The 263,219-nt window shown below is 43.7% G+C and overlaps 1 protein-coding gene and 1 long non-coding RNA gene across 4 annotated transcripts; one reads left to right on the top strand and one right to left on the bottom strand.

Annotated features, from left to right (window-relative positions):
- Positions 1-33,122: 33,122 nt before the first annotated feature.
- On the top strand, positions 33,123-193,096 carry CAMKK2 (calcium/calmodulin dependent protein kinase kinase 2). 3 transcript variants are annotated; one of them, XR_011318598.1, is made up of 17 exons: positions 33,131-33,246; positions 95,769-96,335; positions 99,126-99,173; positions 101,057-101,110; positions 101,653-101,704; positions 106,225-106,358; positions 149,293-149,329; positions 155,648-155,669; positions 178,295-178,383; positions 178,584-178,783; positions 183,098-183,151; positions 184,370-184,443; positions 184,860-184,947; positions 186,790-186,918; positions 187,187-187,287; positions 188,083-189,757; positions 192,044-193,096. XR_011318598.1 is itself a non-coding variant. In XM_069755405.1 (17 exons), exons 2-17 carry the CDS (start codon positions 95,814-95,816, stop codon positions 188,106-188,108), a joined length of 1,662 nt encoding a protein of 553 aa, XP_069611506.1. In that variant the 5' UTR covers positions 33,131-33,246; positions 95,769-95,813; the 3' UTR covers positions 188,109-189,490. The 3 variants fall into 3 exon arrangements, 2 of the variants coding, with proteins under 2 accessions (XP_069611493.1, XP_069611506.1); XM_069755405.1 differs by lacking the exon at positions 192,044-193,096 and adding an exon at positions 187,652-187,683 and having other exon boundaries at positions 188,083-189,490; XM_069755392.1 differs by having other exon boundaries at positions 33,123-33,246; positions 188,083-193,096.
- Positions 126,146-131,035, bottom strand: LOC138667086 (uncharacterized). The gene is made up of 2 exons (XR_011318597.1): positions 130,893-131,035; positions 126,146-127,330 (listed from the first exon to the last, which is right to left on the bottom strand). It is a non-coding gene; the product is annotated as an uncharacterized lncRNA (long non-coding RNA).
- Positions 193,097-263,219: the final 70,123 nt, after the last annotated feature.

Here is a 263,219-nt window from a genome sequence, read left to right as displayed (position 1 = left end):
GCACACATACCCATTATAGCCAGTGAACATGGCTGGTTTTCCACCAAAAAAGTGGTCTGCATGGGGGAAAAAAAGGTGCCGAAGCACGATTCTGGTCTGATTTAGATGATTGACAGGTTTCTCCCTCGTGTACGAAGGGAAAGACCTGCCCACCAACTGCAGCGATGTTGGGAAGAGCCAACTGGGAGCGGAGGTGGATTAGTCTCGTCTCCAGCTATGGTTCCTGGTCAGATTTATTTTAATTTTTAAACTAGCTTTATTGAAGATTATGCAACATAACATTGTTACATCATGGAATAAAAGAGCAATCAAAATTTCTCATTGCTCATAAATAGTGTCTGGCAAAGTTAACCTTGTCCTTAACATACTGTGGGTCTAATATCTTAACCAAAACCATAAGACACCCATGTAAGGCACCAAATATCACATATTTTATTTTGAAAGAATACTCCTCCCCTCCTGGGGCCAAATGTGAGTCAAAGGAAATCCTGTCAAGGCTTCCATACCTTATCAAATTTGTGAGGATAATGTCTACTATATAACAACCTCTCATAGGAAACTGCAGTTTTCCTATCGCTATGACAGCACCCACTACGAGAGAGAGGATCCGCCCACCATCTGGACAGGAACCTACAGGTTAAAAATTGGCGATCCCCCCCTTGCCTCACCAGTTTGGGTTCCTGTTTGGACGGCGGGAGCCTGCAGGTTAAGCTCACTCGCCCACGTCCACCATGCCTCTGTGCGGTCTTCTAAGGAAACGGCAGAATCGGGGGCACTGGAAGCAGTGTTAGGGCTGTACTGCGCGCAGACACCCCTCGTCTGGCCATGATGATTGCGATCCCAGGGGCCAGGGAATGCCGCCCTGGGTTGCGGGAGTGCGGCGCTTCTGAGCGCTTATATGGAGCATTTGATAACCCGGAAGTAGTGACCGTACTTCCGGGGGAGGCTGGGAGGAGGCGCGCGATGATTTCCTTAAAGCAGAACCGCAGCAGGTGAGAGATGTGCGGCGAGATGTCCTCAGTAGAGAACACAGAGCACCTTCAGGCGCAGATGCCTGAACAGCGAAAAAAGAGCAGTAGTAGCCGCTCACGAAGCAGCAGCGATGTGGTACGCAGGCGGCGGAATCCAGACGTCCCAGCATCACGTGGCGGTTTACCTCCTCTGGAACCGGTACTCCTTTCATCAGCCGTGGGTGAGTGTATGTATCTACACCTGGTAGCTGATTGTTCCGTTTTTTTCTGTGCTTTGTTTTAGGTTAAGAAAGCCACAAAAAAACAAGCAGTGTGCATTATGTACGGAGCCATTGCCAGACAGCTATATTAAAAAGTTATGTCAGGCGTGTATTTGCCATACTTTGGAGAAAGAAGCTCCTCTCTGTACTTCAGATTTAAGAGAGGTTATTAGGGAAGAAATCAGACGTTACCTTAAAACCAGACGTCATGAAAAACCCTGTATGGATATATACTCTGATTCCAACCCATCTCTACAGGAGGGGGAATGTTCACACTCCTCATCACCATCCTCCTCAGATGAGGAAGGGAGACTGTGATTTTCCATGGAAAATATGGAGACATTGGTTAAGGCGGTTCGCTCAACCATGGGTGTTGCTGAGAATAAGGAACAGAGATCCACCCAGGATATTATGTTTGCAGGATTGTGTCAGAGTAGGTGTAGATCCTTCCCGGTAGTGGATACAGTAAAAGATCTTGTCAGACAAGAATGGGATAAACAGGATAAGGGGTTCTTACCATCATCTGCAAAAAGGAGATACCCCTTTGATGATGAACTGTTGTCTCAGTGGGTGAAGGTTCCTAAAGTGGACGCAGCAGTGGCTTCTACTTCAAGGTCAGCCACTCTACGTCTAGAAGATGTAGGTCTTCTTAAAGACCCATCTGACAGAAAAGCAGATATGTTCCTAAAGAAGGTGTGGGAGTCATCATCTGGTGCATTTAAACCTGCGATTGCCAGAACCTGTACTGCCAGATCCATAATGGTCTGGGTAAGTCAGCTGGAGGACCAGCTTAAGTGAAAAGTTCCTAGAGATAAACTGCTAGATTCCCTGTCTCAGATCCGTGAGGGAGTAGCCTACCTAGCAGATGCATCGGTAGACTCATTGAAATTAGCTGCAAGATCGGCGGGTCTTTCAAATGCTGCCCGTCGGGCATTTTGGCTTAAAACCTGGAAGGGGGATGCTCAGGCTAGAGCCAAGTTGTGTACTATTCCATGCAGGGGTGAGTACCTATTTGGCCCTGTACTGGATGATATCCTTGCAAAGGCAGAGGATAGGAATAAAGGATTTCCTAAGGTGTTTAATCCTACTTTTAGAAATGCCTTCAGAAGACTAATGCCCTTTCGAAGATTCCAGTCAGACAGAGATTGGGAAGGAAGAAGGTCACCAACGGAGCAGAAGAAAAGAGGTGCATACTTCGGAAGCTCTTCATCATCATCAAGGCACAGGCGCAACTATAGATAAAACTGATTTCCCAGTAGGGGGTAGATTAAGATATTTCCTTAATCAATGGGCCAGGATAACCTCTAGTAGTTGGATTCTAGGGGTAGTCGAGTCAGGGTTAATGTTGGAGTTTCAGAGGACTCCTACGAATCATTATATATTGACTACTCTTAATTCTCCAGACCAACAACAGGCCCTAGAAATTGAGATTCGCCAATTGATAAAAAAGCGAGTTATTGTGAAAGTTCCTAAGGATCAAGAGAAAGAGGGGTTTTACTCTCCTCTATTTTTTATTTCAAAACCTGATGGATCCTTTAGGACAATCATAAATTTATGGAAATTAAATACATTTCTCCAATATCGCGCTTTGAAGATGGAATCCACTAAGTCGACAACTAAACTTCTATTTCCCAGGTGTTACATGTCGGTACCTGATCTAAAAGATGCGTACTACCATCTACCCGTTTACAGGGATCACCAGCAGTTCCTCAGGATTGCGGTACTACTACAGGACGAGGTTAGGCATTTTCAGTTTGTGGCAATGTCCTTTGGCCTGTCCATGGCTCCCAGAATATTTACTAAAATTATTGCAGAGGTAATGGCCCATGTCAGGGAGAGAGACACCCTGGTGGTTCCCTATTTAGATGATTTTTTTGATAGTGGGGAATTCAGTTGTTCAATGTAGAGCCCGCTTAAATGCTATAATATCGTCTCTGCAGGACCTTGGTTGGTTGATCAACATTAAAAAAAATCAAAACTAGAACCCTCAACATGTCAAGTTTTCCTGGGTATTCTTCTAATCTCGGAAGTTCAGTCATGTTTTCTGCAACAGGACAAAAAACAAAGAATTGTTCGCAAAGTCAGAGCAGTGATAAAAAATCCAGACCTGACGTTAAGAAGCAGAATGTCCCTGCTGGGATCATTAACAGCATGTAATACTGGCTGTGCAATGGGCTCAAACTCATACTCGAGTACTGCAATCCGAGATTCTCAAGGCAGAAAGAAAACTTCAAAGGTGTCTAAATGGAAGACTCAGACTATCATCGACTACTCTTTACGACCTAAAATGGTGGCAGGACATGTTTAATCTGTCAAGAGGAGTTCAATGGAGCATCATACCGGACAGGGTAGTCACGACCGATGCCAGCCCATCTGGATGGGGAGCCCATATGGGGGAGGTTCTGGCCCAGGGGCAGTGGTCAGTTCTAGAGACCCAAAGCTCTTCAAACCTAAAAGAACTCAAGGCAGTCAAATATGTGCTCTTTCACTTACTACCATCCCTGAGGGGGTCACATGTGTAGGTGCAAACCGACAATACAACAGTGGTAGCCTATCTCAACCATCAAGGAGGAACAAGGTCGCAGTCTCTTATGTCCACCGCGGCGCAGATCCTTACTCTAGCCGAAGCTCACTTCCTTTCCCTGTCAGCAGTTCACATAAGGGGGTACACAATGTAGAAGCCGACTATCTGTCGACATCGCCTTCGGCAGGGGGAATGGTCTCTGGGCCAACAAATATTCAGGCAGATAGTCGGGCTCTGGGGGTTAACGGTTATAGATCTGTTTGCTACGAGGAAAAACGGACAGGTCAAGGAGTTTGCATCACTTCAGGTAACAGACAGACCATGCATAGTAGATTCCCTTCAGGTCCGTTGGAATTTTCCCCTGGCATATGCCTTTCCCCCGATGTGCTTGATTCCACTAGTTCTCAGGAAGATCAGGGAGGAGAGGGCAAGGGTAATTCTAATTGCCCCCTTCTGGCCCAGAAGACCATGGTTCTCTCTACTCAGAGCAATGTCAGTGACCGATCCCTGGGTGTTGCCAGGGAGTCCGAGGCTCCTTTATCAAAATCCATTTCATCATCCCAATATAGATAGTCTTCACTTGACGGCGTGGAACTTGAGAGGGAGTTACTAAAACAAAGAGGTTTTTCAGAGGCTTTGATATCAACCTTGTTTAAAAGCCGGAAGGAAGTCACTGCAAAGACTTATTCTAAGGTTTAGAAAAAATTCTTTGCATTCCATCAGCAACCCCTGACGGACCATGTTCCAATTCCGGCCATTCTGGAGTTCCTGCAGAAGAGCCGAGAATTGGGTTTGGCAGTTAAAGGGAACCTGTCACCTGAATTTGGCGGAACTGGTTTTGGGTCATATGGGCGGAGTTTTCGGGTGTTTGATTCACTCTTTCCTTACCCACTGGCTGCATGCTGACCGCAAAATTGGATTGAAGTTCATTCTCTGTCCTCCGTAGTACATGCCTGCACAAGGCAATCTTGCCTTGCGCAGGCGTGTGCTACTGAGGACAGAGAATGAACTTCAATCCAATATTGCGGCCAGCATGCAGCCAGCGGGTAAGGAAAGGGTGAATCAAACACCCGAAAACTCCGCCCATATGACCCAAAACCAGTCCCGCCAAATTCAGGTGTCAGGTTCCCTTTAATACTCTTAGAGTTCAGGTTTCGGATTTAGGAGCTTTATATAACGGCAATGTGGCAGGGAATAGATGGATTTCTAGATTCATTAAAGCAACTGAGCGTAGTAACCCAGTTCATATTGCTAGATTGCCACCTTGGGATCTAAATTTGGTGTTGGATGCAATAACACAACCCCCTTTTGAGCCATTAGTCTACTTCAATTAAAGTTCTAACTCTTAAGACAGCCCTTCTGTTAGCATTAATGTCTGCTAGGAGGGTTAAGGTACCGTCACACTTAGCGACGCTGCAGCGATACCGACAACGATCCGGATCGCTGCAGCGTCGCTGTTTGGTCGCTGGAGAGCTGTCACACAGACAGCTCTCCAGCGACGAACGATCCCGAGGTCCCCGGTAACCAGGGTAAACATCGGGTAACTAAGCGCAGGGCCGCGCTTAGTAACCCGATGTTTACCCTGGTTACCATCCTAAAAGTAAAAAAACAAACGCTACATACTTACCTACCGCTGTCTGTCCTCGGCGCTCTGCTTCTCTGGTCTGGCTGTGAGCGCCGGGCAGCCGGAAAGCAGAGCGGTGACGTCACCGCTCTGCTTTCCGGCCACTGTGCTCACAGCCAGACCAGAGAAGCAGAGCGCCGAGGACCGACAGCGGTAGGTAAGTATGTAGCGGTTGTTTTTTTTACTTTAACGATGGTAACCAGGGTAAACATTGGGTTACTAAGCGCGGCCCTGCGCTTAGTTACCCGATGTTTACCTTGGTTACCAGCGAAGACATCGCTGAATCGGTGTCACACACGCCGATTCAGCGATGTCTACGGGGAGTCCAGCGACCAAATAAAGTTCTGGACTTTCTTCCCCGACCAGCGACAGCACAGCAGGGGCCTGATCGCTGCTGCCTGTCACACTGGACGATATCGCTAGCGAGGACGCTGCAACGTCACGGATCGCTAGCGATATCGTCTAGTGTGACGGTACCTTTAGCGATATCCAAGCTTCATCAGTTGATCCTCCCTATCTAATGATCCTTCAGGACAAAATTGTTTTAAAACCAGATCCTGCATACTTACCAAGAGTAGCGTCTAGGTTTCATAGAAGTCAGGAGATATATCTACCATCTTTTTATGATAATCCGGTTACAGAGGATGAGGAAAGATGTCATACTCTAGATGTTAAAAGAGCAGTTTTAGAGTATTTGGATAGGACACAAAACTGGAGACAGAGTAGTGCTCTGTTTGTTTCTTTCCAGAATCGGAAGAAGGGTTCGAGCGTCACAAAAAGTTCTATCGCTATATGGATCAGGGATGCAATATGTCTTGCTTATTCTGCCAAAGGGGAATAGGGGAGACACCACCAGAGGGCATCAAGGCACACTCCACTCGTGCTATGGCATCTTCCTGGTAGGGGCACATCACATTCTACACCATTCTAAAAACTGCACCATTCAAAGTGCTCAAAACCGCATTCCAGAAGTTTATTAACCCTTTAGGTGCGTCACAAGAATTAATGGAATGTGGAAGGAAAAATGAACATTTAACTTTTTCCAACAAAAATGTTATTTTAGCGCCATATTTTCCATTTTCACAAGGGTAATAGAAGAAAACACACCATAAAATTTGTTCGATTTCTCCTGAGTATGCCGATACCACATGTGGAGGAAATCTTGTTTGGGCACATGGCAGGGCTAGGAAGGGAAGGAGCGCCATTTCACTTTTGGAATACAAAATTGGCTTGTCGCCATGTTGCGTTTGAAGACCCCCTGAAGTACATACACACCCTACAAATGACCCCATTTTGGAAACTAGACCCCTCAAGGACTTTTATCTAGATGTGTGGTGAGCACCTTGAAATCTCAAAATTTTATAATGTTGACATGGAAACCCCGGAGTAAGCGCTTAGCGCAGAGCCTTACTGCGATTTTTGGGAGGCAGAATAAAAAAAAATAGCAGGTGAAAAATTGATTTTATTTGTTACACTCTTCTTGTGCGGTATAAGTGATTAGGCGACTTTATTCTTCGAGTCGGTGTCATTACAGCAAATCAGTTTTATATGGGTTTTTTATGTCTGGCAACTGTCACACACTAAAAGACGCTTCTTATTGCAAAAAACAAGTGTTTGCGTCACCATATTTTGAGCTAGAATTTTTCCACATTTCGTCCGACATCGTCATGTGAGGGCTTGTCTTTTTGCAGGTTGAGCTGACTTTTTTTATTGGTACCATTTTCGGGCACATGACCTCTTTTGATCGCTTTCTATTCTGATTTTTGGGAGACCGAATCAAACGTTCAAACAGCAGGAATTCAGGAATGGTTTTTAGTTGTTTTTTTTAATTATTATTATTATTATTGCTGTTCCGCGTGTGGTAAAATTGATAAGGCAGTTTTATTCGTCAGGCCAGTACGATTACAATAATACCACATTTGTAATTTTTTTTTTCCCTCTTTTTCACAATAAAAACTTTCATAGAAAAAATATTTTTGAATCCCTTTATTCTGAGATCTATAACTTTTTACTTTTTCTACTGTTGGAGCTGTATGGCAGCTTGTTTTTTTGCGGGACAAGATGACTTTTTCATCGCTGCCATTTTTATTTTAATTTGACTTTTTGAATGCGTTTTATTCTACTTTTTGTATGGCTGCATGATGAAAAAGCAAAGGTTTATGTTTTGTTTTGTTTTTTAAACGGCCTGCACTGAAGGAGTTAACAAGTGTGACAGTTTTATAGGTCTGCTCGTTCCGGACGTTGCGGTAACAAATGTGTACTTTTTTGTTTTTACATATAATATATCATTTTATATATAAAGTAAAAAAATATTATACCAATAAATAGATATATTTATTGGTATAATTTTTTTTTTATTTTATTTTGTGATTTCTTTTATTTTATTTTTTTTAAATAGCTTTAAAGACATTTTTTTACTTAGTCCCTGTATTGGGTATGGGATTTCAATTTTTCTTTGGCTGATCACTGGTCTCATACAATGCAATACACATGTATTGCATTGTATGAGACCTGACAGTTTTATACTGTCAGGTCGCTTTTTAGTCAGCCATAACGTGATCACGTGATGTCCAGCTGCCGAGACAACGCGGGATCGCCCATGATGTGATCAGATCTCATCGCAATGGCGTCGGAAAAGTGAGTACAATAGTGGTCTCCCTCTGCTATCTTCTAAATGCTGCCATCACGGCAGCTAGAAGATGGCAAAAGGTTAACATCATTGGGACCTAATCCAATCATGGTCCCTATGATGTTACCTGTCAGAGCTTGCCGCTCTGCCCAGGAATCGCAGTGCTTTCAGGACCCTGGGGGTCATGAGCGCTGCAAGACCACTGACGAGATATTTAATCCTCTGAAACACCAGAGCGTTTCAGAGAAAATATACTTTAACTGCTTTCCATCCACCCACGGTACATAAACGTCGGCGCTTCTGGGTTTTGTGTAGTGCCAACGTTTATGTACCGTGGGTGGATGGGAAGCAGTTAAAGTACCGTATATTTTCTCTGAAAAGCTCTGGTGTGTGAGGATTAAATACCTGGTTATGATTTATGCTGACTGCTTTTTGGGCACCATGAACCAGCTGACAGGTTCCCATTAATTTTTTTTGTAAATTGCAATATCAAATATAAGATTTTGATGCAATTGGAATACAATGTAGTTATATTTTAAATTGATTGCTTTTTATCAATCCGTTTTAGACCAGCATAAATTGTATTACAATTAATCAACGAAATCTAGCATCTGGCAATCCCAGGGATTAGCACAGAAAACTGTAATGTGATTTATCGTTTAATAACAAGGCAATGCCCTGTTCCTTGATCGGATTGCCCTCTGATCCCCTGATATGTTTTCTACACTCATTAGTGTGTTGTATCATTAAAATGTGTAAAACTTATTTTTATCGATACCTGTCAATTCAGTACCAAACAATATAGGAGCAAATGAATACTACAAAGGCAGATGGCTATTTAACTTCTACATGTTCAAATCAAGTAGACTATTCACCTATGGCATAATTAAAAAATCCATATATACTTATTGGGTTGTACTGTATATCCTGTACAATTCTGTCTCTTTGTGAGGATCCATGCACATCTCCATGTGCTACAGATTTTTAATAAGGTGTCCACAGAATCCTTTGTGCTTATGCTGTGATTTTGTGTACCTCTTTTCTTACACCATGACACCACAAAAATGCGGGGGGCGCAGTATATGTCACACTTCCTTACCCACCCAGTAAAAGAGGCTATGTGCAGATTTTGAAAACAAAAAAAACTTTCGAAACGTTAAAGCAGATTTTTCACCTGATTTCGCAATACAAATTGCATACCTTTTTATTAAATGGATCTTTTAGACGTGATGATGATTACTTTGAAAATCCATGTAAGAATGGCTACAAATTCCTCAAGTTAAAAAAATATGCAATTTATTAGTCCAATCAGAGCTCGTGTGTCTTTTCAAAGAAAGTACACAGGCCAACTACAACCAAGATCTATTAAACATTGCGCGCGGTTTGTATTGTGAAACCTGGTTGTGACAGGCACAGTTTAAAAATCCTTTCTAACAACTGCACCTTCAACCCAAACCCACCTCTACCTTCCCTTATCCTCCATTCTATTGAAGTGTACTCTGTCTGTATCTACTCTCCCTACAACCTCCAAGTGGCCATCATATACCAACCTCTGGGCCCGGACACTGGTTTATCGACCACTTCTCCATCTGGCTTCTACACTTTCTTTCTGCACACATTCCCACCATCATCATCGGTCATGTCAACATTCCCACTAAAACCTGCCTATCAGCAGCCTCTAAGCTCCTGATACTTGTTTCATCCTTTGGTCTTACGGAATGGACCTCCACAGCCATCGACATGATGGGCATACATAAGACCTAATCTTCACCTTTGCTTCCTATTTAACCTCACCTCTTCCCGTATCTGACCGCCATCTACTTACTTTATGATCCTTTTCTTCACCTGCCCCCCCAGTGTCCTGCAACTAGCATAACTCCGCAGAAACTTTGCACACCTAGACACTTGCACACTGATTTCTATTCTATCCCGGTCCTCTATATCCTCACAATACAGGCAGTGCCACCATTTTCCACAATGCCACACTTAAATCAGCTATTAACATGGTCGCCGTTCTTGTGCATGACAGAGTGAAAAGAATCAGTAGACAACCCTGGCACACCAACCTTACTGAAAAGCTTGAGCAAGTGTCCAGGGTTGCTGAGCAGCACTGAAAGAAAATGCTCTCACACAGGCTTAATAATAATTTTTATTTATATAGCGCCAACATATTCCGCAGCACTTTACAATTAAGCAGGGACATGTACAGACAATAAATTCAGTACAAGTTAAGACAATTCAAACTGTGACATTAGGGGTGAGGTCCCTGCTCGCAAGCTTACAATCTACAAGGAAATGGGGGGACACAATAGGTGAAAAGTGCTTGTTATTTCAGGTCTGGCAATTATAATAAATAGGGATTTTCATATAAAGCTGCATGATCCGGTCATCAGCCCGTGTGTGCAATAGTCAAGTATCAAGTGCAGTTATCATGTGCATGGAGGGTGTGGGGACAGATGAATAGTAGGGTGCAGATTCACATGCAGATAATATTTGGAAGGAGGGAACAGGACAAAGTTAGTTTACTGAGTAGTTGATGTGGTAGGCTTGTTTGAAGAGATGGGTTTTTAAAGCGCGCTTGAATAGGTTGGGGCTAGGTATCAGTCTGATCGTCTGGGGAAGTGCATTCCAGAGAGCTGGCGCAGCACGAGAGAAGTCTTGGGGATGGAGGTGCGAGGTTCGGATTATGGGGGATGTTAGTCTTAGGTCATTTGTAGGACGGAGGGCACGTGTAGGGTGATAGACGGAGATGAGAGAGGAGATATAAGGCGGTGCAGAACTGTGGAGAGCTTTGTGGGTGAGAGAGATGAGTTTATACTGGACCCTGTAGCGAATGGGCAGCCAGTGTAATGACTGGCACAAGATGGAACATTCAAGATGGATTGGAGAGGAGAAAATTTGGAAAGAGGGAGACCAATCAGAAGAGAGTTGCAGTAGTCCAGACGAGAATGAATAAGAGCAACAGTAAGAGTCTTAGCAGTTTCAAAGGTGAGAAAAGGTCGGATTCTGGAGATGTTTTTAAGATGCAGGTGACAGGAGCGAGTGAGTGATCGGATATAGGGAGTAAAGGAAAGTTCGGTGTCGAATATGACTCCAAGACAGCGGGCATACGGCTTGGGAGTTATGGTTGAACCCTACAGGGTAATTTCGATGTTGGGTAGAGTGAGGTTAGTAGAAGGGAGAAACATAAGTAGTTCAGTTTTGGAGAGATTTAGTTTCAGATAGAGGGAGGACATGATGTTAGAGACAGCAGACAGACAATCCTTGGTATTTTGAATTAGAGTGGGGGTGATATCAGAGGAAGAAGTGTATAATTGGGTGTCATCTGCATAGAGATGGTGCTGGAACCTAAATCTGATTGTTTGTCCAATAGGGGTAGTGTATATAGAGAAAAGGAGGGGGCCCAGGACTGAGCCCTGCGGAACCCTGATAGTAAGGGGACGAGGAGAGGAAGAGGAGCCGGCAAGATACAGTGAAGGAGCGGTCAGAGAGGTAGGAGGAGAGAACCAGGAGAGGGCTGTGTCCTTGAGGCCTATGGAGCGGTGCATAGTGAGAAGGAGCTGGTGATCCACAATATCAAATGCTGCAGATCCAGGAGAATCAGCAGAGAGCAATGACCTTTGGATTTAGCTTTTATTAGATCATTAGAGACTTTAGTGAGGGCAGTTTCAGTGGAGTGTACAGAGCGGAAACCAGATTGTAAGGGGTCGAGAAGAGTTATCCGAGAGATAGCGAATTAGACGGGAGTGGACCAAGCGTTCCAGGAGTTTAGAGATGAAGGAAAGGTTAGAGACAGGTCTGTCGTTAGCCGTGCAGTTCTGGTCCAGGGATGTCTTTTTAAGTAAAGGGGTAATGATGACATGTTTAAATGAGGAGGGAAAGATACCTGAAGAAAGAGAGGTTAAATATTTTAGTCAGGTGAGTGGTGACCACTGGTGAGAGAGACTGCAGGAGAGGTGAAGGAATGGGGTCGCTATTGCAGGCTGTAGGCCGAGCAGAAGTGAGGAGCTTGGAAACTTCTTCTGAAACAGGGTCAAAGATGTCTAATGAGCTTGAGGTGCGGCAGGGAAGGGGATCCAGGCACTGAGGAGATTGGGCTGAGATATCCTGATGGATGTGGTTGATTTTTTTCTAGGAAATAAGTGGCCAGATCCTCACCACTGAGATTGGAGATGGGGGCCTGTACTTTAGGTTTCAGGAGGGAGTTTAAGGTTTCAAAAAGTCGTTTTGGGTTGTTGGATAGTGAGGTGGTGAGGGTGGTGAAGTAGGATTGTTTGGCCAGAGAAAGGGCAGAGTTATAGGTTTTGAGCATGAACTTATAGTGGATGAAGTCTTCTGCTAAGAGAGATTTTCTCCACTGCCGCTCTGCACACCTTGAGCAACGCTGAAGAAAGCGTGTTTGCATAGTGTGCCAGGGCTGCCGTTGTCTGTCGGGTCTTTCTGCGTGCTTAACCACATTCAAGCAACCCTCACCTCTGCTAAACAGGACTACTTCACAACCCCAAACAGTTATTCAGCACTTGCAGCTCCCTCCATGGTCCCCACCAACCTTCCTCATCTTCTTTACAAAACACACCTCACCACTTGTAGGTTTGATCTGGTCCATCCCACCTCCTGCCTAATCTCACCACCTTATTTATCCTGGCCTTACCCTATCTCTTCAACCTATCATAAACTTCTGTGACTTTCTCTTCTGCTTTCAAACATGCCACAATCATACCTTTCCTGAAGAAGCCATCCCTTGACCGGTCCAGCTATCATCCCATATCGCTGTTCCTATACGCCTCCAAACATTGAACATCATGTCCACTTTGAACTTTCCTCTCACCTAACTCACTCTTTGACAACCTACAATCTGCTTTCCATCTACTCCACTGAAATTTCCCTAACAAAAATTACAAAACAACTTGCCGCCAAAGAAAAAAGACCATTTTCTTTACTCCTTCCAGACCTGTCCTCTGCCTTCAACACAGTTGACCACTTCGTCCTACTAGAGCCTCTCTTCTATTTGTGTTAAAGACCTTGCTCTCTTCTGGTTCTCCATATCTTTTAACTGCACATTTAGTGTTTTCCATTCCCATATTACCTCCTCATCCCAACCTCTTTATTGTCTCTCAAGGCTCTGTTTTGGAACCCCTACTCTTCTCCACGTATACCTTTGTCCTGAGGCCACTCATAAAATCCCATGGCTTCCATTATCATCTATACGCTGATAACACTTAGATGTACCTCTCTTGCTCAGACTTGCCTCTCTGCTGTCTAGAATTCCAGAGTTTCTTTCATCCATGTTGTCAGTCTCATCACGCTTCCTAAAGCTCAATGTGGACAAAACCAAATTCATCCCACCTCTCGTGTCTCCCTTTTTTCCTCATAGTTTGTAAGCTTGCGAGCAGGGCCCTCCCTCCTCTTGGTATCTGTTTTGAACTGTGATTTTTGTTATGCTGTAATGTCTGTTGTCTGTACAAATCCCCTCTATAATTTGTAAATCACTGTGGAATATGTTGGCGCTATATAAATAAAATTATTATTTATCATCTTTCTTTCATCTCGCCTAACTCCTCTACCCAATCTATCACAATAAATGACATGACGCTTTTCCCTGTACCAAAAAGGTCCTCTCCCTCAGTTACCCTCGACTCTGCCTAGTCCTTCAAACCGCACATCCAAGCCCTTACAACCTCCTGCCGACTCCAACTGAACAATATTTCTATAATGTGTCCCTTCATCAACCCTGAATTGTCTAAAAGGTTAGTGTGCCCTCATCATCTCCCGCCTCAACTACTGCAATATCCTTCTCTGTGGACTTTCTGCTGACAGTGTTGCACCTTTCCAGTCCATCTTTTCCTCTGCTGCCTGGCGAATCCACTTCTCGCCTCGCTACTCCCATGCTTCTCCCCACTGCAAATCACTTCATTGGCTCTGAATTTCTCAACGTATCTAGTTCAAACAACTAACATTGACCTACAAAGCCATCTATAGTTTATCTCCTCGGTACATAGCCAAACTAATCTGCACGGAGTCTCCGGTCCCCCCAAGACCACCACCTTTCCTTCACATTCATACGTTCCTAGCACAATCAGCTCCCCGAGTATCCCCCATCCTCTGATATTGTGTGTCCCAACACATACTAATATCCACCACATTAAGAACTTTCAGTCAGAACATGAAAACGCATCTCTTCAATAAAGCTTAGTCTGCAGTGACCCTGCTTCTGCCGCAACTTACTATCTCTTTCCCGTTATCCTATAGACTGTAAGCCTGCAAGGGCAGTGTCCTCCCCTTTCTGTTCCAGTTTGTCATTGTTAGTTTGTTCATTGTAATCTATATTTGTGTTTTGCATGTAACCCCCTTTACATGTACGGCACCATGGAATCAATAGTGCTCTAAAGTAATATGAAATTTGAGTTTTCTTTATTGCTTCATTGGGGGATACAGGTAACCATAACGTCACTGAACGACAGCGGCCATCTTTTCTTCATTAACGCCCCCCGCATTAAGTGCGCGTATTTATCGCACGCTTTTCTCCCTATCAAGGTGCCTCCTCTCACTGCCCGATGCACTCCTGGCGGCACAGCCAATAGGAAGGACTCTTGACTAGAACCTTCATTAATGCAGTTTCCGGCCCTGTCACTGCGGGTGCCGAGACTTCGCATAATTCCATGTCCTCCGTTAATTTAGCCCACGGCTTTGGGTCCCTACTACCTGATATGGCCAACTTTCATACCGTACCTGGACCTTGGTTAATGTCATTTTACAGTCCTGTCATTGCGGGCGCCAAGGCTTTGCATAATTACATGTCCTCTGTTAATTTAGCTCCCTGCTTTGGGGCCTTCTCCTGGACTCTGTAGCCACGCCCAATTAGAAGAAAAGTCGATTTTGTAGCCGAAAGTCGCTATCTCTCTCAAGATTGAAGCAACCTTTCCTATTAAAAGAACATTTAGACATGGACCTGGAAAGCAAGGTGCTTTTCCCGTCGGTGGCATCCAAAATTATTTGATCCAGCCTGGATCCAAAAGGACTAGAACTTTGGAAGGCAAAGACAGTGAGGCCAGAGAATGCGGCATATAGCAACGATGTTGCTGGCAGCCGAGGCGGCTATCTCTCAAGAATGAAGCAACTTTTTCCTATTAAAAGGACATTTAAACTTTGGACCTGGAAAGTGAGGTGCTTTTCCCGCCGAAGGCATCCGAAAATATTTGACCCAGTTCGGATCCAAAGGTCTACAGCCTTGGAAAGCAAAGCCAGTGAAGCCAGAGAGAGCGGCGTATAGCAATGATGTTGCTGGTAGCCATGGCGGATGAACCAGCTGCATCAAAAGGGAGCAATCACGAGAGATATGCCGGCATGGCGATCTGATCTGCCAGATCTGGCTGACTCAGCCATGGATTTAATCTGTCCGTCTGAAGAATCCGTAAGCGATGCACTGATCAGTAAAGATAAGGCTGTCTTGGAGGACAGGTGAGAAGCCGGCGGCTCCAGATTAGGGATTCTGCCCATTTATTGTGTAGCGTCTTCCTACCCAGGAAGCGCTTTTCAGGGTGTTCCCAGTGTTTAGATATAATCATGACAACTTCCCTGTGATTAGAGAAAACTCCGGGAAGGACATTTTACCCATTTGAAAGTAACTAAGTAGGTGCCTCGTCCTCCCTTAGGATCAGAATTTTGGTAATCTGCCAAGATGAGGCTATTGAGCATATCTTGCATATTCCAGGTCTGGTCCGTACCGAACTCAGATTGAGACTGGGAATCCATATCCGACCCAAAAGCCGCCTCCGAGAAGGGATGAGGAGTGCCTCCAGGAGAAGGTAGACGGGCCCGCAGGTTCCTTTTACTTTATACCCGATTTGTCCCTGTAAAGGTCGCGGTCAGGTGCATGCGAATCACCGTGAGAGGTGTTCGGAGCACTGGTGGCAGAAGACGAATGTAGATGTCGTTCCAGGACCTGGACCAGGGACTGTGGGACTTAAGTCAGATCTGAGACCGACTGTGACCTGGCAACAACCCACTCCGGAGGGAGGGGAGTTCTCTCGTCCCGGGCGTTGGAGGGTTACTCTGAATGCCACTTCTGTTTTACAGATGGCACAGGCGTCGTGGATTATAGGGACAGGAATGGGCCTCTCTGAGATTGGGCATAAGTGATAGACTAGGGCTAAAGCTAGAGAGAGCTAAGCCCTTATGAAGAGAGAAATTAACCAGCCTGGGCTGGTCCTACCTGATAACAGAGACGGCGCTGTCCTGCTCAGGTTGCAGTGTCCTCCAGATCCAGTGTGGATGCCTGTTGTGCCCTTTGGAAGACTATGGTGACTGCACGAATCTTCATATGGTTTCACATCTTCCCACACCTTGCAGACAGAGACACACTATGTCCCCCCTGCGGGGGGCCTCGGGAGAGAGGGATAGAGAAAAAGACACTCTCATAGGCCAGGAGACAGGGCCTCAGAGTAAGGGGTGCCCTAGATAGCCGAGAGTCTAGTAAGGGGGTGTGGCTAAGCGGAGAGTGACCGCTTATTGGCCAGGGACCCAGTAATTGGGCATGGCTACACAGAGTCCGGGAGAAGGCCCCAAAGTCGGGGGCTAAATTAACAGAGGACATGTAATTATGCGAAGCCTCGGCGCCCGCAATGACAGGACTGGAAAATGGCATTAACCAAGGTCCAGGTCCGGTATGAAAGTTCGCCACGTCTGACGGTATCAGGTAGTAGGAGCCCAAAGCCGCGGGCTAAATTAACGGAGGACATGGAATTATGTGAAGTCTTGGCACCCGCACTGACAGGGCCGAAAACTGCATTAACGAAGGTCCTAGTCAGGAGTACTTCCTATTGGCTGTGCCGCCAGAGGAGTGCATCGGGCAGTGAGAGGAGGCCCCTTGATAGGGAGAAAAGCGTGCGATAAATACGCACGCATAATGCGGGGGCGTTATCGAAGAAAAGATGGCCGCTGTCGTTCAGTGACATTATGGTTACCTGTGTCCCCCAATGAAGGCTCCAAGAAAGAGATTTTTTTACTGTATATGAGAGCATTATAAAGTAGTGAGAGACACTCTGATTCTACTCTGATTGTAACAATGTCTGCTTTTTCCAAATGGGAGCTAAATGCATAGCTTGTTAGGGGACTTGTTTGTAATAATCATGCCCTAGATGAAGTTCAGGTGAAACGTGCTTCGGGTGTGCTCTTGTGGTTGGATATGTCTCTTTTATGCATCCTTTGTCGTTAGCTGGTTTGTTCATTTCTTATCTGTGGGATGTCCATGATCCACATTGATTTAAGGTTCTTTTATTGATATATGTGAATTTATCTCCACACTTTTTCCTTTTCAGCTAGCTGAACTTTACCTATATATGTATATATACTGGCAATGTAGCCTGTACAGTACTTTGTGAATATATTCTCCAAATTCACACTTGTGAAGTTGCTTTTACACTTCTCACCAATTTCAGCTAGCTGAACTTCACTATTTATGCATATTCATTGGGTTTAGCTAACGGGGTTTGAGTTATTTATTTTTCTTGTCTTGCAATGGCACTTTAAATCCAATTTGTCTATGTTCATTTATTTTGTATGTGTTTTTATATTTGTAATATTGTAGCCATCAAATTGTTTTTGGTCCTAGTAATTTTGTTTCTTTGGATCTTCTTTTAATTCCACATTTGTTTTAACTTTTCAATAAATATTTATTACTTTTTATATATGTGATTTTTTTGTCTGGCATATTTTCTTTCCTTTATATTTCATATGTGTTAATGTCCTAGGACAGTATATTTAGCTGGTTGTTTGATCTATAGGATTAGCTTAATACTAAATCTAGCAACATTATTATAGAATTCTGTGCAATTTAATATGTCATGGCCCACGATACACAGACTTTTTTTGTTTTTTTACATTAAAATACGACAAGCAATCTCTATTGGAATACAGCTGAGCAAGACGCCCCCAATATTTTTTAACTATGGTGCACTGTATGTAATATATTTGGCATAACTTGCCAAAATATTCTTTATTTTGTGACCTCATGACTAGCAAACTTAAATAGTGCATATTATATAAATCTGGTGCATATTTTTATCATCAGAATTTCATTTAACCCTCCCCCCCCAAAAAAAAAAAACACAACAAAAACCCTATATTGCCTATAGCGCTTTCAAAGCCAAATCCAGCAATACTTTTACATGGCCAGGCTGTCGCTTCAATACTGAGAAATCCGGTGTTTGAATTTATATGCAAATGAGGCTAAAGAGCTATTGTAGATCTGAAGCCTCTGTCACTCCAGCTCTATTCCCAGAGTTAGCGCCATCTCTTCTTGCTTGATTGACAGATTCTATGTTGTGCGACCTCAGGCAAAGGAGGTGTCAGTTAAGTTGGAGAAGGTGGCACAGGGCAGGGAATAGACCTGGAGTGACTGAGGCTTCAGTTCAGCTCAAAAATGTTAATTCATTAGGTGCATGCCATATACACCACTTTTTGGAGAATTCGTGACAGAATTGTGTCACATTTTGCTTAGTAAATGTTTCCAAACTGCTTTGCTTTGTCTGTTCATTTAACAGCCTATTAGTCATTCACTCGCTATTTATTGCAGCAGATAAGTGATGCTTCTTTATTGTATATACAGATGCATCATTTCTTGTGATGGCCCTAACTTGAAACTGAATGTGGTCATGGAAAAATTCCAGAGATTTTCCATGAGGGCAACACAAATAACATGCCAAAGTTTAAACGTTCGCTTTATAGCCCATGCAAAGTTGCTTTTAACCCCTTTACCCCCAAGGGTGGTTTGCACGTCAATGACCAGGCCAATTTTTACAATTCTGACCACTGTCCCTTTATGAGGTTATAACTCCGAAACGCTTCAACGGATCCTGGTGATTCTGACATTGTTTTCTCGTGACATATTGTACTTCATGATAGTGGTAAAATTTCTTTGATAGTACCTGCGTTTATTTGTGAAAAAAAACGGAAATTTGGCGAAAATTTTGAAAATTTAGCAATTTTCAAACTTTGAATTTTTATGCAATTAAATCACAGAGATATGTCACACAAAATACTTAATAAGTAACATTTCCCACATGTCTCCTTTACATCAGCATAATTTTGGAACCAATTTTTTTTTTTGTTAGGGAGTTATAAGGGTTAAAAGTTGACCAGCAATTTCTCATTTTTACAACACCATTTTTTTTTTAGGGACCACGTCTCATTTGAAGTCATTTTGAGGGGTCTATATGATAGAAAATGCCCAAGTGTGACACCATTCTAAAAACTGCACCCCTCAAGGTGCTCAAAACCACATTCAAGAAGTTTATTAACCCTTCAGGTGTTTAATAGGAATTTTTGGAATGTTTAAATAAAAATGAACATTTAACTTTTTTACACAAAAAATTTACTTCAGCTCCAATTTGTTTTATTTTACCAAGGGTAACAGGAGAAATTGGACCCAAAAAGTTGTTGTCCAATTTGTCCTGAGTACGCTGATACCCCATATGTGGCAGTAAACCACTGTTTGGGCGCATGGGAGAGCTCGGAAGGGAAGGAGCGCAGTTTGACTTTTCAATGCAAAATTGACAGAAATTGAGATGGGACGCCATGTTGCGTTTGGAGAGCCACTGATGTGCCTAAACATTGAAACCCCCCACAAGTGACACCATTTTGGAAAGTAGACCCCCTAAGGAACTTATCTAGAGGTGTGGTGAGCACTTTGACCCACCAAGTGCTTCACAGAAGTTTATAATGCAGAACCGTAAATATCAAAAATCATATTTTTTCACAAAAATTATATTTTTGCCCCCAATTTTTTATTTTTCCAAGGGTAAGAGAAGAAATTGGACCTCAAAAGTTGTTGTCCAATTTGTCCCGAGTACGCTGATACCCCATATGTGGCAGTAAACCACTGTTTGGGCGCATGGGAGAGCTCGGAAGGGAAGGAGCGCCGTTTGACTTTTCAATGCAAAATTGACAGGAATTGAGATGGGACGCCATGTTGCGTTTGGAGAGCCACTGATGTGCCTAAACATTGAAACCCCCCACAAGTGACACCATTTTGGAAAGTAGACCCCCTAAGGAACTTATCTGGATGTGTGGTGAGCACTTTGACCCACCAAGGGCTTCACAGAAGTTTATAATGCAGAGCCATAAAAATAAAACAAAATTTTTTTCCCACAAAAATTATTTTTTAGCCCCCAGTTTTGTATTTTCCCTAGGGTAACAGGAGAAATTGGACCCCAAAAGTTGTTGTCCAATTTGTCCTGAGTACGCTGATACCCCATATGTGGGGGGAACCACCGTTTGGGCGCATGGGAGGGCTCGGAAGGGAAGGAGCGCCATTTGGAATGCAGACTTAGATGGAATGGTCTGCAGGCGTCACATTGCGTTTGCAGAGCCCCTAATGTACCTAAACAGTAGAAACCCCCCACAAGTGACACCATTTTGGAAAGTAGACCCCCTAAGGAACTCATCTTGATGTGTTGTGAGAGCTTTGAACCCCCAAGTATTTCACTACAGTTTATAACGCAGAGCCATGCAAATAAAAAATATTTTTTTTTCCACAAATATTATATTTTAGCCCCCAGTTTTGTATTTTTCCAAGGTTAGCAGGAGAAATTGGACCCTAACTGTTGTTGTCCAATTTGTCCTGAGTACGCTGATACCTGATATGTGGGGGGGAACCACCGTTTGGGCGCATGGGAGGGCTTGGAAGGGAAGGAGCATCATTTGGAATGCAGACTTAGATGGATTGGTCTGCAGGCGTCACATTGCGTTTGCAGAGCCCCTAATGTACCTAAACAGTAGAAACCCCCCACAAGTGACCCCATATTGGAAACTAGACCCCTCAATGAACTTATCTAGATGTGTTGTGAGAACTTTGAACCCCCAAGTGTTTCACTACAGTTTATAACGCAGAGCCGTGAAAATAAAAAATCTTTTTGTTTTCCCACAAAAATTATTTTTTAGCCCCCAGTTTTGTATTTTCCCAAGGGTAACAGGAGAAATTGGTCCACAAAAGTTGTTGTCCAATTTGTCCTGAGTACGCTGATACCCCATATTTTGGGGTAAACCCCTGTTTGGGCACCCAGGAGAGCTCGGAAGGGAAGGAGCACTGTTTTACTTTTTCAACGCAGAATTGGCTGGAATTGAGATCGGACGCCATGTCGTGTTTGGAGAGCCCCTGATGTGCCGAAACAGTGGAAACCCCCCAATTATAACTGAAACCCTAATCTAAACACACCCCTAACCCTAATTCCAACGGTAACCCTAACCACACCTCTAACCCAGACACACCCCTAACCCTAATCCCAACCCTATTCCCAACCGTAAATGTAATCTAAACCCTAACCCTAACTTTAGCCCCAACCCTAACTGTAGCCCCAACCCTAACCCTAACCCTAACCCTAGCCCTAACCCTAGCCCTAACCCTAGCCCTAACCCTAGCCCTAACCCTAGCCCTAACCCTAGCCCTAGCCCTAGCCCTAGCCCTAACCCTAGCCCTAACCCTAGCCCTAATGGGAAAATGGAAATAAATACATTTATTTTTATTTTTCCCTAACTAAGGGGGTGATGAAGGGGGGTTTGATTTACTTTTATAGCGAGTTTTTTAGCGGATTTTTATGATTGGCAGCCGTCACACACTGAAAGACCCTTTTTATTGCAAAAAATATTTTTTGCAATACCACATTTTGAGAGCTATAATTTTTCCATATTTTGGTCCACAGAGTCATGTGAGGTCTTGTTTTTTGCGGGACGAGTTGACGTTTTTATTGAAAACATTTTTGGGCACGTGACATTTTTTGATCGCTTTTTATTCCGATTTTTGTGAGGAAGAATGACCAAAAGCCAGCTATTCATGAATTTCTATTGGGGGAGGCGTTTATACCGTTCCGCGTTTGGTAAAATTGATAAATCAGTTTTATTCTTCGGGTCAGTACGATTACAGCGATACCTCATTTATATCATTTTTTTATGGTTTGGCGCTTTTATACGATAAAAACTATTTTACAGAAAAAATAATTATTTTTGCATCGCTTTATTCTCAGGACTATAACTTTTTTATTTTTTTGCTGATGATGCTGTATGGCGGCTCTTTTTTTGCGGGACAATATGACACTTTCAGCGGTACCATGGTTATTTATATCTGTCCTTTTGATCGCGTGTTATTCCACTTTTTGTTCGGCGGTATGATAATAAAGCGTTGTTTTTTGCCTCGTTTTTTTTTTTTTTTTCTTACGGTGTTTACTGAAGGGGTTAACTAGTGGGACAGTTTTATAGGTCGGGTCGTTACGGACGCGGCGATACTAAATATGTGTACTTTTATTGTTTTTTTTTTTTTTTATTTAGATGAAGAAATGTATTTATGGGAATAATATATTTTTTTTTTTTCATTATTTTGGAATATTTTTTTTTTATTTTTTTTACACATTTGGAAAATTTTTTTTTTACTTTTTTACTTTGTCCCAGGGGGGGACATCACAGATCAGTGATCTGACAGTTTGCACAGCACTCTGTCAGATCACTGATCTGACATGCAGCGCTGCAGCCTTCACAGTGCCTGCTCTGAGCAGGCTCTGTGAAGCCACCTCCCTCCCTGCAGGACCCGGATCCGCGGCCATCTTGGATCCGGGGCTGGAGGGAGCAGGGAGGGAGGTGAGACCCTCGCAGCAACGCGATCACATCGCGTTGCTCCGGGGGTCTCAGGGAAGCCCGCAGGGAGCCCCCTCCCTGCGCGGTGCTTCCCTGCACCGCCGGCACATCGCGATCATCTTTGATCGCGGTGTGCCAGGGGTTAATGTGCCGGGGGCGGTCCGTGACCGCTCCTGGCACATAGTGCCGGATGTCAGCTGCGATAAGCAGCTGATACCCGGCCGCGATCGGCCGCGCTCCCCCCGTGAGCGCGGCCGATCGGCTATGACGTACTATCCCTACACACCAGAAAAAAAGAAAGCAGCAAATTGTCCAGAATAATGAAAATATATACAAACTTTTATTTAGTAATACCAGATAAAAACATAACAGGGGGAGAAGATGATCCCTGCACTACACAAAGCATGTAAAACACGGACAGGCGATAGGTGTCCACATTGTAAACGTATGCATATAATTATACTTCAAGCACAGCTCATCTATAATACACGCCATACGAGAATGGCCAGCTGTAATATAGTAAACGGAAAACAAATAATTATGTAGTATGAATAGTCATGGCCGCACCCTTGCATATCAGAACATATACATACCAGATCTTATATATAAGTAGACACCACACTCTTGTCCCCCCCGACGCGCGTTTCTGTTTCTGCCTTTCTCAAGGGGTATCCCGTCCAGGGTCAGATAAGCCCAGGGCACCTCGACGGGATAGTACGTCTAAGGTCACAGAGGGGTTAAGATTATGCTAGGAGTTATTTAGTCTGGCAAGAAACAAATACATGTAAAATATCTGGTTTCAATCATTAACTATTATAGGGCTGTCAAGTTCATCAGATTTCAGATGAATTATTAAAATCTGCATTATGACTGCTCTGGATTTGCTATCTGAAGTTTGACAGGAAGATTTCTCCCTGAGGATATAAAATGATAAATGGGAAAGAACATTGCTTTTCTATGCTAACCAGAGATGGAAGCAAATGTTAACTTCAATATAAATAATTCATAAACTGTTCTGCTGCTTACAACATCCTTCAGCATGATCGGTTTGGCAGTGGGTCCGTAATGGTGTGGCATTTCTTTCTCCAGGTGCTAGAAAGAAGTACCCTTGACTGCCATTAGGTATCAGGATGAGATCCTCAGATCCCTTGTGAGACCTTTTGCTGCTGCTGCGGTTGGCCCTGGGTTCCTTCTAATGCACCACAATGAAAGGCCTCATGCTGTTGAAGTGGGTCAGCAGTTCCTGCATGATGAAGGCATTGACGCTATGGACTGGCCCGCCCATTCCTCAGACCTGAATCCGATTGAACACATCTGGGACATCATGTCTCGCACCATCCACCAATGCCACATTGCATCACAGACCGTTCAGGAGTCGACTGATGCTTTAATCCAGGTCTGGGAGTTAATCCCTCAGGAGAACATCCGCCGCCACATTAGGACCATGCCCAGGCATTGGAGGGAGGTTATACAGGCACGTGGAGGCCACACACACTACTGAGCATCATTTCCTTGTCTTGAGGCATTTCCAGTGAAGTTGGATCAGCCTGTAATTTGACTTTCCACTTTGATTTTGAGCATCATTCCAAATTCAGACCTCCTTGGGATATTAATTTTGATTTACATTGATCATTTTTGTTTTATTGAGCTCAATCTGTAATTAATAAAGATTTATAACTGGAATATTTCATTCATTTATATCTAGGATATGGGATTTTAGTGTTCTCTTTATTTTTTTTGGAGCACATACAGTACATGCACTATTGGCGCTGTTTTTCCTGGCGGTCCTGTAGCTTTGGCCACTTCAGTGGTTAAGATGGGGTTGTCCAGTAGTGGACAAGCCTGTTATTAGTTTGAATTACTACTTTTTGATTACCAATTATCTTTTAGCTTAAAATGTTCTATATAATACAATTCTGACAGACTTGCAGCCACCATTAGGGGGAGTTCAGTGCATGCGGATTTATTGTGTTCAGGGGCCCCTGAACCCCCATATTAGGCATCCTGTAGCTTAAAGTGTGAAAAGCTTTATAAAAAAAGGGTTGCAAATGATTTTTTTTTCAAGGTTCTATTTCTGATCTTTGCAAAAAAGGGGGAACTTATTTTACCAATACTAGTTACAACAGACCTCTTCTGTTCTAAGTTTACCATTTTCTTCCACAAGATGGTGCTTCATGTTAAAAGATTGAAAAACAACACCAATGAAAGGGTTTTTCCAATTCATTTATCTCCTATACTGTACATACATGTATGATTGCTGGAACCTCCAATGATATCTGAAGAGTGGGAGTCTTTTGTGTGAATATATTGGTAGTTTTCATGTATGTGCACAACTGTCACGCACAGTGTAGGAAAGACTAAGTGCAACACGATGGGATGAAGGGAAGGGGGCCAAACACTAGGGAAAGTGGGAAGTGGAGACCCCCTTGGTAGATCTAAAGTCACCATGTCTGCCCTAAATGTCCCTATATAGGTTCAGCACCTATCGCCGAGCAGGAACCTAATCCCTGGCAATAAGCCCTATTTAGGGAATGACTGGGTGAACACTAGTCAATCCCCACTACCACTATAGTCAGCTGGGATAGACAAACAAGGGGAACACTTATCTTGAGTAGACTCAGAGATGTAACACTGATGTCCTCCAGCAACACCAAATAGCAAGATATCCGACTTTATATCGCTCCAAGCCTCAACAGGGAGAAATGGAAATAAGAGGGAAGTCCCAGCAACAGGCTGCGAGTCTATAAACACCCAAATCCAGGTGTGTCAATTAGAGCCGGAGTGAGGTTGCCACGGGGTCAAAGAGTCAGAAGAGTTCAGAAGGTGTCTGCAAGGCCAAACGCAGATACCTTCTGCAGTTAGATGCAGTGCGACTGTCTGCAGCCTCTGACACTTCTGTGACAACTCTCTTCAAAGATGGCTTTAAGACCCCATTCTTGTAAAATAGTTAAAGTCCTAGTGATCAGACCCTCAGCAATTACACATCAGCTATCCTGTGGATCACTGATAAACATATGTACTGGGAAAACTGCCTAATCTGAGAGCAGCATAATGGAACAAAAGATACCCTGATTCCATAGATGTATCACTTAGTTTACTGGCTGCAGTAGTTGTGACACAATCAGAGTTATTAGATGTAACATGAAGCAGAGCTCAGAAACCTGCCCATGCCTTCTATGTACATTGTCTATTGACAGCGAATTGCCTATCAGAGGAGTGGGGATGGTCAGACTAGCGGTTGCACCAACCCTGGCAATAAATCTCCTGGTGATAAAACCTTGATTGTAGTAAGTAAGCAACAGCGTACAGTAGAATGAGTGACATATCACTGAATTCAGCGTTTTAACACTTATGTTGTAGTCAAATTACGTAGCAAAAACTTACTGACAGATTCCTTTTAAATAGGAGTAGACTTCCATATATGCAGACATTTTAATAGCAAAACTGCTGTATGTGCATATACAATTAAAGAGGAACAATCAGCTTTACTGATGTGTATTTTTAAGTAATTACTTGTACTAGGCATTAAATAATTCTGAGTATCTTTTCTCATGAATCAATATTGTGACATCCCTCTGTAATTGTTCCTGGACTTTATTAATAAACTTCTTGACATTACAATTCCCCTGCTTAATTGCATGTGTAATCTGGAGAATTCATTCAACAGGTCATTTGGTGTGAAACACGAACCGTAAAAAACATGAACAAAAAATTAATAAATCAGCAACTGCTTTTTTTTTCTTATATTTTTATTGTAAAAAAAAATACATGGTAATTTTGCATGCACCCCAAACATGTGCTAATAAATAATACATTTTCCCTTGCATAAAACAAACCTCATACTGCCAAGTTTATAAAGAACAAAAAAGTTAATGTATGATGAAAAGAGAAAAAGCAAAAAAAAAAAAAAAAAAGATTTGGCTGGTTATTAATTTGATTGTCCAAATAAAGTAAAACTTTGACCAGAGGATGGCATATGCCAAAAAAAAGGTGACTGTATGATTGTATGGACTGATTCGGTGTCCAGGTATTGCTGCTAGAGTCATTCATCTATGTTTTATTATTCTTCTAGGAATATGCTAAAACTACCAGCTGCCCCCAATTCTTTACAAATTATACATCTGCGCTCTGAAAAGCATATATTTTCCTCCTACACATATAATGGAATTTACACTGTAGACTATTGTGTCCTTTAGTGACTTGCAGGGTTTCTAGCTGTGTATAGCAATCTGGGATGGATAATAATTGGTTGGAGAAAGTCTGCCTTGATTTGTTGGTGTCTATGAGAGGAAAAAATCCTGCACCTATAATGTCTCTTCCAAGGGCAGTAATCCGTAAAGCATAATGCAGATCTGAGTGTTTAGATCAGGGGTGGGCAATTAATTTTCCTGAGGGGCAACATGAAAGATAGTGACTGTTGTGGAGGGCTGAACCAATAGGCTGAAATTAATTCTGCTCAATGTTAACATATTAATTATTGTTTTATATTAATTGTATCACTTAATTTGGAGAGGAATTAAGTATGCTGGCATACTATATACCACGAGCCCATACACAGCCCCCTATCTTACAGTATGAGGGCAAACACAGCCCCCTATATACTGTATATGCCCCCCACACCATCACCCTGTATACAGTATGAGCCAGCACACAGTCCCAATACACACAGCCCCTAAATACAGTATGAACCCTCACCTAGCCTCTCTATATACAGTATGAGACCCCACAAAGTACCCCTATCTATAGTATGAGCCTTCCACATAGGCTTTTATATATAACATGAGCCACCACATAGCCCCCTATGAGCATTGTGAACCCCCACATAGCCTCTATACATTGTGAGCCAACACAGTACCCCTATATACAGTATGAGCCCTCCACATAATCCCACTATATATAGTATGAGTTCCCACATAGCCCCTACATACAGTATGAGTTGCCACATAGCTCCGATATACAATCTGAGCCCCCACACAACCTCCTATGTGAGCCCATACACAGTCCTATATACAGTATTAGCTCTCACACAGCCTCTCTATATATAGTATGAGACCCCACACAGTACCTCTTGTAAGGGGGTGACACACAGATGTTTCCTCCGGTAGATACAGGAACCGTTCTGGTAGAGAATCACTGCTGGTTCATTGGGATTACATAAACCTTGGCAGGGTTCAGTAAAATAAACAGAACCATGCTGGCGTAACGGTAAAAAAAACAAAAACACAGTCCTTATGAGTCCATACCATGCAGGGTTTACCTGCAGTTATCCCACAGTCCTTTAGCTCCTCCAGGAGCTATGTGGGAGTTCCTTCTCTCCCAATACACAACCACACACTTACTCTCATGGCCAGGTATTTATCACCCATGTGATGGTCACATGACCTTGACCTCACACAGGTCCTGTCAGGACTCTGCATGTTGAGATACAGTGGACCTCCGCCCACCCACTCTATGAAGGTCCACTAAAACCAGTCCAAATGTAGGTTCCGATTAGCCCTCTCAGCACTTAGCATGCTGGAGGCAAAAAAACACTCTGGTTTTACATCACTGACCACAATATGTGCAGTGACACATATCTCCCTTCACATACTATGTCAGTGACTCTGTCACACCCCATACACAGTATGAGCCCCCACATAGGCTCTTATATACAGTATGAGCCCCCACATAGGCTCTTATATACAGTTTGAGCCACCACATAGCCCCTATGAACAGTGTGAAGCCCCACATAGCCTATCTATATACAGTATGAGACCTCACATAGCCTCTGTATATACAGTATGAGACACACACAGTACCCCTGGGATGAGCCCCACTTCAGCACCCCGTCTGACGTTACTATTACGTCAGAGAGTCACGTGATAGGTCTCTACATTTGCACCAACATGACGTTTTGCACTCCCTGGAGACATGTAAGGTCAGCTTGGCACAGATTTACACAGACATCCTCTGTCCACACGGGCATAGGGAGTGAGAGGATGTGGCCCACGCAGTCACTGACGAGGCACCACACTTGCTCACAACCCTGAAAGGCTCAGAGGCCCCTTTCACTTGCTACCAATTCCTCGTTAGATATAAGAACAGTCGGTTAACAGGATTATATTGAACCAGAAGCCAGCCTCGGTAGCATGGAAAGGTAAAACTGAGAACACGGAGCAGCCCTTAAGGGTACATTAGACAATACACTATATACACAATGGCTTGTCATATACAATGGTCAGATATGCAAATACAGGTGGTAGTACAAAAGTATAAGGAGAAGACACAAAACACAGTCACCAGCTTGATGTTCAGTTGTTGGATGCTACTAGATGTTCTACGTATCACCCTACCCCTGGGTGCCATTTTCTAGATCTTCCAGATACAGCTTAGCATACAGTGAACATTAGGCATTTTTTGGAAAGGTGCCAACAATTTTATCTGGCCCATTTTGGGGGTTTTGTGTGAAATGATGTCTAATTGGCCTTTTTTTTTAATCTTTTTTTGTAGTGTTGTTCCAATACATTCAAAGGAAATAAGCCTATAACAAAACGTATAATTGCAATAATTTTTTTTAGAGAAATACTTAATTTTCTGGAACAATTTTAAGTGCACATGGAAAGAAAAATCCAGCTCCAGGAATAAAAAGTATCAAAAATTTATTTAAACATATTAAAATATGGAAAACTGCTGACAAGCGAAAAATTACATAATTTGGATGGAAGCTACCATGTAGTCGCTGGACGCGTTTTGAGCACAAACGGCGCTCTTAGAAGGCTGAAGTCTAAGAGCGCTGTTTGTGCTCGAAACGCGACCAGCGACTACATGGTAGCTTCCATCCAAATTATGTAATTTTTCGCTTGTCAGCAGTTTTCCATATTTTAATATGTTTAAATAAATTTTTGATACTTTTTATTACTGGAGCTGGATTTTTCTTTGCATGTGCACAAGTTTCAACATCAGACAGAGATGTATTTTCCTTGCTCGGACATTATGTGGACTAGAGACGAATGTTTCTACTGGGTGAGCTGAAAAGTTTTTCTGTTTTTCAACAATTTTAAGTGTTCACTCTTTCGGACATAATTGTACACACAATTTCATGGCGAGTTTTGACTTGACAGGTTCCCTTTAACCCCTTTCCAACACTGAGCCCACATCTTTTCCGGCAAATGTCAGCTGTTTTGAGCAGCTGACATGTGCCTCCTACAGCCGCGGGTGGAATCGCAATCCACCCGCAGTTGTTAACTAGTTAAATACCGCTGTCAAACTCTGACATCAGAATGTAACATGCGCTTCTGGCAAGAGCGCCGGTAATGACGCCCATCGGCGCCGGTATCACCTGACCGCGGTTCGCTGATGGGTTGGCAAGACAACCAGAGGTCTCCAGCAGACCACTATGGTTGTCACTGCTGGATTTATTTGAGCGCCGCCCGGTGGTTGGCGCTCATAGCAAGTCAGCAATTCTGCTACATTCAGGCGATCTGATCATCACCTGTATGTAGCAGAGCCGATCGGATTATGCAGCTTCTAGTCTCCCATGGAGACTATTGAAGCATGCAAAAAGTAAACAAAAAAGTTTTAAAAAAATATAAAAGTTCAAATCACCCCCTTTTGACCCATTCAAAATAAAATAATAAAAAAATCAATCATAGACATATTTGGTATAGCCGAGTTCAGAATCGCCCAATCTCTCTGCGGTGCCCCAGGGTCCTGGTCATCGCAGTGGTATTGCTTTCCTCTCGGGGAGAGTGATGTTACGTTTGGAGGCAAAGAAGGATAACTGCATCCAGGTATCACAAACATGCAACACATTTCACACTCCAGGCCACCAGGGGGAGCTTCTGCTCCTATTTATTCGGTCACTCCCCATAGATATATAACTGGTAGTCTGTAGGGAAAGTTAGTTTTTAGTTCTTGGCAGAGCTCCATACAGGAGTTCTGTTAGAACGTTCCAGACTTGAGTCTGAGGTGGAGAGAGGGTCCAATGGAGCTGTGCATGCCCTCAGAGCTGCAGCTCCCAGAAAGAGATATTCAGAAGGCAGAATTGTATTGCAGCGAGCGTGAAAGGAGAGGATAACAGAAGGGGACCAGCCCTACACAGGCTCCCTCCTTCTGGGGCACAGGATTCCGGTCGCCGAACACCGAGGGAGTAACGACCTTTATTCCTTGCTCCAGAGACCGGCAGGACAGCTAATTTCACGTTACCTGTCTGCCCTACACCCAGGAGGCACGGTGGCACCCCTTAGAGGATGGGGCATGATAGAGTCCCTATAAACCGCCTCAAGCCACCAGTCATATGGGTTTGTCCTATCCTATCTGGGGGACAGAGAAAGACAGAACATCTACAACAGTTGTGAGGACCTTATGAGAAGCTTAGCAGTAAAGGACTATAACACCTAGGCGCTAGAGGAAGGCTACTGATTTCTACTTGGATAAGGGACTCTGGATTTGCCTCCAAACCGGCCGGACTCTGCCTGCCCTGTGATCTGCTGCCCTGGACTGTGGATGCTGAAGTGTTCAGTAAAGGTAAAGAGACTGCAACCTTGTGTCCTCGTTCTTCTCTGTGCCTCTCACCATACCATCATCTACACACTGGGAAGCCCTGGGGACATACTTCACCTGTGGGAAGGTATACCATCTAGCTGCCATAACATCACCCCAGTGGACCCCTAAAATAATCGTCGGTCACCCTGACCAGATACCACAGGTGGCGTCACGAACATTTCCCCTTTAAAGACCTTTCCCTTTTACACGGGCGTCCCAGAGCCATGGACTGTGTCAGCCACCGTGACATCCACCTGTGAACCGAAGGATCCGATACCGAGTACCCCACGGCCCCATGGGGGTGCTCCATATCAATATAAAAAAAAATTAATCCGGATGTGAAAGTGAAACCGCCAGAATTACATTTTTTTGGTTGCTGCAACATTGCATTAAAATGCAATAACAGGCGATCAAAAGATCGTATCTGCACCACAATGGTATCATTAAAAACATCAGCTTGGCACGCAAAAAATAACCCCCCACCCAACCCGAGATCATGAAAAATGGAGACGTTGCGGGTATAGGAAAATGGCGCAATTTTTTACAAATAAAGTTTGGATTTTTTTTTACCACTTAAATAAAAAAGAACCTAGACATGTTTGATGTATGTGAACTCGTAATGACCTGGAGAATCATAATGGCAGGTCAGTTTTAGCATTTGGTGAACATGGCAAAAAAAACCTGTGGGATTGCACTTTTTTTGCAATTTCACCGCACTTGGAATTTTTTTTCCCCATTTTCCAGTACACTATATGTTAAAACCAATGGTGTTGCTCAAAAGTACAACTCGTCCCGCAAACAACAAGCCCTCACATGGCCATATTGACCGAAAAATAAAAAAAGTTATTGCTCTGGGAAGAAGGGGAGCAAAAAACGAAAATGCAAAAACGAAAATACCTCTGGTGTTAAGGGGTTAATATGTTCCTCTGAATGAGCCCTTAGGCCGGGGTCAGAGGAGGGTATGGCATGGGATGCGATATACTAATGACCCTCGGCTCCTGCTCTGCAGTGATCTGAGTGCCATGTGCCTGTGCTGCCCCTCACACAGAGCGACAGAGAAATGACTCTCTCCATCTCCTCCATTGCCGGGGTCCGCGTATATCATATTGTCTCACTCGCACCTATAGGCTTATATGGGTGGGGGGCGCCGAGACTCGGCCGAGTGTCAGTGACAATCGCAGCGTGATGTGCTTTCACTCACACACTAAACGGCCGAGATAAACTGCGCTGATGTGAGCTGCCCCGTAGAGGAACACTGCTCCGAGTGCTATGCGGTGTACTCTACGGTCATGTGACCCCGGCCGTATATTGAGAAAGCGACTTGCGGTCCAGAGAGATTCCGCTGTATGTATATACCCTGTATAATGTTACAGGGTATATACACTAGATTCCGTGATAGGGCGTTGATCCAGGGAACTAGTCTGATTGCCGTATGTGGAGTCGGGAAGGAATTTTTTTCCCCAATGTGGAGCTTACTCTTTGCCTTCCTCTGGATCAACATGTTAGGGCATGTTAGCTTAGGCTATGGGTTGAACTAGATGGACTTATAGTCTTCCTTCAACCTTAATAACTGTGTTACTATGTAACTGCTCATGTGGCGCGGAAGAGAATCACAATGGCGTTAATAACAGAAGATGGGGATTCGGACAGGCGCAGACATAACATTGGTGCAAGTTCTGCAGTTAATAAAAAAAATAAAATAAAAATCTGGTGTTTAAGGGGTTAACTTTTCCCCACATTGAAGCATAAATACAAACTTCCCCCAAATCAGGCAAAGAAGCCGATTGGTCTAATTAAATAGAGCGCCCCCTGTTGACGGCCAATGCTCTTAGGAGCCTTAGGTTTCGCCAAACAGGCAGCTGAGGAGTTAATGTGATTGAGCGCAGTGAAAACACGGTGATTGGGCCAATCAGAGCGGTCCTTACATCCGCGCACATCTGGGCCACTCAGCAGCGCGCTTGGAGCCGGGGGACGATACAATGGGGGAAGTCCCGAGCAGCCAATCATCGGGCGACTTCCACGAGCGGCTGGAAGTGCTGCCCTGGCAGGGTGAGATGCTCGGTGTGCCCGGCTGCCAGTCACCAGGGAGGCAGGTAAGAGCGGAGCGCTGCCGGTATACGCTTTCTGTAGGCTGCGCCTCTCTGACTTCTCCTCGCATCCAGCTGCATCTTCTTAAAGTGACCGCACACCTTAGAGGGAATCCGGGCAGAGCTGGAGCAGCACCTTGTGCACAGTGGGCATGTCGGCTAGTCTGGGCTGGTGGTGCAGGACTGAGGGTGAGGAGTTGGGCAGAGTTCACCCCGCTGGTGGCTTATGGTGCCCAGGATTAGTGCATCCCCTCATGGGGTCATGCCAGTGTGCGGTCAGTGCATGCTGGGAGTTGTAGTTCAGCAGCAGAAGGCTGCTACTAGTCGATGGCGCCAGTGCGGTCTTCAGTTTCTAGTTTCATCATCTGTAATGTGTGTTGTGCCCATTATGCCCCAGGATGGTGACAGACGGGTATGGAGGAGGCTGGCACGCTGGGTATCGCTGGTTGCTAGGAGCTGCCGCGTGCTGGAGGTGGGTGCTGATGGTGATGGGGGTCATAGGGAATTGTCGCCAGATGCTGTGGGAATCACCGGGAAAGAGACCGGAGTGGGAAACGCAGAAATAGATCCAGGGCGGAAAAATCCTTCCTGAAGCTGTGGGAACTGTCTGCCAACGGGTCTGTATCTGCTGCTGGCAAAGGAGATAAGGCTGGTATGGAAAACTCGCTCTGTATGTCGTCGACCTAGGACGGGGTTAACCCTTTAAACTGCAGAAACTTGAAGCTGTAGTGTTTCCTAATAAAATAATGTTTTCTCCCGCTGTGTATATGATGGGGGGCTGATGTAATGGCTGGGGCTATGCATAGCATCGGGGCTATGCACAGCGTCGGGGCGTTCTCTCTCTTTGCTTTAGATTGGGGCTATACAGCGACATGTGTCACGCGACCAAGAATATTTGTGCCACTTGCCTGGGACTTGCTCTCGCACGACTGTTTCAAAAACGATTTTACTGTAAAAATCAGCCGTGTAACAGGCAAGCTGCAGTCATACGTGACTTGCATTGACGTCTATGGCACATGAGTCACAAAAGAAGTTCGGCAGAAAATCCACCGCATTTGGAAACATTCGCGACTCTGTATCATCACTGCGATCTCAGATATCACCTTGTAGCCTTAGTCATACAGGGGTTGTCTGGCCTTTAGGCTACAAGTCTGCAGCTACTCTACGTGACTGAAGACTTGTAAATCCTCACATTGCGCTCTCTGAGGATTCTCCTGTGCTGGCGCCAGGAGTGGGTTAACATCACACACTGCAAGGATTCTCCTGTGCTGGTGCCAATAGCGAGTTGTCATGTGACTATAAGTAAGCTATTTGCATACTCCCGGACACACTCCAACTAGACATGTCTGGCCTCTCTCAGTGCACTGTTATTGAGCAAAGCTGAGAACGTCTAGTCGGCATGTGACTGCATGTATACAAATCATGTATTTGCGATCATGCTCTCGGCTCTATAGAATCTTCACAGCATGCAGTGTGCTCGATGTGAGTGCAACCCCTGGCAAAAATTATGGAATCATGAAAAACAAACAAAAAAAACACTCCAACACATCACTAGTCTCTGAGGCATGGACTTAATGAGTGTCAAACAGTACTCTTCATCAATCTGGCCCCAACTTTCTCTGATTGCTGGTGCCAGATCAGCTTTGCAGGTTGGAGCCTTGTCAACAACTGGCTAAGACGATGGTGCAGACAACAAGGATTCGGATTCCTGGACCACGGTGTGAATTACTTGTACGATGGACTCCTCGCCAGAGACGGACTACACCTCAACAAACCTGGGAAACACACATTCGCCAGAAGACTCGCTACACTCATCAGGAGGGCGTTAAACTAGAAGAAGAGGGGACGGGAAGAAAAACATTAGACTTGAACAAAGAAGATCCAGGAAAACATACTCAGAAGGGAGGTAAGAACATTTCTAAAACAATCCACAGTGAGGAGATTGGAACAAAACAAAATCCTCTAAACTGCATGCTCGCAAACGCCAGAAGCCTGACAAACAAGATGGAAGAACTAGAAGCAGAAATATCTACAGGTAACTTTGACATAGTGGGAATAACCGAGACATGGTTAGATGAAAGCTATGACTGGGCAGTTAACTTACAGGGTTACAGTCTGTTTAGAAAGGATCGTAAAAATCGGAGAGGAGGAGGGGTTTGTCTCTATGTAAAGTCTTGTCTAAAGTCCACTTTAAGGGAGAATATTAGCGAAGGAAATGAGGATGTCGAGTCCATATGGGTCGAAATTCATGGAGGGAAAAATGGTAACAAAATTCTCATTGGGGTCTGTTACAAACCCCCAAATATAACAGAAACCATGGAAAGTCTACTTCTAAAGCAGATGGATGAAGCTGCAACCCATAATGAGGTCCTGGTTATGGGGGACTTTAACTACCCGGATATTAAAGGGACTCTGTCACCTGAATTTGGCGGGACTGGTTTTGGGTCATATGGGCGGAGTTTTCGGGTGTTTGATTCACCCTTTCCTTACCCGCTGGCTGCATGCTGGCTGCAATATTGGATTGAAGTTCACTCTCTGTACACGCCTGCACAAGGCAATCTTGCTTTGCGCAGGCATGTACTATGGAGGACAGAGAATGAACTTCAATCCAATATTGCAGCCAGCATGCAGCCAGCGGGTAAGGAAAGGGTGAATCAAACACCTGAAAACTCCGCCCATATGACCCAAAACCAGTCCCGCCAAATTCAGGTGACAGAGTCCCTTTAACTGGGAAACAGAAACCTGTGAAACCCATAAAGGCAACAGGTTTCTGCTAATAACCAAGAAAAATTATCTTTCACAATTGGTGCAGAATCCAACCAGAGGAGCAGCACTTTTAGACCTAATACTATCTAATAGACCTGACAGAATAACAAATCTGCAGGTCGTCGGGCATCTAGGAAATAGCGACCACAATATTGTGCAGCTTCACCTGTCTTTCACTAGGGGGACTTGTCAGGGAGTCACAAAAACACTGAACTTTAGGAAGGCAAAGTTTGACCAGCTTAGAGATGCCCTTAATCTGGTAGACTGGGACAATATCCTCAGAAATAAGAATACAGATAATAAATGGAAAATGTTTAAGAACATCCTAAATAGGCAGTGTAAGCAGTTTATACCTTGTGGGAATAAAAGGACTAGAAATAGGAAAAACCCAATGTGGCTAAAAAAAGAAGTAAGACAGGCAATTAACAGTAAAAAGAAAGCATTTGCACTACTAAAGCAGGATGGCACCATTGAAGCTCTAAAAAAACTATAGGGAGAAAAATACTTTATCTAAAAAACTAATTAAAGCTGCCAAAAAGGAAACAGAGAAGCACATTGCTAAGGAGAGTAAAACTAATCCCAAACTGTTCTTCAACTATATCAATAGTAAAAGAATAAAAACTGAAAATGTAGGCCCCTTAAAAAATAGTGAGGAAAGAATGGTTGTAGATGACGAGGAAAAAGCTAACATATTAAACACCTTCTTCTTTTCCACGGTATTCACGGTGGAAAATGAAATGCTAGGTGAAATCCCAAGAAACAATGAAAACCCTATATTAAGGGTCACCAATCTAACCCAAGAAGAGGTGCGAAACCTGCTAAATAAGATTAAAATAGATAAATCTCTGGGTCCGGATGGCATACACCCACGAGTACTAAGAGAACTAAGTAATGTAATAGATAAACCATTATTTCTTATTTTTAGGGACTCTATAGTGACAGGCTCTGTTCCGCAGGACTGGCGCATAGCAAATGTGGTGCCAATATTCAAAAAGGGCTCTAAAAGTGAACCTGGAAATTATAGGCCAGTAAGTCTAACCTCTATTGTTGGTAAAATATTTGAAGGGTTTCTGAGGGATGTTATTCTGGATTATCTCAATGAGAATAACTGTTTAACTCCATATCAGCATGGGTTTATGAGAAATCGCTCCTGTCAAACCAATCTAATCAGTTTTTATGAAGAGGTAAGCTATAGGCTGGACCACGGTGAGTCATTGGACGTGGTATATCTCGATTTTTCCAAAGCGTTTGATACCGTGCCGCACAAGAGGTTGGTACACAAAATGAGAATGCTTGGTCTGGGGGAAAATGTGTGTAAATGGGTTAGTAACTGGCTTAGTGATAGAAAGCAGAGGGTGGTTATAAATGGTATAGTCTCTAACTGGGTCGCTGTGACCAGTGGGGTACCGCAGGGGTCAGTATAGGGACCTGTTCTCTTCAACATATTCATTAATGATCTGGTAGAAGGTTTATACAGTAAAATATCGATATTTGCAGATGATACAAAACTATGTAAAGCAGTTAATACAAGAGAAGATAGTATTCTGCTACAGATGGATCTGGATAAGTTGGAAACTTGGGCTGAAAGGTGGCAGATGAGGTTTAACAATGATAAATGTAAGGTTATACACATGGGAAGAAGGAATCAATATCACCATTACACACTGAATGGGAAACCACTGGGTAAATCTGACAGGGAGAAGGACTTGGGGATCCTAGTTAATGATAAACTTACCTGGAGCAGCCAGTGCCAGGCAGCAGCTGCCAAGGCAAACAGGATCATGGGGTGCATTAAAAGAGGTCTGGATACACATGATGAGAGCATTATACTGCCTCTGTACAAATCCCTAGTTAGACCGCACATGGAGTACTGTGTCCAGTTTTGGGCACCGGTGCTCAGGAAGGATATAATGGAACTAGAGAGAGTACAAAGGAGGGCAACAAAATTAATAAAGGGGATGGGAGAACTACAATACCCAGATAGATTAGCGAAATTAGGATTATTTAGTCTAGAAAAAAGACTGAGGGGCGATCTAATAACCATGTATAAGTATATAAGGGGACAATACAAATATCTCGCTGAGGATCTGTTTATACCAAGGAAGGTGACGGGCACAATGGGGCATTCTTTGCGTCTGGAGGAGAGAAGGTTTTTCCACCAACATAGAAGAGGATTCTTTACTGTTGGGGCAGTGAGAATCTGGAATAGCTTGCCTGAGGAGGTGGTGATGGCGAACTCAGTCGAGGGGTTCAAGAGAGGCCTGGATGTCTTCCTGGAGCAGAACAATATTGTATCATACAATTAGGTTCTGTAGAAGGACGTAGATCTTGGGATTTATTATGATGGAATATAGGCTGGACTGGATGGACAAATGTCTTTTTTCGGCCTTACTAACTATGTTACTATGGACCATTTTCTTCAACTTCCACCAAAGATTTTCAAGATCCGGACTATTTGCAGGCCATGACAATTGACCTTGTGTCTTTTTTCAAGGAATGTTTTCACAGTTTTTGCTCTATGGCAGGATGCATTATCATCTTGAAAAATGATTTCATCATCCCCAAACATCCTTTTAATTGATGGGATAAGAAAAGTGTCCAAAATATCAGCATAAACTTGTGCATTTATTGAAGATGTAATCACAGCCATCTCCCCAGTGCCTTTACCTGACATGCATTCCCAGATCATCAATGACTGTGGAAATTTGCATGTTCTCTTCAGGCAGTCATCTTTATAAATCTCACTGGAACGGCACCAAACAAAAGTTCCAGCTTCATCACCTTGCCCAATGCAGATTCGCGATTCATCACTGAATATGACTTTCATCCAATCATCCACAGTCCACGATTGCTTTTCCTTAGCCCATTGTAACCTTGTTTTCTTTCTGTTTAGGTGTTAAAGGGACTCTGTCACCTGAATTTGGAGGGAACAGCCTTCAGCCATGGAGGCGGGGTTTTCGGGTATTTGATTCACCCTTTCCTTACCCGTTGGCTGCATGCTGGCTGCAATATTGGATTGAAGTTCATCCTCTGTCCTCCGTAGTACATGCCTGCACAAGGCAATCTTACCTTGCGCAGGCGTGTACTATGGAGGACAGAGAATGAACTTCAATCCAATATTGCAGCCAGCATGCAGCCAGCGGGTAAGGAAAGGGGGAATCAAACACCCAAAAACCCCGCCTTCATGGCTGAAGATTGTTCCCTCCAAATTCAGGTGACAGTGTCCCTTTAATGATGGCTTTTGTTTAGCTTTTCTGTATGTAAATCCCATTTCCTTTAGGCGGTTTCTTACAGTTCGGTCACAGACATTGACTCCAGTTTCCACCCATTCGTTCCTTATTTGTTTTGTTGTGCATGTCCTGTTTTGGAGACATATTGCTTTAAGTTTCCGGTCTTGACGCTTTGATGTCTTCCTTGGTCTACCAGTATGTTTGCCTTTAACAACCTTCCCATGTTGTTTGTATTTGGTCCAGATTTTAGACACAGCTGACTGTGAACAACCAACATCTTTTGCAACATTGTGTGATGATTTACCCTGTTTTAAGAGTTTGATAATCCTCTCCTTTGTTTAAATTGACATCTCTCGTGTTGGAGCCATGATTCATGTCAGTCCACTTGGTGCAACAGCTCTCCAAGGTGTGATCACTCCTTTTTAGATGCAGAATAACAAGCAGATCTAATTTGATGCAGGTGTTATTTTTGGGAATTGAAATTTAGAGGGTGATTCCATAGTTTTTTCCCCTCATAATTGGGTGAGTCCATAATTTTTTTTTTCCCTCTGCTTGTTCTAAAAAGTAACCATTACTGACTACCACATTTTTTGTTCTTGATTTCTTTTAGTGTTTCTTAAAGCCAGAAAGTTGCCATTTGAAATTACTTTAGTTTTGTGCCATGTCTGTGATCTGCTTTTTTTTTTTTTACAAAATTAAACAACTGAATGAACATCCTCCAAGGCCGGTGATTCCATAATTTGTGCCAGGGGTTGTAATCACATGGAGTGACTACAGACTTGTAGCCAAATGCCAGACAACCCCTTTAAGGATGAATTAGGAATGTAATTGACATCAGTATTCCAAACGGCATCATTTTTAATAACTCTCTACCAATGTTTGCAGGATTGCCACTGGTTACATCCTGCCGTAGTTCTTCATGGCAGGACGAGCATGCCCATATGCATTCCCTTTATTACATGGCTTACAATACCAAGGATGTGTGCTAGAGACTTTCTGTAAGTGCAGGGTGGTGCCCTACAGCAAAGAACTCAGTCCCGGGAAGCATGGAAGACTTTACTAGCAGTGCTGCTTCTCCGCCATCTGTTCTGCGCAGAACGCTGCACACACAACCTACATGAATAAAAATGGAGAAGCTGAAATGAGAGACTGAAAGTAATCAGAGGGCTGTGAAGCACAGATGGCTCAAGGGAAATGTAGTTTTTCACATTAGAAAGGGGGGGGGGCATGTAATTCACCTTCTCAGATTCTCTTCAGTGAAACCATGTAGGAGCTGCAGGGAGTCGGAAATGAGGAGAAGGTGGCACCCAGGGGCCACAAAATAAAAATGCTTCTAACACTTTAACGTGGCTGGAGTTTGGGACAAACATTGGAAAGTGTGGAAAACAATTAAAGCATTTAAGAAAGTGTTAATATTTTATGTTGCTTTATTTAAAAAAAAAAAATGTAAAGTAGAAAATAGGTTTTCAATTATCAAAATTATTTAAAAGTTAAATAAAGTTTTATAGGGAAAAGCCCCAAGAAGTGCTCAGGGCTATGCTTATGAGGCCCAGGAGACCTGTGGCTGGTCCATGCAGTGCAGTCCGTCCTCGGATAGCGACACACTGATGGGATTATTTGCGGTATATCTGAGCACCCATAGACTTGAATAGGTGAATCTCATCCACAATCACTGTATATTGCAATGTTTTTTTCAAGAGCCGATTTGATCCGTGATCAGAAAAAAATAATCCGTCTCTGAGCAGCCAAATTGAATGTCAGTGGTTCGAGTACTATCACTTTCTCAAGTCACCTTCCATGACTGCAGCATTGGAGGATGTCTCCCTGCCCTAATGGGGGACAGGAAACACAAAGAGGTTAAATACTCTCCCCTTCCTGCAACCACCAGTGTTTTTCCTGTCCCCTGTGGGGCATGTCTTGTTGGTGCTGCCGTGGCCGGCGATCGGGAGTACCTACAGCCGGGGTCGGGGGCTCCGCTCTCCTCCCTCCATAGCTGCTCCCGTCTCCATGTCCAGTCATGCACTGACAAGGTGTTGCATACTGAACAACCCAGTTCAGGGGGTCCATTCTTCAGTATCTGCCCTTTCCCAGACCTTATTACCACAGCCCCCTCCTCCAAAAAAAGGAAGACACCTGTGGAGTCTGATTCAGACTCTGGCGAAGTACTTACTTCGGACTCAGAGGATATATGGGAGAATGAGGGTTCCACTTCCACCCCCAAATCTGATAATAAAAAATACTATTCCTCCGAAGACATACAGGAATTAATTGGTATGGTGAGGAGCACTATGGGGGTTGAGGAAGAGGAGGTGAAACAATCTGTGCAGGACGAAGTGTTTGGGGCCTCAAACTTAGGAAGCTAAAGGGTTTTCCTGTACACGGAAATATTCGGAGCCTCATTCTTCACGAATTACCGGTAACAAGACTAAGGCCGGCGTCACACTCAGCAAATGAAAATACGGTCCGTTTTTTTATGGCCGTAATACGCAGAAATGTTCCCAAAATAGCGATCCGTATGTCATCCGTAGGCAGGGTGTGGCAGCGTATTTTGCACATGTAAACCTCCGTATGTAATCCGTATGGCATCCGTACTGCGAGATAGATATATACATACATACATACATACATACATACATACATACATACATACATACATACAGCGCTAGATAGCAAAAGCCGGCAATTGAATTACCGGCTTTTATGCTATCTCCTTCCCAAACCCGACATATGAGACATGGTTTACATACAGTAAACCATCTCATATCACTTCTTTTATTACACATTCCTCTTTAGTAATGTAAGAAGTGTCTTGGTGTAAGATTTTGGGGCTCTAGCTATTAAATTAACGGGTTAAATCGCAGAAAAAATTGGTGTGGGCTCCCGCGCAATTTTCTCCGCCAGAGTGGGAAAGCCAGTGACTGAGGGCAGATATTAATAGCCTGGAGAGGGTCCATGGTTATTGCCCCCCCCCTCTGACTAAAAACATCTGCCCCCAGCCACCCCAGAAAAGGCACATCTGGAAGATGCGCCTATTCTGGCACTTGGCCTCTCTCTTCCCCCTCCCGTGTAGTGGTGGGATATGGGGTAATGAAGGCTTAATGTCACCTTGCTATTGTAAGGTGACATTAAGCCAGATTAATAATGGAGAGGCGTCAATTATGACACCTATCCATTATTAATCCAATAGTACGAAATGGTTAAGAAAACACACACACATTATTTCAAAGTATTTTAATGAAATAAAGACACAGGGTGTTTTAATATTTTAATATACTCTTAATCCACCTGAAGACCCTTGTCACCTGAAACAAAGTTAAACAAAACAAACAACAATATTCCATACCTTCCGTCGTTCAGTCTTGTCCCACGCTGTAAATCCATCTGAAGGGGTTAAATCATTTTACACCCAGGAGCTCTGCTAATGCAGCTGTGCTAGTGGCTGTAAAAACCCAGGGAATGAATGGAATGCAGGGGAATGACCTGTAGTTGCCTCGAGTCGCGGTGATGCGCCCTCTGCTGGATGTCCTCATATGAACTCGAGCCTGGGAACTTTTCAGAAGCCTCTCCATTATTAACCGGGCTTAATGTAACCTTACATTAGCAAGGTGACATTAACCCCTTATTACCCCATTTCCCACCGCTTCTCGGGAGTGGGAAGAGAGGGGCTAAGTGCTGGAATTGGCGCATCTTACAGATACACCATCTCTGGGGCGGCTGCCGGCTGGTATTTGTAGCCGGGGGGGGGCAATATCCATGGCTCGTCTCTAGGCTATGAATATCAGCCCGCAGCTGTCTGCATAGCCTTTCTGGCTATAAAATATAGGGGACCCCACGTCATTTTTTTTTTTCGGGGTCCCCCTATTTTAATAGCCAGTAAAGGCTACGCAGACCGCTGCGGGCTGATATTCATAGCCTGGGAGGGGCCATGGGTATTAACCCCTTCCCAGGCTACAAGTATCGGCCGTCGGCTTAACCCCCCTAGTGGAGAAAATTGCATGGGAGCCCACGCCATTTTTTTCATTTTTTTTTTTTTTTTTTTTAAATTATATATCTATACATGGATATATGTATAGATATAACTATGGATATATCTATAGATGGATAACTATATCTATCTATAGATATATTTATAGATCGAAATACCTATCTATAGATATATCTATCTGGCTACTTTCACACATCAGGTTTTTGCCATCAGGCACAATCCGGCGAGTTTTGAAAAAAATGGATATTTTTTTTTGTTTGTTTTTTTTCCTCCGGATCCGTTTTTTCTTATAGAGTTGTATTAGCGCCTGATGGCCACACATTTCATCCTTTTTTTTTTTTTCCCGGATCCGTCAGAAAAGCTGTTTCCAGCGGACGGAGAAAACGTACAGAAGAACAGTTTTTCTGTCCGGCGAAAAATCGCGCAGCGACAGATCCGGCAAAAAATGTATGAAACTGAGATGTGAAATGATGAATCCGGCCTCGGAATCTGGTTTTTCATGCATTTTTCCATTGAAATCATGCACATCTTCCATTCTCTCTCTAAAAAAAAATAAAACTGATCAGTTGCATCAGTTTTTCACTATTTGCAACGGATCCCTTTTTTCAAAAATTCGCCGGATCCTGCCTGATGGATAGATATATGGATAGTTAGGCTGCTTTCACACATCAGGTTGTTTCCGTCAGGCAAGAGCCAGAGAATTGGATCCGTTGAAAATAGTGAACAACTGATCCGGGTTTTTTTAGAGCGAGAGAGAGAACAGAAGATGTGCATGATTTTAGTAGAAAAATGCATGAAAAAACGGATTCGGAGGCCGGATTCATCATTTCACATCTCCGTTTCATACGTTTTTTGCCAGATCCGTCGCTGTGCGTTTTTTTGCCTGACAGAGAAAACTTTCCTCTGTACGTTTTCTCCGTCCGCCGTAAACAGTTATTTTTGCCAGATCCAGCAAAAAAACGAATGAAACGTGTAGCCATCAGGCGCAATCCGGCGCTTATACAACTCTATGAAAAAAAGCAGATCCGGCGGAAAAAAACAGATCAAAACTCGCTGTATTATGCCTGACGGCAAGCACCTGATGTGTGAAAGTAGCCTAACTATCCATATATCTATCTATCTATCTCATTCCTTCTATCTGTCTGTGTGTGTGTGTGTGTGTGTGTAATGGAGTGTGGGTTGGACAAATGTAAAAGAGGAGGTTGGACGTTGGACAAGACATGACATCACAAATCTTTTTTTTTTTTTGTTTTTTTTTGTTCAATAATACATCTTTATTTAGCATTCAAAAACGCATCAAAAAACGCACCTGCGTTTTCTGCCAAGAGCTGCGGATTTAGGCTACGTTCACATTTGCATTCTGCGCTGCTGCGTCGGCGACTCAACGCACAACGCAAACAAGAACGCATGCCAAAACGCATAGTTTTGCGACGCATGCGTCCTTTTTTTGCCGGATTTTGGACGCAAAAAAAAAAAGCATCTTGCTGCGTCCTCTGCGCCCTAACGCTTGCGGCAAAAAAGACGCATGCAAACGCATGTCCATGCGCCCCCATGTTAAGTATAGGGGCGCATGGCGCAGCCTGGCAGAACGCTAATGTGAACGTAGCCTTAGAGCAGAAAAATCCGCAGGCAAATCTGCAACTTGTGCACATAGCCTTAAGCCTAAGAAGTGAGAGCAGCAGCCTAAGCACAGCAGCCTAATGGCAATAAAAAAGTCTAATAACAATGTCGTGTGAGCCCTAGGAGATCCGGCACGGACATGATTAGAACAGGGCTGGTGCGGGAGATGAGTATCTGCACTACTTCATTAAAAATCGTGTTTTCCAGGTAGTGGCCAACACCTTTAATTTTTCACATTGAGGCCTTAGGTGTTCAACCCTTGTTAGCACATATAAAGGTTAAAAATTGTTGAGCATGCAGTGTAACGATCAATATGACAGTTTTGGTGCCACACGGTATTTTACAGCCTTCTTGTGGACTTTTTTTTGTTTTTTTTTGTTATTGTGTGGGTTTTTTTCTGATTGGAGCCTAATGAAAAATTCATCATTATTCAGTTTTGTGCATCATCGATGTGAACATTATAGTCATCGACTATTACATATTGTCATGATGGGTAGGAAAACCTTGCTATCTATCTATCTGTCTAATTTTATTATCTTTTATTTAAGTGAATGGAACAGTCTTATGGTACACATGACAGGAAAAAAAGATCTGTTACAGATTTTGTGTTTGATCTGTAGAAAAATCCAGATATATTACATGATTTTCTGAAAATCATCAGCAAGAATTGACATGCTAAGAATTCTGCCCAAATCCAAATGGAAAATTTGCACAATTTCTATGACGTGCTGTTTTGGTACTTGGACCCCACTAATTATTGATGGGATGGCATATAAATCAGTAAATTGCTGCGTTTATCAGCACACAGTCTGAGTGGCAAATTATTGTCCTGCGATTGCTAATTCTTCCATAGATCAACAGACGATCTTGATTTTGCCCTATATTAGAATTCGATAAGTGTAAATGTGTTTTGGGAGGCGTACACTTGGGCCTTCCTTTCTCCCAGAATTGAGGTCAGAAACACTCTTGGTTGTAGGCACTCTGCTACATCAGAAGTCTCCCTCCGCTACTCTAGCTGATCAGGAGAACTGAACTCCAAACCTCAGAAGGGGATTAAGGCTATGTCCCCACGGTCAGTAAACGGCAGCACTTTGGATACAGCACTTGTCCGCTCCATCCAAAGCGCTACCGGCTTTTGAACGCAGGTGATTCCGCATGTGTTCATTGAACCGTGTGGAATCACTGCACCCTATACATTGGACCGGTGATATTTATCTTGCGGAGACTGAGCGTCTCCTTAAGATAAATAGACATGCTGCAGTCTGGAAAGATGTGCCGCATGTCCGTCTCCGCAGTGAAGTCAGAGGCGTCCGTGAACGCATTATGCTGTAACATCTGGCTGCCTCCGGTTGGATTCTGTTGATGTATGCAGCGTCCAACCCACAGCATTTGCGGACCATGGGAACATACCATAAGAGGAGCTGGACATCTGCTTTCTTTGTCTAAGGTCCCAATAAAAGATGGCAGTGTCAATTTACAGGACTGCGGTCCATTGTCCTGGTCAGTGATCTGTGATTGCTGGAAGGGAGACCTGTCAATCTGCTTAGCTCTCATTTTGGTTAGCCAGGCTGATGTGATATCATCATTGCAGTGCGAAGCGTGCACACACACAACTTCACACCTGCTCAGTTAATCAAAAGGAGAGCTGGGAAAAGAGGATGTATAAAGGACTTTCCGGTCACAGACTACTGTCCTAGCCAATGAGCAAATGAATTGGATCTCCCATCTCTAGTCCCAGTTTTTCAATTTTCACCAGAATTTTCAAACTTGAGCAAAAATGTTGCAACTGCTTCTACACAATTCCTGGCTAGTTCATTTCAGCTTATGAAAAGTGGGCAGAGTGCCGCCAGTAAGGCTACTTTCACACTTCCGTCGTTTTAGATCCGTCGCAATGCGTTGTTTTGGGGAAAAAAACGCATCCTGCAAATGTGCCCGCAGGATACTTTTTTTTTTTTCCCATAGACTTGTATGGCCATACATGTATGGCCATACATCGCGTCCGTCGTGCACTGGATGCGTCGTGTTTTGGCGGACCGTCGTCACGAAAAAACGTTCAATGCAACGTTTTTCGTATGTCGGATCCGCCATTTCCTACCGTGCATGTGCGGCCGGAACTCCGCCCCCTCCTCCCCAGGACTTAGAATGGGCAGCGGATGCGTTGAAAAACTGCATCCGCTGCCCATGTTGTGCCGAATTTGCACAATGTCCGTCGGTACGTCGCGCCAACGCTTTGCGACGGCCGCGTACCGACGCAAGTGTGAAAGAAGCCTTAGGGCCTGCTGAACATCGGACAAATTTATCATAACTTACACTAGACTATGGTTAGAATACATGTGTTGCAGTGTCGCACGGCAGCTGAAAGATGCGCCGAATTCATCGTTATACAAACTGCCAGTCTTAATAAATTGGATAATGATTGTTTTAGAAGTTTGCAGACTGACAGTTTTTCATTTATTTTTTTTTTTAAGTTTGTGTCCCTTTAAGTACCTTATGCTTTCAATAAGAGCCAGTGTGGGAGGCTGTTTGTATTGTGTGGGCTAATTCTCTATTTGTTCTCAATTGCTTCTCTGCCAGTTTTTGCAGCATATGTCAGATTACGCCTGCCTGCTAAGTGGGAGTGAAGGATAAATTCAGATTTATTCCTTTCTATGTGCAGTGTCTTCTGGGCTTACACTGGCAAGTAAGGCTATGTGCGCACATTGAGTATTTGCTTGCAGAAATTTACTCAAGGTTTCTGCATCTCTTGGCAGCAAAGATGAACGTTTTGTTGCAGTTTTCTATGCGTTTTCTGCATGCGTTTTTGTACAGCAATGAAGGTTGTTTTTTTTAACTAAATAAAGATATTTAAAAAAAAAAAGTTTTGTGATGTAATTTCTTGGTTCAACATCACCTTTTCCATTCTGATGCAGTAGCATCAGAGTAATGGGATTAAAACTTGGTGTCAGCAGCTATCATTGACACCAAGCTCTAGGGTTAGTAATGAAAAGGTGTCAGCCAGTAAGTAATTAGAGACACACTCACTCACTCACTCACTCACTCACTCACACTCACACTCACCAGCCTATGTAGGAGCGTTAACAGAATGAACCTACATAGGCTGTAACCAAACAGCATCTCTTAATTTAAAAAATGAAAAGGCTCCTATGTAATTCTTAGAGGGAAAGCTGAGGGCCGATGTTAATATTCTGGGAAGGAGCCAATAGTCCTAAAGGTTCACAGGCTATTAATATAATCTCACAGCTGTTTGCTTAGCCTTTACTGGCTAGTTTACAGGAAGACCCGAGGAAAAAAATTGACATAGGGTCCCCATATAAAACTTAACCAGCAAAGGCTAGGCAGACAGCTATGGGTTGATGTTAATAGCCTAGGAAGGGGCCATGGATATTGCCCTCCCCCCCCCCCCTCCCAGGCTAAAAACATCAGCTCTCAGGCGCCCCAGAAAAGGCGTATTTATTACATGCTCCAAATCTGGTGCTTAGCCTCACTCTTCCCACTTGCGGGAGGTGGGTGGGTGGTTTAAGTCACCTTTGTATTATCAGGTGACATCAAACCCACAGGTTAGTAATGGTGGAGTTTCTATAAGTTTTCCACATTACTAACCCCATAGTGTTATTATAAAAACACACACACAGAGAATAAAGTCCTTTATTTGAAATAATGACACTCCTTTGTTGAATCTAAATTAACCCATACACGCCTAATCCACTGACTCCGTCTTCTGCAACAAAAATAAAATAAACCACAATATTCCTCACCTATCCACCTATCCACCGAGAAGATGATAATCCATAATGTCCCACAACGATCCTGATGATTTTAAGATCTGTCACTGATTGCTCTCACTTACGGCACCACTTCTGTGTGAGAATTTTCTCACACATCAGTAGTGCCTTAAGGGAGATGATTGGAGCTGATCTGCTGATGAACTCCGGTGACCTCTCACGGCAGCTCAGTGATACATTGAGGGAGCGATTACCGTATACACACAAGTATAAGCCGACCCGAGTATAAGCTGACCCCCCCCCCCCCCCTAATTTTGCCACAAAAAAACTGAAAACTTAATGACTCGAGTATAAGCCTAGGGTGGAAAATGCAGCAGCTACCGGTAAATGTCAAAAATAAAAATAGATACCAATAAAAGTAAAATTAATTGAGACATCAGTAGGTTAAGTGTTTTTGAATATCCATATTGGATCAGGAGCCCCATATAATGCTCCATAAAGTTTGATGGGCCCCATAAGATACTCCATATTAAAATATGCCCCATATAATGCTGCACAAATGCGGATTATGGCCCCATAAGATGCTCCATAAAGATATTTGCCCCATATAAAGCTGCACAAACATTGCTTATGCCCCATAAGATGCTCCATGTACACATTTGCCCCATATGCTGTTGCTGCGATTAAAAAAAAATAAAAATCACATACTCACCTCTCAGGCCCCTGGCACTTGCTATACTCACCTTTCCCGTTCCACCGACGGCCGCTGCTGTGTCTTCCGCATCCTCTGCACTGACTGTTCAGGCAGAGGGTGGTGCGCACACTAATCGCGTCATCGTGCCCTCTGACCTGAGCGTCACTGCAGAGGATGGGGAAGACGCGGCCGGCGGCGGTGGAACGGGGAGCAGGTGAATATCGCGCACTGCGTTATACTCACCTGCTCCTGGTGCGGTCCCTGGTTCCCCGGCGCCGGCAGCTTCTTCCTGTAGTGAGCGGTCACATGGTATCGCTCATTACAGTAATGAATATGCAGCTCCACCCCTATGGGAGTGGAGTCGGGTCCATATTCATTAATGAGCGGTACCATGTGACCGCTCACTACAGGAAGAAGCTGCCAGCCGGGGAACCAGGGACTGCGCCAGGAGCAGGTGAGTATGATTACACAGCTGCTGCTCCACCCCCCCCCTGCCGACCCCTGGTATGACTCGAGTATAAGCTGAGAGGGGTAATTTCAGCCTAAAAAAATTGGCTGAAATTCTTGGCTTATACTCGAGTATATACGGTACCTCCTGCCAGTGTATTGCCGGCAGCCCGGTAGAGCAGTCACATCTCCCAGTATGACTGTTCTACACATGAAATTACCGTGGGACATTCGGGATTACGTGGGCTAGTATATGGTGGTTTTATTGTTTTTGATTATTATTATTTTTTTTTTTTTTTTGTTATAGGAGATATGGGCATTGGGGATTAGTTCTTAAGGTGAGTAAATGGTTTTTTTATTTTTTCTAGGAGATGAGGGTGTTGAGGATTTAATGTTCAGTTAGTATAATGTGTTCTTATTTTTATTTGAATATGTATATACCGTATATACTCGATTTATAAGCTGCCCCGAGTGTAAGCCAAGGCACCTACTTTTGCCATGGAAAACTGGGTAAGCTTATTGCCTCGTGTATAAGCCGGGTCTGCATTGTCCCTTCATCCCTGTCCTGCTATGCATGGCTCCCCTGCCCCTGTCATTGTATGCATGACTATCCCCCCCCCCCCCCCCTCCCTGTTCCTGTCTGCATGCCTCCCCGTTCCGTCCATGTATGCATGCCTCCGTATCCCCTATTCCTGTGTGCATGTTTCCTATTACTACCATAATTATCATTACTAGCTATCATTACCTTAATGAGCGGTACCACATGATCGCTCGGCAGGAAGAGCGCGGCCGGTATGAGATGCAGTGCCAGCACCGAGGGCGCGCAGGTAGGTGAGTATGATGTGTGCTGGAAGTTGCCGACTCCTGTCACCCGCTGCTCCACACCTTTCTGTACCATGACTTGTGTATAAGCCGAGGGAGTGTTTTCAGCACTGAAAAACTCTGCTTATACATGAGTATATGCGGTAATTATTTTATGTTGTGTGTTTTTTTTTTTTTTTTTTTTTAAATTGTGAGCACAGGGGCGGCTGATGAAACGTTTTATAAGTAAGCGTTTTATTGAAGGTCACCGCATCAGGTCACAGTATCTCTACGAGGTCACGCTGACAGCGTGTCCCCGCAACGCTCTGACCAATGCAGAAAATCTTTAAACATTTTTATACATGCGTTTTTGCTGCGGACTTGACTGGCTCATTTGAAGTCAATGTGTGGAGAACGCTAGGAATCGGCACAAAGAATTGACATGGTGCAGAACAAAAACCGCACGGCAAAATTTACTGATCATGTGCACAGTACTTCAGGATCATCATTGAATTAGCTTGCGTAAGGTTTCCATAGCATTTTTGGCCTATTTCTTCGAAAAAATGCCGTAGAAACGCATAAAAAATGCACCGTGTGCACATAGCCAACTTCACAGCAATTTGTAGTGATAATTGGCGTCTCCTTCCAAAGGATTCTATCCATAAACTTTCGTAGATCTAAGTTGAGTGCCACCAGATCACTAAGGCTAGGTTCACACTAGCGTTGCGCCGCCCTGCGTCGGCGTACGCAACGCGCGACGCACGTAAAAACGCGCGCAAACGAGCGCGTTTTGCGACGCGTGCGTCGTTTTTGACGAAAATCGGACGCACAGAAAATGCTACAATGTAGCGTTTTTTTGCGTCCGACGCTAGCGTCGGAAACGACGCACGTGGCGAAAAACGCCACCAAAACGACGCACGCGTCCCCTATGTTAAACATAGGGGCGCGTCGCCGCTGCGTCGCCGGCGCGTCGCCGGCGCAACAGCGACGCACATTGGCGGAACGCCAATGTGAACGTAGCCTTACACTATAAGGACTTGTTCACACGCTGCATGTTTTCCAGAGTAAAAAAACGCTGCATTTTACAGAACCAGCAAAGTGAATGAGATGTCTGAAATCTTGTGCACATGCTGCTTTTCTTCTCATCCTGGATTTCAGCCATCAGTGTTTTTTTTTTTTTTTTTTCTGCATTCAAATGAATGGGGAAAACAGGCACATAAAGAAATACATTAAAAAAATGCATTTTCCTGACAACACTTCAATATTTACTGCAGTTTTTTCTGCACCAAAAAACAAATGTGTACATAGTCTTATTTACATGTTTACATGTAGCGTTTGCTATGTTTTCTTCTGAAGCCCAAATCTGCTCTCTTGGCAGTGTGTTTGTTTTGTTTTTTTGTCGCATTTTTTGGGAGTGGATTACATGTGTGCTTTGACTACAGTACATATTTTAATAAAGTTAGTTAAAATGTAACCTTTAGTGTGAGAATATACAAAAAAAAGACAAGCAAACAATTAAAATAATAAGCCTAGGGGTAAAAAATATGTTTCATCTTTTATGCTTGCTCCCACCTTACAGCGGAGGTTGGCAACCTAGACCTGCGCAGATGGCGCCCCCACTTGCCGACGGCTCTTCGTTCTTTCTTTATTAAACCTTAGGGGGAAAAAGGATAGGATTATCAACTGTTACTAGTTCTAATTCATGCATAGGCTAATTATTTAACCCCTTCTGATGGATTTACATCGTGGGATATTGTTGTTTGTTTTTTTACAGAAGACATGGGTCGTCATTTGGATTGAGCGTATAATATACATACTCTGCGTGCAGAATTATTAGGCAAGTTGTATTTTAGAGGATTATTTTTATTATTGATCAACAACTATGTTCTCAATGAACCCAAAAGACTCGTAAATATCAAAGCTTAATATTTTTGGAAGTTGGAGTGGGATATTTTTAGATTTGGCTATCTTAGGAGAATATATGTTTGTGCAGGTAACTATTACTGTGCAGAATTATTAGGCAACTTACCGTAATAAAAAACAAATATATCCCCATCTCACTTGTTTATTTTCACCAGGTAAACCAATATAATTGCACAAAATTTAGAAATAAACATTTCTAATATGCAAAAACAAAACCCCAAAAAATTAGTGACCAATATAGCCACCTTTCTTTATGACACCAAACAGCCTTCCATCCATAGATTCTGTCAGTTGCTTGATCTGTTTACGATCAACATTACGTGCAGCAGCCACCACAGCCTCCCAGACACTGTTCCGAGAGGTGTACTGTTTTCCCTCCCTGTAGATCTCACATTTTATGAGGGACCACAGGTACTCTATGGGGTTCAGATCAGGTGAACAAGGGGGCCATGTCATTATTTTTTTTCTTCTTTGAGACCTTTACTGGCCAGCCATGCTGTGGAGTAGTTGGAGGCATCTGATGGAGCATTGTCCTGCATGAAAATCATGTTTTTCTTGAACAATACCGACTTCTTCCTGTACCACTGCTTGAAGAAGTTGTCTTCCAGAAACTGGCAGTAGGTCTGGGAGTTGAGCTTCACTCCATCCTCAACCTGAAAAGGTCCCACAAGTTCATCTTTGATGATACCAGCCCATACCAGTACCCCACCTCCACCTTGCTGGCGTCGGAGTGGAGCTCTCTGCCCTTTACTGATCCAGCCTCTGGCCCATCAAGAGTCACTCTCATTTCATCAGTCCATAAAACCTTTGAAAAGTCATTCTTAAGATATTTATTGGCCCAGTCTTGACATTTTATTTTATGTTTCTTGTTCAAAGGTAGTCGTTTTTCAGCCTTCCTTACCTTGGCCATGTCCCTGAGTATCGCACATGTTGTGCTTTTTGTTACTCCAGTAACATTGCAGCTCTGAAATATGGCACAACTGGTGGCAAATGGCATCTTGGCAGCTTCATGCTTGATTTTCCTCAATTCATGGGCAGTTATTTTGCGCCTTATTTGCCCAACACGCTTCTTGCGATCCTGTTGGCTATTTGCCATGAAACGTTTGATTGTTCGGTGATCACGCTTAAAAAGTTCGGCAATTTCAAGACTGCTGCATCCCTCTGCAAGACGTCTCACAATTCTGGACTTTTCAGAGCCCATCAAATCTCTCTTCTGACCCATTTTGCCAAAGGAAAGGAAGTTGCCTAATAAATAAGCACACCTTATATAGGGTTTTGATGTCATTAGACAACACCCCTCCTCATTACAGAGATGCACATCACCTGATTTACTTAATTGGTAGTTGGCTCTCAAGCCTGAACAGCTTGGAGTAGCACAACATGTACAAAAAGTATCATGTGATCAAAATACAATTTGCCTAAGAATTCTGCACACAGTGTAATTACACACATCAGCCGATATCAACTAATCTATGTTAACAAAAACGAAAATGTGCGTGCAACCCTAGCTTTAGCTAGAGTACAGTTGCTGCAGTTTCTTGTAATTGTTAATCTCTGCCTCCATCATGATGGGCAACTGCATTTCGTCTCCCTTGAAGAGTACATGTTTCCGAAGCCCCTTTCCAAGCTGTTTTAGGATTGGTGCCAAATAAAATAAACATGCTTCCGTTGGAGAGAGTTTCCCTAAATCCATCAAGGAGCCAAAGCACTTCTGCAACAGCTGGAAAAAATTATTTTGCGCCTTTTTTGCCCAACATGCTTCTTGCGACCCTGTTGGCTATTTGTCATGAAACGTTTGATTGTTCGGTGATCACGCTTCCAAAGTTTGGCAATTTCAAGACTGCTGCATCCCTCTGCAAGACGTCTCACAATTTTGGTCTTTTCAGAGCCCGTCAAATTTCTCTTCTAACCCATTTTGCCAAAGGAAAGGAAGTTGCCTAATAATTAAATACACCTTATATAGGGTTTTGATGTCATTGGACAACACCCCTCCTCATTAGAGATGCACATCACCTGATTTACCGCATATACTCGAGTATAAGCCGAGATTTTCAGCCCAAATTTTTGGGCTGAAAGTGCCCCTCTCGGCTTATACTCGAGTCATGGTCGGCAGTAGGGTCAGCGGGTGAGGGGGAGAGAGGACTGTCGCATACTCACCTGCTTCCGGCGCTCCTGGCGCTGTCCCTGCCTGTCCTATGGTCTTCGGGTGCCGCAGCTCTTCCTCTGTTCAGCGGTCATGTGGTACCGCTCATTAAAGTTATGAATATGGACTCCACTCCCATAGGGGTGGAGCCGCATATTCATTTCTGTAATGAGCGGTGCCAGTGACCCCTGACAGAGGAAGAAGCTGCAGTGCCCGGAGACCATCTGTCCTGGAGAAGGAGCCATGGACGCCGGGAGCAGGTGAGTATTTCATATTTACCTGTCCGCGTTCCACCCGCCGGGTGCCGCTCCGTCTTCCCGTCCTCTTGCTGTGACTGTTCGGGTCAGAGGGTGCGATGACGTATTAGTGTGCGCGCCGACCTCTGCCTGAACAGTCACTGCGGAGAGACGGGACGCTGAAGAGTTGCGGGCAGCGACGAGAGGTGACTGTGTCATTTTTTTTTTTTTTTTTTTATTACAGCAGCATTATATATGACACAGCTTTAAATGGAGTATATATGGGGCAATAATGAACGGTATAGAGCATTACATGTGGCACAGCTTTATATGGAGCATCCATGGGGCAATAATGAATAGTATGGAGCATTATATATGGCACAGCTTTAAATGGAGTATCTATGGGGCAATAATGAACGGTATAGAGCATTATATGTGGCACAGCTTTATATGGAGCATCTATGGGGCAATAATGAACAGTATGGAGCATTATATGTTGCACAGCTTTATATGGAGTATATATGGGGCAATAATGAACGGTATAGAGCATTACATGTGGCACAGCTTTATATGGAGCATCCATGGGGCAATAATGAACAGTATGGAGCATTATATGTTGCACAGCTTTATATGGAGTATATATGGGGCAATAATGAACGGTATAGAGCATTACATGTGGCACAGCTTTATATGGAGCATCCATGGGGCAATAATGAATAGTTCCAAATGCAAAGAGAGGCAAGAAATGGACGGCACTCGAGAAATATGTACTCCTTAGGACTAGAACTCACTGAAAGCAATCGTCACAATCAGCTTGTGGGTATAAGGTGCTCTAGCAGTATAAGCATATAGCTGAGTAAATATCAAAGAAAAAAGTCTGCGGCACTCACCCCGTTTTTGCTGTGTGAACGTGTTCTTTATTAAAACATAACTTTATGGAAGTTCATACATCCAGCTGGGCAGCAGGTTTTACAGGAGGGTGCGGTGATGGAGAGTGGACGACGGCCGTTTCGCACTGAATGTGCTTCAACGGGTCCAGGTTAATGATTACAATACGTCATTTTCCTTTAAAGGGTTTTTAGACACACGTGCAAATACATATATACAAAAAGAAGTGAAAGTGAATAAATATATAATAACAAGTAATCAACTTTTCTATGCAGACTAGCAATATATATAGAAATATAGACACATTATTACTTTAAGCTTTTGTAACTCTCTAGACTTTTATAACTCTTTAAACATACCATTGCATTATATACATTTATAGAAATACCGACATATCTAACCTGTCGTTAAGCCCGACTTAACGACAGGTTAGATATGTTGGTATTTCTATAAATGTATATAATGCAATGGTATGTTTAAAGAGTTATAAAAGTCTAGAGAGTTACAAAAGCTTAAAGTAATAAAGGGTCTAATCATTCACCTGGACCCGTTGAAGCACATTCAGTGTGAAACGGCCGTCATCCACTCTCCATCACTGCACCCTCCTGTAAAACCTGCTGCCCAGCTGGATGTATGAACTTCCATAAAGTTATGTTTTAATAAAGAACACGTTCACACAGCAAAAACGGGGTGAGTGCCGCAGACTTTTTTCTCTGCAATAATGAATAGTATGGAGCATTATATATGGCACAGCTTTAAATGGAGTATCTATGGGGCAATAATGAACGGTATAGAGCATTATATGTGGCACAGCTTTATATGGAGCATCTATGGGGCAATAATGAACGGTATGGAGCATCTATGGGGCAATAATGAACGGTATGGAGCATTATATGTGGCACAGTTTTATATGGAGCATCTTATGGGGCCATAATGAACTGCATGGTGCATTATATGTGGCACATTTGTATATGGAGCATTATATGGGGCGTATTTTAATATGGAGCATCTTATGGGGCCATCATGAACTGTATGGAGCATTATATGGGGCTCCTGATTCAATATGGATATTCAAAAACACTTAAACTACTGATGTCTCAATTAATTTTACTTTTATTAACCAGGCTTAATGTCACCTTACATTAGCAAGGTGGCATTAACCCTTTATTACCCCATATCCCACCACTACAGGGGAGTGGGAAGAGAGAGGCTAAGTGCCGGAAAAGGCGCATCTTACAGAGGTGCCTTTTCTGGGGTGGCTAGGAGCAGATGTTTCTAGCCAGGGGAGGGGCAATAACGATGGTCCCTCTCTAGGCTATTAATATCTGCTCTCAGTCACCGGCTTTCCCACTCTGACGGAGAAAATTGTGCGGGAGCCCACGCCATTTTTTTTTCCATTTATTAACCCTTTATTTTAACAGCTAGAGCCCCCAAATTTTGCACACATACATTTGGAACATTACTAGTGCGGAATATGTAAAAAATAAGGGATATGAAATGGTTTACTGTATGTAAACCATGTCTCATATCCTGTCGGGTTCGGGAAGGAGATAGCAAAAGCCGGTAATTGAATTACCAGCTTTTCTGCTATCTAGTGCTGTATGAAATATATATATATATATATATATATATATATATATATATATATATATATATATATATATATATATATATATATATATATATATATATATATATATATATATACCGTATATACTCGAGTATAAGCCGAGATTTTCAGCCCAAATTTTTGGCCTGAAAGTGCTCCTCTCGGCTTATACTCGAGTCAAGGTGGGTGGCAGGGTCGGCGGGTGAGAGGGAGAGGGCGCTGAGGCATACTTACCTGCTTCCAGCGATCCTGGCACTCCCCCTGACATCCCACGGTCTTCGGTGCTGCAGTTCTTCCTCTATCAGCGGTCACGTGTGACCGCTCATTAGAGAAATGAATAGGCGGCTCCACCTCCCATAGGGGTGGAGCCGCCTATTCATTTCTCTAATCAGCGGTAACGGTGACCGCTGATAGAGGAAGAGGCTGCGGCACCGAAGACAGCTGTCTGGGAGAAGGAGTCGGACGCCATGACCAGGAAAGTATTACATATTCACCTGTCCACGTTCCAGCCGCCGGGCGCCGCTCCATCTTCCCGGCGTCTATCTGCGCTCTGACTGTTCAGGTCAGAGGGCGCGATGACGCATATAGTGTGCGCGGCGCCCTCTGCCTGATCAGTCAGAGCAGAGAGACGCCGGGACCGGACGTTGGGAGCTGCAATCAAGAGAGAGGTGAGTATGTGTGTTTTTTTTTTTTTTTTTTTTTTTTTTTTTTTATACTGCAGCAGCAGCAGCAGCGACAATGGCAGAGCATCTATGGGGAAATATGAACGGTGCAGAGCACTATATGGGGCACAGCTATAGGGCAATAATGAACGGTGCAGAGCACTATATGGGGCACAGCTATAGGGCAATAATGAACGGCGCAGAGCACTATATGGGGCACAGCTATAGGGCAATAATGAACGGCGCAGAGCACTATATGGGGCACAGCTATGTGGAAATATGAACGGTGCAGAGCACTATATGGGGCAGAGCTATAGGGCAATAATGAACGGTGCAGAGCACTATATGGGGCACAGCTATAGGGCAATAATGAACGGTGCAGAGCACTATATGGGGCACAGCTATAGGGCAATAATGAACGGTGCAGAGCACTATATGGGGCACAGCTATAGGGCAATAATGAACGGTGCAGAGCACTATATGGGGCACAGCTATAGGGCAATAATGAACGATGCAGAGCACTATATGGGGCACAGCTATAGGGCAATAATGAACGGCGCAGAGCACTATATGGGGCACAGCTATGTGGAAATATGAACGGTGCAGAGCACTATATGGGGCAGAGCTATAGGGCAATAATGAACGGTGCAGAGCACTATATGGGGCAGAGCTATAGGGCAATAATGAACGGTGCAGAGCACTATATGGCACAGCTATGGGGAAATAACGGTGCAGAGCACTATATGGCACAGCTATGGGCAAATAATGATCTATTTTTATTATTGAAATTCACCGGTAAATGCTGCATTTCCACCTTAGGCTTATACTCGAGTCAATAAGTTTTCCCAGTTTTTTGTGGCAAAATTTTTTAATTTAAATAGATTTTTATTAACAATATAAAAAAAAGAGAACAACAGAATGCCATTTTCATTGCATTATATCAGATACACATTTTCTTACTTTAATAAACCCCAACATTACCCCAACTACCCCCCTCCCCCATAAGACAGCTCAGTCTCAATCTCCACCCCACCGAGGCATTATCTGCCTCTTGTAATTTATCCTCTTCCAGGTCTTAGGAAACACGACGCCTATACTCCTCAATCCAAATCAAGCCAAGGAGACCATATTTTATTAAAGAGTTCTATTTTCCCCCTTTTACTGTACACCCCCTTTTCCAATTTTAGACCATGTTGAACATATTGGAGAAATTCCCTTCTCACAGGTGGTTCCGCGTTTATCCAGTTTCGTGCTATTACTTTCCTGGCCATGTAGAGTAGCCTAGCGATTGCAATCTTCCAAGTATTGTCAACTCCAATTTCTTCCACATATCCCAGCACACATACTATCGGGTCTCTAACAACTCTGCACTTATATGCTGCTTCAACCCGGCTCAAAACCACCACCCAAAAGGCAGCCAGTCTCGGACACGTCCACATCATGTGATATATTCCTGCCTTCTCACTCGCACACCTCGGACACCCAGAATTGGCACGCAATCCCGCTTTGTATAACACTTCCGGAGATTTATATACCCTATGCAAAATGTATAGCTGCGAGAGCCTATATGGTTCACTCAAGGATAGTCGCGGAACCCACTCCATCACCGATTCCCAGGTTTCATTTTCCATCGGCCCCACTTCTCTCTCCCACTTAGCTCTCGCCTTTATAGGGAAATCTAGCAGAAATGTGTGCATAAGGTCCTTATACAGAGTGGAAATAACTCCCCTTGTAGTACCCTCACCACACACATACTCCAACACTATATCATCTTGAACCCTGATATCAGCCTTCTTATTCTGAGCTCTAAAGGCATGTCTCATCTGCGCATACTGATATTCCCCTGTGGATCGCAAACCAAATTCTTCCTGCAATTGGGAAAAGGACTTCAGCTCTTGCTGCTGGATTATCTGGTGAACAAAGCAAATTCCCTTATTCTGCCATTCCATCAATCCTCCCAGGGCCTCAAAATCCTTTAAGTTGTGGTTAGACCATATCGGTGTGAATTTAGTCAACCCTGTAACCCCACGAATCTGCCTTAGTCTATTCCATAATTTACGAATCAGGAACAGGGTTGGGTATATTTTCCCCAGCGCGCCCAATGAGCCATCCTCCAAACACCTGGCCATCGGTCGTCGGTCCGTCACCTCTTCCAATAGCTGTTGTACTGCACTGGATGACGCCCCTCGCGCCCAGCCCTTCAAATGCTGGCTCTGGGCCGCAAGGAAGTATATTTCCGGGTTGGGCAAAGCCAAACCACCATCTTCCTTGGGTCGTTGAAGCGTCTCCAAGCTAATACGTGGATATTGTCTACCCCATATCAAACTTCTAAAGAGGGCATTAATCTGCCTGAACTTCCCCCGAGGGATCCAAATTGGTGCGTTATGCAGAACATAAAGAATTTTGGGCATAAGGACCATTTTAATAAGGTTTACCCTACCGACGACCGATAGATGTAGCTTATTCCAGGCGTCTACCTTTGCCTTGAGTACCCCCATAACAGGAGTCAAATTTCTTTGCAGAAACTCCGCCACCGGCACCGAAATCCATATTCCAAGATATTTAAATTGGGAAACCACCTTCAGCCTCTCATCCCCAACATCCTCACTCACATTCTCTCCTACGTCATCCACTCTAAAAAGAACCGTCTTATCCCAATTAATTGTTAGTCCCGACACAGTACCAAATCTCTCAACAATTTCAACGGCCCCTCTTAGTGAATTGTCTGGATCCTCCAGGAACAGCAAAACATCATCCGCATATAACGCTATTTTTTCCTCTACTTTGCCATACCTAAACCCAGGGACCCCATCCGACTGCCGAATCTTAGCAGCAAGAGGTTCTACAGCCAACGCGAACAGGAGGGGTGACAGCGGGCATCCCTGCCTAGTACCCCTAGCCAGCCCTATAGGACGAGATAGCTCCCCATTTACTCTAATTCTGGCGGATGGTAATGAGTACAACAGCTGTATCCAGGCCACAAACTGCGGGCCAAACCCCATACATTCCAGCACCTGCCAGAGGTACCCCCATTCGACGCTGTCAAACGCCTTGTGTGCATCTAGCGATACAATCACTCTTCGACCACAGTTATCAGACTCTACCTGCAAATTTACATATAACCTCCGCAAATTGATCGCCGTTGATCTATCCGGCATAAAGCCAGATTGGTCCGAATGCACCAGACTCGCAATAACACTAGAGAGGCGGAGAGCCAACACCTTGGCCAGAAGCTTGACATCAATTGTTAGTAAAGAAATTGGGCGGTACGACTCCGGTTTCCCCAAGTCCTTATCCTCCTTTGGAATGACCACTATTATGGCCTCTCTCATAGAGGCTGGCAAGCGCCCACAAGACCTAGCTTCCTCCAATACCATTTTTAATCTAGGAATCAACACTTCTGCCAACCCTTTATAGATCTCAGCGGGTAACCCATCGACCCCAGGCGCCTTCCCATTGGCCATAGACATCAATGCCCGACTCAATTCCTCCTCAGTGATAGGGGCCTCAAGGCTCTCCCTATCTGCCTCACTCAGTCTCGGCAAATCCAGACCTTCCAAGAAAGTCAGTGCATCCTCGACCGATTCACCAACCCGAGAGGAATACAAATCTGCATAGAAGTCCGCAAAGGCTCTCAAAATTTCAGGTGTTTCCGTTATTTTACCTCCACTAGCAGAATCCAAAGAGTGTATATATGAAGAACCTCTCTGAGCAGCAGCCACTACCGACAGCATATGTCCCACTGTTTCTCCCTCCTGATAGAACAATACCCTTTGGAAATCTCGTTTCCTCTCAGCTTTGCCTAGCAGAATTTTTTCCAAATGATTTTGTGCGTTTTTCATTCTTCTCTCTGCCTCAGGGGTTCCCAGTGTGGCCATCCCATCCTCTGCTTCCTTCAACTCCTCAACTGCCGCTTTTTCTACCTCTCTCGTCCTCCGCTTACACCTACTAATGTCCCTAAACAGTAGTCCCCTCAGGTACGCCTTCATTGCATCCCAAATTGTAAGAGCGTCGGCGCTTCCATCATTTAAGAGAAAGAATTCCGCCACCTCCCGTCCTATACTTTCCAACTCAATACTCTGTAACCAATTAGGATGAATCTTCCATTCTCTCCCACTTAGCGAGCGAGCCCCCTCCAATCTAACCTCTACTTCAATTGGACTATGGTCCGACAAGGCCCTTGGCAGATATCTCACCTCCCCAACCAGTGTGTCCAAGATCCTGTTACCCAGAGCCATATCGATTCTAGAGAGTGTGGCATGTGCCGGTGAATAACATGAGTACCCTCTCTCCCCCACATGTCTAACCCTCCACAGATCAATCAAACCTATCTCCTGTATATAGGTGCCAAATGTTGTTATGTGTCCCTCCGACCTATTCTGAGTATTTTTATTTTTATCCCAATATTCATCACAGATGTTATTTAGATCTCCGATAATTATTAACGGTGTCGGTCCCCATTTTTCCACTCGCTCCATTACTTCTCTAATCTTCCTGCTAGAGTAGGGAGGCGGAATATACATCGTGGCAACACACAGCATCACTCCATACAGTATACACCGTAATAGTACATACTGTCCCTCCACGTCCACATATACCTTCACCTCCTCATACTGAACTCCCGCTGGAACCAAGATTGAGACTCCTCTTGCATACGTGGAGAAGGTAGAATGATATCCCCTCTGGATCCATCGTCTATTCAAAACATCCACTTTTTCCCTTACCAAATGCGTCTCCAGCAAGCATATCATTGAGGCCCTTTGGTCTCTTGCATATTGCAAACACGCAGCACGTCTAGATTTCTCCCCTAGGCCTCTCACATTCCAGCACAAAATCTTAAAACGGGTCCCCATCACTTGGCTCATCTTCACTATAAGTATCATCAATTTTGAGCTCAGGCTGTCTAACTACCCTCCCCCCCCCCCCCTCCCAACTCCCCCTCCCACCCTTCCCCCCTCACATCTAACCATTCCACCTCTTTCCAAGAGTGGGGCATCATCGCCCATAGCGAACACTCCGTTTGGCATTACCTTCCCAACCCTCCTCCCACCACTGTACATAACAGGATTTCAGACATTTTGAAAAATAACGTTCTCAAAACATTTTAACTTAGAATTATTTGCACACGCAAGAAGCCTGCATACACTTAAAATATGTCGCAAACCCTTCCTCCCCCTTTCCCAGCAACCATTACACCATCCCTTTAACTTTAACTGGATATAATCCAGCTCCCTTCTTCCCCCCCCATACCCCTTGGCTTGTCAATCACATGACTCTTTGCCAACTGACAGATAAGTAAACAACTTCAGACTCTTCCCACAGTTTCAGTCTCCTTTTCCTTTAAGCTTTTTAGCATTAATATCGATCCACTGGGTAGCGTCCTCCGGCTTCTGGAAAAAATGAATTTTATCAAACGCCACCACCCTCAGTCTTGCTGGGAACATCATGGAATACTGCACACCCAATTCCCTCAGCCGTCTCTTGATACCCGTGAACATCATCCGTTGTCTCTGCACCAGAGTAGAATAGTCTGGGTATATAGCAATCTTTTGACCTTCAACTGTCAGATCCGTCATGTCTCTGGCCTTCCTCAGGATAATGTCTCTGTCTCTATAGTTTAGAATTTTGGCGAGCATGGTACGGGGATTCGCTCCAGGGACAGGTGGTTTCGGCGGGACCCTATGCGCTCTTTCTACCGCGAACACTTTTGTTAGCGCCATATCTCCAAATGTCTCTAACAGCCATTTTTCAATATATTCCGTTGGATTCCTCCCTTCAGCTTTTTCAGGGATGCCCACTATGCGAATATTATTTCTTCTGGACCTGTTCTCAAGGTCCTCATTTTTCGCAGCCAATTCAGCTATTGCTTGAGTGAACTTTTTCTCTGCTTTTTGCAGCTGCACTATATGATCTTCTGCAGTGCTCACTCTCTCCTCTACCTCCCCCACACGTTTGTCAATCTTCTGCATGGCTGCGTTTATCTGGGCTGTGTCCCCCTTAACCTCCTGTATCTGTATGGTCAGAGATTGTTTACATGAAGAGACTAGCGCAAAAACGTCTCTTAGGGTAGGCTCAGCTTCTGGCGCCATTTCCTCGGGTCCCCCTTCTGCCACCGCCATTTTACTCTCCTTTCTCCCCTGTTGTACCTCATGTTCTCCTGCTGGGCTCTCCTCCTCCTCCTCCTCCTCCTCCTCCTCTTCGGTATCAGCTCCGGCTCCCTCCTCTGCGGCCTCCGCTCTCGCAAACTGCTGGAGCTTTGCCGCTACCTCCATGCGCTTTCTGCATGCGGCGTTCTCCTTGTCTGCCTTTTCCCTCAAGTCGGCGCCATCTTGGATTGCGCCTGCATCCCCGGCTCCCGCGTCCTTCTGCCGTCTCCTGGTCATGTTCGTCAGTTCCAGCGCTACCGAACAGCACCGCCGGCCTCTCCAAGTCTCCCCGCAGCCAGTAAGCCCCCGCAGGGACCAAACAGCAGCGGCTCTGCAGGATTTTACAATATACAGCGGCGGGAGCTCACAGCCGCACGTCCGCTCACATGGACTCTCAGGCCACGCCCCCTTTTGTGGCAAAATTAGGGGGGTCGGCTTATACTCGGGTCGGCTTATACTCGAGTATATACGGTGTGTATATATATATATATATATATATATATATATATATATATATATATATATATATATATATATATATATATATATATATATATATATATATATGTTAATTAATGTTAAAATCGAATTGCATACGGATGTCATACGGATGTTGCGATAAATCTCATTGACATCTCATGACATTCGCATGTTTTGCCTCCGTTTTTTCGGTCCAGAAATCGGACCGTTTTTTTTTTTTTTCTCACATATGGGTATGAGCCCTAACAGAATCTATTATCAGCTGTAACTTATATGTTTAGTTTTGTCTTGGTTGTCTGCTTTCCCTGGTAGTTGTCAGTTACTTATCAATTCTCAGGAAAAAGATGATTGTAAAATGCAAAACATGTCAGATAACCATCATGTGAGCTTCCCGTCATTAGCACCCTGTCACTGCAGAAAGTGATGTAAGAGTTCTGAAGAATTTAGACCCCATCAGCTGCACAGAAGCTTTAAATTCGAATAAGCTGTGTTTGACCCTCTCCTGGTCATGGCTTACAAATTCTTTGTAAGTCACTTAGGCTAGGTTCACACTAGCGTTGCGCCTCCCTGCGTCGGCGACGCAACGCGCGACGCGCGCAAAAACGCGCGCGTTTTGCGACGCGTGCGTCGTTTTTGACGAAAATCGGACGCACAGAAAATGCTACAATGTAGCGTTTTCTTGCGTCCGACGCTAGCGTCGGAAACGACGCACGTGGCAAAAACGCCACCAAAACAACGCACGCGTCCCCTATGTTAAACATAGGGGCGCGTCGCCGCTGCGTCGCCGGCGCAACAGCGACGCACATTGGCGGAACGCCAATGTGAACGTAGCCTTAGACTTACATAAACCTCATTCACACTTTAGTATTTTCTTTTAGGCCAAAATTCTAAAAATCTGTGTAATTGTGTAGTGAGAGAGGGAGAGACCTAAGTATATGAGCACCCTTTATTAAGGCGTGCAAAATTTTCATCAGGAAAAGACACCCCTCCCCCCCCCCCCCCCCCCAAAAAAAAAAAAAAAAAAAAAAGTAGCTGACTCTGAAAAGTCATAAATTAAGTGTTAGGCTGTTATTCCCGATAAATATGCTATAAAACCGCAAAAAAAAACGCATACAATAAGCATCCCATCATTTAGAATGAATTCCGCATGTTTTGTGCACATGATGCGTTTTTTTCCGCGAAAAAAAAACGCATCGCGGCAAAAGACGCAGCATGTTCATTAATTTTCCGTTTTTTTTGCGGATTTCCCACTCCAAAATGCATTGGGAAGTGTCCGGAAAAAACCGCGGCAAAAATGCGGCAAAAACGCATGCGGTTTTCTTGCGGATTTCTTGCAGAAAATGTCCGGAATTCTCAGGAATTTTCTGTGAGAAATCCTGAACGTGTGCACATAGCCTTAGAGGGATGCAGCGCTCTTTCAAATGCTGGGATAGTGAGGCACATAGAGGTGTATCTAGGTTTTCCAGGACCCAGGGTAAGAATTCATTTGGCGATACCTCCCCCCCCCCCCCGAACCAAGCATATATGCAATTTGCATACTTACCGTATTCACGTTCCGACTACTTGCTCTCTCTAATTCTCTCAATGTTCAGTGAGAAGCAGGAAGAAAAGCTAGTTGTCACGTGAACATGTGAAGATCGCATATAGAATCGTAGAGTGGTATAGTTGGATGGGACCTCCTGGGTCATCTGGTCCAACCCCCATGAAGTGAAGTGGCCATGTGATGACTGCTGGAACCAGCAAGCAGAGCTGAATCCTGACAGTGTATTACACACTGTTAGGATTGGCATGCTACAACCTGCATGAATTTACAAAACGTTTTGCAAGATAAAAATTTCAAAATGATTAATAAAAATTATTTGAACAAGGATTGGCATGCTACAGTGCTTCATTTTATAATTAATGGTATTTTCCAGGTTTGAGATGTTAATTCTCCTAACATGAATACAAATATGAGAATTCGTCAGGATCTCAAAAAAGATAAATAAAAATTTACATACAGGTGCCTTATAGTTGATGTTGTCTCTGGAGTTCTCTTTCTTTTCTTAATCTTGTACACACTCCATGATGACTTTTCTTATCCACTTTTCTTCACCTCTGCAGACTTCCATATTGTCAGGTCTCCTGCAGCACATCCCCACGCGATGCCCTTAAAAATAGCAGTGTCATTATTATGCACCCGAATAAAAATATCCGCCCTACGCTTAACCTCTGAATAAATATATTGTCCCTCACTATATGTTCCTTTTATGGTACATCCGGTACATCCTCTTTACATTGCCCTCTCCTCTTCACACTGTCCTCTCACACTGTCCCCCCTATAGGACCCAATCTTTATACTGTGCCCCCTCATCACACTCCCCTTCCTTGGCTTACTGCCCACTTAAACTCTCCCCCATGCTACACCCCCACACTACTCAGTCTCTGTTCTGTGCCCACTCACACTTTTCTTCCCCTTTGCTATCTCCTCACGCAATTCCCACTCCCTTCTCATACTGTGTCCTCATATTTACCCCCTCACCCTCCATACTGCCACCTCACATCCCCCTCAACTCTCCATACTGTGTCCACATACTTTCCCCCCTTCACTCCTTCATACGGCCCTGCGCTTAGTAACCCGATGTTTACCCTGGTTACCAGTGAAGACATCGCTGAATCAGCGTCACACACGCCGATTCAGCGAGGTCTGCAGGAGTCCAGCGACGAAATAAAGTTCTGGACTTTCTGCTCCGACCAGCGACCGCGCAGCAGGATCCAGATCGCTGCTGCCTGTCACACTGAACGATATCGCTATCCAGGACGCTGCAACGTCACGGATCGCTAGCGATATCGTTCAGTGTGAAGGTACCTTTATTGAAAAGCAGGGTGACTATATTGAGCAATGCTACTTTCTTTAAAATGTCAGAAATGTATTTGTACATTTATTATTGACTTTCTTCTCCATTGCTGTATACACAGCGCTAAAGAAGCATCAGGTGCACAACAATAGAAATTGTTTGCGGCCCTTCCCCCTCCATACACTGTTATAGGGAGCTGGTCATAGAATACCCAGGCAGCTCTGCTCTGCCTTCCCTGTGGCTAATATACCCACCCCAATTACAAAGAAAATACAAATATTAACAAAAAAAATTGGGGAGGGGGCACAAGGTGTAATATAAATAAAATGTGAAGGAAAAAAAAAAGCCAGTCAATCCAAATCGCTGTTACTAGCCCTGTCTCGGTAACAAAAAAAATTGTCTGATATAGAAACAAATTTGTTATAGAATAGGGAAGAATTTTTTAAATGTGTTTTAGTAATTCTCTTTTTCCACCGATATTGCGGGAAAAAAAAGAATGTCAGTGACTTTAAAAAAAAATATCTGCTTGAGTGTCTGAATCAGATTTCTTTTTTTTTTAAAGCTCTTTAACCCCTCTGTGACCTTAGACGTACTATCCCGTCCAGGTGCCCTGGGCCTATCTGACCCTGGACGGGATAGTACGTCATAGCGATCGGCAGCGCTCATGGGGGGAGCGCCGCCGATCGCGGCCGGGTGTCAGCTGCTTATCGCAGCTGACATCCGGCACTATGTGCCAGGAGCGGTCACGGACCGCCCCCGGCACATTAACCCCTGGCACACCGCGATCAAAGATGATCGCGATGTGCCGGCGGTGCAGGGAAGCATCGCGCAGGGAGGGAGGCTCCCTGCGGGCTTCCCTGAGCCCCCCGCAGCAACGCGATCACATCGCGTTGCTGCGAGGGTCTCCCTACCTCCCTCCCTGCTCCAGGCCCGGATCCAAGATGGCCGCGGATCCGGGTCCTGCAGGGAGGGAGGTGGCTTCACAGAGCCTGCTCAGAGCAGGCACTGTGAAGCCTGCACTGCTCTAAGTCAGATCAGTGATCTGACAGAGTGCTGTGCAAACTGTCAGATCACTGATCTGTGATGTCCCCCCTGGGACAAAGTAAAAAAGTTTAAAAAAAATTTTCCAAATGTGTAAAAAAAAAAAAAAAATTAAAAAAAATATTCCAAAATAATGAAAAAAAAAAAAATATTATTCCCATAAATAAATTTCTTCATCTAAATAAAAAAAAAACCAATAAAAGTGCACATATTTAGTATCGCCGCGTCCGTAACGACCCGACCTATAAAACTGGCCCGCTAGTTAACCCCTTCAGTAAACACCGTAAGAAAAAAAAAAAAAGGCAAAAAACAACGCTTTATTATCATACCGCCGAACAAAAAGTGGAATAACACGCGATCAAAAAGACAGATATAAATAACCATGGTACCGCTGAAAACGTCATCTTGTCCCGCAAAAAACGAACCACCATACAGCATCATCAGCAAAAAAATAAAAAAGTTATAGTCCTGAGAATAAAGCGATGCAAAAATAATTATTTTTTCTGTAAAATAGTGTTTATCGTATAAAAGCGCCAAAACATAAAAAAATGATATAAATGAGGTGTCGCTGTAATTGTACTGAACCGAAGAATAAAACTTCATCAATTTTACCAAACGCGGAACGGTATAAACGCCTGCCCCAAAAGAAATTCATGAATAGCTGGTTTTTGGTCATTCTTCCTCACAAAAATCGGAATAAAAAGCGATCAAAAAATGTCACGTGCCCGAAAATGTTACCAATAAAAACGTCAACTCGTCCCGCAAAAAACAAGACCTCACATGACTCTGTGGACCAAAATATGGAAAAATTATAGCTGTCAAAATGTGGTAACGCAAAAAATATTTTTTGCAATAAAAAGCGTCTTTCAGTGTGTGACGGCTGCCAATCATAAAAACCCGCTAAAAAACTCGCTATAAAAGTAAATCAAACCCCCCTTCATCACCCCCTTAGTTAGGGAAAAATAAAAAAAAATGTATTTATTTCCATTTTCCCATTGGGGCTAGGGTTGGGGCTAGGGCTAGGGTTGGGGCTAGGGTTGGGGCTAGAGCTAGGATTAGGGCTAGGGTTGGGGCTAGAGCTAGGATTAGGGCTAGGGTTGGGGCTAGAGCTAGGATTAGGGCTAGGGTTGGGGCTAGAGCTAGGATTAGGGCTAGGGTTGGGGCTAGAGCTAGGGTTAGGTTTAGATTAAATTTACAGTTGGGAATAGGGTTGGGATTAGGGTTAGGGGTGTGTCAGGGTTAGAGGTGTGGTTAGGGTTACCGTTGGAATTAGGGTTCGGGGTGTGTTTACATTAGGGTTTCAGTTATAATTGGGGGGTTTCCACTGTTTAGGCACATCAGGGGCTCTCCAAACACGACATGGCGTCCGATCTCAATTCCAGCCAATTCTGCGTTGAAAAAGTAAAACAGTGCTCCTTCCTTTCCGAGCTCTCCCGTGTGCCCAAACAGGGGTTTACCCCAACATATGGGGTATCAGCGTACTCAGGACAAATTGGACAACAACTTTTGGGGTCCAATTTCTCCTGTTACCCTTGGGAAAATACAAAACTGGGGGCTAAAAAATAATTTTTGTGGGAAAACAAAAAGATTTTTTATTTTCACGGCTCTGCATTATAAACTGTAGTGAAACACTTGGGGGTTCAAAGTTCTCACAACACATCTAGAGAAGTTCATTGAGGGGTCTAGTTTCCAATATGGCGTCACTTGTGGGGGGTTTCTACTGTTTAGGTACATTAGGGGGCAGCACGGTGGCGCAGTGGTTAGCACAGCAGCCTTGCAGCGCTGGGGTCCTGGGTTCTAATCCCACCCAGGACAACATCTGCAAAGAGTTTGTATGTTTTCTCCGTGTTTGCGTGGGTTTCCTCCGGGCACTCCGGTTTCCTCCCACATTACAAAGACATACTGATAGGGATTCTAGATTGTGAGCCCCATCGGGAACAGTGATAATGTGTGTAAAACTGTAAAGCGCTGCGGAATATGTTAGCGCTATATAAAAAATAAAGATCATTATTAGGGGCTCTGCAAACGCAATGTGACGCCTGCAGACCATTCCATCTAAGTCTGCATTCCAAATGGCGCTCCTTCCCTTCCGAGCCCTTCCATGCGCCCAAACGGTGGTCGTCCCCCCCCCCCCCCCCCCCCCGCCCACATATGGGGTATCAGCGCACTCAGGACAAATTGGACAACAACTTTTGGGGTCCAATTTCTTCTCTTACCCTTGGAAAAATAAAAAATTGGGGGCAAAAATATAATTTTTGTGAAAAAATATGATTTTTTATTTTTACGGTTCTGCATTATAAACTTCTGTGAAGCACTTGGTGGGTCAAAGTGCTCACCACACCTCTAGATAAGTTCCTTAGGGAGTCTACTTTCCAAAATGGTGTCACTTGTGGGGGGTTTCAATGTTTAGGCACATCAGTGGCTCTCCAAACGCAACATGGCGTCCCATCTCAATTCCTGTCAATTTTGCATTGAAAAGTCAAATTGCCCTCCTTCGCTTCCAAGCTCTGTCATGCACCCAAACAGTGGTTTACCCCCACATGTGGGGTATCAGCGTACTCAGGACAAATTGTCCAACAACTTTTGGGGTCCATTTTCTCCTGTTACCCTTGGTAAAATAAAACAAATTGGAGCTGAAGTAAATTTTTTGTGAAAAAAAGTTAAATGTTCATTTTTATTTAAACATTCCAAAAATTCCTGTGAAACACCTGAAGGGTTAATAAACTTCTTGAATGTGGTTTTGAGCACCTTGAGGGGTGCAGGTTTTAGAATGGTGTCACACTTGGGAATTTTCTATCATATAGACCCCTCAAAATGACTTCAAATGAGATGTGGTCCCTAAAAAAAAAAAATGGTGTTGTAAAAATGAGAAATTGCTGGTCAACTTTTAACCCTTATAACTCCCTAACAAAAAAAAATTTTGGTTCCAAAATTATGCCGATGTAAAGTAGACATGTGGAAAATGTTACTCATTAAGTATTTTGTGTGACATATCTCTGTGATTTAATTGCATAAAAATTCAAAGTTTGAAAATTGCTAAATTTTCTAAATTTTCGCCAAATTTCCGTTTTTTTCACAAATAAACGCAGGTACTATCAAAGAAATTTTACCACTATCATGAAGTACAATATGTCACGAGAAAACAATGTCAGAATCACCAGGATCCGTTGAAGCGTTCCAGAGTTATAACCTCATAAAGGGACAGTGGTCAGAATTGTAAAAATTGGCCTGGTCATTGACGTGCAAACCACCCTTAGGGGTAAAGGGGTTAAACCACATGCCGTATATGAAAAAAAGCAAAACTTGAATATGTGGTGGTAAAAGCCATTCACTTAAACAACTTTTTATCTGCTTATTAAACAGTGTTTTTTTTTTTTTTGTTTTTTTTTACATTTCTTTAAACTATACGTGGTTTCTACTAATAGATCTTCAGGTTTTTTTTTTAAGCAGGCACATTACCGCACGCCACAACATTTTTTTTAACTGAATCAAAACCAGAGCTTTTCATTTAACTTTGGACATATTGGAACATTTAACTAGAAAAAAATCATGCTTTTTAAAATACTCATATTTCACCTATCTAGACACAACATTTCATTTCCTTCTCTAGTAATTGGGACACAAAATGAGCTTTAAATATTTTTGCAATCATTGATTAACACACCACTCTAGATGAAGCTACTTTTTCTAGCCGTTAGTGGCAGTGAAAGTAAGAGTTAAGTCGGAGGATCCGATATCTGCGGCAGGAGAAAGATTCACTTTAAAGACAGACCTCGAGCAAGCAGGGAGCTGTGAATTCTTCTGCGCTCATCTCCCAAATCTGAATTCATGTCACACAAGAAGTTTCCATTTAATGAGGCGGAGGATAAAAGGAGTCTACTGATACAGTAGAGCAGAAGCCCAGGGTCAGGGAGATGAGCAGCACACAATGTGCGCAGTGTATTTCATACCTTGCACTGAATACACAGACCTTGCTTTCATGAAGAATGTGCTATTTCACTAGTTAAGTCCTCTCCGAGCTCTGCCATAAGGCACAAATGTTCTGTGACCCAGTTATGAGGTGTAAGCTGCTCCGAAAATGAGCGTTGGTGAATTTAAATCATTTTAATTTTATGGTAGATGGGGAATTCAGGGGTTACATTCTGCACAATGACACTGAATCTCCTTCCGAAATGCGATGCTGGTGGATTGTGCTTTTTGTAGTCTGGATAATGGGGTCATAGTTGAAGTATTGATCCATTTTAAAAGACGGACTATGAAATTCAGATATTTGTCTCTCTGCTGCAATACAATGAATAGAATGACCATTCTTTGACAAACCTAGATTGCTACCAGTAGAAAATGTCTTACTGGTTTTAGAGCAATGCAATAACAAGTCTAGTCAAACATTTAATTTCCAATTTCCCTTAACAGGTATCCTATGTTTCTAAAAATATGCAAACAACCCTTTTTACTGAGGAAGAGAACTGGATCTCTTATGCCACTTATTGGAAGTAGCAATCCTATAAGTTAGGGGTGGGCAATTCATTTTTCCGAGGGGCCACATGAGACCGTGACTGTTGTGGAGGGTGAAACCAATAGACTGAAATTGAGCAGAATTAATGTTAATGTTTTTCCTCCCCAGCCTCTATGCATTTATTGACTTCCTCTTTTGAGAGATATCCTTTTGTACGTACATATACCGTACATATAATAACTGTGCACGCCTCGTATGGGAGGCATACATTTGATATACTGTTACTCTCTTGTACTGTCTCCAATGCCAGGCTTAGCTTCCTCCTTCCCCAGCGACCTGGTCTCTGTGTTAATACTACTTTGGCATAGGGAGACTTAAAGGGAAGGTGCCACCAGTTTTCTTGTATTTTGATTTTTGTGAAATTAAGCTTAACCCCTTTACCCCCAAGGGTGGTTTGCACGTTATGGACCGGGCCAATTTTTACAATTCTGACCACTGTCCCTTTATGAGGTTATAACTCTGGAACGCTTCAACGGATCCTGGTGATTCTGACATTGTTTTCTCGTGACATATTGTACTTCATGATAGTGGTAAAATTTCTTTGATATTACCTGCGTTTATTTGTGAAAAAAACGGAAATTTGGCGAAAATTTTGAAAATTTCGCAATTTTCCAACTTTGAATTTTTATGCAATTAAATCACAGAGATATGTCACACAAAATACTTAATGAGTAACATTTCCCACATGTCTGCTTAACATCAGCACAATTTTGGAACCAAAATTTTTTTTTGTTAGGGAGTTATAAGGGTTAAAAGTTGACCAGCAATTTCTCATTTTTACAATACCATTTTATTTTAGGGACCACATCTCATTTGAAGTCATTTTGAGGGGTCTATATGATAGAAAATACCCAAGTGTGACACCATTCTAAAAACTGCACCCCTCAAGGTTCTCAAAACCACATTCAAGAAGTTTATTAACCCTTCAGGTGTTTCACAGGAATTTTTTGAATGTTTAAATAAAAATGAACATTTAACTTTTTTTCACAAAACATTTACTTCAGCTCCAATTTGTTTTATTTTACCAAGGGTAACAGGAGAAAATGGACCCCAAACCTTGATGTACAATTTGTCCTGAGTACGCCGATACCCCATATGTGGGGGTAAACCACTGTTAGGCTGGGTTCCCATTGCGTTATGGGACCGCGTTAAACGGACAGCGTTGCACGGCGAAATTAACGCCGTGCAACGCGGCCGTTAACGCGCCCATTCACGCTAATGGGAACGCGCTTCACTAGCGCGTGCCATGTTCGGCTAGCGACGCGCCGGGGATTCCTGGCGCGCCGCGGACGCTGCTTGCAGCGTCCGAGGCGCGCCCGCGGTCCGTTCCCTGCTCTCGCAGATCGGGGATCTGCGAGAGCGGGGACGTTACCGCGACCCCGACCGCAGCCCCATAGAAAACATTGCGTTAGCGCAATCCGCTAGCGCTAAACGGATTGCACTAACGCAATGTGACCCTAGCCTTTGGGCGCATGGGAGAGCTCGGAAGGGAAGGAGCGCCGTTTGGCCTTTCAATGCAAAATTGACAGGAATTGAGATCGGACGCCATGTTGCGTTTGAAGAGCCACTAATGTGCCTAAACATTGAAACCCCCGACAACTGACACCATTTTGGAAAGTAGACCCCCTAAAGAACTTATCTAGATGTGTGGTGAGCACTTTGACCCACCAAGAGCTTCACAGAAGTTTATAATGCAGAGCCGTAAAAATAAAACAAAAATTTTTTCCCACAAAAATTATTTTTTAGCCCCCAGTTTTGTATTTTCCCGAGGGTAACCGGAGAAATTGGACCCCAAAAGTTGTTGTGCAATTTGTCCTGAGTGCGCTGATACCCCATATGTGGGGGGGAACCACCGTTTGGGCGCATGGGAGGACTCGGAAGGGATGGAGCGCCATTTGGAATACAGACTTAGATGGAATGGTCTGCAGGCGTCACATTGCGTTTGCAGAGCCCCTAATGTACCTAAACAGTAGAAACCCCCTACAAGTGACCCCATATTGGAAACTAGACCCCCCAAGGAACTTATCTAGATGTGTTGTGAGAACTTTGAGCTCCCAAGTGTTTCACTACAGTTTATAACGCAGAGCCGTGAAAATAAAAAATCCTTTGTTTTCCCACAAAAATTATTTTTTAGCCCCAGTTTTGTATTTTCCTAAGGGTAACAGGAGAAATTGGACCCCAAAAGTTGTTGTCCAATTTGTCCTGAGTACGCTGATACCCCATATGTTGGGGTAAACTTCTGTTTGGGCACACGGGAGAGCTCGGAAGGGAAGGAGCACTGTTTTACTTTTTCAACGCAGAATTGCCTGGAATTGAAATCGGACGCCATGTCGCGTTTGGAGAGCCCCTGATGTGTCTAAACATTGGAAACCCCCAATTATAACTGAAACCCTAATCCAAACACACCCCTAACCCTAATTCCAACGGTAACCCTAACCACACCTCTAACCCAGACACACCCCTAACCCTAATCCCAACCCTATTCCCAACCGCAAATGTAGCCCCAACTCTAACTGTAGCCCCAACCCTAACTGTAGCCCCAACCCTAACTGTAGCCCCAACCCTAACTGTAGCCTTAACCCTAACTGTAGCCCTAACCCTAATGGGAAAATGGAAATACATTTTTTAAATTTTTTTATTTTTCCCTAACTAAGGGGGTGATGAAGGGGGGGTTTGATTTACTTTTATAGCGGGTTTTTTAGCGGATTTTTATGATTGGCAGCCGTCACACACTGAAAGACGCTTTTTATTGCAAAAAATATTTTTTTGCGTTACCACATTTTGAGAGCTACAATTTTTCCATATTTGAGTCCACAGAGTCATGTGAGGTCTTGTTTTTTTGCGGGACGAGTTGACGTTTTTATTGGTAACATTTTCGGGCACGTGACATTTTTTGATCGCTTTTTATTCAGATTTTTGTGAGGCAGAATGACCAAAAACCAGCTATTCATGAATTTCTTTTGGGGGAGGCGTTTATACTGTTCCGCGTTTGGTAAAATTGATAAAGCAGTTTTATTCTTCGGGACAGTACGATTACAGCGACACCTCATTTATCTTTTATGTTTTGGCGCTTTTATACGATAAAAACTATTTTATAGAAAAAATAATTATTTTTGCATCGCTTTATTCTGAGGACTATAACTTTTTTTATTTTTTTTGCTGATGTTGCTGTATGGCGGCTCGTTTTTTGCGGGACAAGATGACGCTTTCAGCGGTACCATGATTATTTATATCCGTCTTTTTGATCGCGTGTTATTCCACTTTTTGTTCGGCAGTATGATAAAGTGTTGTTTTTTGCCTCGTTTTTTTTTTTTTTCTTACGGTGTTTACTGAAGGGGTTAACTAGTGGGCCAGTTTTATAGGTCGGGCCATTACGGACGCGGCGATACTAAATATGTGTACTTTTATTGTTTGTTTGTTTTTTTTATTTAAAGAAATGTATTTATGGGAATATTTTTTTTTTTTTTTTAATTATTTAGGATTTTTTTTAAAAAAAAATTTTTTTTTACACACTTGTAAAAAATTTTTTTTAACTTTTTTACTTTGTCCCAGTGGGGGACAATACAGATCGGTGATCTGACAGTTTGCACAGCACTCTGACAGATCACCGATCTGTCAAAGAGCGCTGCAGCGTTACCAAGTGCCTGCTCTGAGCAGGCACTTGGTAGGCCACCTCCCTCCCTACAGGACCCGGATGCCGCGGCCATATTGGATCCGGGCCTTGCTGCAGGGAGGAAGGTAGGAGACCCTCGCAGCAACGCGATCACATCGCGTTGCTGCGGGGGTCTCAGGGAAGCCTGCAGGGAGCCCCCTCCCTGCGCGATACTTCCCTGCACCGCCGGCACATCGCGATCATGTTTGATCGCGGTGTGCCGGGGGTTAATTTGCCGGGGGCGGTCCGTGACCGCTCCTGGCACATAGTGCCGGATGTCAGCTGCGATAAGCAGCTGACACTCGGCCGCACTCCCCCCGTGAGCGCGGCCGATCGCCTATGACGTACTATTCCGTCCTTGGGAAGTAGGGCCCACCCCACATGGACGGAATAGTACGTCTAATGGCAGAAAGGGGTTAAAATAGTAATTAAAATGTATTAATGCAATGTTTGCACTGTTTGGAAACATTTCTATATGAAAAATATTATATATTTTTCTACAAATATACATATGTACCACTAGGGGGAGCATTTTCCGTTTTAGACCTCAAGCAGCTATAGTAAGATTTAGAAGCTTTACTGTTAGCAGCAAAATTGGGGCAGTAACTGCTGACATCACCATTTCCCTCCCCTTTTAGGTGGTCTAATATCCCTGGGGCAGAATGAAGAGCAGCATCACAGGACAGAGCCATTTTGTGTGTGACTGCCCTGTAACCTGCTATCACCAGCAGTTACTGCATCAGAGGCACAGCTTGTTTACAGAGGAGCAGAACACAGTGGGCTCAGCAGCATTTTTTGTGAATAACATTCTTGCCATCCCCCTTCCCCCACCTTAATCCCTGTCCTGTCAGCTGCCCTGCTCTCTCTCTCCAGGTGTCACCTCCCTCTCTGCAGGCTGTGAGTGCAGCTTACTGGAGATCACAGGGACTGTGTGTGAGGGGGAGGGGGAGACACAGCAGGAGAAGCACACAGGGCAGCATGTGAGGAGCAGAGGATGTGTGCCTGCTTGGAGTACAGAGGAGCAGTGAGGGCTTCTTCTGTCCTGCGATAGAGAGCACAGGGCTATAATAAAATGGTGGCCATTCACACCTACAGCAGTGAGTTGTGCAGCCTACACCTACAGCAGTGAGTTGTGCAGCCTACAGAGGCGTGCCCAGCTCACTGCTAATGCTGCTGCAATGTTACAGATAGGGTCAGCGCCGGTCTATTATCTCCTATGTCCATGGGGTGCCGTAATCTGACACTGATAGTGCCCTGCTACTGCTGCAAAACAAAGATGTCAGCCCCCAGTGCATTCTGTAAACTCCTATAACACATGAAATCTGTTTCACATGCATTTCAAACTTGCTTATAGCAGCATGTTATGCTACATTACAGTGATTTATTAATGACCTACAAACGCGGTACCTTCCCTTTTAAGGGCCATGTAATGCTCTTCATGGAAATTAAGTGTACAAATAGCCTCTTCACAAGGGAAGAGAATCTAATTTCTCGGGGCAGTGTTGCATGGCCTATAGGTATCCATAATCCAACTTTGCACTCTCCACAAGGAGAAAGTTCACCCATTCCACCACTTTTCAAAGTACTCAGCCAGCCAGTTCCACTGATTTGCACTGATGAGAGGTAAAAACCCTCAAACGCGTAACTGCAAATGGAGGGCCTAGTTCGGCTGTATATCTTAAGTCATGTTGCAAGGCTCCTTAAAGGGTCGATATTGACTTTTAGGATTGATACTTCCTTTAGGTGGCACTGAAGACCCTGTTCTCCTCCACTGTGAAGAGGCTATTTGCACAAAAACAAACTATAAGAGATAACACCTTGCCATTGGCTGATTATTCTAAGGCCTAAATTAGAGGCATCAAAAACCGATTTCAGCATCCGCTCATAAAGCAAGTGTCCTTTCACGGTATATGTATTTAAGAGCTAAGTACTAGAAAACCATCTTTATGAACCATAACATATCGCCTGAGCAAGAATGGAGGTGAAAGGAGCTTGAAGACTTGAACATAAATGTATATGGGAATAAGGTTCAGGTTGAGGATGGAACAGATGGCGACATTACCAGGTATTTGGGTCTATCTGCGGTACCTTCCCAGTGAATGAATATTTCCAGGATATTTATAGCCAGCAGTGACAGCTTGGCAGATCGGGAAGTGGAACCGTTTGCATTGGTGTTATAGACATTGTAGCATTTCACACTCTGAGCACATGACGAGAGATCCGTCTCTGCTGAAGAACGCGAATGGAGGTTGAAAGTGGAAGAGAATAAATTCCATTTTGAGATCCCTTATATCTCAGGAGTTCTGCAATCTCATATTAACACTTTTATAGACTTTCCAATCCACTAACTTACACTACAGAATGCACTCACAATACTAAAAGCTGAGGAACAGCAGCCTCGTTAAGCTCCCCATGCATTTCACTGGATAACAGCTGTGAGAAAATGAGCTTCCTTGTAAATTATAGCTAATATGTGTTCAATAATGTAAAGATCATGTAGTGAAAATTCTTGTCTGAGGTCGAGAACGCCTGTCCTGACTGTATAAGGATATGCATAGAGTTGTGCCCTTTTCACACACTAAGCTAGGTAAGTAAAATTAAATGGCTTATACATGTCTTCAAATCAATGTTCTGTCTTTAGAATATGCAGTATTATTCCATTAGTGGGGGTCCGACATTTTGCATCCCAGCAATCGGCTATTTGAAGAGTTCTTCAGAGCTTATTATTGTACTTTTGTACCATTTGTGACAAGTGCCGTACAGACCAATTAATGATGGGGACTCTTCAAACAGTTGATCAGTGGGAAGGATGAGAGTCAGACTCCTGCAGATCTAACAGATCTGTTATGTTGATGATTCCTGTAAAGCATTTTTTTTATAGAAACCTGAGGCTGGATCTGTAAGCTTAATTTAGCCAGTAAATCTATTTTTGGTTAAGTGAGAAACGTGGAATGCATGGGTCGTTGAGATTAACCCCCCCCCCCCCTTTTTCGTGTGGGGGAGTAGCACAATGAATTTATTTCCTCCCAGATAGACCAAAATTTTGTGGGTCGTAATTAGATCCCACTAATCCGATGTTGTCCTACATTCATATAGAGCATGATGTACGTCTCTAATAGATGCTTACTGTAACTTTTCATTTAAGTGACTATTCTTTCTTTGCCATTGGTCCTATGAAAATAGCAGTCACTTTACATGATCTTCTGCTATTTTACTGTTCGTGATCTCTGCAATGCTTTACCATTTGAGAAGTGACAAGTCGGTAAGAGAGTCTGTCAGTGCACATTGGAAGGAAAGAAGGTTGTGAATAGAGAGACCTGCAGCCGAAACAGAACTTCACTTTCGGGATAGAGCTGGTCCCTGCTTGCCATGTTCTTTCCTTACAATGCGCACTGCCAGTGCGCTCTCTTGCTGGTTCATCACTTCTAAATAGAGGCGTCGAGTGCATGGTCACTGTGCCTGAGAAGAATATTGCACAGTGAGGCTACTTTAACTCTTGCGTCCGTACGGGTCCGTCGCTATGCGTCGGGCCGACGCACGTTTTGAAATTTGTGGACGACGTGGGCAGCGGATGCAGTTTTTCAACGCATCTGCTGCCCATTCTGAAGTCTGGGGAGGAGGGGGCGGAGTTTCGGCCGCGCGTGCGCAGTAGAATATGGCGGATGCAACGGACAAAAACATGTTCACTTGAACGTTTTTTCGTGCCGACGGTCCGCCAAAACACGACGGATCCGTTGCCATACGTCACGATCCGTCGCTAATACAAGTCTGTGGCAAAAAACGCATCCAGCGAGCACATTTGCAGGATCCCTTTTTTTCCCAAAATGACGGATTGCGACGGATGGCAAACGATGCAAATGTGAAAGAGGCCTCAGAAGGGGGATTCTTTTGAGCATACATTGGAATTGACAACCAGTGCATGCTTAGTAGAGCAGGGACTAGCCCATCCCCTGACACATACGTCACTGAGGACACTTTGTTTTGTTGGGGACAGAGACTGTGACAGTGACCGCAGCCTCTGTCCCCTGATGTTTCGTTTGAGTATCCCAGCAAACGGAGCGTTATCAAAGCAGCAAAACGTAAAATAAATAAGGCAGATTAGACAGAGAACAATGGGGACTTTTTATTTTTCTATTTTTACCAGGGCTGTGGAGTTGGAGTCTGTGTCCATTGTGGTGCAGCCGGTATCAAATGGACCTACTATACTAAAATGTATAATAAATTGGGTCCAGTAGTACAATGCAGATGTGTTGCAAATGTTTTCATAATTTGGGAAAGTAATAAAATGTCCTATAAATGTCTGTTCTATTCCTGATGGAATGATCTCGGCTTTTAGTTGAGAAGAATCTGTGCTGAACTATAATAATAATAATAATTTTTATTTATATAGCGCCAACATATTCCGCAGCACTTCACAATTAAGCGGGGACATGTACAGACAATAAATTCAATACAAGTTAAGACAATTTAAACCGTGACATTAGGGGTGAGGTCCCTGCTCGCACGCTTACAATCTACACTTTATGTCCATGCTCAGTAGTGAGGCAGTGCTGGGGAGTTGGGGACATTGAGGAACTGGAGGTTTAGCTTACCGAACCCCACAGGCGTGCTTATTACAATAAGTAGTCATTTAGAATTAAAATCAATATTCGTTTGGGACCACCCCCTTTAATAACCTATTTTATAGCAGTGTCAATTTAAAACTGGACAACTCCTTTTTTTCAAAAGGCAGTAAATGGATTGAAACTGCTCTTGTTACATTGAACAAGGCTTTGTACCATTTAAAGTAAAAGTTAAGCTGGTATTCTGTATCAAAGCATGCCCTCTCTACCCGTCTGCCAGCTCATTCCATTCTCTTTGTGGACACACACTTTTTTTTTTTTTCCAGCTGTTGCCAGAAGTGCTTTGGCTCCTTGATGGATTTAGGGAAACTCTCTCCAATGGAAGCATGTTTATTTTATTTGGCACCAATCCTAAAGCAGCTTGGAAAGGGGCTTCGGAAACATGTACTCTTCAAGGGAGACGAAATGCAGTTGCCCATCATGATGGAGGCAGAGATTAACAATTACAAGAAACTGCAGCAACTGTACTCTAGCTAAAGCTAGGGTTGCACGCACACGTTCGTTTTTGTTAAAATATATTAATTGATATCGGCTGATGTGTGTAATTACACTCTGTGCAGAATTCTTAGGCAAATTGTATTTTGATCACATGATACTTTTTATACATGTTGTCCTACTCCAAGCTGTTCAAGCCTGAGAGCCAACTACCAATTAAGTAAATCAGGTGATGTGCATCTCTGTAAGGCTGGAGTCACACTCGGCGTAAGACAATACGGTCCGTATATTACGGCCGTAATACGCCGAAAAGTCCCCAAAATAGTGGTCCGTAGCTCCTCCATAGGCAGGGTGTGTCAGCGTTATTTGCGCATGGCATCCTCCGTATGTAATCCGTATGGCATCCGTACTGCGTGTTTTTCTTGCAGGCTTGCAAAACCAACATACGGCTATACAAGGGATCCATGTGTCAAAAAAAAAATAAATATATATATATATATATATATATATAAATATATATATATATATATATATATATATATATATATACTACCTGAAGAGCCCGGCGTTGCCTGGGCATAGTAAATATCTGTGGTTAGTTATAGCACGTCACTTCTCTTATTTTCCCATCACGCCTCTCATTTTCCCAATCACATCTTTAATTTTCTCCCTCACTCCTCTCATTCCCGCCTAACACTTGTCATTTCGACCTCACATCTGTCATTTTCCGATCACTACACTATTTTCCCTCACTCCTCTCATTTTGCACTCACACCTTTTCATTTTCACCTCACACCTCTCATTTTCACCTCAGTATATACATGTTTGTCATCTCCCTTATATATAGTATACACCTGTATGTCATCTCCTGTATATAGTATATACCTGTATGTCATCTCCCCTGTATATAGTATATACCTGTATGTCATCTCCTCCTATATATAGTATATACCTGTATGTCATCTCCTCCTGAATATAGTATATACCTGTGTGTCATCTCCCCTGTATATAGTATATATCTGTGTGTCATCTCCTCCTGTATATAGTATATACCTGTATGTCCTCTTCTATATACAGCATATACCTGTATGTCATCTCCTCCTGTATGTAGTATATACCTGTAGGTAATCTGCTCCTGTATATAGTATATACCTGTGTGTCATCTCCTCCTGTATATAGTATATACCTGTATGTCATCTCCTCCTGTATATAGTATATATCTGTGTGTCATCTCCCCTGTATATAGTATATACCTGTGTGATCTCCTGTATTAGACCTCGTTAACACGTTATTTGCTCAGTATTTTTACCTCAGTATTTGTAAGATAAATTGGCAGCCTGATAAATCCCCAGCCAACAGGAAGCCATCCCCCTGGCAGTATATATTAGCTCACACATACACATAATAGACAGGTCATGTGACTGACAGCTGCAGTATTTCCTATATGGTACATTTGTTGCTCTTGTAGTTTGTCTGCTTATTAATCAGATTTTTATTTTTGAAGGCTAATACCAGACTTGTGTGTGTTTTAGGGCGAGTTTCGTCTGTCAAGTTGTGTGTGTTGAGTTGTGTGTGGTGACATGCATGTAGCGACTTTTGTGAGATGAGTTTTGTGTGGCAACATGCGTGTAGCAACTTTGTGTGTCGAGTTGCATGTGACAGGTTAGTGTAGCAAGTTGTGTGCAGCAAGTTTTGCGCATGGCGAGTTTTGCGCGTGGTGAGTTTTATGTCTGGTGCCTTTTGAGTATGTGCAAGTTTTGTGTGAGGCAACTTTTGCATGTGTTGCAAATTTTGTGCATGTGGCAATTTTTCCGCGTGTGCAAGTTTTGTGTGTGGCGAGTTTTCCATGAGGTGAGTTTTGCACTTGTGGCGAGTTTTGCGTGAGCCTAGTTTTTGCATGTGGCGAGTTTTGCTGAGTGTGTGAAATGTGTGCTGAGGGTGGTATATGTGTTTAAGCACGTGGTAGTGTGTGGCGCATTTTGTGTGTGTGTGTTCATATCCCCATGTGTGGTGAGTATCTCATGTCGGGGCCCCACCTTAGCAACTGATCGGTATATACTCTTTGACGCCATCGCTCTCATTCTTTAAGTCCCCCTTGTTCACATCTGGCAGCTGTCAATTTGCCTCCAACACTTTTCATTTCACTTTTTCCCCATTATGTAGATAGGGGCAAAATTGTTTGGTGAATTGGAAAGCGCGGGGTTAAAATTTCACCTCACAATGTAGCCTGACGCTCTCAGGGTCCAGACGTGTGACTGTGCAAAATTTTGTTGCTGTAGCTGCGACGCTTCCAACACTTTTCCTTTCACTTTTTTCCCCATTATGTAGATAGGGGCAAAATTGTTTGGTGAATTGGAACGCGCGGGGTTAAAATTTCGCCTCACAATATAGCCTATGACGCTCTCGGGGTCCAGACGTGTGACTGTGCAAAATTTTGTGGCTGTAGCTGCGACGGTGCAGATGCCAATCCCGGACATACACACACACACACACACACACACACACACACACACACACACACACACACACACACACACACACACACACACACACACACACACACACACACACACACACACACACACATACACACATTCAGCTTTATATAGTAGATATATATATATATATATATATGTATGTGTGTATATGTGTGTATGTATATGTATATATATATATATATATATATATATATATATATATATATATATATATATATATATATATATATATATATATATATATATATATATATATATATAGACAGTAGACACTTATATGTATATATATTAATACTTATTCCAGCGCTAGATAGCTTAAAAGCCGGAAAATCAATTGCCGGCTTTTGCTATCTCCTTCCTAAACCCGACATGATTTGATACATGGTTTACATACAGTAAACCATGTCATATCCCCATTTTTTTTTTGCATATTCCACACTACTAATGTTAGTAGTGTGTATATGCAAAATTTGGCCGTTCTATCTACTAAATGAAAGGGTTAAATGGCGGAAAAAATTGGCGTGGGCTCCCGCGCAATTTTCTCCGCCAGAGTAGTAGAGCCAGTGACTGAGGGCAGATATTAACCCCTTCATGACCAGGGGATTTTTCGTTTTTCCGTGTTCGTTTTTCGCTCCCCTCCTTCCCAGAGCCATGACTTTTTTTATTTTTCCGTCAATTTGGCCATGTGAGGGCTTATTTTTTGCGGGACGAGTTGTACTTTTGAACGACATCATTGGTTTTAGCATGTCGTGTACTAGAAAACGGGAAAAAAATTCCAAGTGCGGTGAAATTGCAAAAAAAGTGCAATCGCACATTGGTTTTTTGTTTGGCTTTTTTGCTAGGTTCACTAAATGCTAAAAATGACCTGCCATTATGATTCTACAGGTCATTACGAGTTCATAGACACCAAACATGACTTGGTTATTTTTTATCTAAGTGGTGAAAAAAAAATTCCAAACTTTGCTAAAAAAAAAAAAAAAAAAAATTGCGCCATTTTCCGATACTCGTAGCGTCTCCATTTTTCGTGATCTGGGGTCGGTTGAGGGCTTATTTTTTGCGTGCCGAGATGACGTTTTTAATGATAGCATTTCGGTGCAGATACGTTCTTTTGATCGCCCGTTATTGCATTTTAATGCAATGTCGCGGCGACCAAAAAAACGTAATTCTGGCGTTTCGAGTTTTTTTCCCGCTACGCTGTTTAGCGATCAGGTTAATACTTTTTTTTTATTTGATAGATCGGGCAATTCTGAGCGCGGCGATACCAAATATGCGTAGATTTGATATTTTTTTTATTGATTTATTTTGATTGGGGCGAAAGGGGGGTGATTTAAACTTTTATGTTTTTTTTTATTTTTTTCACATTTTTTTAAACTTTTTTTTTTTTTTACTTTTGCCATGCTTCAATAGCCTCCATGGGAGGCTAGAAGCAGGCACAGCACGATCGGCTCTGCTACATAGCAGCGATCTGCTGATCGCTGCTATGTAGCAGAATTACACGTGTGCTGTGAGCGCCGACCACAGGGTGGCGCTCACAGCGACGGGCAATCAGTAACCATAGAGGTCTCAAGGACCTCTATGGCTACAATGGAGACGCATCGCCGACCCCCGGACATGTGACGGGGGTCGGCGATGACGTAATTTCCGGCCACCCGGCCGGAAGCGGTAGTTAAATGCCGCTGTCTGCGTTTGACAGCGGCATTTAACTAGTTAATAGGTGCGGGCAGATCGCAATTCTGCCCGCGCCTATTACGGGCACATGTCAGCTGTTCAAAACAGCTGACATGTCCCGGATTTGGTGCGGGCTCACAGCGGAGCCCTGCATCAAAGCAGGGGAGCCGGCATCGGACGGTATAGTACGTCCGATGCCGGTAAGGGGTTAATAGCCTGGAGAGGGTCCATGGTTATTGGCCCCCCCCTGGCTAAAAACTCCTGCCCCCGGCCACCCCAGAAAAGGCACATCTGGAAGATGCGCCTATTCTGGCACTTGGCCACTCTCTTCCCATTCCCGTGTAGCGGTGGGATATGGGGTAATGAAGGTTAATGCCACCTTGCTATTGTAAGGTGACATTAAGCCAAATTAATAATGGAGAGGCGTCAATTATGACACCTATCCATTATTAATCCAATACTAGGAAAGGGTTAAAAAATACACAAACACATTATTCAAAAGTATTTTAATGAAAAAATCACAAAGGTTGTTGTAATATTTTATTCTACGTTCAATCCACTAACTGAAGACCCTCGATCTGTAACAAAAAAAATACAAAAACAACAATATCCTTACCTTCCGAAGATCTGTTAAGTCCCACGATGTAAATCCATCTGAAGGGGTTAAAATATTTTGCAGCCACGAGCTCTGCTAATGCAACGTTGTTCGTGGCTGCAAAACCCCGGGGAATGAAGGTAAAGTAGGTCAATGACCTATATTTACCTTCATTTGCGGTGAGGCGCCCTCTGCTGGTTGTTCCTAGATCGTGGGAACTTTCCTAGAAAGCTCCCAGGCTCGAGTTCATATGAGGACAACCAGCAGAGGGTGCCTTTTATGAACTCGAGCCTGGGAACTTTCCTAGAAAGCTCCCAGGCTCGAGTTCATAAAAGGCACCCTCTGCTGGTTGTCCTCATATGAACTCGAGCCTGGGAGCTTTCTAGGAAAGTTCCCACGATCTAGGAACAACCAGCAGAGGGCGCCTCACCGCAAATGAAGGTAAATATAGGTCATTGACCTACTTTACCTTCATTCCCTGGGGTTTTGCAGCCAGGAACTACGCTGCATTAGCAGAGTTCGTGGCTGCAAAATATTTTAACCCCTTCAGATGGATTTACATCGTTGGACGTTACAGATCTGCGGAAGGTATGTTTATTGTTGGTTTATTTTTTTTTGTTACAGATCGAGGGTCTTCAGTGATTGGATTGAGCGTAGAATAAAATATTACAACAACCTTTGTTTTTCATTAAATAATTTTTAATAATGTTTGTGGTTTTTTTTAACCCTTTACTAGTATTGGATTAATAATGGATAGGTGTCATAATTGACGCCTCTCCATTATTAATTTGGCTTAATGTCACCTTACAATAGCAAGGTGACATTAACCCTTCATTACCCCATATCCCGCTACACGGGAATGGGAAGAGAGTGGCCAAGTGCCAGAATAGGCGCATCTTCCAGGGGTGGCTGGGGGCAGGTGTTTTTAGCCAGAGGGGGGCCAATAAACATGGACCCTCTCCAGGCTCTTAATATCTGCCCTCAGTCACTGGCTTTACTACTCTGGCGGAGAAAATTGCGCGGGAGCCCACGCCAATTTTTTCCGCCATTTAACCCTTTAATAGCTAGAAAGGCCAAATTTTGCATAAACACACTACTAACATTAGTAGTGTGGAATATGCAAAAAAAAAGGTGATATGACATGGTTTACTGTATGTAAACCATGTCTCATATCATGTCGGGTTTAGGAAGGAGATAGCAAAAGCCGGTAATTGAATTACCGGCTTTAAAGCTATCTAGCGCTGTATGAAGTAATAATATATATACATACATGTGTCTCACTGATATATATATATATATATATATGTATGTATATGTGTGTGTGTGTGTGTATATGTATATATATATATATATATATATATATATATATATATATATATATATATATATATATATATATATAATTATACCTAATCTATGTGTACACATTTATTCTACCTATTCTACTGTAAGCTGTCAGTGTGACTTTACTGTACACCGCATTGAATTGCCGTCTTTTCTCTCTAACACCGCTGCGTATTTCTCGCAAGTCACACTGCTGGTCCGTGTGTAATCCGTATTTTTGGGGCTTCCATAGACTTTCATTGGCGTTTTTTTTGCGCAATACGGTGACAAACGCAGCATGCTGCGATTTTCTACGGCCGTAGAAAGCCGTATAATACTGATCAGTAAAATACGGCAGATAGGAGCAGGGGCATAGAGAATAATTGGGACGTTTGTTAGGCGAGTTTTACGAACGTATTTTCTGCACTCATACGTCCGTAAAACTCGCTAGTGTGACTCCAGCCTAATAAGGAGGGGTGTTGTCTAATGACCTCAACACCCTATATAAGGTGTGCTTAATTATTAGGCAACTTCCTTTCCTTCGGCAGAATGGGTCAGAAGAGAGAGTTGACTGGCTCTGAAAAGTCCAGAATTGTGAGATGTCTTTCAGAGGGATGCAGCAGTCTTGAAATTGCCAAACTTTTGAAGCGTGATCACCGAACAAAATCAAGCGTTTCATGGCAAATAGCCAACAGGGTCTCAAGAAGCATGCTGGGCAAAAAAGGTTACTCGGGGACATGGCAAAGATAAGGAAGGCTGAAAAACAACCACCTTTAAACAAGAAACATAAGATAAAACGTCAAAACTGGGCCAAGAAATATCTTATGACTGACTTTTCAAAGGTTTTACGGACTGATGAAATGAGAGTGACTCTTGATGGGCCAGAGGCTGGATCAGTAAAGGGCAGAGAGCTCCACTCCGACTCCGATGCCAGCAAGGTGGAGGTGGGGTACCGGTATGGGCTGGTATCATCAAAGATGAACTTGTGGGACCTTTTCAGGTTGAGGATGGAGTGAAGCGCAACTCCAAGACCTACTGCCAGTTTCCGGAAGATAACTTCTTCAAGCAGTGGTACAGGAAGAAGTCGGTATTGTTCAAGAAAAACATGATTTTCATGCAAGACAATGCTCCATCACATGCCTCCAACTACTCCACAGCGTGGCTGGCCAGTAAAGGTCTCAAAAAAGAGAAAATAATGACATGGCCCCCTAGTTCACCTGATCTGAACCCCATAGAGAACCTGTGGTCCCTCATAAAATGTGAGATCTACAGGGAGGGAAAACAGTACACCTCTCGGAACAGTGTCTGGGAGGCTGTGGTGGCTGCTGCACGCAATGTTGATCGTAAACAGATCAAGCAACTGACAGAATCTATGGATGGGAGGCTGTTAAATGTCATCATAAAGAAAGGTGGCTATATTAGTCACTAATTTTTTTTTTTTTTTTTTTAACAAACCTATATCTAATTAATATTTGGTCTGACCACCTTTTGCTTTCAAAAGTATCAATACTTCTAGGTCACTTGCAAAAAGTCAGGAATTTTGCAGGATTACAGTCAGGTGTATGAGTAATCAGTTACACCAAACATGTAATAAATAATCATCAATATTTATAAGTGGGTTGAATATGATCATTTTTCTAAGAAGGTTGATGGTCAGAAACTGCTGTGTTGAGTCTTAAAACTGAGTGAGAAACAGCCAAACTCTGCTTCACATGTGGAAGACTGTTTCATGTCACAGGTCATACAACATGGCGAGAACTGAGCAAAGCCACAAAGACACAAGGTAGTTATATTGCATCAGCAAGGTCTTTCCCAGGCAAAGATTTAGGCTGGTGTCAGACGAGCGTATGGTATCGGATGTGAGCGCATCGGATGCGATATGCTAATGACCCTCGGCTCCTGCTCTGCTGCGAACGGGAGCCGAGTGTCATGCATCTGTGCTCTGAGCCTCTCGCACATAGCGAAGCGGAGCACAGCTGCGGAGGAGGTGGAGAAATTAATTTCTCAATCTCCTCCATTGCCGGGGTCAGCGTATAACGCACATCACTTGGATGATATCCGAGTGATGTGCATTGTCTCACTTGCACCCATAGGTTTATATGGGTGTGAGTGAGCTTACACTCGGCCGAGTGTCGGTGACAACAACCGAGGAAAAAAAAAAGGTGGTGAGCTGCTCCATAGAGGAATGCTGGTCCGAGTGCCATGTGATTTATTTTTTATTTCTTTATTCCCCCCACCCCCCCCCCCCACCCCATAGCACTCATCCATATTATACAGTAGTGTGACTCCGGCCTTACAAGAAGACTGGAGTTTCAAGAGGTGCTTGCAGTTTGGTGCACTCGGCCTTTTCAGTCTCTTCTCAGAGAGATTCTGGCTTGTCTCTCTCCTTCTCCAACACCACCACAACCCACTTTGCTCAGCCTCCCCAGAGAACACAGGGCCTGGTTCTAGTCATAGCTATACATGTATACCTAATCAGGACCTATAGTGCTAGGATTTAAGCCTAGCCCTTAAGGCTTTCCTATACTAATAAATAATATATATAATGTGTGTGTAAAATATATAATTATGCCTCGGCGTGTACTGTGTCGGTTTGTAACCGACATATTGCCGCCATGGGGTTGCCACATTATACACTAGGACAATTGTATAGCTAACACACTAGCTTGCACTCACCGGTTGGGGTAAGTGGTTTGTGGGTGGCGCAACATCAATGTTGGGGAAAGCGGCTCCAGTTACGCGCTCAGTGCCCACATCAAAGCGCTGTGCCCTGGTACAAGAACTCTTCCATTAAAAGTATTTTCTGTTACAGTCAACAGCCTGGGATGGGCGATCTACTAGTGTGTATGTATGTATATTGTAGGTAACCAGAGTTGGGGCAGGATAGGGCAGTGTACATCAGTTGCACTGATACCTATTTTGTCGTAAGTTGCTCCATTACAGCTCGGGTTGTCCTTTTATTCATATGCAATTTAGACTGCAAGTGCATTGGAGATGTATTGATGCACTTGCAGTCCATGGCTCCTCTTCACTTCTCTACCCCACCTCCCCGACGGCTACATTGATAGTCCAGACCTTCCGATGCGTAATGTCAAATGTGCCAGCTGAAACCTAGTGCTTGCTCCTCTCTTCTTTTGCGTTGCGCACGCTACTATGTGTTGCCTAAACCGTCTCATTTCTGTGCATGTGCAGCCGTTCTGGAGGCAAGAGTGATGGAACGTAGCAGTGATTGAATTTCTGGAAAGCTACATACTTTTGTTTATACCGTGAGGTTACGCTCCCCCCTATTTGTGGCTGCAGACAACCAAATATTAACTAGTCACCCTATACAGTTGATTTCACCTGATTACCGTACATCTTCTCCAGATATTGCTATTCTACAAAGCTGGGAGTGAAACGGCGGCTAATGAAATCCATAGAAGGGGGGAATTAAAATTCTGTATCCGGGCTATATATCTGCACCTTGAAAATATAGAAAGAAGTCAAATCACTATGCCTGTGGGCTTGTGTTCTGCTGTGTGCCTGTGAGCTCAGTGGCCCTTGCTTGTTGTGTATGTCCTGGTGAGCGGGGTACGTGTGGTGCTCTGTAGAGCTTACGACTTCAGTTTCTATGCCGCTAATTAACACTTCAAAGCCGCTAGGTGCGCTAACATTGTCTTTATGCATTTATTTTCTTCTTAATTGATATTCATGCAGAATGTATTTGCATAAAATATTATCATACCTGGTGGGGGTAAAAAAGGATTCTCAAAGATTCCAAACAGATTGTTCTTTTCCTAATAATGCCTTTTTAAAGAGCACATTAAATTGATCCACAATTAAATTTGTCATCATAATTGCACACATTTGAAACATTATTAAAATTCACAGAATAACAGAATAAACTTTCATGCTGTAAGTGTTCCAGTATCTTTCTGCAATCAGCAGGGTATGCAGTTTAGTGGCTCTATTCAATATTCCATGTAGCATCTTCTCAGCCATATGCTCATTTTCTTTGAACATCTCTGCTGATGGTAAAATGGATGGTATCAGTTTAAGAAACCTGGTAGTAGAAATATTCTCTAAAATTAAAAATTTAACCTTTTATTGGCATGTTCACTCATGGGCCTGTAACATCCAGGCCAGTACCTTATCCAATCTATTTTCACTTCTGCCACAGGTCAGCACTGCTCCTTTTCTTCCAGCGATGCGGCTGTATTTCAATTTCTGGGACTTTAGGTGCTAATCAGATAAGGAGCTATGGGGTTTATTCCTGGCTGTTTAGATTTGCTCCTTTCTGTGAGCCCTGCACAGGCCTGTTTACGGTCTAAGGTATGTGCACACGTTCAGGTTTTTTCGTGTTTTTTTTTCGCTTTTTTTCACGATAAAAACGCATTCGAAAACGCCTACATATGCATCCTATCATTTAGAATGCATTCTGCAATTTTTGTGCACATGATGCGTTTTTTTCCGCAAAAAAAAACGCATTGCGGTAAAAAAAAGCAGCATGTTCATTAATTTTGCACATTTTCTGCGTTTTTCCCGCTATTCTATGCATTTGGAAAAAACGCATAAAAAACGCATCAAAACCGCGAAAAAAAAACGCATGCGGATTTCTGGCAGAAATGTCAGGTTTTTGTCAGGAAAATTTCTGCCAGAAATCCTGACGTGTGCACATAACCCTAAAGTGACTCTGTCAACACAGAATGACTGTTGAAATCAAGTGCAAGCGCTCAGGGTATGTGCACACGTCAGGATTTCTGGCAGAAATTTTCCTGACAAAAAACCTGACATTTCTGCCAGAAATCCGCATGCGTTTTTTTTCGCGGTTTTTATGCTGTTTTTCTTGCGTTTTTTCCAAATGCATAGAATAGCGGGAAAAACGCAGAAAATCCGCAAAATTAATGAACATGCTGCTTTTTTTTTTTTACCGCAATGCGTTTTTTTTGTGGAAAAAAAACGCATCATGTGCACAAAAATTGCAGAATGCATTCTAAATGATAGGATGCATATGTAGGCGTTTTCTATGCATTTTTAACCTGAATGTGTGCACATACCCTCAGTGCTTCACATCTGGATCAATTATTTAAATGCACCTTCCCACTTACTTGTTTTCCCCTCAATTTTCATCCTCCACTTCTATAATTGACAGCTCTGGCTTCGTAGGGTCGGAAAAGGGTGAAGATAGATGGTAACCAAGCAGGTGGGATGGTGTATATAAATGATTGGCCACGCTGTGAAGCACCAAACGGTGGGACTTGGTTGAAGCAGTCATTCTGTGCTGAAAGAGTTCCCTTTTAGGCTATGTGCACACGTTCAGGATTTCGTGCAGAAAGTTCCTGAGAAAAACTTGACATTTTCTGCAAGAAATCTGCATTCGTTTTTTTGCGCGTTTTTGATGCGGTTTTTTCCAGACATTTCCCAATACATTTTATAGTGGGAAATCCGCAAAAAACACACAAAAATAATGAACATGCTGCGTTTTTTACCGCGAAGCGTTTTTTGTGTGGAAAAAAACGCATCATGTACACAAAACATGTGGAATTCATTATAAATGATGGGATGCATATTGTATGCTGTTTTTTTGCGGTTTTATGGCGTTTTTATTGTGAAAAAAGCGCGAAAAATCAGCAACGTGTGCACACAGCCTTAATGTCCTGAACCTCTGACTCCCGCTGACAGTTGAGTTTATCTTCTCTAGCTTGTTTGTATTCCTGTTGTCTGACCGCGGCCTGTTTCCTGACCATTATTTTCTGATCTTGTACCTTAACTTCCCTCTTGGTTCTAACCCGGTTACTTGACTTCTACTGCCAGTCATCTAGAAGCCGACTCTGTGGCCTCAACCTGGATACCCTGCATAAATTCCGATCCATGAACATGGGTTAAACGCTAGATGCAAGGACACCCCAAGGGATCTGGTAAACAAGGCCTTAGTGGTGTCATGTTCTATATGCTACAGTTGCTACTGAGGCCAATTAATTCACTGAAGTGGTAATGTGTATGTTCGGCATACCATTGCTGACGTGGCAGAGGATTATAGGGAACCGTTCATTGGATTTATGCTGCATAAACCGCGGGCAACATGAGAGTGGCTGCACTGTTGCAGCCAGGTGTGTTTGACTCTCAGTGTTTTAAAATAAGTATTTTCTTTGAAAAGCCAGATGATTCCTATGTATCTCTGCTGACCAGTCTGATGTAGTCTCCGGCCGACATACCCTACCTGTGGCTTCATAGGGAGAAATGTCACTTTACAACAATTGCACTGATGGCTATCTTGTAGTGATAAGTTGCTTCATTGCAGCTTAAGGTACCGTCACACTAATACCGACAACGATCCGGATCGCTGCAGCGTCGCTGTTTGGTCGCTGGAGAGCTGTCACACAGACCGCTCTCCAGCGACCAACGATGCCGGTAACCAGGGTAAACATCGGGTAACTAAGCGCAGGGCCGCGCTTAGTAACCCGATGTTTACCCTGGTTACCATCCTAAAAGTAAAAAAAACAAACAGTACATACTTACCTACAGCCGTCTGTCCTCCAGCGCTGTGCTCTGCACTCCTCCTGTACTGGCTGTGTGAGCACAGCGGCCGGAAAGCAGAGCGGTGACGTCACCGCTCTGCTTTCCGGCTGACCGACGCTCACAGCCAGTACAGGAGGAGTGCAGAGCACAGCGCTGGAGGACAGACGGCTGTAGGTAAGTATGTACTGTTTGTTTTTTTTACTTTTAGGATGGTAACCAGGGTAAACATCGGGTTACTAAGCGCGGCCCTGCGCTTAGTTACCCGATGTTTACCCTGGTTACCAGTGAAGACATCGCTGAATCGGTGTCACACACGCCGATTCAGCGATGTCTGCGGGGAGTCTAGCGACCAAATAAAGTTCTGGACTTTCTTCCCCGACCAGCGACAGCACAGCAGGGGCCTGATCGCTGCTGCCTGTCACACTGGACGATATCGCTAGCGAGGACGCTGCAACGTCACGGATCGCTAGCGATATCGTCTAGTGTGACGGTACCTTTAGTTTGTCTTGTTATGCATATGTACTCGCATAAGGAAAGGCATATAAACTGAATCAGGACAGGAAGAAGCTGGCTGCAATGCACAAAGACTTGTACAATACACAGCTAGTACTGTGTTGCGGTGTTTTTTTTTTGTTTTGTTTTTTTCTTTTTAAAGGACTCTTCACTGCTTGTGGAAACCCTTCTTGAATACTATATTCCACAATGTAAAATAAATACCCTATGGTCATTTCCAGGATTGGCGCCATTCCTGTAATGCCAGTGCCGGTTCTCCTGAAGCTTGAGTCACATTGACTCGCGCGGCCTAACGATCAGCCGCCACTATTGAGCTGTCGTTCTCTCCCTTTCTTTAGACACCTGAGGGATGTGAGAGTGAACTGATCCGTGTACATACTGTCAGGCTACGTTCACGCGCAGCATTTTTGCTGTGTGGTGTTTTGTTTTGTTTTTTTCCAGCCAAAAACTGCTGTCTTGTCAGTAAAAATGATTAGATACAAACAAAAAAAAGTTACAAAAACCTGAAAGAACTGAAATACTGCAGTTCTCAAATTCAGTGAAGGGAAAAGGCGTACACATGATGCTTTTTTTTTTTTTTTTTTTTTAAATGCATCTTTTATTTGCATAAAAAACACTGCTAAATGCTGCAGTTGAATATAGCCTGAAGGAGATTTGTAGATGTTATCAGTGTTTTGATGTAGCATCCGTGCCAACTGGTACATAACTAGTGGTTATAGTGGTTACTAGTGGGATGTCGCAAGCGGGGAATTTGAAGGAATCTCCATATTTTGTTTGAAATGTGCAATTTTCTTCAAATACGTCAAATTCACACACACTTTGGTATTTGGTCTCTTTGAAATGTTCGGTTTATACCTGGGCACTATGTAAATAATGGCTAAACTTGAGCTTTCTACCATTGTCCCTTGTCTTTTTATTATTATTATTATTATTATTATTATTATTATTATTATTACTTTTTTCTTTTTTCCTTTCTAGATTCCAATGGGATCACATTAAAGGACTGCATGACGTGTGGTAACCATGTCATCATGCGTGTCCAAGAGGGCTTCTTCTGAGAGGTCCATCCTGCAAGATGACCATGAAACATCAAGTCAGCCTCGCATAGTCTGTAGTTTCTCAGCACTGAGTTTAGACCTAGGGATGGAATCTGTTATCGTGGTCACTGACTATGAATCCAGCATCTCTGAGAGGGACTGTGGCCAGAATGGACAAACTGGCAAGCAAGTGGAAGAACCTGCGGAGAACTGCCGGGAACTACCTGATTTTGATAGACTTACTGAAAGTGGATTTATAACAGAAGGCATGGAAGGGATTGTAAAAGATAATAAAGATCAAAGAGTCAAACTCAACATGACCAATAGAAAACTTTCACTACAAGAACGTTCTCCATCTGCTCAGTCTCCAAATGATAACACAGATGTAAATGGACGATATATTTACCCATCCCTTCCATATTCTCCCGTGACGTCACCGCAGTCTTCTCCTCGTTTGCCACGAAGGCCAACAATTGAGTCAAATCGGGTTTCAATTACAGGTTTTCAGGTACATATGTATGTTTACAATTCACAGTTCTGTGGGATTAAAAACCTTGACCGTTCATAACCTCGTGGAATTGTTTAAATTTTGACTAGCAAGCCAATTCAAGTGTGTTAAGGTCTCCATATACTTTACTGTTGGCTGAACATTTCGATATTGGTGGGATTAGAGTTGAGCAAAATGATTCACAGGTCCCTGGTCCAACAGCCATGTTGGTATTCCATGGCAGACTGACCAGAGAACTGCGAACTTCCTACTACCTGATGGCATAATGATCACTTTTTATGATTATTAGGCCCCACAACGTCTCTCTTTATGAATAAACATGATTACAATGCTTATCCAAGCCGAATATCCATGTGTATGGTGGAGACGGTAGAAATAGTTGAACAAAGAAGCATTTGGCTGAGTTGTCTAATTTTTGGGGTTTGTGTACATTGGGGTTTCCCATATTGCGGTCCTCACAGCAACCTAACAGATCATGTTTTCAGGATTTCCTTAGTATTGCAAAAGTGAGAGAACCTATAGCAATTTTTGACTTGTTAATGATAATTCCATCACCTTTGCAATAATAAGGAAATTCTGTAAACCTTAACTGTTGGGGACCCTAAAGGGCTAGAGTTTGTGAAACAATTTATATGATCTAGTAGCAATGTGGCTCACAGCTGTAGCTTGACTACATTGTACATCAGTGTATAAATGTCACAATATTGACGTAGGATTTCCATGGGCTCCTATCCTGTCCGTCAAGTTAGGGGAACCCTAGGCTATCCCTGTCCCCCATATTACCTTTGATGGTGGGTGTGCTGGGGTATCGTACGCTCCTGTATGAACGCTTATCTATTTCCTCCCCCAAATAGGGAGGAATGGGACAGACGTATATGGAATAACACAAACAAGGCAGACGGGAAAACAAACAGGGATAAAGGCAAACCACAATCGTACAAATACACAAACAAAATGACTAAGTGGGAATCGAGGAAGGAGTAGGTGAGACAAACCAAATGAAAGGAGGATTAGGAGAAACGCACACAAACAACTCCAACCGCCAGCTCCTGAACAATCGAAAACAGGAAGTGGTAAGCTATCACTGGTAAAGAAAGAAGCAAAGAGTTGGGTTCTTAAACCCACGGGGAGTATCCCCATTACAATAAATACAGAGTTTTTACACCACTAGTCAATAGAGAAACCCTATAATAAAACTGCAATGCCTAGATTATATTGACTACAATGTAAATCTATACTGAAAAAAAAACTAAACTAAAACTAAACTGACGAAAAACGAACTGGAGACAATTTGATATGCATTCAAAATAGGAGCATGTTCATAATGGCTGAAAAATAGACACAACCCAAGACAGAAACTAAATAAATAAATGCCCTGCTGTAAATAATATACCGTAATTAAAAGCAATAGTGCATATAAATAACATTAGGTACTTGTAAACACCGTTTTTGGTTAAAAAAAAAAAAACCATACAATTCATCCCACCAATGTCAAGGTGTACCCAAGTACGGGATGGTGACGTTCTGTGTGAATAAAAATTTATCAAATCTCGATTTGCACATTGTATCAGAAAACGGTGCATTATTTTTAAATGACTTGCAGCATTTTTTTTTTTAACTGTAGCATGTTCTAAGTCATCGTCTTCCCGCTATTCCCATCCATAATTCCAATAAGCAAATGGCTTTAGTTCTGGTTTGGGAATGTACAATTATTTGTACCATTGTTTCTATTTGTAGCTGTGTTTAAATATTTGTTAAATGTTATATATGTATCACAAACCACAAATACACAGTATGTATGTTCTTACATTGTTTTGTTGTATCATGTCCTTTAAAAAGGACCGGTTAAATCCCTTGTAAAAATCCCTGATTCTTCCATTCCTTTTTGTGTGCTATGCCACTCCATTGCAGAAACATTAATATTTTTTGCTTTTTAGAGCACAGTAGGGTAAGTTTCTGCCTGCATGTCAACTGGCCGTTTCTTCATAGTTTTCTCTAGGGTCGTACGCTCCCTCCCCGATGCTGCTAATCATAGCTTAGCAGCATCTGAGACCTCTAGACGAGCTGCTGAGCTGTGAGTGACAGAATCTGGCTGGGAGGGGTGAAAGCACACGCTGCCAGAGAAGACTGAAGAAATGCACAGTTGGTCTGCAGGCAGAGATTTCACATACTGTGCTTCAAAAGCAACAAATGTTAATGTCTCTGCCATGGAGCAACACACTACAAAATAGGAAAAGGGTGGCATAATCCGGCAAGCTCAGGGATTTTTCCAAGTTATTTGACTCTAATTTTTTTAGAAAGTGACAAGTCCTCGGGTAAAGTGTGAGTTCAATAAAAAATGTGATTGGAGTAAAAGGAAATGGATTATTAATAAGCATTTACCACATTCAATACATTCTATTGATTTTACATTTCTGTTGCGGAAACTTTAGTTTCCGCTAAAGAAGTTGACATGCTGCGGTCTTGAAAGACGCACAGCATGTCAGTCTCTGCGGGTGATCCGCAGGTGCACATACACACATAGTGGGCATAGGGTTTCTAGAAATCCCCTCCACTATGCTGTAACATCTGGCTGCTGCGGGTTTGACGCTGCATAAATACACATCATTAAACCACAGCAACTCCAAATCGTGGGCATTTACCCTTCCCTAGTCTCTACTTCTTAAACCAGCTACTTTCTAACGCAAAAGTCCTTAAGGGTCACGCAAACAAATAAAATCTTAAGTTGTTGACTGTTTCTATCCCTGTTATTGTAATAATAAGATTTTTTTTCTCCTTTATTTTTAAAAGGATTGTGTTCAGCTCAACCAATATAAGCTTAAAGATGAGATTGGTAAGGTGAGTGAATGTGACCGTGACCATCAATGTTCTATATATATCTGGGTTGTAAAATCTTGAAATTCTTCTAGACTGAGGACCACTTCTACAGGTTACAGGACATTTTTTTTCTGCTGTGTTTTATTTTTGGACGGTCAAAATGCCCAATTATGTTTTGCTTAAAGAAAAGTTTTCATTTATTTTTGTGTGTATTATATAATATATAATTAGTAAATGTAAACTTTTCTAAGCATATAATAATGATAATAATCATATATAGCAAAATGTGGTTTGTGCCATGTTCTATTTTTTTTCTGTAGATAGAGCAGATACCAGCACAATTCGGGAAGTAACAATCAAATCATGAGATGACACAGATCACTCAATAGGGTGGTTTAGGATGAAACCAGATGGATATTCACATTCCCTGAATTAACACATAAAATTCAGCTCCTGAAAGTGAATCTTGGGGTCAGCGGGTCCTGAGATCAGCTCTAGGGGCTACTTTTTTTAAGGGGTCTTTAACTCTGCTCTGTGCCATTCTTCTGTTATTCCTCCTAGAAATGTTTGAATATATTGACAACTTTGTGTTGCTGTTCCCCATCTCGCAGCAGCATGTATGTGGTCTGTTTGCTCTGGCTGGACAATGTTAAATTATTTTGGTGAGATGCCCCCAACTGGTAATTTATATACAACAACTTGTCAATTTATATACATTTCTAGGTTGAGGAAGAGCACGGGGGACACCGTTCTTTAAAGATATGTTTTATGTCATGGAGAATACATGTATTTGCAAAAAAACATGTTAAGAAAGCTGGGGTGTTGTTTCTTTTGTCGTTTTCTAAGGTAGTCACCACATCATAAAATGCTAGAAAGCCTGCTGTCTACATTATACTAACACCATATCATATGATCTATGTGTACAAACTAGGAGGATTAGTATAAAACTAGTAATTTATTCTTCTGATCTTACTATGTAGTTTACAAGGGTGTGTATATGTGTTCACGCCCTGCAATAAGGAAAAATAGTGATAAAAGTATACAGCATACCCAATCTAGAATAAGGAACCAATGTTCTATCGATGTTTGTGAAAGGGATAATGCTGCTGTTTTTTGTTTTTATATTTTTTTTTCAATCCCGATTTGACATGAACGTTTCAAGAACGTGATATGGTGGTATATGATTTTTGTGTCTAAAGAGAACCTGTCACCCCCAAAATCGAAGATGAGCTAAGCCCACCGGCATCAGGGGCTTATCTACAGCATTCTGTAATGCTGTAGATAAGCCCTGGATGTATCCTGAAAGATGAGAAAAAGAGGTTATATTATACTCACCCAGGGGTGGTCCGATCCGATGGGCGTTGCGGTCCGGGGCCTCCTATGCTCATAGGATGATGTCATCTTCTTGTCTTCACGCTGCGGCTCCAGCGCAGGCGTACTCTGTCTGCCCTGTTGAGGGCAGAGCAAAGTACTGCAGTGCGCAGGTGCCGGGCCTCTCTGACCTTTCCCGGCACCTGCGCACTGCGGTACTTTGCTCTGCCCTCAATAGGGCAGACAAAGTACGCCTTTGCCGGAGCCGCAGCGTGAAGACCAGAAGAGGACGTCATCATAAGAAGATGGGAGGCCCTGGACCGGACCGTGATGCCCATCGGACCAGACCGCCCCTGGGTGAGTATAATCTAACCTCTTTTTCTCAACTTTCAGGATAAATCGGGGCTTATCTACAGCATATCAATTTTTGTTGATTAAAGCACTGTAATGAAATTCTTGAAATGACTTGACTGCACATATTTGATTTTTGTTTCCCATTCGACTAATATTCTTCCCTCAAAATATGCAATTAAGTACAGTCCAATCCAAATAATTGACCTAATTTTAAAGGTTTTTTTTTTTCCCTCCCTCAGGGCTCATATGGAGTGGTGAAACTGGCTTACAATGAATATGATAACACATACTATGTAAGTGGATATTACTACTATAATAAAACACTTTATGAAAACTGGCTCAGTCCTTATATGTTATGTTCATTTTTAATTTAGATACTTCTTTAATGATTCTGCAGACAGAATTGATTTGTGAGTGGTTGTTCTATGTGTCATGTCTTCACGTTCCTGGTAAGCGAGAGCGTTCGTTATACAGTTATATTGTGTCTAGCCTTTATTTGGGTTACGATTAATGACACCTCTCAGGTGACAGACAGCAAATAAATATAACTCGGACATTCTGTGCTGTCTGGCACTGCGGTGATCTACGTAGATGCCTAAATGTGCTGGGCGGTAATTACTGTGAAGTGATACGATGTCCTCACCAGAGGAAATACTGAAATGTTAGTTTGGAATATTCTGTTTTGTTTTTTATTTATGTATAGTGCATAACCAGAGTAAATAAAATAAATTATTGAAAAATGGCAAAGAATAGATAATTTACTTAAGTACACGATATCACTTTATATTACTATTTTTATAACATTTGATGCAATTCTCTTTTCACTTTAACACAGGCAATGAAGGTTCTTTCAAAGAAGAAGTTAATGAGACAAGCTGGATTTCCACGTAGGTTTTACATTACCTTTGTGCAATTCCACACTTAAATGACGTTTTTTTTTTCTTCTTATTCCAAATAAATAAAAAATGATGTGCTAATTAATTAATTTCTTAACATAGAATCATAGAATGGTAGAGTTGGATGGGACCTCGTGGATCATCTGGTCCAACCGCCTGCTCAAAGCAGGATTCACTAAATCATCCCAGACAGATGTCTGTCCAGCCTCTGCTTGAAAACTTTCATGGAAGGAGAACTCACCACCTCGCGTGGCAGCCTGTTCCACTCATTGAGCACCCTAACTGTCAAAAACTATTTTCGAATATCTAATCTGTGTATCCTCCCATTCAACTTCATACCATTGCTTGTAGTCTTTCCTTGTACAAATGAGAATAAAGATGATCCTTCTACAATGTGACAGCCCTTGAGATATTTGTAGACAGCTATTAAGTCTTCTTTTTTGCAAGCTAAACATTCCCAAATCCTGTAACTGTTCCTCATAGGACATGGTTTGCAGACCAGTCACCATTCTGGTTGCTCTTCTCTGAACTTGCTCAAGTTTGTTGATGTCTCTTTTTAAAATTTGGTGCCCAAAACTGGATACAGTATTCCAGATGAGGTCTGACCAAAGAGGAGTAGAGGGCAATAATGACTTCACGTGATCTAGTATGTATGTTTCTGTTAACCCATTAGGCTACTTTCACACTAGCGTCGGAATCTCCCCGTCGCAATGCGTCGGGCAGAGATTCCGACGCTAGCGTTTAATGGACTGCACAACTGAGGCAGCGGATGCATTTCTCCGGCGCATCCGCTGCCCCATTGTGAGGTGCGGGGAGGTGGGGGCGGAGTTCCGGCCGCGCATGCGTGGTCGGAAAAAGCGGTCCGTCAGGAGCAAAAAAGTTACATGTAGCGTTTTTTGCTCCCGACGGTCCGTCAAAGCACGACGCATCCGTCGCACGACGGATGCGACGTGTGGCAATCCGTCGCAATGCGTCGTCAATACAAGTCTATGGGGAAAAAACGCATCCTGCAAGCACTTTTGCAGGATGCGTTTTTTCAGCAAAACGACGCATTGTGACCCATTGCAGAAAACGCTAGTGTGAAAGTAGCCTTACTTGCAAATTAGAGATTTTCATTTTACGGATTTTTCAGAAGAGGGCGTCCCAATATTCAATTAAAAATGACAATGACATTTTAAAAACATTCATTTTGCAAATACAACACAAAAAATTAGACCTAATTATAAAATCTTAGTTGCTAGAAGCAAAAGATTAGGCGTCCCAAAAAAGGACATTGGTAGATAATGGGTTAATACATCCCAGAATTGCATTTGCCTTTTTTGCTGCTGCATCACACTGTTGGCTCATGTTCAGTTTATTATGATCTATTAGTATATCCAAGTCTTTTTTACATGTGCTGTTGCTTAGCCCTATTTCTTTTCATTTTTATTGCCCAGATGTAGTACTTTGCGTTTTTCCCTGTTAAAAACCATTCTGTTGGTTGCTGCCCACTGCTCCAGTTTATTTTTCTTTTTGAATCTTCTCTCTCTTCCCTAGTATTAGCTATCCCTCCTAGCTTTGTGTCATCACCAAATTTAATCAGTTTAAGGTACCGTCACACATAACGATATCGTTAACGATATCGTTGCTTTTTGTGACGTAGCAACGATATCGTTAACGAAATCGTTATGCGTGACAGCGACCAACGATCAGGCCCCTGCTGGGAGATCGTTGGTCGCTGGGGAATGATCAGGACTTTATTTCGTCGCTGGATCACCCGCTGACATCGCTGAATCGGCGTGTGTGATGCCGATTCAGCGATGTCTTCACTGGTAACCAGGGTAAACATCGGGTTACTAAGCGAAGGGCCGCGCTTAGTAACCCGATGTTTACCCTGGTTACCATTGTAAAAGTAAAAAAAACACTACATACTTACATTCCTGTCACGTCCCTCAGCGTCAGCTTCCCTGCGTCCCCCAGTGTCAGCGCCAGCCGGCTGTAAAGCAGAGCACAGCGGTGACGTCACCGCTCTGCTTTCCGGCCAGCGCTTACACAGTGCAGGGAAGCTGATGCTGGGGGACGCGACAGGAATGTAAGTATGTAGTGTTTTTTTTTTGTTTTTTTTTTTACTTTTACAATGGTAACCAGGGTAAACATCGGGTTACTAAGCTCGGCCCTGCGCTTAGTAACCCGATGTTTACCCTGGGTACGCGGGGACTTCGGCATCGTTGGTCGCTGGAGAGCTGTCTGTGCTCTCCAGCGACCACACAACGACTTACCAACGATCACGGCCAGGTCGTATCGCTGGTCGTGATCGTTGGTAAATCGTTAAAGGGACACTGTCACCTGAATTTGGAGGGAACAATCTTCAGCCATGGAGGTGGGGTTTTTGAGTGTTTGATTCACCCTTTCCTTACCCTTTCCTTACCTTAAAATCTGCCTTTCTGAAATCTAACCTTGAAGTCTTAAGGTACCGTTACACTCAGCGACGCTGCAGCGATATAGACAACGAGACGATCGCTGGAGCGTCGCTGTTTAGGTCGCTGTAGAGATGTCAAACACAGCAATTCCACGATGCAGGAGCGATCCAGTGACGTAACGGCGACTCACTTATCGTTCTCGCTGGTTGTTAGCTCCATTTAAAACATTGCTGGCATCGTTGCTTTTGCTGTCAAACATGACGATACACGCTGACCTGACGACGAAATTAAGTTCTGGACTTCTAGCTCCGACCAGCGATGGCACAGCGTGATCCAGATCGCTGCTGCGTGTCAAACACGAGATCGCTATCCAGGACGCTGCAACGTCACAGATCGTTGTCGTTCTCGTTGTAAAGTTGCTGAGTGTGAAGGTACCTTTAGTCTTCACAGGTCTTCCTCCTCTAGTTATCCAAAATCCTAAAATAGCATAGTTGCTACCTCCTAGGGTCCCAGCCACTCTTACCTCCTCAACCATTTCCTCCCTGTTTATAAGGATTAGATCCAAGGTAGCAGGTCCCCTTGTTTTCTCTCCTACCTTTTTGGAAAATAAAGTTGTCAGAAAGAGAGGATAAGAATTTGATTGACCTGTTAGTTTTGCCTGAGAGAGATTCACAACAAATGTCTGGATAGTTGAAATCTTATCCATATAGCAGTCAGAGCTTAGTTTTTATGATACAAAGTTCCAAATCCCCTCCATACACATAGATTTAAAAAAAAAAAAAAAAAAAAAAAAAAAATTGCGGCCATAGGTGTACGTTTACTTCATAGTTGCTGCATAGTAGGAAGCTTTGAATAGAACTTGAATGGGGGTCTGCATGCCACCCTCATTATACTAGGCAACTATAATGGTACTAATCAAACCACGGATCCCAGACTATCCCTGCTCAGTTTTGATTCTTCAGGCAACAATTAAAACCTTACAAAATATACTCACAAATAGATTCAAAAGAGGTATTTTATCCTCAAGCGGCCACAACCAAACAGGATTCATGCTGAATAAAGCCACACATTCTAGTTTTTGGAGGCTTTATGCCAATATCCAAGCAGTAGGCCCTCAAGTGGCAGTCTCTCTTGATGCCTCCAAAGTATGTGCGCATATGTATGTATGCATATTTGTGTATGTATATATATATATATATATATACACACACACACACACACACACACACACACACACACACACACACACACACACACACGTAAATGTTATACTGTATATGTATATATATATATTTTTTATGTTAAACTAAAGGTGGCAAACTGCCTGCCATTTGAGCAGCACATACCAATCGATTCCAAGTTGAACTTCTCTGCTTGACAATGTTTGCAGATTATGTCCATTTTGCCAATTATGACTTTCTGATGTGACCTATAGTCTTGAATTGGGTTGTAGTGAAATGCTTCCAAACTCAAATCAGCCTGCCTACATCTTTGCACACGTTGCATATGTCGTATGCGGTCATTTTCACAACAATATTGCTGCTCAGTAATGTTTGTCCGTGTGCGTAGGTTGCATCCATCTGAGTGTGTTTGCATGCGTGTGTGTGGGTGGTGTGCATGTGGTATTTATGTGGAGTGTTCTGGCATTTGTGTGGTGTTGTGCTTGTGGGTTGCTTTTATGTGTGCTGTCTGTGATGTTTGTATGGTGTTTGTGAAATGTTTGTGTGTTGTGTGTGGTGGGGTGGCCCCTTTAGCTGTCAGCAACTCTTTCAGTCATAACTGTTGTTTTCCCCTCAGCACTTTTACTTTCACCTTCACATTTCTCCATTATATATATATAGGGCCTAACTTCTGGGGGGCCCAATCTCATGACAGGGGGATGCTAGCGAGATTTAACGTGCGCAGTATACTACTCCTGTGGGTGGAGAGGGGGCGTGCCAAATTTCACCCAAATTGGGCGAGAACTGTGGATTTGTATTGAGCAGGCTACTACAGATATTGAATTTTAGATAGATAGATATGTATATAAATATATTTTTTCTCACATAAAATATGTATGCGTACTACTTTGTGGCAGTAGCTTTATGTGAACCTTCACTATTCTCTTCATAGGTCGTCCACCTCCCAGGGGAACAAAGGCTCCTGGTGATGGGGGTTCACAGGCCAAGGGACCCATTGAGCGAGTCTACCAGGAAATTGCAATTTTGAAGAAACTTGACCATCCTAATGTAGTTAAGTTGATTGAGGTAATTTTGTTTAATGGTTTGATATTTGCATCTTTCATCATTGCTTAGGACCTGTTCACATCACTTTTTTTTTTCTTTGTTTACATTTAGCAGCTACACTGGGAGACTTGTGGGTGTCCGATGGCAGCTATCACAGACATCTTTCAACTTGGCACAATAGGTTTTTCAATGGCTTTTCATGACTAAAGGTACCGTCACATTTAGCGACGCTGCAGCGATCTAGACAACGATCCCGATCGCTGCAGCGTCGCTGTTTGGTCGCTGGAGAGCTGTCACACAGACAGCTCTCCAGCGACCAACGATCCCGAAGTCCCCGGGTAACCAGGGTAAACATCGGGTTGCTAAGCGTAGGGCCGCGCTTAGTAACCCGATATTTACCCTGGTTACCAGTGAAGACATCGCTGAATCGGCGTCACACACGCCAATTCAGCGATGTCAGCGGGAGATCCAGCGACGAAATAAAGTCCTGGACTTTCCCCAGCGACCAACGATCTCCCAGCAGGGGCCTGATCGTTGGTCGCTGTCACACATAACGATTTCGTTAACGATATCGTTGCTACGTCACAAAAAGCAACAATATCGTTAACGATATCGTTATGTGTGACGGTACCTTTACACATTAAAGGGAACCTGTCACTAGAAGAAAAATATTAAACTGCGGATATGCGGTTAATCTGCAGGCTAATGGTGTTATTATGCTGCCCGATACCTGCAAGTAGCCTTACTCTTCGGGCAGAAAATGAACTTTATTCTCCCCAGCAGTATTCCCATTGTATATTGCATGTTTCCCATAAGGGATGGGGGCAGTGTTCTGGATCTCTATGTTGAGAAACACGTGATGGTGTCTCCGTGGTGTTGGATGTTTTGATCTCCCCGAGGTCATTCATCCTTATGTTTATAGTCCTTTTACTAGGCACTGCTCCTAATAGCCAGTTTCCTACTCCACACTGATGTGGGGCAAATACCCCGAAACAGCTGTCTGTGGATGAATACCATGTTTTGGCATAGGTGGTTTTCCTTTTTGCATGCTGCCCTTCCCGTGGTTGTTCCTTCCCGGTGAAAGACCTGGCTATTTATTGCTTGCGTTGAGAAACACGTGATCGTGTCTCCGTGGCTTTTCTACATGCATTTGCATATTTCCCATTGTAGTCATGGTGGTGGAGCTGGCTCTAGTTCAGTCACCGGTCAATGGCCGCTTTTTTTTTTTTTTTTAGTGACCGCTTTCCTTTAAATGAGTTGTCTTATTTCAGTTAATGTTTGTCCATTGGCAGGTTTAGTATAAAAGAGATCACACTGTAGTCTCCTTTCACCATTATAATATACACTAGACTTCCTGCATGGACCAAAAATTAACTGAAAGGGGACAACCCCTTTTAAAGAGATTGCATTATCCCTTATTGGTGATGATTGTCTAGCTGCGGTATCCATCACCCATAGGCTTTATTAGGATCCAAGTGACAAATAAGCCATGAAAAACTTGTGATGTATCCGATAAATGGATGCTTCGGCAAGATGAATTCCTCTTTTGGGCGAAACGCAATATGAACTTAGACTTACTAAAATCACGATGATATGAAGCCCCAAACAAATGTTATTTTTATCAGTAAGACAGGAAAAAAAAGAGAAAGTGATACAGTTGCAGAGTTGTATTAGCATGAAGTTGCCCACCTCACCCACTAAAAAAAATCACAATAATGACTTTCCAAGTTTCTCCCTATCAAAGCCTCATTTGCCTCGGTATATATGTATCAGTGTTGGTAGTTTTAGTTGTACGTGTTATAATCCTCTTATTTCACTGCCTTTTTGGTGGTCTTGTGCTGGACTTGTATTTATACAGAGCAACAAATATTAGTCAAAGCTGCCGGGAAGAGGGCGAGAGCAGGAGCCTGAGCCAATGAGGAGACAGAAGGCGTCTCAGACCACCTCAGACTCCCCGTAGCAAAGTGTAGTCACAGATTAAAACTTCACAAAAATGGAGCTCAACTGAAAATCAGCGAAGTTTTAACATCTCGGTAAGATCTGTAGGGTAGTGTCTTGTATAGCATTTTGAGCTCCTGTCAATCAATCCGTACAGTCACTTTAATTTAATACTTGGTGTGTTATTCAGCTCCCTTTAGTGCATTAACTCAATAAATGGCAATTCTATACTAGCATATGCCAACGTTATATGATTGGAAGTCTGATGTTTTGGGACATGCATAATTGGACACGGCTGCATGATTGCAGATGAGCATGTTTGCAGTTTTTCAGAGCACAAACTTTGTAAATCCGTCTGGGGACTATATGACACTGTTGACTAGTCCAAGAGGCGGGTTCTTGGTAGCTTCTCCCTGGCTCTCACTCTTTGACTGACAGGTCCTTCCGTGTGTGTGTGTGTGTGTCGGAGGCACATTGTCCCTAGCCGGCTTACAAAGTACATTTTCTCTGAAATACAGAAATGCTTCTGAGTAACACATACTGGGCTGCAATAATGTGGCCGGTCTGTAATAAATTCTGCCTCCTGTTGGGTTCACTTTAAATATCTAGAAAAATGTTCGCTTTTGGTTGGAAATTATTTTTTTTCATAAACATAGAGCTGTTTTTTTTTTTTTTTTTTTTTTTTTGTCATCTATTATTCATCCCGTTTTTTTTTTAATGAAATAAATTATTAATAGTGCTAATAGAGGATCTTCAACATGTTTGAAAACTGTGCTCGACTCGCTGTGGCTGCATGTCTCCCGGCTGTTCGACAGCCGCAACACATACAGGGATTGCCTACCAGCCCCAAGACATGTAGCCACCGCGACCTGAGCATAGTTTTCGAGCATGCCGAAGATCGTCTATTAGAACATAAGCGTGCTCTGATAACACCTCATCCGTGCACACTCGCTCCTCAATAATTATTAAGGCTACGGAAATTCCAATTATTTTTATATTTGTAGTATACAAGAAATATAGATAAGAAGATTAAAAGAGCACGGCAAGGGAGAATACATTGAGATATTGTTTTTGCAGTCGTTTTTATTTTTTCCAAGAATTAAAAAAAACAATTCTTTTTTTGACAATTTAAATGTGAAATTTACTTGTACACGGAGAATACACCGCTGCTACACTAAGCTGCTCCACCAATATAGTGTTGCAGTTTTTCTCCCAATTCAGCTCCGTCTCATTGATGGGGGGACTAAACATGCATCACACCCAAAGGAGAGGAAAATTATCACATGAAATCTCTTAATTTTGCTAAACCCTGGCAGCAGGGATCCAGCAGCAGATAGGATTTGAGCCATGGTTATCCTCTGACATGATGGAAGGCTGTAATAATGATTTGCGTTTAATATGAGGCAGAGGGCTTTACTTTCCATGTATTGTTAATGTCCCTGTCTATCACAGGGGTCTGCAGTGCCCATATTGCCTCTATAGCATTGGGGGCTTTTGAGGTTAATTAGAAATGCTTTGCAGACCACTGCAGTAGATCACACATCGGTTCCCTTGGAAACGTGCAAACTGGATGCGCTCTATGCAAAGATGGAATAAGTGAAGCCTGATTAGCCGAATATTCCCAAGTGTAAAGGAACGTTCTAAATTCTACTGCAGCCAGAGAAACTCACTGGAACGGGGACCGGATTTAATATTGGCTTTTTAGCAACAGTGAATTGCTGCTGGGGTAATATAAGATCAAAAGAAGGTCAGAACTGTGTTTTGTTTTTTGTTTTTTTTTGTGTTAAGTTCTTATCACAAACTTCTTACAAACAATATTAAGGGTAAGTCCACATCTAGGCGTTTTTTCAGTGTTTTTTTATTTTCTGCAGCAAAACCTGATCTCTTAACAAGAAAGAAGCTGCAGAAAAACACCATTTTTTTTTTCTTGCATAATTTTCTGTGCGTTTTTTTCTGGCTGTTTTGGTATGCTAGATTTGTCTCTTGTGCATTTTTGTGCAAAAGTCCTATTCCATAGAATCAGGTTTTGGCACAAAAAAATGCAACAAAACATGATGCCTACGATTTTGGTTCCTTTTTTTCAGCGTTTTTTCCCCACCGATTCAAGTCAAAGAAGTGACATGCTCTGTCTAGAAAAAACGCTGCAAAGCATAAAATACTGATGACAAAAATAAAACAGTGTGTGCATGAGATTTCTGAGGCTAGGCTTTGCCGGTACTGTAAAACGCAGCTGAAAATTAGCATAAAAAATACAGCAAACACGTCAAATGAGAACTTGACTTAAATGTTTTTGCTGCAGCTGCATCGTTCTGCTCTCTGCCTTAGAGCTCAAACACCGGATTTTTCATTTTTTTTCACGTACACTAAAGAGACAGACTTTCATCAGATGAGGAGAAAAGAAAATTCCACAGCTGCTATGAACCAGTCCTTGAAAAACGGACAGCAAACGGAAAGCATCACAGTTCTGCCCATGTTTGTTTGTTTGTTTTGTGTTTTCTTTTTTTTTTTAAACTGACCCATATACTTGCATTGGTGATTTTTGATCTGACGCTTGGATCAGTATCTGAGTATTTCCACAATTTTATGCAGATCACTCGGTCTGCCCCCACCCCCCCCCCCTCCAAAAAAAAAAAAACTGCTATGTGAACAGCCCTATAGACTCATAGGTGCGCGTTATAGCCTTAAAAAATGGACGTCTGAATGAGCCCTCGTATTTATTGTTTTGCCATTGATTTATCTGTGGATTGAGGAGGATTGAAATTGTATGTGTACTCTACTTCTCATTTTGTTGTTCCCCTTACAATAGAGCAGTTTTGCAGAAGTCTCACCTGTCAGTGACACATCCTGCCTGTGATGATGTAGTGTGACACAGAGAAAAGCAAACATTGGGAATAACTGAAAAATCTTATGTGCTCACATTTAACCCCTTAGTGACAGAGCCAATTTGGTACTTAATGACCAGGCCAATTTTTGCAATTCTGACCACTGTCACTTTATGAGGTTATAACTCTGGAACGCTTCAACGGATCCCGCTGTTTCTGAGATTGTTTTTTCGTGACATATTGTACTTCATGTTAGTGGTAACATTTCTTCGATATTACTTGCGATTATTTATGAAAAAAACGGAAATATGGCGAAAATTTTTAAAATTTTGCAATTTTCAAACTTTGTATTTTTATGCCCTTAAATCAGAGAGATATGTCATGAAAAATAGTTAATAAATAACATTTCCCACATGTCTACTTTACATCAGCACAATTTTGGAAACAAAATTTTTTTTTGTTAGGGAGTTATAAGGGTTAAAAGTTGACCAGCAATTTCTCATTTTTACAACACCATTTTTTTTTTTTTTAGGGACCACATCACATTTGAAGTCATTTTGAGGGGTCTATATGATAGAAAATAATGAAGTGTGACACCATTCTAAAAACTACACCCCTCAAGGTTCTCAAAACCACATTCAAGAAGTTTATTAACCCTTTACGTGCTTCACAGGAACTGAAACAATGTGGAAGGAAAAAATGAACATTTAACTTTTTTTTGCAAACATCTTAATTCAGAACCATTTTTTTTATTTTCACAAGTGTAAAAACAGAAATGTAACCATAAATTTTGTTATGCAATTTCTCCTGAATACGCCAATACCCCATATGTGGGGGTAAACCACTGTTAGGGCGCACCGCAGAACTTAGAAGTGAAGGAGCGCCGTTTGACTTTTTCAATGCAGAATTGGCTGGAATTGAGATCGGACACCATGTCACATTTAGAGAGCCCCTGATGTACCTAAACAGTGGAAACTCCCCACAAGTGACACCATTTTGGAAACTAGACCCCTTAAGGAACTTATCTAGATGTGTGGTGAGCACTTTGAACCCCCAAGTAATTCACAGAAGTTTATAACGTAGAGCCGTGAAAATAAAAAATCGCTTTTGTTTACACAAAAATGATCTTTTCGCCCACAAATTCTTATTTTCACAAGGGTAACAGGAGAAATTAGACCACAAAAGTTGTTGAGCAATTTCTCCTGAGTACGCTGATACCCAATATGTGGGGGTAAACAACTGTTAGGGCGCACCGCAGAGCTTGGAAGAGAAGGAGTGCCGTTTTACTTTTTCAATGTAGAATTGGCTGGAATTGAGATTGGACGCCATGTCGCGTTTGGAGAGCCCCTGATGTGCCTAAACAGTGGAAACCCCCAACAAGTGACACCATTTTGGAAACTAGACCCCTTAAGGAACTTATCTAGATGTGTGGCGAGCACTTTGAACCCCCATGTGCTTCACAGAAGTTTATAACGTAGAGCCGTGAAAAAAAAAAATTGCATTTTTTCTACAAAAATGATCTTTTCGCCCACAAATTTTTATTTTCACAAGGGTAACAGGAGAAATTAGACCACTAAAGTTGTTGTGCAATTTCTCCTGAGTACGTCGATACCCAATATGTGGGGGTAAACCACTGTTTGGGCGCACCGCAGAGCTTGGAAGAGAAAGAGTGCCGTTTTACTTTTTCAATGTAGAATTGGCTGGAATTGAGATCGGACGCCATGTCGCGTTTGGAGAGCCCCTGATGTGCCTAAACAGTAGAAATCACCCACAAGTGACCCCATTTTGGAAACTAGACCCCCCATGGAACTTATCTAGATGTGTGGTGAGAACTTTGAATGCCCAAGTGCTTCACAGAAGTTTAGAATGCAGAGTCGTGAAAATAAAAAATATTATTTTTTTCCACAAAAAAGATATTGTAGCCCCCAAGTTTTTATTTTCACAAGGGTAACAGGAGAAATTGGACTGCAATAGTTGTTGTCCAATTTATCCCGAGTACGCTGATGCGCCATATGTGGGGGTAAACCACTGTTTGGGCGCACGGCAGAGCTCGGAAGGGAAGGAGCGCCTTTTTGGAATGCAGACTTTGATAGAATGGTCTGTGGGCATTATGTTGCGATTGCAGAGCCCCTGATGTACCTAAACTGTAGTAACCCCCCACAAGTGACCCCATTTTGGAAACTAGACCCCCCAAGGAACTTATCTAGATGTGTGGTGAGAACTTTGAATGCCCAAGTGCTTCACAGAAGTTTAGAATGCAGAGTCGTGAAAATAAAAAATATTATTTTTTTCACAAAAAAGATTTTGTAGCCCCCAAGTTTTTATTTTCACAAGGGTAACAAGAGAAATTGGACCCCAGAAGTTGTTGTCCAATTTATCCCGAGTACGCTGATGCCCCATATGTGGGGGTAACCCACTGTTTGGGCGCACGGCAGAGCTCAGAAGGGAGGGAGCACCATTTGACTTTTTGAGCGCAAAATTGGCTGTCGTATTTGGAGACCCCCTGATGTACCTAAACAGTGGAAACCCCCCAATTCTAGCTCCAACCCTAACCCCAACACACCCCTAACCCTAATCCCAACCTCATCCATAATCCTAATCACTAACCCTAACCATAATCACAACCCTTACCCCAAAACAACCCTAATGTCAACCATAACCCTAATCAAAACCCTAAATCCAACACACCCCTAATCCTAATCTCAACCCTAACCTCAAACCTAACCCTAATCCCAATACACCCCTAATCACAACCCTAACCTTAACCCTAATCCCAAACCTAACCCTAATCCCAAGCGTAACCCTAATGCCAACCCTGACCCTAATCCAAACCCTAACCCTAATCCTAACTTTAGCCCCAACCCTAGCCCTAACTTTAGCCCCAACCCTAACCCTAGCCCTAGGGCTACTTTCACACTTGCGTCGTTTGGCATTCCATCGCAATCCGTCGTTTTGGACAAGAAACGGATCCTGCAAATGTGCCCGCAGGATGCGTTTTTTGCCCATAGACTTGTATTGCCGACGGATCGTGACGGATGGCCACACGTCGCGTCCATCGTGCACTGGATCAGTTGTGTTTTGGCGGAGCGTCGGCACAAAAAAAGTTCAATGAAACGTTTTTTTGTACGTCGCATCCGCCATTTCTGACCGCGCATGCGTGGCCGTAACTCCGCCCCCTCCTCCCCAGGACATAGATTGGGCAGCGGATGTGTTGAAAAACTACAGCTGCTGCCCACGTTATGCACAATTTTCACAACGTGCGTCGGTATGTCGGGCCGACGCATTGCGACGGCCCCGTACCGACGTAAGTGTGAAAGAAGCCTAACCCTAAGTTTAGCCCCAACCCTAACCCTAAATTTAGCCCCAACCCTAACCCTAAATTTAGCCCCAACCCTAACCCTAAATTTAGCCCCAACCCTAGCCCTAACCCTAGCCCTACCCCTAACCTAACCCTACCCCTAACCTAACCCTACCCCTAACCCTAACCTAACCCTACCCCTAACCTAACCCTACCCCTAACCCTAACCTAACCCTACCCCTAACCCTAACCTAACCCTACCCCTAACCCTACCCCTAACCCTAACCCTAACCCTAATTTTAGCCCCAACTGCTGTTCTCCTGCCGGCCGGCAGATGGAGACAGATGGCGGGCGCACTGGGCATGCGTCCGCCATGTTCTGCTGCCGGCGGCCAGGAGGAGCAGCAAGAGGATCCAGGGACCTAGGTGAGTATGCTAGGGTCCCCGAATCCCCCTATTTCTCTGTCCTCTGATGTGCGATCACATCAGAGGACAGAGAATTACACTTTACTTTTTTTTTTTTTTTTTTTGCCGTCGCCGGTAAACAGTTAATTACCGGCAATTGCAAAACAGGGGTCGGTAATACCGACCCCGATCGTGCTCTTTGGGGTCTCGGCTACCCCCGGCAGCCGAGACCCCAAAGATTCTCCCGGTGCCGGCCGGCGGGCGCACTGCGCATGCGCCCGCCATTTTGAAGATGGCGGCGCCCACCGGGAGACACGAGGAGCATCGGGGGAGCTAGGTGAGTATTGGGGGGCCACCTGGGACCCCTGTTCTCTGTCCTCCGATGTGCGATCACATCGGAGGACAGAGAAATTAAAAAGAGATCGCATTTTTTTTTTTTTTTTTGTGATCGCCGGTAAACGGTTAATTACCGGCGATCGCAAATGCGGGGTGGGTTAAAAAAACCCCGAATCATGTTCTCTGGGGTCTCGGCTACCCTCGGCAGCCGAGACCCCGGAGAAAATCGGCCTCTGGGGGGCGCTATGGACTTTTTCCACAGCGCCGTTAATTAACGGCGCTGTGGTTTAAGTACCCTTAGCGGCCGCCGTTAAAAGGCGTATCGGCGGTCGCTAAGGGGTTAAAACACCCTAATCCCATTACCAGAACTATAAAATAACTGTTTTCTTTAACCCCTTTACCCCCAAGGGTGGTTTGCACGTTAATGACCAGGCCAATTTTTACAATTCTGACCACTGTCCCTTTATGAGGTTATAACTCCGAAACGCTTCAACGGATCCTGGTGATTCTGACATTGTTTTCTCGTGACATATTGTACTTCATGATAGTGGTAAAATTTCTTTGATAGTACCTGCGTTTATTTGTGAAAAAAACGGAAATTTGGCGAAAATTTTGAAAATTTCGCAATTTTCAAACTTTGAATTTTTATGCAATTAAATCACAGAGATATGTCACACAAAATACTTAATAAGTAACATTTCCCACATGTCTCCTTTACATCAGCATAATTTTGGAACCAATTTTTTTTTTTGTTAGGGAGTTATAAGGGTTAAAAGTTGACCAGCAATTTCTCATTTTTACAACACCATTTTTTTTTAGGGACCACGTCTCATTTGAAGTCATTTTGAGGGGTCTATATGATAGAAAATGCCCAAGTGTGACACCATTCTAAAAACTGCACCCCTCAAGGTGCTCAAAACCACATTCAAGAAGTTTATTAACCCTTCAGGTGTTTAATAGGAATTTTTGGAATGTTTAAATAAAAATGAACATTTAACTTTTTTACACAAAAAATTTACTTCAGCTCCAATTTGTTTTATTTTACCAAGGGTAACAGGAGAAATTGGACCCAAAAAGTTGTTGTCCAATTTGTCCTGAGTACGCTGATACCCCATATGTGGCAGTAAACCACTGTTTGGGCGCATGGGAGAGCTCGGAAGGGAAGGAGCGCTATTTGACTTTTCAATGCAAAATTGACAGGAATTGAGATGGGACGCCATGTTGCGTTTGGAGAGCCACTGATGTGCCTAAACATTGAAACCCCCCACAAGTGACACCATTTTGGAAAGTAGACCCCCTAAGGAACTTATCTGGATGTGTGGTGAGCACTTTGACCCACCAAGTGCTTCACAGAAGTTTATAATGCAGAACCGTAAAAATAAAAAATCATATTTTTTCACAAAAATTATATTTTTGCCCCCAATTTTTTATTTTTCCAAGGGTAAGAGAAGAAATTGGACCTCAAAAGTTGTTGTCCAATTTGTCCTGAGTACGCTGATACCCCATATGTGGCAGTAAACCACTGTTTGGGCGCATGGGAGAGCTCGGAAGGGAAGGAGCGCAGTTTGACTTTTCAATGCAAAATTGACAGAAATTGAGATGGGACGCCATGTTGCGTTTGGAGAGCCACTGATGTGCCTAAACATTGAAACCCCCCACAAGTGACACCATTTTGGAAAGTAGACCCCCTAAGGAACTTATCTGGATGTGTGGTGAGCACTTTGACCCACCAAGGGCTTCACAGAAGTTTATAATGCAGAGCCATAAAAATAAAACAAAATTTTTTTCCCACAAAAATTATATTTTAGCCCCCAGTTTTGTATTTTTCCAAGGTTAGCAGGAGAAATTGGACCCTAAATGTTGTTGTCCAATTTGTCCTGAGTACGCTGATACCCGATATGTGGGGGGGAACCACCGTTTGGGCGCATGGGAGGGCTCGGAAGGGAAGGAGCATCATTTGGAATGCAGACTTAGATGGATTGGTCTGCAGGCGTCACATTGCGTTTGCAGAGCCCCTAATGTACCTAAACAGTAGAAACCCCCCACAAGTGACCCCATATTGGAAACTAGACCCCTCAATGAACTTATCTAGATGTGTTGTGAGAACTTTGAACCCCCAAGTGTTTCACTACAGTTTATAACGCAGAGCCGTGAAAATAAAAAATCTTTTTGTTTTCCCACAAAAATTATTTTTTAGCCCCCAGTTTTGTATTTTCCCAAGGGTAACAGGAGAAATTGGTCCACAAAAGTTGTTGTCCAATTTGTCCTGAGTACGCTGATACCCCATATGTTGGGGTAAACCCCTGTTTGGGCACACAGGAGAGCTCGGAAGGGAAGGAGCACTGTTTTACTTTTTCAACGCAGAATTGGCTGGAATTGAGATCGGACGCCATGTCGTGTTTGGAGAGCCCCTGATGTGCCGAAACAGTGGAAACCCCCCAATTATAACTGAAACCCTAATCTAAACACACCCCTAACCCTAATTCCAACGGTAACCCTAACCACACCTCTAACCCTGACACACCACTAACCCTAATCCCAACCCTATTCCCAACTGTAAATGTAATCTAAACCCTAACCCTAACTTTAGCCCCAACCCTAACTGTAGCCCCAACCCTAGCCCTAACCCTAGCCCTAACCCTAACCCTAACCCTAGCCCTAGCCCTAGCCCTAACCCTAGCCCTAGCCCTAACCCTAGCCCTAACCCTAGCCCTAACCCTAGCCCTAACCCTAACCCTAGCCCTAACCCTAGCCCTAACCCTAGCCCTAATGGGAAAATGGAAATAAATACATTTTTTTTTATTTTTCCCTAACTAAGGGGGTGATGAAGGGGGGTTTGATTTACTTTTATAGCGGGTTTTTTAGCGGATTTTTATGATTGGCAGCCGTCACACACTGAAAGACCCTTTTTATCGCAAAAAATATTTTTTGCAATACCACATTTTGAGAGCTATAATTTTTCCATATTTTGGTCCACAGAGTCATGTGAGGTCTTGTTTTTTGCGGGACGAGTTGACGTTTTTATTGAAAACATTTTCGGGCACGTGACATTTTTTTATCGCTTTTTATTCCGATTTTTGTGAGGAAGAATGACAAAAAGCCAGCTATTCATGAATTTCTATTGGGGGAGGCGTTTATACCGTTCCGCGTTTGGTAAAATTGATAAATCAGTTTTATTCTTCGGGTCAGTACGATTACAGCGATACCTCATTTATATCATTTTTTTATGGTTTGGTGCTTTTATACGATAAAAACTATTTTACAGAAAAAATAATTATTTTTGCATCGCTTTATTCTCAGGACTATAACTTTTTTATTTTTTTGCTGATGATGCTGTATGGCGGCTCTATTTTTGCGGGACAATATGACGCTTTCAGCGGTACCATGGTTATTTATATCTGTCCTTTTGATCGCGTGTTATTCCACTTTTTGTTCGGCGGTATGATAATAAAGCGTTGTTTTTTGCCTCGTTTTTTTTTTTTTTTTTCTTACGGTGTTTACTGAAGGGGTTAACTAGTGGGACAGTTTTATAGGTCGGGTCGTTACGGACGCGGCGATACTAAATATGTGTACTTTTTTTTTTTTATTTAGATGAAGAAATGTATTTATGGGAATAATATTTTTTTTTTTTTTCATTATTTTGGAATATTTTTTTTTATTTTTTTTACACATTTGGAAAATTTTTTTTTACTTTTTTACTTTGTCCCAGGGGGGGACATCACAGATCAGTGATCTGACAGTTTGCACAGCACTCTGTCAGATCACTGATCTGACATGCAGCGCTGCAGCCTTCACAGTGCCTGCTCTAAGCAGGCTCTGTGAAGCCACCTCCCTCCCTGCAGGACCCGGATCCGCGGCCATCTTGGATCCGGGGCTCGAGCAGGGAGGGAGGTGAGGAGACCCTCGCAGCAACGCGATCACATCGCGTTGCTGCGGGGGGCTCAGGGAAGCCCGCAGGGAGCCCCCTCCCTGCGCGGTGCTTCCCTGCACCGCCGGCACATCGCGATCATCTTTGATCGCGGTGTGCCAGGGGTTAATGTGCCGGGGGCGGTCCGTGACCGCTCCTGGCACATAGTGCCGGATGTCAGCTGCGATAAGCAGCTGACACCCGGCCGCGATCGGCGGCGCTCCCCCCGTGAGCGCTGCCGATCGCTATGACGTACTATCCCGTCCAGGGTCAGATAAGCCCAGGGCACCTCGACGGGATAGTACGTCTAAGGTCACAGAGGGGTTAAAGGGAGGGTGCCGTGATTTTAGTTTTTGTATTAATAATTATTGATTATATATCAATTATTTTTAATACAAAAGTAAATATAGTGCTTTAATGCTTTTTTATTTATTCATTTTTACTTTTGCCACTGGAGGCCGCCATTTTCATTAGTGTGGGTGTAAGTGTCTGGACACGACACTTGCACACCTCACTTACGGCAGCCATGGGCATAGGAGCCAACAGTCGGGCTCCGACCGCTCCTCCTGCCTCTCAGCTGTGACTTGGGCACGCCCTGGGCTGCTACGTCACAGCTGTGAGAGATCGCGGCCATCTTGTTTTTTTCCTCCGTCATCGCACGGTTGAGCCTAGAGTGTATGGGCTCCTTCCAGGTCCTGACTGCAGCCCATACACTCTAGCCGGCTCACTGGTGAAGATGCTAGAGTGTATGGGCTCCTTCCTGGTTTCCTGACTGCAGCCCATACACTCTAGCCGGCTCAGTACTGAAGATGCTAGAGTGTATGGGCTCTTTCCAGGTCACCTGACTTCAGCCCATACAGTCTAGCCGGCTCACTGTGAAGATGCTAGAGTGTATGGGCTCCTTCCAGGTCCTGACTGCAGCCCATACATTGTAGCTGGCTCAGTACTGAAGATGCTAAACTGTATGGGCTCCTTCCAGGTGCCTGACTGCAGCCCATACAGTGTAGCAGGCTCACTACTGAAGATGCTAGAGTGTATGGGCTGCAGTCAGGTATATATTCTTGAAGATAGCAGACTTTATGGGCTGCTGCCTGGCCCTGACTGCAGTAAATACATGACACTAGACTGTATGTGCTCCTTCAAGGTATAAATTATTAAAACCAGCAGAATATATGGGCTCCTGCCAGGTCCTGACTGCAGCCCATACAGTCTAGTCAGCTCACTGGTGAAGACACTAGACTGTATGGGCTCCTGTCAGGTGTTTATTATGGTAGATACAGACTGTACGGGCTCCTGTCAGGTATATATTATTGTAGATACAGACTGTACAAGCTCCTGTCAGGTATATATTATTGTAGATACAGACTGTACGGGCTCCTGTCAGGTATATATTATGGTAGATACAGACTGTACTAGCTCCTGTCAGGTGTATATTATTGTAGATACAGACTGTACGGGCTCCTGTCAGGTGTATATTATTGTAGATACAGACTGTACGGGCTCCTGTCAGGTATATATTATTGTAGATATAGACTGTACGGGCTCCTGTCAGGTATATATTATTGTAGATACAGACTGTACAAGCTCCTGTCAGGTATGTATTATTGTAGATACAGACTGTACGGGCTCCTGTCAGGTATATATTATGGTAGATACAGACTGTACTAGCTCCTGTCAGGTGTATATTATTGTAGATACAGACTGTACGGGCTCCTGTCAGGTGTTTATTATTGTAGATATAGACTGTACGGACTCCTGTCAGGTATATTATTGTAGATACAGACTGTACGGGCTCCTGTCAGGTATATATTATGGTAGATACAGACTGTACGGGCTCCTGTCAGGTATATATTATTGTAGATATAGACTGTACGGACTCCTGTCAGGTATATATTATTGTAGATACAGACTGTACGGGCTCCTGTCAGGTATATATTATGGTAGATACAGACTGTACGGGCTCCTGTCAGGTATATATTATTGTAGATATAGACTGTACGGACTCCTGTCAGGTATATATTATTGTAGATATAGACTGTATGGGCTCCTGTCAGGTATATAGTATGGTAGATACAGACTGTACGGGCTCCTGTCAGGTATATATTATTGTAGATATAGACTGTACGGGCTCCTGTCAGGTATATATTATTGTAGATACAGACTGTACGGGCTCCTGTCAGGTATATATTATGGTAGATACAGACTGTACAGGCTCCTGTCAGGTATATATTATTGTAGATACAGACTGTACGGGCTCCTGTCAGGTATATATTATGGTAGATACAGACTGTACGGGCTCCTGTCAGGTATATATTATTGTAGATACAGACTGTACGGGCTCCTGTCAGGTGTATATTATGGTAGATACAGACTGTACGGGCTCCTGTCAGGTGTATATTATTGTAGATACAGACTGTACGGGCTCCTGTCAGGTATATATTATTGTAGATACAGACTGTACAAGCTCCTGTCAGGTATATATTATTGATGTCAGAATGTATGGGCCCCTGTCAGGTATATATTATTGTAGATACAGACTGTACGGGCCCCTGTCAGGTATATATTAGTGATGATATCAGAATGTATGGGCCCCTGTCAGGTATATATTACTGATGATATCAGAATGTATGGGCCCCTGTCAGGTATATATTACTGATATCAGAATGTACGGGCCCCTGTCAGATGTATATTAGTGATAATATCAGAATGTATGGGCCCCTGTCAGGTATATATTACTGTAGATATAGACTGTACGGGCTCCTGTCAGGTGTATATTAGTGATGATATCAGAATGTATGGGCCCCTGTCAGGTATATATTACTGATGATATCAGAATGTATGGGCCCCTGTCAGGTATATATTACTGATGATATCAGAATGTATGGGCCCCTGTCAGGTATATATGCTGCGATTGTTCTCGTATGCCGATTCGGCATGAAAAAATAATCACAGATGTGATCTGCCCCATAGATTAACACTGGTCCGAGTGCCATGCGATGTTTTCTCACATAGCGCTCGTCCGTATTCTACGCTAGTGTGACCCCGGCCTTAAACTTATGAAGAGACACAGACCACCTGCAGCTCAGCCTTCATCAATATTTAAATTACAAGTTTTTCACCATCCAAAAAATGCTATTTTTTACCTAGTTCCATAGGTTTCTTAAAGGGAACCTGTCACCAGGTTTTCCCCATATATAGTACCACCAGAACCTATATGCCCTTATACACACCCTTCTACAGTGCTGTACCGTACATACCATATATACTCGAGTATAAGCCGAGATTTTCAGCCCACTTTTTTGGGCTGAAAGTGACCCTCTCGGCTTATACTCAAGTCATTGTCGGCGGGGGAGGGGGAGCGGCGGCTGTCACATACTCACCTGCTCCCGGCGCGGTCCCTGCATGTCCGATGGTCTCCGGGCAGCTCTTCCTTTGTTCAACGGTCACGTGGAACCGCTCATTAATGAATATGGATGCATATTCATTACTTTAATGAGCTGTTCGTGACAGCTGAACATAGGAAGACGCTGCCGACTCCCGGAGACCATCTGACAGTGAGAAGCTGCCAGGGACCGCGTCGGGAGCAGGTGAGTATGACGGGGGAGTTGAGCATTGCGCGATATTCAGCAGTGGAAAGTGCTGGGGGCCTGAGCGAAGAGAGGCGAGTATGTGTTTTTTTTTTATTTTATTCGCAGGAACATCAAATGGGGCATAATGTGTGGAGCATCTCATGGGGCATAATGTGTGGAGCATCTCATGGGGCATAATCTATGGAGTAAAATCTATGGAGCATCTTATGGGGCCATCAACCTTTATGCAGCATTGTATGGGGCAAAAGTTTCTATGAAGCATCTTATGGGGCCATTATTAACATTTGTGCAGCATTATATGGGGCATATTTTAATATGGAGCATCTTATGGGGCCATCATAAACTTTATGGAGCATTATATGGGGCTCCTGATTCAATATGGATATTCAAAAACACTTAACCTACTGATGTCTCAATTAATCTTACTTTTATTGGTATCTATTTTTATTTTTGACATTTACCAGTAGCTGCTGCATTTTCCACCCTAAGGCTTATACTCGAGTCATTAAGTTTTCCCAGTTTTTTGTGGCAAAATTAGGGGGGGGGGGGGGTCAGCTTCTACTCGAGTATATACGGTATGTCCCTAAGCCAATGTGCATAATGTAAATAACTTCTTATACTCACCTACGGGGTGGTCCGGTGTTATGTTTGGTGCTGGTCTTCATCCGGCACAGTCCTTCCCGTGGATGATGTGTTCTACATCATCCACACAACCTCCCTCATCACGCTTCTGTGCAGGAACACTTCTCTGCCGAGCACAAAGCAAAGTACTGTAACGGGCAGAAAGAAGTGCGATGCACAGGAGCACGATGGAAGACACCGTGTGGATGACATAGGACGCGTCATCGACTCAAAGAAAGAAGGACGGTGATAGAAGAGGAGAAGGCCCCGGATTAAGACTAGCAAAGCAGATAGTGGTTGTGCTTTATAAAATGCTGTATATAAGGGTATACAGGCAGTGGGCCTACTATATATACACAGCATTCTAGAATGCTGTATATAAAGGCATATAGATAGTGGTCGTACTTTATGTAGGGGGGGGAGGTGGGACAGAAACAATGATTGAATACCCTGTAGTAAGTGAACGGCTACAGTGCAAGAAAATAAAGGGTACTTAGTTAACACTTTTTTGGGGGCCTGAGAAAGGAGTCAGAAAAGAGCATCGGGGCGGACGCGCTGCTGTGTATGTCAGTGTCTATATCTAGCACGGCATAATTTTCATAACCAGCAGAGGGAAAGCTGACAGCTGATGTTAATATTCTGGAAAGGAGCCAATAACCATAAAGGTTCCCAGGCTATTAATATCAGCTCACAGCTGTTTGCTTAGCCTTTACTGGCTATTTTACAGTGGGACACAAAATATTGACATGGGGTCCCCCAATAAAAGCTGTAGGCTGATATTAATAGTCTGTGAAGAGGCCATGGATATTGGCAGCCCCAGAGGCTAAAAACCATCAGCTCTCAGCCATCCCAGAAATGGCGCATCTTATAGATCTGCCAATTCTGGTACTTAGCCTCGCTCTTCCCACTTGCCCTGTAGCAGTGGGGCTCAGATTTGTGGGGTTGATGTCACCATTTTATTGTCAAGTAACATCACGCCCACAGGTTAGTAATGGAGAGGCATCTATCAGACACCTCTCCATTAGTAAGCTGGCCTACTGTCACCTTACAATACAAAGGTGACATTAGCCCCTTATTACCCCATATGCCACCGCTACAGGGCAGTGAGAACAGAGGCTGAGTGCCAGAATTGGCGCATCTTACGGATGCACCTTTTCTGGGGTGGCAATAACCATGGTCCCTCTCTAGGCTATAATATCTGTCCTCAGTCACTGACTTTCCCTCTGTGGCACAGAAAATTGTGTGGGAGCCCACGCCAGTTTTTTCAGTGAAAACATTTTTATTAAATACATACAGGTCCCAAATTTTACACACACACATACTACTCACCGTATTAGTCACTGACCTATATAAATCTAACCGTTCTGCAATGGTTTACTGTATGTAAACCATGTCTCCTATCCTGCAATGATTTGACAGAAGCTGACAAATTAACTATTTGTAATTATTGTAAGCTGTCAGTGTGATTTTACTGTACACTGCACCTGAATTGCAAGCCTTTCAAAGGACACCGTTGCGTATTTCTCGCAAGTCACACTGATGGCCCGTGTGGTATGAGTTTTTCTTGCATAAACAGACTTTCATTGGGGATTCTCGGCTGATATACGGTGCAAATCGCAGCATAGTGCAATTTCACTCGCACATATAATACGGCCGTGAAAAAAAAAAGTGATGGGAGCTGCCCAACAGATTAACATTGGTCCGAGTGCTATGCAATTTTTTTTTTCTCGCATAGCACTCGTCCGTATTCCTCTCTAGTGTGACTCCGGCCTTAGAGGGAAAATCATTCAAAATTTGAAAATTTCTATTTTTTTAAATTTCTGATATTTTTACAAAATAAAGCAAAACATATTAACCCAAGTTTATCATTAGCCCACGTTTACCATTATCATACAGTCTAATATGTCAGGAAAACAAACAACCTCAAAATCAATGGAATATGTTGAAGCATTCCAGAGTTATTACTACATAAAGTGACACTGGTCATATTTTAAAAAATTGGCCCCGTCACTGAGGGGTTAAATGCTTGTACAAGTGAACATTGTTTCAAGAGTGGTTTACCTGTCTAAGACTGGTTTCACACCAGCTTTCGGCAGCCTTCTTCCTCCGTTAAGCCCCACCCACTGCTACACCTCTTCTTTCAGCTCCGCCTACGTCTGCATGCATCCCCTATCTTTAACATTGGGTACACAGGCACGTGTCGTTTTGACGATGCGCTGAACTGCGTCGAACGCAACATGTTGCATTTTGTTGCGGTCGGCGCAGCGTTAAAACAACGCATGCAGAGGCATCCGCTTGGCCTGCGTACCCAATGTTAAAGATAGGGTATGCAGGACGCATGCAGATGCAGGACGCATGCAGACGTAGGCGGAACTGAAGGAAGAGGTGCGGCATTGGACGGGGCTTAACGGAGGAAGAAGGCTGCCATCCGCAGCCCTGCCGAATGCTGGCGTGAAACCAGCCCAAGGCTGTTATTATAGCACCTTACGTCTTACGCTAGGTTCACATTGCGTTAGTGCAATCCGTTAAGCGCATAGCGCTAGCGGATTGCGCTAATGCAATGTTTCTAGAGGGTCGGCGTTCACCCTCCCCGCTATCGCGAGGAACGGGCCTCGGACGCTGCAAGCAGCGTTTGAGGTCCGTCACAATAGAACGGCACATCGCTAGCGCGTGCCGAAAATGGCATGCGCTAGTGATGCGCTTCAGCTAAAAGTAACATTGCTGTCAATGGGTGCGCTAATGGACCCGTTGCACGGCGTTAATTTTGACATTTTCGCCGTGCAACGCAGTCCGTTAGCGTTAACCCATTAACGCAATGTGAACCTAGCTTTACACAGATACATCATGGGCTTGTCCTGCCCTACGCATGAAATGAAAGACAAATACAATGTGGAGACTTAATCAGAGCAATGTTTTATTTACATTCAGAACTGGTTTAAGAGGTAAACAATTACCATTTCTCACAGAAATCTCAGACTTTTACTTATAGAAATACTGGATAAATATCATTTTAAAATTAGATATAGAAATATTTCTAATTTTATAAAACTGCCTTTTTTTGCATAGAAAAACTTTATGCCTTTCCTTGTTTCATTTTATGCCTTTGCTTGTTTCATTTTATGCATTTCTAAAGTATTGTAAAAACGTAATATGCTGTTGGTGCATGCGGGCAGGACTGTCGGTAGGGTATGCGGCTCTGAAGCCCCCCCCTCCCCCTCCCCCGGGCCTGCCTCCGGTGTCTGAGGTTTCGGTGTCCCGGACCAGAGATCATAATACCGGCCTTGAATTGTGAAGGACACGGCAGCCGATCCTGAGAAACATCCAAGGTGGGAATGCCCCATCATGTCGAAGAGAGTCTAGATCCAGGCCTAGCAGACCAGTGCTGGTGGGTTCATGGATGCCAGGAGGGAGCTGGCCTAAAGGAAGGTCTCGTTTTTTCCTGGCGGGTCAGAGAGTTGTCCCATCGTTTTTGTTTTTTTGGACAGAACATTTCCAAAACAACCAAATTTGAACAGATCTCTTTGGAGGCAGACTTTAGTCCTCTGTTGCAGAAGCGAAGTACTCTTAAACTGATAGGCGCAGAGTAGCATGCACTAGAAAGTTGGCGTGCATGATTGTTCAGGGCGCTGGCGGTGTGGACCGGCCACCAGATAAGGCCTAGACCAAAGCCTGGATATTTTAAGAGCAAGGTCACAGGAGCCTCTGGAAAACGTGGAGGCTGCATGAATAGGAAGGTTTCCTCAGGAGACGTCCACATTGCTCAGTGGAAAACTAGGACATATTTGTCCTGTGTTTTGTTTTGTTTTTAAAGTAGCCCCCTTACTGCCTCGTAGGATATACCAGTCCTTAAGATCACAAATCCTTTTTCGCAGAGCGATGATGAAGATGGGCATGGAATAAGCTGGACGCAGAGAGGCGAGAGGGTAGGGCGATTCGTGGCATGAACGGTCCTCCGGGGAACCCCAAACACTCTTGATGTGTTAGGGCCTTGCCTCGTAGACCACAGATGATATGGTAGTGACAATTCTAGGTGGGAGATTAGAGTGACAATTCCACTGTCGCCCTCAAAAGCCATATCTGGGAAGAAAAAAAAAAATTAAAAAGAAAAATCGTTAATAAAAAAACCTCCCAAAACCTAAACTGGGCTGGGCGGTCCAGACCCATGTCTTCCTCCTACTGACATTAAGTTAAAACGGATTAGCTTCGTGCTAGTTGGTGGTGTACCCTCCTCTACAGGAAATACCTAAATTTTTTTTTTTGCATAGCATAAGCAGCATACACCCATTTTTTTTTTTTTTTTTTTGTGTACCCCAATGAAGCATTAGCTCCCCCACATCAACCAGAAGGCCACACAGCATAACCTCGCTCCCCCAGTCAGAAACCTCCACCTCACATTAACCAGCGGACCCCACAGGATAAACCCAAAGCCCACCAGACATTCCCTCCCACATGCGTAAATCCCCATATGACGCCCCCTGCCCCCAACCATAAATCCCATCAGACACCCCCCCCCCCAATCGGATGCCACCCCAGCTTAACCCCCCAGCATAAACCCCCATCGGACGTCCACCCCTCCTCCAAGCATTACTCCCATCATACACCACGCCCACCCAATAATAAACCCCCACCGGACGGCCAAACCCCCACAGGACGTGGACCCCCCCCCATCCAGCACACCCCCCCATCCAGCACACCCCCCCCATCAGACGCGGACACCCCACCCAGCACAAACCCCCCCATCGGACGTCCACCCCCGACCCAGCCTAAACTCTTATCGGACGTCCACTCCACCCAGCCTAAGCCCACATCAGCCCCCCAAACCCAACCCATAAGCAGGTCGCCCTCCAATAAAGGGGATCCTTCCGTAAGCGGCAGGTCGCCTCAACACGTCCCACCACAGGCAGGTCGCCTCAACACGTCCCACCACAGGCAGGTCGCCTCAACACGTCCCACCACAGGCAGGTCGCCTCAACACGTCCCACCACAGGCAGGTCGCCTCAACACGTCCCACCACAGGCAGGTCGCCTCAACACGTCCCACCACAGGCAGGTCGCCTCAACACGTCCCACCACAGGCAGGTCGCCTCAACACGTCCCACCACAGGCAGGTCGCCTCAACACGTCCCACCACAGGCAGGTCGCCTCAACACGTCCCACCACAGGCAGGTCGCCTCCCCACGTCCCACCACAGGCAGGTCGCCTCCCCACGTCCCACCACAGGCAGGTCGCCTCCCCACGTCCCACCACAGGCAGGTCGCCTCCCCACGTCCCACCACAGGCAGGTCGCCTCCCCACGTCCCACCACAGGCAGGTCGCCTCCCCACGTCCCACCACAGGCAGGTCGCCTCCCCACGTCCCACCACAGGCAGGTCGCCTCCCCACGTCCCACCACAGGCAGGTCGCCTCCCCACGTCCCACCACAGGCAGGTCGCCTCCCCACGTCCCACCACAGGCAGGTCGCCTCCCCACGTCCCACCACAGGCAGGTCGCCTCCCCACGTCCCACCACAGGCAGGTCGCCTCCCCACGTCCCACCACAGGCAGGTCGCCTCCCCACGTCCCACCACAGGCAGGTCGCCTCCCCACGTCCCACCACAGGCAGGTCGCCTCCCCACGTCCCACCACAGGCAGGTCGCCTCCCCACGTCCCACCACGAGCAGGTCACCACCACGTCCCACCACAGGGGTCCCCCAATAGCCTGCAGCAGGTCTCCCCCCTACATCCCACAAGCAGATAGCCCTCAAATCCCACAACGGGTCCCCCCCAATAGACAGGTCACACACCCCCAAACCGAACCACAAGCATGTCACCCTCAAACCCCACCACAGGTCTCCCCCACTAAAAGGGGTCCACCCCGTAAGCAGGTCACCTCCAAACCCCACCACAGGGGTCCCCCCCCAACAGCCAGCAGGTGCCCCCCAAAATCCCACCACAGGGGTCCCACCACAATAGCCAGCAGCAGCAGGTGCCCCCCACAACAGCCCACCACAGGGGGTCCCCCACAACAGCCAGCAGCAGTAGGTGCCCCCCCCAAAATCTCACCACAGGGGTCCCCCCACAACATCCCACCACAGGGGTCCCCCACAATCGCCAGCAGCAGGTCCCCCCCCAAATCTCACCACAGGGGTCCCCCACAACAGCCAGCAGCAGCGGTGCCCCCCCAAAAAGCCCACCACGGGGGTCCCCCACAACAGCCAGCAGCAGCGGTGCCCCCCCCCCCCCAAGAGCCCACCACGGGGATCCCCCACAACAGCAGCGGTGCCACCACCAAAAAAGCCCACCACAGGGGTTCCCCACAGCAGCAGCGGTGCCCCCCCAGAAAGCCCACCACGGGGGTCCCCCACAGCCCACCATGGGGGACCCCCACAACAGCCAGCAGCAGCGGAGCCCACCCAAAAAGCCCACCACAGGGGTCCCCCACAACAGCCAGCAGCAGCGCCCCCCCAAAAGCCCACCACAGGGGTCCCCCACAACAGCCAGCAGTAGCGGTCCCCCCAAAAAAGCCCACCACAGGGGTCCCCCACAACAGCCAGCAGCAGCGGTCCCCCCAAAAAAGCCCACCATAGGGGTCCCCCACAACATCCAGCAGCAGCGGTGCCCCCCCAAAAGCCCACCACGGGGGTCCCCCACAACAGCCAGCAGCAGCGGTGCCCCCCCCAAAAAAAGCCCACCACAGGGGTCCCCCACAACAAGAGCGGTGACCCCCCCAAAAAAAAGCCTGCCACGGGGGTCCCCCACAGCAGCAGCGGTGCCCCCCCCACAAAGCCCACCACGGGGGTCCCCCACGGTGGTCCACCACAGCAGCAGCGTTGCCCCCCCACAAAGCCTACCACGGGGGTCCCCCACAACAGCCGGCCGGCAGCAGCGGTGCCCCCCCACAAAGCCCACCACAGGGGTCCCCCACAGCAGCAGCGGTGCCCCCCCACAAAGCCCACCACGGGGGTCCCCCACAAAGCCCACCACGGGGGTCCCCCACAGCAGCAGCTGTGCCCCCCCACGGGGGTCCCCCACAGCAGCAGCGGTGCCCCCCCCCCCACAACAGCCGGCCGACAGCAGCGGTGCCCCCCCCACAAAGCCCACCACAGGGGTCCCCCACAGCAGCAGCGGTGCCCCCCCCACAAAGCCCACCACGGGGGTCCCCCACAGCAGCAGCGGTGCCCCCCCCACAAAGCCCACCACGGGGCTCCCCCACAGCAGCAGCGGTGCCCCCCCCACAAAGCCCACCACAGGGGTCCCCCACAGCAGCAGAGGTGCCGCCCCCACCACGGGGGTCCCCCACAGCAGCAGCGGTGCCCCCCCACAAAGCCCACCACGGGGGTCCCCCACAGCAGGAGCGGTGCCCCCCCACAAAGCCCACCACAGGGGTCCCACACAGCAGCAGAGGTGCCGCCCCCACCACGGGGGTCCCCCACAGCAGCAGAGGTGCCCCCCCCCCACAACAGCCGGCCGGCAGCAGCGGTCCCCCCCCCACAAAGCCCACCACAGGGGTCCCCCACAGCAGCAGCGGTGCCCCCCCCCACAAAGCCCACCACGGGGGTCCCCCACAGCAGCAGCGGTGCCCCCCACACAGACAAGCCCACCACAGAGCCTCCCCCCAATAGCGAGCAGCAAGTAGCATTTTTTCACCCTGAAACCACTAACCTCCATGTGCCATGGCGTCCACAAGCTATAATCATGCTGCTTTGCTTTGCCGCCTTCATGATGTGACTGAAAACACGCCCCCTCCCGATAGGACACGCCCCCGGAAATGACGTCACACCTGGAAGGAGCCCATACACTCTAGCATTTACCGTCATCGCACACACAGCTCAGTGTGTGCGATCATAGCAGGAGCTGCCAGGGAGAAGCTGCTGCTGGGAAGAGAGGGTCGGGGTGAGTATCTGCAGCCAGGAGCTGTGATTGCAGCCTGTACTTAGTATTACAGCACAGGCTGCAATCACTGGTCCCAGCCACCCTGTTCAGAGCACAGCAGGGAGATCGTCACACTGCTCTGCCCTGAACATGACTCAGCACTTCCTGGAAGAGGACTGAAGGTAAGTACAGAGTTTTTATTTTCTTATGCATCTTCTACCTGCCCCTATATACCACTGCTACCTGTCCCTATATACCACTGCTACTAGCCCCTATATACCACTGCTACCAGCCACTATATACCACTGCTACCAGCCCTTATATACCACTGCTACCTGTCCCTATATACCACTGCTACCAGCCCCCATATACCACTGCTACCTGCCCCTATATACCACTGCTACCTGCCCCTATATACCACTGCTACCAGCCCCCATATACCACTGCTACCTGCCCCTATATACCACTGCTACCTGTCCCTATATACCACTGCTACCAGCCCTTATATACCACTGCTACCTGTCCCTATATACCACTGCTACCTGTCCCTATATACCACTGCTACCAGCCCCCATATACCACCGCTACCTGTCCCTATATACCACTGCTACCTGTCCCTATATACCACTGCTACCTGCCCCTATATACCACTGCTACCTGTCCCTATATACCACTGCTACCAGCCCCCATATACCACCGCTACCTGCCCCCATATACCACTGCTACCTGCCCCTATATACCACTGCTACCTGCCCCTATATACCACTGCTACCTGTCCCTATATACCACTGCTACCAGCCCTTATATACCACTGCTACCAGCCCCCATATACCACTGCTACCTGCCCCTATATACCACTGCTACCTGCCCCTATATACCACTGCTACCTGCCCCTATATACCACTGCTACCTGCCCCTATATACCACTGCTACCTGCCCATATATACCACTGCTACCTGCTCCTATATACCACTGCTACCTGCTCCTATATACCACTGCTACCTGCCCCTATATACCACTGCTACCTGTCCCTATATACCACTGCTACCAGCCACTATGTACCACTGCTACCAGCCCTTATATACCACTGCTACCTGCCCCTATATACCACTGCTACCAGCCACTATGTACCACTGCTACCAGCCCTTATATACCACTGCTACCTGTCCCTATATACCACTGCTACTAGCCCCTATATACCACTGCTACCAGCCACTATATACCACTGCTACCAGCCCTTATATACCACTGCTACCTGTCCCTATATACCACTGCTACCAGCCCCCATATACCACTGCTACCTGCCCCTATATACCACTGCTACCTGCCCCTATATACCACTGCTACCTGTCCCTATATACCACTGCTACCAGCCCTTATATACCACTGCTACCAGCCCCCATATACCACTGCTACCTGCCCCTATATACCACTGCTACCTGTCCCTATATACCACTGCTACCAGCCCTTATATACCACTGCTACCTGCCCCTATATAACACTGCTACCTGCCCCTATATACCACTGCTACCTGCTCCTATATACCACTGCTACCTGCCCCTATATACCACTGCTACCTGTCCCTATATACCACTGCTACCAGCCCTTATATACCACTGCTACCAGCCCCTATATACCACTGCTACCTGCTCCTATATACCACTGCTACCTGCTCCTATATACCACTGCTACCTGCTCCTATATACCACTGCTACCTGCCCCTATATACCACTGCTACCTGCCCCTATATACCACTGCTACCTTTCCCTATATACCACTGCTACCAGCCCTTATATACCACTGCTACCAGCCCCCATATACCACTGCTACCTGCCCCTATATACCACTGCTACCTGTCCCTATATACCACTGCTACCAGCCCTTATATACCACTGCTACCTGCCCCTATATACCACTGCTACCTGCCACTATGTACCACTGCTACCAGCCCTTATATACCACTGCTACCTGTCCCTATATACCACTGCTACCTGTCCCTATATACCACTGCTACCAGCCCCCATATACCACTGCTACCTGCCCCTATATACCACTGCTACCTGCCCCTATATACCACTGCTACCAGCCCCCATATACCACTGCTACCTGCCCCTATATACCACTGCTACCTGTCCCTATATACCACTGCTACCAGCCCTTGTATACCACTGCTACCTGTCCCTATATACCACTGCTACCTGTCCCTATATACCACTGCTACCAGCCCCCATATACCACCGCTACCTGTCCCTATATACCACTGCTACCTGTCCCTATATACCACTGCTACCTGCCCCTATATACCACTGCTACCTGCCCCTATATACCACTGCTACCAGCCCCCATATACCACTGCTACCTGCCCCTATATACCACTGCTACCTGCCCCTATATACCACTGCTACCTGTCCCTATATACCACTGCTACCAGCCCTTATATACCACTGCTACCAGCCCCCATATACCACTGCTACCTGCCCCTATATACCACTGCTACCTGTCCCTATATACCACTGCTACCTGCCCCTATATACCACTGCTACCTGCCCCTATATACCACTGCTACCTGCCCCTATATACCACTGCTACCTGCCCCTATATACCACTGCTACCTGCTCCTATATACCACTGCTACCTGCTCCTATATACCACTGCTACCTGCCCCTATATACCACTGCTACCTGTCCCTATATACCACTGCTACCAGCCACTATGTACCACTGCTACCAGCCCTTATATACCACTGCTACCTGCCCCTATATACCACTGCTACCAGCCACTATGTACCACTGCTACCAGCCCTTATATACCACTGCTACCTGTCCCTATATACCACTGCTACTAGCCCCTATATACCACTGCTACCAGCCACTATATACCACTGCTACCAGCCCTTATATACCACTGCTACCTGTCCCTATATACCACTGCTACCAGCCCCCATATACCACTGCTACCTGCCCCTATATACCACTGCTACCTGCCCCTATATACCACTGCTACCTGTCCCTATATACCACTGCTACCAGCCCTTATATACCACTGCTACCTGCCCCCATATACCACTGCTACCTGCCCCTATATACCACTGCTACCTGTCCCTATATACCACTGCTACCAGCCCTTATATACCACTGCTACCTGCCCCTATATACCACTGCTACCTGCTCCTATATACCACTGCTACCTGCCCCTATATACCACTGCTACCTGTCCCTATATACCACTGCTACCAGCCCTTATACACTGCTACCAGCCCCCATATACCACTGCTACCTGCCCCTATATACCACTGCTACCTGTCCCTATATACCACTGCTACCAGCCCTTATATACCACTGCTACCTGCCCCTATATACCACTGCTACCTGCTCCTATATACCACTGCTACCTGCCCCTATATACCACTGCTACCTGCCCCTATATACCACTGCTACCTGTCCCTATATACCACTGCTACCAGCCCTTATATACCACTGCTACCTGCCCCTATATACCACTGCTACCTGCTCCTATATACCACTGCTACCTGCTCCTATATACCACTGCTACCTGCTCCTATATACCACTGCTACCTGCCCCTATATACCACTGCTACCTGCCCCTATATACCACTGCTACCTTTCCCTATATACCACTGCTACCAGCCCTTATATACCACTGCTACCAGCCCCCATATACCACTGCTACCTGCCCCTATATACCACTGCTACCTGTCCCTATATACCACTGCTACCAGCCCTTATATACCACTGCTACCTGCCCCTATATACCACTGCTACCTGCTCCTATACACCACTGCTACCTGCTCCTATATACCACTGCTACCTGCTCCTATATACCACTGCTACCTGCCCCTATATACCACTGCTACCTGCTCCTATATACCACTGCTACCTGCCCCTATATACCACTGCTACCTGCCCCTATATACCACTGCTACCTGCCCCTATATACCACTGCTACCTGCCCCTATATACCACTGCTACCTGCCCCTATATACCACTGCTACCTGCCCCTATATACCACTGCTACCTGCCCCTATATACCACTGCTACCTGCCCCTATATACCACTGCTACCTGCTCCTATATACCACTGCTACCTGCTCCTATATACCACTGCTACCTGCCCCTATATACCACTGCTACCTGTCCCTATGTACCACTGCTACCAGCCCTTATATACCACTGCTACCAGCCCCCATATACCACTGCTACCAGCCCCCATATACCACCGCTACCTGCCCCTATATACCACCGCTACCTGCCTCTGTATACCACCGCTACCTGCCTCTGTATACCACCGCTACCTGCCTCTGTATACCACCGCTACCTGCCTCTGTATACCACCTACCACTGCTGCCTGCCTCTATATACCATCTACCACTGCTGCCTGCCTCTATATACCATCTACCACTGCTACCTCTGTCCTGTGTAGCTAATCTAGTCTTGTGTAGCTAATCCTGTCCTGTGTACAGTATCACACAAGATAGGATTAGATACACGGCTCAGCTCAGTATCACACAGGACAGGATTAGATACACGGCTCAGCAGTCAGTATCTAATCCTCTCCTATGCACTCCTCTCCCCCCTGCGTATCCTTCCCCATTGTGGTTTATTATTTTTGTTGTGGGAGATGAGGGAGTCGAGGATTATGCGTTCGGTATGGTATAAAAAAGATTAATAAAGGACTTTATTCTGGCCGATTCTTTATTTACAATACATGTGAGATCTATGTGGCGGCATTATGGGTGATCTATATGGCGGTATGTGAGAACACTGGCGGTATTATGTGTGATCTATATGGTGGTATTATGTGAGAACTGTATGACAGTATTGTGTGATCTATTTGATAGTATTGTGTGTGTGATCTATATGGCGGTATTATGTGAGAACACTATGGCAGTATTATCTTCAGAAAGTGGACCCATTCTATGGTGGTTCTGGCTGAGCACCTGCACGCGGGTCTAGGGTAATAGAGGGGGTAGCATGACCTCCAGTTAGGTGCAGTCAGGGGAAGGCTGGTGAGGCGGCTGAAGAGAGGGGTCTCATTTTTATCGTTACTATATGGCTACATTTCCTTCCCAGCGTCACCCCGACTGCGCCTGTCGCCTCGCTTTCACATATCGCCAGGACAGGATGGAGAAGACAGGATCTGAGGAGGGGAATGGGGGTCTGCATGCAAAGTCTGGATCAGAACAGGCCATCAATCCGCAGAAATGTTTCCTGGATTTCTGTGAAGCAGACGGTCCATCCATGAGTATAAAAGACAGCGCTCTATGTACAATCCCTGGCTGCTCCGCACACCGAACAGGGGGCCCCCATAGACCAGCACACTGCTCTCCTGAAATACTCTGTGCTGCTGTCACCCTGCTCCCTCCACCACATATCTCCCAGAATCCTTGCTGCCTGCCATCCTCGGTGACTGTCTACTTGTCAGTATAAGGCTGCCTTCACACTATCATTATTTGGTCAGTATTTTACCTCAGTATCTGTAAGCCAAAACCAGGAGTGGGTGATAAATGCAGGCGTGGTGCATATGTTTCTATTATACTTTTCCTCTATTTGTTCCACTCCTGGTTTTGGCTTACAAGTACTGCATACTCTGCAGTCACCAACAAAATGGCTGCTCACTGGGTTCCTGAATATCATCCTCTCTAATCCCTTAGCAAACACCCAGAAGGGGAGGAGAGGAGACATCACACAGGTCAGCAGACTCCGCCCATAATTACTGCAGTGCAGTAATGTGAGCTATTTGTACACTAGGTTTTTCTGAAATTTTTCAGTAGCTGCTCCCCCTAGTGTTGAAAAGTGGAAATTCCAAAACTTTTCAAATAATTTTTCATATTTTACTAAATTATAAACAAATGATAATATTTTTTAAGAAAATGTAATCCTTAATTCTTTACATTTTTACAATTTCTGAAAAAAAATTTTTTTTGATGGCACCTTCCCTTTAAAGGAAAAAGTGACTCGGCATGTAATTACTTTGGAAATAACTTCTCAAACCACAAACGATCGTAAACTTCTTTCCAAAAAAGTGACTTAAAGGGGTTTTCCTGAGAACAACGTTGATTTTAATCAACAGATCTTGAAATAATAAGTTCCACAATTGGATGTGTTTTAAACAAAATGTTCCTGTGCTGAGATAATCTTATAAATGTGCCCCTGCTGTGTACTGTGTAATGACTGTGTCTGACCGAACAGGGACATGGTCTGATTGTACCACAGCTCCTGGGCAGGGGAAAAAGGAAAAGTGATTATACAGACATTACAGCATGGAATCACAGCTGCTGGTTTCTGTGAGGTAAAACATTTCCCCACCTATTTAACCCCTTCATGACCTTGGGATTTTTCGTTTTTCCGTGTTCGTTTTTCACTCCTCTCCTTCCCAGAGCCATAACTTTTTTTATTTTTCCGTTAATTTGACCATGTGAGGGCTTATTTTTTGCGGGACGAGTTGTACTTTTGAACGACATCATTGGTTTTACCATGTCGTGTACTAGAAAACGGGAAAAAAATTCCAAGTGCGGTGAAATTGCAAAAAAAGTGTAATCCCACACTTGTTTTTGGTTTTGGCTTTTTTGCTAGGTTCACTAAATGCTAAAACTGACCTGCCATTATGATTCTCCAGGTCAGTACGAGTTCATAGACACCTAACATGACTAGGTTATTTTTTACCTAAGTGGTGAAAAAAAATTCCAAACTTTTCTAAAAAAAATTGCGCCATTTTCCGATACCCGTAGCGTCTCTATTTTCATGATCTGGGGTCGGTTGAGGGCTTATTTTTTGCGTGCCGAGATGACGTTTTTAATGATAGCATTTTGGTGCAGAAAAAACGTAATTCTGGCGTTTCGAATTTTTTTCTCGCTACGCTGTTTAGCGATCAGGTTAATGCTTTTTTTAGTTGATAGATCGGGCGATTCTGAGCGTGGCTATACCAAATATGCGTAGATTTGATATTTTTTTATTGATTTATTTTGATTGGGGCGATTTAAACTTATATATATATATATATATATATATATATATTTTTTTTTTCCACATTTTTTTTAAACTTTTTTTTTTAACTTTTGCCATGCTTCAATAGCCTCCATGGGAGGCTAGAAGCAGGCACAGCACGATCGCCTCTGCTACATAGCAGTGATCTGCTGATCGCTGCTATGTAGCTGAAAATCAGGTGTGCTGTGAGCGTGGACCACAGGGTGGCGCTCACAGCTGCCGGCGATCAGCAACCATAGAGGTCTCAAGGACCTCTATGGTTACAATTCTGAAGCATCGCCGACCCCCGATCATGTGACGTGGGTCGGCGATGACGTCATTTCCGGCCACCCGGCCGGAAGCGGTAGTTAAATGCCGCTGTCTGCGTTTGACAGCGGCATTTAACTAGTTAATAGGCGCGAGCAGATCGCGATTCTGCTCGCGCCTATTACGGGCACATGTCAGCTGTTCAAAACAGCTGACATGTCCCGGCTTTGATGTGGGCTCACCGCCGGAGCCCGCATCAAAGCAGGGGATCTGACCTCGGACGTACTATCCCGTCCGAGGTCAGAAAGGGGTCAAAAACATATTTTACCTCACAAAAATGAATCGTCTGCATTCTCCCTGCCCAAGAGATGTGGTATTATCAGACCATGTTCCTGTACGCGGTCAGACACTGCCATTACACAGTACACAGCAGGGGCACATTTATAAGATTATCTCCGCACAGGAAAAAAATTTTTTAATCCAATTGTGGAATTTATTTTTATTCCAATATCTATTAACCCCTTTACCCCCAAGGGTGGTTTGCACGTTAATGACCAGGCCAATTTTTACAATTCTGACCACTGTCCCTTTATGAGGTTATAACTCCGAAACGCTTCAACGGATCCTGGTGATTCTGACATTGTTTTCTCGTGACATATTGTACTTCATGATAGTGGTAAAATTTCTTTGATAGTACCTGCGTTTATTTGTGAAAAAAACGGAAATTTGGCGAAAATTTTGAAAATTTCGCAATTTTCAAACTTTGAATTTTTATGCAATTAAATCACAGAGATATGTCACACAAAATACTTAATAAGTAACATTTCCCACATGTCTCCTTTACATCAGCATAATTTTGGAACCAATTTTTTTTTTTGTTAGGGAGTTATAAGGGTTAAAAGTTGACCAGCAATTTCTCATTTTTACAACACCATTTTTTTTTAGGGACCACGTCTCATTTGAAGTCATTTTGAGGGGTCTATATGATAGAAAATGCCCAAGTGTGACACCATTCTAAAAACTGCACCCCTCAAGGTGCTCAAAACCACATTCAAGAAGTTTATTAACCCTTCAGGTGTTTAATAGGAATTTTTGGAATGTTTAAATAAAAATGAACATTTAACTTTTTTACACAAAAAATTTACTTCAGCTCCAATTTGTTTTATTTTACCAAGGGTAACAGGAGAAATTGGACCCAAAAAGTTGTTGTCCAATTTGTCCTGAGTACGCTGATACCCCATATGTGGCAGTAAACCACTGTTTGGGCGCATGGGAGAGCTCGGAAGGGAAGGAGCGCTATTTGACTTTTCAATGCAAAATTGACAGGAATTGAGATGGGACGCCATGTTGCGTTTGGAGAGCCACTGATGTGCCTAAACATTGAAACCCCCCACAAGTGACACCATTTTGGAAAGTAGACCCCCTAAGGAACTTATCTGGATGAGTGGTGAGCACTTTGACCCACCAAGTGCTTCACAGAAGTTTATAATGCAGAACCGTAAAAATAAAAAATCATATTTTTTCACAAAAATTATATTTTTGCCCCCAATTTTTTATTTTTCCAAGGGTAAGAGAAGAAATTGGACCTCAAAAGTTGTTGTCCAATTTGTCCCGAGTACGCTGATACCCCATATGTGGCAGTAAACCACTGTTTGGGCGCATGGGAGAGCTCGGAAGGGAAGGAGCGCCGTTTGACTTTTCAATGCAAAATTGACAGGAATTGAGATGGGACGCCATGTTGCGTTTGGAGAGCCACTGATGTGCCTAAACATTGAAACCCCCCACAAGTGACACCATTTTGGAAAGTAGACCCCCTAAGGAACTTATCTGGATGTGTGGTGAGCACTTTGACCCACCAAGGGCTTCACAGAAGTTTATAATGCAGAGCCATAAAAATAAAACAAAATTTTTTTCCCACAAAAATTATTTTTTAGCCCCCAGTTTTGTATTTTCCCTAGGGTAACAGGAGAAATTGGACCCCAAAAGTTGTTGTCCAATTTGTCCTGAGTACGCTGATACCCCATATGTGGGGGGGAACCACCGTTTGGGCGCATGGGAGGGTTCGGAAGGGAAGGAGCGCCATTTGGAATGCAGACTTAGATGGAATGGTCTGCAGGCGTCACATTGCGTTTGCAGAGCCCCTAATGTACCTAAACAGTAGAAACCCCCCACAAGTGACACCATTTTGGAAAGTAGACCCCCTAAGGAACTCATCTTGATGTGTTGTGAGAGCTTTGAACCCCCAAGTATTTCACTACAGTTTATAACGCAGAGCCATGCAAATAAAAAATATTTTTTTTTCCACAAAAATTATATTTTAGCCCCCAGTTTTGTATTTTTCCAAGGTTAGCAGGAGAAATTGGACCCTAAATGTTGTTGTCCAATTTGTCCTGAGTACGCTGATACCCGATATGTGGGGGGGAACCACCGTTTGGGCGCATGGGAGGGCTCGGAAGGGAAGGAGCATCATTTGGAATGCAGACTTAGATGGATTGGTCTGCAGGCGTCACATTGCGTTTGCAGAGCCCCTAATGTACCTAAACAGTAGAAACCCCCCACAAGTGACCCCATATTGGAAACTAGACCCCTCAATGAACTTATCTAGATGTGTTGTGAGAACTTTGAACCCCCAAGTGTTTCACTACAGTTTATAACGCAGAGCCGTGAAAATAAAAAATCTTTTTGTTTTCCCACAAAAATTATTTTTTAGCCCCCAGTTTTGTATTTTCCCAAGGGTAACAGGAGAAATTGGTCCACAAAAGTTGTTGTCCAATTTGTCCTGAGTACGCTGATACCCCATATGTTGGGGTAAACCCCTGTTTGGGCACACAGGAGAGCTCGGAAGGGAAGGAGCACTGTTTTACTTTTTCAACGCAGAATTGGCTGGAATTGAGATCGGACGCCATGTCGTGTTTGGAGAGCCCCTGATGTGCCGAAACAGTGGAAACCCCCCAATTATAACTGAAACCCTAATCTAAACACACCCCTAACCCTAATTCCAACGGTAACCCTAACCACACCTCTAACCCTGACACACCACTAACCCTAATCCCAACCCTATTCCCAACTGTAAATGTAATCTAAACCCTAACCCTAACTTTAGCCCCAACCCTAACTGTAGCCCCAACCCTAACCCTAACCCTAGCCCTAACCCTAGCCCTAACCCTAGCCCTAACCCTAACCCTAGCCCTAACCCTAGCCCTAACCCTAGCCCTAACCCTAGCCCTAACCCTAGCCCTAGCCCTAGCCCTAACCCTAGCCCTAGCCCTAACCCTAGCCCTAACCCTAGCCCTAACCCTAGCCCTAACCCTAACCCTAATCCTAGCCCTTACCCTAGCCCTAATGGGAAAATGGAAATAAATACATTTTTTTTTATTTTTCCCTAACTAAGGGGGTGATGAAGGGGGGTTTGATTTACTTTTATAGCGGGTTTTTTAGCGGATTTTTATGATTGGCAGCCGTCACACACTGAAAGACCCTTTTTATTGCAAAAAATATTTTTTGCAATACCACATTTTGAGAGCTATAATTTTTCCATATTTTGGTCCACAGAGTCATGTGAGGTCTTGTTTTTTGCGGGACGAGTTGACGTTTTTATTGAAAACATTTTCGGGCACGTGACATTTTTTTATCGCTTTTTATTCCGATTTTTGTGAGGAAGAATGACCAAAAGCCAGCTATTCATGAATTTCTATTGGGGGAGGCGTTTATACCGTTCCGCGTTTGGTAAAATTGATAAATCAGTTTTATTCTTCGGGTCAGTACGATTACAGCGATACCTCATTTATATCATTTTTTTATGGTTTGGTGCTTTTATACGATAAAAACTATTTTACAGAAAAAATAATTATTTTTGCATCGCTTTATTCTCAGGACTATAACTTTTTTATTTTTTTGCTGATGATGCTGTATGGCGGCTCTTTTTTTGCGGGACAATATGACGCTTTCAGCGGTACCATGGTTATTTATATCTGTCCTTTTGATCGCGTGTTATTCCACTTTTTGTTCGGCGGTATGATAATAAAGCGTTGTTTTTTGCCTCGTTTTTTTTTTTTTTTTCTTACGGTGTTTACTGAAGGGGTTAACTAGTGGGACAGTTTTATAGGTCGGGTCGTTACGGACGCGGCGATACTAAATATGTGTACTTTTATTGGTTTTTTTTTTTTATTTAGATGAAGAAATGTATTTATGGGAATAATATATTTTTTTTTTTTCATTATTTTGGAATATTTTTTTTTATTTTTTTTACACATTTGGAAAATTTTTTTTTTTACTTTTTTACTTTGTCCCAGGGGGGGACATCACAGATCAGTGATCTGACAGTTTGCACAGCACTCTGTCAGATCACTGATCTGACATGCAGCGCTGCAGCCTTCACAGTGCCTGCTCTAAGCAGGCTCTGTGAAGCCACCTCCCTCCCTGCAGGACCCGGATCCGCGGCCATCTTGGATCCGGGGCTCGAGCAGGGAGGGAGGTGAGGAGACCCTCGCAGCAACGCGATCACATCGCGTTGCTGCGGGGGGCTCAGGGAAGCCCGCAGGGAGCCCCCTCCCTGCGCGGTGCTTCCCTGCACCGCCGGCACATCGCGATCATCTTTGATCGCGGTGTGCCAGGGGTTAATGTGCCGGGGGCGGTCCGTGACCGCTCCTGGCACATAGTGCCGGATGTCAGCTGCGATAAGCAGCTGACACCCGGCCGCGATCGGCGGCGCTCCCCCCGTGAGCGCTGCCGATCGCTATGACGTACTATCCCGTCCAGGGTCAGATAAGCCCAGGGCACCTCGACGGGATAGTACGTCTAAGGTCACAGAGGGGTTAATAAAAATGTATTTTGTTCATGGGAAACACCTTTCAGTCAATAATAATATCCTGGTGTGTGTACATATAATTACAGTGTATGCTTGTTTTCATGTGAATATGCATTGCAATATAGGGTGTGTATACAGTGGGGCAAAAAAGTATTTAGTCAGTCAGCAATAGTGCAAGTTCCACCACTTAAAAAGATGAGAGGCGTCTGTAATTTACATCATAGGTAGACCTCAACTATGGGAGACAAACTGAGAAAAAAAATCCAGAAAATCACATTGTCTGTTTTTTTTAACATTTTATTTGCATATTATGGTGGAAAATAAGTATTTGGTCAGAAACAAAATTTCATCTCAATACTTTGTAATATATCCTTTGTTGGCAATGACAGAGGTCAAACGTTTTCTGTAAGTCTTCACAAGGTTGCCACACACTGTTGTTGGTATGTTGGCCCATTCCTACATGCAGATCTCCTCTAGAGCAGTGATGTTTTTGGCTTTTCGCTTGGCAACACGGACTTTCAACTCCCTCCAAAGGTTTTCTATAGGGTTGAGATCTGAAGACTGGCTAGGCCACTCCAGGACCTTGAAATGCTTCTTACGAAGCCACTCCTTCGTTGCCCTGGCGGTGTGCTTTGGATCGTTGTCATGTTGAAAGACCCAGCCACGTTTCATCTTCAATGCCCTTGCTGATGGAAGGAGGTTTGCACTCAAACTCTCACGATACATGGCCCCATTCATTCTTTCATGTACCCGGATCAGTCGTCCTGGCCCCTTTGCAGAGAAACAGCCCCAAAGCATGATGTTTCCACCACCATGCTTTACAGTAGGTATGGTGTTTGATGGATGCAACTCAGTATTCTTTTTCCTCCAAACACGACAAGTTGTGTTTCTACCAAACAGTTCCAGTTTGGTTTCATCAGACCATAGGACATTCTCCCAAAACTCCTCTGGATCATCCAAATGCTCTCTAGCAAACTTCAGACGGGCCCGGACATGTACTGGCTTAAGGAGTGGGACACGTCTGGCACTGCAGGATCTGAGTCCATGGTGGCGTAGTGTGTTACTTATGGTAGGCCTTGTTACATTGGTCCCAGCTCTCTGCAGTTCATTCACTAGGTCCCCCCGCGTGGTTCTGGAATTTTTGCTCACCGTTCTTGTGATCATTCTGACCCCTCGGGGTGGGATTTTGCGTGGAGCCCCAGATCGAGGGAGATTATCAGTGGTCTTGTATATCTTCCATTTTCTAATTATTGCTCCCACTGTTGATTTCTTCACTCCAAGCTGGATGGCTATTGCAGATTCAGTCTTCCCAGCCTGGTGCAGGGCTACAATTTTGTTTCTGGTGTCCTTTCACAGCTCTTTGGTCTTCACCATAGTGGAGTTTGGAGTCAGACTGTTTGAGGGTGTGCACAGGTGTCTTTTTATACTGATAACAAGTTTAAACAGGTGCCATTACTACAGGTAATGAGTGGAGGAAAGAGGAGACTCTTAAAGAAGAAGTTACAGGTCTGTGAGAGCCAGAAATATTGATTGTTTGTTTCTGACCAAATACTTATTTTCCACCATAATATGCAAATAAAATGTTAAAAAAACAGACAATGTGATTTTCTGGATTTTTTTTTCTCAGTTTGTCTCCCATAGTTGAGGTCCACCTATGATGTAAATTACAGACGCCTCTCATCTTTTTAAGTGGTGGAACTTGCACTATTGCTGACTGACTAAATACTTTTTTGCCCCACTGTATATGTCTATATGTATAATATTTATATATTATACTTAGAGTATGTGTTTAAAAACAGATATATTATTAGTGTGTATACATGCAGTATATTGTATTTATTATTTTGTTATTGACAAAATTTACCTGTATGTTTTGTATTGTTCCTTAATGATAATTATCCAGTGTAAATGAAGTAGATCAATGCTAAACCTCTAATTTTTCCGAAGCACCACAATAGACATGCAATGTGTTCCATTTTCATTACTGCTTTTTTTCATTTTGAAGCCCATAGACTTTATATGAAGACATCACATGAATCATCAATATAATTTGCAAAGTTATGTCCTGGTACCTTCTGGATCCTAATAATGTTCTCTAGGTTGGGTCAGGAGAGTAATTTGCCTTGTGTAAACCTTTCCGACATTGACAGCAGTTACATTCACCATGGCTGTGGATGTGTCCGCTATTGCTCACATGATTAAAAGAAAGAAGATAAATGCGAGTCTGACAGCAGGCCTCTCTAGATTGGCTGCTGAGGTGGAAAACTGTACAAATGTGGACTATAAAGCAAACTCGAAGCACATGTAGTGCTCGTGTGATGAATTGTATTAGTCACTGTGGATCAGCTAGATATATATTTTTGTGTTATGTCCTTTTGTGATTAAATCTAATTTATATATCTGTTTGTATACGGTAACAATAATTCATTAAAGGGGGGGGGGGCAGATTGGAACTTGTGTTTTTATGGTCCTGGAGTCCATGTGGCCTCAGATGCTTCTTTATTAATCAGAAGATAACTGAAGCCATGATCATGTAGAGAACAGTGTGGCTGCTAAACCTAAGTCCTCTCCTGTCATCTCTATGATGTACTTATCTCAATAATTGCTGCTGGAACAAAGAGTAGGCCGATACCCTGAGCAGCTTCATGTCACAGCAGGACCATGTGTGTGTGTAAGGGTGGCCATACACATTAATATAAAGGTGATCGAAATAAATGAATTCAACTAATGATTTATGACAGACTGTCAATTTCTGGAGAAGCAACGTTCATGCATGGCCACGGTGAACATTTCTGACTGCTTTCTAAAATGCGTATGGAGACATCAATATAACGATCATTCACCAGACAGTGGTCCGTTCAATAGTTATTCAGCCATCAACCTACTTCTATCTAATGTGTATTGTCCTCTTCGGGTTCTTCCCATTAACACTTCTACAGCGTATGGCAGAAGGTGCACAACAGGGTTCACTGCTAATAGGATCCTATTGGAACAAATCCCCATAAACCTGTTGAAGAAATGAAGATTTATTACCATAATTATATAGAATATATAGTTGAAAAAAAACATTGGTCCATCAGGTTCTACCTTCCTCCACCGATTTTGTTTTTTTTGTTTGTTTTTCCGTAGACTGTTGTTGACTAACTTATGGAATTATGTAGTCTACCTACTTTACTATACGGCAAAATAAGAGGTACCCGAGCCGCTACTGGGTTATATGGCAACATGGACTCCTTAAAGGGACTCTGTCACCTGAATTTGGCGGGACTGGTTTTGGGTCATATGGGCGGAGTTTTTGGGTGTTTGATTCACCCTTTCCTTACCCGCTGACTGCATGCTGGCTGCAATATTGGATTGAAGTTCATTCTCTGTCCTCCGTAGTACATGCCTGTGCAAGGTGCAATCTTGCCTTGTGCAGGCGTCTACTATGGAGGACAGAGAATGAACTTCAATCCAATATTGCAGCCAGCATGCAGCCAGCGGGTAAGGAAAGGGTGAATCAAACACCTGAAAACTCCGCCCATATGACCCAAAACCAGTCCCGCCAAATTCAGATGACAGGTTCCCTTTAAGTAATGTGACCAGAACCTAACAAAAGAAATCCCTGCCTAGAATGAATTAAACCCTTTACGAACATAAACCAAAGGATTGTCATTAAAAATTTTACTCCAATGTTTAAGGTGGCGTCTGAAACTGTTGAGTACCTGAAGATTCTCTTGTTTACTTGAGTAATGTACGTTGCAGATATCAGCTGATCGGTGGGGGTGCCTGGTGTCAGATCCTCTTTGCTTACTAGCGAATAAGTCATCAATGTTATTTGTGGACAGTTTTTTTTAGGACTATTGGCCTATCTGAGACCATGGGACTATTGACATTGACCCTTTCTCCCCCATATGATGATAACGCTATAGCCCCTAAACCACTGAAGATCACTAGGGACATTATGATTAAGCCCTTAATCACTCTAGTAATAATTTGTCAGCCCTTAATCCCCCTCAAACAGTGGCACTTAGTAGTACATTTTAAGCCAGTCTACTCTACAGGAAATGGAGCATTGACCCCGAATGTCAGACATTTTAGAATTTTGAGTTACGCAGTAATAATAGTAGTTGACTAGTTTTCCCAGCATGTAAAATATTAGGATCACTTTATAAATACCATTCTGGCTACAGTTGTTACTGGGGATGTTGATCCACTTTCAAGTTCTTAAGTGGGAAAAACCTTTTGAAAAATGTGTAAGTGTTTTGGATAACTTCAACAATAGTTCAGTATCAGCAAATGTGGGCTTCTTTCCACATACAAAATATGGCAAATCCTTCTCTTCTTTTTCTTCCACAGTAAAGTATGGTTACCTACTACTGATGATTAATAGCCTTCATAAAGGGCCGGGATTACTTAGAGGTTGTCCGAAGCTAAAATTTTATTTTAATCCTAAATTTCTTGTCTATTTAATGTCATAATCTCTTTTCTAATATACTTAAACATTTCCTACTGTTCCCTAACTGCTTGATTTTATTTTCTTTTAAATACTACTTCCTCTGATGCTTTGTCTGAGAAACTAGTACATTCTTGAATAGTTAAATGAGTCATCATCAGGGAGCATAGTCTGTGGTCACTTGTGGGGGCAGGGCTGGTCCCTGCTTTTCTTGTACATCGGGTATTCTTATAATGCACACTGACAGTGCACTCGTCACTTCTCATCAGAGGTGGCCAGCGAGCACACTGTCACTCTGCGTTTTGCATGGTGACGAATCCACAGAGCATACGTTGGACAACAGACGCATGCTCAGTAGAGCGAGTACTAGCTCAGCCCCTGAAAACACATCACTGATGACTCTTTGTTTCAGGGAGGGGGGCTGCGGCAGTGACCATGCGCACCTCTGCCCCTTGACAACTTATTTAACTATCCCAGCATGCACTGAGATTCTCAAACAGAGTCCTCAAAGGAGATATTAAAAAAAAAAAAAAAAAGTAGACTGTGAGGAAATGGTAGGGATGGTAGGGACTTTTAAATGTAAGTGTATTATAAAAGAGATTAGATTGACATTAAATAGGCTTTTAGGAATAAAATAAATTTTGATTTCGGACCACTGCTTTTAAAGGGAACCTATCACCCCCAAAATCGAGGGTGAGCTAAGCCCACCGGCAGCAGGGGCTTATCTACAGCATTCAGTAATGCTGTAGATAAGGCTAGGGTCACATTGCTTTAGGGCAGTCGGTTTAGCGCATAGCGCTACGGACTGCACTAACGCATTGTCCCAAAAGGGATCGCGTTTGCCGATCCCGATAGCGCAGATCCCCGATCTGCGCTAGCGAGGAACGGACCGCGAACGCTGCAAGCAGCGTTCGCGGTCCGTCACTCAAATGACGGCACATCACTAGCGCACGCCCGATGTGGGCGTGCGCTAGCGATGCGTTCGCCATTACAAACAATGGCGGCGTTAACGGACTACGTTACACCGCGTTATGCCGCGGTGTAACGTAGTCCGTTAAACAGGTTCACATAATGTAATGTGAACGTAGCCTAAGCCCCCGATGTGTCCTAAAAGATGAGAAAAAGAGGTTATATCATACTCACCCAGGGGCGGTCCGATTTGGTTGGCGTCGTGGTCCGTTCTCCCATCTTCATAGGATGACATCCTCTTCTGGTCTTCACGCTGCGGCTCCGGCACAGGCGTACTTTGTCTGCCCTGTTGAGGGCAGAGCAAAGTACTGCAGTGTGCAGGCGCCGGGAAAGGTCAGAGAGGCCCGGCGCCTGCGCACTGCAGTATTTTGCTCTGCCCTCAACAGGGCAAAGTACGCCTGTGCCTGAGCCGCAGCGTGAAGACCAGAAGAGGACATCATCTGATGAAGATGGGAGGCGCCGTACTGGACCGCGACACCCATCTGACCGGGACAGCTCCTGGGTGAGTATAATCTAACCTCTTTTTCTTATCTTTTATGATACATCGGGGGCTTATCTACAGCATTCCAGAATGCTGTAGATAAGCCCCTGATGCTGGTGGGCTTAGCTCACCCTTGATTTTGGGGGTGACAGGTTCCCTTTAATGCTTGTCCTCCATTTCAAGGTCATAAGAGCATCACCAATTATAACTCCTGCTCTATTCTGACTGCTGCTTTTCTTCTGTTACCAGGTACTTGATGACCCCAGCGAGGACCATCTGTACATGGGTAAGGAAACATTTTAGCTAATTTTAAGTACTATTTCAGCTATATAACCCAGTGTTTCTCAGCTCCAGTCCTCAAGACCCACCAACAGGTTATGTTTTCAGGATTTCCTTACTACTGCATAGGTGATGGAATTAATGCTTGAGCAGGTGATGAAATTATCACCTGTGCAATAATAAGGAAATCCTGAAACATGACCTGTTGATGGGTCTTGAGGACTGGAGTTGAGAAACACTGATATAACCCAACTGCAATGTGACATTTTCATTCCAATTTCAAGACCTAAAGGGAAGCTGTCCTTTATAGCCATTGAACAAATTAGTAGTAAGAGTCCAGAGCAAACAAATCCTACTTTGCATCAGTGAATACATTGAAGGGTTTTTCTTATCCAGGCTCCAGACAAATTTACACATAGCGTTCCAAATTATTATACAAATGCTATTTTTCTCTAATTTTTTTAAATGGTTGATGCAAATGAGTCTGTACAATGTTCAAATCATCAACTGTTAGAATAGAAAAAAGAAAGCACAGCAGCACTATGCATAAGTTTAGGCCATGTGAAAACACAGAAAAACATTAAAAACATAATCTAGATTTTACTACTCAAAAAAATGTTTCAACATTTTTTTTTAAACTTACGGAAATTAATGAAAATGAAGGTTCTTAGCGCATAATGTGGCCAATTCATGTATGCCCATCAACCATGGCAAGGTGACCTCCCTCTGATGGGTCCCTGCCCTACTGTACATGCCTTCTCTTGGACTATCAACCTACAATTTTGGACACTCATGTCTACTCCTGGGTTTACAAATAATGTTATTGGCAAGCATAGTCTTGTGGAAAAATTGGAGGAAAACCTCCACTAACACCAACAATAGTAGAATTATTAATAAAAATAATTCCATATCTCATCCTATGGACTATAATAAGGGCCAACTGCAACCAACAATATGCCAACAAAACCGAAAGACAAAAGAAAACAGTCATAAAGCCCATTATAAGTAATCAAAGTATAAATCTTTTAGTATCATCAAAACAGGAAAAGGGGACAAATGGTGCTAAAAAGAGTAAAATCAGCATCCAAAAAGAACGCTAAGGGCAGGCATGTCACAGACGTTGAGTACACATATCAGCAGTACACATGTACGATCCATTATAACAGGCAATCCAGAAGTAACAACCCATAATAATAAATACAAATACCTTAATGGATTGCAATAGCAGGATCACTGCGGCATGCCCATCCACCCTACGCGCGTTTCGGTCAAAAGACCTTCCTCAAGGGGCATAAAGCATGTATTAGTGTTGCAGGCTTAAATACCAGTGGACCGGAAATTAAATCCAGAGCAGAGCACCGCATTACCATGGCTACCATCACAGCCGCCGGATCGCTCACAGCGCACCAGCCGAAAACGGAAGCACGTGGGCCCCACGTGATCCAGAAACAGATGCGTAGCTGGAGCACAAGCCGGCAAGCGCACAGGGAGCCATGGAGCATGCGCATAGGAGTGTAAAAGTGCCAGCAGCCATAACAACTGATTGCAAATAATCGGACATTAACAAAATATGATTTAAGTTTTAGAAGGAACATGGTATCATGTTAGATAATAGATAGCCTCAGGATACATACAGATATCAAATTGCATATCCTGAAGATAGTCAAACCAAGCACTTAAACATATACCTGCAGAATTAACCCATACAGTATCAAAACATGTAGCAGAATATGTATCTGTAGTATAAACCCTTAAGGTCATTACAGACATATGATAGAAAGAATTAACAATCTAATATCAAAATTGTGAATATAAATGAATATATAGAGACAATATCATGTTAGAAAATATGTAATATAATAGCACATCAATCCTTAACTTCATTTCAAATATGAATCATATAACATGAATTATCACAATTAGGGCTCATACTCACTTGCGTGAAATACGGCCGAGTCTCGCAGGTTAAAACCCGGCTCTGCCGCTGGCACTCCAGAGCGGAGCGTGCAGCCGCACAGCAACACATGGAGCGGCACGCTCCGCTCCCAAGTGCCGGCGGCAGAGCGGGGTTTTAACCTGCGAGACTCGGCCGTATTTCACACAAGTGAGTATGAGCCCTTAGGCAAGACACCATAAATAACAAAAACTCCGCATGTACAGGGTAATGGTGCAGAACATATATCCAAAACATTTATACAGAGCAAAAAAAATAGATATATCCAAGCGATAGTACATGTTCCACATTGCTTCTCTAAATAGTCCATAATGGAAAATCCTTTGCGGCATATTCTGCAGAATTCAACTGTTGGACCAAGCCATTTCCGAACCTACACATAAAAATTACAGTGTATTAAAAGCATATAAAAACACTAGATGGTGGCCCGATTCTAACATATTGGGTATTCTAGAATATGTAGGTAGTATATAGCACAGGCTACATACTATATTGCACAGTGACGTAGTATATAACACAACCGACGTAGTATATAACAGAGCTACGTAGTATGTAATACAGCGTACATAGTATATAGCAGAGCTATGTATTATATAACACAGCCACGTAGTATATTGGTCAGCCGCGTAGTATATAGCAGAGCCACGTAGTATATAACATAGCCACATCATATATCGTAGTATATTGCACTGCCACGCAGTATATAACAGAGCCACATAGTATATTGCACAGTCGACGTAGTATATAACAGAACCAACACAGCCACATAGTATATTGCACAACTATGTAGTATATAGCACAGAGCACGTAGTATATTGGACAGTCACGTTGTATATTGCCCAGCGACATAGTATATAGCATAGAGATGTAGTATATAACAGAGCCCACACAGTATGTAACACAGCCCACATAGTATATAGCAATGTGGGCACTATATGCGTGGTTAAAAAAAGACTTAAAATAAAAAAAGAAACATATACTCACCTTCTGAGGGCCCCTTGTAGTCCTGGAGCCTGTGTGCGGTGCACACGGTAGCTTCCGGTCCCAGGGTTGGTATGAGGGCAACCTTTTTTTTTTTTATTATTATTAATATTTTTAACATTAGATCGTACGCAGCATCAATAGTAAAAAGTAAAAGTTGGTCATACAGGGTTAATAGCTGCGTTAACGGAGTGCATTACACCGCAGTCCGTTAACTATGGCATTAACCCTGTGTGACCGGTCAGCGCTGACTGCAGGGCAGTAAAGCAGCGGCCATTTCACTGCCAGACTCTGGCCATCGCTGATTGGTCGTGGCAATGGTCGTGGGCATTTTGCCACGACCAATCAGCGACTTGGATTTCCATGACAGACAGAGGCTGCGACCAATGAATATCCGTGACAGACAGAAAGACAGACAAACGGAAATGACCCTTAGACAATTATATATTAGATAAGTGGATGCGGAAAAGTACTCAAAAGGTCAGTGGTCAGGCGATCAGAGAAATGGCACGAAACTTAAATTTTCATTGAGGCCTAGGGGTTGGATTGTATTAAGGGTCCAGATCCACCGCGTTTCCATCTGCCCCAGACGATGGAAAGGCCTCCACCTCTAATATTGATGTTTAAGGAATCTTTGATTACTTCTAATGGGCTTTATGACTGTTGTCTTTTGTCTCTCGGTTTTGTTCACATACTCCTGGGTTTAGCCTTCAATTTGTGGGCAAGTAGAGCTAGATTATATGTTTTTAATGTTTTGTGTGTTTTCACATGGCCTAAACTTATGCATAGTGCTGCTGTGCTTTCTTTTTTCTCTGTAATGAAGTCTGGCAGCTTGCACATGTTCACACTTAGGAGGTGCTGGTCAGGTTAATTTTTTGTATATTCAACTGTTAGAATATAAATCAAATTTTATTGGACTTTTTTTTTTTCAAAACTAACCCCCCCCCATCCCCTCAAAATGCGCCAAAATATTATGCACAACAGAGTTTCCAAGAAACATTATCTAGGTTGTAAAGAACTAAAAATGGTCATTTGTTGAATTTGCAACATTAAGAGGTTATATTTACCAAAATCAAAAGCACTTTCAATCAAAAATATCTTAACAGACCACGTTACATGTTAATATAGGAACCCTTCTTTGATATCCCCTGCACAATTCTTGCATAAATTGAACTTGTGAGTTTTTGGAGAGTTTGGATATATTTGCAGGATGTCAGAATAGCCTCTCAGAGCTGCTAACCTGAGGTGAACTGCCTCCCACCCTCATAGATCTTTTGCTTGAGGATACTCTTATGCAGGGGTCCCCAACTCCAGTCCTCAAGGCCCACCAACATGTCATGTTTTCAGGATTTCCTTAGTCTTGCCCAGGTAATAATTGCATCACCTGTGCAATGCAAAGGAAATCCTGAAAACATGACCTGTTGGTGGGCCTTGAGGACTGGAGTTGGGGACCCCTGCTCTAATGGTTCTCAATAGGGTTGAGGTCAGGGGAAGACTGTGGTCATGCCATGAGTTTCTTTTTTTATTGCCCATAGCAGCCAATGACTCAGGAATAAAGTAGTCAGACAGAAACTCTTAATACTTTGCCACAGTCCTTTTCAGAGATCCTAAAGAGGGGTACTAGCTCTCTCACCATGATTTTGGCCCAAAACATGACTCAGTCACCTCATTGCTGACATTGCAGCCTTGTTGCGACATGGTGGCCATCTTACATCCATCTATTACTCCATCCATCTGGACCATCCAGGTTTTTACGGCGCTCAGCAGTAAACAAGACTGTTTCAAAATTTGTCTGCTTGTGAGCATTGTTTAGGAGTGGCCGGATAGTAGGTTTATGCACAACTGTAAGCCTCTGGAGGATCCTACCCTTTGAGAATCACGGCACAAGCAGCTTCTAATGCCTACTGTTTGCTGCTTTGTAATTATATTTTAGCAGCTGCTCTTAATTCTATCAATTTGTCTGACAGAAACCTTCCTCATTATGACTTTATCTGCACAAAAACATCTGCTCTGTATCTGCTAAAAAATCTATTCACGCTTAAGTTTTCATGAAATAACTAATGTTTTCATAGCTTGTCCAAGGCATTGGACTATTTGATGCAGCAGAGAGATCCCTTTACTTTCACATGTTGCTTAAACACGTGGCTTGCTTAATAATGTGATGTGGAACGTCCTTCTTAAGTAGTTTTCCTTTAATTGGGATCACCTGGCAAGCTAATTACCACAAGTGTTTGAGATTGATTTCAGTGTTCCAAAGAGCCCTGAGACACACTATACCATCCATGAGCTTATTAGAAAAACAATAATTGACACTTAAATCCAATTTGCTTCATAATTTGGAACATGATGTAGGCTGCAGATTGCCAAATCGTGTGACAAACTCCCCCCCCCCCCCCCCTCTCAAAATACAGGAGACTCATCATAGTGTACTACCACAGAAAACCCCTTTTAAAGGTAAGTTCACACTACGTCTTTATTCCAACAGCAAAGCCGCTAAAGTTTTCCTTGTCACAGCAGCTTCAGGTAAGGAAAAAAGCTGGCAATCTTTTTCCTGAAGCTCCTGCACTGGCAGTTTTGCTAGCGTCTTTTTTTTTTTTTTTTTTTTTCTTTTTTCCTGTAGTTTAAATTATATATAGCGTTAAACCGCCTGAAGAATGGATGTTACCCGCTTATGGTTTCCGAACCTTGGAGCACTTAAAAGAAGTCACATAAGACTGAACATATAATAATAATAATATGTGCGCAGCAATGTTATTCTAACTTTGTTGTCCATTTATGCTATTTTTTCCTGGCTGTTTTGCAGCTCTTTTTTTGTGGTGGAATCCGCCTTAAAAAGATGACGTGTGCATATTCCCTTTTAATATTTTAAATCATTATGCGATTGAGGCAGCAAGTGAAATTGCATACATTATTCCTTGCCACTCCCATAGGCTTGATTGATGTTGACTTAACGCTGCCATGTCACCTTTTATCAGCAGTGTTGGACAGTCCTCAATTAAACCCATGGTGGTGCGGCTAGTCAAGGAACAAGAGTCTGCATACCCAGCTTGGTGCATTTGCTGCCTCATTGGTATAAAACTTTAACTTTTATGTTTTCACTGATGCGAAATGTAGAATTTAGTATATTATTATTCTATCCAGTACTGTAAGTTTTAAAAAAAAAATAAGTGTTTACATTTAATGGAAAATCCATAGCTAAAATGATGTAAACTCGTATAGTTGACCCTTAGACTACACTTGTTTTATTGCAAAAGTCATCTACTCATAATAATTCACTAATCTGTCTGATCACTCAGAATTCATAGCCTTAAACTGCATACTTGGAATATAGATATGGATACTATATGATATATATGTTAACATCAGCTTTTTATGTTTTGTTTTTTTCAGTGTTTGAATTAGTTAAGCGGGGGTAAGTGACAACTTAACAACGAATTGGTTTGGCAATGTTGCTAAGTTTCATAAAGTTTTATTGAAGAAAATGTATACTGTAGGTATATACTGTACATAGAAGAAGGTTTTTATAGAACAAAGCCAAGGGGGTGAATACTTTTGTAAGCCACTGTACATATAGATATTTGTCAGATATATAATTTCACAACCCCACGACATATTATAAAATTGCACCCTTTAGTGCCTTGCATGTGGAGGATATTGTACAGCATACAGCTTTGTATTAACCTAATAAATTAATTTAAAAAAAATCAACTTGGGAGTCGCCCCCCCATTCTTTGTAACCAGCAAACGTAAAGCTGAGAGCTGATATTATCAGGCTGCGAAGCTCCCTTGACCCTTCCCAGCCTCAAAATACCAGCCCGCTGCTGCCCCGATTGCCAAAGCATCAGGGCAATTGGAAAGAGCCAACACTTGGAACAAAACGTCACCACTCACCACTATAGCAATCTTTTCGGAACATAGAGTGCTACATTTATCTTTTTGGACATATACTGAGGTTTCTTTTTACCCGCGAGACTTTGCACTCACTTTTTTCAGCTTGTACTTGTGTTGCACCTGTATTTTTGTTTCTATCTTCTTTTTTTTTTTTTTTTTAACCATCTTTATAAGCTACAAATAGCAATCATTGCTGAACAAAAATACAAGTTAAAAGCGAGTCACTAAGCATGTGTATTGTGTGGCGCCCCAGGGTCCTGGTCATCACAGTGGCTTTGCTTTCCCCTTGGGGAGAGGGATGTCACGTTTGGCAGCGATGAAGGATCTCTTTCACCAGGTAAATCTTAAATACAACACGTTCACACTCCAGGCCAGAAGGGGGAGCTCTAAACCTGGTTTAGGGTGAACTCCCCTATAAATACATTCTGGTTGGAGGAAGAGAGTCAGTTCCTATCAGAGAGACAGAGGAGAGAGCAGACAGACATAGTGTCAGAAGGTCTGAAGGGATCCTGTAGTCCAGTGTTCCCCAACTCCGGTCCTCAAGAGCCACCAACCGGTCATGTTTTCAGGATTTCCTTAGTATTGCACAGGTGATGGAATTATTGCCTGTGAAGGTGATGCAATTATCACCTGTGCAATACTAAGGAAATACTGAAAACATGACCGGTTGGTGGCTTTTGAGGACCAGACTTCGGGAACACTGCTGTATTCTGAGGTACTACAGCCCCTGGAGAGAGATTGCCAGAAGGGAGCTTGTTGTGGAACATCAGCTGGGGCGGAGCTGGTATGATAGAATAGCTGAGCAGACGTGGGGGTCTGCAGCTCATGGTGGAAAGAGGAAACTGAGAAGGAAAGAACAACTTGTTGAAAGAGAGCAGGAGAGAGAAGGCTCAGGAGAGTGACACAAGGGGAGCAGAGCAGTGATTTGGCTACCTCCCTTGGTAGCGCAGATTCCGGTAGCCGGAAGACTGCAACCATGTCGGACTCTTAAGGGACATAGCTGAAATTGGCAGGACAGCTGAATTGCAAGTTACCTGTCTGCCTTACACCCAGGAGACACACAGTGATAATTATAGGGCCCGGGTCATCCTAGAGCCCTGTAAAAAAGCCCATTTAACCTGTCAAAGGGGTTTGTGTCCTAACCTATATGGTGGACAGAGAGGAACTGTGAGGACTAGGGTTGAGCGACCTTGACTTTTTTAGGGTCGAGCAGGGTTTCGCGAAACCCGACTATCTCAAAAGTCGAGTGAAATCGGCCGATTATGGCGAAAAGTCGAGGATCGACCGAAACACGAAACCCAATGCAAAGCCAATGGGAATTTTTTTTTTTTTTTTTTTTATTTTCTCTCTCTCTCTCTCTCTCTCTCTCTCTCTCTCTCTCTCTCTCTCTCCCCCTCTCTCTCTCTCTCTCCCCCCTCTCTCTCTCTCTCCCCCCTCTCTCTCTCTCTCCCCCCCTCTCTCTCTCTCTCTCCCCCCCTCTCTTCCTCTCTCCCCCCCTCTCTCTTTCTCTCTCCCCCCCTCTCTCTCTCTCCCCCCCTCTCTCTCTCTCTCCCCCCCTCTCTCTGTCTCTCTCTCCCCCCCTCTCTCTCTCTCTCTCGCTCTCTCTCGCTCCCCCTCTCTCTCTCTCTCTCTCGCTCCCCCTCTCTCTCTCCCCCTCTCCCCGTGAACTGTAAAGCTGGTGTTACACAGTGCAAATCGCTACAGCGCACAAGCGACAACATGGCGATAGGCGTCCACGCCCCTAAGACCTATGTCATCACTCTGCCCACGCCCCTTCATTGGCTGAAAAAAATGGCGCCAAGCGCGTCATACGAAACGCGACTTTGGCGCGAAAGTCGCGTACCGCATGGCCGACCCCACACAGGGATCGGGTCGGGTTTCATGAAACCCGACTTTGCCAAAAGTCGGCGACTTTTGAAAATGAACGATCCGTTCCGCTCAACCCTAGTGAGGACCTTATCGGAAGCCATAGGCGGTAAGGGACTACAACACCACCACGCTTTGAGGAAGGCTTTTATCTCCACCTGGTGAGGGGGACTCTGGGTTTGCTCCCAAGCCAGCTGGACCCTGCCTGCCCTGTGATCTGGTGCCCTGGACTGTGGTTGCCTGAAGCGTCAGTAATCCAGGTAAAGAGACTGCAAACCTGTGTCCTCGTTCTTTACAGCACCATCCACCATCTTCCATCTACACACGGGAGCCCTGGGGACATACTTCACCTATGGGAAGTTATACCATCTAGCTGCCATACCATCACCACAGAGAACCCCTTTAAGCAGCGTCGGTTCCTACTGACCGAATACCACACGTGGCGTCCCAAACAAACTTTATTCTTAAAACCCCTTTAAAGACATACCCTTGTATTGGGCAGCCAGGGCCACGGACCGGATCGCAGCCCTGTGACATCCCCTTTAAGGCCGGACCCGGTACCAAGTACTCCACGGCCCAGGTGGGCAAGTCATATTGTCCACTCTGTTTTTCTTGCCAAGAGATTCAGAAAGAGTGAAGAAATTTCTGAATCCATATACTCCACGTGTGCACATACCCTAAATTGTCACAATACCATGTTACTGTATACAAAATATAGTCACAATGTCACAGTCCAGAGTAATGTAGAAAAATAAAGCACTGCGCTTCAGTATTCGGTGCCCCAGTAGGATCCTATCCCTTTAAATTTGCAATGTAAACTTGGAACTTAGATGTGAAAGTGGTCGATGTTTTTATGCAAGCATTCCAAAACGGATGTTTCGGTCCTAAAAAAAAAAAGTACTTCTTCAGTAACACTGCATATAACATAAATATGATGTAACATTCAGTAAACCATACAGCCAAAGAACAAAAAGGAAATACCAGAGATAATACCTGGAAGAAGCGGAACTCCCAATTTGTGTGTGGGTGAAAAGACAGTAAAAATAGAAAAAGGAATACGGTATATTGAAAGTGGAAGTATAGGTGCTTCTCACTAAATTTGAATACCATGAAAAAGTTAATTTTATTTCCGTTCTTCCATACAAAAAGTGAAAATCCTATATTGTATTGTCATTACAAACAGAGTGATGTATTTCAAGTGTTTATTTCTGTTAATGCTGATGATTATGGCTTACAAACAATGGAAACCCAAAAGTGCTTATCTCAGAAAATTAGAAAAATTAACAAAAAACACGTGCAAAGTCTTCCTAATCATTTCAAAAGGTCCCTTAGTCTGTTTCAGTAGGCTCCACAATCATGGGGAAGACTGCTGACTTGACAGATGTCCAGACACTCCACAAGGAGGGTAAGCCACCAAAGGTCATTGCTAAAGAAGTTGGCTGTTCAGATTCCACAATCAGTGATGGTTTGGGGAGCCATGTCATCTGCTGGTGTAGGTCCACTGTGTTTTATCAAGACAGCACAGCCGTCTACTAGGAAATTTTAGAGCACTTCATGCTTCCCTCTGCCGACAAGCTTTTCGGAGATGGAAATTTCATTCTCCATCAGGACTTGGCACCTGTCCACACTGCCAAAAGTACCAATACCTGGTTTAAAAACAACAGTATCACTGTGCTTGATTGGTCAGCAAACTCACCTGAGTATTGTCAAGAGGAAGGTGAGTCACCAGACCCAACAATGCAGATGAGCTGAAGGCTGCTATCAAAGCAACTTGGGCTTTCATAACACCTCAGCAGTGCCACAGGCTGATCATCTCTATGCCACGCCGCATTGATGCAGTAATTGATGCAAAAGGAGCCCCGACCAAAAGCGGGAATCCAGGGACGGGTCCCGCCTTTTCAAAGAGAGCATGCGTGGAAGAATTTCCCGTAAGGGAAATTCTCTCTTGCTCCCTCTCTTTCTCTTTTTACTATTGATGCTGCCTATGCAACATCAATAGTAACAAGATATAATGTTAAAAATAATAATTAAAAAAAAAAAATCGCAATATTCTTACCTACCGGCGTTCCCGCGCAGCGTCACCGATATTCCCGGCAGCTAGCGTTACTTCCTACTATTACATTGCGCAATGTATTACTAGGAACGCTAGCTGCCGGGAACATTGGTGACGCTGCGCGGTAGGTGAGAATACTGCGGGGTTTTTTTTTGTTTTTTAACCTGGTTTGTGTTGTGCATGCATTTTCGCAGCGGAAAACCACTGCGAAGACGCATACACAACAGGTGCACATAGCCTCGACGGGTCCGTCAGAAAGACGGGCCCAGTGCACACGTTTTACACAATCTGCACAGGATCCGTCATTTCAACGTCTTGACGGATCCTGTGCAGATTTGTAAGACGGAAGTGTGAAAGAGGCCTAAGCCATAATCACCAACATTAACAGAAATAAACACTGGATATAGATTACGCTGTTTGTAATGACTGCCGCTCTTTTCAGTAAAAAAAAAATGCCAGTTTTGCTGACTTTTGTGCTCCTTTTGTTGCTGCATTTCTACTGTGTTTTTCAGGATCTCAAAGTTCAATTTTGCTTCCAACTTGCAAAAGCGATGCAAGGTGTTAGGCCACCAAAAACCATAAAAACATTTTTATGGAAAAAAGAGTAATTTGATCAAGTTTTCTAGTGGATAAAAAAAATGTATGTCTGAAGAGATAGTGAGTATTCTGAGAAAAAACAAAAAAACAAAACTGGATTCATGTATGAAGGACCGCCATGAACTAGTTATGAGTTCATGAAAAAATACACAATGGCAAAAGTAAAATAAGCAGGGGGAAGTTGAAATGGTTGGGCATTGTTCACTCAATACATTGGTAGGGCATCCTTTAATTTAGTTACACATTGGTTGGGCATTGAGATGGTCAGGAATTGTTTACATTCACACACATCGCTAATTTAATTAAACTATACTAATACTAACATCAAAGCTCATGTGAGGACACCAAGACATTATGGTTTAACTTGGGAAAGCCACAAAAATAAATTGGTTTCATATCATGCTGTATCTGTGTTATTGGACATGCATAAAACGATATCAGACAGCACAAGACTGTTAACCTGGTTGATTCATTAACCCTTAGAAGTTAAGTCTTGTACTGACTGCTATTGTTTTATGTATGTCCAATAATGTACTGCTAGCTTTGGTTTACTAGTGGAGCGATGATAACTCACTAACTTAGTCCATTAGGTGGTCCTTCTCAATGATTGTTATTCTTCCCTCTATGCATGCAGAGATGGCTTTCGATCACTAGTAGCACTGTCCACTGGACTCTTATGTCTATAAACACCAGGGATTTCAATAAATAAAGTACAAGTTATACTGAATATTTTCATATAAACCTATATAACATACTGCTCAGCTTCTCCCTCTCTACACCATTTTGTGCAATCATCACGGAAGACTGTTTCCTTTGGTTGCAAACACGTTTTACCATCCTGACAAAGGCGCATTACAGCTGTCACCAAAGTTGGTCTGTTTAGATAAGGGTGACTGTTATCATGACAACATTGCAGATAGAAGGTGGTGTTTTTAACCTTTAGATTTCCGCTGTTCTTAACACCAGTAAACACCTACTGATCGAAAAAGGCTCCACACAAGAGCAAATAATAATGAAAAATATATTTATCTTCAATACACCGTAAAAGAAGACCAAAAAAGGTCATAAAAATCAGTACAAATTACAGGTGAGAACCACATATACAAGGGAAAAAAAAAGAGGTGGACAAGCCTGGAAGAATTCAAAAACAAAAATCCAAATACAAGTGTATGTATCAGATAATGAATGCTGAATAACACATAACTCACAAAATGGCACAGTTTACTCAGTATAGTAACATAGTAACATAGTAACATAGTTAGTAAGGCCGAAAAAAGACATTTGTCCATCCAGTTCAGCCTATATTCCATCATAATAAATACCCAGATCTACGTCCTTCTACAGAACCTAATAATTGTATGATACAATATTGTTCTGCTCCAGGAAGACATCCAGGCCTCTCTTGAACCCCTCGACTGAGTTCGCCATCACCACCTCCTCAGGCAAGCAATTCCAGATTCTCACTGCCCTAACAGTAAAGAATCCTCTTCTATGTTGGTGGAAAAACCTTCTCTCCTCCAGACGCAAAGAATGCCCCCTTGTGCCCGTCACCTTCCTTGGTATAAACAGATCCTCAGCGAGATATTTGTATTGTCCCCTTATATACTTATACATGGTTATTAGATCGCCCCTCAGTCGTCTTTTTTCTAGACTAAATAATCCTAATTTCGCTAATCTATCTGGGTATTGTAGTTCTCCCATCCCCTTTATTAATTTTGTTGCCCTCCTTTGTACTCTCTCTAGTTCCATTATATCCTTCCTGAGCACCGGTGCCCAAAACTGGACACAGTACTCCATGTGCGGTCTAACTAGGGATTTGTACAGAGGCAGTATAATGCTCTCATCATGTGTATCCAGACCTCTTTTAATGCACCCCATGATCCTGTTTGCCTTGGCAGCTGCTGCCTGGCACTGGCTGCTCCAGGTAAGTTTATCATTAACTAGGATCCCCAAGTCCTTCTCCCTGTCAGATTTACCCAGTGGTTTCCCGTTCAGTGTGTAATGGTGATATTGATTCCCTCTTCCCATGTGTATAACCTTACATTTATCATTGTTAAACCTCATCTGCCACCTTTCAGCCCAAGTTTCCAACTTATCCAGATCCATCTGTAGCAGAATACTATCTTCTCTTGTATTAACTGCTTTACATAGCTTTGTATCATCTGCAAATATCGATATTTTACTGTGTAAACCTTCTACCAGATCATTAATGAATATGTTGAAGAGAACAGGTCCCAATACTGACCCCTGCGGTACCCCACTGGTCACAGCGACCCAGTTAGAGACTATACCATTTATAACCACCCTCTGCTTTCTATCACTAAGCCAGTTACTAACCCATTTACACACATTTTCCCCCAGACCAAGCATTCTCATTTTGTGTACCAACCTCTTGTGCGGCACGGTATCAAACGCTTTGGAAAAATCGAGATATACCACGTCCAATGACTCACCGTGGTCCAGTCTATAGCTTACCTCTTCATAAAAACTGATTAGATTGGTTTGACAGGAGCGATTTCTCATAAACCCATGCTGATATGGAGTTAAACAGTTATTCTCATTGAGATAATCCAGAATAACATCCCTCAGAAACCCTTCAAATATTTTACCAACAATAGAGGTTAGACTTACTGGCCTATAATTTCCAGGTTCACTTTTAGAGCCCTTTTTGAATATTGGCACCACATTTGCTATGCGCCAATCCTGCGGAACAGACCCTGTCTCTATAGAGTCCCTAAAAATAAGAAATAATGGTTTATCTATTACATTACTTAGTTCTCTTAGTACTCGTGGGTGTATGCCATCCGGACCCGGAGATTTATCTATTTTAATATTATTTAGCCGGTTTCGCACCTCTTCTTGGGTTAGATTGGTGACCCTTAATATAGGGTTTTCATTGTTTCTTGGGATTTCACCTAGCATTTCATTTTCCACCGTGAATACCGTGGAGAAGAAGGTGTTTAATATGTTAGCTTTTTCCTCGTCATCTACAACCATTCTTTCCTCACTATTTTTTAAGGGGCCTACATTTTCAGTTTTTATTCTTTTACTATTGATATAGTTGAAGAACAGTTTGGGATTAGTTTTACTCTCCTTAGCAATGTGCTTCTCTGTTTCCTTTTTGGCAGCTTTAATTAGTTTTTTAGATAAAGTATTTTTCTCCCTATAGTTTTTTAGAGCTTCAATGGTGCCATCCTGCTTTAATAGTGCAAATGCTTTCTTTTTACTGTTAATTGCCTGTCTTACTTCTTTGTTTAGCCACATTGGGTTTTTCCTATTTCTAGTCCTTTTATTCCCACAAGGTATAAACCGCTTACACTGCCTATTTAGGATGTTCTTAAACATTTCCCATTTATTATCTGTATTCTCATTTCTGAGGATATTGTCCCAGTCTACCAGATTAAGGGCATCTCTAAGCTGTTCAAACTTTGCCTTCCTAAAGTTCAATGTTTTTGTGACTCCCTGACAAGTCCCCCTAGTGAAAGACAGGTGAAACTGCACAATATTGTGGTCGCTATTTCCTAAATGCCCAACCACCTGCAGATTTGTTATTCTGTCAGGTCTATTAGATAGTATTAGGTCTAAAAGTGCTGCTCCTCTGGTTGGATTCTGCACCAATTGTGAAAGATAATTTTTCTTGGTTATTAGCAGAAACCTGTTGCCTTTATGGGTTTCACAGGTTTCTGTTTCCCAGTTAATATCCGGGTAGTTAAAGTCCCCCATAACCAGGACCTCATTATGGGTTGCAGCTTCATCTATCTGCTTTAGAAGTAGACTTTCCATGCTTTCTGTTATATTTGGGGGTTTGTAACAGACCCCAATGAGAATTTTGTTACCATTTTTCCCTCCATGAATTTCAACCCATATGGACTCGACATCCTCATTCCCTTCGCTAATATCCTCCCTTAAAGTGGACTTTAGACAAGACTTTACATAGAGACAAACCCCTCCTCCTCTCCGATTTTTACGATCCTTTCTAAACAGACTGTAACCCTGTAAGTTAACTGCCCAGTCATAGCTTTCATCTAACCATGTCTCGGTTATTCCCACTATGTCAAAGTTACCTGTAGATATTTCTGCTTCTAGTTCTTCCATCTTGTTTGTCAGGCTTCTGGCGTTTGCGAGCATGCAGTTTAGAGGATTTTGTTTTGTTCCAATCTCCTCACTGTGGATTGTTTTAGAAATGTTCTTACCTCCCTTCTGAGTATGTTTTCCTGGGTCGTCTTTGTTCGAGTCTAATGTTTTTCTTCCCGTCCCCTCTTCTTCTACTTTAACGCCCTCCTGATGAGTGTAGCGAGTCTTCTGGCGAATGTGTGTTTCCCAGGTTTGTTGAGGTGTAGTCCGTCTCTGGCGAGGAGTCCATCATACCAGTAATTCACACCGTGGTCCAGGAATCCAAATCCTTGTTGTCTGCACCATCGTCTTAGCCAGTTGTTTGCATCAAGGATCCTGTTCCATCTCCTGGTGCCATGCCCGTCTACTGGAAGGATAGAAGAAAAAACTACCTGTGCATCCAGTTCCTTTACTTTCTTCCCCAACTCTTCAAAGTCCTTGCAGATTGTCGGTAGGTCCTTCCTTGCCGTGTCATTGGTGCCAACATGTATCAGAAGAAATGGGTGGACGTCCTTGGAGCTGAAGAGCTTTGGTATCCTATCGGTCACATCCTTGATCATCGCACCTGGAAGGCAGCATACTTCTCTTGCAGTTATGTCCGGTCTGCAGATGGCTGCTTCTGTGCCTCTCAGTAGTGAGTCTCCCACCACCACCACTCTTCGTTGCTTCTTGGCTGTACTTTTTGCTGTCACTTGTTGCTGTGTGCCCTTTTCTTTTTTGCTTGCTGGTATTGCTTCATTCTTAGGTGTGCCATCTTCATCCTCTACAAAGATTTGATATCGGTTCTTCAGTTGTGTGGTTGGTGATTTCTCCATGGTCTTCTTGCTTCTTTTGGTCACATGCTTCCACTCATCTGCTTTTGGAGGTTCTCTGACACTTTTTGCACCTTCTGTGACCAGTAGAGATGCTTCTGTTCTGTCTAGAAAGTCTTCATTCTCTTTGATGAGTTTCAAAGTTGCTATTCTTTCTTCCAGACCCCGCACCTTTTCTTCTAAAAGAGCCACTAGTCTACACTTCTGACAGGTGAAATTTAATTCTTCTTCTGGTCGATCTGTGAACATGTAGCACATGCTGCAGCTCACCATGTAGGTTGTCACATCTGCCATGTTGCTCCTAGATCCTGCTGACTTGCTGTGTGTTTTCCTTCTTGTGTAATCTACTCAGCCAAGCTCTCTTGCAATAATGTCCTACAGGCAAAAATTCGCGCGCCGTAAGGCGCGCGGTTTGGTGATGCTTTCGAAGCAGCTGGTCCCGGCTGTACCCAACGATCTTCTAGCTTAGGGAGACTTCGCTTCTCCCAGAAGGCACCTGGAATATGCAAATTAGCCTCCTGAAGCTTGAATCCCTGGTTTGGTGATGCTTTCGAAGCAGCTGGTCCCGGCTGTACCCAACGATCTTCTAGCTTAGGGAGACTTCGCTTCTCCCAGAAGGCACCTGGAATATGCAAATTAGCCTCCTGAAGCTTGAATCCCTGGTTTGGTGATGCTTTCGAAGCAGCTGGTCCCGGCTGTACCCAACGATCTTCTAGCTTAGGGAGACTTCGCTTCTCCCAGAAGGCACCTGGAATATGCAAATTAGCCTCCTGAAGCTTGAATCCCTGGTTTGGTGATGCTTTCGAAGCAGCTGGTCCCGGCTGTACCCAACGATCTTCTAGCTTAGGGAGACTTCGCTTCTCCCAGAAGGCACCTGGAATATGCAAATTAGCCTCCTGAAGCTTGAATCCCTGGTTTGGTGATGCTTTCGAAGCAGCTGGTCCCGGCTGTACCCAACGATCTTCTAGCTTAGGGAGACTTCGCTTCTCCCAGAAGGCACCTGGAATATGCAAATTAGCCTCCTGAAGCTTGAATCCCTGGTTTATCCCTGGTATAGATCAGCATAATGCTGCAAATTATGGCGGAAAACCTATATTGTAAAGCGGGACATGCCAATCAAGTAAGGCTACTTTCACATTTGCGTCGTTTGGAATCCGTCACAATCCGTCGTTTTGGGAAAAAAATGAATCCTGCAAATGTGCTCGCAGGATGCGTTTTTTTTCCCATAGACTTGTATTGCCGACGGATCGTGACATATGGCCATTAGTGTTGAGTGATACCTTCCGATATCCGAAAATATCGGTATCGGATTGGATCGGCTGATATCCAAAAATATCGGATATCGCCGATACCGATACCGGAAACCAATGCAAGTCAATGGGACAAAAATATCACAATTAAAATAAACCCTTTCTTTCCTTGTAGGTTAATCCTACATGAAGGAAAGCAACTAATAATAATGTAGAATGTATTGGGGGAGGTGGAGGAGACATTAATTCCTGCTATTCCATTTGATTGGGCTAAACCTCTATGCCTTTAATTTTTTTTTTTTTTTTTAAGACGTTCGGAGTTTCAAAGATATTGACTATGTTAAGCTTTTTTTATATTTTGTCAGATATTTGTTTCACTTCTTCCATGCTCTTCACCTTCTTTTTTACTTCTCCCAAACTTTCCTCATCATCCTCAGCAGCAGCATCTTTTTCATCAACTTCTTCTTCACCTTCTTATACCTAAGCGCATGCCATGGCGATTAGAGATCAGCTGACGCCGCACAGTCTGAAGAAGGTGGAGGGAGATGAGTGAGAGGCAAAGTCTTAGATATGCACTGCGCATGCCCATGAATCCCAGCCCCGCAGTGTGAATAAATCAGAAGACCCTGCGGGGAGGGATCTTGGGCAGCGCGGCTGCACAGGCGCAGTCAGCCTGATATCAAATCATGTCAGAAGACGGGCAGCGCTAACTGCGCATGGCCAAGGGATAACATAACCGCGCAGGCTCTGGGACAGATTCAAACAACGCTCAAGAGACGGCACCAAGGGGGTATGAATGACGGCTGTGCCGCGTCTGATTAGGAAGGAAAGTCCCGCCTCCGGGACTTTCACGGTATGAGGGGGCACATTTTAGAAGTGTTCAGTCCAGCGTGTGCAAGGAGCATAACCACCTTGTCCAAATGCAGCATTAGTGCTGCACAAGGTGGCTCTTTTAGTTAAAAACGCCTGGGGGGGGACAGGTTCCCTTTTAATATCTGTAGTAGTGTGAGTGTGGAGGTAGCAGGAGAAATTGTCGGATACACAGCAGGGGATTAGCTGACATTACTCAACCCCAATAACACGGCAGCAAGTGTTGACTGTGCAGACTGCACTTCTGAGCAGCAACTGGCAGTGTTGGAGCCCAGGGTCTATGCTAGAAACAGAGTGGAGAAATTTTCGCACACACAGCAGGGGAGCAGCTGGCATTACTGAACCCCAATAACAGAGGAGCAACTGTTGACTGTGCAGACAGCACTTCCAAGCAGCAACTGGCGGTGTTGTAGTCCAGGGTCAATGCTAGAAGCAGAGTGTAGGCCGAGGTCTAATTGGAGCAAGTTTAATATCTGTTGTAGTCTTAGTGTGGAGGGAGCAGGAGAAATTGCCGACTGCAAAGCAGGGGAGCAGCTGGTTTACTGAATCCCAATAACAGAGGAGCAACTGTTGACTGTGCAGACGGCACTTCCGAGCAGCAACTGGCGGTGTTGGAGCCCAGGGAATCCAGGAGAAGCAGAGTGTAGGCTGAGGCCTAATTGGAGCAAGCTTAATATCTGTTGTAGTGAGTGTGGACGGAGCAGGAGAAATTGCCGGATACACAGCTGGGGATCAGCTGACGTTACTGAAACCCAATAACAGAGGAGCAACTGTTGACTGTGCAGACGGCACTTCTGAGCAGCAACTGGCAGTGTTGGAGCCCAGGGATTACAGTTAAGGTGGTAGAAACATGAACACAACAGGAGACCTGGATACTGTTGCCAACCAATTATTTAATCTGGAAGAGGAGTGACAAATTCCTGGGAGATCCAGGCCTTGTTCATTTTCAGAAAAGTAAGCCGGTCAACGTTATCGGAGGATAGTCGCATGCAACGGTCTGTTAGTACACCATCTGCGGCACTCATGACGCGTTCCGTTAATATACTAGCAGCAGGTCAAGCCAGCACCTCCAATGCATACTAGCTAAGCTCTGGCCATGTATCCAGCTTAGAGACCCAAAACTTGAAGGGTGAAGAGCCGTCTGGGAGTACACTGAGAGGGCAAGACATGTAGTCTGTCACCATCTGATGGAAACGTTGCCTCCTGCTGACTGGAGCCATCTGTGATGGTGTAGACATTTGTGGCGGGCACACAAAACTTTGCCACATTTGGGCCATACTGGTCTTGCGTTGTGCTGAGGCACTGCTTCTGCTCCCTCTTTGTGCAGAGCTTCCTCCACTGCCTCGACGCACTGAGCTGCTTTGCTGCTCTTGGTTGGAATGGAGAAGATGATGGAATGCACTTGTGTGTCTTGGTACTCCCGCATTTTACGCTCCCAGTTCAACGGTGTTATGAGGCTTTGTAAGTTGTCCCGGTAGCGAGGATCTAGGAGGGTGTTGGTGAAGTGTGAACGGCGCGCAGTGCGACTTGTTTGCGCCTGATGCAGCTGGTACTCCATTACTGCTGCCTGCTGCTCACACAACCGCTCCAACATATGTAACGTTGAATTCCGCCTGGTAGGTAGGTCACATATGATGCAATGTTCAAGAAGGCGGAATTGGCTCTGCAGAGCTGCAATGCGCGATCTTGCCATGCTGGAACGCCACAAGTGAGCGCACTCTAGGTGGACCTTGTGCAGCAGTGCATCAAGATACGGATAGCCCCTCAAAAAACTCTGCACGACCAAGTTGAGCACATGTGCCAGACATGGGATGTGAGTGAGGTTGCCTAGGCCCAGAGCTGCCACCAGATTTCAGCCATTGTCACTCACTACCATGCCTGGCTGGAGATTTGCTGGCACAAACCACACATCGCTCTCCTGCTTGATGGCATTCCAGAACTCCTGCGCTGTGTGTCTTCGATTCCCCAAAGAAATTAATTTCAATACGGCCTGTTGACGTTTGGCCACGGCTGTGCTCATGTCGGTCGTAACAGGTAAGCGTTCACGGGTCCATGTGTAGATGGACTCTGACGGCTCCTGCAGCGCTGATTCAGAGGAACTGGGGTATGAGGAGGAGTCATTGTGTACAGACTGAATTCCTGCAATCCTTGGAGTTGGCAGAACATGTACAGCGCCACTCTCAATATCTGTACCCGGCTGCACAACATTTACCCAATGGGCAGTGAGGGAAAGGTATCGTCCCTGTCCATGGTGACTGGTCCACGCATCGGTGGTCAGGTGGACCTTGCTACTGACGGCGTTTAGTAGTGCATGTTTAATTTTTCCCCCCACATGCTTTTGCAGGGCAGGGATGGCTTGCCTGCTGTAATAAAAGTGGCTGGGCACGTTGTATTGTGGGACTGCCAATGCCATGAAGTTACGGAAGGTGTCAGTCTCCACCAGCCTGAATGAGAGCATTTCAAGGGACAGTAGTTTTACAATGCCAGCATTCAGAGCCTGTGCTCGGGGGTGGTTTGCCGAGAATGGCCGCCTTTTCTCCCATGCCTGTGCTATCGATGGCTGTAGACTGGGCTGGGAGTGTGAGGATGACAGGGAACGTGGTGCTGTGGGTGGCATTACACTGGGTCTCTGTACAACAGTGCCAGAGGTTCTTCCATGGCGATCCTGTGAGGAATCCGAGCCAGCTGTGTGTGAGCTGGAGGAAGAGGCTACAACACGAGCTGAAGAGGTGGTAGGTGCCGCTGTAGGTTGGCCTAGGTCGTCAGTGTGTTTTTGTAACTCCACCACGTGCTTGGTCCGCACATGTTTCCACATATTTGTGGTATTGAGGTTGCTGACACTTTTCCCTCTTTTGACTTTGATTACACAGCTTGCATTTGACAAAGCAAATGTCATCTGCAACTGTGTCAAAAAAGGACCAGGCACTGCAAGTCTTGGGAGCGCCTGTTTTGGGTTTTGGAAGAGGCATGCTCCTAATGGGTTCCGAAGTGGAGGCTACAGGTAACGCAGTCTTCCCCCTCCCTCTCCCTCCTTTTTGGGCCATTCGGGGAATCTCTTCCTCAGAGCTGCTCCCACCACCTTCCTGTACCTCACGCCATGATGGATCAAGGACCTCATCATCGACACTACCCTCATCCAACAACTGCTTCTCCTGGGTAGTCTCGGCAGCATAGTACGCACCAGAAAGTGTCACCTGAGTCTCATCATCAGATGCGTACTGAGGTGTGCTGACCTGAGGCACTGGCTCACCCACCTCTTCAAATTCAGAGAGACAAAGCAGTTGCGCATCACTGCATACCACCTCTTCTTCAGTTTCTCGAATGCTGCTTGGCTGGCCCCCTTTCCAAGCCAAGAGATTCAGAGAACAGAAGTAGAGATGGCTCCTGTCCTGGGCTCTCTGACTGCCTGGGCAATTTGCAGTAAATAGTAATAACGGTCCTAGGAGCGCTGGGAATGAGACCAAAACAAGGATTTTAGTGTTGAACCACAACGCGTTTCAACGGTTAAACCGTCTTCATCAGGTGGAAGTTTATTAAAGGAGAACAGGAAGGGGTATTTAAACAAATAGCAACCAATAAAATTTGCAGTCAGCAGGTCACATGATAAGAACAAGTCACATGATAAAATAGTAAGGTCACATGGTAAAAACACAATAGGAACAAAACTATGTATATATAAAAAAAGATTAAATAAAGCCCCTAGACCTGATTAAAATATAAAACATGGTAAAATGCAAAAAATAAGACAACATATAATAAAATTGCACTATAAAAACACTATAAAATGATTAAAAACAGAGAGATCACTTGTTAACCCTTTCAATGGTAAGATTTAACCCTTCAGGCGCCAGAGTCCCCAACTTAAAAATCCAGAAACTTTCCCTATTAATCAAGCTCCCATACCGATCAGATACATTTTCTGGTATAAAATCTATAATCGTCAGTTTCAGAGATTCTAAATTTTTTTGGTGCTTGGTTAAAAAATGCTTTGATAGGCTATGCAACATAAAACCATTCCTAATATTTTGGCGATGCTTGTTCAGTCTTGCGTGCATGGTCTGTATAGTCCGTCCAACATATTGGAGCCCACATCCGCATTCTATTAGATATACTACAAATGAGGATTGACAGTTGACATGGTAGTTGATTCTGTAATTAATATTAGTAGTATTGGATGTGAATTCTTTAACACCATTTTTGATGGAGTTACAACACAGACATTTTGCAGATCTGCAAGCAAAACAGCTGGGATTTTTTGTTAGCTGGGTCGCGGATGTGGCACTGGGGCTAATAACTGTATTGCATGGTATTGCATGGTATTTTACCATGTTTTATATTTTAATCAGGTCTAGGGGCTTTATTTAATCTTTTTTTATATATACATAGTTTTGTTCCTATTGTGTTTTTACCATGTGACCTTACTATTTTATCATGTGACTTGTTCTTATCATGTGACCTGCTGACTGCAAATTTTATTGGTTGCTATTTGTTTAAATACCCCTTCCTGTTCTCCTTTAATAAACTTCCACCTGATGAAGACGGTTTAACCGTTGAAACGCGTTGTGGTTCAACACTAAAATCCTTGTTTTGGTCTCATTCCCAGCGCTCCTAGGACCGTTATTACTATTTACTGCATTTTGTATCCTCCTAGAAGGTTAACGGCTGGAGCTGTGGTGGACCTTTTGCTTTCAATTGTAACTGTGACCCTCACAGCGCTCCTTAGTGACCGCTTTCTTTTCCCTTGAATTTCATTGCCTGGGCAATTTGGCAGGTGGTGAAGAGACAGATGGGTGCTCTGTGCCTGAGCGGATGTGGCACTATTTGAAGTCGATGCATTAGCTGCCATCCATCCGACAACGGCTTCAATTTGTTCGTCTCGCAGCAGTGGGGTACGGCGAGCTCCTACAAAGCTGCCCATGAAGGACTGTTGCCTGCTAAAACTGGGGGATGATGAGTCACCGGTGCCCGCAGCAGGCACAGAATCCCCACGTCCTCTCCCTGCAGAAACCCCACGACCACGTGCCTTACTCCCTGCCTTCTTCATCTTGGTAGACTGATAAAGATAGGCAGAAAAGTACTAAGGCTTAGTGTGCTTATTCCTGAACAGCTGCTAACAGGTATAAGAAACACTAATTTTATAAAGTGTGGACTAGACTTTAATATGAGCTAATGTGGCCTACACAACTGTAAAGTGGAGTGTTTGGTGAACCTTATTAACTCTTTGTTTTTTTCACAAAAAGACACTGGATGTGCCCAAAGATGTAAAACCGATAGTATCACAAACTTTTTGTAGCGATTACAATGCAGGAAGGTAACCTACAATGCAATAGATGAGGCTCCAAAAAATAGGCTAATACTAATCTGGCTGGGGCTGCAGGGCACAAGGCTGCAGAAAGGCTCCTCTGTGTACTCCTATATAGTGTTTTTCCGCAATCTAGAAGGATACGGATGGAAACCCACTAGTAAGATAAATCAGGAAAAATGTGCAACAAGCTGCATTAATTGAAAAAAGGACAATGGAACAGTATGAGGCAGTGACGCATGTTGAGCTGACTACAACCAGCTTTGGCTGCAGAACAGACTACAGCGTGAGCTGCACTCACACAGAGACCTTGCAGACAGCCGTGAACAGCGCTGCAAGGCCAAAAAAGGTCCTCTATGTACTCCTATATAGTGTTTTTCCACAATCTAGCAGGCTACGGATGGAAACCTACTAATAGGATAAATCAGGAAAAATGTGCAGCAGGCAGCACTAATTGAAAAAAGGACAATGGAACAGTATGAGGCAGTGACGCATGCTGAGCTGACTACAACCAGCTGTGGCTGCAGAACAGACTACAGCGTGATCTGCACTCTCACAGACCTTGCAGACAGCTGTGAACAGTGCTGCAAGGCAAAAACAAGGTTCTCACACAGTGGTTGCTAAATTAGCCTGGGTAAAGAACAATGAAGCAAATCGCTATCTCAAACTATCCCTCAGTCAGAACTGCAGCGTCCTGTCCCTAACTGAATTCACAGCAGAGTGAACCCAAAATGGCGGCGGCGGCTTTTATAGCGCATCATAACATCATTTCAGCAGCCAATCACAGCCATGCCAGTAGTTACATGCCTTACATGCAGAACAGGATGTGCCCACACGTCTAATGATTCCTCATTGGCTGAATTAAATCAAACTGGCTCATTGCATTATGGGAACTTCCGATTCTGGTATCCAATATTGCAAAAGTATCGGAACTCAGTATCGGAGTTCCGATACCGCGAATATCGGCCGATACCCGATATTTGCAGTATCGGAATGCTCAACACTAATGGCCATTCGCCGCGTCCGTCGTGCACTGGATGCATCGTGTTTTGGCGGACCGTCGTCGCGAAAAAATGTTCACGGGAACGTTTTTTCGTATGTCGGGTCCTGCATTTCCTACCGCGCATGCACGGCTGGAACTCCGCCCCCTCCTCCCCGGGACTTTACAGTGGGCAGCGGATGCGTTGAAAAACTGCATCCGCTGCCCACGTTGGCTTCTTTCACACTTCCGTCGTTTTGGGGTGCATCATAATGAAGAGAGAGAGAGACGTCCTCTGAACGTTTTCTCCGCACGACGGATCTCTATTTTCCGATGGATCCAGTGCACGACTGATGAAACTGATGGCCATCCGTCACAATCCGTCGCTAATACAAGTCTATGGGAAAAAACAGGATCCAGCAGAAAAAATTGCAGGATCCTGTTTTTTCGAAACTTGACGGGTTTCGACGGGAGGAAAATGACGGAAGTGCGAAAGAGGCCTAAGCCTAAGTGTACATAATAAAATATTCAGGCACACACATTAGAAGGAATGTTCAAGTATAAGGCCGATGGGAGGTCCAGCACATGTTACTCAGCCATATTGAAATGCATATCGAATAAACGGTAATGGGAAAAAAAGGCATTTATTACCCGAAGGGATAGAGAAAGTCCAGGCGTCAACCACACCCGACGCGCGTTTCGCAATGAAATGCTTCGTCCAGGGGTCATTCTTAACACCAATATTAAACCAAAGTCTGCAGCTTTACACCACTTTTTTGGGGGGTGATAGAATATGGTTGGGCTTTCTATCATTGACCAACACAAGTTAGTCTTATCACAGTATTAAATTGATGATCACAAAGAAGAGCTGGTCACATTTATGGAAATAAAGCATAATTTATATTTAGGAAAACTGGAGAAAGCTTCATTCAGACAGTCATTCTATCCCTGCGTCTTTTGGCATTAAGGGATGACATAGAGAAGGCTCAGAGGGTTGGAGAAGGTTCAGTTACATGGAGCGATCACTAATAACTGGTAGCTGAGGTCCCAATTGTAGATACGGGGCTAATATAGGATATATAAACCAGGACAGTATAGTGTAGGGCTTTGTCCTCTCATTATGTGAACTTATTCAGTTTATGTGACCGTAAAGCTCCTCTCACATATACCAACCATAGCCATTGTCCTCTATTCACAGAGAACTGTTGCAGTAGACTGTCCTTTTTATACAGTGAGCCACCACTTACGTGTATACCATGCTTTTTTTTGTTTGTTTGTTTTTCAATTGTGGCCAATGCATGCCACTGTATGGCAGTAGTAAAAAAAAAAAAAAAAATACAATAAAAATAAAATAAAAAAATAGTGGCCAACCTCATTTAAATAAGGGTTTCAAAAATGAAAGCGTAAGATCACCAGATTCTGACATATTACTTATGTCATTGTTAGTTTTAGTAGCTTTAGTTATACTGTACGTTATGCTGTTATTTTGTAGTCCAGCCATATGCAGTGCAGATATTCCTGGCAGCAGGTTTTAGACCCCAGAGTAACGTCATCACTGTAAAGTGCCTGTAATGATGATTACTTTTATCTACTATATAAAGCTGAATGTGTGTGTGTGTGTGTGTGTGTGTGTATGTCCGGGATTGGCATCTGCACCGTCGCAGCTACAGCCACAAAATTTTGCACAGTCACACGTCTGGACCCCGAGAGCGTCATAGGCTATATTGTGAGGCGAAATTTTAACCCCGCGCGTTCCAATTCACCAAACAATTTTGCCCCTATCTACATAATGGGGGAAAAAAGTGAAAGGAAAAGTGTTGGAAGCGTCGCAGCTACAGCAACAAAATTTTGCACAGTCACACGTCTGGACCCTGAGAGCGTCATAGGCTACGTTGTGAGGTGAAATTTTAACCCCGCGCTTTCCAATTCACCAAACAATTTTGCCCCTATCTACATAATGGGGAAAAAAGTGAAAGGAAAAGTGTTGGAGGCGTCGCAGCTACAGAAACAAAATTTTGCACAGTCACACGTCTGGACCCTGAGAGCGTCATAGGCTATGTTGTGAGGTGAAATTTTAACTCCGCGCTTTCCAATTCACCAAACTATTTTTCCCCTATCTACATAATGGGGAAAAGTGACAGGAAAAGTGTTGGAGGCAAATTGACAGCTGCCAGATGTGAACAAGGGGGACTTAAAGAGTGAGAGCGATGGCGCCAAAGAGTATATATCATACAGTTGCTAAGGTGGGACCCCGACATGGGATACTCACCACACACGGGGATATGAACACACACACAAAATGCGCCACACACTACCACGTGCTTGAACACATATACCACCCTCAGCACACATTTCACCACACATACACCAACCTCGCCACATAAAAGTCGAAACACAAAAGTCGCCGCTCAAAACTCACCACGCTCAAAACTCGCCACATGCAAAAAATAGGCTCACGCAAAACTCGCCACACGTGCAAAACTCACCTCATGGAAAACTCGCCACACGCAAAACTTGCACATGCGGAAAAATTGCCACATGCACAAAATTTGCAACACATGCAAAAGTTGCCTCACACAAAACTTGCACATACTCAAAAGGCACCAGACATAAAACTCACCACGCGCAAAATTCGCCATGCGCAAAACTTGCTGCACACAACTTGCTACACTAACCTGTCACATGCAACTCGACACACAAAAAGTTGCTACACGCATGTTGCCACACAACTCATCTCACAAAAGTCGCTACATGCATGTCGCCACACACAACTCAACACACACAACTTGACAAACGAAACTCGCCCTAAAACACACACAAGTCTGGTATTAGCCTTCAAAAATAAAATTCTGATTAATAAGCAGACAAACTACAAGAGCAACAAATGTACCATATAGGAAATACGGCAGCTGTCAGTCACATAACCTGTCTATTATGTGTATGTGTGAGCTAATATATACTGCCAGGGGGAGGGCTTCCTGTTGGCTGGGGATTTATCAGGCTGCCAATTTATCTTACAAATACTGAGGTAAAAATACTGAGCAAATAACGTGTTAATGAGGTCTAATACAGGAGATCACACAGGTATATACTATATACAGGGGAGATGACACAGATATATACTATATACAGGAGAGATGACACACAGGTATATACTATATAAAGGAGGAGATGACATACAGGTACATGCTATATACAGGAGGAGATGACATACAGGTATATACTATATACAGGAGGAGATGACACACAGGTATATACTATATACAGGAGCAGATTACCTACAGGTATATACTATATACAGGAGGAGATGACATACAGGTATATGCCATATATAGAAGATGACATACAGGTATATACTATATACAGGAGGAGATGACACAGATATATATACTATATACAGGGGAGATGACACACAGGTATATACTATATACAGGAGGAGATGACATACAGGTATATACTATATATAGAAGGAGATGACATACAGGTATATACTATATATAGGAGGAGATGACATACAGGTATATACTATATATAGGAAGAGATGACATACAGGTATATACTATATATAGGAGGAGATGAAATACAGGTATATACTATATACAGGGGAGATGACACACAGCAGGTATATAATATATACAGGGGAGATGACATACAGGTATATACTATATACAGGAGATGACATACAGGTGTATACTATATATAAGGGAGATGACAAACATGTATATACTGAGGTGAAAATGAGAGGTGTGAGGTGAAAATGAAAAGGTGTGAGTGCAAAATGAGAGGAGTGAGGGAAAATAGTGTAGTGATCGGAAAATGACAGATGTGAGGTCGAAATGACAAGTGTTAGGCGGGAATGAGGGGAGTGAGGGAGAAAATGAGAGGTGTGAGGGAGAAAATGAGAGATGTGAGGGGGAAAATTAAAGATGTGATTGGGAAAATGAGAGGCGTGATGGGAAAATAAGAGAAGTGACGTGCTATAACTAACCACAGATATTTACTATGCCCAGGCAACGCCGGGCTCTTCAGCTAGTACCTTAATATTACAGATCCAGGTCTGTATTTTCTCGTAATCCATCAGTGAATTCTTGTGCAAATGAACTCACAAGTGTAGGGGCTTGGAGATTAACCCCATATCTGCAGATTTATAGCGTTGTGGACGTGATGGGTTCCCTTTTAAATTTTTAAAGAGATCAAAGACAAGAATTGTAAATCATAAGCGTATTATGAGCCTAGTAATGCACTTTTATACATTTGCCACCATTACCAGTGACTGTAAGCAAAATGTCATTTCTGTTGTTTAGGCCAGTAATGGATGTACCCACTACCAAGCCACTAACAGAAGACCAGGCACGCTTTTACTTCCAGGATCTTATTAAAGGAATTGAATATTGTGAGTTTTTGTGTTTTCTTATTACGTTGTGGGGATGAGGGAAACTGGTGTCTTGAGCTTTCTCCATATGTCCACACTTCTGAAGAGCTTATCATCGTTTTTTTTTTGTTTGTTTTTTATATATATTGAATGTAATGTTGCTCTGGCAGAGTTATGCTTATATTGTTGTTATAGTTCTGTTTTTCATTTTTATCCTGCAGTACATTATCAAAAAATCATACATCGTGATGTCAAACCGTCCAATCTCTTAGTGGGTGAAGATGGTCACATTAAGATTGCTGACTTTGGAGTTAGTAACCAGTTTGAGGGAACAGATGCGTTTTTGACTAACACAGTGGGTACACCAGCATTCATGGCTCCCGAGACCCTCTCTGAAACTCGCAGAATATTTTCAGGAAAGGTGAATCAAAATAATAAACTATGATATTGTGAGATATGTGTGAATGTATATGTATGTGATAAAAAAAAATCTGGTTCTGTAGACGGTCTTAAAATTAGGGAAATATAACATCAGATGAACATCACATGACAAATTACAACTTATTGAACAAAAACTAGGCCAAATGAAGTACATAGTTGCTGCTTCCATAGGAATTGAGAAGGTGAGTAGCAGCAAAGTGTTGGTAATCAAAAGCGAAATCATCCCGCTTAATTGTAAAGTGCTGCGGAATTTGTTGGCGCTATATAAATAAAAATTATTATTATTATTATCTGTGAAAGCAGAAATGTTATCAATTTATTGGTGTAGAGTATTCAGGCGCGTGTTAATTAGAGTTGAGCGAATTCCTTTGGGTCCCCGCTTATTTGACAAGCTTTAGCGCTTACCGGATACATGGAGCATGCCGGCTGATCAGCAGCGCAACTGCATGTGTTGCGGCTGTGTCACTGTCACAGCACATGCATGGAGAGCCCAACACACAGGCTTTCCATGACACAGCTGCGACACATGCTGCTGCGGGGCCGATCAGCCGGCACGCTCCATGTATCTGGGTTCCCTCTGCAGCTTATTCGGTAAGTGCTATAGCTTGCCGAATAATCGGGGACCCGAACAAATGTACTCAACTCTATTGTTAATGCAATTTCCTGGAGGAAAGACATGATTTTAGAGAAGCAATTGTTGCAGCTGCTCAAACTGGGAAAGGTAGTAATGCCTTTTCCAAACATTTGGAGTCCATTAGTCTACACTGAGAAAGATTATTCATAAGTTGAAAACGTTTAAAGTAGTTGATAATCGTCCCAGGAGCAATTTCACCCTCTAGGTCAGACTGTGCGATGACCAGAGAAATTGCAATAAAAGACAAGAGCTACAGCTGAGACTCTAAAGGCCTCAGCTGGCATGTTAAAGGTTTAAGTTCATAACTAGTGATGAGCGATCATGCTTGGATAACGTGTTATCAGAGCATGCTCGGGTGTTATCGGAGTATCTTCTCTAATAAATAGGCAATCCCCAGATGTGTTGCGGCTGTCTAGCAGCCGCGGGGACCCCAAATATATTATTCAAGCACGCCCAAGATACTCGGATAACACTCGAGCATGCTCGGATAACACATCATCACTATTCATAACCCTGCAATTAGAAGAAGACTGAATAAGCATGGCTTATTTGGAAGAGTTGTCAAGGGAAAGCCTTTTCTTTGTTTTCTCTTTCTTTTTTTTTTTCTTTAAACAAGAACTTGGCAACTAGTTGTGCGTGACCTCTCTCAATACAAGTGAATAGAGCAAGACTGGACAAGTCTAATCAGAATGTGTCTGAAAGTATGCAAATCGCATGCTTGCAGTCCCATGACCTCCCGCTTCCAACACCGCCAAAAAGATGCTTAAAAGGTGGTTCTACGGGCCATTGATTCATTGGGTGCACTTAATATTTTTCACGCTGCTTCTGCATTTAGGCCTCGTTTTTGTTAAATGCTGACAAGGTCTAAGTGTGACAGGTTCTATTCTTCATCTAAGGTCTTATTTATCTAATTTTAAGACCTTCTAAAGGAGATGATGCTTTTTTTTTTTTGGTTATCATGCACTGATCAGAAAAAGTTATCAGGTCGCCCATTTGATGTCACTTGAAATACAGGATAAAAGATGACCGTAACAGGGTGTTAACTTACTTTATAACGTCACTTTCAGCTGCCTCTTAAACCCACTTCTATACAGGCAAACCAGTCAGCAAAACTCTCATCTGTTCAGTCAAAGACGTGATGTACACTGTATTATGGATTATGGAATTAGCTTTTTAACGCCAAGATGCTGGGCTTTAGGGTATGTGCACACGTTCAGGATTTCTTGCAGAAATTTCCCGCAAACCGGACATTTTCTGCAAGAAATCCGCCTGCATTTTTTTTTTGCGTTTTTTGTGCTTTTTTTGCGCGTTTTTTTCCAGAGCTTCTCAATGCATTAAATAGCAGGAAAAACGCGAAAAATCCGCAAAATTAATGAACATGCTGCGTTTTTTACCGTGATGCGTTTTTTTCCGCTTTTTTTGGGGAACAAAAATTGCGGAATGCATTCTAAATGATGGGAATCATAATGTATGCATTTTTATAGCGTTTTTATAGCGCAAAACGCAAAAAAACACGAAAAATCCTCAACGTGTGCACACAGTCTAAATATGATGCCAAGTTTGAAAGAGTCAATATTGTTTAAATTTAAACAGTTAATTAATATTGGCGCTCCCACATGTTAAGTGCACTGCTGTTGCAATGAGCGGCGGGTTACCTGTTAATCTCTGTTTGATTAATTTATTATATAAATATAAATCTTTCAGGGGTGCCGGATATTAAATCACTGTGAATCATCCTTCGGTAATGTTTCGTCTTCCACGTGTAAATATTAAGTGTCTTTGGTGATCAGCATGCTCCTTTCTGTTCCACGGACCTTTCGTAGCGGGTGACGTCACATCATGTTAGGGCAGATTGCTCACAAGGCATTCGGCTGAGGGCAGCGCTACTGGCCACAGTGCTGCAGGGAAACTTTGACTCGCACAAAGACGCTGCTTAATCTTTACCAATGGATGATCCACGGTCCTTTTGTATCCAGTACCCCTGAAAGCTTTATATTTTGTCAATCATATCCAGAGGACACATCGTTTTGAATCCTTGACAACCATTTTTATTGACAAGAAAAGCATCTCTTGTAAGTTACCATTGTCACACTATTGTTATACTGTAAGACCTTGTGCACTACAGCTCAGTTTGCAATTTGTAAATTTATTGTTTAAATTTATATTTCATAAATCAGTAATACACAAGATATATTACAAACTTGATTATTTTCATATCAGAGAATTCCAATTCTTTCTCCTCCTGGACTGATAATTCATAAAGGGAACCTGTCCCCCTCTGGATGATTTTGATCTATTACTATGGGCATACTGGTAATAGAATAGTTAAACCAGTCTTACGTGTCTGCCTCATAGCTGCAGTGCAACTCTTGAGAATTTAATTTATAATGTTATACAGTGGGGAAAAAAGTATTTGGTCAGCCACCAATTGTGCAAGTTACCCCATTTAAAAAGATGAGAGAGACCTATCTCCAGATCTCAACCCCATAGAAAACCTTTGGAGGGAATTGAAAGTCCGTGTTTCCCAGCGACAGGCCCAAAACATCACTGCTCTAGAGAAAATCAGCATGGAGGAATGGGCCAACAAACCACCAACAGTGTGTGCCAAGTTGTGAAGACTTACAGAAAAAGTTTCACCTCTGTTATTGCCAACAACGGATATATAACAAAATATTGAGATGAACTTTTGTTAATGACCAAATACTTATTTTCCACCATAATTTTAAAAATAAATCTTGCCAAATCAGACAAGGAGATTTTCTGCATTTGTTTTCTCATTTTGACTCTCATAGTTGTGGTCTACCTATTATGTCAATTACAGGCCTCTCTCATATTTTTAAGTGGGAGAACTTAGACAATTGGTGGCTGACTAAATACTTTTTTTCCCCACTGTATGCTAATGATTTCTTCCAGGCTCATTATATTGGTACCTCCCTCCCATCATCACACTGACCTGTTCGGCGCTATAATCCCGCACATGCACAGCGCACACGCGTGGTTACGCAAATCCTGTCCGCGCTCTTATGGGCAGTGTCTTCATTGAACTTCTGCACAAGTATCTGCTACTGCGCAATGACTCACCGCGTCTGTGCAGAAGATTAATGTAGACACTGGTTGGGATTGCAGCGCCGAACAGGTCAGTGTGATGCTGATGGGAGGGAGGTACCATTATAATGAAGTCAGGAGGCAGGGATTTCTTCCAGGCACTGCATGCACTGGAGCCTGGAAGAAATCATTAGCATATAACATTATAAGTGAACTTATCAAGAGCTACACCGCACCTCTGAGGCATACAGGTAAGACTAACTTAACCATTCTATTACCTGTATGCCCATAGTAATAGATCAAAATCGTCCAGGGGTGACAGATTCCTTTTAATTTGGGCATATTGCAAAGATCCTTGGCAGTGAAAGAGTTCAGATGTACAGGCAGGTCTGTCTAATAAAATGGCCACGGAGTTTATAATGTATGTGTGCTTAAGATACGCCACACCTTGTATAACAAATCCAACGTGTGTGAGATCCGCTGATATTTTACATGTGCTGAGTATGAAGTGTTCAGGAAGGTTGCCATGGATACAGAATTGTGTGATATTGCAGTCGGTGTGTGACAGGTGCACAGCACTAATTCGTGAACGCCTGTTTGTACCTTTTCCTCCAGGCTCTGGATGTTTGGGCTATGGGAGTCACCTTGCACTGTTTTGTGTTTGGACAGGTATTTATCTACATTATTGCCATTTTCTTTTCCAGTTTGTGTATGTTTTGCAATAGCACACACTGCCTCTTTCAGCTTTTGTCCAACCTCAATACAAATGAATAGTAGCTGCGATGTTAAATCTGAGTCTAGTCTAGTTTACCATGGAGAAATAGAATATAGGGTTCCCATGAGATATACTGTATATTATCACTCTAAATATACAGTATAGACATAACCCTGTGCCTTGAGGTGGAATTAAACTGCTGTATATAGCAAAAAATATGCCTAAGCCATCCCCCCAAAAAGAAAACAAAATATTGTACTAGAGTAAGTAAACACAAAATTTGAATTTGACCTCAATTGCCCCACATCCTCCATATTTATAGTAAAATGGTGACCCTATTAGATAAGGTAGCTGAACCCGCTGACTTTGGCTAGGTGATCTCAATATTCTTCTGTGTATTGGAGGCATGTTGGAGCCTTTGTTCCTGCAGGAAATAAGCTACGCCTACAGATGTCTGACGAAGGTTTATTCCCATCGCCCCTGGAAATAAACCTGCATGCTTTGCCCATGTTGGAATCTGGAGATACAGCTCTGGCAAAAATGAAGAGACCACTGCAAAATGTTCAGTTTGTCTGATTTTTCTCTTTATAGGTATATTTTTGAGTAAAATGTAAATTGTTCTTTTATTCTGTAAATTTCTGATATGTCTCCGAATTTCCGGGCAATAATTTTTGTATTTTTGTATTTTTGTTCTGACAAATAAAAATGGTCAAAATAAAAAAAAAATCCCAGTGCTTTCAGACCTCAAATAATGCAAAGAAAACAAGTTCATAATCATTTAAAAACAATAATATTAATGTTTTAACTCTGGAAGATTTCAGAAATCAATATTTGTGGAATAACCATGGTTTTTAATCACAGCTTTCATGCGTCTTGGAATGTTTGTCACCAGTCTTTCACATTGCTCCTGGTGCAAAAAATGTACCGTAAGCAGTTCTTCTTTGTTTGATGGCTTGTGACTATCCATCATCCTCTTGATTACATTCCAGAGGTTTTCAGTTGGGTTCAGGTCTGGAGATTGGGCTGCCCATGACAGGGTTTTGATGTGGTCTCTTAATTTTTGCCAGAGCTGTATAGCGATTGGCCAAATGATTGCTTGGTTGACAGATGTCTCAAGTTTGTTGCCGGCATTTTTCAATTTTGTTTGGTTAAGTATTTTCTTGTATTTTTAGTGTCCTTTTATGGATGAGAGCATTTTATCACTACATGGAAAAATAAAGAATCAGCTTCTGGAGTTTCCAGACCAGTAAGTTCGGTTTCTTGTGTGCTTGTTAGGTGTGGTGTCAAGGGTCTAATACTACTAATGGTGTGAATTTCAGCAACCTGCCAGAAGATGGTTTACATAAATGGGTATTTCTATCTTCTACATTTATTGCATGTCCACAGGATATTTCAGAAATCTGTAGCAGATGCAGGTTGCGCCAGTGGACCCCCATCTGTCAAAAGAACAGTGTTCTAACGGACGTCACTAGTGATGGAGAGATTGGTTGGAATGCCCATTCATCACCTCTCCGCGAGCAGCATAATGCCATGCCATCCCATTATTGTAATAAATGCCTGTTCCACCTATGGGACAGTTCTAGACATTTATGGCTTGTTCTATAGATACCCTTTTATTGGTAAGACCTTTAGAAAGTCATATTTGTTTTTCTCTTTTCACAGGCCAGAAATCTCAGAAGATCTGAAGTACCTTATTCTGAAAATGTTGGATAAAAACCCAGAGTCTAGAATTTCAGTTCCTGATATAAAGGTGAGTGTATCATAGGGCTTGTGTTTGTATAGGCATTGAGTTTATGTATTGAACTAGTAGCTTACAATTATATAATTGGGATACACCCTCGCAGATGGTCACTTGGACAACTAAGGCTACTTTCACACTTGCGTCATTTTGAATGCGTCGCTTTGGGGAAAAAACGGATCCTGCAATGTTGCCCGCAGGATGTGTTTTTTGCCCATAGATTTGTATTGCCGACGGATAGCGACGTATGGCCATACGTCGCGTCCGTCGTGCACTGGATGCGTTGTGTTTTGGCGGACCGTCGGCACGAAAAAACGTTCAAGGGAACTTTTTTCGTACGTCGCGTCCGCCATTTCCTACCACGCATGCACGGCCGGAACTCCGTCTCCTCCTCCTGGACTTTAGAATGGGCAGCGGATGCGTTGAAAAACTTCATCCGCTACTCACGTCGTGCCACATTTTCACAACGTGCGTCGGTACGTCGCGCCGACGCTTAGCGACGGACCTGTACCGACGGAAGTGTGAAAGAGGCCTAAGTTAACGTACTGTTACACAATTATTCAATACAACTCCAAGTCATATGTGACTTATGAAGATGACAATCTGAAGGATGCGCTGACTTGTCTTAAAGGGAACCTGTCACCCCGAAATTCGCGGGTGAGGTAAGCCCACCGGCATCAGGGGCTTATCTACAGCATTCTGTAATGCTGTAGATAAGACCCCGATGTTACCTGAAAGAGGAGAAAAAGACGTTATATTATACTCACCCAGGGGCGGTCCCGCTGCTGGTCAGGTCAAACGGGCCTCTCCGGTCCGCTGCGGCGCCTCCCATCTTCATTACAAGACGTCCTCTTCTGATCTTCAGCCACGGCTCCGGCGCAGGTGTACTTTGCTCTGCCCTTTTGAGGGCAGACAAAGTACTGCAGTGCGCAGGCGCCGGGCCTCTGACCTTTCCGGCGCCTGCGCACTGCAGTACTATCCTCTGCCCTCAACAGGGCAGAGCAAAGTACGCCTGCGCCGGAGCCGTGGCTGAAGATCAGAAGAGGACGTCTTGTAATGAAGATGGGAGGCGCCGCAGCGGACCGGAGACGCCCGTTTGACCTGACCAGCAGCGGGACCGCCCCTGGGTGAGTATAATATAACGTCTTTTTCTCCTCTTTCAGGTAACATCGGGGGCTTGTCTACAGCATTACAGAATGCTGTAGATAAGCCCCTGATGCCGGTGGGCTTACCTCACCCGCGAATTTCGGGGTGACAGGTTCCCTTTAATAAATGAAGGAGGAATCCAGCTCAACAAACAGGTTTTTCTTTATTTAGATGAAACTCCTACAGAGGACATCTGGTAAGATAACGGTTGGATTTGTGCTAGCATAGTTCTGGCATCTATGCGTTTCAGATGTCGCAGCAACCTTAACATAGTGACTGATGCATTTACATAGGTTCCTGTTTCAGTGTTACCATCAGTCAAGTAATTAATGAATCCGCACACATAATGAATAAAATCACATTGTACATAAAAAACATATACTTCAAAACATGAATTTAAATGATTACCCAACACCTCTTAAAGCACTGGAAGATTTTTAGATTTTGTTCTTTAGTCACAATATGCATTGTAAAATTATATCATGAGACACTAGAGTGATTTAGAGATACGTTTTCAACAAGGTGAATTGTTCAACCTCTAACGTCCTGATTCAGAATCTGTCAAGGTCCCCAAAAATCACATGCGATCCATAGTAAAGGATTCCATTGGGTCGCTCAGCTTCCAAAGCCCACATACATCTGTTGCCCATGCTGAGCTCTGTTTCAAGAACTATAATAAAGTTCCATTCCTAATATTTCTTGATTTAGCTACATCCGTGGGTGACTAAACATGGTGCCGAGCCTCTCCCTAGTGAGGATGAAAACTGCACCCTGATAGAAGTAACTGAGGAAGAGGTGGAAAATTCTGTGAAGCACATTCCCAGCTTGGCAACGGTGGTAAGTTCAGCACAGTACCTTTCCTTAATGGCTTATTGAGCTGTCATTATAGAAACAATATCATGTGTTCCCTTTTTGTTAGTAAATGATATTGTTGTAAGTAGCCGTTTCTTTGGATATTTGACTGATGCACTCGAGTGCCAAGTCACCTTTTGCTTTAAATGTTACTCCCTGTTTAGTGGCATTAGAGCTTGGCTTATTTCTTGCTTTCACCTGTCTCTGAGATGGATCATGGCGATTTGTATTTATGATTTGTTTGTCTTTCTAGATATTGGTAAAAACTATGCTGCGGAAACGATCGTTTGGAAATCCATTTGAAGGAAGCCGAAAGGAAGAAAGATCTATGTCTTCTCCGGGAAACTTACAGACGTATGTTTTCATAAATTTGCAGTTGGGTTATGACTTCTTACATTTGCTTATAATAAACCTTGGACTGGCCAATGCAATAGAAATCGCCTCCAGCCTTTGCTCCTCTTAGTTGCTAATCCATCTGAACTCCATTTTTGACTCCTGTTTTGCACTCCTTTTTACCCAAATGCCATAAATTGTCAAGAACCTTTTTAAATAATGGCAACCAAACTGTCGGCACATCTATGGTATGTAGGGTCGTTAATGAGCCATCACTTTGATTTCTGTGTATTTATGGTAACCAAGCAGTCCGCTACAAATGAAGGCAAGTTAGTTTTGCCATTCAAGTGTAAAAAATAATGGGTTTATTTCTTTTCATTTCTAGAAAAAACAAGTCAGGGAATATATCCATGAAAGGTAACAAGAGCAGAAAGTGTTTCCAGCTTTTTAACATTCTGAACTTCAGCTAACAGCTTCTCAGCTTAAGTGATAAAATATGGCCTATTTAGTCTTTTCTTCAATACCTCCCCCAACAGCTTATTTTAGGTTAGCGCATTGATTTAGAGCTTGATAGCAGTTTATCTTTGATATCTTACCAATTGACCAGAACATCCAATCACCAATATTGATATCCTACTCCATGGACAAGATCCCAGTAAAAGAGAACCTTCTGCTAGAAATGCAGTATCTTGGCTCAACCACTTCTTTCCTGCTCTTGTACCATCTATTGCGACATTTATTCCTGCATTGCTCTTTTCCTTAAAATTTTCAACATTCCACGACGATGATTTTTAATATAATGTGCTTATCTCACAGGATTCAAGGCAGTGATGAAAGCCTAAGAGAGAGTGACCTGCAAGACTTGGGAGAAGATGAGGTTCTATCTTGAGGCTATCTGTCGTGATGGGCCAGGGCTTGGGCTTCTTCATCTATTACCTGGGAGTGTGTATGTTGAACACACCGTGTGTAAACTGAACCATGCATGCTACTTATGCACCTTATGTTGCTGCATGCGCTAAAGACCTTAATGTCCTGCCTTGGTTGTTAAACGTTCTCAGTTACTTTGCTATAGGCTCATTCTTCCAGAGGACTCATGGAGACTGATCCCGAGAAGGTGCTTGTATTGTATATTGGAAAAAAAAATGAAGTGGCTTGTAGCATATGTCTTAATGATGCCAAATATTACACGCCGTGCATATATATACCGTAGCTTGCAGGACACTACACTTCACAGTCTAAGGTTTTACAGTACATGAATCTAGTGTATGGACACCTATGTGCACGGAGCAACGAAGAGACTCATTTCGGATTAGGTAGTCTTGCCCAACTTGGTTCTCAAGCCCTGGAGTTATATAGAGTATTGCAGACAACTGAAAACTGCCAAAGTGTTTTTTGTTTTTGTTTTCATTATAAATTTTACTATGACGGTTGATTACATTTTCATGCATATTTCAAATAAGAATTACAAGTTCTCATATGTTAAAGGGAATTTGTAACCAGGTTTTTACTACCTAATTTGAGAGCAGCATTGTAATTCCAGCGACGTATCTCTTACTGGGCTGTATGGTGTCGCTTTGCTAATCTCTTGCAGATACCAGTCTTTTTTTATCACTACAGGACTAGTAAATCTGCTGCCAAATAGTCCAAATTGCCCCTGCCCCTGATTGGCAGCTTTCTGTGTACACTGTGCATAAGCAGAAAGCTGCCCATCGGTGATGCGGCTTATACAAGGCTCAGCATTTTGAGAACTGGTAGATCTTCAGCAAGGAAAACATTTGAATCAAAACTGCAGCAACCAGTAAATTGCTACAGCGCTGGAATCGGGGTCTCTGTCCCTAAACCTTGCCTTTCTCAGATGGGGTAGCAAAAACCTGCTGACAGACTTTCTTTAAGATTTTGGTGCCATTTTCCTTAAAAAGTAGTCAGTAGGTGAAGTGCCAAGTTACAATAATCACAATAGCGACGTCTACAGCAGGGCTTCAGTATCACTGTTCTTTTGTATATTTGGGGCTACACCACCTCTCTGTGTGCATCCGATAAGGGAGAATAGTGCACCTCATGTATAACTCTTGTGCTTGCTGGAAACCACTTTCATGTAGATTGAAGACCAGTATGACTTACTTTTCACTTGTTCAAAAAAATATATGTATATATGTAAAGCATTAATAGAAGTGATATGACCAAGACAATATTTTTGCTCCTTGATTAAAACTCTTGCAACTTCACTACTCTTGTGTCCCACCAATCAGAATCTCTGCACTGTTCAGTCTAGTACGTTTGTGGCCATCGATGTGGATGGTGGCTGCAGCCCATCAGTCTACATATTCTCATACACTTTCAATAGCTGTTAGCCGGACAAATGTTTGTCTGCCAGCTATCTTTCTCTTCTCCCCCATACACCGGAGCGATCACTTTGCTGAGAACTCCTGTGTTCTCTATCAGAGAGTCGCTGCAAGACATCTCTGGCGTCAGGTTATCGGAAATTGGACATGCCTTGTATCCTTCTGTCCTCTGACGCCATGTATCGGGGGACGGTTGGAAGACACTAAACTGATGGCCAAACCTGTTGATCAATCTGTTTTGGCTGACGTTAGTCTAATGTGCATGGGGGTTTTCCATACAGAAGGACTATCTAGCTCCTGAGTTGTGTAACATAGATTAACATTAAGGCTATGTGCACATGCTGCCGATTTTGCTGCGGATCCACAGCGTTTCCGCAGCTGCGGGTCCGCAACAGTTTCCCATGAGTTTACAGTACAATGTAAACCTATGGGAAACAAAAAACGCTGTGCACATGCTGCGGAAAAAAACGCGCGGAAACGCAGCGGCTTACATTCCGCAGCATGTCACTTCTTTCTACGGATTCCGCAGCGGTTTTACAACTGCTCCTATAGAAAACCGCAGGTGTAAAACTGCAGTGAAATCCGCAGAAAAAACGCGGTAAATCCACGATAAATCTGCAGCAAAAACGCAGCGTTTTTGCCCTGCAGGTTTAACAAATCCACTGCGGAAAAATCCACAGTGGACCATTCTACGTGTGCACATAGCCTTAAGGACCTGAAAAAGCAGCCATAGCTGGAAACGGGCCTTATAGTGTAAGTGCAATAGATTTCTTTTTTTCTTTTGGAACCAGTTGTCTCTAACATTCCCCGACGTATTATTTCCAGACTGGCCCTGTAATCCTAACTATTCTCTCTGCTCATGCATTATTGCCAACGAGCAGAAATTAAAGTAACGGTATTCGAGTCATGGTAAATAACATCATCATGCATGGGAAAATTTGAAGTAAAAAGACTTGGAAGAAAAGGCTTTTTTTTAAGCTATAGTCTTTTTAATATGTTTAATGCATTTTATATAGAAATATTTCCTTAAAACCCATAGAAATAGATTTTTTTAGCCCACAGAGCAATGAGTCTAAAGGTACCTTCACACATAACGATATTGTTAACGATATCGTTGCTATTTGTGACGTAGCAACGATATCGTTAATGAAATCGTTCTGTGTGACAGCGACCAACGATCAGGCCCCTGCTGGGAGATCGTTGGTCGCTGAATAAAGTCCAGAACTTTATTTCGTCGCTGGACTCCCTGGAGACATCGCTGGATCGGCGTGTGTGACACCGATCCAGCGATGTCTTCACTGGTAACCAGGGTAAACATCGGGTAACTAAGCGCAGGGCCGCGCTTAGTAACCCGATGTTTACCCTGGTTACCATGCTAAAAGTAAAAAAAAACAAACACTACATACTTACCTACAGCTGTCTGTCCTCCAGCGCTGCGCTCTGCACTCCTCCTGTACTGGCTGTGAGCCAGAAAGCAGAGCGGTGACGTCACCGCTCTGCTTTCCGGCTCCCAGACAGTACAGGAGGAGAGCAGAGAAGCAGAGCGCAGCGCTGGAGGACAGACAGCGGTAGGTAAGTATGTAGTGTTTGTTTTTTTTTACTTTTAGCATGGTAACCAGGGTAAACATCGGGTTACTAAGCGCGGCCCTGCGCTTAGTTACCCGATGTTTACCCTGGTTACCGGCATCGTTGGTCGCTGGAGAGCGGTCTGTGTGACAGCTCTCCAGCGACCAAACAGCGACGCTGCAGCGATTCGGATCGTTGTCGGTATCGCTGCAGCGTCGCTAAATGTGAAGGGGCCTTTAGACTGAGACATAAGATAAACACATAAAATAAGTGTTTATTATTATTTCTCCACTTGATATTCAGTGTTCTTCTTCAAGCTTCGTATCCATTTTCCTGAATTTTCTTGTTTACAGCCACCTAGAAACTAATCACTCTGATTTAATAAATAAATATATAATTTCCTATCCAATGACTTGAGACTTTTTATCACGTCTGGAATCTACCCATTTATTTCAGTCTCTAATTAAAAAAAAAAAAAAAGTTTTGCCAACACCAAATTTAAAGAGCAGCAATATTCACAATCATATAAAGTCACAGAATATACCCCTTATATTACACAATGTCCTTTTGAAAAGGTTGTCTTTTTTTTGTAGACTATACACCTATCAGCCATAACATTAAAACCACTTGCCTAATAATGGGTAGACCCCTCATATGCCTACAAAATGGTAATTTCTTCTGTGTAGACTTCGCAATACCCTTGGTGGTGTCTTGTAGTATCCTGCACCAAAATATTAGCAGCAGATGCTTTAAGTCCTGGAGTTAGATCAACACCGTAAACTCTTTGTTCTGTTCCGTATCAATAGTGACTTCTTTCAACAGGAAAGAAGTCAGGTCCTGTCACACTACTAAATGGCGTCAGAGGACAGAAGGATACACACTGTCACGCATATCCTGTCACACTACTAAATTGGTTCTCAAATAGAATACCATACCCATCAATGGGTTTACCTGGCTTACAAAAACATTTCTTGGTGGAGTTAAAGTAACATCCACATGAATGCTAGGATCCAAAGTTTCCCAGCAGGCCATTTCCCAGAGAATCACACTGCTTCCTCCCAGTTTTCACTTCTTCCCAAAATGTATGTTGGTGCTATTTCTAATCCAGAAAAGTAATATACGTGTAAAAAGTAATATACATGTACCAAGCCTGATTAATCGTATGTTTTTGATACTCCTACACGTTCTTATTTTTGGCTGTAGATTGGTCAGCATAGGCATATGACAGCTTCATGGGCAGCAAGGGATGAACTTTGTATTCTGACGCCTTTCCATCAAAGTCAATATTAACTTTTAATATTGCTCTACCCTAGATCCTTACAGTAGTGAAGCTTCATTGAACTTATTTTGATATTGGTATTAGATGGGCATTTAAGAATGCAAATACCTTCTAAGACTTGCCGTGATGGTTGAGTCAAATTTGCTTTTTGCTTGCTTGCTCATTTTTCCTGGTGCCAACAAATCTTCAGAAACTATGGAGCGTATACGTAGTAGATGATGTAGCACACATCTGGTTTTGATAAAGGGGTGGTAGGTTTTGGAGCGGTTACGTTGTAATTTGTTGTCCTTTGGAAGTTATTTTACCTTTTTGTTCTTCTCATTGTTCCTTCTGTAAGCCTACAGTGCTCTAGTCATATCAGTTATACCCAGCCAGTAACTGACATGAATCATTGCTTACCTACTAACTTTGACTATATATTTTAGATTCTTTATATCAACATGAATGTGTGAGTTTAAGGAGTTTTATGGGGAAAAACCGGTTATCCAGTTGTTAAAAAATAAAATAAATAACTATGCCGATGTTCTGGAGGCTACTTTCCAGTCTTTGTTTACAGGCTAGCAGTGATGATGTGATGTAATTTTCTGTACTTACTGTCATCACTGTAAAATGAGAAAAAGACACTTTAGGGATTTATTTTCATAAAACCAAAATAAAAGAAAAATGAATATACCAAAAAAGTTATAAAAAGAAAAAACAACAAGTTTATTATCCTTTTAAAAGGGTTGTCCAGGCATTGATATTTGATGGTCAACAATTGCAGATCGGAAGGAATCTGACACCCGATGTAAACACTTTAGGAGCTGCTGAGCACAGCGTCATCCATCAAAGTGTAGCGGCTAATACAGCAGAGATCCTGTCCGGTAACAGCTGCTAGACTTTGAGCAGAGATGCTAAGCACAGCTCTATTCGTTGTGCTCACGTCGGTATTGTTGAGGAGATGTGCTGAAGTCAGACGTGTCTGACCAGTGTTGTGTGCTACACCAAACCTCTCATTCCAGTCAGGTACATAGAGGGAGATTTCTGGAGTAGGGAACTCTAATTCATGAGAAGTCCTCTCTTGTAGATAAGTCTTCAAATGCCTATGTGCAGCCAAAACTCACATACACTATATGGCATAAAGTATTGGGACACCTTCACATTACACCTACCGCAGCCGTTAAGATCCATTCTAAAGCCCTTTAAAACGGATTTACGGTAATCCTTTCTTTGCAGCTATGACAACTTCCACTTTTCTGATTATGATTTCTACAAAATTTTGGAGTTTGCCTTTGCTCATTCATCGAGAAGAGCATTTGTGAGGTCAGACATAGATGTTGCATGAGTGGGACTGGCACAAAATTTGTATTCTAGTTCATCTCAATGGTGTTTCATGAGGTTGAGGTCAGGGCTATGTGCGGCCAGTCACGTTCTTCCACACCTAACTCTCCCAAGCATGCCTTTATAGACCTTGCTTTGTGCACTGGGAACACTCATACTGGAACAGAAAAGGGTCTTCACCAAACTCTTCCCATAAACTTTGAAACATTCAACTGTTCAAAATGTCTTGCTATGCTGAAGCATTAACATTTCCATACACAATGGGCAAAGGAACCTAGGCCAACATCTGAAATCCCCTATATCCACCAACCTTTATTTGGCACAGTGCAGTTAGATAGGTAATATTCTCCTGTCAATTGCCAAACTCAGACCGGTCCATCAGACTGCCAGATAGAGAAGTGTGATTTGTTACTCCACAGAACACATTTCCACTACTTCATAGTCCAGTGGTAACATGCACTCCACCTAAAGTTTGTTACTGTGCTTGGTGGTGTAAGGCTTGCATGCAGTTGCTTGCTCTACAACTCTACATCGTCACACTTTTTGGCTCTGTTTCTGTGGCTACTAAAATATGTTCATTTCTCAACAATAATGTCTTCAGACAATTGTGGAATATTTGGGAGGGATTAAATTTTAACTTGTTACAATGTTGCTTCCAAGTACAGGACCCCACTTTAATTTCATAAGCTCTTTCGAACAAGCCATGTGTTCACACGGCAAGGATCTGCCTTTTATACAGCGGTGGAAATGGGACTGTGTAAAAAACATGAACTCAATGATTAAGGTGTCCAAATACTTTTGTCCATAGTGTTGGCAGTGAAAATCCCTGGACGTACTGCCATGTAATTTGTTCAGGGATCAAATTTAGCAATAGTATAAATTGCATATGTATTACATTATTATAACACCAGACAGTTTGCTCTTCTTGCTTGTGAACATATAAACTAGTAAAAACACTTTTTTTTTGTTCTTTTTTTTTTAGGAAGTATTATTTATAACTAGGTGAAGAACCCGGCGTTGCCCGGGCATAGTAACTAACAGTGGTTAGTTATAACAAATTATGATTATCCTCCATCCCATAGTCCTGTGCCCATATACCCATCATACACATCCTCCATTCCATAGTCCCATGCACATGTACCCATCAAACACATCCTCCATCCCATAGTCCCGTGCCCATATACCCAGCACACGTCCTCCATCCCATAGTCCCGTGCCCATATACCCATCATACACATCCTCCATCCCATAGTCACGTGCCCATATACCCATCATACACATCCTCCATCCCATAGTCCCGTGCCCATATACCCATCATGCATCCTCCATCCCATAGTTCCGTGCCCATATACCCATTATGACATCTTTGCCATGGCAACCATTCTAACATATTCGTTGCCATGGCAACTTGTGACATCTTATGACATCATCGTCACCATGGCAACCATTCTGACATAACCATCACCATTACAACCTATTATGACATCACTGTCACCATTGCAACCTATTATGACATCATTGTCGCCATGGAAACCATTATGACATCTTCGTTGATACGCACACACACATACACTCGTTTATATATAGATGCATAGATAGATAGTACCTATAGTGCTGGTGCAAAAATGTTGTGCATTGACAATGTATCGTAATATTAGCATCCTACACTAAATCACAAGTAGACTTGGGATGAATGACGGCTTGTTTTGTATGGGGGTTGTCCTGGAGGGTGCACTGAATTATAAGTGGCTTTATATAAGGGGCTGCTTATGTTTTGTATTATGTCAGCCATTTTACCAATCTCTAGTAAACTTTACCAGTATAAGGACACTGCAGAAGTCAGCAAGAATGGAAACCGCCAATGCCATGTCCAATCAAGCCATTTCTAGGTTTTGAGCTTTTCTAGATAAACACAACAGATGTACTTTTGTACCAGAAGATTTCTCTTTTCATCTTGGGTATATATTAATATTTACAGAAAAAACTTGTGAAGTTTGGCCAAAAAGCCAAAGATTATACTTGCAACTTTCTGGAATATTTTCCTGGTGTCTATTTTACAAAACAAAGGAAATATTTAATACGGGACTAAGTATTTTTCAGTTCAGTATAAACTAGCTGTTGTATTGATGTATAGTTATCAGACTCCATGTATCAATAAGTCTGATACATCTGTTATTGCATGATAGAATATCTGCAGATATGTATGTAGGGTTCAAAGCCCCCAAATAGCTGCTAAATATCTCTTTACTTACACGTTTTCTATATGCTTTTGTAAGGGTTGCAACAATGTTTTGGGGAAAACAAACTATTACAATTTTGCACCATGTATTACAAGCTTCAGTAATGTGAAATGTCTACTATTTCGTTGAAGTTGTATATTTGATTAAAAAAAAAAAATTATATATATTTGAATGTAGCTTTTTTATTGATTTTCCTTTGCAGTATGCTTATTTTAATATACATTTCATTTTAACAGGTTGTATGATTATATACTACATATTTATCACCATTAAAATAAATGGTATCACTCTGTGTCAGGTGTGATTTCCTCATATATACTGAGTTCCATGGCTATGTTTTTATTGCAAAACAATGGGGAGACAAAGCGCGCAATAGGGTCTTATCCACGTTACACAGAGGAGAATATACACCAAATTTGCTCACCTGGTTAGGATGAGATTAGAGCATATAGATAGCGGCTGCTGCAGATCCACAGGTCTTCACCGACCAGAGAAAATAATGTCTTCAAAGGGAGATTTGTAGTTAAAATTCTGCGCTGCCGCTAAGATGAATTTCAGGAGAGTATAGTTGATTCACAGTGGTTTTATTCAACGCGTTTCAGGGGTCTCATGCCCCCTTCATCAGGAAATACCACACAGAATATACAGGCATCACAGGTATAAATAGTTTTGCTAGGTTACAAAAAAAATGAGCACCAACAGGTCAGATGACTCAGTGTCAAAGTTCAATGATAACACAATTAACAATTCAAACGATTAGAGAGGTATATATAATGAAAATACAATGACTTTGTTTATATTTCTAGACAATAGTTCCAAATTTGCAGCATTTAGGAGGAAATTAAAAAAAAACAAAAAAAACACATCTGTACTTAAGTGGACAAGAACCTGTAAGAAAAGGAGTTACTCCAGTTCAGAAGCGAATGCCTTACAGATGAACTACCGTGTGGAATCAACAAGCTGCTTTTTCTTATTGAAAATCCATTGGAATCTTTACATTCAGGGTATGTGCACACGTCAGGATTTCTTGCAGAAATTTTCCTGACAAAAAACGGACATTTCTGCCAGAAATCCGCATGCGATTTTGACGGGTTTTGGACGCGTTTTTTGTGCGTTTTTCCCAAATGCATAGAATTGCGGGAAAAACGCAGAAAATGCGCAAAAATAATGAACATGCTCATTTGTTTTACCGCGATGCGTTTTTTTCGCGGAAAAAAACGCATCCATGTGCACATAACATGCAGAATGCATTCTAAATGATAGAATACATAATGCATGCATTTTTAATGAGTTTTTATAGCGTTTTTGCACATAGCCTCAATGTGGAATAAAATCATGTTTTATTATTTTACATTAAAAAAAATATAAATATATATGTGAAGATTAATTTGTGGTGATCTAAAATTACGAAAATTATAATTAGTGAGTTTAAAATTGCGTCATGTACATAAGAGTAACAATTTAAGCAGCGAATCACCGTTCGAGGTGAGCGCAGAAACAAAGCGAAATTAACACTTCACCTGTCCACGAACCAATGATAGATATCATATGTAACAAGAGAGAATATAGCATTGCCAATGGAGGGGAATGAATGAATACACAGTACTCAGTGATCACAAAGAACCGCAGCATGAGAAGGGATGCCCGCCTGGCAGCAGAGTGAAGGAGGATGGAGTTAAGTGCTCCTGTCTGGAGGGGTCATTATACCCTGTGAAGCTGCCACAATCAGCACTATCTCCCAGGATTTAATCCCAAGAGTAAATAAACCATTGTTCAGGACACAGTTGTAATGGAGGCAATTTGCCCTGGAGAGGAGCGCTTTCACTCCTTTAATCCAGGGGTCCCCAACTCCAGTCCTCAAGGCCCACTAACATGTCATGTTTTCAGGATTTCCTTAAGGCCCCTTCACATTAAGCGACGCTGCAGCGATACCGACAACGATCCGGATCGCTGCAGCATCGCTGTTTGGTAGCTGGAGAGCTGTCACACAGACCGCTCTCCAGCGACCAACGATGCCGGTAACCAGGGTAAACATCGGGTAACTAAGCGCAGGGCCGCGCTTAGTAACCCGATGTTTACCCTGGTTACCATCCTAAAAGTAAAAAAAAACAAACACTAGATACTTACCTAACACTGTCTGTCCTCCAGCGCTGCGCTCTGCTTCTCTGCTCTCCTCCTGTACTGGCTGGGAGCCGGAAAGCAGAGCGGTGACGTCACCGCTCTGCTTTCCGGCTCACAGCCAGTACAGGAGGAGTGCAGAGCACAGCGCTGGAGGACAGACAGCGTTAGGTAAGTATCTAGTGTTTGTTTTTTTTTACTTTTAGCATGGTAACCAGGGTAAACATCGGGTTACTAAGCGCGGCCCTGCGCTTAGTTACCTGATGTTTACCCTGGTTACCAGTGAAGACATCGCTGGATCGGTGTCACACACGTCGATCCAGCGATGTCTCCAGGGAGTCCAGCGACGAAATAAAGTTCTGGACTTTATTCAGCGACCAACGATCTCCCAGCAGGGGCCTGATCGTTGGTCGCTGTCACACATAACGATTTCATTAACGATATCGTTGCTACGTCACAAATAGCAACGCTATCGTTAACAATATCGTTATGTGTGAAGGTACCTTTAGTCTTGCCCAGGTAATAATTGCATCACCTGTGCAATGCAAAGGAAATCCTGAAAACATGACCTGTTGGTGGGCCTTGAGGACTGGAGTTGGGGACCTCTGCTTTAATCCATACAGACTCAGACTATGCAGACATGAGGAATTTGATCAATACAGGGCAGAGGAAGAAGAATTTTCTTGTAAAAAAAAATATATAAAAATAAAGGGAATTACATGGAATAAAGGCAGAAATTACAACTAAACATATCAATGAATGACTCCAAGATAATCCTAAATGTACAGGGTGGAGCACGGTAATTTGCTGATTTGGGAATGAAATAAAAAAATTATGATCATTAGAAAAATTTATTTTATATTTTAATTATACTGAACAATAATGGAATTTTTAAATTACATGGTTTTAAATAGTGTATCTGGCAAATGTCGACCTTCGCTATCCACACACTGCTGCATACGTTTTCTGAAGTTTTCATGAACTCTAACAAGCATGTCCACTGGTATTCTGCCAATTTCAGCTTCAATATTGTTCCTTAGGTCTTCCAAGGTGTTGGGACGGTTGATATACACCTTAGACTTCAGGTAACCCCAAAGGAAAAAATCGCATGGGACTAAATCTGGTGAGCGTGCTGGCCAGTTCACATCTCCCCTCAAAGAGATAAGCCGTCCAGGAAACATTTGCCTCAAACAATTCATGGTAACCCTCGCTGTGTGTGCAGTGGCACCATCCTGTTGGAACCATGTATCCTCTAGTTCCATTGCCTCAAGAGCCGGCTGAAAATAATCCTGTATCATAGACAAGTACCGTTCGGAGTTCACAGTTATGGCACGACCATTATCCTGAAAAAAGTAAGGACCAATGATGCCTACTCGTGATATGGCGCACCACACAGTGACGCGGTCCGAATGCAGAGGTCTCTCGTGAACTTCTCTGGGGTTTGTTTCACTCCAGTAACGCATATTTTGTTTGTTTACACACCCACTGAGGTGAAAATGTGCCTCATCAGAAAAAAACACAATTGCGTCACGGGGTATCGTTGCTAACATGTCTTCACAAGAGGTCCGCCGTGTCAAATAGTCCCATGCTGACAAATGTTGGACCACGCACATTTTATACGGGTGAAAATTCAGTTCATCATGAAGAATACAAATCTCCCATCAGCCACTGTAAGCCACACCCACTCTCCCCTCTCTTCGACCGACAGTGCCGCCACAGCATGCAGTGCAAAAAAGCAAATTACCGCGCTCCACCCTGTATATACAAATCCTAAATGGCTCAAAGCACAAAGGATTAACCACTTCATGACCTTGGGATTTTTCGTTTTTCCGTGTTCGTTTTTCACTCCCCTCCTTCCCAGAGCCATAACTTATTTTATTTTTCTGTCAATTTGGCCATGTGAGGGCTTATTTTTTGCGGGACGAGTTGTACTTTTGAACAACATCATTGGTTTTAGCATGTCGTGTACTAGAAAATGGGAAAAAAATTCCAAGTATGGTGAAATTGCAAAAAAAGTGCAATCCCACACTTGTTTTTTGTTTGGCTTTTTTGCTAGGTTCACTAAATGCTAAAACTGACCTGACATCATGATTCTCCAGGTCATTACGAGTTCATAGACACCAAACATGACTAGGTTATTTTTTACCTAAGTGGTGAAAAAAAATTCCAACCTTTGCTAAAAAAAAAAAAATTTGTGCCATTTTCCGATACTCGTAGCGTCTCCATTTTTCATGATCTGGGGTCGGTTGAGGGCTTATTTTTTGCGTGCCGAGATGACGTTTTTAATGATAGCATTTTGGTGCAGATACGTTCTTTTGATCGCCCGTTATTGCATTTTAACGCAATGTCACGGCGACCAAAAAAACGTTATTCTGGCGTTTCGCATTTTTTTCTCGCTACGCCGTTTAGTGATCAGGTTAATGCTTTTTTTTAATTGATAGATCGGGCGATTCTGAGCGCGGCGATACCAAATATGTGTAGATTTGATTTTTTTTTTGTATTCATTTATTTTGATTGGGGCGAAAGGGGGGTGATTTAAACTTTTATATTTTTTTTATTTTTTTCACATTTTTTTTTACTTTTTTTTTTTACTTTTGCCATGCTTCAATAGCCTCCAATGGAGGCTAGAAGCAGGCATAGCACGATCGGCTCTGCTACATAGCAGCGATCATCAGATCGCTGCTATGTAGCAGAATTGCAGGTGTGCTGTGAGCGCCGACCACAGGGTGGCGCTCACAGCTGCCGGGGATCAGTAACCATAGAGGTCTCAAGGACCTCTATGGTTACTATTCTGAAGCATCGCCGGCCTCCGATCATGTGATGGGGGTCGGCGATGCTATCATTTCCGGCTGCCCGGCCGGAAGCGGTAGTTAAATGCCGCTGTCTGCGTTTGACAGCGGCATTTAACTAGTTAATAGGTGCGGGCAGATCGCGATTCTGCCCGTGCCTATTACGGGCACATGTCAGCTGTTCAAAACAGCTGACATGTCCCGGCTTTGATGCGGGCTCACCGCGGAGCCCTGCATCAAAGCAGAGGATCTGACCTCGGACGTACTATCCCGTCCGAGGTCAGAAAGGGGTTAAAAAATCAATCATAACTATACAAATATAAATATAGAGATATCACATTCATAAAAAAGGGGGGAGGGCTGCGCATCCAGATAAAACCTAGGTAGTTTCATTAAAAAAAATAGAGAGAGAGAGCGAGAGGAAAAAAAATTCACTATTCAGATGAGAACCTCAGTTATTTCATTTAAGCCTTGTGGTTTTAGGCTACCTAATTTGTAGATCCAATATACTTCTTTCCTATTTAATTTCATGGATGTATTAGGTACATGCTTAGGTATATGGTCGATAGGGCTGATTTTTAATAGTTTAAAGTCCTTATTATGCACCAGGGCATAATGTCTGGACAGACCACGAGTGAGTAAGCCTTTTTTTATATTGTGACAATGGGAATTCAGTCTGAGGTGTAGGGGCTGTGTAGTTCTCCCCACATACTGTTTACCGCAGGGACATTCAATAACGTATATTACAAAGTCAGAATTGCAATTCAGAAAAAAAGGAATCATAAATTTTTCTTTAGTGGAGCAGGAAATTATACAATCAGATTTATGATTGATGCTGGAACAGCATAAACAATTTTTTGTGCCACATTTAAATATTCCTTTGGTGGAATTACTGGTGAGAAATCCATTGGCCCCTGTATGGGATCTCAGGCGGCTGGGGGCTATTAAGTCCTTAATTGTGGGGGCTCTTCGAAATGTGATCCCTGGATTTCTCGGAAGAATTCTATTTAAAATAGGATCATTTAGCAGTATGTACCAATTCTTGTGGAAAATTTTACGGATTTCCTTGTGTTCGGTGGAGAATTGTGTTATGAAGTTCAGTGCATAATTATTATTAGTTACTCTTTTTTCTTTCTGCTCTAATAATGTTCCCTGATTTAATTTAATAGAGTTTTTGAAGGCGTTTTTAATTAAATGTGAAGGATAGTTCTGGGCACAAAATCTTTTCTTTAAAACATTAGACTGTTCTTTGAAGTCTGTGTCTAATGAACAGTTCTTTCTGATACGGTTAAATTGGTTGCTGGGGATATTATTTAACCATTTGTTGTAGTGTCCACTGCTGTAATGGATGTAACCATTGGTATCTACTTTTTTTTAAAAATGTTTTGCTACAAATCTTTTTTTCTTTAACAAAAAGGGTGACATCAAAAAAATTGATTGAAAAATTATTATGGACTACTGTAAAAGAAAGATTCCAACTATTAAAATGTATTGTCTGGATAAAATTTTCAATATTATTAGTGGAGTTATCCCAAATAAAAAATAAATCAATGAATCTCTTATATAAAATAATATTTTTATACCAATTCTCATTAAAAATAAAAATTTCTTCAAAAATCCCTATAAAAAGGTTAGCAAACGTAGGCACTACCTTCGAGCCCATTGCGGTCCCCTTGATTTGCTGATAAAATAATTTGTCAAAAGTAAAATAATTGTTTTTCAGTATAAAATCAATTCCTTTTATGATAAAATCCTTTTGTGCCGAAGAAAGCCTATTATCAGATTTTAAAAATTGATAAAAACAATTTGTGCCAACATGATGTGCAATATTAGAGTAAAGTGCAGTTATGTCCATAGTAATAAATACATAATGCGGTTTCCAAGTGACCTCTTGCAGTAAATACAATAGATGGGTTGAGTCTCTGAGGTGACTTTTTAGATTAAACACATGCAGTAACATCCTATCAATATAGTGGGCTAAATTTGACGTCAGAGAATTGATACCTGCAATTATCGATCTGCCAGGGGGATTATGAAGACTTTTGTGCACTTTGGGCAGATAGTAAAAAAAAGGGATACTGGGGTTCTTAATAGTTAAAAAATTCTTCTCTTTAAGGTACCTTCACACTGAACAACTTAACAACGATATCGCTAGCGATCCGTGATGTTGCAGCGTCCTGGATAGCTATATCGTTGTGTTTGACACGCAGCAGCGATCTGGATCCTGCTGTGAGATCGCTGGTCGGAGCAGAAAGGCCAGAACTTTATTTCGTCGCTGGATCTCTCGCAGGCATCGCAGAATCGGCGTGTGATGCCGATTCAGCGATGTTTTCACAGGTAACCAGGGTAAACATCAGGTTACTAAGCGCAGGGCCGCGCTTAGTAACCCGATGTTTACCCTGGTTACCAGTGTAAATGTTAAAAAAAAAAAAAAAACTACAGTGCTCACACAGTGCAGGGAAGCAGAACGCCGGGAGACGCGACAGATACCGAAATGTAAGTATCGTATACATATTAATCCAAATGACCTAAGCACAAAGCTTGGTCACATTCCGTAACAACAATTAGACCACAGTACCACCAAAGTAAATAAACTAATGGCACAAGGAATGTAAAATCTAACAAATTTTATTATAATAAACCAAAATTAAACATGTATCGTAAATACCTAGGTACCTCAACCACAGCTAGAGGCCACTAGGAGTAAAGCACAAATCACAAAAAGCTATGTTGGTAGATGACAGGCACAATATACATATATGCACAGTATGTTGTATTACAAGATACACCCAGAACCTCCTTATACCGCACTTTAGTTAAAGCCACTGGCACAAGCCTAAGTGGCAAAACAGCCGAGGTAAACTAGTCATGTGTAAAATTCACTGCCTAAATGCTGCCAAAGCTACCCACATAGTTGCTATGTATTGGTATATTACCTGTGATGTGCCCGCGTCCTAGTACGCAACCCACCCCGATGCGCGTTTCTGGATGGGGATCTTGTTGACTTACTGCTGCAGTTGCTGGAATACGTACTCACCCACAATATTTTTATCTTCAAAAAAGCGGTTTACAAGCAATGTCAGGGTACCGCTATGGGGGCCAGCTGTGCCCCGTCTTATGCGGACCTATTTCTCGGTTTATGGGAACGTGAGATCTTTGTCTGTAATCCTATACCTCATTCCAGCCGAATTTCTGGCTGGATGAGGTATATTGATGACATTTGGTTCATTTGGGAAGGCTCCCCTGGTGATCTTGTTGCATGTATGGACATGTTGAACCAAAATGATTTGAACATCAAGCTCACGTTCAAGGCAGGTAGAAATGTGGAATTTTTGGACCTATCGATCAAGGTTGACGAACAGGGTTTTCTATTTACAGACCTATTTAGAAAACCGACAGCAACGAACTCCTTCCTCCATGCGATATCTGCGCATCCCCCAGCAACTATTCGAGGAATCCCAATGGGGCAATTCTTACGTGCCAAGAGGATTTGTACAAATCCAGAAGATTTTGAATCACAATCTGCTGACCTCAGTAGGAGATTCCTCTAAAGAGGATACAGTAAACGAAACATCAGGAGAGGATATCAAAGAGCATTGAAAACCAATAGAGATGACCTTCTGTATAGACAAACGGACAAATCAGGACCATCCGACAAGAAAAATGGGGTACGTTTTATTACTACATACCATAATAAATGGCATCAGTTCACTGGCATCCTCCAGAAGCATTGGAAAATACTATGCTCAGACCCTATTCTTAAAAAGATCCTACCGGAAAGACCAATGGTAGTGGCTAAAAGAACACAAAATTTGCGTGATATTTTGGTTCATAGCCTATATAGTCCAGTGGGGGATACCAGGTCTATTAGTTCCACAAATTCTGGTTTTTATCCCTGTGGTCTATGTAAAGCGTGTCGTAATCATATTAAAAGCAAAACCTTCTCTAATTTTAACAGCACCAAAACCTATACTATTAGGAAACGGATTACATGTGCCTCTCGCGGCGTAATTTATCACGCCTCATGCCCCTGCAATAAAGTCTACATTGGACTAACTACCCGCGAATTGAAGATCCGGACGCGTGAACATTGCAGGGACATTGTGAATGTAAAAACAGTACAGGAAGAAATATCCTTAAAAACCTTACCAAGGCATTTCAGGCAATATCATCAATGCAATCCTCATGACCTCAAAGTCAAAGGGATAGATCTAGTAGGTTTGGGAATCAGACTGAAAGTCGGTGGATCTACCGACTGGGCACGATAGCACCACAGGGGTTAAACGAAAGCTTTGGCTTCGGGGCTTTTCTATAAAGATTCCTATGAGTTGTCCATAAAAGTTCTATATATAAATAATTTTTCAGTATAGATTCTCATTTAGTCTCTTTGTTTATGAGGTTTTTATGGGGGGGTTTTAATTGTTTTAATTGTGTCTTGACTAATTTTTTATTATTTTCTAGAATTGTTATCGATGTGTGGTCGTATTTGCCCCTTACTTATACCTTATTGATCCAGTCATTCCTATGAAGATGTTGATTAAGAAATATATCCAATAAAAAGATCAATTTCCACAATGGAATATGCGAATCCATGGAAGCGATACTTTCCTGAACGAGGATTTTTATGTTTTATGTATATATTCTTAGTCTCCTTTCATGTGTCCATGTGCCTATGAGTAACCTGTTTTATTTATATTTTTTGATTATTGTATACTGTCTTATCAATGTTATTAGCACTATGCACTTTTCATATGGAGTATGTTTGTTTATTATTAATCTTTTTCCTATTCGAGCCATTAGGGCTCTATGTTTACATATTTAAATATTTGCACTATTTATTTGTCAACATTAACCCCTTACCGGCATCGGACGTACTATACCGTCCGATGCCGGCTCCCCTGCTTTGATGCAGGGCTCCGCGGTGAGCCCGCATCAAAGCCGGGACATGTCAGCTGTTTTGAACAGCTATTGCATGGAGGCTATTGCAGCATGGCAAAAGTTAAAAAAAAAAAAGTTTAAAAAAATGTGAAAAAATAAAAAAAAACATAAAAGTTTAAATCACCCCCCTTTCGCCCCAATCAAAATAAATCAATAAAAAAAAATATCAAATCTACGCATATTTGGTATCGCCGCGCTCAGAATCGCCCGATCTATCAATTAAAAAAAAGTATTAACCTGATCGCTAAACAGCGTAGCCGGAAAAAAATGCGAAACGCCAGAATTACGTTTTTTTGGTCGCCGCGACATTGCATTAAAATGCAATAACGGGCGATCAAAAGAACGTATCTGCACCGAAATGCTATCATTAAAAACGTCATCTCGGCACGCAAAAAATAAGCCCTCAAACGACCCCAGATCATGAAAAATGGAGACGCTACGAGTATCGGAAAATGGCGCAATTTTTTTTTTTTTTTTTTTGCAAAGTTTGGAATTTTTTTTCACCACTTAGATAAAAAATAACCTAGTCATGTTTGGTGTCTATGAACTTGTACTAACCTGGAGAATCATAATGGCAGGTCATTTTTAGCATTTAGTGAACCTAGCAAAAAAGCCAAACAAAAAACCAATGTGGGATTGCACTTTTTTTGCAATTTCACCGCACTTGGAATTTTTTTCCTGTTTTCTAGTACACGACATGCTAAAACCAATGATGTCGTTCAAAAGTACAACTCGTCCCGCAAAAAATAAGCCCTAACATGGCCAAATTGACAGAAAAATAAAAAAGTTATGGCTCTGGGAAGGAGGGGAGCGAAAAACGAACACGGAAAAACGAAAAATCCCCCGGTCATGAAGGGGTTAATATATTACCATGGTCCTTTTTTGTTATATGGTTCACCAGGGTTTATATTAGGACCAGACTCATGCTGCTATTATCATAGTACAATTGCACCTTATTGTCACATAGGCACCTTACTTTAGCTTCACATAGCAGCCTTATAGATGCAGGGGCACTTTACGAGGCTGTATACGGTAACACGGCTATGTCCTGGCTGTGGGGTTGTGCGCATGCGCTGCCTTGATCGCTCCGGACGTCCCTGATCTGGTCTCTTGTGGTTTTGTCTGACTTGCGCTCGGGAATCAGCCGGGCACAACGCTGATACGGCACTGACCGGCGAGGGGTAGTCCCTGTTTGGTAGCGATTATAGGTGCCGGATGCGCCGTCATACCCACGTGTCCAGTGTTTACATCTGACGTCATGGACACATGATCAGGAGTTACCATGGACGCTAGTTTATGATTGGTTCCGGGGCATTTAAAAGGACCACTTACCTCCCCTTTTGTACACGCCCCCGGAAGAAGAACTGGCGAAACGCGCGTCGGGGTGGCTTGCATACTAGGACGCGGGCACATCACAGGTAATATACCAATACATAGCAACTATGTGGCTAGCTTTGGCAGCATTTAGGCAGTGAATTTTACACATGACTAGTTTACCTCGGCTGTTTCGCCACTTAGGCTTGTGCCAGTGGCTTTAACTAAAGTGCGGTATAAGGAGGTTCTGGGTGTATCTTGTAATACAACATACTGTGCATATATGTATATTGTGCCTGTCATCTACCAACATAGCTTTTTGTGATTTGTGCTTTACTCCTAGTGGCCTCTAGCTGTGGTTGAGGTACCTAGGTATTTACGATACATGTTTAATTTTGGTTTATTATTATAATAAAATTTGTTAGATTTTACATTCCTTGTGCCATTAGTTTATTTACTTTGGTGGTACTGTGGTCTAATGTAAGTATGTAGTGTTTGGTTTTTTTTTACATTTACACTGGTAACCAGGGTAAACATCAGGTTACTAAGCGCGGCCCTGCGCTTTGTAACCCGATGTTTACCCTGGTTACCCGGGGACTTCGGCATCGTTGGTCACTGGAGAGCTGTCTGTGTGACAGCTCTCCAGCGACCACACTGCGACACTGCAGCGATCGGCATCGTTGTCTAGATCGCCGCAGCGTCGCTAAATGTGACGGTACCTTTACTGTTAAAGATATTCTGTAAAATCCCCTCAGCGATAAGGCGATAAGAGCATTATAGGCTTTAATAGAGTTGGAGTAGTTACTCAATGAGCTTTTTACATAATAATCAGTGTCAGATAAAATCTTATTAGCTTCATTGATGTAGTCGCATCGGTTCTGAATTACTATCCCTCCACCTTTGTCGGCTGGTCTAAACACAATCAAATTATTAAGTGAAAGTGCTTTCAACACTTGTTTCTCTTGCAAATTAAGATTAGATTTCATCTTTTTATTGCTGACAGCACCACGTGTAATTTTCTCAAATTCTTTTAGTACAATATAATTAAAGGCATTAATTTGGTGGCTTTTATCTTCTAACGGATAAAAATTAGATTTAGATGGTACATCTAGGTGAAAAACATCTAAAGCACCATGGGCGCCTTCTTCAACACCTGAGGAATTAATTGTGGTGTCTTTAGCAAAGTGTCTTTTCAGGGTTAGCTTTCTAATAAAAATCTGTAAGTCCAGAAAGAGGTCAAAGTCCTTAGATTTATTATTGGGACATAAGGATAATCCTTTGGAAAGAAGAGCTGTTTCGTTCGTAGTTGGAATATATTCTGATAAATTAAAAATATTATTAGAAGTACAGCCTTCATCATTACTTACTAGGGTATTCTTTTCCCTCTCTTTTTTTCTCCCACCCCTTGTTCCTCTAACTTATGGCTATGTTTTTAACACTTCATAACTATTGATTTTAATTTAGGATTGGCATGTCACAAAGCAGCAATAACCTTAACAGGTACTTCATGTTTCAATAATATAAATGCAGTGAGATAAGACTGGCAATTTATTTGCTTTATATGGTCTACTTTTGCAAATATCCTGTAGCGGGCTACTCATGCTGAAAGCTGGACTTCAGGAGTACCTATCGCCAGTCTGGGGCTGATCTTTTTATCAAAAGAATGAGAAGATATTTAGAAACATCACCATTATTATTATTTATTTATATAGCACAATTGATTCCATGGCGCTGTACATGAATATGAGGCCTCTATTAACAAAAGTGATTGATCCCTAATGTTCTCATCAGGGCCGGCGTCGGCACCCGGTGCACCCGGGCAAGTGCCGGGGCCCTGGCGAGACGGGGGGGCCCTCTCACACTGTCATAGATACAGCTGCAAGTATAGGAAAAATCAGCCGCACTCAAATGGTTGAAAGTTCAGCAAACTGTGTAGTTTCTTTATTAACATATACAATAAACATCACCAGGTGCTTTTTTAGGAGGTAAATGGGTGGCGGACTATTCAATTCGGGTAACGTTTCGACCCCAGCAGGTCTTTACCAAAACCTCACTTATGCCAAAGAGGTAGAGGAGAGGAGAAAGAGCCGAGTTCCCATAGGGCAGCTCTGGTGGAGTTGTGTGGAAGCGCATCCGCCTGGTGGGTGATGTAGATACAGGTGCCACAAGCATCTTCTCACTCAGTCAGTGCAGGCAGGCACATAGGGGTTAAGAGAACGCAGCCAGCGTGACTGTGGGCGGAGAGAGCACATTCTTCTGTTCTGCTCTCCGCCCCTGGCTGGCTGCAGTGCTGATGCTGAACTTATCAGGCAGATTCCGGAAGAGCTCCTACTGGCGCCTGAGTGAATGCGAAGGTATCGCTGTATTCTGGGTGAGCCGGGCGGCTGCAGGTTGCAGCTGAGATGCTGAAGTATATACACTGTACAGTACCACTCCCCCTGTATATATACACTGCACAGCACCTCTCCCGTATATATACACTGCACAGCACCTTTCCTCCTTATATATACACTGCACAGCACCTCTCCTGTATATATACACTGCACAGCACCTCTCCTGTATATATACACTGCACAGCACCTTTCCTCCTTATATATACACTGCACAGCACCTCTCCTGTATATATACACTGCACAGAACCTCTCCTGTATATATACACTGCACAGTACCTTTCCTCCTGTGTATATATACACTGCACAGTACCTTTCCTCCTGTATATATACACTGAACAGCACCTTACCTCCTGTATATATACACTGTACAGCACCTTTCCTCCTGTGTATATACACTGCACAGCACCTTTCCTCCTGTGTATATACACTGTACAGCACCTTTCCTCCTGTATATATACACTGCACAGCACCTTTCCTCCTGTGTATATATACACTGTACAGCACCTTTCCTCCTGTATATATACACTTCACAGCACCTCTCCTGTATATATACACTGCACAGCACCTTTCCTGTATATATACACTGCACAGCACCTTTCCTCCTGTGTATATATACACTGTACAGCACCTTTCCTCCTGTATATACAGTTATATGAAAAAAATTTGGGCACCCCTATTAATCTTAAGCTTAATGTTTTATAAAAATTGTTTTTTTTTTGCAACAGCTATTTCAGTTTCATATATCTAATAACTCTTGGACACAGTAATGTTTCTGCCTTGAAATGAGATTAATTGTACTAACAGAAAATGTGCAATCTGCATTCAAACAAAATTTGAGTAATTTTGTATGGGCACCCTTATCATTTTCTTGTTTTAAATACTCCTACCTACTTTTACTGACTTACTAAAGCACTTTTTAGGTTTTCTAACCTCATTGAGCTTTGAACTTCATAGCCAGGTGTATGCAATCATGAGAAAAGCTACTTAAAGTGGCCACTTGCAAGTTGTTCTCCTGTTTGAATCTCCTCTGAAGAGTGGCATCATGGGCTCCTCAAAACAACTGTCTAGTGATCTGAAAACAAAGATTATTCAACATAGTTTTTCAGGGGAAGGAAACAAAAAGCTGTCTCAGAGATTTAATTTGTCAATTTCCACTGTGAGGAACATAGTAAGGAAATGAAAGAACACAGGTACAGTTCTTGTTAAGGCCAGAAGTGGCAGGCCAAGAAAAACATCAGAAAGGCAGAGAAGAAGAATGGTGAGATCAGTCAAGGACAATCCTCAGACCACCTCCAGAGAGCTGCAGCATCAACTTGCTGCAGATGGTGTCACTGTGCATCGGTCAACTATACAACGCACTTTGCACAAGGAGAAGCTGTATGGGAGAGTGATGCGAAAGAAGCCGTTTTTGCAAGCACGCCACAAACAGAGTCGGCTGAGGTATGCAAAAGCACATTTGGAGAAGCCAATTTCTTTTTGGAAGAACGTCCTGTGGACTGATGAAACCAAGATTGAGTTGTTTGGTCATACAAAAAGGCGTTATGCATGGCGGCCAAAAAACAGCATTCCAAGAAAAACACTTGCTACCCACAGTAAAATTTGGTGGAGGTTGCATCATGCTTTGGGGCTGTGTGGCCAATGCCGGCACCGGGAATCTTGTTAAAGTTGAGGGACGCATGGATTCCTCTCAGTATCAGCAGATTCTTGACAATAATGTTCATGAATCAGTGACAAAGTTGAAGTTACGCAGGGGATGGATCTTTCAGCAAGACAATGATCCAAAACACCGCTCCAAATCTACTCAGGCATCCATGCAGAGGAACAATTTCACTGTTGTGGAATGGCCATCCCAGTCCCCAGATCTGAATATCATTGAACATCTGTGGGATCATTTGAAGAGGGCTGTCCATGCTCGGTGACCATCAAACTTAACTGAACTGGAATTGTATTGTAAAGAGGAATGGTCAAAAATACCTTCATCCAGGATCCACGAACTCATTAAAAGCTACAGGAAGCGACTAGAGGCTGTTATTTTTGCAAAAGGAGGATCTACTAAATATTAATGTCACTTTTCTGGTGGGGTGCCCATACTTATGCACCTGTCAAATTTTGTTTGAATGCAGATTGCACATTTTATGTTAGTACAATAAACCTCATTTCAAGGCAGAAACTTTACTGTGTCCAACAGTTATTATATGAAACTGAAATAGCTGTTGCAAAAAAAAACAATTTTTATAAAACATTAAGCTTAAGATTAAAAGGGGTGCCCAAACTTTTTCATATAACTGTATACACTGCACAGCACCACTCCTCCTGTTCTGTATATATACACTGCACAGTACTGCTCCTTCTGCCCTGTATATATACACTGCAGAATTTACAATAGCTGTCACTCGTAAGAAGTGAAATCTGGCATTGTACTATACCTATATGTATCTGTGCATCATAAATCGGGGTATGTGTTAAAGGGGGGGCCCACTGAAACTCTTTCGCCTGGGGCCCTCAAAAACCTGGAGCCGGCCCTGGTTCTCATAAAGGAACCAGAGTTTCGAGCAAATATCAGGTCTGAACTTCCAGCTTGTGGGATCCCTGGCGTGCACAACCCTGTACAGCCCTCCTCGCTCTGAAAGCTCGTGATCTCATCCTGCAGTAACCCAGCGCTGCTGCATACTTTTTCTAAGCAGTAACCTCTTAAAGTGGTTACCAAATGGTATCTGATCTAAAGTGGGAACTCTTTAAACTGTTTACATTAAAATCAAGAAATGGAATAACTTTTAGAGCCAAGTAAGGTGACTCGAGAAGTAGGCAATGAGGTAGAATTCAAAATTAAAATAACCTGGAATTTAAGTAATATTTTTGCACCATCCCAAAGTTGCTTATAATCCACCTTTTTACAAGAACGTTCACATTTTTGCAGACTATACACTTTGCTGTCTTTTTAGCTAGACACAATAATAAAGCAAGGTAAAATACAAGTTGGAAAGCGTGACATTTCCAGAGGCACGCACTGTCAGTTATACTAGCATATGGATGCTTTTGTTTTCCTTACAGTACATTATAAGTGGAGCTGTAACTCTGTATTTGTAGAGAATGTAGATATACAGTTGGGTACAGAAATAATTGGACAGTGAGCGAATTGAACTACAACCAAAATGAGAATACCCCTAAAAGATAATTTTTATTAATGATCAAAAGATTATACAAAAAAAATATAACATCCGAATAGGGATGATAAACAGGCAATCAAGGCAGCGGTCTTTGGGAGGTGATATAATAAACCTAACACCCCTCTAGTAGGCCCTAGGATGTGCTAGCCTACTTGACAGCGGAGGTTGGCACCCCAGTTTTGCAATGTAGATGCACTCAGGTCCAAATTGATTCCAATGCATTTGTATCAACTTGAGCACACCTGATCACTACTGTGTATACAGACTAGGCAATTACTAGTTTAAACTAGGTCAGAGGACAAAAAGATAAATCCTCAACTACTTTATGTGGCAATGGACTAACCTGCAGCAGATAATGTGCTACATAGATATCTAATAGCTTGGCCTGTCCACTCAGAAATGGTATCTCAAAGATGTAAGATTGGATATGCAATTGACCAATCTAGCAACATGTGGAAATCAGTGCTAGAGTAAAACCACTAGTGTATGAATGTCAGGTTTCAAAAATAACAAAAGGCTAAGGGTATGTGCACACGTCAGGTTTTTTTCCTGACAAAATCCTGAGAATTCTGCCAGAAATCCGCGTTTTTTTCTGCGCAGATTTCTCGCGGAATTTGCGCGTTTTTTTGCGCGGATTTTTTGCGGATTTTTAGCTTTTTTTTTTTCCTGAGTGACCTTTTTGCCATGGAATCCGCAAAAAATCCGCAAAAAGAATTAGCATGTCCGTTCTTTTTTGCGGAATGCGTTTTTTTTGCGGAAAAAAACGCTAACATATGCACAAAAAATGCGGAATGCATTCTAAAAGATAGGATGCATAATGCTAGCGTTTTTTTACCGGATTTATAGCATTTTTATAGCGAAAATCTGCAAAAAAAAACGCTAAAAATCCGGACGTGTGCACATACCCTCATGGTCACAGCTTAATCTAATGACCCTTGTAAGGAGTAACCACTAAGCCAATAAATAAAGGACAAAAAGGAGGGGTACTCAAATAATAAAGTGCAAGTGTGCTAAAAAAAACCTGAGAGCTCAAAAGAAAAAAAGAGGACTTGGATGCATATTCAAGGTGGATCCCTTGTTCCAGCTGTGTAGGTAGACTCATCCCTGGTCCCAACGCGTTTCACCCCCATTAATCTTTGCTTGGGGGTTCATCGGGGGACTAGAATAATAAGAAGCACCTCAGTGGGTCCAAGAGCTAGGGACGAGTATCATTCTGCCCAGCTCAAAGAAAATCTGAGCTCAGTGACCTAATCTTCATTATTTGGTCGCTGTATGCCATTATTTTTTTTATTTAAAATGAAACAACTAATATGCAACTGAAGTGTAGCCTGTCAGGTTAAACAAAAATATCCTGTGAAATGTGTAGGAATTGCAACAATTCTTCTACAAAGCCTCCTCATCTCAGGGGCTCAAAAGTAATTGGACAGATTAACTGTACCACAAATAAAATGTTCATTTTTAATATTTTGTAGAGAATCCTTTGCAGGCAATGACTGACTGAAGTCTGGAAGCTATGGACGTTGCCAAACGCTGTGTTTCCTCCTATGAGATGCTTTGCCTTTTCTGTAGCTGACTTCAGTTGTTGCTTGTTTGTTGTTCTTTCTGCCTTAAGTTTTGTGTTAAGCATGTGAAATGCTGCTCGACGGGCCTGAGATCTGGTGATTAACTAGACCATTGCAGAAGATTCCACTTCTTTGCCTAAAACTCCTGGGTTGCTTTTGAAGTATGTCTTGGTTCATTGGTTGCTGCTTTACAGTACAGATGGACAATCAAACTTGCTGCATTTGGTTGAATCTGAGAAAAAAGTATCACCCGCACACTTCAGAATTAATTTGGCTGCTTCTGTCTTCAGTCACATCATCAACAATGACTAGTGACCAAGTGACATTGGAAACCATGCTTGCCCATGCCCTCACACTGCCTCCACCATGTTTTACAGAGGATATGTTGAGCTTTGGATCATGAGCTGTTCCAACCCTTCTCCATACTTTCTTCTTATCTTCATTTCATCTGTTCAAAGAATGCTTTTCTAAAACTGGACTGGCTTCTTTAGATTGCTTTTTTTTTTTTTTTTTTTTTGGGGGGGGGGGGAGGGGAGGGGCCAAGTCTAATCAGGCCATTCTATTTTTAAGGCAGATCAATGGTTTGCACCTTGTCCGGAACCCTCGGTATTTGTTCTTATGAAGTTCTCGTTATGGTAGACTTAGATATTGAAAAACCTACTTGCTGGAGAGTGCTTTTCACTTGGGTGGATGTTGTGAAGGGGTTTTTCTTCACCATGGAAAGGATTCTGCTATCATCCAACACTGACATCTTTTGCAAACTTCCAGGCCGTTCTGAGTTCCCAAGCTCACCAGATAAACTTTTTTTTTCCCTTCAAAATGTACCAAACTGTTGATTTGGCCACTACTAACATTTCTGCTGTCTCTGATGGATTTCTTTTTTTTTTTTGTTCAGCCTCAAGATGATCTGTTTCTCTTCCACTGAGAGCTAATTTGACTGCATGTGGGTTCACAGCAACCGCTTCCAAATGCAAATGCCACCCCTGGAAACCGCTCCAGACATTTAAGTTGCTTAAATTATGATTATTAATGAGGGACTAGTCCATGCAGCCCATTAAAGAGCTTTTGAGATAATAATCCAATTACCTTTAGTCCCTTTAATATGTAGCTGCCCCTTTTTTTTTAAAGAGCTGTAATTCCTAAATCTTTAGCCAGAGTTAGCATATCACCTCCATTGGGAGATACTAATGACACGGAGAGTGTCAGTGCTCCATGCTTCAATCCATTTACATGAGAGGATCACAGCATAGCTGCAGAGGAGACTGAAAAATTTTCTTTCCCTCTGCTGCCGACGGGAATTGCACTGCACTCAGTGGCATGCAAACGCTATTGAGAACAGAATCATAGGATTACATTCGTACAGATGCAATCCAATTTTTAATTGGATGGCATTCGTCTGATTTAATAGCAAGTTGGAGCGAGCCCTTACTCCAATTTGGATGTGAATACCTTCAAATTAAAGCCGAGCGTCTGCACTTTAAGCTCATATTGATTATATAACTGTATCTTGAATATGTTTGGGTAAACTGATAACATGCTAAAACTTGTCACTGTCCAAATATTTCTGAACCCAATTATGTGAGTATTACATCTAGTAATTTTAGTTTTATTGTTAGTGGAGCTGTGCTGCTCCTCCTTTTTCTACTTGGCAGGTATTTAATCTCACTATAGCTTGGTATGATACACTTCTCAATATTGAAATTGCAACACTAAAAGGAAAAAGTTATAAAATTATGAAAATCACAGGATGGAAAGACATGATACTGATATGCAAATTATGAAAAATGGAAACAGTTTTCAAAATATCTCAATTTATTCAATATCCATTGCCAAAAATACATGTACTTACACGCCTTTTATTATTATTATTATTATACATTTTTATAGCGCCATTTATTCTATGGCGCTTTACATGTGGATACGGGGCAAATATAGATAAGTACATTAAACATGAGCAAATAAGGCACACGTGTGCATTAGGGGGGAGGACCCTGCCCGCGAGGGCTCAAAGTCTGCAGGGGATGGGTGATGAAACACTAGGAGAGGGTAGGGCAGGTTGCGCGGCGGTTCAGTAACTTCAGGATCACTGCAGGCTGTAGGCTTGTCGGAAGAGGTGAGTCTTCAGGTTCTTTTTGAAGGTTTCTATGGTAGGCGAGAGTCTAATGTGTTGGGGTAGAGAGTTCCAGAGTATTGGGGAAGCACGGGAGAAGTCTTGGATGCGGTTGTGGGAAGAAGAGATGAGAGGGGAGTAGAGAAGGAGGTCTTGAGAGGATCGGAGGTTGCGTGTAGGTAGGTACCGGGAGACCATGTCACAGATGTATGGAGGAGACAGGTTGTGGATGGCTTTGTATGTCATTGTGAGGGTTTTGAACTGGAGTCTCTGGGCGATAGGAAGCCAGTGAAGGGCTTGACATAGGGGAGAGGCTGGGGAATAGCGGGGAGACAGGTAGATTAGTCGGGCAGCAGAGTGTAGGATGGATTGGAGTGGTGCCAGAGTGCTAGAGGGCAGTCCAGAGAGTAGGAGGTTGCAGTAGTCGAGGCGGGAGATGATAAGGGCATGCACTAGCGTTTTAGCGGTGTCGCGGTCAAGGAAAGTACGGATCCGGGAAATATTTTTGAGTTTGAGACGGCAGGAGGAGGCAAGGGCTTGGATATGTGGCTTGAAAGAGAGGGCAGAGTCGAGGATCACCCCGAGGCACCGGGCGTGTGGGACTGGGGAAAGTGAGCAGCCATTGACATTGATGGATAGGTCTGGTGGAGGGGTAGAGTGAGATGGGGGAAAGATGATGAATGCTTTCGATGCGCTTCACCAAATCATTAAGATCTGCTGATGCGAGCTCCCTTTGCAATTTCCAACCAATGATGTCCCAGCTATATTACCATTTTTACACCATAGAGGTTGGTCACAGTAGCAGCAACATGAAGCCTACTATATATATTGAAAAACAGCTGATATGCTTGTACGTTCCCTCGTGAAGGCCTCTTCATGGTGTTGCCTACGTGGTCGCCAGACCAATCTCCAGCTATCATTACATCCAATGCAAAATTTAGACTCCTCACCAAAGATAGACACCCACTCCAGCATTCGTTGTTGTCTTGCTCTGCACTATGATAGCCTTTGAGAGTGGTGGCATAAGGTCAATGGAACACCTGTAGCTGGACATCTGGCTCCAAGTACAATGTAATGCAAATGTCAGCTAATGGTTTGTGTAGACACTTTGCTGCTTTAGGCTTGGTATATGAAGATTAATTTCACTTGCAGTATAGAATGGATCACCACACTATTCTTCAAATCTGACGACACAAAGCCTTGAAGGAGCCTTTATGAGGCAACATTGCACTGCTCCTACACCTGGAATTATGGTGTGGCATAATGTATGGTAGCTGGACACCTCTAGTTTTGATTCTAGATACATTAACTGCTGTTTACTTGATTTGGTTGTGCAACCAGTGGTACAGCCATTTCTCCAGTGTCCCAGAAGGCGATTCTCAATACTACAATGCTAGGTCGCATATTGCTTGTGCAACTGTGAGCAGCCTTTGTGGCCTAAATATGCTAACATGGCCTGCAGTGTCTCCAAACTTGTCTTCCATGAACCACATCTGGTCAGCAATTTATAAGGGAGCTGCCAGCAACTTTTCTAGCTGATTTACATGCGCCAGTGAATTCAGAGTGGCATAACTTTCCTCAGAAAATTAATAATATCATTGATGGCATTGCAAGGCATTTGTGTGTATTTCTGTTCTTGGTGCTCGAACTTGACATTTGACATGTTTAGAAAATGTTTCAATTTTTTCATCATTTGCATATCATTAGCATGTATAGCAATCGTGTGATTTTCACGATTCCACAACCTTCCCTTTTTGCTGCAATTTTAATGTTGAGTGTAGTGTATGTGTTTGATGTTAATGGTTTGATTATATATAAAGACTATTTAGAGATGATAGCATAGAAGGAGATGCATTATGCCCCAGTTACCGTGAGCAGTGGGAGGACTTGCTGATTATGTTCCACGGAGGAATAAAGTATTTTAAACTGCCCTAATGAATCCCAACATATGAGGAAACGCGTCTGAAGAATATTCAAGGTCAGCATCTTTTTCCACTGCTCAAATAAATAAAGGGAACACTAAAATCCCACATCCTAGATATCATTGAATGAAATATTCCAGTTCCAAATCTTTATTCATTACATAGTGGAATGTGTGGAGAACAATAAAACCTAAAAATTATCAATGTAAATCACAACTAATATCTCACGGAGGTCTGGAGTTAGAATGATGCTCAAAATCAAAGTGGGAAATTAAGTTACAGGCTGATCCAACTTCAGCGGAAATGCCTCAAGACAAGGAAATGTTCAGTAGTTTGAGTAGCCTCCATGTGCCTGTATGATCTCACTACAACGCCTGGGCATGCTCCTGATGAGGCGGCGGATTGTCTCCTGAGGGATCTCCTCCCAGACCTGGACTAAAGCATCCGCCAACTCCTGGACAGTCTGTGGGGCAATGTGGCGTTGGTGGATGGTGCGAGACATGATGTCCCAGATGTGTTCAATCGGATTTACGTCTGGGGAATGGGCGGGCCAGTCCAAAGCTTCAATGCCTTCATCTTGCAGGAACTGCTGACACACTCCAGTCATTATCCTGCATTAGGAGGAACCCAGGGCCAACCGCACCAGCATATGGTCTCACAATGGGTCTGAGGATCTCATCTCAGTGCCTAATGGCAGTCAGGCTACCTTTGGCGAGCACATGGAGGGCTGTGCAGCCCTCCAAAGAAATGCCACCCCACACCCTTAATGACCCACCTCCAAACCGGTCATGCTGAAGGATGTTGCAGGCAGAAAATCGCTCTCCACAGTGTCTCCAGACTCTCACGTCTGTCACATGTGCCAAGTGTGAACCTGCTTTCATCTGTGAAGAGCATGGGGCGCCAGTGGCAAGTTTGCCAATCCTGGTGTTCTGTGGCAAATGCCAAGTGTCCTACATGGTGTTCGGCTGTGAGCACAACCCCCATTTGTGGACGTCGGCAATCAGATCATCCTTATGGAGTCGGTTTGTAACTTTATACAGACACATGCACATTTGTGGCCTGCTGGAGGTCATTTTGCAGGGCTCTGGCAGTGCTCCTCCTGTTCCTCCTTGCAAAAAGGCTGAGGTAGCGGTCCTGCTGCTGGGTTGTTGCCCTCCTACGGCCCCCTCCACATTACCTGGTGTACTGGCCTGTCTCCTGGTAGCACCTCCAGCCTCTAGACACTACGCTGACAGACACAGCAAACCTTGCCACAGCTCGCATTGATGTGCCATCCTGGATGAGCTGCACTACCTGAGCCACTTGTGTGGGTTGTAGAGTCCTTCTCATGCTACCACGAGTGTGAAAGCACAACCATCATTTAAAAGTGACCAAAACATCAGGCAGAAAGCATTGGTACTGAGATGTGCTCTGTGGTCCCCACCTACAGAACCACTCCTTTATTGAGTATGTCTTGATAGTTGCCAATAATTTCTGTTATCTATTCCATTGCACAACAGCATGTGAAATTGATTGTCAGTGTTGCTTCCTAAGTGGACAGTTTGATTTCACAGAAGTTTGATTTACTTGGAGTTACATTCTGTTGTTTAAGTGTTCCCTTTGAGCAGTGTATATCAATCTTTGGGCTCCACTATATTGAATATTTGCTGGAGTAACCACATAGGAATTTGGTGCGACCTTTCTTGTACACTTGTTTAGACAGTTTATTTTATTTGCTGTGGATAGATCTGTTGATTGATTGATTGATAGGTGGCGTTATATTATGTTAACCACTAAGAATCTTCCATATGAATATTTGATGTATAGATTAGTACAGAGATACAGTGGGGCAAAAAAGTATTTAGTCAGTCAGCAATAGTGCAAGTTCCACCACTTAAAAAGATGAGAGGCGTCTGTAATTTACATCATAGGTAGACCTCAACTATGGGAGACAAACTGAGAAAAAAAAATCCAGAAAATCACATTGTCTGTTTTTTTAACAATTTATTTGCATATTATGGTGGAAAATAAGTATTTGGTCAGAAACCAAATTTCATCTCAATACTTTGTAATATATCCTTTGTTGGCAATGACAGAGGTCAAACGTTTTCTGTAAGTCTTCACAAGGTTGCCACACACTGTTGTTGGTATGTTGGCCCATTCCTCCATGCAGATCTCCTCTAGAGCAGTGATGTTTTTGGCTTTTCGCTTGGCAACACGGACTTTGAACTCCCTCCAAAGGTTTTCTATAGGGTTGAGATCTGGAGACTGGCTAGGCCACTCCAGGACCTTGAAATGCTTCTTACGAAGCCACTCCTTTGTTGTCCTGGCGGTGTGCTTTGGATCATTGTCATGTTGAAAGACCCAGCCACGTTTCATCTTCAATGCCCTTGCTGATGGAAGGAGGTTTGCACTCAAAATCTCACGATACATGGCCCCATTCATTCTTTCATGTACCCGGATCAGTCGTTCTGGCCCCTTTGCAGAGAAACAGCCCCAAAGCATGATGTTTCCACCACCATGCTTTACAGTAGGTATGGTGTTTGATGGATGCAACTCAGTATTCTTTTTCCTCCAAACACGACAAGTTGTGTTTCTACCAAACAGTTCCAGTTTGGTTTCATCAGACCATAGGACATTCTCCCAAAACTCCTCTGGATCATCCAAATGCTCTCTAGCAAACTTCAGACAGGCCCGGACATGTACTGGCTTAAGCAGTGGGACATGTCTGGCACTGCAGGATCTGAGTCCATGGTGGCGTAGTGTGTTACTTATGGTAGGCCTTGTTACATTGGTCCCAGCTCTCTGCAGTTCATTCACTAGGTCCCCCCGCGTGGTTCTGGGATTTTTGCTTACCGTTCTTGTGATCATTCTGACCCCACAGGGTGGGATTTTGTGTGGAGCCCCAGATCGAGGGAGATTATCAGTGGTCTTGTATGTCTTCCATTTTCTAATTATTGCTCCCACTGTTGATGTCTTCACTCCAAGCTGGTTGGCTATTGCAGATTCAGTCTTCCCAGCCTGGTGCAGGGCTACAAGTTTGTTTCTGGTGTCCTTTGACAGCTCTTTGGTCTTCACTAGGGTTGAGCGAAACGGGTCGAACATTTTCAAAAGTCGCCGACTTTTGGCTAAGTCGGGGTTTCATGAAACCCGATCCGACCCCTGTGCGGGGTCGGCCATGCGGTACGCGACTTTCGCGCCAAAGTCGCGTTTCAATGACGCGAAAAGCGCCATTTCTCAGCCAATGAAGGTAAACGCAGAGTGTGGGCAGCGTGATGACATAGGTCCTGGTCCCCACCATCTTAGAGAAGGGCATTGCAGTGATTGGCTTGCTGTCTGCGACGTCACAGGGGCTATAAAGAGGCGTTCCCGCCGACCGCCATCTTACTGCTGCTGATCTGAGCTTAGGGAGAGGTTGCTGCCGCTTTGTCAGAAGCAGGGATAGCGTTAGGCAGGGTCCATTAACCACAAAACCGCTTGTGCTGCAGCGATTTGCACTGTCCAACACCACCCTCGGTGTGCAGGGACAGTGGAATTTTTTTTTTTTTCCCCTCAGCGCTGTAGCTCATTGGGCTGCCCTAGAAGGCTCCCTGATAGCTGCATTGCTGTGTGTACGCCGCTGTGCAAACCAACTGCTTTTTTCAAAGCACAAATCCTCTTGTTCCTTCCTTTCTGCACAGCTATCTTTTTTGTTTGTCCACACTTTTTATTTCATTTGTGCATCAGTCCACTCCTTATTGCTGCCTGCCATACCTGGCTGAGATTACTGCAGGCAGGGAGATAGTAGCTGCCTGCCATACCTGGCTGAGATTACTGCAGGCAGGGAGATAGTAATTGTAGGACATTCCCTGTTTTTTTTTTTTTTTTTTTTTTGGTGGGAGATTAAGATTGGCAATTTGGCATTTCTGCTAGAGTGCCATCCCTGTGTGTGCCATCTCTCTCACATAGTGGGCCATAGAAAGCCTTTTCATTTTTCTGTATTTTTTTTTGTGGGGTGTATAAATTCTCCCTGATAAAAATACAGTGGGAGATTAATATTGGCCTTTGGGCTTGTGTGCCAGTCCTGAGTGTGCCATCTCTCTCACAAATAGTGGGCCATAGAAAGCCTATTTTATTTTTTTTTGGGTTTTATAAATTCTCCCTGAAAAAAAGGGAGATTAATATTGGCCTCTGGGCTTCTGTGCCAGTCCTGAGCGTGCCATCTGTGCCAGTCCTGAGCGTCCCATCTCTCTCACAAATAGTGGGCCATAGAAAGCCTATTTAATTTTTTTTTTGGGTTTTATAAATTCTCCCTGAAAAAAAGGGAGATTAATATTGGCCTCTGGGCTTCTGTGCCAGTCCTGAGCGTGCCATCTGTGCCAGTCCTGAGCGTCCCATCTCTCTCACAAATAGTGGGCCATAGAAAGCCTATTTAATTTTTTTTTTGGTTTTATAAATTTTCCCTGAAAAAAGGGAGATTAATATTGGCCTCTGGGCTTGTGTGCCAGTTGTGAGCGTGCCATCTGTGCCAGTCCTGAGCGTGCCATCTCTCTCACAAATAGTGGGCCATAGAAAGCCTATTTAATTTTTTTTTTGGTTTTATAAATTTTCCCTGAAAAAAGGGAGATTAATATTGGCCTCTGGGCTTGTGTGCCAGTTGTGAGCGTGCCATCTGTGCCAGTCCTGAGCGTGCCATCTCTCTCACAAATAGTGGGCCATAGAAAGCCTATTTAATTTTTTTTTTGGTTTTATAAATTTTCCCTGAAAAAAGGGAGATTAATATTGGCCTCTGGGCTTGTGTGCCAGTTGTGAGCGTGCCATCTGTGCCAGTCCTGAGCGTGCCATCTCTCTCACAAATAGTGGGCCATAGAAAGCCTATTTAAATATTTTTTTGGTTTTATAAATTCTCCCAGAAAAAAAGGGAGATTAATATTGGCCTCTGGGCTTCTGTGCCAGTCCTGAGCGTGCCATCTGTGCCAGTCCTGAGCGTCCCATCTCTCTCACAAATAGTGGGCCATAGAAAGCCTATTTTATTTTTTTTTTGGGTTTCAGAAATTCTCCCTGGAAAAAAAAAGGGAGATTAATATTGCCCTTTGGGCTTGTGTGCCAGTACTAAGCGTTCCATCTCTCTCTCTCTCTCAGTCAGTGGGCCATAGAACGCATATTTTTGGTTTTATTTGTTTTCTAAATTCTCCCTGAAAAAATCATTTTATTTTATTTGGTTTCTAAATTCTTCCTGATAAAATCATATTTTTTTTATTATTTTTATTTCTAAAGTCTCCCTGAAAAAAAAAAAAAAAAAAAACAACCAAAAAAACAGTGGGAGATTAATATTGGCCTTTCTGCTTGTGTGCCAGTCTTGACTCCTGGGTGTGCCATCTCTCTCTCTCTCTCTCTCTCTCTCTCTCTCTCTCTCTCTCCAATTGTGGTCCATAGAAAGCCTACATTTTTTTTCCTTGATTTGGGTTCCAAAATCTACCAGAGAAAATAACTCCATCAATCATTGGTAGAAAAATATTGGCCTCTGGGCTTGTGTGCCACTCCTGATTCCTGTGTGCGTCATCTCTCACTCAGTGGCCCATAGAAAGCATATAGTTTGTTACATTTGTTTTCTAAATTCTCCCTGCAAAAATCTATTTTTTTTTTTTTGGGGGGTTTCTAAAGTGTTCCTGAAAAAAATAAAAATAAAAAAAAAATAATAGTGTGACATTAATATTAACATTTGTGCTTCAGTGACAGTCCTGCGTGTGGGGCATCTCTCTAATTTGCAGCCACCAAAAAAAGAGTGTGTAACATTGGGCCTGATTTTCGCTGTGGTCTCACCAACCTGTAAAGGGGTAGCTAAATCATACAGAAGTTATAGCTCACCGTGTAAGTTGTGTGACTGCAACAAATAACGTTAGTTTGGTTACGTTTTTAAAACAATGAGGAAGTCTAGTGGAAGAGGTCGTGGCCGGGGGCGTTCATTGTCAGCTGGTAATGAGGGTAGTGGTAGTGGTGGAGCATCAGGTGGTCGTGGGGGAAAAAATATTGCACCTAAGTCTGGAGCTGTGGAGCCAGGTTCGTCGTCCGGCTACACAAGGCCTCGAACGCTCCCTTTTCTGGGATTAGGAAAACCGCTTTTAAAGCCGGAGCAGCAAGAGCAAGTTTTGGCTTATCTTGCTGACTCAGCCTCTAGCTCTTTTGCCTCATCTCGTGAAACTGGTAAAAGTAAAAGCAGCGCGTCGTTAGTGGATGTTCACGGTCAGGGACAAGTCACTTCCTTGTCCTCTTCAGCAAAAACAACAACAGAGAAGAATGCAGCAGGCGACACAACGGGTTACTCCATGGAGCTCTTTACACATACCGTCCCTGGCTTAGAAAGTGAAGCAGTTAACAGTCCATGCCCATTACAAATTGAATCTGACATGGAGTGCACTGACGCACAGCCACAGCCAGACTACTATGCTGGTCCTTTGACTCAGACCACAACATTGCCCTCGCAGGGTGCTGATCAAGAATCAGACCCTGATGAGACTATGTTGCCCCATCACGAACGCTATACCACCGAACGACACGGTGACACAGACGAAGTTGCGCAGGAGGTACAAGAAGAGTTATTAGATGACCCAGTTCTTGACCCCGATTGGCAGCCATTGGGGGAACAGGGTGCAGGCGGCAGCAGTTCTGAAGCAGAGGAGGAGGAGGGGCCGCAGCAGGCATCAACATCGCCACAGGTTCCATCTGCCGGGCCCGTATCTTGCCCAAAACGCGTGGCAAAGCCAAAACCTGGTGGAGGACAGCGTGGCCATCCGGTTAAAGCTCAGTCTGCAATGCCTGAAAAGGTATCCGATGCTAGAAAGAGTGCAGTCTGGCATTTTTTTAAACAACATCCAATTGATCAGCGCAAAGTCATCTGTCAAAAATGTTCTACTTCCTTAAGCAGAGGTCAGAATCTGAAAAGTCTCAATACTAGTTGCATGCATAGACATTTAACCACCATGCATTTGAAAGCTTGGACTAACTACCAAACGTCCCTTAAGGTTGTTGCACCCTCGGCCAATGAAGCTAGTCATCAACGCAACATCCCTTCCGGCAGTGTAGGACCACCATTTAGCGCACCACCTGCTGTATCTGTGCAGGTATCTTTGCCAGGCCAAAGCAGTCAGGGTCAGGGAATCACCAGTTTCGTAGTAGGAAACACTGCATCTAGGGCACCGGCGGCAACAATACCATCTCCCACCGTCTCTCAGTCTGCCATGTCCACCGGCACCCCCGCTAGTTCCACGATCTCCAGCTCTCCAGTCCAGCTCACCCTACATGAGACTATGGTTAGAAAAAGGAAATACTTAGCCTCGCATCCGCGTACACAGGGTTTGAACGCCCACATAGCTAGACTAATCTCGTTAGAGATGATGCCCTACCGGTTAGTTGAAAGCGAAGCTTTCAAAGACCTGATGGACTACGCTGTACCACGCTACGAGCTACCCAGTCGACACTTTTTTTCCAGAAAAGCCATCCCAGCCCTCCACCAGCATGTTAAAGAGCGCATCGTCCATGCACTCAGGCAATCTGTGAGCACAAAGGTGCACCTGACAACAGATGCATGGACCAGTAGGCATGGCCAGGGACGTTACGTGTCCATCACGGCACACTGGGTAAATGTGGTGGATTCAGGGTCCACAGGGGACAGCAAGTTTGGGACAGTTCTGCCTAGCCCACGGTCTAGTAAACAGTTGTCTGTAGCCGTTCGCACCCCCTCCTCCTCCTCCTCCTCGTCCTCCTGCAGAAGCAAGAGCTCGTCCACAGACCGCAGTCGCACAAACACTCCATCCGCACCTGCCACTGTTGCACACCAGGTCTCCCATTATGGGGCAGCTACTGGCATACGTCAGCAGGCTGTATTGGCTATGAAGTGTTTGGGCGACAATAGACACACCGCGGAAGTTCTGTCCGAGTTCTTGCAGCAAGAAACGCAGTCGTGGCTGGGCACTGTAGATCTTGAGGCAGGCAAGGTAGTGAGTGATAACGGAAGGAATTTCATGGCTGCCATCTCCCTTTCCCAACTGAAACACATTCCTTGCCTGGCTCACACCTTAAACCTGGTGGTGCAGTGCTTCCTGAAAAGTTATCCGGGGTTATCCGACCTGCTCCTCAAAGTGCGTGGACTTTGCGCACATATCCGCCGTTCGCCTGTACACTCCAGCCGTATGCAGACCTATCAGCGTTCTTTGAACCTTCCCCAGCATCGCCTAATCATAGACGTTGCAACAAGGTGGAACTCAACACTGCACATGCTTCAGAGACTGTGCGAACAGAGGCGGGCTGTTATGTTTTTGTGGGAGGATACACATACACGGGCAGGCAGTAGGATGGCAGACATGGAGTTGTCAGGTGTGCAGTGGTCGAAGATTCAAGACATGTGTCAAGTCCTTCAGTGTTTTGAGGAATGCACACGGCTGGTTAGTGCAGACAACGCCATAATAAGCATGAGCATCCCCCTAATGCGTCTGCTGATGCAAAGTTTGACGCACATAAAGGATCAGGCGTCTGCACCAGAGGAAGAGGAAAGCCTTGATGACAGTCAGCGATTGTCTGGTCAGGGCAGTGTACATGACGAGGTACCGGGCGAAGAGGAGGTGGAGGATGAGGAGGATGATGGGGATGAGTATATTTTTAATGAGGAAGCTTTCCCGGGGGCACGGGAAATTGGTGGCGTGGCAAGGCCGGGTTCTGGTTTTTTGAGGGACACAAGTGACGTAGATTTGCCTGCAACTGCCCCTCAACCAAGCACAACCGCAGATTTGACAACGGGAACTTTGGCCCACATGGCGGATTATGCCTTGCGTATCCTCAAAAGGGACACACGCATTACAAAAATGATGAACGATGACGATTACTGGTTGGCCTGCCTCCTTGATCCTCGCTATAAAGGCAAATTGCAAAATATTATGCCACATGAGAACTTGGAACTAATATTAGCAACAAAACAATCAACTCTTGTTGACCGTTTGCTTCTGGCATTCCCTGCACACAGCGCCCGTGATCGTTCTCACACGAGCTCCAGGGGCCAGCAGACCAGAGGTGTTAGAGGGGCAGAAATCAGAAGTGGCGTTGGACAGAGGGGTTTTCTGACCAGGTTGTGGAGTGATTTTTCTATGACCGCAGACAGGACAGGTACTGCAGCATCAATTCAAAGTGACAGGAGACAACATTTGTCCAGTATGGTTACAAACTATTTTTCATCCCTTATCGACGTTCTCCCTCAACCGTCATTCCCATTTGATTACTGGGCATCCAAATTAGACACCTGGCCAGAATTGGCAGAATATGCATTGCAGGAGCTTGCTTGCCCGGCAGCTAGTGTCCTATCAGAAAGAGTATTCAGTGCTGCAGGTTCAATACTAACAGAAAAAAGGACTCGTCTGGCTACCCAAAATGTAGATGATCTAACCTTCATTAAAATGAACCACAACTGGATTTCAAAATCTTTTGCCCCACCCTGCCCGGCTGACACCTAGCTTTCCTATGAAAAGGTCTTGCCTGTGGACTATTCTGAATGACTTTTCCAATCTCGTAATTTTCTTCACCTGATTGTCCAGCATACGACATGTTTCCACCTCACGAAATGGCCAAACTCCCCACACGGGGCCGTGCTATCGCCACTTTGCGCTTGGACCCTTGAGAGTGCTGTTTGTCTGAAGAGGTGGGTGTGGCCGCTTTTGGTCGACGGCACTGCCACTGGGTCCCTCATAGTACAATAAAGTGTCTCTGGCGGTGGTGGTGCGCACCCAACGTCAGACACACCGTTGTAATATGAGGGGCCCTGTGCCTGTACCGCCGGCCACAAGACAGTTCCCCCCCCCAGCTCAAACAGTGCTCTACCACTAGCAAAATTATCTCTCACAGCTTCACCAATGTGTAGTCTAGCCGCTGACATCCTTCAATGCCTGGCACTGACAATACCATTGTTTTGACATTTTTGTTATGTTAGGCCTTCGAAGCCTGTCTGCGGTCCCTTCTTTCTACAACTACTACACTGACCAGGCCACTGCTGGCCGTGTTACCCTGGAACCAATTTAAAAGTGCCTACAGTCAGCCCAATTTTGTTATGTTAGGCCTTCGAAGACTGTCTGCCGTCACTCCTTCCACTAGACTTCCACTGACCATACACTGCTGCCCATGTACCCCTGGAACCAATTTAAAGTGCCTACAGCCAGCCCAATTTTGTTATGTTAGGCCTTCGAAGCCTGTCTGCGGTCACTCCTTCCACTAGACTTCCACTGACCAGACCACTGCTGCCCGTGTACCCCTGGAACCAATTTAAAAGTGCCTACAGCCATGTGTTATTATTTTAGGCCTTCGATGCCTGTCTGCGGTCACTCCTTCCACTAGGCCTCCACTGACCACACCACTGCTGTCCGTGTACCCCTGGAACCAATTTAAAATTGCCTACAGCCATGTGTTATTATTTTAGGCCTTCGATGCCTGTCTGCGGTCACTCCTTCCACTAGGCCTCCACTGACCACACCACTGCTGTCCGTGTACCCCTGGAACCAATTTAAAATTGCCTACAGCCATGTGTTATTATTTTAGGCCTTCGATGCCTGTCTGCGGTCACTCCTTCCACTAGACTTCCACTGACCAGACCACTGCTGCCCGTGTACCCCTGGAACCAATTTAAAAGTGCCTACAGCCAGCCCAAGTTTGTTATGTTAGGCCTTCGATGCCTGTCTGCGGTCCATTCTTTCAACTACTACTACACTGACCAGGTCACTGCTGCCCGTGTACCCCTGGAACCAATTTAAAATTGCCTACAGCCATGTGTTATTATTTTAGGCCTTCGATGCCTGTCTGCGGTCACTCCTTCCACTAGGCCTCCACTGACCACACCACTGCTGTCCGTGTACCCCTGGAACCAATTTAAAATTGCCTACAGCCATGTGTTATTATTTTAGGCCTTCGATGCCTGTCTGCGGTCACTCCTTCCACTAGGCCTCCACTGACCACACCACTGCTGTCCGTGTACCCCTGGAACCAATTTAAAATTGCCTACAGCCATGTGTTATTATTTTAGGCCTTCGATGCCTGTCTGCGGTCACTCCTTCCACTAGACTTCCACTGACCAGACCACTGCTGCCCGTGTACCCCTGGAACCAATTTAAAAGTGCCTACAGCCAGCCCAAGTTTGTTATGTTAGGCCTTCGATGCCTGTCTGCGGTCACTCCTTCCACTAGGCCTCCACTGACCACACCACTGCTGCCCGTGTACCCCTGGAACCAATTTAAAATTGCCTACAGCCAGCCCAATTTTTTTATTTTAGGCCTTCGATGCCTGTCTGCGGTCCATTCTTTCAACTACTACTACACTGACCAGGTCACTGCTGCCCGTGTACCCCTGGAACCAATTTAAAATTGCCTACAGCCAGCCCAATTTTTTTATTTTAGGCCTTCGATGCCTGTCTGCGGTCCATTCTTTCAACTACTACTACACTGACCAGGTCACTGCTGCCCGTGTACCCCTGGAACCAATTTAAAATTGCCTACAGCCATGTGTTATTATTTTAGGCCTTCGATGCCTGTCTGCGGTCACTCCTTCCACTAGGCCTCCACTGACCACACCACTGCTGTCCGTGTACCCCTGGAACCAATTTAAAATTGCCTACAGCCATGTGTTATTATTTTAGGCCTTCGATGCCTGTCTGCGGTCCATTCTTTCAACTACTACTACACTGACCAGGGCACTGCTGGCCGTGTACCCCTGGAACCAACATCAGAAAATATAAAAATAAGTATTTTGCTTATAAAAAAGAAAATACTGGTGAGATATCAAATGCAGACATTTTAACATTAAAAACAAACACACAACTCTAATCTGGTACAGTACTAAAAATGGCCACCAGCTACAATTACTTTCTCCTGCAAGTAGTTAACTGAAAGTTTTTTTAAATTGAAAACACACATATGGCATCCACCGAGTGTTGTCCTGTCGCGTCTTCTTTATATTATTGCCGAGAAGATGCAAAATAATGAAAATAATAAAATCATTAATTACCAAAATAATAGAGAAAGTCAACACCACATTGCAAATAAACATTCATTCCAAATAAAGAAGCAGGGCGCGTCCGAGGGTGAGTATATACCTAATAAGAATATAATCACCCTCGGACGCGCAATGCTTATTTCCAACAGCCTTCCTTCCTAAGAATCAGCCCTTCCGTCGTGTAGAGAGACGTTGTGTTACACTCCAAGGTGTTCCCCAGGTTGCCTTTCCTGAGCTTCGATCTTCCGGCTCTCGTTTAGTAGTTCTTGGAAACTACTCTGCATTAGGCCTTCAAATTGGGTATGGGGTGTAGAGAGATGGTGTGTTCCACTCCAAGGTGTTCCCCAGGTTGCCTTTCCTGAGCTTCGATCTTCCGGCTCTCGTTTAGTAGTTGTTGGAAACTACGCTGCATTAGGCCTTCAAATTGGGTATGGGGTGTAGCGAGAGGGTGTGTTACACTCCAAGGTGTTCCCCAGGTTGCCTTTCCTGAGCTTCGATCTTCCGGCTCTCGTTTAGTAGTTCTTGGAAACTACACTGCATTAGGCCTTCAAATTGGGTATGGGGTGTAGAGAGAGGGTGTGTTACACTCCAAGGTGTTCCCCAGGTTGCCTTTCCTGAGCTTCGATATTCCGGCTCTCGTTTAGTAGTTGTCGGAAACTACGCTGCATTAGGCCTACAAATTGGGTATGGGGCGTAGAGAGAGGGTGTGTTACACTCCAAGGTGTTCCCCAGGTTGCCTTTCCTGAGCTTCGATATTCCGGCTCTCGTTTAGTAGTTGTCGGAAACTACGCTGCATTAGGCCTACAAATTGGGTATGGGGCGTAGAGAGAGGGTGTGTTACACTCCAAGGTGTTCCCCAGGTTGCCTTTCCTGAGCTTCGATATTCCGGCTCTCGTTTAGTAGTTGTCGGAAACTACGCTGCATTAGGCCTACAAATTGGGTATGGGGTGTAGAGAGAGGGTGTGTTACACTCCAAGGTGTTCCCCAGGTTGCCTTTCCTGAGCTTCGATCTTCATGCTCTCGTTTAGTAGTTGTCGGAAACTACGCTGCATTAGGCCTACAAATTGGGTATGGGGTGTAGAGAGAGGGTTTGTTACACTCCAAGGTGTTCCCCAGGTTGCCTTTCCTGAGCTTCGATCTTCCGGCTCTCGTTTAGTAGTTGTTGGAAACTACGCTGCATTAGGCCTTCAAATTGGGTATGGGGTGTAGCGAGAGGGTGTGTTACACTCCAAGGTGTTCCCCAGGTTGCCTTTCCTGAGCTTCGATCTTCCGGCTCTCGTTTAGTAGTTGTTGGAAACTACGCTGCATTAGGCCTTCAAATTGGGTATGGGGTGTAGCGAGAGGGTGTGTTACACTCCAAGGTGTTCCCCAGGTTGCCTTTCCTGAGCTTCGATCTTCCGGCTCTCGTTTAGTAGTTCTTGGAAACTACACTGCATTAGGCCTTCAAATTGGGTATGGGGTGTAGAGAGAGGGTGTGTTACACTCCAAGGTGTTCCCCAGGTTGCCTTTCCTGAGCTTCGATATTCCGGCTCTCGTTTAGTAGTTGTCGGAAACTACGCTGCATTAGGCCTACAAATTGGGTATGGGGCGTAGAGAGAGGGTGTGTTACACTCCAAGGTGTTCCCCAGGTTGCCTTTCCTGAGCTTCGATATTCCGGCTCTCGTTTAGTAGTTGTCGGAAACTACGCTGCATTAGGCCTACAAATTGGGTATGGGGCGTAGAGAGAGGGTGTGTTACACTCCAAGGTGTTCCCCAGGTTGCCTTTCCTGAGCTTCGATATTCCGGCTCTCGTTTAGTAGTTGTCGGAAACTACGCTGCATTAGGCCTACAAATTGGGTATGGGGTGTAGAGAGAGGGTGTGTTACACTCCAAGGTGTTCCCCAGGTTGCCTTTCCTGAGCTTCGATCTTCATGCTCTCGTTTAGTAGTTGTCGGAAACTACGCTGCATTAGGCCTACAAATTGGGTATGGGGTGTAGAGAGAGGGTTTGTTACACTCCAAGGTGTTCCCCAGGTTGCCTTTCCTGAGCTTCGATCTTCCGGCTCTCGTTTAGTAGTTGTTGGAAACTACGCTGCATTAGGCCTTCAAATTGGGTATGGGGTGTAGCGAGAGGGTGTGTTACACTCCAAGGTGTTCCCCAGGTTGCCTTTCCTGAGCTTCGATCTTCCGGCTCTCGTTTAGTAGTTGTTGGAAACTACGCTGCATTAGGCCTTCAAATTGGGTATGGGGTGTAGCGAGAGGGTGTGTTACACTCCAAGGTGTTCCCCAGGTTGCCTTTCCTGAGCTTCGATCTTCCGGCTCTCGTTTAGTAGTTGTTGGAAACTACGCTGCATTAGGCCTTCAAATTGGGTATGGGGTGTAGCGAGAGGGTGTGTTACACTCCAAGGTGTTCCCCAGGTTGCCTTTCCTGAGCTTCGATCTTCCGGCTCTCGTTTAGTAGTTGTTGGAAACTACGCTGCATTAGGCCTTCAAATTGGGTATGGGGTGTAGCGAGAGGGTGTGTTACACTCCAAGGTGTTCCCCAGGTTGCCTTTCCTGAGCTTCGATCTTCCGGCTCTCGTTTAGTAGTTCTTGGAAACTACACTGCATTAGGCCTTCAAATTGGGTATGGGGTGTAGAGAGAGGGTGTGTTACACTCTAAGGTGTTCCCCAGGTTTCCTTGCCATTGCTTCGGTCTTCCGACTCTCGTTTAGTAGTTGTAGAAAAGTACACTGCATTAGGCCATACAAAATGGGTATGGGGTGGAGAGAGATGGTGTGTTACACTCCAAGGTGTTCCCCAGGTTGCCTTTCCTGAGCTTCTATCTTCAGGCTCTCATTAAATTGTGGTTAAATGGAACAACTGCATTTGGCGTACTAGTTGGTTTGGGGCCTACTATCGGTGTCTGCCACTCCTTGCTGTTCTCCTCCACTGAACAAAGCTGTGCCGCCTGTTTACTACGGTTGCCAATTTTGAACTGCATTTCGACTACTTACTGATTTGGCCCTACTCTCTGTGTCAGCCTCTCATTCCAGTTGTCCTCCACTGCAATGCCCCCTGGTTATTCCTGTGTTACCAATTTTGAACTGCATTTAGCCCACTTTCTTCTTTGGGCCTATATCTGTGTTTCCACTTCATCGTGCCCATTGCCCAGCCAGTGATAGATGAGTCTGCTGGTACATTGACCCATAACGCAACATTCCCCGTGCACGCTACACAACAACATTGTGACCCTGCTGAAAGTCAGGTTGCTCTTCCCGCATACCATACCACCTTACACGGGGACAAAGAGGAAGGTGCAGATGAAAGTGCAGGTTCCTTCATCAGGTGGGGGGAGGAATACTAGTTGGCGACGTCACTGGCACAGGGCCTCTCATAGTACGCAAAAGTGTTGCTGCCGGTGGGAGGCGCCCCCGCCGTGCAAACACACCGCTGTACTTTGAGGGGCCCTGTGCCAGTGCCAATGCCAACGAGTGGGCCCCCCCTGCTTGCTCAGGTTCACAGCACTTGCAAAGTTGAAATACTTACCTCTCCCTGCTCCACTGCCGTGACGTGGTCCAGATTTCCTGGGCCCACTAATTACTTGAACCAGCCCTACCCCCCACAACTTTAGCCAAATGACCCCCAATTTCAAATGCCTTCCAATTATTATAAGGTAAATTACGCTTGACAAGCTTCATTAAGAAGAATGGATGGTTTTGACATTAAAATGGCCACTCTAGGTGTTTTCCTGGCCCCCACTCACTGCCGACTATGCTGCCCCATTGACTTGCATTGGGTTTCGTGTTTCGGTCGATCCCGACTTTACGTCATAATCGGCCGATTTCACTCGACCCGACTTTGGACATAGTCGGGTTTCGCAAAACCCGGCTCGACTCTAAAAAGGTCAAGGTCGCTCAACTCTAGTCTTCACCATAGTGGAGTTTGGAGTCAGACTGTTTGAGGGTGTGCACAGGTGTCTTTTTATACTGATAACAAGTTTAAACAGGTGTCATTACTACAGGTAATGAGTGGAGGAAAGAGGAGACTCTTAAAGAAGAAGTTACAGGTCTGTGAGAGCCAGAAATCTTGATTGTTTGTTTCTGTCCAAATACTTATTTTCCACCATAATATGCAAATAGATTGCTAAAAAAAAACAGATAATGTGATTTTCTGGATTTTTTTTTTCTCATTTTGTCTCCCATAGTTGAGGTCTAACTATGATGTAAATTACAGACGCCTCTCATCTTTTTAAGTGGTGGAACTTGCACTATTGCTGACTGACTAAATACTTTTTTGCCCCACTGTATGTATTCATTAAATGCAGTCTATTAAATTACCTGTGGAGGGTGTTTCTTTTAGTATCTTTGTGTGCATCTTTAGCATAAAAAAAATAAAATAAAATTTGGATAGCACTAGACCGATTTATACACTCGTGTGACCAGTGCCGTATTTGACATTCATGCTGCTCTAGGCACTGTAAGTGGTCACTCCACCTATTGGTTAGTCAGACAACAGTCTCATGCAGCCATCAGTGTTACACGTACAAATTCTATCCGTATTTTCCACAACTACAGGTAATCATTATAGTCTATGAGGCAGTCCACATATCCGTGATTTTTCACGGACTGTGTGCCTGTGCAAAACTTACGGAGATTTGTCCGTTTTTTTACAGTACAACATATGAAAAGTGCTAATACAAGTCTATTGGTCAAAAAAAAACAAACATATCACACGGGTAGAATTAGTATACGGTCTGTGCGCCACCCATGTGCTGCCTGTGATTAACATTGCAAAGTATAGCAGAGGCTTTGTCATTTATTTCTCCATCTTTGAAAACCACCAATGATAACAGATGGTAAAAAATGGGCACACGGACCATACACTGATGATACACAGACTGTGTACTGATGATACACGAACCATAAACTGATGATGCACGGACTGAACACTGATGACACACGGACTGTACTCTGATAACACATGGACCGTACACTGATGACATACAGACCGTACACTGACGCACGGACCATACGTACACTGATGACACATGGACTGTACACTGATGACATACGGACTGTACACTGATGCATGGACCATACACTGTTGACACCAGAAACCATTTTACACGTACGTGTTTAAACGGGTTCAAGATGCTGAAAGTGCCCATTACCATTAAATAGTAGTTAGTGTACCCATACACATTAGACTAAGGTCAGCCAAACCCGCAGATATCAATGTGCTCGGCTGACAATCTGATCCTAGATTAACACATCCGTGTGTTACAATCTGAGAGAAGCCAAATTATTTTTTTTCTCAGTGGCCATCCAGGTTGCTTAATTTTTTTTCTCTCCCGTTTTGTTTCACTGAAGAGGCGCTCACTTCCAGCCAATACAAAACCCTTGGAAGGTCACGTTTTTTATTCAAGTTTATCACTAAGAAACAAATGCAATCAATTCACTTTTATTGAGAGAAGCCGAATACATCGAATTGGCATGTGACCCCAGGTACGCAAATCACATGCATAAGGTCACAGGATCACTTTCCAGTATCAGGGACTCGTAATAGCGTGAATACAGACTCTTTTTCTAAGTCTGGACTGCCCCTTTTAATGGTATTGGCTATATGTTTGAGCTCATTGTCCTAATCAAACTTTGGAGCCAGATGCATTCTTGATCATACCTGCCTGGACTAGGCATATATACAAAAATGATGCACGACAGAGCACGTGCGGACTCTGCATCAATGACCCCATCAGTGCATATCACTGAACGCTGTTTTGTGGGGGTTCAGACCTAAGCCCGACAGCCACCGAATGCATTTACACAGAATAGAAGGTCAATCACACAATGCACGAGCGAAATGTTCATCCATTGAGTAAAATAAATTATAAGATTGTTTAAAGAGGCTACTACCTTAAGATTGATGACCTAAACCTAGGACAGCCCCTGTCATAAGGGAATGACCTATCCGTAGGATAGGTCATCAAAGTCTGATCAGTGGGGATGCAACGCCTGCCACTCCCATCAATCAAATGTCGTTGGTGGCTGGAACTGCACACACCCTGCACCCCTCTCTCTTGCACCCTGCACCTACTTGAACCTCTCAATCTCACACCCTGCTCTTCTCTGTCACAGTCTGGACCCCTCTATTTCCCACAGCCTGTAATGCCACAAATCCCTGTCAGTCTGCACCCCCATAGCCCACAGAGCCTGCATCCCACTATCACATACACCCTGCACTCCCCATGTACCCTGTTCCCTCATTACCTCTCACAAGTTTCCCCATCTCCTTCAGCTTCTCCTGCAGCTTCCAGCCTGCAAGACTCTGTGGCTCCTCCCCTTGAGTCACATGATCATGACGCCACTGCAGGTCCTGTACCATTCAGATGCAATTTCTTCCGTTTAGGTAGGGAGCCGATTAGTGATCCCCTTTCCCCGCTGGGTGCTCGCATATCGAAAGACCCCCCCTTAAAAAACTTGGCCCACCCCTGCAACCTGCTGGACTAAAATACAAAAAAAAACCTTGCTCAGGTGCCACCCCCCGCATCCTGGCACCCTAGGCACGTGCCCTCAAGAGCCTAGTGGCAAATACAGCCCAGCATGTGATGCTGACTTTATAATCACGGACCGCCTTGCAGTGAGAGCAGAGAGCAGCCATTACATATTGTGTTGGCAATGCCCCCTGCAATTTTAAATAATCTCTGGAGGCAGATTCTCACACAGATCAGTGTCCCACCCATAGTCCTGAACCGCTCATTTACATATTCCAGAGAAATCCAAATTTTTCTTATAAGACATCAGATCACAGATATCAAGGTATAATTTCTTTCAGCTTCCTATGACCTACATGCCCATATAAACGGCTTAGGTGGGTTGATCCTACTAACAGACTTTGCATCTTTAAGGGAATCTATGTCCACAAAAAAAAAAACTAAAGTTTTAAATAAAAAATAATAAATTCTTACTTTTTTTGTAATAGAATTAGGAAACATAATAAATTAAAGCATCATGCACAGTATTACAATATTGTACAGTCAAATAGTAGAACAATGAAAACAAAATATTAAAAAAAGTTTAATTCTTTTCTGAAAAGATAATGAAGCTGGAGTGAAATGCATTTTTATAAAACAAGTTGAAACGAAAGGGAAGATTGGCTGCAGATTTCACCGTTTGTAATAAAAGGGTGAAATCTGGAAGAATTCCACCATGAGGTGTTTCAGTGTATAATCTCACTATTCCCACTAGTTCCGCAGCCTATACTAGTTCTGAATGCCGTGTACAGTAATAATAAGTTGCTGCAGATATCATTATCAGACCTCACAAGGAAGGCGTGAAGGGTGGTGACCACAGTTAGATATGAGATCACAACAGACTCACTGACAATGATAGCTACAACATGTCAGACGCAGAGAAAGAGAATTACTGCGTAGTATCATACGCAATGTTAACTCAAACCTGTTACTTTACTGGAGCTCACTGGCAATACCCAAGTGTAATGCCAGTTACTCCAATTGCAGTCATGGCCAAAATTGCTGGCACCCTTCCAGAAAATTATTGAAATTATACGTTTTGTTATACAAATGTTTATTTCCTTTGTGTGTTCTGGAATAACACAAAAGAAACAGAGGAAAAAAGTCAAATTAGACAAATTTCACACAAAACCCCCAAAATGGGCCGGACAATATTGTTGGCACTCTCAACTTAATATTTGGTTGCACACCCTCTGGAAAAAATAACTGAAATACATCACTTCCTATAACTCAACTGGAATTTTGGACCACTCTTCTTTTCCAAACTGCTCCAGTTCTCCCACATTTAAAGGGTGCCTTCTCCCAACAGCAATTTTAAGATCTCTCCACAGGTATTCAATGGGATTTAGATCCAGATTCATTGTTTTTACTTAGGGTATGTGCGCACATTGCAGATCTACTGTTGGAAAAATCTGTGAGGATTTTCAGCTACATTTTCTGCCAAGAGAGGAAGAATCAGCACAAATTTTTACCCTAACTGTATGTGAACACGTTGCAGATTTCCTGCACATCTACGCTTTTTTTTTTTCCGCGCAGAAAAACGCTGCAGATCTGCAAGTGATTTACAGTACAATGTAAATCAATGGCAAAAAAAAAAAAAAATGCTGTGCTAACGGTGTGGAAAAATCTGCACGGAAAACGCAGCAGATTCAAAAAAAAGGACCATGTCAATTCTTTTTGCAGATCTGCGTTTCTGCACCCATTCCATAATAGAAATCTGCAGGAGTAAAAAGAAAAAGGAAGGAATCCGCACAAAAATCTCTAATGTGAGCACATGCCAAAAAAAGGCGCAGATTCTGACCTTCGTTTTCTTCCAAGAAATGCGGAATCTGAACAGAAAATTCCACAGTCATATCTGCAACGTGTGCATATAGCCTTAGTGAAAACAATACGAATCCATATTTGATGCATTTTTTTACTTTATTCCAGGCCCAAGGTTTAGTAATGACCAGGTGTCAGTCAGATACCCTCATTAATAAATTGCTAAACAAAGAGTTAAATAAAAGACACACATATGAAATCTGCGCCAAACGCAATATCTGTTTAATTTTCAAACACGTTATTAGGGTATGTTTCCACGGTCCGTAAACGCTGCGGGTTGGACAGTGCGTACACCCGCAGCGGCCAGATGTTACAGCATAGTGGATGAGATTTGAAGAAATCCCATCTCCACTATGCGTACATCGGCTTCCCTGCGAAGACGGACATGCGGCACGCCTCTCCAGAGAGCAGCATGTCAATTTATCTTGCAGAGACACAATCTCCGCAAAATAAACATCCCCGTACAATGTATTGAGCGCGGTGATTCCGCAGGGTTTAATAAACACATGCGCAAACTATGGAGGACAAGTACTCAAATTCACGAACATATTGCAGACCACAGGGACGGATGGGGTGGAGAAATGAAGATGAAACGCTGCCCATCGGACCGGTAAAAAGGCATTTACATATCCCACCAATTTGAGGTGATGTTTCCTTTAATAATGAGTGTCCCACGATGATCTCCTGTGTAGAGCAGTCACATCGAGAGATGTGACTGCTCTACACAGGCTCCGATGATACACTGAGAGTTCACCAGGGTTCATGCTCTCACTTACGGCACTACCGCTGTGAGAATTTTCTCATGCAGCGGTGCCGCAAGTGACAGCACAAACTCCAGTTAAACTCTCTCATGGCGGCGTAGTGATACACTGCAGGAGGATCACCTCCTGTCAGTGTATCACTGGAGACCTAGTAGAGAGATCGGCATGGGACACTTGATATTAAATGGACTACGGAGGAAAGGTAAAAATATGGTGGTTTATTTATTTATTTTTTTTGCAAGACAATGAGGACGTCAGGGAATTAGGTGTTTGGTGAGTAAAAATGTTGAATGTGATTATGTAAATGTGTGTTTTTGTTTTATTTTACACTTGAACACAGTCGCCAGATGATGGGACTACTGTCCCTTCATCGGCTCATGCTGTCACTGTTAAAAGTGAAGGCAGACATAGCCGGATGGGAGCAGTAGTCCCATCAGACAATGCCTGGCTACACACACACAGACACCCGCAGTGAGACACACAGACCCGCACACACTCGCAGACACACAAAAACACCAACAGATACATACAGACACCTGCACATAGTCTCTACCCATGCACACTCTCCGCCCACACACTCTTTCTCCTTCCTTTCTTCAGCATTTTTGGCATGCAAACCCGCAGCAAATCCACAAACCGTTTTACACTTGCAGTTTTGCTACGAATTTGACTGACTCAATAAAAGTCAATTGGTGCAGAAACGCTGCAGATCCGCAAAAAGAATTGACATGCTGCGGAACATAAAACGCTGTGAATCCGTGCGGAATTTTCCGCAGCATGTGCACACCAATTCTTGATTCCCATTGATTAACATTGCTTGGGCGATACATTGCAGATTTGGTGCAATTCTGTGTGGAAAAAACGCTGCAGATCCGCAACAAAATCTGCAACGTGTGCACGTAGCCTTAGAGTTCTGAAGTGGCCAGCAAAAATGTTCTATTTTTGAGAAATCCCCATTTATTTTTTATTAGCACATATGTTGTATGCATGTACAACAAACCAATTAAAAATGCCCATAAGCCACATACTGTAGTTACAACCACTAGCCTTTTAATAAGAAGCTCTGGTATACCCAAACTAAAAATCAAAAAAGTAAACAAGCTCACAGATTTAATGAAAACCATTTTAATGGATGGAGAAACAGGCTAACCCAAGGAATTGTTAAAAAAAGATATATAACTACATATAAGGCCAGCGTCACACTAGGCGTAAGTAAATACGGTCCGTTTTTTTTACGGCTGTAATACGCAGTAATTGTCTCAAAACACTTCCGTATTCAATGCGAGGATTCAATTTTTACACACAAATTTATCCGTGTGGCATCCGTATGGCGATTTTTTTCTCGTAGGCTTGCAAAATGGACATATCATGGATCCATCAGCTCAAATATTCTTAAAAACATATACACAGTATATATATATATATATATATATGCACAGTATATATATATATATATATATATATATATATAATATATATCAGTGAGACACACATATATATATTTATATTTAATTCAGCGCTAGATAGCAGAAAAGCCGGTAATTCATTTGCCAGCTTTTCCTATCTCCTTCACAAACCCGACAGGATATGAGACATGGTTTACATACAGTAAACCATCTCATATCCCTTCTTTTATTACATATTCCTCTTTAGTAATGTAAGAAGTATCTGTGTCAAATTTGAGGTCCCTAGCTATTAAACTAAAGGGTTAAATCCCGGAAAAAATTGGCGTGGGCTCCCGCGCAATTTTCTCTGCCAGTGTGGGAAAGCCAGTGACTGAGGGCAGATATTAATAGCCTGGAGAGGGTCCATGGTTTTAGCACCCCCCTGGCTAAAAACATCTGCCCCCAGCCACCCCAGAAAAGGCACATCTGGAAGATGCGCCTATTCTGGCACTTGGCAACTCTCTTCCCACTCCCGTGTAGCGGTGGGATATGGGGTAATGAAGGGTTAATGTCACCTTGCTATTGTAAGGTGACATTAAGCCAGGTTAATAATGGAGAAGCGTCAATTATGACACCTATCCATTATTAATCCAATAGTACGAAATGGTTAATATTTGACTGAAGGTACTGTATTTTTTTCTCATTACCGAAAAAGGAAACAGTAGAATTAAGTGCTTTAACAAAAAGCTCCATCTTGGTGTTTTCTGTCCACAAGATGTTTTCCCAGAAGGATTTTGGCTTATGTATGTACATTTTGGCAAACTGCAGTCTAACTTTTTTTTATGTCTCTAAAAGTTGTTTACTCACAATTTTGGAAAGGTGCCAATTTTTTCCAGCCCACTTTTGTTTTTTTTTTGTTAAATTATGTTCAATTTGCCTTTTTTTCCCTTTATTTTTTTGTGTTTTTCCAATACACACAAAAGGATATAAATACCGTACATGCATTACAAAACATGTATAATTGCAATAATTTTCTGGGAGAAATACTTAATTTTATGGAACATTTTCGTCCATGAGTATGTATAGGCTATCACTGCTTTGAATAGGTTCTTTTCTTGGCCAGCAGTGTGGGGCCTCCTGACCCTCGAAAAATAATGCCAATTTCTATGGTCGATACTTTCGCTATGGAGGGACATTAACTACTAAATAGGAGTCTGGTAGAAAAAAAAAATACAGACCTCGACTAAGCATTCCTATGTATGAAGGAGTTGGGAGAAATAGCTATTGGCCAAGCGATCATTTGACCAACAGCTATCTAATGTGTATGGGGACCTTTAAACAATGCCCTTGTCTAGCAGAAAACAAAAATTCAGTGTCATATCGCACTTTACTGGCTAAGCAGAAGTACTAAAGGGTAACTGTACTTTCAGGTAATTTTTCAGAATAAGCTGTCCTGTTTGTATACATGAGGAACACCATTGCAGGCCATTATGTCAGCAGGAACTGGCCTCATAACTCGGACAAGGATTGCAATGCAATGCTTGGAGTGGGCATCGGTCAGGTACAGACTGGGACTGAAATTCAGCCCTGGCATTTGAAATCACACAGGCCCATGATGTCCCCGTCCCCAAGCACTAGCTGGTATATTTTACTAATATTACCCTGGATGGAGGGAAGCAAGATTTACTACAAGACCAAAATTTCTAATGATACCAGTGGCCTGCTGGGGTAAGTGATGGAGTCAGCAACTTTGTGCTCTCTCACAACTGTTAACAGTATGGGCATCTTGAGAACATGGATTCTGTTAATGTTGCAGACAAAAATAAGCAATAAAATTACTTTGCACTCAGGAGATCTTGTTGCAAGATAAGAAGTGAACAATTCGTTTATTTAGTGCATATCAGAGGACACCGATGCCGTGCTGCGGGGGTCGCATGGTTCCCGGGAACCATGCGACCCCCGCAGCACGGCGTCAGTGTCCTCTGAGATCCCAGCGCTACCGCCCCTGCGAGCATCTCGCCCTGTACAGCGCTTTTTCCTCTATTTCTCCAGTCTCTCAGGCGCTCTCTGTTCCCGGAACCCATCTGACGCTGGCTCCTTTGACTGCCCTTACATATTTATTACATCTTCCAGTACTAAAAAAAAAACTATTTCTGATGAAGGTCTTGTGATAAGACCGAAAACGTTTAATTTGGAACTGGATGCACTAAATAAACGAATTGTTCACTTCTTATCTTGCAACAAGATCTCCTGAGTGCCAAGTAATTTTATTGCTTATATTTGACGGGTTGGATACCTAGCTTGTGCACCTCCAAGAAGCCCTGAGTGCCGTGTCTACTATTGCTGAATGTTGCAGACAAGTCAGCCCACAACCAGACAGGCCCTTCTGGCATTTACCAGAATTGCCAGTCTGGCCGTGGCATCAGTTGTCCCAACTCCCAACCCGAGTGTCATTGCTGCAAAGAAATACATGTTGTCACACTTGCAGCAGCATGAATTATATTAGTGCTGAGCTGTCTGGATGTGACAGCTCTGGACTTAAGTGAAAGTATTGTTAGAAAGTTCTCTTTAGGCTTCCCGCTGCCTGTTTCCTCTCTCTACTCCTCACTTCTATAGTAAAATGGGCTGTGCTACCTGATATTACAGTGAACTGGCAGTCCGACTTGTTTGATCAAGATGGATTTGAGCTGTTTTTTTTTTTCACAGTTGGTGACAAGTGCAGAGGGAAAAGAGGAAGAAGTGACTGATAACTGGGGAAGGAAGCAGATGCTTCTGATAAGATGTTACAAAGTTTATTTTATGCAGCCATATCACTGATTTAAGTATGTTGAAAGTACTGTTCCGATGTAATAAAATGTATGAAAATAGGATAGGGGTTGGGTTGTGGAGACCTAATGAAGACGTCCAGGGCACATGCAGGAGACTTTGCATTCCCATTAGAGTTCCTGCTAATAGATTACAGTTAGGTATGCTTAAAGGAGTTCTCCAGTGATTAGAAAAAAATAAAGGAAATGTTATTAATTATAAAAAAAAAAATCTTTAAATTAGTAAATCGCAATAGTTTTCTCTAGGGAAGTAATTACTAAAGAATAAACCCCTTTATCCCCAAGCCTGTTTTCACCTTCATGACCAGGCCAAATTTTACAATTCTGACCAGTTTTTGTGGTTATAACTCTGAAACACTTCAATGGATCCCACTGATTCTGAGACTTTTTTTTTCTTTTTTGTGACTTATTATATTTCATGATAGTGTTTTTTTTTATGAACCACATCACATTTGAATTGACTTTGGGGGACTATGACAGAAAATACCCAAAAGTGACACCATTCTAAAAACTGCACCCCTTAATGTGCTCAAAACCACCTTCAAGAAGTTTATTAACCTTGCAGGCGCTTCACAGGAATTAATTCAATGCGGAAGGAAAAAAATGAACATTTTATTTTTTCCCCAAAAATGTGATTTTAGCCCCATTTTTTTTATTTTGACAAGAGTAATAGGAGAAAATACAAATACTCCTGTGTACATCAATACACCATATGTGGCGTACTGTTTGGGTGCATGGCAGGTCTCGGAAGGTAAGGAACTCCGTTTGAGGTTTTTGAACTCAAAAATGTCTGGAATCGAGAGCAGATGCTATGATGCATTTGGAGAACTCCTGATGTGCTTAAACAGTGGAAACCCCCCATAACTGACCTACTTTGGAAACTAGACCACTCAAGAAATTTATCTAAATGTGTGGGTGAGCACCTTGAACCCCCAGGTGCTTCATAAAAAGTTATAATAAAGAGTCGGAAAAAAAAAATCAAATTGTTCCCACAAAAATGTTTTTTAGAGTCAAATTTTTTTTATTTTCACAAGGGTTTCAGGAGAACATACACCATACAATGTGTTGTGCAATTTCTCATGAGTATGCAGATACCCCATAAGTGGGGAAAAACTACTGATTGTGCACATAGCATGGCTCCGAAGGACAGGAGTGACATTTTGGAATGCAGATTTTGATGGATGTGGTTGTCATGTCGTGTTTCGAGAGTCCCTTATGTGCCTAAACAGTGGAAACCCCCTCACAAGTTACCCCATTTTGGAAAATAGAGCTGTCAAGGAATTTATCTCGATGTGTGGGGAGCACCTTGAACTCACAGGTGTTTTACAGAATTTTACAACGTTGAACTGTGAAAATGAAAAAAAAAAAAAAAACAGCAAAACATTTTTCCCACAATGGAATGGTTTGAGGGTGCCATTTCCCATTGGCAGAGCCCCTGAGCTGCAGAACCCCTGCCGGTGAAGAAAAAATTATTACATTTTTAACACAAAAGTTGTGTTTTAGCCCCAGATTTTAGATTTTCACTTTGGGAAATGGGTAAAAATGGCACCAAAATTTGTCCTCCAATTTCTGATGAAAGTTGCGGCTACAGGATTGACGAGGGCCACATCTTATAAAGACCGATAAACCTGGGACCCAGTTTCCAAAATGGGACCTTTAACTTAATATTCCTTGAGGGTAACCACACCAAATTACCAACAGACAGGTGCAGACCCACCAAACGTCTCTGATCAGCCACACAATGATTTGAAGATGATGGTACCCAAATATTAAAGAACTCCTTTCCACACAGATGTAATAGATGACGAAAACCGTTCCTCTTCAGGTATTCCTGAGGAACGATTCCTATTAAAAAAAGCTGAACTGAGGATGAAACCTGTAGGCCCCGAAGAACGGGGACTTACCGTACCTGTAGACTCATGACCATAAAGATAGAAGTAACCAAATCCTCCTGACTCTCAGACACAAAACACCTAAGACAGGTGCGTCTCACAAAAAGTAAATTTATTTCAGTTCTTCAATACAAAAAGTGATCTATTTCAAGTTTTTATTTCTGTTAATGTTGATTACAGCCAATGAAAACCCAAAAGTCATTATCTCAGTAAATTAGAATATTTTATAACAGCAGCTTGAAAAAAGGGTTTTAAAATCTGAAATGTTAGCCTACTGAGATGTATGTTCAGTAAATGCATTCAATACTTGGTCATGGCTCCGTTTTCATTAATTACTGCATCAATGCGGCATGGCATGGATGCTATCAGTCTGTTGCATTGCTGAGGGGTTATGGAAGCCCAGGTTGCTTTAATAGCAGCCTTCAGCTCGTCTGCATTGTTGGGTCTGGTGTCTCATCTTCCTCTTGACAATGCCCCATAGATTTTCTATGTGGTTAAGGTCAGACGAGTTTGCTGGCCAATCAAGCACAGTGATACTGTCGTTTTTAAACCAGGAATTGGTACTTTTGGCAGTGTGGACAGGTGCCAAGTCCTGCTGGAGAATGAAATTTCCATCTTCAAAAAGCTTATATATCCTACAACAAAACTCGGAGCACATGATCCCAAAACCATAATAAAATGTAACAATTCAATTTATTAATGTAAACAAAATATATATACAGACTACATAGACAAGGTACAGTCAGAGCTCGTATACAGAGGACAGAAACCACTGAAATCGCAGCACGGGTTCAGTTTAACAGAGCACTAAGAACAGGGGTGGATTACGGGTAGCCATGGCCCCGGGCTGTTCAGACACTGTGGGCCTCCCGGTCATGTGACGGGGTCATCATATACCTGAACCAGATTATTCCAGAAAAATAGTTGCTGTGTGAAACTATAACCTGTCAAACATCCATTGATCTAGTCAATTTACCCTTCAGTTCAGTATATAGTATACAGTGTATAGTGTCAGTGTATAGGTAACACTGACTCACCAGTGACGTCTCTAGGTGAAGTCCTTCATCTTTCATCCAGCACAGACCGCCATCACTTCATCCAGCCAGGACTCGTCTCTGCAGGAAATAACACAATTACCTCGAGCTCTGCTTGTAGAACACATTACTTAATTTTTCCCAACCTCTACATTACACCACATGAAGAAAAAGAGGTGATAGTGTCACTCTACACAGTAATAGGACCGCCCCCCCATTTAAAACAGTGTCCTCAAAAAATAAAATACATCACTGCAGTAATAATATCCCTTAATTAGCCCCTATGGTAATAATATCCCCCATCCTGGCCCCATGTATCTAATTCCTGGCTCCAGCCATATGTTCTCCCATCCTGCCCCATCAGTCTCCATCGTATACATCCTGCCCCATGATCCTGCACGATCTGTCTCCAATCCTGCCCCATGTCTTTCATTCTGCCCCGTGTCTCCAATCATGCCCCGTATCTACATTCTGCCCATGTCTCCAGTCCTGCCCCCAGTGTGTCCAGCATCTCTGCCCACAGTGTCCAGCATCTCTGCCCAGTGTCCAGCATCTCTGCCCCCAATGTGTCCAGTATCTCTGCCCCCACTGTGTCCAGCATCCTGCCCCCAAAATGTCCAGCATGTTGCCCCCCAGTGTCTCCAGCCTATTGCCCGCGGTGTGTCAAGCATTCTGCCCCAGTGTGTCCAGCAATCTGGCCCAGTGTGTCCAGCAATCTGCCCGTGTCTGACTCCAGTATATTGCCCCCAGTGTGTCCAGCAATCTGCCCCAGTGTCTCCAGCATTGCCCCCAGTGTGTCCAGCAATCTGCCCCAATGTCTCCAATATTGCCCCAATGTGTCCAGCAATCTGCCCCAGTGTGTCCAACATATTACCCCCAGTGTGTCCAGCAATCTGCCCCAGTACGTCCAGCATATTTCCCCAGTGTGTCCAGCAATCTGCCGCCGTGTCTGACTCTAGCATAATGCCCCCAGTGTGTCCAGCAATCTGCCCCAGTATCTCCAGCATTGCCCCAAGTTTGTCCAGCAATCTGCCCCAGTGTCTCCAATATTGCCCGAGTGTGCCCAGTAATCTGCCCCAGTGTGTCCAGCATTGCCCCCAGGGTGTCCAGCAATCTGCCCCACCGTCTCCATCATTGCTCCAGTGTGTCCAGGCTCATATTGCCCCGAGCCCCCTTGCCTTGTGCAGGCATGTACTACGGAGGACAGAGAATGAACTTCAATCCAATATTGCGGTCAGCATGCAGCCAGTGGGTAAGGAAAGGGTGAATCAAACAACCGAAAACTCCGCCCATATGACCAAAAACCGGTCCCGCCAAATTCAGGTGACAGGTTCCCTTTAAGTCTTCTTCCACGCAGAATTAAGATCTTTTACCCTTCTTGCTAATATTTTCTTGTTAGCAGCTAAGAGATGCGTACTCACTAAACGGTTGCAACCAAGGATTCTCCATATTGCTGAAGTTATAGAATATATCCACATGTATAAAATGGAAACAAAGTAGAAAAAGACACAGAAAAATTGATTATTTAGTAAATGGAAAACCTTTGTTTAACCCCTTCTCGGCACAGCACATTTTCATTTTTGCATTTGTTTTCTGCTCCCCTTCTTCCCAGAGCCATAACTTTTTTATTTTTCCGTCAATATGGCCATGTGAGGGCTTGTTTTTTTGTGGGACGAGTTGTACATTTGAATGACACCATTAGTTTTACCCTATCATGTACTGGAAAAATGGTGAAAAAATTCCAAAAGTGGTTAATTGGCAAAAAAAAAAAAAGTGCAATTCCACAACGGTTTTTTGATCTGGTGTTGGGTAAATGCTTATTTTTTTGCATGCGAGCTGACGTTTTTATTGATACCATTTTGGTGTATATACGATGTTTTGATCGCATGTTATTGCATTTTATTTCAATTTTGCGGCAACCAAAACAACATAATTCTGACAGAGAAAAAAAAAAAAAAGTAAATCTCCAGCGTGAAACTTGGATAAAAGTTCAATTTATTTAGACAAATCCATTAAAATCCTTATTTCATAGTGGTACAGCAAATGATGGGGTACATGATACGACCAACGCGTTTCGACCTGTTAAAGTCTTAATCATGGTATGGTATATGGTCAGAGCAACAAAACATATATAGAAAAAATTAAACACAACAGGTGCAGCAATTGGAATCGAGCAAAAAGAAACCAACAAAAAACTGGTGCACTAGTTAAAAGTCCCAACATTGGTTACACATACAATTGACATACAGTACAATGATTCATAGAAAAAGACTTCTGCTTCAAAATGGTGAGCTGAATTTTTCCCCTTCCCTTTTTTCCTTTGCATAAACATAATTCTGACATTTTTACTTTTTTTTCTCTCTACGCTGTTTACCGATCTGATTCTTTTTATATCTTGACGTATTTTTAACTTTTTTTAATTTTTATTTTGAATAGAGCGAATGAAGGGCAATTGGAATTTCATTATCTTAATATTTTTTTAAACTTTTTTTTTTTTTTTACTTTACACTTTTCATCCGATCGCTTGTGATACACAGAGCTCTGCTCTATGTAGCAGAAATGCTCACTGGCTGGGCGGTGCTCCTAGCAATCAGGCAATGACAGCCACAGGGGTCTGCTGCAGACCCTGGGTTGTCATGCCAACCTATTGGCTATCCGCAGTTGTGTGACACAGGTGCCGATGGGCGGCATTAGTGATGCACTTCTGACGCAATCACATTAAGTACCGCTGTCAGAGATTGACAGCGGCATTTAATAGGTTAACAGCGGCTGGTGGATTGCGATTCCACCCACGGATGTTAGGGGCACATGTCAGCTGTTCAATTCAGTTGACAAGTGCCGAGAAAGATGTAGGTTCAGCACCAGAGCCCACATCAAAGGGAGGAACCCAACATGTGCAGCACATGTACGGCGCATGTCATGAAGGGATTAAAACCTTTTTCACTGATCTTGAGATCAAAGAGCTGCTAAAAACCATTTACAACTAGAGCTTACTCTGATGGGGTCATAAGAGTTTTAGGAAATTTCCACATTGATTTTAGTGTTTTTTCTTACTAGGTGAAAGAAAATCTTAGGTAATTGGGGAGGGATCAGAGTACAAGGGGGTCACTGTGAAGGGGTGCCAAGGCCAGTGCTGTGGGCCACTTCTGACTTCTCTTCACCTGAAACCCCTCTTCAAAATGGGAATCTGACATACTTGTGTTGTTCTGGCTCTGCACTTGCTTGTCGTTCAGGAGTCCTTGTTACCTCCTCGTCCTTGGGACTGGACACAGCTGAACACATAACAGGAGACATTTGGTCTTGTTTAACAGGTTCAGCTTTACTGTGTAATTCAGATACATACAGCTGCAGCATATAGAATGAGAGAGTACCGTCCGGTTGGTGTTCCCTTTGCCCAATATACTATCAGTTCTTGCCTCCTTTCTACCGGACCTGCCCTCGCTTGAACAGACTGTTGATTTCAGTGTCTTCCTATCCGGCATTAGCTCTAAGGCCCACCATCTTTTCTTCTCGTCGTGATCCACATGTCCTCTTCCAATTAGCGGAGAAAGAGCTATGGAAGCAGATGCCTCTTCTGGGCCCTAGGCCCGGTCACACCTCACACTGTCTGAGACTTCTTACTCTCTCCTCTAAAACTAACTAGAAAGTGTTTCCCCTTTATATCTCCCAATATGTGGGCTATTTACCAGCTGTTAACTTTATCTTACCCTAACTGCTGGTAAATTATATGCCTATGCCTTCTCAATGGTTCCCTATAGACAGGTATTCCCAATCCTCAGGGACAGCCTTGAAGCAAGACCTCCAGGAAAACCAAGACACAAACCAGCTATAAGGACAAAATGCAGATTTATATAAAACACTAATAAAGCATTACATAACTATACATTTGAACTCCCTTTTGACGCGGCATCTTTTTCTCACCCCCTTACAACTGTGTAAGTTTCTAATTTATGTTCATTGTATTTGTGACTTGGAAAACCTGTTCACTGATGACAAAATGTATGATCTGATGTTAGGATCTCCAGTTTGTATTTCTTCACGTGTAATACATTTATTGTTGTTAATTAGAGTTGAGCGACCTTGACCTTTTTAGAGTCGAGCCGGGTTTTGCGAAACCCGACTATGTCCAAAGTCGGGTCGAGTGAAATCGGCCGATTATGACGTAAAGTCGGGATCGACCGAAACACGAAACCCAATGCAAGTCAATGGGGCAGCATAGTCGGCAGTGAGTGGGGGCCAGGAAAACACCTAGAGTGGCCATTTTAATGTCAAAACCATCCATTCTTCTTAATGAAGCTTGTCAAGCGTAATTTACCTTATAATAATTGGAAGGCATTTGAAATTGGGGGTCATTTGGCTAAAGTTGTGGGGGGTAGGGCTGGTTCAAGTAATTAGTGGGCCCAGGAAATCTGGACCACGTCACGGCAGTGGAGCAGGGAGAGGTAAGTATTTCAACTTTGCAAGTGCTGTGAACCTGAGCAAGCAGGGGGGGCCCACTCGTTGGCATTGGCACTGGCACAGGGCCCCTCAAAGTACAGCGGTGTGTTTGCACGGCGGGGGCGCCTCCCACCGGCAGCAACACTTTTGCGTACTATGAGAGGCCCTGTGCCAGTGACGTCGCCAACTAGTATTCCTCCCCCCACCTGATGAAGGAACCTGCACTTTCATCTGCACCTTCCTCTTTGTCCCCGTGTAAGGTGGTATGGTATGCGGGAAGAGCAACCTGACTTTCAGCAGGGTCACAATGTTGTTGTGTAGCGTGCACGGGGAATGTTGCGTTATGGGTCAATGTACCAGCAGACTCATCTATCACTGGCTGGGCAATGGGCACGATGAAGTGGAAACACAGATATAGGCCCAAAGAAGAAAGTGGGCTAAATGCAGTTCAAAATTGGTAACACAGGAATAACCAGGGGGCATTGCAGTGGAGGACAACTGGAATGAGAGGCTGACACAGAGAGTAGGGCCAAATCAGTAAGTAGTCGAAATGCAGTTCAAAATTGGCAACCGTAGTAAACAGGCGGCACAGCTTTGTTCAGTGGAGGAGAACAGCAAGGAGTGGCAGACACCGATAGTAGGCCCCAAACCAACTAGTACGCCAAATGCAGTTGTTCCATTTAACCACAATTTAATGAGAGCCTGAAGATAGAAGCTCAGGAAAGGCAACCTGGGGAACACCTTGGAGTGTAACACACCATCTCTCTCCACCCCATACCCATTTTGTATGGCCTAATGCAGTGTACTTTTCTACAACTACTAAACGAGAGTCGGAAGACCGAAGCAATGGCAAGGAAACCTGGGGAACACCTTAGAGTGTAACACACCCTCTCTCTACACCCCATACCCAATTTGAAGGCCTAATGCAGTGTAGTTTCCAAGAACTACTAAACGAGAGCCGGAAGATCGAAGCTCAGGAAAGGCAACCTGGGGAACACCTTGGAGTGTAACACACCCTCTCGCTACACCCCATACCCAATTTGAAGGCCTAATGCAGCGTAGTTTCCAACAACTACTAAACGAGAGCCGGAAGATCGAAGCTCAGGAAAGGCAACCTGGGGAACACCTTGGAGTGTAACACACCCTCTCGCTACACCCCATACCCAATTTGAAGGCCTAATGCAGCGTAGTTTCCAACAACTACTAAACGAGAGCCGGAAGATCGAAGCTCAGGAAAGGCAACCTGGGGAACACCTTGGAGTGTAACACACCCTCTCGCTACACCCCATACCCAATTTGAAGGCCTAATGCAGCGTAGTTTCCAACAACTACTAAACGAGAGCCGGAAGATCGAAGCTCAGGAAAGGCAACCTGGGGAACACCTTGGAGTGTAACACACCCTCTCGCTACACCCCATACCCAATTTGAAGGCCTAATGCAGCGTAGTTTCCAACAACTACTAAACGAGAGCCGGAAGATCGAAGCTCAGGAAAGGCAACCTGGGGAACACCTTGGAGTGTAACAAACCCTCTCTCTACACCCCATACCCAATTTGTAGGCCTAATGCAGCGTAGTTTCCGACAACTACTAAACGAGAGCATGAAGATCGAAGCTCAGGAAAGGCAACCTGGGGAACACCTTGGAGTGTAACACACCCTCTCTCTACACCCCATACCCAATTTGTAGGCCTAATGCAGCGTAGTTTCCGACAACTACTAAACGAGAGCCGGAATATCGAAGCTCAGGAAAGGCAACCTGGGGAACACCTTGGAGTGTAACACACCCTCTCTCTACGCCCCATACCCAATTTGTAGGCCTAATGCAGCGTAGTTTCCGACAACTACTAAACGAGAGCCGGAATATCGAAGCTCAGGAAAGGCAACCTGGGGAACACCTTGGAGTGTAACACACCCTCTCTCTACGCCCCATACCCAATTTGTAGGCCTAATGCAGCGTAGTTTCCGACAACTACTAAACGAGAGCCGGAATATCGAAGCTCAGGAAAGGCAACCTGGGGAACACCTTGGAGTGTAACACACCCTCTCTCTACACCCCATACCCAATTTGAAGGCCTAATGCAGTGTAGTTTCCAAGAACTACTAAACGAGAGCCGGAAGATCGAAGCTCAGGAAAGGCAACCTGGGGAACACCTTGGAGTGTAACACACCCTCTCGCTACACCCCATACCCAATTTGAAGGCCTAATGCAGCGTAGTTTCCAACAACTACTAAACGAGAGCCGGAAGATCGAAGCTCAGGAAAGGCAACCTGGGGAACACCTTGGAGTGTAACACACCCTCTCGCTACACCCCATACCCAATTTGAAGGCCTAATGCAGCGTAGTTTCCAACAACTACTAAACGAGAGCCGGAAGATCGAAGCTCAGGAAAGGCAACCTGGGGAACACCTTGGAGTGTAACAAACCCTCTCTCTACACCCCATACCCAATTTGTAGGCCTAATGCAGCGTAGTTTCCGACAACTACTAAACGAGAGCATGAAGATCGAAGCTCAGGAAAGGCAACCTGGGGAACACCTTGGAGTGTAACACACCCTCTCTCTACACCCCATACCCAATTTGTAGGCCTAATGCAGCGTAGTTTCCGACAACTACTAAACGAGAGCCGGAATATCGAAGCTCAGGAAAGGCAACCTGGGGAACACCTTGGAGTGTAACACACCCTCTCTCTACGCCCCATACCCAATTTGTAGGCCTAATGCAGCGTAGTTTCCGACAACTACTAAACGAGAGCCGGAATATCGAAGCTCAGGAAAGGCAACCTGGGGAACACCTTGGAGTGTAACACACCCTCTCTCTACGCCCCATACCCAATTTGTAGGCCTAATGCAGCGTAGTTTCCGACAACTACTAAACGAGAGCCGGAATATCGAAGCTCAGGAAAGGCAACCTGGGGAACACCTTGGAGTGTAACACACCCTCTCTCTACACCCCATACCCAATTTGAAGGCCTAATGCAGTGTAGTTTCCAAGAACTACTAAACGAGAGCCGGAAGATCGAAGCTCAGGAAAGGCAACCTGGGGAACACCTTGGAGTGTAACACACCCTCTCGCTACACCCCATACCCAATTTGAAGGCCTAATGCAGCGTAGTTTCCAACAACTACTAAACGAGAGCCGGAAGATCGAAGCTCAGGAAAGGCAACCTGGGGAACACCTTGGAGTGGAACACACCATCTCTCTACACCCCATACCCAATTTGAAGGCCTAATGCAGAGTAGTTTCCAAGAACTACTAAACGAGAGCCGGAAGATCGAAGCTCAGGAAAGGCAACCTGGGGAACACCTTGGAGTGTAACACAACGTCTCTCTACACGACGGAAGGGCTGATTCTTAGGAAGGAAGGCTGTTGGAAATAAGCATTGCGCGTCCGAGGGTGATTATATTCTTATTAGGTATATACTCACCCTCGGACGCGCCCTGCTTCTTTATTTGGAATGAATGTTTATTTGCAATGTGGTGTTGACTTTCTCTATTATTTTGGTAATTAATGATTTTATTATTTTCATTATTTTGCATCTTCTCGGCAATAATATAAAGAAGACGCGACAGGACAACACTCGGTGGATGCCATATGTGTGTTTTCAATTTAAAAAAACTTTCAGTTAACTACTTGCAGGAGAAAGTAATTGTAGCTGGTGGCCATTTTTAGTACTGTACCAGATTAGAGTTGTGTGTTTGTTTTTAATGTTAAAATGTCTGCATTTGATATCTCACCAGTATTTTCTTTTTTATAAGCAAAATACTTATTTTTATATTTTCTGATGTTGGTTCCAGGGGTACACGGCCAGCAGTGCCCTGGTCAGTGTAGTAGTAGTTGAAAGAATGGACCGCAGACAGGCATCGAAGGCCTAAAATAATAACACATGGCTGTAGGCAATTTTAAATTGGTTCCAGGGGTACACGGACAGCAGTGGTGTGGTCAGTGGAGGCCTAGTGGAAGGAGTGACCGCAGACAGGCATCGAAGGCCTAAAATAATAACACATGGCTGTAGGCAATTTTAAATTGGTTCCAGGGGTACACGGGCAGCAGTGACCTGGTCAGTGTAGTAGTAGTTGAAAGAATGGACCGCAGACAGGCATCGAAGGCCTAAAATAAAAAAATTGGGCTGGCTGTAGGCAATTTTAAATTGGTTCCAGGGGTACACGGGCAGCAGTGACCTGGTCAGTGTAGTAGTAGTTGAAAGAATGGACCGCAGACAGGCATCGAAGGCCTAAAATAAAAAAATTGGGCTGGCTGTAGGCAATTTTAAATTGGTTCCAGGGGTACACGGGCAGCAGTGGTGTGGTCAGTGGAGGCCTAGTGGAAGGAGTGACCGCAGACAGGCATCGAAGGCCTAACATAACAAACTTGGGCTGGCTGTAGGCACTTTTAAATTGGTTCCAGGGGTACACGGGCAGCAGTGGTCTGGTCAGTGGAAGTCTAGTGGAAGGAGTGACCGCAGACAGGCATCGAAGGCCTAAAATAATAACACATGGCTGTAGGCAATTTTAAATTGGTTCCAGGGGTACACGGACAGCAGTGGTGTGGTCAGTGGAGGCCTAGTGGAAGGAGTGACCGCAGACAGGCATCGAAGGCCTAAAATAATAACACATGGCTGTAGGCAATTTTAAATTGGTTCCAGGGGTACACGGACAGCAGTGGTGTGGTCAGTGGAGGCCTAGTGGAAGGAGTGACCGCAGACAGGCATCGAAGGCCTAAAATAATAACACATGGCTGTAGGCAATTTTAAATTGGTTCCAGGGGTACACGGGCAGCAGTGACCTGGTCAGTGTAGTAGTAGTTGAAAGAATGGACCGCAGACAGGCATCGAAGGCCTAACATAACAAACTTGGGCTGGCTGTAGGCACTTTTAAATTGGTTCCAGGGGTACACGGGCAGCAGTGGTCTGGTCAGTGGAAGTCTAGTGGAAGGAGTGACCGCAGACAGGCATCGAAGGCCTAAAATAATAACACATGGCTGTAGGCAATTTTAAATTGGTTCCAGGGGTACACGGACAGCAGTGGTGTGGTCAGTGGAGGCCTAGTGGAAGGAGTGACCGCAGACAGGCATCGAAGGCCTAAAATAATAACACATGGCTGTAGGCAATTTTAAATTGGTTCCAGGGGTACACGGACAGCAGTGGTGTGGTCAGTGGAGGCCTAGTGGAAGGAGTGACCGCAGACAGGCATCGAAGGCCTAAAATAATAACACATGGCTGTAGGCACTTTTAAATTGGTTCCAGGGGTACACGGGCAGCAGTGGTCTGGTCAGTGGAAGTCTAGTGGAAGGAGTGACCGCAGACAGGCTTCGAAGGCCTAACATAACAAAATTGGGCTGGCTGTAGGCACTTTAAATTGGTTCCAGGGGTACATGGGCAGCAGTGTATGGTCAGTGGAAGTCTAGTGGAAGGAGTGACGGCAGACAGTCTTCGAAGGCCTAACATAACAAAATTGGGCTGACTGTAGGCACTTTTAAATTGGTTCCAGGGTAACACGGCCAGCAGTGGCCTGGTCAGTGTAGTAGTTGTAGAAAGAAGGGACCGCAGACAGGCTTCGAAGGCCTAACATAACAAAAATGTCAAAACAATGGTATTGTCAGTGCCAGGCATTGAAGGATGTCAGCGGCTAGACTACACATTGGTGAAGCTGTGAGAGATAATTTTGCTAGTGGTAGAGCACTGTTTGAGCTGGGGGGGGGAACTGTCTTGTGGCCGGCGGTACAGGCACAGGGCCCCTCATATTACAACGGTGTGTCTGACGTTGGGTGCGCACCACCACCGCCAGAGACACTTTATTGTACTATGAGGGACCCAGTGGCAGTGCCGTCGACCAAAAGCGGCCACACCCACCTCTTCAGACAAACAGCACTCTCAAGGGTCCAAGCGCAAAGTGGCGATAGCACGGCCCCGTGTGGGGAGTTTGGCCATTTCGTGAGGTGGAAACATGTCGTATGCTGGACAATCAGGTGAAGAAAATTACGAGATTGGAAAAGTCATTCAGAATAGTCCACAGGCAAGACCTTTTCATAGGAAAGCTAGGTGTCAGCCGGGCAGGGTGGGGCAAAAGATTTTGAAATCCAGTTGTGGTTCATTTTAATGAAGGTTAGATCATCTACATTTTGGGTAGCCAGACGAGTCCTTTTTTCTGTTAGTATTGAACCTGCAGCACTGAATACTCTTTCTGATAGGACACTAGCTGCCGGGCAAGCAAGCTCCTGCAATGCATATTCTGCCAATTCTGGCCAGGTGTCTAATTTGGATGCCCAGTAATCAAATGGGAATGACGGTTGAGGGAGAACGTCGATAAGGGATGAAAAATAGTTTGTAACCATACTGGACAAATGTTGTCTCCTGTCACTTTGAATTGATGCTGCAGTACCTGTCCTGTCTGCGGTCATAGAAAAATCACTCCACAACCTGGTCAGAAAACCCCTCTGTCCAACGCCACTTCTGATTTCTGCCCCTCTAACACCTCTGGTCTGCTGGCCCCTGGAGCTCGTGTGAGAACGATCACGGGCGCTGTGTGCAGGGAATGCCAGAAGCAAACGGTCAACAAGAGTTGATTGTTTTGTTGCTAATATTAGTTCCAAGTTCTCATGTGGCATAATATTTTGCAATTTGCCTTTATAGCGAGGATCAAGGAGGCAGGCCAACCAGTAATCGTCATCGTTCATCATTTTTGTAATGCGTGTGTCCCTTTTGAGGATACGCAAGGCATAATCCGCCATGTGGGCCAAAGTTCCCGTTGTCAAATCTGCGGTTGTGCTTGGTTGAGGGGCAGTTGCAGGCAAATCTACGTCACTTGTGTCCCTCAAAAAACCAGAACCCGGCCTTGCCACGCCACCAATTTCCCGTGCCCCCGGGAAAGCTTCCTCATTAAAAATATACTCATCCCCATCATCCTCCTCATCCTCCACCTCCTCTTCGCCCGGTACCTCGTCATGTACACTGCCCTGACCAGACAATCGCTGACTGTCATCAAGGCTTTCCTCTTCCTCTGGTGCAGACGCCTGATCCTTTATGTGCGTCAAACTTTGCATCAGCAGACGCATTAGGGGGATGCTCATGCTTATTATGGCGTTGTCTGCACTAACCAGCCGTGTGCATTCCTCAAAACACTGAAGGACTTGACACATGTCTTGAATCTTCGACCACTGCACACCTGACAACTCCATGTCTGCCATCCTACTGCCTGCCCGTGTATGTGTATCCTCCCACAAAAACATAACAGCCCGCCTCTGTTCGCACAGTCTCTGAAGCATGTGCAGTGTTGAGTTCCACCTTGTTGCAACGTCTATGATTAGGCGATGCTGGGGAAGGTTCAAAGAACGCTGATAGGTCTGCATACGGCTGGAGTGTACAGGCGAACGGCGGATATGTGCGCAAAGTCCACGCACTTTGAGGAGCAGGTCGGATAACCCCGGATAACTTTTCAGGAAGCACTGCACCACCAGGTTTAAGGTGTGAGCCAGGCAAGGAATGTGTTTCAGTTGGGAAAGGGAGATGGCAGCCATGAAATTCCTTCCGTTATCACTCACTACCTTGCCTGCCTCAAGATCTACAGTGCCCAGCCACGACTGCGTTTCTTGCTGCAAGAACTCGGACAGAACTTCCGCGGTGTGTCTATTGTCGCCCAAACACTTCATAGCCAATACAGCCTGCTGACGTATGCCAGTAGCTGCCCCATAATGGGAGACCTGGTGTGCAACAGTGGCAGGTGCGGATGGAGTGTTTGTGCGACTGCGGTCTGTGGACGAGCTCTTGCTTCTGCAGGAGGACGAGGAGGAGGAGGAGGAGGGGGTGCGAACGGCTACAGACAACTGTTTACTAGACCGTGGGCTAGGCAGAACTGTCCCAAACTTGCTGTCCCCTGTGGACCCTGAATCCACCACATTTACCCAGTGTGCCGTGATGGACACGTAACGTCCCTGGCCATGCCTACTGGTCCATGCATCTGTTGTCAGGTGCACCTTTGTGCTCACAGATTGCCTGAGTGCATGGACGATGCGCTCTTTAACATGCTGGTGGAGGGCTGGGATGGCTTTTCTGGAAAAAAAGTGTCGACTGGGTAGCTCGTAGCGTGGTACAGCGTAGTCCATCAGGTCTTTGAAAGCTTCGCTTTCAACTAACCGGTAGGGCATCATCTCTAACGAGATTAGTCTAGCTATGTGGGCGTTCAAACCCTGTGTACGCGGATGCGAGGCTAAGTATTTCCTTTTTCTAACCATAGTCTCATGTAGGGTGAGCTGGACTGGAGAGCTGGAGATCGTGGAACTAGCGGGGGTGCCGGTGGACATGGCAGACTGAGAGACGGTGGGAGATGGTATTGTTGCCGCCGGTGCCCTAGATGCAGTGTTTCCTACTACGAAACTGGTGATTCCCTGACCCTGACTGCTTTGGCCTGGCAAAGATACCTGCACAGATACAGCAGGTGGTGCGCTAAATGGTGGTCCTACACTGCCGGAAGGGATGTTGCGTTGATGACTAGCTTCATTGGCCGAGGGTGCAACAACCTTAAGGGACGTTTGGTAGTTAGTCCAAGCTTTCAAATGCATGGTGGTTAAATGTCTATGCATGCAACTAGTATTGAGACTTTTCAGATTCTGACCTCTGCTTAAGGAAGTAGAACATTTTTGACAGATGACTTTGCGCTGATCAATTGGATGTTGTTTAAAAAAATGCCAGACTGCACTCTTTCTAGCATCGGATACCTTTTCAGGCATTGCAGACTGAGCTTTAACCGGATGGCCACGCTGTCCTCCACCAGGTTTTGGCTTTGCCACGCGTTTTGGGCAAGATACGGGCCCGGCAGATGGAACCTGTGGCGATGTTGATGCCTGCTGCGGCCCCTCCTCCTCCTCTGCTTCAGAACTGCTGCCGCCTGCACCCTGTTCCCCCAATGGCTGCCAATCGGGGTCAAGAACTGGGTCATCTAATAACTCTTCTTGTACCTCCTGCGCAACTTCGTCTGTGTCACCGTGTCGTTCGGTGGTATAGCGTTCGTGATGGGGCAACATAGTCTCATCAGGGTCTGATTCTTGATCAGCACCCTGCGAGGGCAATGTTGTGGTCTGAGTCAAAGGACCAGCATAGTAGTCTGGCTGTGGCTGTGCGTCAGTGCACTCCATGTCAGATTCAATTTGTAATGGGCATGGACTGTTAACTGCTTCACTTTCTAAGCCAGGGACGGTATGTGTAAAGAGCTCCATGGAGTAACCCGTTGTGTCGCCTGCTGCATTCTTCTCTGTTGTTGTTTTTGCTGAAGAGGACAAGGAAGTGACTTGTCCCTGACCGTGAACATCCACTAACGACGCGCTGCTTTTACTTTTACCAGTTTCACGAGATGAGGCAAAAGAGCTAGAGGCTGAGTCAGCAAGATAAGCCAAAACTTGCTCTTGCTGCTCCGGCTTTAAAAGCGGTTTTCCTAATCCCAGAAAAGGGAGCGTTCGAGGCCTTGTGTAGCCGGACGACGAACCTGGCTCCACAGCTCCAGACTTAGGTGCAATATTTTTTCCCCCACGACCACCTGATGCTCCACCACTACCACTACCCTCATTACCAGCTGACAATGAACGCCCCCGGCCACGACCTCTTCCACTAGACTTCCTCATTGTTTTAAAAACGTAACCAAACTAACGTTATTTGTTGCAGTCACACAACTTACACGGTGAGCTATAACTTCTGTATGATTTAGCTACCCCTTTACAGGTTGGTGAGACCACAGCGAAAATCAGGCCCAATGTTACACACTCTTTTTTTGGTGGCTGCAAATTAGAGAGATGCCCCACACGCAGGACTGTCACTGAAGCACAAATGTTAATATTAATGTCACACTATTATTTTTTTTTTATTTTTATTTTTTTCAGGAACACTTTAGAAACCCCCCAAAAAAAAAAAAATAGATTTTTGCAGGGAGAATTTAGAAAACAAATGTAACAAACTATATGCTTTCTATGGGCCACTGAGTGAGAGATGACGCACACAGGAATCAGGAGTGGCACACAAGCCCAGAGGCCAATATTTTTCTACCAATGATTGATGGAGTTATTTTCTCTGGTAGATTTTGGAACCCAAATCAAGGAAAAAAAATGTAGGCTTTCTATGGACCACAATTGGAGAGAGAGAGAGAGAGAGATGGCACACCCAGGAGTCAAGACTGGCACACAAGCAGAAAGGCCAATATTAATCTCCCACTGTTTTTTTTGGTTGTTTTTTTTTTTTTTTTTTTTCAGGGAGACTTTAGAAAAAAAAATAATAAAAAAAATATGATTTTATCAGGAAGAATTTAGAAACCAAATAAAATAAAATGATTTTTTCAGGGAGAATTTAGAAAACAAATAAAACCAAAAATAGGCGTTCTATGGCCCACTGACTGAGAGATGACGCACACAGGAGTCAGGAGTGGCACACAAACCCAGAGGCCAATATTTTTCTACCAATGATTGATGTAGTTATTTTCTCTGGTAGATTTTAGAACCCAAATCAAGGAAAAAAAATATAGGCTTTCTATGGACCACAATTGGAGAGAGAGAGAGAGAGAGAGAGAGAGAGAGAGAGAGAGAGAGAGATGGCACACCCAGGAGTCAAGACTGGCACACAAGCAGAAAGGCCAATATTAATCTCCCACTGTTTTTTTGGTTGTTTTTTTTTTTTTTTTTTTTCAGGGAGACTTTAGAAATAAAAATAATAAAAAAAATATGATTTTATCAGGAAGAATTTAGAAACCAAATAAAATAAAATGATTTTTTCAGGGAGAATTTAGAAAACAAATAAAACCAAAAATATGCGTTCTATGGCCCACTGACTGAGAGAGAGAGAGAGATGGAACGCTTAGTACTGGCACACAAGCCCAAAGGGCAATATTAATCTCCCTTTTTTTTTCCAGGGAGAATTTCTGAAACCCAAAAAAAAAATAAAATAGGCTTTCTATGGCCCACTATTTGTGAGAGAGATGGGACGCTCAGGACTGGCACAGATGGCACGCTCAGGACTGGCACAGAAGCCCAGAGGCCAATATTAATCTCCCTTTTTTTCTGGGAGAATTTATAAAACCAAAAAAATATTTAAATAGGCTTTCTATGGCCCACTATTTGTGAGAGAGATGGCACGCTCAGGACTGGCACAGATGGCACGCTCACAACTGGCACACAAGCCCAGAGGCCAATATTAATCTCCCTTTTTTCAGGGAAAATTTATAAAACCAAAAAAAAAATTAAATAGGCTTTCTATGGCCCACTATTTGTGAGAGAGATGGCACGCTCAGGACTGGCACAGATGGCACGCTCACAACTGGCACACAAGCCCAGAGGCCAATATTAATCTCCCTTTTTTCAGGGAAAATTTATAAAACCAAAAAAAAAATTAAATAGGCTTTCTATGGCCCACTATTTGTGAGAGAGATGGCACGCTCAGGACTGGCACAGATGGCACGCTCACAACTGGCACACAAGCCCAGAGGCCAATATTAATCTCCCTTTTTTCAGGGAAAATTTATAAAACCAAAAAAAAAATTAAATAGGCTTTCTATGGCCCACTATTTGTGAGAGAGATGGGACGCTCAGGACTGGCACAGATGGCACGCTCAGGACTGGCACAGAAGCCCAGAGGCCAATATTAATCTCCCTTTTTTTCAGGGAGAATTTATAAAACCCAAAAAAAAAATTAAATAGGCTTTCTATGGCCCACTATTTGTGAGAGAGATGGGACGCTCAGGACTGGCACAGATGGCACGCTCAGGACTGGCACAGAAGCCCAGAGGCCAATATTAATCTCCCTTTTTTTCAGGGAGAATTTATAAAACCCAAAAAAAAATAAAATAGGCTTTCTATGGCCCACTATTTGTGAGAGAGATGGCACACTCAGGACTGGCACACAAGCCCAAAGGCCAATATTAATCTCCCACTGTATTTTTATCAGGGAGAATTTATACACCCCACAAAAAAAAATACAGAAAAATGAAAAGGCTTTCTATGGCCCACTATGTGAGAGAGATGGCACACACAGGGATGGCACTCTAGCAGAAATGCCAAATTGCCAATCTTAATCTCCCACCAAAAAAAAAAAAAAAAAAAAAACAGGGAATGTCCTACAATTACTATCTCCCTGCCTGCAGTAATCTCAGCCAGGTATGGCAGGCAGCTACTATCTCCCTGCCTGCAGTAATCTCAGCCAGGTATGGCAGGCAGCAATAAGGAGTGGACTGATGCACAAATGAAATAAAAAGTGTGGACAAACAAAAAAGATAGCTGTGCAGAAAGGAAGGAACAAGAGGAT

This window comes from Ranitomeya imitator, chromosome 1, assembly GCF_032444005.1.
Source record: "Ranitomeya imitator isolate aRanImi1 chromosome 1, aRanImi1.pri, whole genome shotgun sequence".
Taxonomy (NCBI): domain Eukaryota; kingdom Metazoa; phylum Chordata; class Amphibia; order Anura; family Dendrobatidae; genus Ranitomeya; species Ranitomeya imitator.
This window is presented reverse-complemented; position numbering and strand designations above follow the sequence as displayed.

Excerpts from the sequence above, each read along its gene's own strand:
- CAMKK2 (XM_069755392.1), top strand. The coding sequence starts at position 95,814 with ATGTCATCATGCGTGTCCAAGAGGGCTTCTTCTGAGAGGTCCATCCTG. Across the intron at positions 101,111-101,652 it reads AATATGATAACACATACTAT|GCAATGAAGGTTCTTTCAAA; the intron begins GTAAGTGGATAT and ends ACTTTAACACAG. Across the intron at positions 106,359-149,292 it reads ATGTAGTTAAGTTGATTGAG|GTACTTGATGACCCCAGCGA; the intron begins GTAATTTTGTTT and ends TTCTGTTACCAG.